Below are 202,515 nucleotides of genomic sequence, written 5' to 3' on the forward strand. Positions count from 1 at the left end.
CTACCTACCTACCTACCTACCTACCTACCTACCTACCTACCGAATAGCATAATACAATATTTCTTTTTATTAATTATGGCATATTCGTATAATGAAATTGTGAGTGTGTTTTGTTGGAAGAAGTTAAACAACGCCTAATAGCTTAAATACTTTTTTGTCATCTCTTAACTTTTCCTAGTGTCTGTCAATATGTTATGTCACTTGCACTTGTTTTCAATAAACGTTTTTAATGCTTATATTCTAAATCTTATTATTTTTACATGTTTCTATGACTATTCAAACTTTTATAAAGTATATCAGAATTTTTAAGATGAAGTTCCTAAATAGATTTAAGCTACATTTGGTTTACTTTTTTTTATAAATTTTATTTTTATTTTTACTAAATTTTATTTCATTCGTCCTTAGTAGTATGTTTTTAGTTAAGTAAGAATATTAAAAAAAAAATTATTTGTATTTTTTAATTAGTGTAGATATAAGCGACTTGGTGTAAATACTGTAATGATTATATTTTTCAAATAAAGATTAATATTTACATCTGAGATTTTACCAGTAAATAAATAAATTATTAGTTGAGTGATTCGTTACAGTTTGGACTGTTGCATGGTGGGCGATTTGAAGGACATTTCTCATTATGTCCTTGGTAGGCGTTATGCCCGGATTGAACAACCAAATTTACGTAACGGAACCCGACTTCAAGTCAAATTTCTTCACAATAACGTAATCATTACAATAGTTTTGACTGGTCCAGCAGTTGGTCAAACAGTGCTTATACCTCGCATCCCATTAATTTACCTTTTAATTTTAAAATAATTCAATTCCCCGTTAAGTTATAGATAAACAGAACACTAAACAGAAGTTTTTGGATAAAAACAACACAGGATATACTACAAACATATTTTGATGAGGATGGAAACATGAAGTTTCAGGACAGGTGTTCAGAAGATCCCATAGTGAAAATTTTGGAAACATTTGTTGACAAGTTTGTGATTGGAAAATTTGATGGTAAAAGTTCAAATGCACACCAGTGGATGGAAGTATTTGAAAAAGAATGTGCATGGTTTAGTATCGTAAAAGAAATCTTCAGATTATTTCTGGAAAAATCATGCACTGATTGGTATTCTTCCATGATGATGAAATTTAGCTTACAATCCGAGTGGTCAAAATGGAAACCATGTTTTTTGGAAACATATGCTAATAAAGGTTGGACTGCTAACAAGTATTCTTTATCTTACAAGTACCAATCAGGATCTTTACTAGAATATGCAGTAAAGAAAGAAAAACTTTTGCTAGAGGTAATAAAAACAATAGATGAAGGGACTCTTATTTATATCATTGCTGCCGGCTTACCAGATTTTATAACAAACAGAATCAACAAAGACCAAATCGTAGAAACAAAAAAAAATGTTTAGTGAACTTGGAAAATTAGAACATTTAGTTTCAAGAAGAAAATTTATCAAGAAGAAAGAAGATACTAAGCCAGAGAAAAAAAAAGTAGTAATTGTGCAAAATGAAATAAAGGCATACGCTATCATTCAGAAGATTCTTGCTAGCTTAAAACAAATTCAAATACTGAAAAAAGATAAAAAGCAAATAAAGCTCGTTAATAATTCAGAATTGGAATGTGAATTGCAGTGTGAAGATCTAAAAAACTAATAAGTAGTGCCGCCATTGATCAAAGTGAAATCAGTGTTGAATAAAATGTTGAAGTGTCTGGAATCTATGACTCTGGGTCTAATGTCTAAAGTGTTAAAAATAAAAAATAAGGAAACCAGTCATTGCAACAATACTATTTAAAAACGATTAATGGCTTTAAAAGGCAAATGGAGTAATAACACTTGATATAGCCATCTTTGATGTGGAAAAAAAAAATGCTTTCGTAATAGACAAGGAAAATTTCGATTATGATTTTTTAGTGGGTCTCGATTGTATAAAAGAATTTTTTTTTTATTATAGAGCTTAGTCATCAATTTGACTATATCGCTCTGTACTGTAAGCAGTTTACATTAATTTATTTTCTTAATTTTAGAATATTAATAACTAATTTATACAATTTTTTTGCTTCATATGATGTAGGAAATGCTAAAAAGCTTATACAGTGCGCAATAGTTAAAGTAATGCCCAAATCAACATTAATATCCTGTCTTAGGGACTCGCTCCGGCCGCATTCCAATAGAATATGGTAAATATCTTCGATTACACCGCATTCGGTGCAATTTGGGGAATTCACTTTCTTCATTAAGAAAGCAAAACAGTTTATTGGAAGGTGGCCGGAACGGAGTCTTAAAGCAACAATAAGATCACGGCGACTCAAATCACAATTATCAATCCACGGTATATTTAAGGGCTGAGGTTGCATCGTTCTGTACCATATACCTTTTTCTTTTGAACGTTCATCAAAGTACTATAAAAGAATTTTACCGAGTTCCAAACGAAAACTTAAAAATTACGCAGAAATTACCTATAAAAAGAAGAGAAAATGTTTCCTTAGACAGTCAGCGGGAACTTCGTTTTATACAATGGAGTAGATATTATGAGAAGTATCGAAATTGGTGAGATGCTGTAATTTTTTTTAGAGTTTAACCGCAATAAGGGTTGGGCAGTATTTGAATCACTTGTAATTAAAATACAACTACGTATTTGGTATTTCTATTTCTTCGTTAAAATGTAATTTGTGATTTGTATTTCAAATACCTGACGCAGAGGTATTTTGTAATTAGTATTTCAAATACTTGAGGCTTCAAAATACATTTAAATACATTCAATCTTCATTTAGCGATCGTGAGTGTCCAATCGATTTTGTGATTTATATTTTTTTTAGTTTACCATTTTGTAACTAGATGGCGCTAGTAGTACATAGAATCACGCTATCATTTGGTTTGGTCAAAGGTATATAGTCTCAGTATGGAAAATAAATAAACACCTATATGTTCCGGGAAGTGTGTTTCATTTTAGCATGCACATCACTCTCCCTGGCTTTGTTTAGACACATAAACAGTGAGTGTGAGTGCGAGGCGCGAGAGTGTAATGAATTATGATGGTAATGTAGTTAGAAAAAATTCGACACCCTTTCACATATATTACATACGAGCAGAACCTGCAACTGACGGGATGTATGTGATATGTATGTATGTATGTATGTATGTTAGTGTCGAATTTTTCTAATACTTTTAAGAATTCTCAAATATTAAACATAGCATTGTGAATGCATAAAAAAGACATAACTCATTCACAGTTTCTTATTATGTATTTTGTAATTTGTATTTCCATTAAAAATATATTAAATAAAGTATTTTGTATTTCAAACAGCTCACTTAAATATATTTTGTATTGCGCATTTTAATTACTTGCGATAAAGTATTTTGTAATTTGTATTTCAATTAAAGCAAATCATGTATTTTGCCCAGCCCTGACCGCAGTTAATGGACCATGGTATTATTCACCTTCCATCCACGACCACGACTGTATGTCGTGGATGGAAGGTGAATATTTTATATCTAGACACGCGGTAGCGTGTCAGCCAAGTTCTAGTAACAGAACTGGCGAGCAGCACCGTGTGTAATATTACACGAACCATTTGGAGCCACTTTTGAAGAAATGTTATTTTGTATAGTTATAAGTAAATTTCAGAAAGGACTATTTAACTTGGCACCCATTTAGATCTCTTTTGTCTTTAAAGACAACAACCAAGGTATATATCATAATATTTGACTTGGCTCTCATTTTTACATTTATGTTCTTGATGGGATATAATATAGAAGGCGTATGACTATATCTAGTAAAAGTATTTTCTAATTTCGTACAAATGAAATCGTTAATTTAATGGTGAACGGTACAATGGTACCGTTAATTAATAAACTTACAACATTTCATTTAACATATTTTTTACATCATTATGTAAAAAATATGTTAAATGAAATGTTGTAAGTTTATTAATTAAGGCTTTTTAAATTTCAGGTTTGTCTGAGAAAACCATCAGCACCATTACCACTGAAGAAGGTGAAATTGCTGCTTCCACGTCTCGAAATAACTCTACACCGAGAAAAAAACATATTTAATAAAAAGTAATACATATAGATGATTTTGATCTTTGTGGAGTTAGAAATAAAATACACGAAATGTACGCAGTCAGGACGGAGGTTCCTACCTTAACGAAACTGTTAGCAGAGTTAAAGATCGATATTGACCTAAAACGTAGTAGAAATTGAAAAAAAAAACTTACACAAGTAAACGATGGCTCTTATACTGAGATAACACTTCTAATTATTCCATTTGATGTCCATTTAGATCATTCTTATTCTAAATAAAAGCTTTGACCAATCCGTACTTGGTTTTATTTAATACCCAGAAACAATTATATAGTTCCAATTATATGTTTATGACTATACAAGATAGGAGGAGCATTGGTACAGATGATTGGTACAGATACGCCTCGACTCCATCCATCTCCGGGCCTGTCTCCTCTAGCTACTACCACCGGTTGCACCGAATTGTGTGTATATGACCACCACTGTATACGGGTTAAATATATAACTTATATTTTATATGATGGACAGCTTCATATCATTCTGCCACTACCACTGCTCATCTATCACGATTTCCTAATTTTTTACAAAGGATTTTTAGAAACTAGCTACAGCAACACATTGCACAAGTAAGCCAACTCAATAGCCAGAGGTAAAACAACTGTGATCGGACTATGGTCTTTTTTATTTGATATTAGTAATTAATGCGAGGTTCGGGTGTCAAATGATTGAACATTATCAGTTTTACAGTCATTTACTTTCAAACGATCGCTTAAGATTTAAACTTTTTACAATATCAGTGAGCACTCGCAACGGTCACACTCAGAAAAAGAGAGATCTCCAAATCGAACGCGACGCCTACGGCTTCCACAACTTGAGCAGCCCGTCCTCGCCGTACGTGGCCAGCAGGTTCTGGTGCGGGTGGTGGCTCATCCCGATGACGCTCTTCTCGTGCACCTGGACAGACGCGAGTGGTGAGAGGGGCGCGGGCGGGCGGGGCGCTCGGGGCGCGGGCGGGGCGCGGGGTACTCACGTTGATGGTGCGCTCCAGCTTGCCGCTGGCGGCGCAGAAGGCGTAGAGCACGAGGTCCTCCCCGGCGCAGTACACGAGGCGGCCGCGCGCGCCCAGCGCGGCGCACACGAGCGCTCCGCCCTCCTCCTCGCGCCGCCCCGACGAGAACGAGCGCACGATCTGCCCCTGCATGTTCATGATGACCACGGTGTTGGTGCGGTTGCACACCACGAAGTGGTCCGGGTTCTTGGGCGTCAGCAGCAGCGAGTTGACGGGCGGCTCGCCGGAGCCCAGCGGCTTCAGCGTCGCCGAGCACTCGCCCGTGCGCACCGACCACACCTGCGGCGACACTCGCGTCAGTACCGATCCCACTCGACGCCCGTTAGACGGCTACGAGCTGGTGACGACCTTGACGGTTCCGTCGGACGAGGCGCTGAGCACGCTGTGGCCGTCGGGTGTGAACACGGCCTCGTTCACGAAGGAGGTGTGTCCTCGGAATTCTTTCAGGATCTTGCCCGACTTCAGTCCGTGGATCCTGAAAGTCACCGGAAGGTGAAAATGGCGTTACCATCGCAATTATACGGAACGACTCCACTCATCACCTAGACACGACTAAACCCATAGAGTCAACGCGACACACCTGATAGATCGATCGAAAGAAGCGGAGAGGATCTGCGTGTTGTCACGAGTAAACTGCAAGCACGTGACGCCCTTGGAGTGGGCGTGATCCAGCTTGCGCTGCACCTGCCCCGTGGACACCTTCCACACCTGCGGACACGCAGCTCGTCAGTGAGAGGCGGGGCGGCGGGCGGTGAGGGGGAGGGGGTCAGGGGAGCGAGGCCGACCTTGATCTTGCCGTCGTTGGAGCCCGCCGCCAGCGTGTCGCTGTCCCGTGCGAAGGCGAGGCTGAGCACGGCCTCCTCCATGCTCATGTACTCGTCGTGCGCCTGGTAGCGCAGGTCCTTGCGGATCTTACCCGTCGTGAAGTTCCACACCTCGACCAGCCCATCCACGGAGCCCGTCACCAGGTACTGGCCGTCTGGAGAGAATCTGAAAACATACTCCAGCTCGTATTGCGTCACACCGTAGTGTTCGCGACTTCGGCCGATCAGGTTACACTCTTTGAAGTGAATACAACTCAAAGAGAGAATTAAAGCTTCTGAACCGTATATAATAGATCTCCTGCCTATTCATGGAGCACGACTCAAACGCGCTATAAATTGGTGAGAAGTCATGTATCCTGCTGATTTCAGATTATGTTATAGCATCAGGTCCGCCTTACCTTCATCTGATCTTCAAATTTTGAATACATCAGACCAGTACAGTTGCTCACATATATACAACCTTTAATGTTTACTCGCTTAGCACAATAATAAATAAATATAAATATAAATATTGGACAACATCACATACATTACTCTGATCCCAATGTAAGTAGCTAAAGCACTTGTGTTATGGAAAATCAGAAGTAACGACGGTACCACAAATACCCAGACCCAAGACAACATAGAAAATTAATGGAATTTTTCTACATCGACTCGGCCGGGAATCGAACCCGGGACCTCAGAGTAGCGTACCCATGAAAACCGGTGTACACACTACTCGACCACGGAGGTCGTCAACAGTATCTGAAATAATAAAAGTACCTTGCGCATTCGACGTGTGATTTTTGACCGAACTTTATAATTTTCGATAGCTGCGTAGGGCACTGGTCGTCCTCCTCGTCCCTTATGGCCGCCTTGCCCCGGAAGAGATCGATCGTGGTTCCTACGGCAAATAACGTGCGATGAGCGACCGACGGTCGAGTGGGCCGGAGATCGGACGGCTCGACCGAGACGGAAGCGAGTCGGACCGGGGGGCAGAAGACCCTGGTGCTGCTGCCACTTGAGCGCCTGCCCCAGCAGCGCCAGCAGGCGCGACGACGGCACGACGGACACCTCGCCCGCCAGCGCCGCCGCCAGCGCCGCGCGCCGCCACTCCTTGCCGCCGCCGCCCGCCGCGCCGCGCGCGCCGCCGTACGCCTCGCGCGGGTCGAAGTACGAGCGCGCCAGCATGTTCTCTGCGGGTACGTGTAGCTTTGCGTGTATGCTCTCTCCGTTGTAGTGTTATTTTAGTTATTGCATTTTTTACAGTTACATTAGCTACGCGAGTCGAATGTGTTAGTGGCTACGTTGTCTCTGTACCCACTGGTTTTGAATAAATTGCATCAGATGCAGTCTCTTCTTCTGTTTTAGTAACAAACAAATAAGAAAGATAATATTTGAATTGAACTCTTGATTACCACTTATTTTCTTCAATAATTGAATCTAACGGGATTTAGGCATGGTTTAGAACTTGTTGTAACACCTTATATGAACTCATAACTTTGGACACTACTGGCATGTAATAAAAATTTTAATAGTTTATATATACACATATATTTTACTAATTTCATTAAATATGGCTTAGATTATGAACTGCTGCACAGTAACATTTCTTTATAAATAAACCACTATAAGAAGCAACACATACCAAGATGCATATATCTGTCCGTCTCCTGTTGCTTCATAAGAAGGCAAGGGTGAGTCTGTCGCAGCAGTGTACGGGCAGCTCCAAGTTCACGCAATTCTATTAGTTCCAGTACCACCTGCTCATAGAGATCCATCAGTTTCTTGTCAGGTAGTTTAAGAGATGCCGTTGCTTTCAAAACTGTGTCCCAATGCCCATTGTTAATGTCTGCACAAAATCCATCAACACTATCGACAGTATTGAGAGAGACCCCTGTCTCTTCCTGCAACGTGTCATTTATAATTAGTATTATCAAATCAATTGTATGATATGTCATATCAAATCATTTAAGACATATATTTTTTTCTCTTATTTACAAATTTTAAATTATATTTGAAATAACTTTTGTTGGTGTATGTATATTATATTTATATGTAAAACAAATGTATATGAGCATAACTGCCTTTGTATATGCTGATTTATTAAAGCTATAAGATTAGTAGTTTATATTTAAGTGTATACGATTATGTGCATACGCAATCCGGCTAAATAAGTATTAAATATATTATCACCTGTAGTGTCTGCAATGTTTTCGTGAGGTTAGATTCTTTCAGATACTGTTGTATAAGACGGATCACACTGAAATAAAAATTAAAATATAATAATTTGTTACAACTATCTATTACAAGCCAAACTATCAAATAAAATTATTTTAAACTCACTCCGCTGACTCTATTTCTATAGACATTATTTTTTTAAATTTCAATTGTGAGGTTCACGCGATAATATATTCCAGTTAAGCATGTGTTAAACCTCCTTTATTATCATGTAATATACAAACACAAAGTATATTATTATTATTTATTTTCTACTATTCAGGGTTTCTACAAACTTGCATGGACTTAAAACACAAACAAACCAAACATTCTAGGTAATTTTGACAGTTTGAGTTTGACGATATACACCAGTGTTGTAACTTGTAATCAAGTTTGACAGAGTTGCCCTATTCGATTCTTTCGATTGCTATATTTATAAATAAAAACCATGATATTGTCGTATTGCTGCTCAATAAAAAATGCTCGTAAATAGTACATTGATAGTCATTATAAGCCCGATCAATAAGGAGCGTTTTGTGTCACGTGACGTAACGTAACGTTTAAAAAAATGCATTTTTATTTATGAATTTTTGAATAAATTTATTATTATTTTCAACTTTCGTTTATATATATACTCTATATACTGATTACAATAATTGACACTTTATTTTTCGTATTGTCAAATAGCCTATTGCCGTATCAGTCAGGCAACACTGATTGACTAATGATTAGAAAACAATTGTATTATTTGTAATAGTAACTATTTTATATGTTATCAACATTACATTAGAGCGGCGATGCCACTTACACTAATTAGATGGCAGCATTTCAACAATAGAGTCGTCTATCCCCAATTAACAGATTAATTATTAACTTTCAGTATATATGTATTATCTATGACTACGACAGCATATATAAAATAACAAATTCCTTTCATTATAATAATAAAAACAAAAATAATTAAACGGTTTACCCAGAAAATGACATTTTTAATGATGTACATACACGTTTTAAGAAAAAAACAATAGTGTATATAAATTATAATTCATAGCCTATAATTCGGTAACTCCAAATGGTTATCCTGGTTTTAAGATTTTACATACAAACTGATAATTAATATTCCTATGTATAATTCAAACTTTATATTTTCATTCGACATTTTACAAATTCTAACATTGTATTTTAACTCACAATCGATAATTTTGCTTAATTTAATTTATTTTTAACATTTGACATAAAACCGTATTATAATAATATTTAGGCCTTTTTCCGATTGTCTGTTTATTTTTATTAATTTTATGTTTTATTTTATCAATTAGCTTTTTACAATGTTGACTTATATTTCAATTTCCAAGTAATCTTAAGACACCTATAAAAAAGTAGGCAATTACCCATTTACTTATTATGACTTTTGGTTTACTGTGTATTTTTGTTGTACTACTTGTTGGCGTTGTCAAATAGAGTATTCTAATACTATATTTGAAAAAGTAATCCAAAATGTTGATTTTCCTAAAAAAAGCACAAAAATATATTCCTAATAAAAGCGCAAAATAAACACACTTTCTAGCCATAAAATTAAAATAAATTTTAAACGTTTTTAGTCCCGCAAAAACATTATCAGTCATTTTGGTAAAAAAAACAGTTGTATATGTACGACTGACACTCATTCAACGTTAACAGCTATCCATTATTTGGTGTTTTTTTTGGGAAAATAATGAATAATAATTGCTATCATTTGTATAGTATCTAGTTACACAAAAAATAGCATTAAGACTCCAGAAAAGCATAAATATTTGAAACGGGATATTTACCATAAATTATCTACGAATGTCTTGTTCACGAGACAGTCTCGTTAGACAAATATTTTTATTTACATGTTAAAATTGAAATGCCGTTATAACTTTATTTTGAGTGTTCATTACGTGTCTGATGGAAAAAGATGAATATTTATTACACACATATATTTTTTATTTTATTATATTTTGAGGAATAGTAGAAATGTCCTAAATTAATTAAGGAGATACTAATATTCCTATTTACCCCTCCCTTTAAGCTTATCACTTGTGTTAGGAGTGGGGACGACAATAGCCCAAGGGCTCAGAATCGATCCTGCGACTTTTTACATCGCTAGGCGGCCCGTAAATCATTGCGCTATTGACGCAATAAATGAATATCTCACGTCTTTATCGATTCCGTATCGGTATTTTATTGCTCCAACATACATATCTGTTCAGTCTCAGAATGAAGATGATATTTTACATGTTAAAATTCACAAGGGCGCCTGCCCAATAATAAAAATTGGGTCAAAAGTCTGAAGCGAATTCGATTCGTACATATCATAAATCAGTCCACACACGATATAGAGACACAGAACGAATAAGCTAACATTCGCGACATCGTCAAAGTTCGTCGCGGTCGCCGGCGGCGGCGCTAGCGGCGGCGCTAGCGTCGGCGGGCAGCGGCGGCGGCACGAGGCGCGCGGTCGCCACGTGCGGGTGCAGCAGCGCCGCGCGCGCCGACACGCGCTCGCTGGGCTCGTAGCGCAGCATGGCCTCGAACAGCGCGGCGCCGGGCGCGTCGGCGCGCGCGGCGGGCGGCAGCAGCGAGCGGGCGTCGCGCGCCGGCCAGCGCGGGAAGGCGGCGCGGTAGTCGGGCAGCAGGCGGGCGCCCGGCCACAGCGCGTCGCCCGGCGTGCCCAGCGCGCGGAACACGCGGAACAGCTGGTCGATCTCGCTGTCGCCCGGGAACAGCGTCGCGCCGCTGGCCTGCGATATTCGTGCGCTCAGAGGGGGCCCTCGACTCCATTTTTTGCCCGATACCGAACATATACAACCTATTTTTTTGGCACAAAAGACATAACATCATAGTTCCCAAGTTGGTAGTGCAATGGCGATGTTAGAAATGGGTAATAAATCTTACAGCGCCATTGTCTATGGGCGGTGGTGTTGATTTCAATATTCCTAGACTCGATTCCATACAGTACTCAATCTGAAAAAGATTTGCAATTGAGAACAACAGTAACCAGAAGTCTCTTCACATGCGGCAGTTACTAGTAGGAAATCTGTAGAAACCGACCTTCGGAGGAAAATTGCCGATGCACAGAGAGAACTAGCAGTCTTATAAGAAAATAAACTAAACACTAACAGCAAGAGGTCCAAAGCCATAAGGAGGCTCCTTATTTTTACTTAGGATACTACAGGTCGTGTACCGAATTTCGAAAAATTTAGTTTAAGTTTTTGATTGTACTATAGTACAATTTGTAGATAGTACATATATACTTTAATAAACCGATACTCTGACTGTTTATTTAAATGGTTTATTTAAACCGATAGTAATGAAAGACGTATTAATACTAGTCAGGCAGTGCTGGCAGATATTAAACACGTTGCATTTTACCATTTCTGCATATATACAAGCTAGACTCCAAACGTCAACAGCAGTTGAGTAAAACTTGGCGCCGAGGAGAATCTCCGGCGCGCGGTACCACAGCGTGACGACCTCGTGCGTGTAGGCGCGAACGGGAATTCCGAATGCACGAGCCAAGCCGAAGTCGGCTAACTTGATGTGTCCCTCTGTGTCTACTAGCAAATTTTGTGGCTTGAGATCTCGATGCAACACTCGGTGTGCATGACAATACGCTATACCCTCTAACAGCTGCCGTAAGTAACTCTGCAAAGAAAGTAACACCTACCTGGTAACAAACTATATTGAAAAAAGATTTTTATGTAATCATCATGCAAGGAACCAGAGTATTATATCCTAATATTTTTTCTAACAATAAACTATTTTAATATGGTAATAAAACTACATTTGTTACTTTAAGTGTGCCTACATTAGACATTTAAATTGGTACACAAAGTGGTAGTCTGCATTTGTGATTACATTCAAAACAACAAATTTACATAAGTTTGACTATTTGATAAATGTCTTTTTTATCACACACATTAGTATTTGATGTCTTGATGATTGTGCCTAACATCTACTCTTAAACAATCTCAAACTCTGAAAGCCATTCAAAAGATCTTAGACCCAGCGATGTATTCACTTGAAAGTTCAATAATAGCTGTTGATCTACACCCATTGTCTGGGATTCTAGTGAAAACTTGATGCTCAATAATTTATTGGCTAGCATAGATAAAGCATAATTTTAATATTGATGTATAAAATTTGAATACCTTGACAAGATCAAGTTTAAGAGGCCCCTTAGTTAAATCCATAAGCCGCTTTAGGTCCATATGAAGAAACTCAAACACCAGGAAAAGTTTCGTATCAGCAAGTAAAACATCGAGAAGGCGCACAACTGCTGGATGCTTTAACTCCCGCAGTACTGAGATTTCACGTAGAGCAGTCGATGGTACTCCTTCTGGCTCACTGAAAAATATTTCTTTTTATATAAATAGGAAGCAGACTGGCAAAAGAATCGTCTAACGGTAAGTGATCACCATCACCCATAGTCATTAGCATTATAATAAATATTAACATTCCCTTCATCAACAATGCTCCACTAACCTTAAGAACCATAAGTCCTTGTGCGTGTAATTATATAGAGCACTCAACCTTCAAGCCGAAACATAACAATACCAAGCATTGCTGTTTAGCGATAGTAGTATTGGTTAGAATACATGAGTGAGTGGTACCTATCCAGGGGGCTTGTAGCAGATACAAGAAAATTTTGACAAATTTTATTAGATTTATATTCTAGACAGGACCTATAATCAGGATAATGTTGAATTATGTTTGTGTCCTGAGTGCTTATATCTAATTATATCCGTCTGCTTCAAAGTACGAAAATGTGACAAAGTTTGACGTTAATTTGTATATATATATCGGAGCGGATATTTGGAAGCAATATAATAAGGGTGCTATGAAATTTATTTTTTAAATTATAATCAGAATTCGTTAGGAACATGTTTTTCTTTTTATTAAGTAGGTAATTTAGTATATACTATAATAATTATTTTGAGACAATGTTAGAACTGTCAATTTTCGCGCCAAAACTTACTTTTCAAGTTTAATTTTCTTCAATGCAATTTCTTTACCAGTTATTCTGTCTCTAGCTTTGTAAACAACACCGTATGTTCCTTCACCGATCTTTTCAACCCTTGAAAAGTTTTCCATTTGTATAATTCAAAATCATAACTCAATCTAATCATTTATCAATAATATTATGTATTTAACCATTTGCTTGCTTAATTATTTCTTGATTTTCTGACTCTTCTCTTGATCTAAGCAGTGATGCCAACTCCTAGTTCCTACAGAATGTTCCCTCTATAACTAACTTCAAATTCCCCAAAATGTCGATTAGATGAAAAATCCCTAAACTTTCATAAAAATTAAACACACTGTTAGAGGTAATTTCAAATATAAGTTTCAAAAAACATTTGTGTACTTTAAAATTGTTGTTTTAATTGTGTGGGTACATACAATAATTGGGATTTAATAATATTGATGATAATAACAATAATTATTTTTTCTTAACTTTTCTTACCCCAAATTTAGTATTTAGTCACTTTTGTAGATGCAACATTTGCTTTAATTATCCCTCATTGTTTTTGTACATTATTTTAGCGTTTTATATTCTTGTATTCATTCTCTCCTCAATAAATGCAAAAATTTTTAAGCGTCAATAGCGCAATGGTGTAAGAGCCGCACAGGGATGTAAAAAATCGCAGGATCGATCCTGACGCCTTGTACTATTGCCCTACCCACTCCTATCAGAAGTGATTAGCTTAAAAGGAGGGGTAATTAAGAATTTTAGTAATTCCTTGTTTAATTTGGGGCAATGCTATTATTATTTGCAAAAAAAATCTACCTCTGAAAAACACCCTCTCTACATCTTGATTCCCCCTAAATTTGGGGCTAATACCGCCATGCTGGTATCACTGGATCTAAGCTCAATAATATTCTACCAGTTATACCCTCGTGCCACAGAGAAAAGAAACTTTAGATCACGTCATCACTGAAATAGAAATAGGTTAAAAAATCAGTTCAACTGATTTAGCCCAACCTTAAATTATTTGTAATGAATCAATTCAATATTTACAAATTTGCAATTTATAGTTTAAGTACTTTAACAATATGTAAATTATTTATGTATTACTTATTCAAGAAACTCTACTATCTTGAATTTAAGTTGCGTAAGAGTTAAGACATAGTTGAGTGTATTTAAAAATATAAAATAATGTGGTCGTAGATTACCATGACGGTTGTAAAACTTTTATTTAAAGTCTTTATTAGACAAACACAATGTCTAAAATATAATAAAAGAATATACATAATTGTTTTATTTTAAAAATGTCAGAGAGTACAAATACATAAATTAAGAAGAGTTTTCGACAATATGAATGAAGATATAATATTATCAATTTAAATCTCTTGTCATTGTCATACTCAATGTCATGTCTGAAATTTGAATACATAATCAATGTGTCTAGATGTCATACCTATCTTTTGGTTTTGACAATATTAACTATTAAGTAACAGATGAAGATCAAAGTAGGGAAAGGTATAGTTAACACTGTTAACTGTTGATATCGGGATTGTTATGGCACTCGGTTTTAAATATCTTATTTCCACGTTCAAATTTCCTAATCATATATATTTTCGTAACATAATGACGACAAGTAGTAAATCTGAAAAAGCAATGGAAATTTTACAAAATAATCCCTATTATGAAAAGTATGCAGATAGAATAGCTGAAATGCAGAAAACTTCACCTGAAGAGTTTCTCAAAAGAGTTGAGGAACAAAGCAAAAATAAAAACAGTGAAAATAAGAAGAAATTTGCTTCAGTTGACACTAGGTTAGATTTTTATTCAGATCATATGTAATCTCATAAAGTAAATATATATCCACCTACTGAATGATCTAATATCTCTAACTTCTTTTAATTTTACATGCATTTTTTTAGACAATATTCTTCGGTCCTTAACCCAAAACATGCACTCAAGGAGGAACTGATCTTGGAGGACAAAAAATTAAATGATATATTTAAATTAGAACTTGTAGCAGATAAAAATGCTGAAGAAGTACAAATTATCTGGGAGGAATATCACAAGCTAAAAGAAGTTATATCTGCAACAATACCAAAAGAAATATATGAAAATATTCAGTTGAATATGAAGCAATATCCCACTTTTCTCTTTCCACTTCCAAGATCGCAAGGCTATGAGTTCATTATGAGCCAAGTTTCAGGTCACACTGTACATTTTACACCATTGCTTGCATTCCAGGTCTTATATATTATATTTTCTATGATAATTCTGTCATTTTCACATATATCCATATAAGTTAATTAATTTGCAAATTTTCTTTAGGTTCATAAAGAGAACGCACCCGAATGTTTAACAATGGTACATTACACAGAACTTGTTAAAAAGGGAATTGTTTTAATGCGTGGTGAATACGACAAGGTATGGTTTGTTTTGAAGTGTGCTTATGATAAACAAGGGAATATCGAAACTATACTCTCTTCTCAATGCTTTTTCAGAATGTATTAAATGGAAAAGAAGCACAATGTTTGGCTAATCAATTCCAGCTATACTACAATGGACGAAGTGAAAATAAAATGAAATTGTTAAAATTATTTACCAAGAGTCCTGACATTTTCAAGCACATGGACTTAATAACAGAATTAGAAACTCTTGAAGTGTAAAGTTCACAAATTGAACATAGAATTAATAAAATAATGAATAAAAGAGATAATTGTTTCTATGTTTTTATTTATAATTTTTCATTTACTGATTTAGTCTGTGTGGGTAATATATGTATTCTGGAGAATCTGAAACAACCATGGACTTTGGTGAACTAGACATTCCCAGAATTGAGTTAGATACAATACTACATAAGGGACTTGATACTAAGTCTGGGTTAGAAACCTCTTCATATGAATAGTCTATTGAGTCAGTAGGATTTTGAATAATGTTTTCTTGACTAGAGTCATAACATGAAAAACCACTAAATGAATATTCTTTAATATTCAAATGATAATTTTCCATGTAGAGATTTGTAAGAGACATTTTGCACTTATGTAAAAAGTCAGTTTCTAGCAAGGTAGGTGCCATTCTTTTAAGATAGTTCGGTATTTTATTCAAAAAATCGTTATAAAATTTACTATCTCCGAATGAATTATTTATTGGAGACTGATCAGTTGACACTTGTTCAGATTGATTTCTGTAATTTCGAAATGTTTTTGACATATCTAAATCTTCAGGCTGATTTGATGGACTAAATAAAACCACACTACTTTGTGTTTTACAACTTAATTCACAACCAATTTTTGATAAATTGCAATTTTTAATAATGCACGAAACATTGCCTTCCTTTTGATTGACTTGATTTGTAGTAAGTACTTTGGTAACTTGTCTGTTTAATGGTGACATTAATTTTGCAATATTATTGGTATCTTTCCTGTAATCGATACCAGATAATTTATTTTTTAATTCAGGTATATTTGTTCTAGACACAGTATCAGAAGTGACTGCTTTATTAAATAATGTTAAACGTTTAGTTGTGATGCAAATCGAAGTGGTATTTTTCTGTGTACAAAAACTGATTTTATTATTTGTCTTAACGTCATAACCTTTATGGAAATTATTAACAATTGCATTTTCGAGGGCCTTTTTTCTTATAGCATTAAGACGCTTTCTCGATTTTCGCTTTTTCTGTTTTTGATTGTTCGCTATTAATGATTCCATTCTATATGATTACTTGTGAACTGTGTAGTTAAGCGTTTAACATTAAAACATATCTAACAAATTTTAATGGATTTCGGATTTATCGTCATTGAAATTCAAAATATCGCGGTAGTTATACTAGTTATTATCATTTATCACCGTTTCAAAGTGAATAGCACAGAGTACAAACGAAACGTCAGACAAATCACAGATTACATAACCTTAAGCATTTGATGTAACAGCGTTTTTTTTATATTATAATCATGGTAGCCTTTTTTTTGAGTACTTATAATTATTTGCTTAAAACTAAAAACGGCTTGACACATTTTTGGTAAATACGTCAACGCCACATGACGATTCGATAAAAAGATTATATACTACAGAATGTCTTACATCGTTTACAGCTTTTTTGTCTTTAGACAATACAAGCCGCTATGTCCCTGCATTTTAAATCTGTAATATCTTCGAAAATATTCATTTAAATTACATGCTATACAGAGCCATATTGGTCTATATTAAATGCACAGTGTATTTAAGGTACTTAATAAGGTAAGGATTAATTCTGTATTGCTTTAAATAACTTCGAAAGTAAGCCATTATTTCTCGTAAAAAGTAAAGGATAAAAAATGGTTATTGTGGGTTATCCCTAGGAGATAGACATATATCATCGCGTACTTTTTTGTAGACCTTTTTAAGGTGTACAATACTGTAGTACATTATTTTGATCTATCTTGTATACTCTATTCCTACCACTACAGGAAAAAAAGCCAAAAAAACAACATTTGACAGCAAATTGATGCGATATCATTGGTTGGCTTGATTAATCTATTATATTCACTATGGATTTGCAAAAAAATGTTCCTATTTCCATTGGAATCGGCTATAGGATTCAGCCAGCGTTTGCGCAATATATATAAGCGCAAAAAAAATGTATTTATTTACGACATCACTTTAGAAACTTCTAAAATTATCAGTATTTTTGTACTATATTGTGCATGTGTTATACATTTAAATCTAAGCATACAAGGGACAGACAGCGGTAAGGGACTTTGTATTATACTATGTAATGATTTGTAAACTTATTTAAATGTATAACTTGTCTATTTGACCAAAAGTTTTATTTTTTTAAAGTATTTTTAAGTTAAAAAATGCATTTATGACAAAGAATTATAAATTATTATGTATTTTTATTTCTCTCACTAGATGCTGTTCAAACATTTGTTAATACTTTCAAAATCAAAATGCATGAAACTGCTATTTATTTAGTTATTTATTTTTATTTGGTTCTTCAACAATTTGTACACTGATTATAATAATATAATATAACAAAGTAAAATTATTTTCTAAGTGTCACAATTAATTAAAGAAGAACACAGCATGCACAAAAAGAAAACAATCAACATCTTAATCTAATTTGAAAACGTTTTTTAAATAAATGTTAATTAAAAGGAAATAAAATAAAAAAAAAAAACCTTGTAATAAAAATATAAGGATGTATCAACTTAGACATCATTGTTGCTGCCCAGTACGATATTTTTCATGGACGCAATGGACGTAACATTTAGATCGACACTGTTTTGATATTCATCATAAGCATTGTACATTTGTGAAAGTGGGCTATGTAGTTTAAGATTTGTGCGATGCTTTGCTTTATTAAACAAGTGTAAATTATTTGACCTAGGTAATATGGTGGGAACATTAAAAGTAAGCTTTTGTAATAGGTCAGAAACAGACTTCTACGTTTCGACAATGGAGAGAGTTTGAAAAATTAAATACGTTAATCGTAAGATTTTAGTACTTTGCTAAGCTTGCTACTAAAAGTTAAATGTCTAATGATTTTTTTCTGAATGGATATATGTCTATCGATATGATTCTTGTATTTAGGATACCAAACTACACTACAGTACTCTAAATTACTTCTCACCAATGCATTGTACATAACAATTTTTGTAGCTGCTTGCTTAGATTCTCTTATTAAAAATCCTAGTATTATTGATGCCTTGAGGACTAAGATTTCGATATGTTTATCGAATTTAAGTTTTTGATCAAATTTATACCTTAATCCCGAATAATTTCTACTTCTTTAAGTACTTCCCCGCTTATATTATATATTGTCAGTTTTTATATTTGTTTTTTGAGAATTTAATATGTTTACATTTAAAGCTATTTTGTTTTTTGTGCACCATTCTGCAAGTCTATCTAAAACATTTTGAAATAAAATAGAGTCCGAAGTATCCTTAATCCTAGCCGTAGCTTTTAAATCATCTGCGAATAGATATATTTGTGAGTTTTTAAAGCATTCACCGATATCGTTTATAAAAATTGTAAACAATTGTGGTCCTAGATGGGAACCCTGCGGGATACCAGACAAAACCTGAAAGGAATTGGAAGTTTACCACTACTCTAGCATTGCGATTGATCAGGTAAGAATCAAACCAACTAAGCAAAGGATTCGATATCCCGTAAGATTTTAATTTGTCTAATAGAATAATATGATTTACGGTATCAGAGGCCTTACTGAAGTCGTGTACACCGCATCTACCTGCATTCGTCTATCTACAGCATCAATTAGGTCTTCGACGTTATATGTACGTATGAAATTAAGTTAGTTGCAGTTGATCGCCCCTTGTAAAAACCGTGCTGGCCTTCAATTATTAACTGAGATACATGCCAAATAAGAAATGGACATATGAGATATATTTATTTATATTTCCATTTGCAATTAGATTTAAACTTAATTAAATAATAACAAAATAACTAGTAATAATAGATTTAATTGTAATTGGCGTACTGTTACCGTAATATATCTAAAACACAAAAAACATAATATTTTGTTATTACATTATCTTTTGTTTCATATCTATGTTCTGTAATCTATGTAAGCTTACCTATTTTGTACTACTATTTACGTTCTACTACTTCCTCTAAGGTAAATCTAGTAACGAGTAAGTGAAATGGCAATTCAAGATGTTTGTCGTAGATATAATTTACGTCAAACTGTTCACAAGAAAATGCGAAATAAATTAGTTGCTCACTTTAGATAATTATTAAATCATGTACACAAAGTTCGCATCTAAAGATATAATGTCGCTGTATAAATATTTAATCCACTACAAAAATAATGAACGAATTTAATACGAATAAATTGCTGCAATCAACAATCGTCAGCTCCACTCACTTGCTCGCATTCTATGAAATGAGTTGTGGTTAATTGACCGTAATTTATTGCGCAAAATCTCATTATTAAACAGCACGTCTAGTAGTATATATATATATATAAATCAATGATTTATTATTACAAAAACCCTTAAAAATTACCATGTTGATCAAAAAAAAAATTTCCAATTAAACATTTCAGCGTTTCTACACTTTCTATCTATTTCCAGTGGTGTAATAATGACCCAAATACCACATTATTGACTATATTTACCCCAAAAAATAAAAGCATTAGGTTTTTTTATTAATTCAACTAACGCAACGAACTCACCAATATAATTATTATTATTGATTGTATGTGTAAATACACATACTAGTAATTTATTTAATTTATGTTTATAACAAGTGTTATTTATTACATTTTTGTTTTAGTTTTTTGCGATGGTTTTCGCGTTTTTATAAGCATAAATTAAATAAATTACTGATATTTGAAGTACAATAGCAACAATTTGTATTTAGCATTAGAATACAAGACGTATGTACTTATTGTTGCTATTTGTAGGGTAAAATAATATTGTACAGTAAATTCGTCTGTTCAATGGTTACGTCTATGGTCAGCTTGTAAAGGTTTTACAAGTGAATCTGTAATTTCATAGCTTTGAGCGCTCTGCTCAGCTCTCAGCTGTCAAATCAAAAGTGTACTTGATGTAGATCACATTGTTAGGATATTTATTACAAAATGATAAGAAAATACGACTTTACAGCGTAGTTTTATGCAAATGTAAGTACTCGATATCGATTGTTTATTAACATAAGTGACAATAATATATTTAGTATTATAAATACAAGCAGAAATTTATTTTTTGTAGCTAATTAAAATTTATTTGAAATTATTTTAATAAATTTCTAAATATTTTTAAATCTAAGATTACAATTATTGTAAGACTAGTAAATTTGTATATTTAAACGAGCTCAGAATGAATAGTTTCAAAGTTTGTGTCGTTAAGTTGACATTAAGATTATCGAGAATATATATATTTTTTAATTATTTTGTAAACTATTCTTAAAATGCATACATTCATAGATTTCATACATAACATTCACTAAAAATATCACTTATAAAGGTGTTGCATTAAATTTAAAGACAGTGATATGATCAAACTTATTTAATATATATTTTGTACATCATTATTCTTCCTGCTAGTCCTAAAATATATAAATTAATTTCTTTAAAAACCAGTATAGTATAATAATAGGCAGGTATAATAAGCACAGTAGCCGGTAATCTACTGCCGCTTAAGTTTTCTTTATTTAATGTCAAATAGCTGAATATGACAATACAGGTATCATTTCAAGGTAATGTGAAGTCTAACTTACAATTCTAAAATATTTGGGCCTGTCACTTAATGTGTTAAAAGGGTTAGCAATTTGATTTAATTCCTCATACAACCAACACAACTGTTTAATCACGAGAAAAGTATACATTTTATGTAAAATCTATATATATATATTTTTGTTTTGCACTTAATGACAATTATTTATATAGAACTAGTTTCTACCTGTTTCTTCACCAAAGTGTGATGTATTTGTGTGTACCCTGATAATTGGTTGTGTATTTAATATGTGGAAGTGTAACAAATAAAGAAACACATCACAGACTCACTCTTTTACATTTATAATATGAGTGAGGCTAGTGAACAGTTAACGTGGTAGTTCCATCAGTAAACTTGCCGTGATATACCATATATGTACCAATATATGTGCAGGATTCATCTAAAAGAAAGCTTAAGCTACAGGGCTTGTTTTGATAACTCCTTAAATAATAAGTTGGATGCAATCACTTATTATATGAAATAGACACTTAACACATTGCCCAGGCAAGAGATCTCTGATCATGTTTACATACAGGTTTGTCTATGATATTAACAGAGTGTCTTTTAAGTGATTATTTGAATTTGGCCAGCTCATCGCGAAAAAGGCATGGCAGTGGTCGAGCGGCGAGCTACTCGGGCGCGGTGAGGAGCGGCGCGGGGCCATGGCGGAGCCCGAGCCCGCGCCCGCCGGCCTCGCCGACGCCGTGCTGCTGGCGCCCCTCACTGAGGACTCATTCTTACACAACTTGCACGTGCGCTACAAACGAGACATCATTTATGTCAGTGGAGTTGTTTGTAATATCTCACAAATGAAGCTCATCGACAGACACGTCTGCGTCGAAATGTAGAAAGTCGACCGCGAGTCGTCGTCTTGAGTCTTCGAGTGTAATTTAAATCCGTCATCGTCTTTCCCGCAGACGTACGTGGGCAACGCATTGGTCTCGGTGAACCCGTGCCGCGCACTGCCGCTGTACTCGGCGGAGCTCGTGCGCACGTACCTGGCCCGCCCGCCCTATCTGCTGCCGCCGCACCTGTCAGTATCGGGACACGCATTCGATATTACCCTCGCAAACCTTATCCAAATACATGCTCGTCTTTTCACCATTAACGTATCGTACACAGATACGCCATAACGGCCACCGCCTACCGCTGGGTTCGTGACAGAAATGAAAACCAGTGTATCGTGATAACAGGTACTCGCAGTCCTCGCCGCTTCGTGCGAAAGTTTCCGTGTGTCTGACAGCCCGTGTGTGCAGGGGAGAGCGGCGCCGGCAAGACGGAGGCGGCGCGCGTGTGCCTGCAGTGCGCGGTGGTGGCGGGCGGCGGCGGCGGCGGCGCGCTGGCGGCGGCCGGCACGCTGCTCGAGGCCTTCGGCAACGCCGCCACGGCGCGCAACCACAACGCCAGCAGATTCGTGTGTGCTCTGTGTTACCGCGCTCTCTCAGAGACTTGCAGGCCTCGTTAGAGTCTGGACACTCTGAGTAGGCGCAGTGGATACAATTGAAATTAAATATCAATAAGTATTACACCATATGTCAGTCGAACCGACCGACATCACCGATGTCTCACTTTTTCGAATAGAGTTTCTTATGATGTATCCATCGAAGAACTAATAAACGTATAGTTACGAAGGTGTATGTCTCTCGGAACACAAACTCATTCCAATAAATTAATTTCCAGGGCAAACTACTCGACATAGAATTCGACTTTAAAGGAGAACCCGTCGGCGGACACATCACTCACTGTAAGTGTCGCGTTCACTCTGAAATCGTTCATATAATATATCGACTACTTTGACTGCCAAAGCGACATAAACTGTACTGGAGATCGATTCAAAGTTTTATTTCGTTTCACGCGTACAGACCTACTGGAAAAGGTAAACGTCCATCCTTATCTATCGCCGACCACACGGTATCGCGATTGTTGCGAGAACGTAGGACGCGTCCATAACGCCCGCTATGCTCTGTCGCAGGAGCGCGTGTGTCGGGCGGCGGAGGGCGAGCGCAACTTCCACGTGCTGTACCAGCTGCTCGCCGGCGCCGACGCGCACCTGCTCAGTGAGTGCCCCCCTCCCGCCGGGAGCGCTCGCCGCGCGCGCTCGCTCACGGCCTGGCTTTCCGCAGAGAGACTGAAGCTGCAGCGCTCGTGGGAGCAGTACCGCGTGCTGCGCGGCGGCGCGGGCTGCGCGGAGGGCGGGGGCGCGGGGGCGGGCGCGTGCGCGGGCTGCGCGGAGTGCGCGGGTGCGGCGGCGGGCGCGGGCGCGGGCGGCGGCGCGTCCCCCCGCCGCGCGCCCCCGCAGCCGCCGCCCGGCCCGCGCGCGCCGCAGGCCGACCGGGACCACTTCGCGTTCACTAAGGTAGGCGCGTCTCTATACTTACTTACGGCTTACGTCATATTCACGGGTCGAAGCCGAGTGGCAGACGCTTATTAAAAACTTGAAGCTTCAAGAAATTTCGTCGTGTGTTCGGTAGAGAAACATTATGGAAGATTCAGAGCTTTTTAAGAAGTATCCCTATGTTTAGGTACGATGTCAGATGCAGGGAGAATTATAAATATAGAAATTGTAAACTGTTCGTTGTGTATCGCTCTGTCTTAGTATGACTTAGGAATGTTTTCGCACCATTTCCCAGCTTCATTACACAACCTCAAACATATCTGGTGAAACGCAGCCTCAAGCCCACCTCAAGTAGCACGTAAAACTCACTACGGAGACCGACCGTATATTATACCGTAAATATTTTCACTATAACCATGTTATTAATAGTTGCCGATGAATAGTCTTTATACATTACTGCTTTTGTCTTCTTAATTTGCTAATTTATCCAACGATAGCTCGATACGATGAACATGCAGCGCCACTTATCGACCAAAAGGTTAAACGTCTATTGCATATACGGCGAACCGTTTCCCATATGGCATCGTTCACGCGCACAGGCAGCTATGGGCGCGTTGGGGTTCAGCGCGGGACAGTGCGGTGCCGTGCTGCGTCTGCTCGCTTTCCTGCTCAAACTGGGAAATGTGCAGTTCGAGCCACAACACAACATCGATGGCTCCATCGGAACGCGTCTCCAGCATGAGTACGGTGAGTGCGTCTCCCGGCGGCGCCCCGACCGGGCCCGCACGAGCTCACTCGCTGTGTCTGTGCAGAGCTGCGCGAGGCGTGCGCGCTGGTGGGCGTGGAGGCGGACGCGCTGGTGTCGGCGCTGGGGGCCGCGCCGCCGCTCGCCACGCACGAGGACGGTGCGCCTCACGGTACTGAAACGCTTTGGCGTCGTATTGTTGCGATCGACTGGATTATATCATTCTGAAGTATTTCTTTAAACGGCACTTTTCACTACAGAAGCGGCCTGCTCGGTGGAGGAGGAGTGCAGCTCGGAGGCCGGGTCCGAGACGGAGGGTGCGGGAGCGGAGTGGGCCCGGGCGCTGCGCGATCGGCTGCTGTGTGCGCTCTACTCGCGTCTCTTCACCTGGCTCGTCAACGCCGTGAACGACGCCATCAAGGTGCAGCCCGAAGACCGCCCGCCGCTCCGCCTACGGCGCCACACTAACGCCCCTCGCTGCCCGCAGCCGGCCGTGGTGGGAGCGCGGCGCTCGCTGGGCATCCTCGACGTGTACGGCCTGGAGTCGCTGGCGCACAACGGGCTAGAGCGGCTGCTGATCAACTACGCGGCCGAGCGCGTGCAGGCGGCGGTCACGGCGGCCACGCTGCGGCGCGAGCAGGAGGAGTACGCGCGCGAGGGGCTCGCCTGGACGCCGCTGCCCTACGCCGACCACGAGCTGTACGCGGACCTGCTGGATGCGGTGCGTGCCGGCGGCCTCGACCCGGACGGACCCGGCCCCGACCGCCGCTTGACGCTCTGCTCTGCGCAGGGTCCGGAGAGCGTGCTGGGAACGCTGCGCGAGTGCTCGGCGCGAGGGGCCAGCGACTCCGTGTTCCTGCAGCGCTTGCAGCGGCGTCGACACCCGCGCCTTCTGGTCCTGCCGCCTGACCGCTTTCAGTGAGATGATTACTTCGTTATTGTAAATCGTCCCTGCGAACTAGGCGGCAGCTCGAGAGGCGTCGTCGTGTCCTTTCCCTACAGAAGAGCGTATGACACCTAAGAAAATCGAACATCGCATCTTCCTCGCAGGGTGGTGCACTTCGGCGGCGCGGTCGTGTACAGCGCGCGCGGCGTCGTGCAGAAGAACCGCGACGCGCTGTGCAGGCGCTGCGCCGCCGTGCTGGCCGCCGCGCGCGAGCCGCTGCTGGCCGCGCTGTTCGCGCCCGGCGCCACCGCCTACGCCGGCAGGTGCGGCCGCGCCCCTTCACGTGGTACCGATGCCCTCGCCGTCAATAATACCTCGCTATGCACCCAGTGCGGGGTCCCCGCGGAGGCCGTGCGCTCTGGCGTGTCGGCAGCGCGCGCTCGTCGGCGCGCTCGTGCGGCGCCTGCCCCCCGCGCCGCGCCTCGTGCGCTGCCTGCGCGCCGACGCCGCGCTCCGTCCGCACCGCTTCGACGGCGCGCTCCTGCGTCACCAGATCCGCACGCAGGGGTGCGTACCGAACGCGGCCGCCCCGCCGATTCACGGATCATTCGGCGCCTCGGTGACTTCACGTCTCGTTCCAGGATCATGGACATGGCGCTGTTGCGTCGGGCGGGCTGGTGCGAGTCGATGTGCGCGCGTAGCGTGGTGGCGCGGTACGGCGTGCTACGCGCGCGCGCCGGAGTCGCCGCGCCGGCGTCGCCCGTGGAGCGCGACGAGCCGGTGCGCGCGGCGCGAGCTTTGCTGCGCTCGCTGCCCATCCCCAGCGCGGAGTTCGCCTACGGTCGCACTAAAGTTTTCATCCGCAGTCCGAGAACGGTGAACGGTCGCATATTCTATCCGAATCGCCTTTTCGTATCGATTCACGATTCGACATATTCCGTCGGTCGACGATACTATATCTCGACTGAGCGCTCACTCACGGAGGCGGCGGCCGGCAGGTGTGGGAGCTGGAGGCGCTGCGCGCGGCGCGCGTGGAGGCGCTGGTGCGCGCGGCGCAGCGCGCGTGGCGCCGGCACCGCGCGCGCGCCCGCCACCGCGCCGCGCGCCGCATCGCGCTCGCCTGGCGCCGCCACCGCCAGCGCCGCGCCGCCCCGCGCGCCGCCCCCCGCGCCGCGCCGCGCGCCTCCGAGCCCGCGGTACGTCGCATCGTTGTTTATTTCATTTCATTTCATTAGAGCACGGCACGGACGAGCACGGAGTTTAATTATATAAAAATAACGATATAGATACATACAAATGGACGACAAGTTCCAGGAAATCCAAGAATCCGAAAATTCCATACAGGTTCAATAGTGGCGTCGTCGTAGAGGGGTCGGCGCGGGGACGTACTGATGTGACAATCCGGTTAAAACAAAGCTTTAATTAATGCATAAAGTATCAGGACACATTAGTGTAAGAGGAGGAATACGTCGTAACCTCTCTCGTCCTGACGTCGTGAATCCCGCGCGGAACGCACTCCTGTGCGTGTATATGCGGAGCAAAGTTACACAGACCCGCTCAGCGCGCCATATCTCCTATACGCATTTAAAGTGGAATCTCCAAGTCGAACCTCAGTAAGTCAAAACACAAATCCATTTCAGAGAAGCCGGGGCTACAATCAACACACTCCGAGCTTATATCGAAAGATGTGATGATATCGAGGATCATGCATTTGGTTCATTGCTTGAGCTTGAAAAATCTGCAAGTTGTTTGAATCAAAAGAAGATAAAAAAATATTTTAGTGTACAGTTTACTTTTTTTTTTTTGCATTTCTCTTGACATTCGAGTTATAGAGATTCTACTTTATTAGACGACAGAGGGGTTGTATCGTGATATTCATCAAAAATGTGCCGAAAGTTCCTTAAGTATTTTTGTTTTTAAAGAAATGATATTACAGACTAAAAATAGTAGTATAGTTTTTTCAAAAGTCTATATAAATATGTATATAGAAAGTAAAAGTATGTAAAAAGTATATATAAGTAATAGTAAAAGAATTTTTCCATATTAGTTACTTTCGTATTTCTTCCAACTCTTCTCGTTCTTCGATATCCATATTTTAATGTTTAATATTTTAATCGAGTCACTCAACTGTAAGAAATTTGCGTAGCAAAATATGAGCAGCGAGGCGGGAGCGAGCGCGGCGGCGTGCGCGGCGGAGGGGGGCGCGGGCGGCGCGGGCGGCGCGGCGGGCGCCACGCGGGTCATCTGGCGCGCGTGGTGCGCGCACGCGCGGCGCTGCTACCTGGCGGCGCTGTGGGCGCGGCTGCCGGCGCGGCACCGCTCGCCCGCCTGCGCCGCCTGGCCGCCGTGTCCGCAGCCGCGCCTGCTCGCCCGCACGGATGCGCTGCTGCGCCGCCTGCACCATCGCTGGCGCTGCCACCTCTACCGTCGCGCTTTCGACCAGACCGCGAGGAATCGTATGCGCGAGAAAGTCACCGCGAGTGTGCTCTTCAAGGATCGCAAACTCAACTACGCCCGGAGCGTCGGCCACCCTTTCGTCGGAGATTATGTGAGACTTCGGGCCTCCGCCGCCTGGCGTCGCGGGCTCGGCGCGGCCGCCGCCGACCGCTACGTCGTGTTCGCCGACGTGGTGGGCAAGGTGGCGCGCTCCAGCGGCCGCGTATCACGCTGCCTCGCCGTCGTGTCCACCGGAGCGCTGCTGCTGCTCGAGGCGCGCTCGCTGCGACTCAAGCGCCGCGTGCCCGCGCACTGCGTGTACCGCCTGTCGCTGTCGCCCTACGCCGACGACCTGCTCGTCGTGCACGTGCGTGCGGTGAGTCCCGCCCGACGCGACCCGCCTCGCGACACACTCGGACCCACTCGGACCCACTGACCCCGACCCGGTGCGCCCGCAGTGCGGCGGGCTCGAGAGCTCCACGGAGGAGCTGTCGCAGTGCTCGTCGCGCGAGCCGCTGGACGCGCCGGGCTGCCTGTTCGGCGGGGAGGGCGCGTGGCGGCGGCGCGGCGACCTGCTCGTGCGCACGTGCCACGTGCTCGAGCTGGCCACCAAGCTGTTCCTGGTGGTGCAGAACGCCGTGGGCGCGCCGCCGCACGTGAACATCGCCACCGAGTGAGTGCCCCGCGGGCGACCGACGGCGACCGACGGGCCGGCGAGCGGGCCGCGCTGACGGGAGCGTGTTGCAGGTTCGAGGCGAACTTCGGGCAGCAGATGGTGACGGTGTCGTTCCACGCGGTGGGCGGCGCGGCGGGCGACGGCGGCGCGCGCCTGCTGCGGCGCGGCAGCCGCATGGACGTGCTGCTGTGAGCGGCCGGCGGACTATTGCATTTATGTACAGGTGCCTGTGTTCGTCGACGACGTTATTTGTCGCCGACTCGAGGAGTTTAGCACGACGGGGTGCGCTCCGACCGCGCCGAGTGTTCACGCCGCTAGGATTGTCCGACGAGACGACGCCCATAGAGAGAAGCGTTCGTGGACCGATTCGTTACACGTAGTATTTAGTTAGACTGTAGGAGCCCGACCGGCTACCGTACGTGGAGGTGGCGACTGACGACTGATGAACTATTCCTATTCGTTTCATTCGTCCGTTCATGCGCGTCCCCCTCGCATGTCTATTGGCCGATATCTTACCACTTTTCACAGCGGAGCGAACGCTAGCTTTCTATAACAACATTCTGTTTCAATTTATTATTAAGCAATTATCGAGATAGAGTAATGAACCAATTATACTACGCCACCCCATTAGGCGAATTTCTCCAGTGGGCGGGGCTGGGCAAATCCGAATTTACAAGAAAATAGTGAAAAATGCTCAAAGATGTCTCAAAGCACGCAATATTGTCAAAAAATATGGTAGAGTAGGCAAAAAATACTTTTTCTTTTCGAATTGCAACTCGCTTGTTTATTGTGATTATAAATTAGTATTTGAAATATATATTTGTATCTTAAGCAGTCTGGTCAATGTTGGTTTGCTCAACTGCCCGTTTCCAGCTTCTTGAGTTCACACTTATCGATGTTCGACCAAATTAAAACGTGCGATGTTATAAAGCAAAACATGTGAGGGTGACGTTTACGGTTAGAGTAATTCCAGTTTGTTTGCATTGCCTTATTTACTGATGCATTTTTCTCTGAAAATAGTAGATAATCAGTAATAAAATATTCCAACTATAATATTAATAATTGTAACGTCCAAGCTAGACGAGCGATACCGAGCGTTACTTGTGAGGGAGCGTCCTCACACCGCTTGGTCCTCTTACGTCAAGAGGCTTGTCCCGTCAAGTCATAAGGAATTTTCGATGTTGCCTCTCACTAAAACTAATTTATAATTAGTGGGTACAACAAAATATTTCGATATTTTTTTCAAAACATGTAAATATACCGATGCATAATCTAGTCACCATATGAGAATTTAGGCAGCTCGGCTCTTCATCTTCCTTGACCAAGTCACAAGGGTCGTGATGGCTCTCCCACGACCCTCCAGGTGCATCGCATTTCTACGCGCAGTCTCTCTCTCGACCATCCGAGGAAACTAACTAACGATGAGGAGAAGCTCCGTAGTGTTCATAGAGTACTCACAGTCCGAACATCCGCGTCGTCTCTTCGTCAGTGGCTTAGCTCTTCCGTAGATCTCGATGGTGCCAAACGTATCGTAGCGCCGGACGCTCTAACGCACGGCCTAAGTTAAGATTCGCCAATTTTAAAACAATATACCAATGTGTTATAATAATTTTACAGAATATTTGTGTGTCGTTTGTTTTAACGGTTTAAATGTAAGCAGGTTGTTGAGTAGCGTGCGAACGAGCGCGAGTGCGTCCCCTCCCGCTAGTGTTTTGTTTCTTGTCTTTTAACTTGTAGCCCTGCTTTCGATTGTGTCCTAATGTATACTCTGGTTTGTTCAATGCAAAGAGTGGAGCTACAGTTTAGGCGTTTCGTATGAACGAGCTGTGTGTTGTCCTCTGACTCGTTGCAATGAGCGTATCGTTCAGCTCAAACCTGACACTGAATAACAATTGCGACGCGTGTTTTGGGATATTTCAATTTTGTAACTACACAATATTAAACTTATCGCTCAAAATGCATAATGACAGTATAAAGTTTGAATGTTGGGAATTTAATTAATTATTTGGACCCCGTTTATCGGTACGGAGCGCGCTCGTGGCTCTGTTAGAGTCTATTGCTGTTGCGTTCGCCAGCACCGGCCGTCGTGAGCCACGTGGGCCTCGCTCGACAGCGGGCTCGGTCCACGTGGGCCTCGCTCGGCACCGAGCTCGGTCCACGTGGACCACACCGCGGCGGACAGCGCGTCGGCCGGTGCGCGCGGTGGACAATCGACTTCTGTTAAGACGAACTATGTAATATGCATGTTACGTTTTCAACGATTACTTATTATGAAATGTTTTATCGTTTTTAATAAAATATAAGAAAGTTTTTACGATAATGGTTTTATTGCCTTACCTCCAGCAGTACGCGGCCAAGGATGTTAAATAAAACTTCAAAATGTTATCACACCAAATTTATTATAATCTATAATTATAAAGGAAACATTTTATTATAAATTTATAACAAATACGAGTCTCCTTCCCTCGTCTGAGATCATTCTATAATACTACTACGTGTTCTTGTTATTTTTTCACTTACATGCAGCTACACTTGGTTGCGACTCTACCTCAACGAAACGATGACTGACTCTCACTCGCCACGTGTAGTAAATAACGTACAACACGTAGTAAAATATCGTCTATATTTTGTAAAAAGAAGATTGTCTATAGAAATCCAAGAAGATTAAACAGAATAAGGCATAGGCGAAGGCGCGCGACTCCGTCTCCAGACAAACCGTTAAGCAGGTCGCCGGGCCGCCGGAGCCGCGCGTCTCGCCTTCCTAGAGCCATTAGAAACAAGTCAACACTTCATTCAGTCTTCTCGTTGCACTCAGCTCATACGAAACAGGCGCTCGCAGCGCGGTACCTACTTATGGCGAGATGGCGCCGTCTAATACAAATAATACTCTCAAATTTATACGATTTAAAAACTCTTTCTCTACTCTGCAAGGGCAACTTTCTATAAAATATTTAAAATCGTTAGAGATACGTCAATAAGTGCCGACTACGGTCGTGTCTTAGACTGCACACGTCCGAATGGATGTTATGTATTCTGAACTTGAGCACCTGTGGGAATAACCGAGATGCAGAGCGCCTCGCGTCACTCTTACGGTGCGATAGGAGAGGGAATGCCGCTGGCGGTCTTGTAGTCGTCTGCGATCGAATGATCGATTCATTCAAGTCAATATAATTTTGTAATATTGCCTCGTGTTCCTCGAGTCCTATGTGCCTGTGACGTCAACGCATTAAATGATACCCCTAATATTTGACAATTTAAAAACAAGAAGAAAGACCCAAACACAAAAATCAATCAAATACATAAATCATTAACTTATCCACAGGATATTTTTTTTTCATTTCATTAATTCACAACATCCTTTAACATTATCGGAGATATTGTTACATAAAAACTAGCGGGACAATAACTTACCGCCAAAATAGGTCAAACGTTGTCGTTCCGAAGTTTCGAACTATTAATTCACAAATTGTTAACCTAAAGTAAAGCCGGCTGAAGGCAAAGGGGGCTGCGCGGGTGCGGGGAGCGGCTTTGCCGTTTTTAAAGGTTATTGAACTAATTGTGTTTTACTTTGTTTTAATTTCCGTGTGAATTATTTTATTCGAAAATTTTATTCTTCTATTTGTTTTTTTTTTCGATAATTTTATCAGCCCTATATTATTAATCTTTGTTTCATTTAATGTCGTGGTGTCGGCGCCACTAATGTATATATGGCATTACGAGTACAATTGCACACGCGTACATTATGTATTTATTCGGTAAAAGCACGAATTGATGCTAATTCCCCAACATCCCTTTGAGTTGAATGTTAATAACTCAACAACGGAAGCATAGATTGATTAATCTCAACGAAAAACACAAATCTACGATATCAGCAGCGACCTTAAGCCTTTGCACTGGTCCACACGCCATGAACACGAGTTCCTTCCTACTTGCTCTGACGCTATGTAACTGTCTCGCACGGAGGAATGAAAACAAGTTCGGAATTTTGTTTTGACTTTTTATAATATATATATATATACTTTTTATAGTATATAATAAAATACTATATAAAAGCTATTTACCAAAAATGTATGATATGTAAATTTTAAATAAATTATAACAACAATTCTGATTGATTTCCTTATTTTGACGCAGTAAGTATAGTCAGCCAGTTACGCTGCGGCCAGATGATTGAAGATTCATCGAAGTCGCGAGTCGAGGCTCGCTCGGCAGCTGGCGGCGCTGCGGGCTGCGCTCTCAGAAAACGAATAGGCCGACCGACTTTTGTAAAAAAATAGATTTCAATATATTATAAAGTGACATACATAAATTATTTGGTAATGCGTTCTATTGTTAAAAATATTTTATTCATATACAATTTTATAATTCAGTTCTGATCTAACTTAGGCACTATGGATATAATATATCGAAGTCAGAGGACGTCGAACATTTAAATGTGAGATCCTCTAACGTTAAAATTTATATTTAGTTGGTTACAAAACGAACAAGTAACCGGTTGTCCGTTATATTATTTTAAGAAAAAAATAACAAAAGTTAAGCTCAAGTATAAAACGATTCGAGGTCGAAACTATGGAAGCGAGTTCCGAATCCCACGTCGGTGCAACATTACGCATGCAACATCTGCAGTGCGATATCATCAAAAAAATAAATCAGTAAGGAAACCACAAAAACGACTCGTCGTGGCGGCGATCACTCGATACAGCCACGTCACGCCAGCGCACTACGCTCGGCCGCCAGCGCACTACGCTCGGCCGGCAGCGCACTACGCTCGGCCGGCAGCGCACTACGCTCGGCCGGCAGCGCACTACGCTCGGCCGGCAGCGCACTACGCTCGGCCGGCAGCGCACTACGCTCGGCCGGCAGCGCACTACGCTCGGCCGGCAGCGCACTACGCTCGGCCGGCAGCGCACTACGTGAGAGCGCGGCGCGCCGTGGCGAGCGCCTGCGCGTTGTCGTTCTCGTCGTCGGCGGCCGCGCCGCCTGCGGACACGACAGTCGCCGCTGAGGGCTGCCCGCTCGCCTTCGGGAGGGCCGTTCGCCTGGCCGCTTTCGTTTCGTAAAAAGTATAATAAGGAGTAGCGGAGCAGTCGTCGCCCGCTCGTCAATATTTAAGCTCTACCACCGTTTCGGACGGCAGCCTCCAGCGAGAAGAAAAGGCAAGAAACTAGCAGTTGCTCTTTTCAAATGAACAGATTTACAGTTCTGCAATTTTTTCTAAAAAGTATTATTTTAATGAATAATAAGATTTGTTGATTAATTTAGCCTTGGAAAACTTTTTAATCAGTATCTTGTTATAAATATATGCATATACTATTACCCAAAAACGTTCTGTGCACGTAAACAAACGGAAAGAAGGGGTTACAATTTTCGCGTAATAATGTCCTAGAACGAATACTTACTTAGTTCGGATAGCTTTTGTCTGCAGAAGAAATACTATTTCCCCCACCACAACATTCCATACGGCATAAGATATAATCTCTTACTTGGCCTTGGTGGTCTTAAAGACGCATCATCACCATGTAGGCAAGGTGGCGTTCGTAAGCGTACCGCCCGCTAGTTCCAACGTCAAAGTAGTGAAATGTCAGGCTCACCGCTGTGCGTGGGCGGCGGGTTGCCGTTGTCGTCGCGCTCCGAGCGCTCGCCGCCGCTCTCCCAGCGCCACGACGCGCCTGCACAGAGCACACGGGTCATGCGGGGCACAGGGCGCACAGCGCGCACAGCACACGCGGACTACTGACTGTCGGACGGCTCGCTGCTGTCGGACGAGCGTGCGGCGCCCGACGCGGACGAGTCCAGCTCCAGCGACGAGCACGCCGAGCCCGAGCCCTGCTCCATCTCTTCCGCCTCCGCTTCCGCCTCCGCCTCCGCCTCTTCCTCCGCGTCCGTCTTGCTTCTCTGTGGCGGACCGAAATCGTACAAGCTTAATTATAAAGAACGTTTCTGTTCGATTAAATGATACTCGTATTATGATGACATATCTATGCAGTACGAGTACGGTGAGACGTGAGAATTACAGTTTCAAAGCATCGCGACCTGTTTGTATCGCGCGCCGAGGGATCCGCCGCACCGCGAGCCGGTGTCGTCGCTCGAGCTCGTCTCGTCTGGAACGGAAACGCTATCGTGAGATCAGCTCGCGCGAGGCGCCACGTGCCTCCCCCCTCCCCACCTGCGGCGCGCGAGTGCAGCGCGTGCAGCTTGTGCTGCAGCAGCGGGTAGAACCCGCGTGCGGTGCTGTTCTGCGGCTCGTACTGCAGGATCAGCTGGCAGTACTTCAGCGCCTCCGCGTACTGTCGCCGCATGATCGCCGAGAGAAACTGAAAACGCATCGATCGATATGATGCTTTGCCGACGATGTTAAAATCCCTTCGAATGCAACGTACGTGTGAGCTAATTATCCAAATACCTCGGCTAAGAACTCGCTGGGCGCGGACGATGCCTCGTTCCCGTCCGAGCAGTCCGGGCTCGTGGAGTATTTACTGGCGGCCATGACGCTGGCGTCGGCCCGCCTCGCGGTCCGGTCGCAGAGCGTCGTCCGCGCGGAGGAGGCCGAGCCCAGCGGGGGCCTCGCTCCCGGCACTCGCCGCCGGCTCTGGCTCGCGTCACCGGCCGCTCGCTCGTGGCGCAAGCGACGCGCGCGCAACACGCGCAGCGCGGCCCGCGAGGCCGTGTCCAGGGTGCGAGGGGGGGGCGCTGGCCAGGCGGCGCGGGGCCTCGGGGGCGCCGGCGGAGGTCGGGCGGGGGGCGGTCGGTACAGGCGCGGGTTGGGCACCAGCTTGCGATTGCGGCGTCGCGAACGTTCCTCGATCTGTCGACTCTTGGAATCTTTTTTTGTGCTCGGGTACCTGATCGAATATTTAAAATATTAAGCCGTCGAAATTATTTTTATAATGCATATTCACATGCTAACAGATGTTTAACTTACAGCCGAGGATTCGGTGTTAAAAAAAAAGGTGGTCGTAGCGAGTGTGCGGTGTGAAGGCGGCGCGGGGCGCCGAGGTCGATGACGTCTCCCACTTGTTTGTTCTTTTTACGACTGAAATGACAACATAATTTGTTTAATTAAAAATGTGCACATTTTTTTAACAGTCAAATTACGGAAACATCTTTGTAATCCATCCCAACCAACTAAAACACTTTGATGGCTAAAAATAAAAACAAGTACCGACGATAAGCACGTAGACAGACAGACACTCGAGCCGACGCGTGCCTAGTGGCGACTCTCGCGTCACGCCACACACAGCCTTGCAAGCATAATAAGTACAAGTAATTTCGAACCAAATATTGTTGTTGTAACGTATTACCTACATAGGTACGGGTATCAGGCGTTAGGGCTGATGTGTACTGTATGCATATTACGAAATTATACAAGGTCAATAACCTTTAAGGCTTTATGATAGAATATCTGTGGCTTCGAAAAGCAGCAGCAGTAAGCGCGAGGCGAGGAGGGTAACGCTCGCCGTGTGATCGATGCGCGCCCGGTGCAGTGCCCGGTGCAGTGCACGGAGCGCGGCCGTGTACACAAGTACTCAAGCCATTACACTTGGAAATAACGACATTCGCTCTGCTATTAGTCACATCACTTTGAATAGATAGTTTATTTGACCTGATACCGTGAATCGTCCAAGTATTCTGACGAGGTTATAGTCTTATCACACGTAATTAATCACTTAAAAATTACGTTACTTTTGCACTTCTTAAGAATCCTCTCATGGATCGTACTTGGACCGCGTGTAACACGCTCCAGGTATAATTGCTTATCATATTATTAAGCAAGGCACCAAACTCGATCTGGCGCCGCTTTCGGAACTCTATAAATTAGCACAAGCAGCTATTGAGATGAATCCAACGAGAGAGAGCTGCCTCGAGAGTGCTCTACTACATTCCAACCTAATTTTAAAAATGCAGCCCCCGTTGTGCATCTGAGAAATTCCACTACAAACACAAAAGTGTTTATGAAGACAAATTTGACTGACATTTTAATATGTGGGCACCCATTAGCTCTAGAGAGAAAAAAACAGTCCATATCAAGAAAAAAAAACTTAGATATCATTACTATCATTACTTGAATTAGCGCTAATATTAATTAAGATCTTACGTACGGCTTGTAATAACATCTAATAACACGTTGACTATAGGCCCTAAATTGAATCGCGATTATCATACTTGTTGATTCGTTGGTCTTAAATGAGTTGCTATAGATATAAACATGCGAAACGAATTACACTGATATTACAATTGTCACCCCATGTCGCGTTGGCGGCAACCATTAGGCTCTGTGGGTTAGAAGGACGGTGCACGGTGTTGCACACGCTACAGCTTTACGCGATAAAATACCTAGGGTACTATACAAGAATTATTAGCAGCCCGTCAATGTCCCACTGCTGGGATAAAGGCCTCCTCTCCCTTTGAGGAGAAGGTTTTTGGAGCATAATCCACCACGCTGCTCCAATGCGGGTTGGCGGAATACACATGTGGCAGAATTTCGTTGAAATTAGACACATGCAGGTTTCCTCACGATGTTTTCCTTCACCGCCGAGCACGAGATGAATTATAAACACAAATTAAGCACATGAAAATTCAGTGGTGCCTGTCTGGGTTTGAACCCGAAATAATCGGTTAAGATGCACGCGTTCTAACCACTGGGCCATCTCGGCTCAGTTATATACAAGAATACTATATAACTATACGAGAACATTTACGGAAAAGTACTCTCAAACGTAAAAACGATCCAATCGATTTTATTGCTTAATTTATTTTAAAAGACGACTAACTCACTCGTCTAAAAAAAACCTTTATAGTCGACTCTCGATTATATTACTTAATAATATAGATTAAATAGTATTAGACATGTCGTTACATTAAATGAGAATAAGCTCTTTTATCCATACTTCCATACTAATATTATAAATGCGAAAGTAACTCTGTCTGTCTGGCTGTCTCGCTTTCACGCCAAAACTACTGGACCGATTTAAATGAAATTTGGTACACAAGTAGTCTAGAGGCTGACAAAGGACATAGGCTACCTTTTATTTGGAAAAAAGTGCTGTAAAGGGTTGAAAAGGGGAATGAAAGGTTGAAAGTTGTTGAAAGTATTGTCATGTTTAGAACTAGAAGCATACAACTTATATTTTAGGCTGTATGCTTATAAACTAACATATCATGACACTCACTAAGGAGCTAATTTTGGAAATTCTATCCCTAAGGGGAAGTCCGTAATATTTTAAGTTAGAAACATGAAACTTTATTTTTGGGATACTGATTAAAAAGGAGTAGATACTTATTTAAGTGGTTCTGTATATTTTACCCCTACGGGGGTGAAATAAGGGTTGAAAGTTTTATGGGAGTCAGTCATTTCTTAAGTTAATAACATGTAACTTTATTTTTGGGATGCTGATTAAAAATTAGTAAATACGTATTTAAGTTTTTCTAGATATTCTGCCTCTAAGGGGCTTAATAGGGGGTTGATATTTCTTATATAGGTTAGTCTGGAAGACTGTCATTTTTGAAGTTAGAAGTATGAAACTTTATTTTTGGGCTACTGATTGAAAATGAGTAGATACGTATTTAAGCGTTTCTTGATATTTTAGGCCTAAAGGGAAAAATAGGTGTTGTCATTTCGTTAGCCTGGAAGTTCGTCATTTTGAAGTTAGAAGCTCGAAATTTTATTTTTGGGCTACCGATTAAAATTGAGTTGATTCGCGTTTAAGCGTTTCTGGATATTTTATCCTAAGGTCTGAAATACACACCAATGTGGTGTACAAAGAGGTCTTACATTAACGTAATATTTTAAGGTAATTTGTAAATATATTCATATGCGAGCAAAGCCGCGGGTAACATCTAGTTATAAAATAATTCTTCACTTCATTTTAATGCAAAAAATTGATTAGACAATCATTACATCATATAATCAACATAACAGATTTAGGTTGGAACCTAGGAGAAAACAGAAATCAATCTAATACTTGAGAAAATTTATGCCCTCAGAGGACTGTGTTGTTTTCTGAGACTATTTTCTACAGTAATATTTGTTAAAAATCAATTAATATTTTCTGCTTTTGGCATATCTTTTATTTTTTGCAATCTATGGACAATGGTGACACCAACCACACCCGATATGTCTATCGGGCTTATTGCTCCCTCTTATATAAAATATCTTGTAATGAGTAAGCGAAATGGCATATCCAGATGTCTGTCGTAGAAGTAATTTACGTCAAGTAGTTTGTGTACAAGCAAATACGAAATAAATTAGTTACTGATCATATATAATTATTAAATCGTGTAATCAAAGCGAGCATGTCAATAATAATGCCGCTTTATGTCCCACTACGCAAACAATGTCCGAATTTATGAAGAATTCAAATAAATCGCTGCTATCACCAACCGTTAATTCTTCTTGTTTCCTCACACTCGACTAAATGAGTTGAGGTCAATTGACCGTAACTTCGTGCGCAATGTCTTAGTAGTAGACAGCGCGTCTAGTAGATATATACATATAAGACAATGGGTTCAGCCTGACGAACAACGATCTCAACAACTACGTACTTGCTTCAGTCAGAAGTAAAAAAATGTGTACGAAATTATAATGGGATCATTTCGGAAAACAAAATTAAAAATAAATAAAATACATAAACAAAAAGTAACCGAATGCCCGAATTTACTTGCAAAATTAAAGGTAACCCAATAATCACTTTGACAGAAATCATCATTCACCGTGGTGTACTGACACATCTACGTCCCCTTTAGAGAGAACGGGCATGGTGCCTTGTGATTGCGCAAAGAAATCATAAATATGCGATAGTAACAAATTTGCTGGCACTTAATGAAGATTTCGGTCGTCTGTCTCTGAAATTAAACATCACATCTTTACGAAATAAATCTCTTATGAACAAATAATAATTTTGCAAATTCGTCTACATATAATGACGGAGCTATGTACGGCCATAGCAATTAATACATAAAAAATAAAATTTGTAAACATCATAATTGAAAACCTCTTTAAAAAATAATAAAAAGAGGTGAGTATTTCAGAGTAATTGCCATGTTGCGTCTTTTCGTCAATTATTTTATTGTATGATAAACATATTACAACACAATCACATAAAAGGTGCAATTACATAGAAATACAAATTAGAACGCAGAAGAGCATAGTTGCGTACTAGGTCCCTGCAGCTACGAGGAGTCACAAATCGTGTTGCCATTCAAGGTCATGGGAGAATCGTCGGTCGTGCTGCTGTTCCGGTGTGCTTTGGGATTACTATAACACCTCTTCGTGAACCAGTACTACATATATTAAGATTAGTACCAATTAACCAAACAAATATAATATTTATAATCCAAACTCACCTGTAGATATAAAATATGTATCCAAAGTATCTACTGTCGTATATCCTCAGTCTCGTGAATCATATAAACGTTGAACATACACGACCATGAATGTAACCAAAACAAAAGCACACGGATTGTATCGATTGGAAAAGCAACAGTTAGCGCCGCCAGTCGAGTTGACAGCGTTTGCTTCGGCTCGCAGTTCGGCCGCTTCGTACTTTAGCTGTTCAACTGTGCGAAGGCGTTGGTCTGGTGTTTGAAGTTGCTGTTTAGTTTTCACACATGGCGATTTACTCACCTCGTCTGCTTCTCAAGGAGCACGCTTATTCCACCGGCTCGTGACGCGTGGCGGCCTCGCCCCTGCGTTCGGCTAACTCGTGCTTGCAAGTCTCACGTCGCGCGACTACTACAAAAGATGTCTTGCGCGCATGCCTATCACTAATTCACTTTATTGGCTATAATTTCTACTGTACATCTACAAGCAATCATTTCAATTATCATTTTATCTACTAAATAGTCATATTATAGCTATAAATAAATACTTTTAATGAACTCAAAATGTCGAAACGTTTTAGTGCCAATGTTAGCAAAACATCATACTCACATATTTGGCCCAGTTTCTTTATTATTTATAACCATTTTGTATGATAGCAAGTTAAATTTAATTTAAAACACGGAATACACAATTAATTTAACATGTTTTTTGGACTTACAAATTATAATAATTATGAATTTAGAATTCCTAATATATTGTTCTTTGTTATTGTTTACTGTCAAATTTAAAATGACCGCCAAAGATCAAACACTTTTTGTCTATGGTACGATTTGGGGTACTTTTTTGTCTCAATATTTAATCCTTCTTTTTATATAACTTTATTATTACCTACGTTAAATAAAATAAAGTGTTGTAAAAGACAGAATTATTAATAGATTTTTTTGTTTGTGATAGCATTTTATTTACGTATGTTTTATACCTTTAAATAGCAATGAATAAACAGTACATATGACAAATTAAATTGCAATTATTTTAGTTATTTTGACATGAATTTCGGCTGTAATTATTGATTTTTAAACTTGTCTATGTCTAGTGTGATTATTCGTGCAAAGGAATTGTATGGTATGGTAAGTACTAACCGATGTTTATTTAAAGACTTATCACAAAAATTACTGTTCAAAGAACAATAAATTAGGGCTTTTAATACGTGAATTCGCGGGTTCTTTATTAAAATTTTTAGGCAAGCCAGAAAATAAGGAAACAGAATGGCAAGAAGATATTGTTTTAAGAAGCACAGTTTTAAATTAAGAAGCTAAGGACGTAACTGAAGCAAAAGATTCTTCGAAAGGAGCGTCAAGTAAAACCAGAGATGGTACTGAAGAACCTGTTAGCAGTTTATTGTCATCAGTAATATATAGCACTAAATTGCTACATATTTTTTTTTATATTTATTGCTACACCTACACGATCGTGGTGATGATCCCGGTCTGTGGCCTGCCAGTATGACTAGTGATATTACTAATATTTTGGTCAATCGTGGTCCCGTACAGGCGTCCAACTGCCACTTTCCTTTAAATGAGCACGGAAGAAAATTTACAGACAATTATTATTATAGAAGTCTTTCTAATGGTGAAAAAATTAACAGAGCATGGCTTGTTTACTCTATTTACAAAGATTCAGTGTATTGTTTTTGTTGTAAAATATTTGGTAAATCTATCAGTAGGTTGTTTGCTTTGAACGGTTTTTCTGATTGGCAACACTTGTCATTAACATTGAAAAGCATGAAACAAGTGTTTCCCACAGTGAAAATGTGAAATCATGGGTACAATTGAAGAAAATGTTAAAAAATAAAACAACTGTAAATGAAATACGACTGAGACTGTTAGAGTCAGAAAGAAAACAGTTGTGTGATATATATCAAGAATCTTAGGCGTAATCAAGTTTTTATCTCATCAGTGTTTGGCTTTCCGATGGTCCTCAAAAACGCTATATGAACATGATAATGGGAATTTCTTAAAAACAATCGAAATGGTAGCATTATTTGATTCAGTCATGCGGGAACTATTCACAAAATTCAATCCTCGAAATCAAATTCAAGTCATATGACTCACTATGTAGGAGATCAAATTCAGAATGAAATAATTGAGTTGCTTGGCACGACCATCAAAATTTAGAAAATCTAAACAATCAGAACAAAGTTAGAAAATCTAAATTTTTCTCCATTATATTGGATTGCACACCAGATGTAAGTCACACAGAGCAATTGCAGTTATTCTTAGGCATGTTTTTTAAATAATGAAACAAAAAATTTTGAGATATGTGAAAATTTCATTGGCTTATGTCCGATCACCAGCTCCACAGGTGAAGTCTATTAAATTTTGTATCGGATTTATTTTCAGAATTAAATCTTAACATTCAAAACTTACGTGGTCTTATGATAATGGTTCTTATATGCGTGGAAAACACAAAGGGTTACAAAAAATAATTTTGGAAATCAATAACCGTGGATTTTACGTCCCATGCTCGGCGCATAGTCTTAATTTGGTGAACGATGCAGTAAATGTTACGTATGAAACTGTGAATTTCTTTAATACAATTCAAGAAATTTACGTTTTCTTTTCATCATCTACAAAAAGATGGTCGGTAATTTGCAAACACTTGCCAGATTTAAAACTAAAAGCTTTAAGTGCCACCCGATGGTCCAGCAGAATCGATGCAGTTAAACCATTACGGTATAATCTCGAAAAAATATTTGTTGCTTTGTTGGAAATATCTGTTGATTCGTCAGAATGGGACTGTACTGGTGTTCGGTAATAATTTGGTTCGATATTTTAAATGAAATTAATGCTCTGAGCAAAATGATGCAGAGCCCCACAATTAATACTCAAATCTCCATAAGTTTGTTATATAAGTTCATTGAAAAGTTCACAGAATCTCGCACGGCTGAACACTCTGAAACGATGTTAGCAGAAGCTTCTAAAGTAACTCAAGAACTCAACGTAGAATCGTATTTGGCTTTTTTAGCGATATCTTTTTTAATTATTCCAATGATGACTTAATGAAACATGGCACAGATTTAAATCTCAAACTTAAAGATGATTCAAGTAGTGAATCTGACGATATTGATTTATTAAATGAAATTATTACATTAAAGTTGCATTTTACAGAAAACCAGTCTAATGATCCACAAATCCTATTAAAATATATTTTTACAATGACTTAATTTCAACATTTCTGAACACAGCAATAGCGCTAAGAATATTACTTATACTGCCGGTCTCAGTTGCATCAGGTGAAAGATCCTTTTCAAGATTAAAAAACTATGTAAGATCAAAAATGGTCCAGCAAAGACTAAGTTATTTATCTATAGTTTCAATTGAACATGAATTTTTAGACAGTTTGGATACAAGAAAGTTGATAGAAGATTTCGCAAATGTAAAGATAAGGAAAGTAAAATTTTTGTAGATAAATATTTCCGTATATAGTTTCACACATCAATAAACAAAATTAATAAGTACTTAAATATATGTATTTAATAAATGTTTTATCTTCGTTCATTTGTTTTTTTCCCTACCATAATAAGAAAACATCATGTTTTTTTTTTTTGACAAAACTCAAAATAGTCGTAGGGCGGCATAATCGGTATTGCACGCGGGCGACGAAACAGCTAGCGGCGGGCCTGGAAGTGTGAGTAAACTAACGTACACAGCGCGCGGGTCTTTGGCGACGTAAAGAACACTGAATATTTCTTGTAGTGCCAATTGCCAATTTCTATGGACTATATTCGAAAATGACTAGTTAGTCTGCTCGTCCACCTACCTATTAAAATATTATCCTGAAAGTTGATTCTCAGATTTCTTAGAGAAGAAGAACTGACTAAGATTTCCTAGATTATTATTGAACTATAAGTATAATAAGTAATAAAAAAAAACATTTTTTATTTATTTATTCTTGTGGTTCTGTTAAATGGTTTTACTATACTATATAATCTTGACGTACTGTCAAGTTGACAAGAAAATGAACAAAAAGTCACAAACAAAGTTAGACAAGTTCGTACTTCGTTAAGTCATTTGCAGAAATGGCTGATCTGTTGTCCGTTCCGTTTAAGAAATCATCTGATGTTGATATAGTTAAGCCGCTGAAAAACTTAATTCAGTCTACATATAACACTAGCGAAACCAATGACGACTATAGTGATGCAATCAATGAGCTTAGCCGACTTAGAACCAACGCTATTTGGAAAGTGTTCGAGAAATCGTCATTAGACGTTATTTACAGGTATTAGCGTAGTATGAGTCATTTTCATGGATTCATATTAAAACTAGAAACTCAGCTTAAAACTTCAATTTAACTAATAAAAGTTAATTATATATAATTTATTTGTTTCTTTAATCTGTTCATTGTTTGTATTGTTTCAGCTATTATGACCAACTCGTGTCTCTGGAAAGTAAAATTCCGCCACAGGAGGTGCAGATTCCTTTTAAGTGGAAAGATGCATTTGATAAAGGATCTTTGTTTGGAGGACGGATGAGCCTGAGTAGGTGTATTTATTTATATTTTTATAAATATTACAACAAATGTATTTATGATAATTAAATAAGATAAATGTAATTAATTGATAATGTTTCTTTCTGTAGCTATAAGTTCTTTAGCGTACGAGAGGATGTGTATTTTGTTCAATATGGCGGCTATGCAGAGTGCAATTGCGGCCCAACAGCCACTCGACACAGAAGAATCTCTAAAATTGGCAGCCAAGTTACTGCAGGTACATCCACTCGAGACATTATTGCATCATTAATCTCTAATGCAAATCACATAACACAGTTCTCATGACATTACATGTTTAACCATATCATTAATTATCAATGACAATAGTGGTGCAAAACTCAGCTGCAAGTCCACTCAATTAAAAACACTCAAACTCTTGCGTGTAGGAGTGGGAGTGTAACTAAAACATTATTAAAATTAGTTAACTATCAAAACATCTATAAAATGAGAAAAGACTTCTACATCTATCTAAAAAAATTCAAATATTGTAATATTAAATGAATGTAAAAAAATATATATAATACTGATGTGGAGCAACTCTGGTTAGAAAATAATAGTCCGCTACAAATCTTTAAAAAAAATTTAATGGAAAGTATGACTTGGCACTAAAACAAATACAGGAGCATATTAAAGTAGCTAATAATCTTGTCGAGCTATGCAACTCCAACATAGAGAAGTTAGAGTCACTTTCCAAGATACTTGTGTTTGCGAGTTGAACATATCTTGTTCAACTTGTTGACTTAAGTTCATGAGAGTACCCTATTTTTGGAGGCTCATTGATATCAGCTAGTAATAATAATGTACTTTGCAAATCTCAAAAAACATAGTAGCCCTCTTTTAAACGTACTGTTGAATCCTGTGTAGAATTTCAGCAATATATTATAGTTTGCATGTAAGGGGGGTTGGCCCTTAGTAAATTATATTTTGAAATTACTGGAGGATGGAGGATGTTGTTACAGCTATATGTAAAACAAATAAGTTTGTGATTGTGTGCATTTATTTAATGGTTGATTTGTTAAGAGAAATGATGTTAAATAAATAATTTAATTTAACACATAAATATTGATAACCAACCAGGATAACAGGCCAGACTTTTATATGTATTGACAATGTATTTTGTCACTGTGAAATATAAGATGTATCAGTTATAACCAGTCTAAGCTGCGCCCACTGTCAGATATTTTCTGTTTCAGGCAAATGAATAACTTATTCACGTAAATATTATATGTTTACTTATGACAATAAAAATTTCAAAGTCAATATTTAAAGATATTGTGGGGTCTAAAATACCTAACTTGAATTATAAACACAGGATCCATGTAAACATTACACCTCTTTTTTTGAATTAATATTAAATGAATTCAAAAATATTTAAATTAAAGCCCTACCACCAAGTAAAATATAATATACATTGCAAGGGAGAAATCACACAATGCTATTGGGGTATTCTGTGATTTATCCAATGCATTGTGTAGGACATGAAACACCTGTAAAAGCTACAACATTATGGTGTTATTGGTATAACTCTTCATCTCATCATTTCATACTTGAATAAAAAAAATTGGAATGAAGTCTTCTCAGGGATTAATTTTGGGTCCTTTTTTATTTTTTTAAATATAAGCTCGTTTCTATAAAAATCAAAATATACTTTATTCAAGTAGGCTTTTACAAGCACTTTTAAATCGTCATGTTACACTGTTGAATTAAATTTAAAGCAAGGTTCGGAAAGTTGATTCTACCGAGAAGAACCGGCAAGAAACTCAGTAGTAACTCCTTTCCACCATTTTAATTACAGAGTATGTCAGTAATTATTTTTTTATATATCCTGCCTAGAAGTCAATAAATACTTAGTATTTTAGTTATCTACGCTTTTTTACCTTTAATATAATCTTGTATTGAGTAATATGCCTTATTTATCAATGTTTTTTTGACATGAGCTTTCCTCCTAGTGTAGATAATGATTGTCACCGTTTCTTTCTATCTATATTATTTTGAATTTACATAATATTATTGTAAGTATATTGGGAAGCAACTACGACCCTACCAGCATATAATCAAAATATTATTTATTCAATAAGGAATATTTTGATTTTGTAGCACATATCTATGGTAAATGTGTTCACAGCAGTCAAAGACTTCATTTGTTTTATGGTTATGACAAGCAATCTAGTCAAAAATAATTCTTAGCTGAAATATAGTTTCGCTCTTGTCATTTCCTTCAATGCCAGAGATTCTTGATCAGCTATTTTAAGTAATTATGGTTTAAGATCATTTTAAATTGTAAAGTAGCTGTATAGTATATGTGTGACGATGATTAAATAATTATGTATAAACTTATAAAAAGTATATGATTAGGCACATTAGTTAAAACAGGTTTTTTTTGATTTAATTGTATTAGTATAATTAAATCTGGTTATTAGTTTGTATTTTTATTTTTAATTGCTTTGGAAGACGAGATGTTTGATTTGGAATTAATCGAACGTCACTAAGGAGTTAATTGAAATGGATGATTGTCAATATTTGAATGAAGACTTCTATAACATATAATAATACATAATATAATGACACGTTCCGACAGCAATCTGCGGGAATATTCACGTATCTGAAAGGCAACATCATGATGGCAGTGCATCAGGAGACAACTCCCGACCTCAACCCCGAGACCCTCAATGCGCTGTCGCAATTGATGCTGGCTCAGGCACAGGAAGTCATAGTCTACAAATGCATCAAAGGTTCGTTCATATTACGAATATAAACAACGCCCTCGCGGGATTATCGAGAAAGGTTCACAGAAACATTCCTCGCAACTAATATGTCCTCAGATGAGATGAAGGACAGCATGGTGGCCAAGGTGTGCGCGCAGTGCGAGGAGCTCTACACGGACACGCTGCGCTCGCTGCAGAAGGACTCCTTGCGAACGCTCTGGGACCGCGACTGGATCCCCAACGTCAGTACCCTCTATATGTACCAGTATACGTGAACACCGCCGACACGACACGACCGCACCATCTCAAATCGGAGTCTCGTCTCTCACAGATCCAAGCGAAGCAGGCGAACTTCCGCGGGCTGACTCAGTACTTCCAGGCGCAGGTGTGTCGCGCCAGCAAGGCCGTCGGGGAGGAGATCGCGCGCCTGACGCTGGCCGCGGAGCTGCTGCGCGGCGCGCGCGAGGGCAGCCCCGCGGCCGAGGCGGGCGTGCGCGCCGCGCGCCAGCTGGCGGCCGCCGTGCGCGACAACGACTTCATCTACCACGAGCGCGTGCCCGACGCGCGCGCGCTCGAGCCCGTGGCGCGCGCGCCCGTGGCCGCCGCGCTGCCGCCGCAGCCGCGCTGGGCCGCCGTCCCCCGCGGTGAGCAGCCGCCCGAGCGCCGCGTGCGCGCCCCCTCGCCGCCCCCGCCACCCGCCGCTCACCGCCCCGCTCTGTCCGCAGACCTGTTCGAGAAGCTGGTGCCGATGGCGGTGCACCAGGCGCTGCAGGCGAGCTCGGCGCGGCGCTCCGACCTCGTCGGCGCCGAGATCAACAAGCTGCGCGAGGCCACGCAGCTGCTCAACAGGTATCCGGTAGTCGTTACGGTGTATAAGCGGCGGGTTCTCGGATGGTCACGTTGCGATAAAATAAAGGCGATCACTTTGAATTCAGCATTCTGGCGTCGCTGAACTTGCCGGCGTGCATCGAGGTGGCCGCCAGCGCGGGTCTCCCGGAGTCCATCCGCGAGAAGGCGGCCGCCGTGCGCGCCGCCGGCGGGCCCTCCGCCCTGCGGCGCCTCATGGCCGACCTGCCCGACCTGCTGCAGCGCAACCGCGAGATCCTCACCGAGGCACGTGCCGCGCCCCCGCCCCCGCCCCGCCCACCTGGCGCGCCGCTGACCGAGCTGTGTGCCCGCAGGCGGAGCGCATGCTGCGCGAGGAGGCGGAGGCGGACGCGGCGCTGCGCGCGCAGTTCGGCGCGCGCTGGACCCGCACGGAGTCGGAGAAGCTGACCGAGGCCTTCCGCGCGAACGCCTCCAAGTACGCGCAGATCATCGACAACGCCGTGCGCGCCGACTCCATCGTGCAGCAGAAGTTCCGGCAGCACGAGGAGGTAAACGGGTGGGCGCGGGGCCGCAGTGAAATGTGTGGAAGTCAAACATGATACTCTATTGTTTGCCGATGATATCTCATTAGTAACTCAATGAAAATGCAAATTACTTATAATACTTAGTAGTGAAGTAAAGGAATGGTTTCCACGGTCGGGGCCGGCGCTGTTGCGGTCGCACCTCGCACCGTGTGCGGTACTGGGAAATAAGGCTGCGGGCACATTAGGGTTTCCAATATTAAAATATATCGATAGGCACGCCGATACCTTGGTGTTAGGCTAGTGTTTCACAGTTCTAAATAAAATGGTTATTTATAACACTATAAACACACGTGTTAACCGATACCTTTAGGTGTAGCACTAAAATCAAAAACGATCCAGTTCATTCTATTGATCTGTTACGCCTTTAGAGTAAAATTGTTAATTTTTTTTTTTTTATATAATTAATTATTTTCTCTACTCCAAACATATGATCAGTTTTAGATAGAAAACTACAATGGGCCTCATGGGGTCCCAACAAGTCGGTAAACTGGCGCGTCAGTTAGCTCTGCGGCACACGCGACCAAATAGATTAGAAATATACGCTCGTCCGCGGTTGCAGAACATCGAGCTGCTGAGCCGCAGCGACGGCGAGATCGACGCCGGCATGCCCGACGCGCCCGCCGCCGCCGCCGGCGCCGCGCCCGACGCCGACGCGCTGCGCACGCTGCGCTCGCTCATGCTCACCGTAGGTAGCCGCCCGGCCGGCTCCCCGTCGCTGCCGCCCGAGCCGTGACGACCACGTCGCCCGCAGGTGGAGGAGGTGAAGGCGGAGCGCGACGCGATCGAGTCCGAGCTGAAGAGCGCGACGGTGGACCTCCGCGAGAAGTTCCTGGCGGCGCTGGCGGAGGACGGCGCCGTGGACGAGCCCGCGCTGTCGGCCGGCGCGCTGGGCGCCGCGCTGGCGCCCCTGCAGCGCCGCGCGCAGGAGTCGCTGGCGCGCCAGGAGGCGCTGGCCGAGGCGCTGCAGCGCGCGCACGCCGCGCTCATGGCGTCGCGGGGGGGCGCCAGCGGCCGCGACGAGGCGCTCGGCAAGCTGTGCGCCGCCTACGACGCGTACCAGGACCTCACGGGCAACCTCAAGGAGGGCGTCAAGTTCTACAACGATCTCACGCAGGTGACCTCCCTTCGAGCACCCCATTCGATCGATATACCGACTTTACATAACGCTTCGACGTTTGCGTCCCTCCCAGTTGCTGCTAGCGTTCCAGAACAAGGTGTCTGACTTCTGCTTCGCGCGCAAGACGGAGAAGGACGAGCTGCTGAAGGACCTGACGCAGGAGGCGTCCCGCGCTCCGCCGCGCGTGGCTCCGGCGCCGCCGCAGCACCACGCCGTGGACGAGGTGCCCTCAGCTCTTATGCTCAGCTGTGATAACCTCGTAAAGGAACCTGCATAGGAGACATTTGCTAATCCGTGTGTCATTTATGGTTATGACTTATTGTTAGTAAGGATTAACATCCGCGGGCAATTGTTGCAAATATCTATCAGGATTTGCCTTAACCTTAACCCGACAACGCGTTTAAAACAGCCGAGGTTGAATCATTTGTTTTCTAAAGTTAACTAGACGCTTCGCACTAAGCAATTAACGCTGTTGTTAATTAAGCAAGCCTGCCTGATGTTAAGCGGTCACCACCTCCAATAGACATTGGCACTCTAAACTATTCCCTTACATTGCCAACGCCACACGTGCTGGAATGAGGGCCAAACCTTCTACTCAAAAGCAAAAGGGGCTATTATCATAGTATTTTTTTAATATTTAGTATATTAAGGCTTATAATAACGTATATATGCATATATATGTTATTATTATATCATATTTTTGCATGAAATAAAGAATTAAATGTAAGTGAAGTTATTATAATATTAAGGTTTGCGAACGGACAGATGGACCACCTGATTTTTACTTTTTTGGTATAACTTCATACATATTTCCACACTTCAAGCCCGCCGCGGTGGCGAAGAAGGACCCTCCCCCCCGGCCGCCCCCTCCCGCGGCGCCCGGCGCGCCCGCCGCCGCGCTGCCGGCCGCGCTGCCGTACCCGGCGCAACCACAAGGTACTTGAATTACTACAATTCTTAACGTATTCTATGTTTTGTTCAATTTCAAAGCAAAACGTAATCTAAATAAACGGACTCGTCCTCAGGCATGCCGTTGCCGTACGGCGCCCCCGCGGCTCCCTACCCGATGTACGCGCCAATGCCTGCGCTTTACAACCCGTACGCGACGCTGCCCTACCCCCACCATTCGCGCGCCCCACCTGCCGCGCCCTACCAGCCCTACCAGTACCCGCCGCCGCCCGCCGGATACCCGCAGCCGCCACCAGCCGGATACAATCCCTACCAGCAGCAGTAGATCCCCGCTGGGGGTGTTAGCATTTACATCACTCTTATTTACATAAATCATCTATGCTTATCTAAGGAATATTGCATATATCTCAAGTGTTACGGAAATTGGTGTTATCAGCTTCTGACATAATTATAGCAACTAATGTAAGCAATGTATGCGTGTACTCACACCGTCATTATGTAGACTTTCGTTGCACTTGTAGTTGCCAAATTCTTAGTATACTTATTCTACAGTAAGAGTAAATAAACAAACTGTGAGGAGAGACAAACTGTAAATGTATAAAGATCACATATGAGGTTGCAACAGAAGCAGGGTGCTTGTGTGCTACAGATAATATCTTATGTACCAACTGAGTCCTTATTATTTTGGTTGAAATTTTGGTACAGGTAATTTAAAAACATATATTAGGTACTAACAATATGTAATACAAATATAATTTAATTTATTTTGTTGGTCAAGTTTCGTGCCTGCTCATGAAGATAAAGGTGTGTTGATACTGTTGGAGTTTACTTGTTGTTAAAGCATTTGACAAAAAGCTTCAAAAATTATCGTGAAAATTTAAAATTGTTAAGTTTATACTAATATACTATGTGATAAATCATATATCTTATATTCTTAAATTGAACCCAAAATATAATATTTTGTAAACATTTAACAGAAGACTTGCTCGATACATCCAATGGCAACAGAAGACTGATAAAGATTTGATATACATAACGAGTAACAAAATAGATACAAAGCATTTGATGGAGAGTCATAAGTTTCCAGAGATTTTAATAAGTTTATAATAGAGGTGCATAATCTTGTGACTGAGGTTGTTTCTATTATATTTTAATGTAAAACAAATTAATAATCTCCAAAGTATGAATTAGTATGTTAATTTTAATAATAAAATATTAAGCTATGAACATATTTTTTAATTAATTTACATTGTTTTAAACTTCCTGCATAAAGCACTAGTTTGTAAAGATAGATATGTTTACTGGACAATAAAACACAAATGAAATTTAATATCACATACCACTATTTATTAAATTAATTTCTCTAATTTATTACATGGTGTTTTTGGGAAAAACGAGTTCAGTATTTGGGTGCAGGTGATTCCTCCTTTGAGTAGTCTCTAATGGGCGAATAGAACTGTAACCAATAAAAATTAATTATACAAACTAGTTGGTATCATTTAAAATAAAAAATAAAACCTTCCTTGAAGTTATTAACTTCAAGGGGAGAATATGACAAGGATTAACATTTGAGGCCAAATATAATAAGCATTAAAATATTTGCCTACATCACAGTACTGAGAGCATTGAGTCAAATATTAATCATCATTCTCAAATAGCAGATTAGAATATAGACAGTATCTATAAAATAAAAAAAAAAAAGAATAACACTGAATACAACTGAACCCACAGAATATGCAAAAAATTGAGAGTGAAATATAACTTTCGTAAGCAATTTGTAATGCTTAGTACTAATGTATTCAGTGAGCTAATACAACTGCAGCCACAAGGGTCATAACATATAATTTTACGAGTTAATGTAATAAATTATTGATATTCTCACAGCTGTGGGTGTTGTTGACTTCTTACTATTGGGGTGGCTCATTTGTTAGTCTGCCCACCTACTATTATACTTTCCTTAAATGAATAGCATTTGTTTTAAGAATCCATTTGTCCACCCAAAAAGGGAAAGTTAAATAAAGGCAGAGATGAATATCTATATAGTAATGAACTTGACTCAATATTTCACAAATCTACTGCAGTATGTTGTACATTTGACATTATATATATTGATGACTACTAACTGCTGAGGATTTTACCAGTTCTTTTCTATAGATTCTATATTTTGAACTGGTGGTAGCTTTAAATTTAATATAGTTCTGTAAAATGTTAATTCAAAAATGCTCATAGAAGCCTTCTTGAAGAAACAATGTTTTGATGACACATCATTATTTTTACATTACATTACATATATATATTACAATACTTTATTCTGAAACAAATCGATTTATGTGTTACCTTGTATTGCTTGTTTCGGTACTCTTGCCAGGGTTCGGGGTTAGTACGTTTGTTCCATGAAACGTCGGGTGAGCGAAGCGCCAGACGAGCCAAATAGAACACCGAAGCACCACACCCCAGTCCCACGCATACGTAAAGAGGAATTAACTGAAAATAATTTTAAGATTCTAATTTTCTTCATAATTCTTTGTAAAACTTACGTTAATATTTTATAAATTGGTAAAATTGTTTATTTAATAAAACTAATTATCAACAACATTAAGTGATAGCTCAAAATTTTATCTTTTACGTTTGAAAACATTACCAATGTCAATTTTAAGAAATTCCAAAATGATTCCCCTACGACATCTGAATATTTATATGTAATATATATAGTATTTTATAATTTGATACTAGTTTTTATTACATTTTTCTATCAATATATGGTATATTGATCATTTAAACAAAAAAAGTGAAACTACTTAAAGATAAAATTAAAGATTGCAGGTTAATTATGTAAGCAAAGGCGTAGTATTAAAAGTAAAATTTATCATGAATTTATTTTACTTACAGCTTTGTGTTTCTTTAAGCTTTGTAAACTTAGTCCCTGCATTATGATTTTTTTTTAATATTCTTTAATCCTCAACCTTGTTAATACTTGACTCGTCTAGTAGTATTTGCTAAATTTGAGAACGCAATTCCACAAAGTTTATCGATCAAAACCTATCGAAGGAAGTGTTGCTGCAAAAAAAATCCGATATTAACTAAAGTCTTATTTTAAAATAATATTCATATAAAGAAAGATGGTTATTATAATATCTAAATGTAAAACGCATGAGAAGAAGCGTTAAAGAACATTTTATATTTTATGGGTGAAAGAAGAATTGTGACTATGAATAACTTTTTTTCTTGTAGTATTTGATAATCTGTAAAGAGGTTGTTCCCTAGGCTAGCTAGTATAATCTGTTCTGTACTTTGTACTGACATGTTATATTAATATTAAAACGTATTTGACAAGCTGATCGCTGAGTGCTGAGTGTTGAGTTACTGATTGAATTTGTTAAATAAATAACCTATTTTAATGATTTGGTGCTATTTCGCTGGAAGATAGTGTGTAATTTGACGAAAATTAACATTAAAAAAATGAGTTTTCTGTTGTGAGTATTGACATAAATCGTATTTGAATCTATTTATAACTGATTACCTTCCGTTTCATTAGTATCTTGTTTATGTTGCAAAAATGGTCTCTGCTTTATCAGTTAATTATGAATATGTCTAGAGTGTAAATGTCATTAAAATGAATATGAAATAAGTTATGACATAAACTCCATCTAGGTTACAGGCGATAGGATACAGGCTTTGTTTGAATGTATGACTAAGTTTGACGTATCAGTATCAATGGTGTTCGTAGGTATAATTTGTTTAATAATACATCTGTGTATTACACGAATGAAGGTTTTAGTACGCGTTGTTTATTTTAAGTCTATTTTTCAGTGGGAGTCGATCTAATAAAACCTTTAAGCCAAAGAAAAATATACCTGAAGGAACTCATCAATATGACCTAATGCGACATGCAGCCGCTACTTTGGGTTCCGGCAATCTCCGCCTCGCCGTCATGCTGCCCGAAGGCGAAGACCTCAATGAATGGGTTGCAGTAAACAGTAAGTACTACTAAGGTAAACAATAAATAATAAATTGGACAAATATAATCACTTAAGAAGTTGTAAATTATATGGTGAGAGAGAGATTGAGTGAGATCAAGAGGATGCCTGGGACATATTTTTCTGTTATGAATTGTTTTGTAAATAAATTGTCTTTGTACTGGATATTAATGTTTAGAGATCATTAAGGATGTCATTGTTTTGCCGGAAAGTTTTCAATTCTCAAATCTAATTTCTATCTTAATTTAAGCATGAAAACTGAAAAAATTGCTTTTACCTAATATTTTATGCTTTTTTCCTTATTTATGCCACTTTATACTAAACTCAGTATACAAACTTCTAACTCTGAGTTGGGTATTTATATACTTGTTAATTAATACTGAATTCAATGGAATTTAATTGCGAATTTGTTACAAAAAACCTAAAATAATCTTAGAACCAATTGATATCTCAGCAACTAAATTTCAAGGAGTCTAAAGACAAACAGCTTATCCAAAGGTTTTAAATAAATGACAGCTCAGCTAGCCGTATTTTCATGTTGGTTTTGTAATGTGTGATGTACAATAAAACTTCTTGAAAATCTATAAATATTTTAATCAGAAGACTCTGTAAGTGTAAATGGTAACCGAATAAGAATAAGAACTCAATAGTTTACAAATGAATATTGAATGACAAGCTTATTTCTGTAATACAATATGTTAAACAATGGTTTAATATTAATATATTTTTATAACTTATGCAAAATGTTTTGATTTCTAGCGGTAGACTTCTTCAACCAGATCAACATGTTGTACGGCACAATCACTGAGTTCTGTACTGAAGAATCATGCGCAGTAATGTCGGCGGGGCCCAAATATGAGTACCATTGGGCTGACGGGCACACAGTCAAGAAGCCTATAAAGTGTTCTGCTCCCAAGTACATTGATTATCTCATGACATGGGCACAAGACCAACTGGACGATGAAACACTTTTTCCTTCGAAAATAGGTAATACAAACTCTCGTATGTTTTGCAAACCGTGTGTTGGAATTTGGAAAATAATTTATATACAAACTAAATATTTATTTCCAGGAGTGCCATTTCCTAAAAACTTCTTATCAATGGCGAAAACTATATTAAAGAGACTATTCCGCGTCTACGCCCACATCTACCACCAACACTTCCCCGAGGTGGTGCAGCTCGGGGAGGAGGCACATTTAAACACCTCCTTCAAACACTTCATATTCTTTGTTCAGGTTTCTTCTTTTACTCATTTATAATACTGTCGTTATTCCAAGACGTTATTAGTACGATCTAGACTTGTTACCTTCAGCGTGTTGCACTCTTTGTTGGGTCCCGTCACATCTAATACAAATATAAGAGTAATAGGATATGAATTATGGTATTTTTTTATATGTTAATATATACTTAAATAATTTTATTCGTATATTTTGCTGTCCGCAGGAGTTTAACTTAATCGAGCGGCGAGAATTGGCACCGCTGCAGGAGCTCATTGAGAAGCTGACGGCCAAGGAGGCGCGATGAGGCCGAACTCCTGACCCTCGCGCCCCCCTCCCAGCCCACGACGACACACTGTCTCTAGCGAATTCAATTATATAACTTATTTTAATGTATTATTTTTGCAAAACCGCAATACGGATTAAAAGGTGTACTTAAATGTGAACATATCTGTCGATGTAATCAGGATCAGTCTCGAGTGTGCAGCGACTAGCGACTCACTGTAGCGGCTATCGCTCCCTTATTACCTATACTGATGTTTGATATTTTTGTGAATGAAATTGTGATATGAAGTATTTGGAGAGTAGTCGACTCTACCTACGAGAGAACCACAATAAGAGCGACGGAAGTGTGACGTCACACGCGGCTTGTCAGCGAACCGAGCATTTAGTACGAAATTAAAGTAATATACAAGTGCAGGCGGGCGGGGCCGCTCGTCTGCGGCTAAGTAACACTATTATAGATGATTTATACCTTCTTATGCAATAAGTAAGACTAGAGACGACCTACGATAGTATACATTTATAAAAGTGATCGGCTGTTTATGTTTTCGTTCCATGTAAGCGATATCCCGACCGGTCGACGGCTATGTAATCCATGAATTTATAGCGCGTATGTCGGCGTTATATTTGAAATGAAATGTATAAAATCGTTATATTGTAATAAAACGTCATTTTGCCTGAGAATTACAGCTTCATATGAAGTGTTATAATTTCCATACAGGATTATTCATTAAACAAAACTCTTAGATCTGATTCTGTTAAATATTATGAGTAGCCATTGTTCTAATATTATTTAGTTCGATATTTTCCTCTTGTAAAATCTCTGTTGAAGTGCCGGCTGGCCTGTCTTTATAGCGTAATATTATATTTAGTCACGACATTCTCGGAGAAAATCTAAGATAAATAAAACTTAGTTATCGTCATCGTCTGGACGGGCAGTGCGTATTTTTGTATTTTTGCAAAAAAATAATACAATTGCACAAATTAAAACACATGCAATTGGAAATAGTTTGAATATTGTAAATTCATAGATTACAAAAGTTTTCCCCGTGTCTTGAGTTGAGTTATACTCGACCTTACGCAGCCGAGCCACTGGCCGGAGTGGTACTCATCACGTCATAACTTAGGATCCTTATTTATTGACGGTGGCGCGTGATCGACCACCGCGTGGTCACTGTAACGCTATACTTATGTATTAGTTGATTAAGTTGATAGATTTATTTTGCGCATTTTTTTACATTCGATTATTGTATCAGATACCGGCTCACCATTCGTACGGTATCTACGCGCGACTGATATAATTGATTTTATTTATAAAATTGTAATATGAAATGAATATACAAATTATAAAAAAACTATTTTGAGTAATTGATTTCATTAATATCACTCCTTGTTCACGTCTCGGAAACTCATTTATTGGAGTCGCTTCCAACGGCACGAGGTGTAACGATAAATTAAAACAATTTGAGGTATTCATGGATTCCTGAAAAAATAGCGTTCAAACAGTCGGTGTTCCGGTCGCTGTTATCCCAAGTAAAGTTGAGTGGATTGAAGTGGTTGAGTGAAATAGTGTAACAAATAAAATACATAGGTATTCATCAAAAACTGTAATGGTTTTTATTGTTGAAGGGGGCATACGAGCAGAAGATTTTTTACTTGGTGGTAGGGCTTTGTGCAATCCCGCCTGGGTAGATACCACCCACTCGTCAGATATTCTACCGCCAAACAGCGACAATACTTAATATTGTTGTGTTCCGGTTTGAAGGGTGAGTGAGCCAGTGTAACTACAGGCACAAGGGACATAACATCTCTCTCTGAAATAGTAAATTGGTTTAGTGTTAATAATTTAATGTTAAATAGTAAAAAGACAAAATGTATTAAATTCACTACTCCCAATGTAAGATGTGTCAAAACGAGTGAACTTTTAAACGGGGAAGCATTAGATGTTTTAGAATCAAAAGAGTTCGTAGGTATGACAATAGACTTTAAGCTTCAATGGGGCCCCCATATAAATAAATTGGCGAATAGACTCAGCTCTGCAGCCTATGCGGTAAAAAAAAAATAGACTTGACTGATGTGGATACGGCTCGCCTTGTTTACTTCAGTTATTTCCACAGTATAATGTCGTATGGCATCCTACTCTGGGGTAATACAGCTGACATTAATACTATTTTTGTACTGCAGAAGAGGGCTATTCGTGCAATTTATAACCTGGGCCCAAAAGATTCGTTAAGAGGTAAATTTAAAGAAATTAAAATAATGACTGTCGCTTCTCAATTTGTTTTTGATAATGTTATGTATATACGCAAAAACATAAATGATTTTCCCAGAAATTGTGACGTACATTCTATTAACACTAGGAAAAAGAATAAACTTGTTACTCCAAGTGCCCGATTACACAGGGTTAGTAACTCTTTTTTGGGGCAATGTATACGTTTTTACAACAGGATCCCAGAAAACGTTCAAAATTATTCAATTATAAAATTCAAAAGAATCCTTAAAGAGCGTTTGTGTGCTAAAGGATATTACAACACTAATTACTTTTTAGTTGACTGCACACCTTGGGAATAAAATGATCGCCTCCAGGCTGTTTCAAATAACTATAATATAATTATCATTGTACATGCAAAATGGTAAAAATAAAAATATCCCGCTGAGTTTCCTTTGCCGGTTCTTCTCAGGTCCGAGGTGCTAAATTCCGAACCGGTGGTAGATTTTTGACTATAAATAAGCAAGTGTAAATACTTCTATATTGAATAAAGATTTTTGACTTTGACTTTACGTTCTTCAAATTTTAGACTTTTGTTAATAAGTATTAATGAGCCACAACGTATAGCTTTTTTTCTACTGAACATACTAGCCATCTGGTGATCACTGAATTTAAACATAAACAGATAATTTACAAGCCAATGTTATACATAAAATATCAATGGCATTACTGTTTATGAATAACTCAATTTCTAAATATTTTCCTGTCATTCCTTGAATGTTTTGGAAGCTGCTGCATCTTCCGGTGGAAGATGCTAGGGGTAACATGTACTCGTTATTGGTGATGCTTTTACGAAGTTTATTAATATTCGAGCCGTAAGAGATACTGCCGTAAAATCGATAATGGTAATAAAAGTATTTAAAGAACACTTTAGTTATTTAATTGTTCTTTCTCGTCTTATAACGGATCGCGGTACTTGTTTTACCAGCGGAAAATTTAAAAATTTTACTAGTCAATTCAAAATAAAGCACATTCTGAATGCAGTGGCTACCCCTAGAGCGAATGGACAGGTCGAGAGATTTAATCGCACCATATCTGATGCTCTGAGTGCAAAATGTCATGGCGGAAATGATAATATATGGGATGAATATATTGGAGAAGTTCAGTTAGGTATTAAAACAACTGTTAATAAAACAACAGGGAAAAGTCCCTCAGAGCTATTATTTGGATGCAGACTGATGAATGCGGCTGAAAATCTATTAGCCGACGTAATTACTGATACAATTGAACGAATTTAGGGCGATGCATTAGATAGGTTAAGGTCAAAGGCTAGGAAGAGAATAGAAAAACAGCAGGAATATGCTAAAAAGCAATTTGATAAGCATATGACGTGTCAGAGGCAATATAATGTAGGTGATTTAGTTAGAATAAAAAGAACCGTAATAGACAAAGATCACGTAGGGAAATCACAAACACTCATCCTTAAATTTCAAGGCCCCTGTAGGAGCCTTAAGACATCCAAATGACAGATTTCTCATTGAAGATCCTCCATTAACAAAAAGAGGTATGAGAATGTTGTCGCGTCAGACAAAATTTATCCGTGGGTGAATTATAAAGGTTACTCCAGTGATAACAGTGACTGTGACCAGAGTGAGAGTTAAGAAATTAGAGAGTCAGAGATTTAGAGAAAGAATAATAAGTATAAAACAAAATATAATTTTAAAATGATAATAATATATCATAGATCTATAAATAAGTGTGTAATGCAATAAACAATTGATTATTTAAGATTATTATTTCCAGTTGATCAAATTTCTTCAATATTATTAACTTAATCATTTAAGATTTTAGTTAATGAATATAAGTAGTGTGTGTCATTACTAAGAATGTTGGTATTTTGATGTATATTTAAAATATATGAGCAGTCCGTGCAGATAATGAATGGCATTCAGAAATTGATGTCGCACATATGATTGCAAGATAGTTATAAAGACTTGAGCGTAAGTTGTCATTACTGGTCAGTGCAGAATGTATTATTATTATTAATAGTATAGTAGTATTATTAATGAAATTGAATTATGATAAAGTTTGTGATTATGATAATTATGTAATGAGAATATGATATAGTAAATGAATTCGAAATGTGATTATAGATTATGTTACAGTTTTTGAAAACTTTCAGGTTGTAATACTTAATATGCAATCAATAAATTTATATCATTTGTATGAATAACCTAAATATTATAGTATAAATTTACCAAAGATTGTCAATATTGTTGTTACGATTTGTAATTAACTTTTAACTGTCCTCTATGATGTCTTTGGGCCAATGTATGTTCTATATATTATAATTAATTGTATACCTTAATTAAGCTAGCATTATTTTGTTTTTTCTTCTTATGTAAAATTATACGAGTTGATGGGAGGACCCACTAAGATAGGATGGCCGAGCTGTAAGGTTAATTAGCCAAGATATTATATTATGATGTATTTATTTAATACTATGTAATATATACACTAATAAGTTTCAAATTCATAAGTTATAACTGGCCATAGTCACATAATTACATTAATTATGTAACTATGGCAACGGTGGAAAAACCAGAAGCACTTGACATTTTTGTCGAATATAATTGTTAACAATAAAATATTTAAATAAGAAAATAATCGACTTTAATTGGAGAAATAAACTTAGATCCTTTTAACAAGAAGTAAGGATAAGCTTAGAACGCCAAGTTTCCGACTCCGCAAAGGCAAGGCATTCTTGGGGCAAGGTATCCGCTTCTATAATAAAATTCCGCAGACATTTTTAACTTTGCCGTTTCATAGATTCAAGTCAATTGTAAAAAATACATTGGTAAAGAGGGCATATTATTCGATACAAGATTATATTGATGATATAAAAGTTAATGCTTATTGAATTTCAGGCAGGAGACAGGACATACATATATAATTGTATCTAAACTAACATGACTGTATTTTTATATGTTGAAAAAGAGTAACTACTGAGTTTCTTGCCGGTTCTTCTCGGTAGAATCTACATTCCGAACCGGTGTTAGCTTTACTTTAAATAGTTCGTTAAATGATGATTCAAAAATGCTTGTAAAAGCCTACTTGAATAAAGTATATTTTGATTGATTGACAATCAAATGAAATTCTTCTTCATTTGTCCCCGTTACATTTGGTGTTCATCAAGGGCCTCTCCTTGGCCCCCTTCTCTTTAATTTATTTATTAACATTATTTATTTCTATAGAATGATTCTTGATATTTTTATAAACTCGATAACAGTGGGTTTTATATATTTATAAAACCCATTTTTAACGAGTTAATTTTTTTAGTAAATAGTAAAATATTATTCATCATTATAATTTAAATAATAAAATATATAGGGTTACCGAGGTGAGAGATTTTCGATACGCATGTTTGCCTTATGGTGAGCTAGGCATACCGCATGGTTTTATCTAAAAGTTGGTAGTGTCATCTGCACCAATTGGACTCCCATTATTCTATACAATGCCTATGCCCGCTCAATTCTACAGTAAGCGTCTACTGTTTGGAATCCATTTTATCAAAAATATGTAATTAATCTTGATAATCTTTGGAAGAACTCATTGTTAATTTTGACTGACGTTGATATGGCCCGCCTAGTTTATTTTAGTTATTTCCACAGTATAATGTCTTATGGCATTCTACTCTGGGGTAATGCAGCCGATATTAATACCATTTTCGTATTGCAGAAGAGGGCTATTCGTGCAATCTACACCTGGGCCCAAAAGATTCAGAATCTGTCGCTTCTCCATTTGTTTTTGATAATGTTAGGTATGTACGCAAAAAAATATTTTTTCCAGAAAATGTGACGTACATACTATTAATACTAAGAGCAAGCATAAACTTGTTGCTCCAAGCACCCGATTACACAGAGTTAGTAACTCTTTTGTGGGGCAATGTATACGTTTTTACAATAGGAACACAGAAAACGTTCAAAAATGTTCAATTATAAATTTTAAAAGAATCGTTAAAGAGCGTTTATTGCTAAGAATATTACAACACTAATGACTTCTTAGATGAGGTTGCACACCTTGGGAACGAGATCTGAATGAGATCATAAAATATGAGTTACAATATTTGAGTATAGTATTTTAGACGTCGGCGCCTCGGGCTCCAGGTCCGAGATGAGTAAATGTGTGATAAAGAAAAGGCAATTTTTATCATTATCGTTTACTTATTACAACACTTTGTGGACATTTAAAACGCCGCCATCGATGACATTTTGTGCGGGAACAAAATCATTTTTCCCTCTTCTCCTCGTCATAAACCGCAACTCGCTAAAAGAAGTAATTTAAATCGGAAAAGTAAAGTAGGACGACCGGCTCGAGCCTCCGAGCGTCCGGCTCGGCTCCGGCGGCGCCGGCTACGACGACGACACGGGCGGCGGCGGCGGCGGCGGCGCCAGGAACGCGGCGGGCGGCGCGGCCCACGGCGGCCCGAACGCGCCGCGCCAGCCGCCCATCCCCATCATGCCTGCGGCAGCCACGCGAGGGTCAAGGGAAAACTTCCGAATCTTACTTATTGATCAACTTTTGCTACGAACGCTTTCGGTGTTTTGTCTAATATTCGCAGGCGACTATCGCTCATATAGAGAGTCACTCACCCGGCGGAGGTGGAGGCATGTGCGGGCCGCCGGGACCGTTGGACGGAGGACCCATCGGATTATCTCCCTGGAAACATTCGAGATATGAGTGCGTTTAACACGTCGCTCGTGCAGAGCGGCGCAGACGCCGGCCGAGGAGCGCGTACCTGGTGCGGCGGCGGCGGCGGCGGGAAGGGCGGCGCGCTGCCGGGCGGCGGGGGTTGCGCCGCGCTCACGCTGGCGCCGGCGCTCGAGCCTGCACACACATACACACACCGGTTACCGACCACGCGCGCTGCGGCCGCGGCGCCGGCGCGTCACTCACCCAGCCACGGCGCGTGCTGCGGCGCGTGCGGCATCGCGTGCGGGAAGGGCGCCGGCGGCAGCGACGGCGGGGCGCCTCCTGCACGAGCATGCGATATAGTCTCCGCCGTCGACTCGAGGCTCGTCGCCCTCGGGGCGCACTCACCCGGGGCCGGCATGATGGCGCGTGGCGCGTGCGCGGACGCGAAGGGCGAGTGCGCGGGGCGCCGCAGGGGGCCCGTGCCCAGTCCCGGCGGGGCCTCGCCCAGCTCCGCCATCAGCGACATGTACTCCTCGTCGATCTTAGCCTGCACACGAGAGTCGGTGGTTACATTTTATCACCCCCTCGAGTGCGAGACAGTGTCGCGTCGGGTACCTTGTCGTGCGCAGCGGGCGGTGCGTGTCCCGGGCGGCGCGCGCGACAGTCCCGAGCGATGTGTCCGGCGCCGCCGCACGACGAGCACACGATGCTGTTGGTCACGTTCGGCTTGTCGGGACACTGCACAGAGGAGCGGAGTTAGGGCGGCGCGAGGGCGCTGCGGAGGCGGCGGAGGGGCGGAGGGGGAAGGCGCGCGACTCACGAGCCAGGTCTTGTGGTCGGCGGCGGAGCAGTTGGCGCAGCGCGGCGCGTCGCTCTCGCGCAGCGTGCCGTTGAGCTGCGCCAGCTCGCGCAGCTGCATGCGCCGCAGGTCGTTCTGCCCCTCGGGCACCTCTACGCCCTGGCGGATCACCTCCTTGATCTGCGACGACAACTCGCGTTGTTTAGGCCGTCTTGATACCGAGTGAGTAGTGAGTAGTCAGTAGGTCGAGCGAGCGCTCACCTTCTCGACTGCCTTTTTGACGCAGTCCGCGTTGGTGGCGGTGATGTAGGCGTGCAGCGGCTCGTCCTCGCCGGGCAGCGGCTGTCCGTCCTTGCGGCCCACCTTGCCCTCTTTCACGGAGCCCTTGCCTCGTATTATTATCTTCGCACCCGTCTCCTTCTCCATCGCTGCGAAAACAAAAACAAACCTTGCTAGAGACCACTTCTGCAATTTCCATTTTAAAGATATCATTGTAACCTGTGTAACCTCGATGATGGTAAAATTTATTTAAAATTATTGCTGACTTTTATCGTTTTAATAAAGCAAAGCCATGAGATGTCACCACGTACGATACACAGTCAAGCTCATTGTGACGTGTACTCAGCACAAGATAGTCAAAAGTCCGTAATAAAGTCTCGCATATATGCAATGAACAGCTTCACTGGCAATATAACATATAATTTAAACCTGTCTATGAAATTTGTTCATCATAATACAGCACAGTGTGCCGCGAAACGTCATTGTAAGTTTACACTTTAATAGGTCTCCACAGACCCGATACGACAGCTTTGTAGAGGTGACATTAAATTTGAGATTACCTTTAAGCGTATTCCCCCGCGGGCCGATGAGCAGCCCCACGAAGTTGATGTCGGGGTGCTCCTCCTGCGGGATCATCACCTTGTCGTGCACGCGGATGATGGGCGGCCTGCAACAACACCGCACGTCAACACTTCGAGTCGACCCATCGCGGGGCAGCCCGAGGCCGAGTCGTACTTGTAGTCGGGCGGCGGCTTGAACTCGGGGTTGATCTGCTGCATGCGCTGCACGAGGCGGTGGCGCTCCTCCTCCAGCTTGCGGCGCGTGCGGTACTCGCGCGTGTTCAGGCGCTTGCCGTCCGTCGAGTAGATGGGCTCCGGCGACGGAGACCTGCAACACGCTACGCTGAGCCCAGGGCACCGCGCGCACTACGGCGCCCCGCGCGCACTACGGCGCCCCGCGCGCACTACGGCGCCCCGCGCGCACTACGGCGCCCCGCGCGCACGAACGGCGCACCACGCGCACGAGCGGCGCCCCGTCCGCACCCGACTTCGACACTGCGCTTCACTATTGCTTTTTTAAATTTAATTAACTTTAAATTTTATATTGAAAAGATGTTTTTTGAATACTTAAATCAAGTAAAGCAAAGCGTAAGCGCAGAGAATTAATCGACGCCAATCGATGTATGGGTGTGCAATGCTTTGTACCATTTATATGACTTTGTTACACGATGCAGAGTTGATTGTACGTCTCCAATTCAATATAATTGCGGCTGTAAGGCCAGGCTAATAGTTATAGCACTTTATCGTGCTCTAGTTATCGTTAAAATGCTCCACTATCGTATACTAGCACCTACGCTACGGTACGGCCTGAGAAAAAACATTGATTATTTAAATGGTTACACCTGAAATTGCAATATCATTAATCGCTGAAAATAATGAGGTCATAATTAAACCTGCGTCGCTGAAAAGATTTTCGTTAATAGGAAATTAAAGTAATTAATTGCAATTAGTGCGGCTGTGCGCAACCTGCAAAATAGAAATAGACGCATTAGTGAGCGGAGGTGGGCATAGCGACATTTCGGAAGCGCTACTTGCAAGTTTAGTTACGATACAGCTCTTCGATTTCTCGAGTGCCTGTCGGAAAAGTTATGGATTAATCACTTGTAATCAATTTCACGATAATCCGATCGATTCAAAGCAAATATATAAGTATACGACGGAGGGTCGCTTTACATTCGGAACCGTCAGAGTCGAACCGTAATACAAGGTCGCGGCACTAACTTGGAGCGTGACTATGCATACAATGAAGGAATCTTAAGCTAGGGATACCCAGAGTACCGTCAGCCGCAGTACCTCTCGTCCACGTTGGCGGGGATGCCCAGGTCGCCGGAGCGCAGCTTGCGGCTCACCTCCTCGATCTGCAGCTGCACTGCAAGGGAAGGGGTTAGCCACGCGCGGACACGCGCTCTCATTAGAACTTGCGCCCCTCCACCGTAGCGTAGCGTGGCGTAGCGCTCCGAGCTACGGCGACTCGTCACACATTCAATTAAACAAGCATTTTGTAATTCATTGGAACATGTTAATATACTACCGATATAAATTGACTAAAATAAAAAGATCGTCGTCGTTCATAATGTAATGATTCAAATGCTTAGTGATCGATGGCAACGTCAAATATATCTCAATCGGTGAACATTTATGTAGGACATGAGCTCTATCATTGAACACTTTCTGCTATCCCACAGCACGGGCATACGGACACATATACTGCATTTTTTCAACTCAAACATATTACATATTTTTTCAAATGAATCGATTAGTTATAAGTATTTAATAGAAATTCACACAGAACGATCGAGATCCATTCGATACATAAGACGGTCTAGTCTCAGGAAGAGAGAGGAGACGACGGGAGCAGAGTCGACACTCACGTAGGTACTGTTCCTCCTGCTCGCGCGTGAGGGTGGACGGCAGCACGGTGGGCAGGCCGGGGATGAAGGTCTTGTCGTGCTCCGAGCCCATCCAGCGCGTGCGCCGCCGCCGCGCGCGCCGCTCGGCCGCCGTCTCGCCGGGCGGGCCTGCGCAGTCGGGCGGTGAGACACTGGCGCCGCGCCTCGCGAGGGCGGGGGCGGGGGCGCGGGCGGCGCGGCCGGCGCGGCTACCTTGGCCGTCGTCCTTGTCGTCGTCCGGGTGGTGGTCGAAGGGCGGCTTGTCGCGGTAGCGCGACTCGGTGCGCGCCTGCATCATCTCCAGCTTCTGCTGCACCGAGGTGGGCGGCGGGATGGCGGTGGCGGCCGACAGCGCGGCGGCGGCGGCGGCGGCGGGCTGCACGGGCGCCGCCATGCGCCGCTGCGCCACAAACGTCTGTTACGGCGCCGCGGCACGCGGAACATCATTACTCGGGAGAACGCAACTGAACGAAATCAACGACCGAAGCAAACAAAAGATACTAGGTTGGGTGGCGTGAGTGGGAATTCATAACTGAACTCGAATGAGCTATGAACTCTTTTAGAATATCAGTGTCTAATATGAGTCATTTGAAATATGAGTCCACATTTTGTAATCCTTACCATGTAGCCCACATATTTCTAAAGTTAGAATTCAAAATGTATTAAAAAACAAAAATAATAATTATCAATTAACATCTCATTGAAGTTTACTTTTCTAACAAATACCTGTCTTTCTTCAGCGTTGCACTGTCAATGTCAAGAAATAAAATGACTAATAATGATCATCTAATTTGTTGAGGTTTGCTATTTTGCCTATTTTAATAAGAAGCTTATTATTATTAGCCAAAGCTAAAATCAGTTACAATTAAAGCATATGTAAGAAATTTGAGTATGAACACTCTTCATGACCACCAGAAGCACAGTACCTGAGCTACAGCTGCGGCTGCCAATATGGCTGCTTGTGTTGCAGGATTGATGCTAGTGGGGGCTGCCACTTGTCGAGCAGTAGCTTTGGTAGTAGTTCCCACCATCTGATCCAGAAGGGCAATGGTCCCATCCCTGAATATTATAAGAAGTTTCTATTCAAATAAGTTAATACTTCATTATTGACATTACAAGCAATTACTGATACATTATACTGGGTCTGAGGTCTAAAAATCTTTATTTTTTTGTAATAGTATTCACTTCTACAGGACTTTGGTTAAGATTGTCTTAGTAGTGACCACCAAAATCATTAGTTCATGACCACAAATACTTTGTATCTCCGCATTCTGGTTCAAGGATTGAGCCAGTTTGAATACAGGAACCTCATCGGTAAACAACTTGAATGGTTACTCCTTAAACGGAGCACTTCGGATACACATTATCAAATAGTAATATTTTTAAAAGTAATATACCTGTCCTTAGACTTTCTTCCACGACTTCGACTCCGACTGCGGGAGCGACTTCGCCTTTTTTCTTTATGGCGATCTCGGCTGCGGCTGCGGTCTCGCTCCTTATCCCTATAATATACATTTATTTACAATTATTAGAACACGAAACGGGATCTGCAAGATATTAAAACAGACCCAGTTCACAGGTTATTTTAATTCATTACTATGTAACTGAACCTTTTAGATCGGTGTCTTTCGCGATCACGGTCGCGATCCCGGTCTCTGTCCCTGTCTCTATCTCGGTTACGGTCACGATCTCGATCGCGATCCCGCTCACGATCACGATCACGGTCTCGCTCTCTATCTTTATCACGGTCACGATCCCGTCCCTTGTCCCTTTCCTTGTGTCGATCACGGTCGCGAGATCGTGATCGACTCCTATCCCTATGACGAGAACTCATTGTTTAGTCACTGGCAAAAACTTGTTTGATGTCTTCGCTTATACAGCATGAAATATTTAATTTTTAATCATCTAGTGACACACTTGTACAATGCAAAATTATTCTTATAAAAACGCATGCAATAAATTGTTTTTTAAACCATATTTCTAAGATCTGCACATTAAATTACAGCGCCTTTTATTTTTTTCTGAACCCAGCAATTAGCACCGTATTATGAATAGAAAAACAAGATGGAGAAATATTATTCTTTTATTGTCTATGTCTGTTGAGTTTGAGTTGGCGAATGGCGACAGATATCATTTTTGTTATTCTACTGGTAACACTTTTTGGGCTTGGCCTTAACATATTATTATATATGTATATGAATTAGTAGTAGAATTTATATAGTCATTTAATTTTTTAAGTTATAATAAACAAGTTCGGAATATTTTATCAACGCGTAATAATTACGTAATAATTACGCGTAATAATTAGCCAAATAAAAATGAATTAAGTTTATAAAAAATCTTAATTATATTGGGGTATTGTGACGATCATTTTTTTATTCAAAATCCTCTTTGGTGTATAATTATAATACTAACAACTTAATTTGCGATAATGTTTGTACATTTTATGGTATCATACATACACTATAAACAATAATACATTAAACCATAATAATATTATCTTTATAGTTATAATAATTATATTATATAGATTATGAATAAAATTTAAAATAATATGAATACTCATTACAACCAATCCTTAAAATAGCACATAGCAATGTATAAGCTTAAAACTATAAAAATAATAAAAAAAAAAAAAAAAATCAAATTATAAAAATAAAATATAATAATGAAAAGTCCTAATAATACCTCTCTATACTAGGTTATTTTATTGAAACACAAATGCATTTTAGTTATAATCATCAATATACAAACATTATCTGGATATATGTAAATATAGCGTATATACATGTGTTCGAGACTTCGAGTGACGTATATAGTTGCTGGCAAACACACCACTATCATGATATTCGCCTTGTTTCTCTTATTTTTAGATGCAAGCCAAAGGAAATATTGTTAGTATTAGTCTCTCCCTACTCAATAGGAGAGCTTTATCAGTGCTGCCATTATATCTGATTTGAGAAACATGTAGATAGCTGTGTTTTTTCTTAATTCATTGAATAAAAATATATTTTCGGAATGATATTAGGGAGAACATTAAATATTTACTATAATTTCCTTATAACCACTAAATAAGTAGTCGTCAGAATCACCTTTTTGACGTTTCATAAGTTTATACCTAACTTGTTGTGACCGCGGATTCGCTAGCGTTTTAGGGGTTAGTTCATAGTTGTTAGGCTATTATTTATTTATTTATTTACTAAGGACCCTCAGCAGTCACTACACTTACACATGGTATACATAAAAACATATTTATACTTAATATAAAGTGTGCGACTCTTTAAGACGGCCACAATATGCATTTTTAGGTACAATACACAGGTATATTTTTTTTCTAAAATATTTTTATAATACTAAATTACTAGAGATTAACTATTCATTTCAATAATAAAGCAATAAATATTATAATTAACAAGTTCAGTAATATAATTATGCATAAAAACGTAGCATAATATATCCTTCCTTGGAGTTCAAGCTTTGTTTCATTAAAATTATCAAATTCAGTGCAGTAGTTTGACTGAGCCAGAGCAAAAGGCAAGCCGACTTACTTATTTTATATATAATATAACTTTTATATCAGGTAGTACTTATTATAATTTGTATAATTTTTAGGTTTGACCTAAAAATTATAGACCTATCTCAGTACTTACTCTTAACAAGATTTGAAAAAAATATGTCAAATCAAACATTAGTAGGTATTTTGACACACTACACAATGGACGATTTGGTTTTGAAAGCGGTTATCCCACAACCGACGCCGGTGTCGAGTACGTCATGTTATGCAACATGATACACTGGTCAGAAACCCACGTCACTACGGCATTAGGGTGCCACACTCATTCTCTCGATTTTGTGACCTGAACAATCGAATTCAGGGTGACGGTTAATTTTAATGACTAGATATTTCACAGGGCTTCTGTAAGTTTTTCCCGTTTAGACCATTTATCTTCTTTTTAAATAAAAAGACTTAGAGGAATATTTGCCGATTTAAATAATAATAATTTCAGAAATAGGACAATAGTTTAATGTCAATAATTTACTGTTAAATAGCAAAAAAATAACTAACTGTATCTTATTTATTATTATTAGCCCAAATATTAAATTTGTAAAAACTTATATATTTCTGAATGCCTTAAACCCCATTTACACAAAAAATATGTGTAGCTTTCATATTAACGGATAGCGAGAAGACTGAGCCCTGTAACATTTGTGGTTAAGAATATTAAATTGTTGACTGCTACGGCTCTACTTGTTTTTTATATTTATGGTAATGCAGCCAAAATCAATACGGTCTGTATGTGGAACTTGGGCCTCACAGTATAGAAATCAAAGTATTCGACTGATGCTTCTCAATATATACTTGATAATTGAAAAAAAATATAAAACTTGCAGAAAATTTTACGCCCACGTTGATGATGTTAATGTCGTCCTGACCCATTACGGCACTCGAAAGGATATATATGTGTTCACAAGTGTGTGCACAAACACAGGTGCACTCTCAGTCCCTCATTCTTATAATCCGATGGGACGGTAAATCAGACACAACCGGAAAGAGCTCAGGCGCTGGACCAATAGCTTTACATGCTTTTCGAGGTACGGGAGTGTACTCACTTGGAACTTCTAGGCCTAAGGTTGTTGAAGAGAAATTCTATAGAAACTCCAAAAACTTTTTATCAGCCAACGTTGGGATTTGAACCTAGGACTTCGGAATCTGCGGCCACTAGACCAACGTTGATAATTCCTTTGTGTGTTAACAATAAGTAATGGCATACCTACATCTTTATTTAAGTTTTTTCGGTAACCATTACTTAGAAAAAAAGGTATAAATGTAAATTAAATGAAGTAATTTCACGTAAATTCACGTCTTAAATAAGCTTCACTCGTTTGCGTTTGTCGCAATCCACTGCTCAAGTAATGTTGATTTTGACACTGAATCTGGTATCCATTTTCGGCGACAATTATTCGTCGTATTTAGATAAGACTATTATTATTTTCCTATATAATTGCTGGTAAATTAAGGTATTTAATAAAAAGCTATAAGAAAATTTCGAAACAATTCTACAAAACAATATGCTAACTACTTATACTTATATATTAAGTAATAATTAATTATTTAGGATGCATACGACAAGGATCATTTTTATATATAAAAAAATCGCGGTTGCGAAAGTAATCACGAAGAAATGCTGCAAAGAGAACAGTAGATAGTTACTTTTTCCACCGAAATAAGAAACTCAATAATAAATACTAGTAAACACCACGCTTATTTTATTAAGAATGGATTGTGTAATGTGTATTCATGTTTTTTAACTTATGATTTAGATTAATCAATAGGTAATAATACAAATATCGATGGAATTTAATTGTAAAAACAAATATCCAGGGAGGATGTATTGATATTACGATGATGGAACTTGGTTACCTTTACTTCTCGTGTTAATGATTATATCATAAATTATAGTAGATATATGTATATCTGCATAAAAATAGTTAAATATACTATAATTCTCCGAACCAGTAACCCAACTTCGCTAAAGCATCCCATAGAGGTCTCGGTTTTTAGATTGCAATTACCCTAATCAGAGCTTAGTTTTTAGTTATTGCTGTTGTTTACGTCAGCTACGGTAAATATTACATTTTTATGAAACCAAATGATACCTTTTAATATTATTATTTGTATTTTTAACAATGTTTTGTTTACATCAATATTTTTTTTCTAACCGTTATAAATTAAATAAATAATAGAGTATCATACATCATTAAATGTATCCCTAGTGAAAATTTTTAGCACATATCTGCAATTTCCATGACTGTTTCATAGATGAATTCTTTGATTACGCATGAAGTAATTAGATCAAAAGATTTCTTTAATGCCGTAATATTCAAGCATATCCGAGCTTCGCGCGCCACACACTGCAGTATTCTCATGTATTATGTATATTACCTATATCATCATTACATCGTATTAAAACAAAGTCGCTTACCGCTGTATGTCCCTATGTATACTTAGATCTTCAAAATTACACAACTGATTTTGATGCGGTTTTTTTAATAGACAAATTGATTCAAGAGAAAGGTTTTTATGTATAATGCACAATATAGTAGAGAAACACTGATAATTTTAGAGGTTTCATAAGTGATATCGTAACTAAATACATTTTGGCGGGTCGCTAGTAATATCATAAATGCAAATCATAAAAGCACTCCTTGTGCTATTCTCGCGTCACCCATTAAGCGATACTTTTTCATGTAATTTCTTCAGATACGTAGGTAAAAAAAATTTTTAGGATGTCTTGTTTCCTATTTTAAATATTGGTAAATCGTTATGTCTTTCTAAATGAGGGGAAGAAGCGGATTGGCACCTATAAAAAAATTAAGCTATGTACAGTGAGATATAACAATATTTTTACAATATTAAGTATATTGTACAAATATTATTTTACCAAAATCCTTTAATATATCCTAATAACCGCATTTATTAAGAATAGAATTATCCTATCAAAATACCGCATCTAAAAGTAATAGTTTTAATTACATTACTTGAGTGTTTTAAACAAACTTTCTGACATTTTATGGGATAAATAAAGAGAAAATAAATTTCGTAACTCTCGACAAGGTGTGCCTCAAGTACTAAGTCTTTTTTGTTAGAAAAAAAATACGGTTTGTTATTATAGAGAATTAAAAGTTTAATACAACATTATTTTTAACAGTTATAATAATCCTTACTTAATAAAGCATTTATTCCTAATATACCAATCTGTATGAAATGTTAATATGTATTCTAAATTAACGAAACTTTGGAGAATAAACAAATATTTAGTTTCTGCAATATATTTCAAAGATCAAAATACATTTCTTACAACTTGTAACAACAGTTCAATCATACCAAATTACAATTTAGAACAACATTATACCATTGCTTAATACAATTTGTCACTTAAAAAAATACAAAATGCTGCAAATTATACTACGACAGCTTAGAGCTAAAACAATTGCAGTTACAGTCAAGTTTCTAAATTTAAAACACTGCAGCCTACTGCACTACACCTTACAACACCTTCGGTGTGGTAAAGCTTACAGTGAATTAACTTTAGTAGTGGCTGAAATAAATTGAACACAATGTCTAGCGAAATAAAGATGTCCCATCATTGAACCAAGAAAATAAATCTTAATTCTAATACAATCATATTTAAATCTCCTTATTTCTAAAATATTACTATTACTTAATAGCTACAAGTTTAGTCCGGATCCACAGTTCCATGAAGTCACTCCACTGTCCACATCACTACCTATATAGAAAACTATGTTTACTGATTGGCTGATGAATTTACAGGCTGATATTGTGTCCGGTTCAAATGCAGTGAGAATGTTGATGCAATAGCCTGCAGAAAACAAAAAGCTTTTAATTCCGGTTCAAAATAGTATCATATGTATTTAATATTATACTGCAGCTATCGTTCTTTTAACTGACAATTTCTTTTATTGAAAACGTTAGTAAGATCTGTAAATTAGAAAGTCATACCTTTAATTAAACTGGTGCGCCAGGTCCACCCTTTTTACCAATAAGAGATTTGTGAATGTGTGGGATAACACCTCCTCCTGCAATGGTGGCTTTTATCAGACTATCCAGTTCCTCATCTCCTCTGATGGCTAGTTGTAAATGTCTTGGGGTGATACGCTTCACTTTGAGATCTTTGGATGCATTACCCGCTAACTCTAACACCTAAAATATTACCAATAATCATATTATTGAGTTACTAAATCTACCTTACTGCGTAAAATTATCCTGAATTACTAATTAATATTTACCCGCCAAAATTTATTAAATGATAAATTTTTTAACGTTTTTATTATGAATATTGTAGTTTTGCAATATTCATTTATATTAAACGGAAAATAAACAAGATATTTGAACGTAATTGTTATTATTGTTTACACATTAACTAAGTACTTAATTTCCCGCCAAAATTTTAGTAGTGTTATTTTCAAAGCAAATGAAGATAAATGTAAAATTTATTTTTATAACAAAGTAAAAAAGAATCTAAGATTAATATAATAGGAAAAACAGCATTACTTTCAAGAAATTGTAAACATTTTCATTAATTACTCAAGCTAGCCGCCATATTGACGAGGCGTCACTTACCTCGGCTGTTAGATATTCGAGAATAGCAGCGGAATATACGGCCGCTGTGGCACCAACACGACCATGGCTTGTGGTCCTATTTTTGAGATGTCTGTGAATTCTTCCGACTGGAAACTGAAATATTAATACAATGATATTCAACGATTCATTGATTATTTTCTAGTACAAAGCTGGCCGCCGCCATACTAGAGGTCATGCGTATTATTCAATTTTATGAAATAATTTTACAATGACTTTTCATTAATGAAGCCTGCTTCTAAATTCATTAAATAAATTAAAAAAGCCAATGAGCTTACCTGCAATCCTGCTCTGGCCGACCGTGAGACTGCTTTAGCCTTAGCTTTGCCCGAATCTTTACCCGCTTTACCACCAGCCTAAAAATTGTAAAAAATCCGATTAATTTTAATCGTACAAGGCTGAAACTTTGCCAGGATACACAACACACTATTATCTCTCGAAATCCACATTGATATTATCACAGCACTCATTATTTTTCACGAAATCTTGCAAAACTCACCATTTTGAAACGTGTAACACACTATCACCACTAGTGAACAACCAACACAGGAAAGGCGCCAAGCCAAATCTACGAGACAAAGATGGCAGCGCCGCGCCACTTAGTGCAATATCAGGTTGGCCAACCACATAGCTAGCGGATGTGTCGCAAAAACAAACAACACTCTAATGGCAGCTGACCAATGAGCACTGTTCAAAATGGCGGCGAGCAAAGTGCTGCCAAGCCATGTTGCGGATAACATAAATACTTTCTTTTTCAAGAAGCAAAGATGGAAAAGTTTACAGCCTAATACATGCCGCTTCTTAGATATTATATAGAAAATTTTGAATAAATTACAAATAAATTGCTCGTTACATAAAGATATTCTATAATCTTGAAATTTAAAATAATTTATAAATTATTAAGTGTATTTATGTATATAACATTTTGTAACGTTAATACAAGTACATACCTTAACAATAATTGTTTTTAACTGTTAGTTTTACAATGATTATTTTTGAAATTTGGTATCATTAATGTGTATTAAAATGTATTTGATGGAGTAGGTATAGTTTATAATTACATAGTATATGATTTTCATCCTTAATCAAATTCTCTAGTTAAATAAATTTATATGTATATGACATTTATAAATTTTGTTAAAGTATGTTATATAAAAACTTAAATATGCCGTAAGTACTTTAAATTTTATTAGCTATCCGTCCTGCCATCGCACGTGTAGAATATGTTTCTACGTAACTCCAATAGAGTTACGTTTCCGTAGCTCACGCCATTAAAGCTCGAGTTGAGATGATTTTAACGACATTTATAACAATTATAGCCAATTTAGGCAAAACTTTAATGAATTGTTATCTTTATACAAACTTTGCTAATGAATCACTCTCTGTTATTGAAAACAGTATGAAAATAAAATTATAGCGTTCAGACAGACATACAGACGCGGCGGAGTACTTTGTTTTATAACATGTAGTTATAGTATGGCAATATAATACTGCATATTTAATTTTTATATTAATATATGATTTTTGAATACCTTTAAATTAGTCTTATAACAACAAGAAGCAATGGTAAGAGGCTCGTAAATAAATACGAAGTATTTTTTGAATATTTAGTCAATACGTGTATGTTTGTGTATAACGCATTTTGTTCACATAATGACCAATATTATTCGGAGTAAATACTGCAGACAAAGAAACTATATTTGTTTTATTAATAAGGCGTATTATTCAAAAAAAGAGTATTATTATTATCCGCAATAAATATTCTATAGCAACAGTTGCTATGCTTCAACTCTAATAGCCCTTCTGGTGTGAGCATCAGGAATAGGGCTCTTGAATTGAATAGTTTTTCGCATGAAGGACATGGTGTGGGTGAACACCAGCTGGTATCGATGATGGCTCGGGGTTTCCTTGTCTCAGGACTGCCTCAATGGCGGTAGCCAATGCGTTGCGGTCGAAGAGATTGTGACGCGGAAGGGACACATAAACTGTAAAGGATTTTTCTATTGAAAGAAAGGGACATAGGAATTCCCGATTTTTTATTAATTTCCGTGAATAAAACACTACATAGGTAATTGAGTTTCGAATACTTTATTGTATCGTCATATTTTGGTTAAAATCACAGTACGGCTTTTCTAATCACAATGTCTATTCATATTTAAACATTAGATGAAGTGCAATAGAAGTCACTGTGAAATAAAAACGCAACATTACATCACGCTTAATTGTTACAAACATCATATTGTATTGTAAAGTACATACAGCATACAGCTCAGTAACGTTAGTCGTTGACATTTTATTTAATAAAATATTTATCGAAGTACATTTTGTGAGGAAATAATAAGTACTTATTTACGAGTTAAAATCTAAATCTCCACTTGTACACGAGGTGTGATAGCACCGAGATTAAAATGTGAGCTAATTAAGGTATGTTGACGTCACGCAGACTTATGCAGTCTCGTCCGTCAGCTCGTCGCAGCGGTCCTCCAGCTCGTACTGTAAGCACAGGGAACGTGAGTAACTCAGAGCGTGTTAAGACAAAAATTAAACCATAACAAGCAACGGTGTCAACTCGTTACCTCGTCGAGCTCCAGGCACTTGCCCCACTCGGCGAGCGTGATGCGGTGGTCGTCGTCCTCGTCGCAGCGGTCGAGGAAGGGCGCGATGCAGTGTTCCAGCGACATCAGCGGCGCTCGGATCGGGAACAGCTCATGTCGTGATACGAACCTGTCGGAGTGGATAGTGCACGTGAACGCAGACGTAGGATAGAGCGACTTCTCTGTTTCACCCGATCGAACAATAGACGAGGCACCTGTCGTTGTCGTGCGCGTCGAGGTCGCACCACTTCCAGATGGCGGCGTTGGTCCAGCGCCGCGTGAGGTTGGCCTCCGCCTCGCGCTCCATGTGCAGGTAGTGCGGCGACAGCTCGCGACGCTCCGCCATGTCGCGCATGATGTTGAACAGCCAGTCGCGCATACGCCGCGGGAAGTCTGACATCTCGCTCTCCAAACATTCCTGCGCAAACGAATCGACCCGACATGTCAAATACCTCAACATCACACGTCATCTCCGTGGGCGGCCGCCGAGTGGTTACCGGCATCTCCCTGCAGGCGCCGTAGTACTCGATCTGCACGTGGTGGTATTGTGGGCCACGGCACAGCTCTGAGTTGTCGAGGCACAGGCAGCGTTGGCGGTACACGTCGCAGTCCGACGGCCAGGTCTCGTTGTGGTGAGTGCACACCTGCCGCGTCAGGAATACGGATTAATTACGTTCGATTTTATCTTAATTTTCAAAAATAATATTTTTAATGGTATTAAATTTAGAGCCAATATCAATGTTCTCCAGAAACACTTGGATCGGCGGATCGGCCGGCGTCTGGTGCTCACTTTTCGGCGGGAGTCGGTCTCGTAGGGGCAGTCCTTGATGCAATTGCAGACAGCGTCGCCGTGCTCGTCAATCTCACACACGCGTCCTGCACTGCAGTGCACCTTCAGACACGGATCTGAGACGAAACAGGTAGGAGATCATCATTAGGAACTAAACACGTAAAAGAAACAATGTGTCATGGTACTACCACAGTCGGCGTCGCCAGCGACACGATTATTGACTGCTAGATCAATCAAAATTACTTTGTACTATGGATGTTTTCTGGGATACTGTATTAAGTAAAGAATAAGGCGTAATAAGTTCGAGTTTGTGTCTTGGATATGACGATTATAACTGATTACAATTTCTCAAAAAATTGTTATTAGTATTTATTAGATTTTAAAAATAAAATAAAATTAAATTAAAATGTAGGTATATTAATTTATTGTATTTGATAGTTTTCTTGGATATTTCCAAACAGTGTACCTACACTAGGCATCCTTCGAAAAGGCAAGAAAAGTACTCACCTTCCATAAAAACTTCGTTACCTCCGTTGTTTTCGTCACCGACCTCATTCATGATTTCATTAACACGAGCTCTCTCAGATTCCTGTGAGAAATATGCTAAATTCAAAGGTTTCTTTCTACAACTGTGACCGGTTTTCGTGTCGATAGATAAGTAACGAAACGTAATTTAAGAATGTTTTTAATATTGTGACTGACGACTGATGAGATACCTGGAATCGAGTTTCGTCGAGACGCTCCGCCATGCCGAGCTCGAGGTGCTCGGCCTCGTCGCCGCGCGGCGCGCCGGCCGCGGGCGGGAACAGGCGCGCCGCCGCGAGCATCGCCGGCTCCGTGGTCGTCGTCGTACGCAGCCTACGGTGCTTCCGACGTTTCTAAACATATGACCTCGCTGTTGCAGTCTATTCAAATATATATTGTTATAAAAAGTCTTGCACATTACAAATATTTCTGTTAGCTATTCAATTGAAAAACATTGAAGTAGGTACTGTGGTTTTACCGTGATGTGGGTTTCGTAGCAGGGGTCACGTTGATTAGAACAACAGGCTTAATACTTATAATCGAGTGAGTAAATAGTAGTACGAAATCTCTGCAATTATTTTAATAATGCGTAGGATATTTATTTTTGTAACAATTAATCTAATTTAAATGAATGATTTACTTTTAGTAATTAGTAATAAGTGATTACCAATACAGCTTCCGTGGAGCATATCGTTACGGCCAGCAAGGCCAGCACCAACAGATAACTCCTCATCCTGGCTCCTATCTGTAATCACAATCTGGTGTTAAACTAGGACAAAACATTAGTTATAGTGGTGTAGAATCTTGTGTATCAATGTGTGAAGTATCAACTTATCTTCTAGGTATATACTTGGGTACATATAATAAAATAGGAGTGCCTGTTTGTAATATTAAAATAACCGTTTTTTACTCAATGCATATCTATGAATACATGGTACGTCTACCAAAATAATATTTTTAAAATTTTTGTTTGTCTGTCTGTTTGTTCCGGCTAATCTCTGGAACGGCTTGACTGATTTTTACTGAACTTTCACTGGCATATAGCTGATGTAATAAGGAGTAACTTAGGCTACTTTTATTTTAGAATTATGTATAAAATAATAATAGAGTCCCGCTGCAATGTCCAAATACTAAGTACCGTGTGCAGGCCTGCGCCGCCGACGACGTAAAGCTGCCTAATACAGAATTAATAAGTTAAAGTAAAATCTGCGAACTAAACAATAGCTTTTTTGTTAAATTCAAACGCGCACGAAGTCGCGGGCACAGCTAGTAAAAGATTAAAAATAGACACATTCTTAAAATTATTTTTACAGTTACAGTTACAACAACAGAGTCTTGAAATTTAATATTTTCATTTAATTGAATACCTACGAATATAAGACGGAAGATCAGTAGGTACTCGAGCTAAGCGATATCATATGGAGTACTGGAGTACTGGCGTCCATTAAGCATGAACAGTGAACACTACAGAGAACGGAAATGCTTTCACCCGACATTGATCGCGAGAAGCGAGTCGTCGTTAAATATTAGATAACGATACAAGAGAACATGTCAATACATAGAATTAATATTTAAATTATAAAAACCCGCAACTTGGACTTTGAGTTGAGTTATTAAAACTTTATTCAAGTTGCATCTTGTAGCATAAACATATATCACCTACGTCGTTTAACTGCATAATAAAGGAAAACGTTTAATATTAAACGATTGGTTTCGATAAAAGATAAAAAGAAAACAGACAACGCATTACAATGATATTAAGTTCGGATGTGGATCGGTATTCGATATCAACGAAATGCGCGACTTGCGCGGGCGTCGGACGAAAGTGCATCGCACCCTCGAGCTCCGGCCGCTGAGTTGCACATCGGCGTTGCTGACAATGAGTAAGCGACGTATCGATCAGATTACCCTGTCAATGAATTAGGAATGTGAAGCGTGCCTGCGCTTCGACTCCGCATCGAATTCAATTCACGTATTCAACATGTATTCAATATTACATTACTAAAACCTTTAATTATATAATCTTGTTAAAATACAATATAGTTCAGTTTATTGCATGTACTTACATAAAAATTGAGATAAATCTATAAAACGAATTCCGTTCAGCTTTAGAAATAGAGGTAGATATACAAGTAACACTGGTTATTTGAATACTAGCTGTGCCCGCGACTTCGTGCGTGTTTGAATTTAACAAAAAAGTTATTGTTGTAGCCTAAGTTACTCCTTATTACATCGGCTTCGGCATCTGCCAGTGCAAGTCCCGTCAAAATCGGTCCAGCCGTTCCAGAGATTGGCCGGAACAGAAAGACAGACAGACAAAATGTGAAAAAGATGTTATTATGGTATATGTACCATGTATACTTATGCATTTAGTAAAAAGCTTTTATTTTAATATTACAAACAGGCATACCAATCTTATTATGTGTATATAGATAAAGACTATATATATAGTATGTCTGAACTGTGAAGAAGGCACGTTCGGTAAGTGCACGTGCAAATAACTCAGATGCATGCCTTGCGGTGCGTGTGTAGTACTGGGAGGTACGCCTTACGACGATTACTGTAGAAATTAAAACGGACCAGAGCTAAATATTTCGTGTTCCGTTTGATGAGACGCTAATAGCTAATGACTTCATCCACATCTGTTTAAGATATTGCGATGACCATGGTGTATGACTTTATTACATTGTAATTGTTTTTAACATTTCAAGCGAAATTTGAAATAATGAACCTAACTAGTCCAGTTAGTTATTTGCCTTAAATGTCTTGTGGATGATGTAAAGTAAATACGTAGGCACAGATAGATTGCGTTTGTACGTATGTATGTACTTTTTTGTTTCCCATAGGGATACAGGATAAATGTAATTCCAACGAGCACTGAAATTGAGCGTTTGATCATATTAATGTTTGATACTTTTATTGACTAAATAGAAATATTATTAATATCAGTGCTTAACGCTATTGATTCGCGCCGGCGGCGACGAAATCGTGTCCGGGCCCTTGCAAACATATTTTTTTAAATTGAAAGTGATATCCTTAACTTTGATGCTAAGCTGACGTAAAATTTGGCAAGAAGTATAAAATGTAGGTAGTGTTGTGAATAACCTAAGCTTAAAAGTAGGTTACGCAGTGACCTTGGGTTAGGTACTATCTATTTATATATATTATATATTTATTAGGTGTCCGTCCGGACTTCGAATGAGTTAAAATCATGCCGAATTGCCCCGTTCGTTTCTCCCTTCTAAAACTTTAAATTTCTAAAAATCCTATCTAATATGTCGTGAAAGGATTATCTCATTTTCAAGTCGGTCGGACCTATAGTTTCCGAGTTAGGTATATACATATGTATATTACTTATATTTGGTACATATTATATTTTCATATGTATGTATGTTTATTTATATAGGTAAGTATGAATAAATTGTTATCCTTTTAATTTCTGTTTAATTAAGGTCTTTACTTTGTGTCTGTCATTTTTTTTGCACACTAAATAAATTACAAATATTGATTCCTGCATTTCTTAACTTTAGCCAATAAAAATTATTTTTAGCATAAAAATCGCCATATTCCTTTAGTAACAAATGAGTAAACATCGATAAATATATTTATGTTAAGTTAAACAACTGCATGGACGCTTAGTCTGTGAAGAATTAATAAAAATATATTAATTCAGTACTGATTTAAGACAATCTTTCAGGCAGCAAATTAAATATAATCATATAATTAAAAGTATAGAATTAGAATACCCAGTGTAGTTATGAGTAATTGACCTTTAGCATCACAGGCTCCCAACTGACGAGGTACTCGCGACCTATTTGCCTACTTCCAACTCCTGCCTATTGAAGGAGTTTGAAGAAAGAAACGATCTTCGTAATTGGCGTAACGACAGCGAGATCGTATCGCATCTATTTGTTTCTATTGACCTAAATATGCCACGCGTTACCTCGCAATGCAATTTCGGAAATTGTAGATTAATTTATTGAAGTAGCATTAGGTATAAAGGTTTAGATTTTGATGGCGAATTATTTATTTTCATAATTCAGTATCTATGTATATATACATAGTTTCAAACAAACATGATGTTTATAAAATTAATTATGAGTTCTAGTATAATATTGATTCAATTATTGTTAATATTCAACTTAATATTCATTATTTACAGGTTTTACTTTTTTTGTTTAGTAGTTTGATTGCCGGACAAATGAGCTGCGCCGCTGTAAGAAATATTGAACACTTCCTACGACGCCAAAGCGCCACCGAGACCAACCATGAGAACTAATATGTTCTGTCTCGTGTGCCTGTCGCTACACTGGCACATTCACTCTTGAAATCGAAATACAATAATACTAAACATTGCTGTTTAGTGGTTAAATATCTGATGCATGGGTGGTACCTACCCAGGCGAGGTTTCACAGAGCCTCATCAATAAGTTAATTCTCCCATTTCTTATTACAATAATACGTAAATCTTAACCAAACATAGTGGGTTCAAGCCCAGGCAAGCAACTTAGAGTTTTCATGTTCTAAATTAATTTTAATAATTTATTTCGTAATCGGCGGGGAAGACAAATATCATGAGGAAAACCCCATGTATCGGAAGAAAATCTACCACAAGTGTATCTACCAGCCCGTTTTTGAGACCAACCCTCATGAGAAGAGAAGGCCTTAGCACCGCAGAGGGGCATTCAGCGGCTATCACTTTACTTTATCACAAGCCAATATTTAAAAAAAGTGGAACTAATGTGGACTATGTTAACTCCAACTTCCAGGCGTCCGATTTTTTTTAAATATTTATAGCAGTAGATATATAATTATAAGCATATATAAAAAACAAATATTTTTAAACATTGGATATCGCAGGCGATAACCTACGACCGGTAACCTCGTTACCGAATCTACGATCTGTGTCGTCGAGATATTTAACTACTTTTTAGAAACAGTAAGATTTTTTATTGTTGTTGGCTGTAAAATATTCTATGATATCTAAGTTAAATCGACTGTGACCGTTTGGTATCGATTTAGAAATTTAAAATGTTAATTTTTTTTTGTATGTATAGTCAAAAGTCTAAAACCTAGTGCTTGAAAACCCGGTATTCACAAATATAAAATTAAAGGGAATTTAAAAGAATGGATTATCTGTATGTTATCTTAGCGTTACTTGTAAGTTCCAATTACAAATATTTTGGAATAAATGTAGGTCATAATGACAATGATCCCGCGAATAACATAAAACAATTTTTCGCGAGCGTGGACGGAAGCCAGGCTATCTGGTGTCCGCCGCGCGATAGCCGCGACCCCGCCGCTTCGCTCGGCAGATAAAAAATAAAAATATAACTCTGCTATTGTGACAAACCCAGTTTTAAGATTTTATGTTAATGTAAGCTTCGTAAAGTTTATCCATAGTTTAAAACTATCGATATATAAGTACTTATAAGGAATGCGTTTTTTGTTTTAAATGTTTCATTTAGGTTGAAACATTGTACATACATATATTTAGAACAAATCCTTAAAGTTTATTATTTTTGCTGTATGCCTACGTTCCATTTTTGGGAGTTTTAGGGACGTGGATTCAAACGGACCACAAAATATTTTAGAATAATTGAAGTTCCAGAAGTAGATATGTGATCTTAAAGTTCTATTCTCGTTTGAGCAACCATGTTTCCCAGTTTATTACTTGCACGATGACCTACATCTTTGTTACTGTTGCAGAATGGTGTACACAATAAAATGCCGATGCAATGATTTTATTGTTTGAGGAGTAGGTAACGATGAGTATGACTGCGTGAGAATGCATCGCGGACCGCGGTGCCGCGACGTTGGCCAGTGCAAATATAATATGCAGCCACAAAATATCCTCTCCTTCGTCATCTTGTCCATAATTGTGTGAAGGTACGGATGGAGAAATATTTTTAGGTTTTTTTTATATACTGACTCATTCCTATTCCATTATTTTAACATACTTACTTAACGCGTCTAAAATTAAAATACCTATTTGTAAAATTGATATTCATTTTGCAATAGTGATATTTTTTAAATTATCCTTATATTTATATTATAACTATAATTAGTTTTTTTCTACGATTTTAACAAAAAAAGAAAAATATATTTAGTTCTAATTGTCTACCCATTATAAAAGTCATCTTAGTCCCAAAACTCGTTTCCGATCACCGCGACAAGAGAAGGAGAAAAGGGATACTAAACCGTAACTCGCCTCGAATAAGAATAAATATATGTATATAAATATAATTAATAGGGTCGTTAAAAATATTTATTATATCTCAAAAAAATATTATATAGAAATTATTGTAATAAAAATCATTAAATCGACTATTCATCTTCATCAGATTAGGTCTTAGAACAATTAAGCTTCAGTAATTCAATATTATCAAAAAACTTATAATAATAGAGATAATATTAATTTGTTAAGGCAATGTATAAAAAATTGCAAAAACATATCGTCTGTTAAAAAAAGTAGATCCTTTACTCACCAAGTCTTCCTAACACAGTACTTCAAGCCGAGGCTGCGTCACCGTCGAGTGCGGGCCGTCGACTGCTCGACGCTCGTGCGCACGGCACTGGTCCTATTATACAGTGCGCACTACGGAGGTGCTCCGCGCGCTTACTGGCTCGCTCCTGTACAGCGCAGGATCGGGACCGTTTTACATATGCATCAACTGTACCTCTAAAGTGTGCATATTTCAACTGCGTATTAACTGACAATCTTTTTATCAATTCAACAATCAAACTGCAGTAGTAAGAAAATTATTAGTCGTAGATTGTAGAATAACAAATACCTACTCGAAAGTTTTTGCTACAGTTGTCTATAAAATCATCATAATACCTACGTGATTAAGCTGTATAAAAATCAATTTGGTAGGCTTATATAAATGGCTGTGAGTAGCTCTAATTCCAGCTCTCAATGTTTTAACTGGTGTATTGATCCCCACCAGCAAACTAACGAGTTAAGGGAAGGTCTGACTAAAAATTTCCAACACCGACTCAGGACTACTAATTCAGAGTTCCGACACAGCGATAAGAATGTTAACAATTTCTAGCGGTCTGACGGGACTTCGTAGGCAATTTTATTATTAAGATAATATTTTTTTTTACTATTTAACAAAATTCATTGTTTTTAGTTCTTGAATCGGTGTTTCTTGTATGTCATTGCATTGAAATGTTTTTGTAATGATATAATCATACTTAAGTACACAGATATGCACAGAGTACCTTTTGGTAGGTACTAACATAGGTAACATACGACTAGAAAATATTCGGTTAGGTCATAGTTTTTCGGCAACATAGCGTATTCGCTTATTTGCGTTCGTTGTTTAGATAACATTTGCTTAATTTGCGCAAATATGTGATCCGTCTGTTCTAGATTTTTAGTTACATTTATCTGAATCTGTTAAAAAAAATGTTTTCGTTGACCGTATTAAATACGGTCTGAGACCATGTGCTCAGTGTTTTTATAATACATATTTTATTATTGCTAATGCACTAAGGCACGAAATAATTGATCAAAGATAACTGACTTGAAAACTTAGCGTAATCATGAAATTAAATCTACACTTATGAATATGCAACAAGTTAATATACTAGAGACTGCCCGTCTTAAAACGAATTGGCCACAACGCTAAAGCTCTAAATCAATCAGTGTGGTGTCGATACATAGGTCCACAAACAAAACAAACAAATTACGATACTCGGTAATTTTAATGTTTGTTATTAGTACTATAGATACGAATAGGTTTATAAATAAAAAGCAACGCTTGTTACAAAAGTATGTCTTCTATTAGAGTACGCGTAGTCACGCACGTCTTCTTCAGCGCGGGTGATGCGCACACACGCGTATTACCCGCGCGTGAGCACAGCTTTCGGGGAAAACGTGCACAGTTTGATAATTTTACTGAGAAGAAAATACAACACAAAGTTTAGACCTCAGAAAATTATCAGGAAGAAATTTCAAATAACTAATATGGTAACAAGATATTTAAGCGTAAGATATTTCTAACTTATGGGTTTTAGGGGTCTAAACTTTGCTCACAAAGTCGAGACGATGTATATTCAGGATCTGGTCACGCGAGAACAAACATCGATCGAACAGTACTGATACATTCACGGCACAAAATAGTCGTAATATTTCTATGTAAAATACCATTAATTTTAAAGAACACGTTATATTATATATTTTAAAGAACACGTTATAGACTTTCTCGCAGAAATACTCTTCGCATTTAATTATGCGGTGGAAATGTTTCTATGTTCAACAATTTAAAGCACCAACGGTAGACTGGCAATGCTCTTAGTGCCGCTATAACAAACGATAAAAAAGTATTTCTGTAAAAGTTCTGACGATAATAATTATAAAATTACATTAAAAATAATTATGTACTTTAAATATGAATACGTCAGATGTAATTTGCAGAATGCGATCTCGAATATACAATGATGATGTTGGCAGTGAAGTTAAAGGCATGGCATTTATGCATTGAAGCTGACTAACTGCTAACATCTCCCACCACTCTCCCTAAGAGCCACTAAAAGGATATCGGAAAATAGTTTTATTATTTTAATACTGTAGGAATCATTTAATTGGCTTGGGTCTATTTTAATATAATAATAAAACTACCATAACGGCTGCGTATTGACTGTTGAATACAAAATGTGGTTACAATAATACTCACACAACGAATGCGCTGGTAGCGCAAACAAATTTTTTTTAAAAGACAAATAATTCAATTGGAATATTTTAATTTCAGTCTGAGTAGGTATTTATTAATCCCAACATTTTAAATAACATACACATGTAATTTAAGATACGAGCCAAAGAATATTGTTGGTTTTGTTATTATAAAAGCGTCAAATTGAATGCTTCCTAACTACATAAAATTCAATGTTTAAGACGCAAGACCACTTCTTGGCATACTCGGTGATCGGCAGCACGGCGGGTTCGCAGCCTCCAGCACGACTGATTCTATCAAGTGGAATTGGAACGTATGAGCGCATACAATTATATTCCAATCAAGTTGGTCGATAAATCAATTTAGAAGAGCATCGGGAGGCGCGCGAGGCTCTGGGGGGGGGCACACGAGCTGCAACAAACGCTTGTGACGCAAGCCGATTGAAAGCGAAGCGAGCTGATTGAAAGTCATACACAGAATAAATAGGCACAAGGGCTCAGATCAGAAAAACTATCATTGAAAAAAATCGCATATGACACTGGCCAAATAATCTGTGCCTTTTAAGCACAAATAAAAGCCAAAAAAATCATTACAAAAACGGATACTATTATAGTAGTCAATACTAGCCACGTCATTATAAGCGTTACTAGTTACAGGATACGCTCTGAACACAATGTTTCTTCGTTTGTTTTATTGAAACAATTATGCAGCTCGTGTAGCCCTAACTGCACACACAAGAGACCTCCGCCGACTTTTGACTTTGACTGCACATGATTTGGCATCAAAACGATTCCTTAAAGTGTGTTAAAGTGTGTTAGTTGTCGTTAATATATGTGTTTAACTGTTTATTCGACGTCGCACGTTGTACGACTCTAGTCAAATCTAAATTTTTGTGAGAGGTTCAATCATACAAATACAATAACTGTATTTAATTGAGCTTAAATAAGAATTATACTCTTAGGCATATTGTATACAAAAAAATAAACTGCGTTTTACCGTATCATTGCAATTTTTTTTCAAACTACATTATACATACAATACAACGATAATAATAATTAATGAGCGATATTAATTTACGTGATGCGGTAAACAGTAGCAGCGCCGATACTAACTCTTGGCACTCGCGGTGCTCTCTCCTGGTAACTTGAGCGCAATCACGAGTCAGCTGAGAAAGTTTTTATAATAAGGGTTAACTAATTAATTATTGATACAAATCAGTCATCGGCAGAGTTGTCGGGGATCGATACTTGCTGTTAATAAAACAAATTGTTATTGCATTATTATGTAATTTTGGTCATAGTCGATGTTGTTAATGTATTTTGTTACGTGGAAAAATTACAAGTGTACATAAATAATGGAAACATGAAACCATTTTACATATTCGACTCGGGAGCGACGACGTCCCCGAGTCCGCAGCACGTACAGCTGCTCGGTATTGCTTCCAACGTTGCGGGATAGACGGATCCGAGGGCCGTCGGGCGACCCGACGTGCCGCTTAAAATACGTCGCCAACCCGTGACACAACAGTAAATCCTAAAGTATGGCGAGCCGATAATAACCTAGTATACAATTAAAATATACAAAAAGTTGAAAAATCACAAAAATTCCATGATCAGAAAAAATAGAATCGCCGTCGACTTCGAGGCGACCTCCGCCGGCGGAGATGGCGCGCTGGCGGTTTCAAATTGACATCACAACGTTCAAGTGCTCGGTGGCAAGTCGCATTGACCGCTCGAGTCGGCGGACACCCTCCCAGGGCGATATTCGGTACCTCTAATCGTTAACGAGACATTGAAAAAGTCATTACCCTGTGAGCGTACTCCGCTGTCCCGAAACGTTTCGTACGAACGAGATTGAAGGCGAAGCCGTTTCGACGTCTCGTCTTCGGAACTACGTACTCTACGCCGGTTTGAGGCCATTTAACGAAACAATTTTTTCCTCGTCAAACATCGTTGAACACCCATTAATTCGTATCGACCTAAGTGGTCTTAATGTAAGAGAGCACCCGTATTTCTCGCTTGACGCGAGTACGCCGTCGGATACCTCAGTAACATACTTAGACGCGACCCAACGTGTTCCTGCTCTGTTTTGACTTGGAATGAAACCTAATGATATCAGTTCGAGTCGATATATCAGTATATACCGATCGCAGTGGCGTCGCCGCGGCTTCGCCTCCGTGCGAGAGCCGCGCGTACGTCGCGTACGCACGGGCTCGCTGCAGTAAAGCGAACGCTACCGCAGATGTAGCTCCTACTTTACGATCTGTATAAATAATTATCAACACGCGAGATACAAGTTTACAGAATATTCGTTATTATTAACAAAAATGTAACTGCTTAACCATAAACTTATTTTAATAATTACAAACATATAATAATTTGTCGTTGAGTGGAGACTGCGCTCGGCGTGTCTCGGCGCTGCGGGACGGCGGTCCGGGGGGGGGGGGGGGGGGGTGACTATTATTGCGTGTGTCCGAGCGATCGATCGGGAAATTTAATTGAACGCTACTAAAATATAATAATAATTGAAACAAAATATGTGAAGTAAAAGATCATTCTAGATTTATCACAACGAGTCCCGCCGGGCGCGGACGGGCCGGCTGTCGAGAGGGCCTCGATCACGAAATTAATTTACTATCTAACTACTTAACGAAAGGAAGCGATATGCGAAGCGTGGTAGTCGACTCGTGCTCGACTGGAATTTAGTAGACGCGAAGTTACATCTAAGACTTGTAGAGGTTTGTCACACGACGAGCCGCCGGCGCCATCTGCGGACGACGACCACTGTTAGGTGCTACTCGACCATCTCGACGACTCGTGCGGTCCTTAATGTTATTCGATTATTTTCAATCGAGTCGTTCTTTGCAGAGAAGAAAGATTAAATCCAAAATCATTCGGATGGATGATAGTCGAATTAGGGCTTTACTGCTACACGTTAAAAACACAAACGCACTTTTCATGCACCGCATATCTTACGTCATTTGGCGCTTAGGTCTATTAAGAATAGAAGAAAGTTCAGAGTCGATTTTATTGATGAAAACTGTCGTATTTTGCAATAGAGCTACGGGAGTAGTGTAGGGCGCGCATACGCACGAGACGGCGCCGCCCTAGCGGCGGTAGGGCTGGCGCGGCTGGAAGGCGGCGCGGTGCGACGACAGCGGGCGGCGGCGCGGCGCCTCGCGCGCGCGCGTCTTCTTCTCCTCCACGTTGAGCTTGACGCCGGCGCCCTCGCCCTCCGCCGGGAAGAACAGCGGCTGCGAACACGACGGCCGTCAGTGGCGGCGCGGGCGCGGGAGTGCGCGGGCGGGGTGAGCGCGGGGCGCGGGGACACTCACGGCGGCGTTGAGGCAGTCGGCGGCGGCCTGCGCGCTCTCGTAGGTGATGAACCCGTAGTTGGGGTGTCGCGGCGCGCCGGGCGCGGCCGGCTTGCTGTGCACGCGCAGCTCGGCCACGGGCCCGAAGCGCGCGAACAGCGCCCGCAGCTCCTCCTCCGTGGCCGAGTGCGGCAGGTTGCCCAGGAACAGCTGCTGGGCGTCGGAGTACCGCCGGCCGCTCTCTGGCGGGTTGCCTGTCGGGGAGAGACCGGTTAGTGTCGACCGGTCGCGCCAAATGCTAATATCCCTGACGGTCGAGCTTTGCCACCGATTGACTCCATTGACATGTTTATTCAAATATTATATGTCAGGAACTATTGAACGAAGTTCTGTAAGTGACGGACTGAGGACATCCAACCTTCTACCCCCGCCTTAAGCGTCGCAAGGACTAGGGTTATGGTTCTCTGTACTTCAGGCACCCTCTAGGTCGGAGGGCCCCACGGGTCAACAAATAAAAAAATGCAGTCGGAGTGAGCACCTGCGGGCTGCGGCGGCGCCACGCGCGGCGGGCGCGGGCGCGGCTCGTGCGGCGCGGCGGGCGCGGGCGGCGCGGGCGGCGCGGGCGGCGAGCCGCGCGACGCGCCCGACTTCAGCAGGTTGGCGTACGTCTTCGGCGTCGCTGCACACGCGAGCACCGGGTTAGGATATAGCTTGGGTCACGTTTTTTATGACTACTTTGTGACAAATATTGATATTTACAAGGTTGCGGCGGCGGCGAAGGCTCCCGCTCGGGTTCGGGCTGCGGCACAGGCTCGGGGGCCGCCTCCGACTCACGCTCCGGCGCCGGCGCAGTGACAGCCGCGGGCGTCGCCGACGGCGCGCCGCCCGATATGGCGTTCGCTGAACACGTGAACGTAGGTTGTAGGCACCCGAATATGTGAACGGTCTCTCAAATTCTACTCAGAATAATTCAATCAAAACATAGTTTATTCGAGTAGGCTTTTACGAGCGCATGAGCCGCTGCCGCTGTCACGTACGCTCGAGGAAGTCTGCGTGACAATAGAAATACCCTGCAGAGCGGCGACGAGATGGCGCGTGGGGTCGTCGTGCTGCGGCGGGTGGCCGTTGAGGTGCGGCGCGGCGGGCGCGGCGGGCGGCGCGGGCGCGGGGGGCGCGGGCTGCGCGGGCGGCGACAGCAGCGGCGCGTGCGGCGGCGCGGGCGGCGCGGGGAAGGGCGCGGGCGGGAACGCGGGCGCGGGGGGGAAGTAGCCGCCCGTCGCCACGCCCTCCTCCTCCTCGCCCTCCGACCGGCCGGAGCCCTCGCCCTCCTCGTCGGAGAACACTATGTCCTGTGATGGAGAGATTGATTTTAAATAAATACAGCGATGATATTGAGCTAGATGTCGCCGATACATCTAAGTTATAAATATTACTGGCAGACTATTGTTTTTGATCTTGTAGCATAAACGAATGTTTAATTTTTAAATCTAACTCAACCTTATTTCCGAATATATGTATGGTTTTATAATTGTAAATTGTTTAATTAGTACCAAGTGCATTCCAACTAGGCATTGTTATCCATTATAATTTACATTAATGATATCACAGATAACCGCATAATAATCACCATCTAATTATTAATCAAAACTTTTAACAAAAAAATCTATTGAGTTTCAGTTCACTGGCTCTACTCGGGGGTCGTGGAAATTTATTTTCCAAATTACTGGTATATAACATTGATTATAAATAAATAAATATTGGACAACATCACATACATTACTCTGATCCCAATGTAATAGCTAAAGCACTTGTGTTATGGAAAATCAGAAGTGACGACGGTACCACAAATACCCAGACCTAAGACAACATAGAAAACTAATGAACTTTTTCTACATCGACTTGGCCGGGAATCGAACCAATGAAAACCGGTGTACACACTGCTCGACCACGGAGGTCTTCAATTTATCTGTGCAAATTACCTTTAAGTTTAATAATTTTAGGGTGACTAAATTAATTTTAAATTTCAATTTAATTTATACATAAGAAAACCGACGCAAAACGATGTAGGAGGCGAGATGAAGGTAATGAAAGAAAAAGGTATTTAACTTTTATTATCTTACATAATTCGGATAAACAGAAAAACTTGTGAACATCACCTCATTTTAGGTATTTCCTGTTCCTACAACATATTATGAAATAGTTACTCCTAAATGTACTAAATTGTACTAATATTATACATAGTACTTTGACTTTGACATAGATGGCGCTGATCGTTTTCAGTTTGGACCTCATTAAAATGAACAGTGCCATATATTAGGAACATCAAGTAACTGATATATAAAAAATTGCTATATATTATATTGTGTAGCAATTATTTCCAACTAATGACTGGACTGATATAAAATCTGCCTTGTTTGGTGTTGGCTTTAGTAGGATTTTGGTGCAAGTTAACCTTAAGATTAATATGTCTCCAAATTCTCCATTCAAATACTGATCATTGTGCTGTACACATTGTAATTATTATAAACACCTCCAGGAAAGATTAAGCATACTTAAGAGTTTCGCTTTAGATAAGATTTATTGTTGTCTTGAAATAATTATTATGTATTGATATTAAATAAAGCGAAGCTAAATTTGGTTTAGGTATAAAAAAAAACTTAGAATAAGGCCACTTTGCTAGCCCCAGTGCGAGAGTTTCTTTTTTAGTTTTTTTTTGAGATGGCACATGAAAACATAATAAAGAATCCTTTGGGCTGAATTTGCACCATTCCTATTATTAAATAAGTCCTAAACTTCAAATCCTTAGTTGGTTAGCAGAGAACATTTGTTTATGTGTGCTGATATGTGTGCTGTTAGATGTTATGCTATTTGGGCGACTAATGATTTCTCAAATCGCGATAAATAATTCTGACTTACTAAATGTTTTTCTCAAATTGGTTATACCTGTAATAAGATTTACTATGTATTAATCTGGCAACCTGTATTGTTGTATTCTATATTGAGGGGTGAGTGGCTATTGTTCTTAGTTATCATAGGCGGCGGCGCATTGGTGGTGTAAGGACTATTAAATTAGTAAAGTCAAGTGATATCTCATTGTCCATTCAAAGTTCCATCACTCAACTCAACATACAACAAACTCGTAATCTGGTTCAGTCAATAGCATTAAGGTCTTGTTAGTGATTTAGTTTTGCCCCGAGAAATCTAAAGTGATAATAAACTCTTATTCAAAGATAAAATACATTGTTTCTTCCATTCAATATCAAAATCAGCCGACAACCTCAAATTCTCATTTGAGGTTTTATACAATGGTGATGGAGCTTAATGTATTGCACAAATATGACAAGGCCCGGGGATGGGAGGGCGTAAGAGCACACCTGGTAGCGGAAGATGTCGTTGTGCACGTAGTACTTCTTGGGCGACTGCGCGGCCAGCACGAAGGTCTGCGTGAAGCGCCGCATGGGCGCGCCGCCGTTGGACAGCTCGCCCGTCACCTGCACCACCACTCCGTTGCCCAGCGTGGCCTGCGCGTCCACCTGTGGGCAGGGCGCGTGTCCGTCAGCACACGGTTCGCTCGAGCGCACGGGGAAGGAAAGGCTGATCCGAACCGAACCTGGCTGATCTTGGCATGGCAGTCGCGGAAGTTGAGCTGCTGAATGCGGTTGTGGATCTGCTTCTGGCCGACGACGGGCAGCGTCTCGCGGTTGGGCGCGTCCAAGCCGCCGTGCACGAACGACGAGTAGTTGTTGTAGAATCTGTACGAGATCAATTATTGTAGTAGAAATATGTATTAGAGTGACGTCCAGAAAAATATTGGATTTTTGCTAATATTTTTCTTCTATAATTAAATATTATTGATACTAAGTTTATATTATTATTGACGAAGAAAAAACAAAGTAGAAATATGTATGTTCTAAATCACATCATGTAACTTCATGTGTATAATTTTGTAAAATTATTAAAATCACAAAAAAATCAAATGAAAAGAATTTTTATTTGGAGAACTCAGTATTACAATATTCATTAAATTCTGAAGCCCGTAACTTTTTAGAGTTCTGTAGTCTGTACAAATCAACTTAGACCCAACAAATTACCTTTGTTCTTTATTTCAATTACATAATTAAATAATAATAATTGTTGATACTGACATATATTTTAATAATAATAAAAAGATCTATACTACACTATAAGCACGAAAGTTCATTCTTTATTGTTTGAAATTCGATCGAAAAATATGAATCTACGACCTTTTTAACTGCTTCTGTTACTGCAACTTTAATTTCTTTCTTCAATGAAATCGAATCTATGTTGAATGTTTGTGAGGTGAACGTGTGTAAATTACTATCAGTTGTAGGTAGAATAGGTGAATTACTTTCAGAGCTCTTTGTGCTATTTTTTGAACTTATATAATATGAGATGAGAGAGCTTTTTAAGAACATGTTTGATATAAGATTTTAAATTAACATGGTTATTTTTATTACTAACAGTATTTAAAACGGGATATTTAACGTCAGTCTCGTGAACAAGACATTCGTAGATAATGTCGAAATATCGAGCTCCAACAAATAAAAATAAAAAACATGGTAAATATCCCGTTTTAAATACTGTCAGTCACATGTTTGATGTTTATTATTAAGCAATACTGTAGTCAACAAGATTGATTTTCGACTAGTAGGTCAAGCATGACTATGATTCCTACGTTGATATGCCGACTCATATGGCGCATTTCATATAAACTAGAACAGACGGAAGAGTTCTCTGTGTTTGTGTCCAGCAAACTGATATATTCACCTATGCAGATGTGCCGGCGCCTTATTGAGCAGTGTGTAGTACTGGCGGACAAACTCGCGGCCGACGCTCTGCGGGGACGGGGACGCCTCCATTACCATCGCTGTTGTTATCACTGCGCCGATACAGCCCTCCGCTATACGCTGCCCTAGAACATGCGTCTTGTCACTGTTTACGTTCAGAATCCGTAAGTAGTATTTAGTTGAGAAAATACTTATTTGGTAACAGGATTCAATTCTAGGTCAAGAATATTATCATTTATTTATTACAGAAACCCGTTAGGAAAAATGCTCAAAGTATTAAACCAACATATAATAAATATAATGTAATTTAAAACATAAATTATGTTGCGGCCTGGTAATAAAAATATGCAGACACACAAAAATATAAAAAAATGCAAATTAAAGAAACATTGACAAAAGGCAAAGGACAACATGCCTCTGAAGATACCAATTTAGCATTAGAAAATAAACCAATATATAATATATCTTATTGACGCTATTTCAACAATAAACTTCATACTTGATTGACAAAACTATCATATAAAATACACAAGTGAACAAGAATGCCATGCCGTTTTTTATTTCATAGGATTACACTTTCATAATATTTACTTTGAATTAACAACAACTAACTAAATGCATACTATTAATGTAACCAAGTCATGGCTGAAGGCACAATTTGCTTAGAATACTGTAGTAGCAATAGATTCTGAACACTGATACAGCACACCCACAAAATTATAAATTGACAAAGATAATTATATACAAAGAGACTTCGGGCAAAGCTTTTTATAATAATAATGCATCTTATAATTTTAAAGTAAAGCATTTAAATTTCTAGGAATGATTGAGACGTTTCTAAACTTACTTAGTCTTCACATTTCTATTTTGCCAAAACACAGCAACACCACATATGGCTATATAATCTCAAATTTATTTATAAAACAGCATTATAATGAGGTAACTTTTTTTTAAAACTGACATCAATTTCAAATTTCATTATGGTTGCTTCATTAGTGTAGTCACAGAAGCATATCAAAGTTAGTTGATAATAATAGTAAGGTATATGTTGAGGTATAAAAAGCACATGTACACCTCAGTACATATAACTAAAGTATGTGTTACAGTTCATCAGAAATGTTTCATATTGAAATTTACCTTTAATTGGAATCAAAGCGACAACAGGACAAAAGAGATTTACAGAAGAGCAGAGGAGTTAAGTTCGCCTGAAACCTAGGTCAGGTGCTCAACATTTGTGTCCATGCAGGACACTGGCTCTGTAAGAAATATTAACCATTCCTAACAGTCTCAATGCACTACCATGTTTGAGAACTAGAATGTTGAGGTCACTTCATTTGGAACACAGTTAATGAATTACATAAATAATTGAATTTAATCTAATTGCAACAAAATCTAAGTATTTAGCAATGCACAATAAAAACAAATACAACATAGTGAAAAAAGATTATTCTATGTTGTTTTTTTTTAAATTTCATTTTTAATTATGAAAATGTATATCAGATTATATTTTATCTGCTTTACTTAAAAGGTAAATTTTATTTTATTCATACAACTATAATATAAGCCAAACATTGAATACATTCAAATGTATAGCATAAAATGCATTGTTTATTTTGTAATACTTTCTGTGTAGTTCCTCAATAAACAGTAATTTGTTTGTTTTTTTTTTTTAATGTAACCATACAAATACAATGATTATATATGTTGAGTTATTTCCTTCGCTAATTTACTTTGTCTTGATTTATTTTTCGAAGACTAAATCGAACTGAAAAAACGATTTGAAAAATAGTTGTTTTCCTATATAAATTATTTTATTTAAAGCATCAACAAACACTATTATAGCAGTAAAAGTTTATGACATATAAGACGAATCAATTCAAAGTCTGCCCGATACAGTTGATTATCCAGGGGTTTGTCAAACCACGCATGGCGATTTCGCCTAGCATTTAACATGCCCGCCTTAACGTATCTTCCACTATACAACTTTAATAGAATATTTCAATAATGAATAGCCAAATCTCCTTTATCTATCGCTTATACGTACAAAAAAAATAGTTTAGTTGATATAATATAGAAACACTAGGGCTTTAACCTATCGAACGAAATCTTTCTGCCGACAATCAAAATATTACACTCCCAATACTTTTTCTTAAATAATGACGATTAAAAACGTACCTTAATAAATTATAGGCATCAAAGAGGTGTAATCTGCAACGAATCGTCACGAAAATCGCGTAATTTTCAGGATAAATAAGTACTGAAAACAGAAAAAGAGCCTACCTCACCGTTCGGTGTCAATTTGGCTATAGTGTTGCAACTTGCAAAAAGTTTATTTAATTTGTTAATATCTAAAGCATTACTAAAGGCTATAAACATAGACTGTATCATGCATGGTATATTAATTATTTATTAAAGTAGTCGTTAATTGATATTGTTATTTGTTTATAGTTATTACACTTTTATGTAGAATTTAGTATAACTATTGTCTAACTAAATGTTTATATCAACAGTTGAGATACATAATTTATAATTAATATACGTATTTCTATAATATTCTATAGTATTCTTTTATAATTCTTAGTATCTCAAACAACAAATATAAAGTATTCCTTCACATTATAAAACATAAAGAGTTAGTATTTCTGGACGAGACTATTCATAAGTATAGGCGGCATTTTTTTTCTCAATGTTGGTAAAAGTATTGATTAATTGCCAAATCTATCCTTCTCATTTATACTTGGTATTATTTGTTATTGCATCCTTGTTGATACCGGTACGTGCCATTGACCTCATAGCTACTCCTCGTTTCTTATTGGCTGCAATCGTAGAAGGGATGAAAATGTCCGCAAAAAAGCGCGTCTCTCTGCTATTAGCCAACATTACGGAATAGTTCGCGCCGACTCATCATACGCCCTCTTTCATTCTTCTGCATTTGGCATTCAGCGTTGAAGGTCGTATTTAGACCTTAGATTTAGTTTATTGTTACTTTAAGTCTAAATATAGTAATAATAATGGCAAATAACGATAATTTTGCACAAGACGTTACTGAAAATCAAGTGAATGGAAATGCGGAGAACGGTGGCGGTGATGGCCAAGAACATAACAGTGCTGATGCTCCAGGACGCGATGACGACAGGTAAAACCGTTTATTTTATATCACGATAATAGTAAAGTGTAATATAGTATAATCTAAGTAAAATATTAACTATTCAATCTTAAAATAGCTTTTTGCGTTGTAAATTTATTTTCACAGTAATTATATGCTTGCCGCAATGGCGGCGTCGGTCCGGCATATTATCAATATCGGCATTGTAATCTACTTTAATCCATGAGGTTTTTTCAAAATTCAATGTTTTTATTCCTGCAGTGGATTCTTCGCGTATTAAATTAAGTCATCAATGTCCTAGTTCTTATTTCAGCTAAATTCCAGGTTATAATATTTATTAAAATTCATTTTGTAGCCGCTCGTCGTAAAATGGCGTCACTCGCGCGTCACTCTTACTTCCCGCCGGCGCGGTCCCGTTATCGATTTTCGCATCAGTTTTTATTTTCACATTCGATTAGTGGATTGAATGTTACGGTCAAATATCGGGCGTGGACCGTGTAAGCTAATTATTTAGCAATTTGCAAGATTTTAAATCGGTGGTAGTGCGTACGGCGTTATGGCGCCGAGGAAGGCGTCGGGTGATCGGCCCTCGGCGCCGCGGTCAGTTTGGAGCGCTACTAACGCCCTGTCTCTCTGCAGGTGTGAGCCTGCGCCGCCGCCGCAGCTGCCGCCGGAGGACGTCATGGTATATATCCGCAAGGGCTCACACTAAAGTAAAACAACGACCAAACTGACTAGATAGTCTTGGCCACTTAACTTTGGGCCTCGTTCACACTTGCCAATTTCAAATCTTGCGATATCACTGTAACATTGTTGTTTTCATTTCTCGTTGTCTTGATAATGTTAAATTTTGCAGTTTAATTTTTGTAACTTACAGGTTTCTGAATTTGTTTTGCCGCAGTGCTTGGAGTTTGTTTGTAACAAAATGTAGCTGTAAAGTACTGTAAACAAGTACTGCATAGTGTTAATGTTCAATTGTAATTTTTAAGTCAGTTTCTAAATTGAGGCAATTTGTCCCTTTGTGCTTTCTCATTTTGATAATTTTGTTGTGTGCTTACAGAAAGCTATTTGTGGGAGGCCTGAGCTGGGAAACCACAGACAGTAAGTGTCCCAGGGATTTACTTCATTATAATTCGATACATTTCTATTATTGCACAATATTAAATGATGATCAATTTCAGTTCTGCTTCTGAAATAATTTGAAGAAATCTTTACCCACAATCCTGACAAAATATCTAAAATATGATTATCATGTGAAATATATGTTTTAGATATTACATTTGCTTCTGTCTCTTTCAGAGGAATTACGTGATCACTTCAGTGCATATGGAGAGATTGAAAGTATCAATGTCAAGACAGACCCAAACACGGGCAGGTCACGAGGCTTCGCTTTCATCGTATTCAAAGCGCCAGATTCTATTGATAAAGTAATGGCTGCTGGGGATCACACCATTAATAATAAGAAAGTAGATCCTAAGAAGGCAAAGGCGAGGCACGGCAAAATATTTGTCGGAGGTCTCAGCAGTGAAATTTCCGATGAGGAAATTAAAAGCTTCTTCAATAACTTTGGAACAGTAAGTATTGTTTTACATGATTTAAGATTAAAAATAAAATGAGTTTGTAAATGATGACAACTCCGGTTTTGGTGAGATTGAAATATATCTAGATTGTATGTGAAGATAAAACCGGGCCCCTGATTACATTTCACATTCATAAAATATTAAATAATAAGCTTCAAACATTCATCATGATATTTTTTTTTCAGGTTATAGATGTGGAGATGCCTTTTGACAAAACAAAGAACCAAAGAAAAGGTTTCTGTTTTATCACATTCGAGTCTGAGCAGGTGGTCAATGAACTTCTGAAGACTCCCAAACAAACAATAGGAGGCAAAGAGGTTCGTTGAGTTCTTCATTGAACATCAATATTAGGATGTGATGTTTTTGTAATGTCGACATTTAATTTAATTTTAATCTAATTTTAATCTTATTGTTTAGGTCGACGTTAAGAGGGCGACGCCAAAACCAGACGGACCCGGGGGAATGGGAGGGCGTGGCGGCCGCGGCGGAAGGGGAGCGCGTGGCGGGCGCGGGGGCCGCGGGGGCTACGGCGGCCAAGGGGCATGGGGCAACCAGGGCTACGGCGGCTACGGCTACGGCCAAGGAGGATATGGCGGCGGATACGACGGTTACGGCTATGGCGGATACGGCTACGACGGCTACGGGGGCTACGGCGGATACGATTACTCCGGATACCCCAATTACGGTAAACGCGGCAAGCAGCACTAGTGAGCCGGCTAGGCCGGCCTGCTCACCGACACATTACCTCGACTGATGTTACCTGATCCTAGAATGTAAACGTAGAGTAAGGCGGCGGGCGAGCGGCGTGTCGCGGTTCGCCCGCCGCGCTAGGTTAGCGTAGTGGGGCCGCCCTCCGTCCTTGAGATACCTCCTCGCTGATGTATAATTCGATCGATAAGGAGATATCGAGTCGCGTGAACCTTAGGTGTATGTCTTAGTGCGTAGAAAATATTTATTTTTCTATTATAACTGCGTATTTACATTGATATTCTATCGAGATAATGTGTAGTGAAGTCGTCGGGGCGACAGTTTGTTCTGATAACGATCGTAGTTAGGAAACTTGCTCCTGTGTAATCTTAAAGTAAAATCATTTCATAGTTATAACATTTGGAAAGATCATTTTAATTTGCATTATTTAGTTTATTTCCACTAATTTGCATCACTGTTGCGAGCCGCCCGCGTGTATGTTAGCGGCAGTAGCGAGTGCCCACGCAGCTATCGATCACTCTTTATCATTGTTTCACTAGGTACTATGTTTGTACATATATGTTACCGCCTTACGTTTTATAAGTGTTCATTTGTAATACCACTTTTGACATATGTAGCAATGTCGCCCGAGTTTTATTTGTTTTGGTATTTTTATTTACCTATTAACGCTCTCGCCACATGCTACATTTGGGTAATTGGGGTAATATATGGAGAGACATTGTGAAAGTGATAAAGATATGATGAAGCTTTTGAATAAAGCACTGTTACCAAAAAATCAATGTGTTTCCATATATACCCCGCCCGCTCCCGCTCCCCCCGCGCTCCCGCGCCCCCCACTAACACGCATGCTCGCAGCTCGCTGTCCACGCGACTCCACTCGACTGTCTCGACACTCGCGAGACTGCGCTCGACATCGACTTTAGAGTAACATTCAATCAGTCAAATTAATTTAACATTATTAATGTTGTAAGACTGCATTATTTGATCTTGTAATATACTGACGAACTTAGATTTAGTTGATTAAACGCTGGATAGTTATATTCATAAACTTAGTAATTTTACACACAACGAAGTTACCTAAGACAATAAGCTATATGCCAATCCGCGCATTGCATATATTTTATTGAATGGTTGATTAATGGTACTTGTAATTACTATATATATGTCAAGACTTAAGTAGTTGTATATTGTAAATCATCATTTCTATATTAAGATCAAGATAAGTATAGCCCACGAATATAATCGTACGAGGAATTATTGCTCGTAAATACTCGGAATACGAATACAAGCCCATATAGTACGCAAGTGGTGCGTGAAGATGCGCACTCTGCTGCAGACTAATGTCTTTATGTTGCGGGCAGACTACGGCGGGTACGGAGGGTACGAGGGCGGCTACGGCGCGCGCGCGGCTCCACGCGGGAAAGGTACTGCCGTCCTCACCCAACCCCTAACCCTTAGCCAGCGCCGCCGGGCACACTCTCGTACCGCCGACTCAGTAGACTTAGCTTGAGAGTGTGACCCTACCTGTCTATGTAGTGTTGTCACGAACGTTTTGGCCCCGCTGCAACTACCTGTCGTATTACTAATACCTTACCGTAGTTTGTTGGTTACGCGTTCCCAAAACGTTTCATTTGCATCTCAGTCGTTTGATGTTTTAATCGATTACGTAAATCTCAAATTAGTGTTGGGATACTATTGCATGTGTGAATGCGACTGGAAATTTATTTCAGCTTATATAATTATTTCTAATGAATTTATATAGATGTAAGAATAATATGACCAGGTCCTTTTAAAGTGATATTCGTTCATGTGAAGGTTATTTATTTGATATGATTGGTTAAACTACCTTTGACAATATGACTTAAAATTGAACCTACTGGTTAGTGTAGAAACTGAATTTTTATTGTGTGCAAGTAAATGGTAAAATTCTGACAAATATTTATTTGCACATAAAACGTGAATAACATTTGGATTTTTAAGTGTTATTATTTTAATTGTCATCTGTTGTAATCTAACAAATTTTGTTTATATGATTCTGAAAATGAATAGAAATGTAATAACATTTTTTTCTTTTTTTTTATGGAAGAAACAGAAGGCAGACAAGCGGAGGGCCGATCTGATGGTAAGTGGTCACCTCTGCCGTTAACATTGATTATGCTAGTGACCTTAAATTAATTCCTGACATTACCAATGTGCCGGCACCAGTGTGATCTAAGATGTTATCTCTTGTCTATTTATTATTGCACTGCCTTTTTCACTTTGGCTTCCGATGTAGATCCGATTCATTTCAATCGCCAAGTTTTAATTTAAATCTTTACATTTGTTTTGCTAAATATATTTAATGAGCGTGTTCAATAGTAATGCATTTTGATGTTATATTTTTTTTTGTTGAAGTTAGAAAGCTCCTGGGACTAAAATTTCACTGCATTTTCAAGCTCTAAAGCTAAGCTAAAAACTGTATATAGTGTAGTTGAGTTATAAGATTGTAGTCTTTATTATTTAGTTTCTTGACATGTATATTTTACGCACTATTTATCAAAAAAAGTTCTTATTAGCTTCAACCCAAAGGATACACTCACAGTACAAATCGTTTTTGGAAAGAAATTACCAAACTGATTAAATTTTAAATTTTATTGATTAAATTAAAATTACTCGCGAGTTTGAATAAAGCTGACATTTTATTCCATTTAAAACGTCTCTTTTAATTCGTCATTGTTACACATTAAGACGCAAGCCGCAAGTTACTAGTGTGTACAATATACTCATTGTGGTTTTCCCGTTACTCGTGAGTGTACCGCTACGTAATTCTTGGCATGACTAACGCGCCGCCGAACCTGTTTTTATTTAATCGTTAAGTTTGTTGACTCTCATTGGTGCTATGCTTTTCGAAGTTTCCTTATCGTGACATCTTGCAGCAGGCTACCAAGGCGGCAAGCAGCGCGGGGGCGGCGGCGGTCGCGCCAACCAGAGGCACCAGCCCTACTAGACACAAACCAGTACCTGCCGATAGTCATCTCAGTCCAATAGTAAGGTGAATATGTTGCGTTGATATTGTATGCGCTCATTTTTTTAAATTCGCCACTTGTCTTTTGCATGCGGGTTAACATATCGATCATTGGAAGATTGCCAGTGATGCTACATGATCAATTTATTTATCCCTTAACATTTATCGTTATCTTTCCTAATCATTTGGGGTCGGCGCGGCGTTTCCTCCAGTCATATTATTCACAAACATTCGACAGCTATCAAATTATAAACTAAAATGTCACAGCATAATATAAATTCTTAAGTTAAAGTATACTATTTCACTTTTAATTTAGCTCAGTCGCTTCACACATGCTATTCACATCGGTGCGGGTGCGCGGGTCGGCAAGGGCTAACTCGAACTTGTGTTGCAGATTAAGTGATCGGTCGTGCGCGTCCCCCGCGCCGCAGCCGCCGCCGCCGCCGCCGCCGCCGCCGCCGCCGCCGCCGCCGCGCCGGGGACGCGACATTCCATTCCACATAATTAATATTTAAGAAATCTTTTTAAGAAAATTTTTAAGGATAAAAAGTACGTCGCGTATGTGACGTGACCGCATCCGGAGCGGTCGTTGCATTAAATTAATATAATATAGTATGGATTAATAGATTAACTTGAGTATTATTGCTGATTAGATTCAATTTTGACATTATAGTATCGAAATCTTACCTTTTGAACTGATTCTTAGAGTAATAATTATACAGAGCTTAAAGTTAGAGAGTAACGGTCTCCGACGGCGCGCCGGGTCCGTGTGTGCAAGCGTGCGTGCGTGTGTGTGTGCGTGCGTGTGAGCAGCCGCCCTCCACTCAGCGATGATTGTTCTGGATCTCATTGCAGAAAATGTTGTAGATTTTTTGTAATTTTTAATTTTGGTAATCGAACAAGAAAATAGAATCATGTATTTTATACAAACTAGTTGTTTCTTCCGATGAATAGGGATGAAATTAGCGTAAGTGATCGGACATGAACAAACCTTCAGGAGATATACGAGTTGTGTATGTCTAAATAAAACAAATATGTAAATAAAATGTTGACTTTTTGTCTGTCTTAATTGATTTCAATACTACAGAAGTAGGCGTACTTATTTATTATTAAGTACTGAACCTTTTTCTACATTTCTCATTTTCTGTGTTTAGTCTATATTCCAATTAAAGAAGATAAAACCTTGTAATAATCTGAAATATAGGATAAATTGTTTTGTTCGGTGATTATTGTCTAGAAAAAAATCTAATATAAATTGTAATTGTTGTAGGTATTTGTATGACTTCTTTTGAAACTTCATAGATCATAGTTAATATGCCTAAGTTAACATAGAATTACAAATATCAATAAATGTGGATACAACTGTCTTGTGCAATCTTGTCTTCTAAATTGAAACCAACTGAAACTATATATGAAATTAAACCTTTTTTTGGAAAAAAAAAACATTAAAAAATTCACAATTTATATAAGAATACAGCTCGGGAATAATTTTGACGTCTAAATTATTTAGTATTCAACAGCAGTTCAGCATGGCTGTGCACTGGACGTGGCGTGGAGGACGTCTAGAGCGTTGCACAGGGCTCTGTAGTTAACCTGTCCCAAGAAAAAAATATATACTTTTTGAATTTTATTTACGCCGTAACACAAATATTAGCATTTTGTTTAATGCTAACAGCGACTGGATTGACATGGATAGTGACGTTTAAGTGACATTTATATAAATATTTGCTTGGTAATTTTTTTCATTGCCATATCTTATGGTTTTTGCAAATGACATCCGTATTGTAGTAGTCTCGAGGAGGTACTTACCTCGTCCCTACACCCGCGCCGGTAGCCGAAGCACTTGTAGACGACTTCCCGCTCCCGCGCCGACACGCGCTCCAGCAGCCCGCGCCGCGACAGCGCTCGCTCGAGCGCCGAGCGCGGCAGCGAGCCGCAACGCTGCGGGTCCGCATCCTTTGCATGCGATTTTCGTAATTAGTGCACATGTTAGAATAGCATTTCGGATACATCAACAGTAGCAACTACTGTAGTATATCATTCAGCAATTTGGTAGACCCACATTTATACTGAGAATTCTGGAATTTCAATAGGGTTTAAAGAGCAATCCGCCGCAGTAGTTGGTTGAAGGCATGGAAGTTATAAAGGCGAGTAAAATTATAATGTTTACTTTCTAAAATTGCTACATCAAAACGGCCACTGTTTAAAGATATTATAATTTTGCTTTAAAACATTGCGTAGGGTAAAAACTACACATTTTGTTTTTTGAGCATCCAAAAATTATTGTAAACCAATCGTGTATTTGTGATCATGCACCGTTAACGTCGTCATTGTCAGTTTTTTCCTGTCGACTTTAAAAAATCAGTAAAGTATCGTATATACTAGAAATAGAAACGGACCCAAAATTGATCCCTGTGGAACACACATTTTAAACGTAGATCCAGAAGAATTTATTCCACTAACGAAAACTTGCTGGACTCCTTGATTTAAGTATGAAGCAATGAGATTAAGGGCTATACATGTATTTCAGCTTATAGAGAAACATCTCGTGTTCTACACAATCAAATGCTTTAGATAAATCACAGAATACTCCAATAGCATTCTGTGATTCTTCCCGCTCCGCAGCATTTGCAGTTAGAAAACTTAGGACAAATAACTGATGTTGATACCAAGTCCCTCTGGGTAGGTAATATCCTGTGTTGCAGAATTGTCGATAGTTTGACTATCGTTAGTTGACCTCGATAACTATTCAGGATATCGATAGTACTATCGATAGTATCGTTTTGACCAATACTATCGATAGTATCAGGCTCTTCGCGAGAAATTCTATTGATAATGGCGATACTATCGATAGCAAGCAATACTATTTTTAGCAGCGATACTATTGATACTATCGATAGTATCGAAACTTTTGGATTATCGATAGTGAATGAATTTTGAGAAAAGGATAATGCCGAAGTCAAAGTTCTCGTTAATGTTTCTTGCATATCTTGAACGTCTTTGGACATCGATCGTATGTAATTATGTAAATTTTACACTTCTATATCTTGAGAAAGTAATACTATCGAAAAATAACTACTACTATAAAAACTATCGTTACTATCGATAGCCTGTCGATAGTATAGCTTACACCTTAACTATCGATAGACTATCGATATGCAGCACTAGTACAATCCACTCGTCATATATTCTGCCGCCAAACAGCAGTATTCAGTATTGTTGTGGTCCGGTTTGAAGGGTGAGTGAGCCAGTGTAACTCCCTAGTTACACTGGCGGTTGTCCCTACAACATCTTATTTCCCAAGGTTAGCGGCGTATTAGCGATGTAAGAAATGACTAATGTTTCTTACAGCGCCACTGTCTACTACTAGCTCGTTTCTTGGCAATATAGTTGCCATGGATCGGTTCACCGGGGTATAGCGCACCTTTTATGTAAAGCAATTTTATTTAAACAATAGTTCGCTCATTACTGTGAGGCGCTTGTTTCGCGTTGAGTATGATTTACACGACCTGAACCAGTGTCTGAGTGGAGTTTTAATAAAGAAATGGGTAAAGAAGTTCGAAGAGACGGGAACGACACTAAATGTGAAGCAACCGAGCGCTTCAAGGACTTCAAGGACTAAAGAAAATGTGCTACAAGTTTAGAGTTCGACAAAACCCCGAGTTATCGAAGTGCAAACGTTCAGCTGAATTAGAGATATCACGCATATCTTTACGCCGTATATTTTTTAAATCAGATTGAAAATTACACCCGTACAAGATTCTGTTGGTGAATGAATCAGATGAATAAATTTCACCTTTTTATAATTTCCATCGTTTTTGTCATCTCGTCCTTACTAATATCTTTTATTATTCAATAGTTTTCAATTAAACAAATTCACAACAGACATGTGGAATAGGCCTACTGGGGAAACCACGTTAAAAAAAATGCGCTAAGTACACTACCTCATAGGTGGAGTGGAAACGTGTGCATATTAAGACGCTTACAAATTAACGCGCTATATGTCAGAAACGGTTGCTCTAAGAAAAAAAATTATAATTACATTTTTATAGAGAATTTTATAAGCTTCTTTTTTGTCCCAAGTAATTTTGCAATAAAACTTACCGTTTTCCTGAAAATCATGAAAAAACATTTTTTTTCGATATTTTCGACCTTTACTTCAAATAAAAAAAAACTAGGTACCGGAATGATTCGGAACTTCTGAGTATTATTTTAAATTATGTTTTAAACAAGTGAAAATATTTTCAGCTTGTTGTAAATTTATGTAATTTTACTCCTCTTTTTTGGTCTAAATTGAAACGGTGGAACTAAATAATTACTGAGCTTCTTGCCGGTTTACATTTCATTCAACATGACGATTCAAAAGTGTTGTTACGAGCCTATTTGAATAAAGAATATTTTGATTTTGTATATGAAGAAGTTTTTTCAAAATCCTAAATATTTTGTATCAAATAGTTGAAGAATACTTGTGAGTCTCTAGGAGATGCATTAAAATAATGTAATATAAAACTGTAAACGGTAAATTTGCGATAAAAAGTGTCTGCCAATTAAGGTACACTCATAACAACTAGTTATGACTACAACGTATTAGTAAATAACACTAGGTTATCAGAGAAGCCATTTTATCCGATTCATTATTAACTCTTTTGCAGATAAAAATTGTGGTTAGTTACATAGCATTCCAAAAAGATTAAATCTGTCTCTTACAATATATCATTCTACTCAAAGTATTAGGATGAACACTTTGGAACAGTAGACACATGTATGTTCGTCAGTGTCGGGGTCGGTTTGTATAGACAGTTATATTTTTCCGTAAGCCGTGACCCCTAGGGAGAACTTATGATTCTCCACATCTGGGAGTCGCGCCCACGAGGCATGTTGGTAACTAGTTGTGTCAGATATTACAGGTCATTGGTAGGAACGTTTCTCTTAAAGGTGTAATGTAATAGTACTCACCTTGAAAACCTCAAGTATATTAGAAAGCTGATCGGGAAACTTGGCAAGCTTGGCGAGCGCGCCGGCGACGAGAGCGCGCTCCTCGTAGTCGAGATGGCAAAGCGTTGCTTCGGGCGGCGCGTGTGGCGTGGGCTGCAACAGCGGCGCGCGCTCCAGCCCGCTCTGCGCCAGCGCCTCGCCTACCGTCTCACAGAACCGCTCGTACTCTACAAAGCGGCATCGGCCTGGTGCGCTGAACCTGAGTGCGATAAATATAATAGCTTGTATGGCAGATACGATTAAAAGCGATGATTTTATCATGCCGACCATGTAAAAATATATTAGAAAAACTTTTTAATATTTATATTTTTTTGCAACTATGTAATTTATTTTCTCATAATGCATTGCACTGGATTTTGGATATGCGTAAAGAGCTTTCTTAGGTTTAGGGTGATTGTGATCATGAACCTTCTAAGATTCAATGAGCAATCGTCACAAGAGACGAATTAGAAGAGCGACGACGTATCATGCTAGTTCACTCACACGTCCATGAGCGTCTCCACCTCGGCCGGCGCGAGGGCGAGTCCGGCACTAGCGAGCCCGCGGTAGAAGTCCGCGCGCGGGATCACGCGCTCGCGTCTCAAGTCGAACTGCTGCAGGAACTCGCGCGGACGCACGCCTTCCCGTGACACCTGCGCAAGGCACGGCTATAACGTGATTTCTGAACCCGCACCTAGCGTAAGGACAGTTCCATCTGAAGCATTACTGCCCTTCCCCACACAACAGATTTCTATAGACTAATTCATTAATTGGCAGTCCAAAAATTTTGATTCTTGCTGTCTGACAATACCTATAATCGCCTTGAATATTTATTGAAAATAGTTTGCTTTCGATTTGTTCAGTCCTCACTGTTCACATTGATTACACTCTAGTTTATAACTATTAACGGAACAAAAAGCACTTGACAAATAGATGAAAAATATATGATACAAAACCTTTTTTTTTTAAATTTTCATTTAGTCATTGGTAGCGTCGGATAGAATTGGTAAAAAATCAACATTTGTACTCAAAAATTAGTCAGACAAACTTTACACAAACATATTATCTATGGAAGTATCTTGTTCTAAAAGACATAATATTTGAGAGTACAAAACATCTTAGTGTAAAACTTCTGTTCTCATCGATAATCGCACCTTTCCCTTTATCTTAGCGAGGATTTGCACGATGTCCGTGTGCCGCGGATCAGGCCCGCGCGCCATTTCCGTCCGAACCGGCATCGCGCGCGCCACCGTCGAGCTCTCCACTGGTTTCTCTTCCAACTGAACAAGAGTAAAGTAAACTCTTGTTAATTTTATTTAGGTATCTATGTTTAGTTTCAAAGATCAGATAACATTCAATTACAACAGTCGAAGAATCTACTTTAAGTCTAAGTAAAGTACCTCGTCAAGCAGTGAAAAGTAGTTGAATCCACAGTCGTCCAGGTAGCGCTGTTCTAACGCGCTGAGTTGTTCCGGCGCCGTGAGAACGGTTGCTCGCGCCAGCACGCGACGGAGTTGCGCGCGAGATACGTGGCCGTTGTTGTGCCTGCGGAGTGTCGAGTAGCCCGTCACTAACCGCTAGAGCTTATGAGACAAGACGATCACATCTCTAGTGAGATTTAAGTTCATTCAGAAGTTATAATTTCTATTTGTTTTTATTATTTCAACACGATGATAGAACCGAAAGTTTCTCGACGATGCGGCTTGTATGCATAAGTAATGGAGATTGAAGTTTGTAGTTTTGTGGGAACACTTTGGGTATTGAAATATTAAAGATTTTTTTAAATCAAATCAACATTTTAGGGCCACTCACACTCACCTCAGTACTACCAGAATATAGAATATTTCATTAAAATAAAATGGGAATAATAATAGCAGATAAATGTAATGTCAGAAAATGCCTCTTGGGACATAATAAAGCCTGCGTTTTTAGTACGTTTTTAGTACTGCGCTTATACAATGAAGCTGAGCATAATAAATAATATGCTTAATAATAAATATGCTGCAAATAATAAAAAATAAAACTTATCTAGTTACGGTATATGTTGCTTTTTCCACAGCTAGTACCATTATCAGACACTTGCATATTGACTTCTTAAAATGTTGAGCTCAAATTTTTCATATCAAATGTCACGAAAGCAGTAGGCGGTACTCACTCGTCGTGTTCTCCGAACATAGGTCTCAAGTCAATGGAGCGTTCTTTACATGCGGCCCGTAGCCGCAGCAGCCCCGCCTGTGCCAACTCCGGCGCGTCCACGTCCCGCACCGCCACCGCCGTACGCGTCTCCGCCGGCGTGTCCGATACCGATACGGTGGGGTGCTTCTCTAACTCTTTTATCGTGAACACTGTGGAGTACCGTGTATTAGCCACTAGTCGGCCTTTTGGCTATGTCGCTGATACGATTTTACGGGCAAATAAGAAGGAAGGAGAAGACTCTGTAAAATCTTTGCACTAAATTCAAATCGGTGATAAGGCTTCAGCAGTGTTTGATAAATCTTATTAATAGATTAAAAAATGCTGATATACTGCATTGATCAATGTTTTAGATATGAGATTTAAATTGTTAATAAGCAAAGCTAAAAATAACTGTGGAATCTTATCATAGAAACGAATACCGTGCCCCAGGAAGAATTTATTGAATTTTCGAAGTGGAAAACTAGGTGTTATAAGTTTACCTTTTCTCCTCGTTTTTTTTTTACAATGGCTTCTACTTGTATACTAATACACTTAATATTGTTTTAAAGATATTGTGAGGCAATTGTGAATATACCTATCGATTAAAACATCTCGAAGGGTCTCAAGCTCCAAAATGATAAATAGATCAGAAAGCTCTTTTTTAAAGAATTAAAACAGTTTCAATGTCTGTAGTGTTTCTCCAAAGCTAAATGCCATAAAACATAATGCATAACCAAATAATTCTATCAGTCTAACTCTTCTAATCGCATATGTTGCGTAGCTAAGTTTCCCTATCAAGGACAATACATTGGATTCCGCTAATGTTTTGAGTGGATAAAGAGCAGGAGATGGAAAATGATTAGTATTTGTCAGCCTTTAAAGATCCTTTCTTGAAGGTTTCTAAGTCGTATCAATTCAGAAAAGTCACCGGCGATAGCTGGTATCACAGAGTGATTGTCAAATGGTAGAAGCTGGTACTAGGGAACTCCCACCAAGAGGTGAGAGCAGTATTTCAAGTAAGGCTAAATTTGCGCCTTGTATTTCGATACTAGCTGTGGCAGCAATGGGAATGTTCTCAAATCGTGTAGATATGACAAATGGTGATTTTTAATCGGTTAACGCGCCAACTTGTGTCTTTTTGGGGTTAATTTGGACTAGGCTTAACCGGCCCCAGTCCAAGACTTTTCAAGACGTAGACTCGATTAAAGACACAAATTTGTTCCGGTTTTCGTGGTAAGTGTAAGTGTTTCCGAGAAATATTAACGTTATACATAACGTATGTACGAAATAGTTTCTATGGCGTCATCGTAGCAGTGAATATTGCTGATTTGCTACAAATCAATGATATGCAGAAGAAACAGAATAGGTAATGGTACATAGCCTCGTGAAACCTTGTCAGGACATGAACCGCCGTCAATGACCTCGATTTTCGGATCTTCCAAAAAGCTTGTGATAAAGTTGCATTATTTCACGAGAAGCCCAAAAGAAAGCTTCGAAAAAAGCGCTTTATAAATAAATAAATAAAAGTACATTTTATTCCATTATAGATACTAGTGAGTTCTTTTATTCAAGTCAATCAATGAGATCAAGACCTTTGCCGTTAAAACGTAATATTTTAGCTTGTATTAAAGGATTTGGTTCTATAGATAACTAGTTGCTTTGGTTAAATCACAGAGTACGCCAATAGCATTCTGTGATTTCTCCTATGCAACCTTACATAGGTTATACAATATGTCTCAGTAATGCTATTGTTGAGCGACCCCTAGTTAAAAAATTTTCATTAAAAAAAAAGTATTTATACCAAAGTGCCACTAAAAGTTGATTTAGCATATTTGTTTTCTAATCATTTTCAATTTATCACTATTAATCTTTGTATAAATAATTGAAATCTTTTCAAAAAACATATTTTTATCTACTTTAAAAATAATGACATTGAAAAAGCCGAGACTGAAGTATTATTTCTTAAATCCAGCGTGTGTGGTAGTAACGACTATACGCATCAGTTTCACCTTGGTCGCAGTCGTCCTCGAAAGTACGCCAGCAGACAAGGCCACCGTGCGTGTAGTAGCACGTGATGAGGCGCGCCTCGCGATCCGAAACGACAGCCGCCAGCCCCATGGCGTCCAGCGCGCGGCGGAACTGCTGCGGGGACACGCGGCCGCTGTGCAGCGGGTCGTAATCCTATCGGGCCGGACGATTTTATTTGAACAAAATCGACGTGCAACGTTTACGAAAGCAGTTTGTTACTAAATGTTAGTAATAGATGTATTTCTAAATTTTATTGCCTTTAATTACATAGATTTAGGTGTATTTGACGCCAAGTACGCCAGAAGCCTATGTAAGAGGACTTATGCTAGAGGACTCTATAAAATAGTTTCTAAATAATGTAATTATTAGTTAAACAAATCAATAACTTATAGTATCAACAATATTATAACTTAGCACAAAATTATGAAAGACGCTTACATTTATAACGATTGGAACGAAAAACTATGTGATTATGTAGTAACTTTAGTTATGCAGAGGTCTAAATTATTTAATAAGCTCTTATAAACGAAAAGTTCAAATTATAAAAAATGTTATGAAGAATTTACCCTAAAAAATTCAGAGACTCTGATCCGACGTTGCAATACAAACTGTTGGACCGTCATCATTACTTCGAGAAGTTGCCGAGAAGGTTTCGGTGGTTCAAGAGCTGGGTGGAATACTTCGGAACTACCCAGTGCAGATGGAGATAATCCAGCTTCGATTTCTGGTCGTGAGATCTTCGGTAAGGTAGTGTCGATAACGGCTTTTGGGTGGTTAAATGCCTACTGGGACAATATCATTCATGAAAACCATTCCGACGTTTTTATATTTTGTTACATTTTAATATTCTGACAACACATACATACCGGCCCGAGACCTCGAATTCCTTCTTTTTTTACAGCTTCCAGAGCCTTCAGGAACTCTACGTAGTCGATAGTATACGAGTCCCTGATGAAGCGTCTCACAAGTAGGTTGAAGTCCTCCGGCGAAACGATTATGCCGATGAAGTCCAAGATACGTGCAAAATGTGCAAAAGTTATTCGCCCATCGTTCTTAGCTACCTGGACACAGAGTTGCATAAATTATTTACCTAATCATTTTTCAGTTGTATTCTCCGGTATGTCACTATGTTACGTCGCCCTGACCGATTGCAACTTACCAGTTCGTAGTCCTGGAAGTACGGCCTAAGCGGAATCTCGCGCTGCGCGATGGTGGCTAGCAAGCAGCACAGGCGACGCATCTGCCATTGATCAAGTTTGTGGCACTCGGGCTCAGGGGGAGGCGGACATGCGTCCAGCAGACAGTCTGAAGACGTTTTCTCCCGTCCTAGATCTAGTGTAAGAGAAGCTTGTAAATAAATTAATAATAACTACGTTTGCCTGAAACAAGCAATAACTACTATCAAAATATATCTCTCAATATATATCTCAATGATAATCCAAGTAAAAACTGACATCAGAGCTTGTGTTTTTAATTACAAAGCACAAAGTTGTCCAGCCTCGAAATAATTCTTTAAAGTCTGCCGTCGATTCTGTCGCATGCTCAATCTAGTAACTAAGTCATGGAAAATACAAATAGGATTCGAATGCTAGAGCGATTCGGATGCTGCATACTGCTGAAGCTCTTTTAACAGTGTACATGTAAATATTTATGAACTTATGTGTCTACCTTCCCCGTGTATGACCTGGCAGAGTTGGTCATATAGGATGCGGCCGTCCTGAGCGCGGAAGTAATCGGCTAGTTGGGCAATCTCTGCGTCGGACAGACCTACTACCGACCGCAGCGGGCCCGCCAACACCGACACGAACTTGGACTCTGATTGTTAAATTAAATATGTTTGTTATTAAAACACCACAATTATGTAAAGTTTGCTTACCACTAATTTTTAAAAGTTTCACATGACGCAGGTCATAACAGGTCTCACTATTTCTTACCTTTCCACTGGTGAATGAATAAAAGTTTTGTTTACATGTTTTTTGTTTTACATATATATATTTAAACATCGTTGGAAATTCTTTTTCCGTGTATATTTTTATATTGATATCTCATACGCAAAATATATAGCGCGACTACAATCATTACCGACGACGGCTAACACAGTCGCCGCTGTAGTTTGCAATACATTTCTGGTGCTCGGAAGTCGAAGAAACAGCAACTGAATGCAAACGACGATAATTACCAGATATGAGGGTATTTCCTTCAGGGTCGAGAGGGCGGTACCACTGCCATAGGTCGAGGCCCACGCGGAACACGGCCGCGCGGATTTTGTTGCATGTCTTCCACACATCTGCCAGCCGTATTATCTGCGTTCGTACGTTGCCGTCAATGATATTTCCAGATAATTTACACTTGATACGTGATGGCTGAATTAACATTCCAGAATGTTGGTTGTCTAATAAAGGCAGACGAGCAAATCGGCCACCTAATAATGGTCAGTGATGGCCGCCGTCGATTTCGTTGACCGATAACAACACAAACTAATATTTCATACGAAGGTAATATCCGAGATTTTTGTAGACATAACATAACTGTATATATATTAGAATAAACAAAAACGACAAAAATTAAACAATCGGTTGGGTCCGGTATCTTCCCGAAACAGGTCGAGCGTTCCCCGACAAAAAGGGAGTAAAATCGGAATATTTCTACACTTATTATATGTATTAAGTGTCGTATAGTGAAATAAAAAATCTAAAAGCGCACAATTCATTACGCTCAATATCAATTGCACTCATTGCCAAATAAGAGCAATTGATATTGTTATACTCGTTGATTTCTATGAAAATATCTTAAATAAATAAAGCTGGATTCGTATAAACAATACGTATATATAGTTTCTCGCCGGTTCAAAGAAATAGAAGTAGGTATTAACAGGGTTTCAAAATTACAACAGAATCTGAAGTGATTGTAAGAGCCAAATTGAGTTTGCTATCAAATGTATGTATTTGAGTACAAAACATAGAAAACACAACTTTTCTCATATTACGAAAATTTCCCGGATAAAATCAATAATGTCACATTTTGAGATCCATCAAAAACCGCTCAGTAGTTTACTTAAAAGAAGAGGCAAAAATGTTTGCTTACAATGAATTATAAAATTTAACCAAGATATGTTTTGTGATCGATCAAACTAAAATAAAAACTATCAAATGATTTCAATTTCATAAAATTTCGAACGAGTATAATATGTCTTAATATATATAACTATATATATAATTTAAATATATTATTTTATACAACTAAAATCATTTTGATAATTATATATTTATTTTCATTTACCGTGTCGTGCATCTTGATGTTTATTTAAACGTTATTAAAGCAACGTTGCAATAATCTTCGCTGTATGAATGTTATGTTTTATAAATGCACTTTTTAAACAGAAATACATAGAAAAATTTTGAGAAATTAAAACGGTAATGTTAATATTTATAAAATACAGATAACAAATATCATGTCAGGACATCATTCGAAATGTGTCATTTAAAAAGATATGTTTGTATATTGCCATCATTTTTAAAGTTTTTAGTTATAAATATCATCAAGTAAAATTATCTTTAGATACTGATATTAAAGTCCAATAAACTATACTAGAAATTGCATATTTCGGCACGCAGCGGATGTTTATAAGCGACATGAACATTTTTGGTGTACATTTAAACGAAAAAATTAAAACAATACTAAAAACCTTTGGACCCTGATTCTATTTTTAACTGAGAGGTAACCGTTAGGTCTTCGTTAATCAATTTGTCAATGGAGACGCGAGATGGTACGATTCTATTACCACTCTAAACCCCTTATTTTATGTACCCAAAGCTACCATATCTGTGAAAGGTGTACATGAAATATAGAGTTCGAAAGCAGCGAGGAACTTAAAGCTTAAAAGCAGAAATGTAGCGTGTATCGCGTGGGTGTTTCGAGTTACGGTAGCAGGCGAGTGGGAGGTTCGAAGCATGCGCGGTGGCGTGGGATAGCGACCAATGACGTCAGGGGATCGATCGAGAGCACACCTCGGCCGCCAGCGATCTCCTCGCGACCTGTCACATCTGGCACGTGAGCTAGGATGTCGACACAGCGGGTTATGTAACGCGGCACAGGACTCCGTGGTTCATGTTTGAGGCAGGGGATACGCGCGCTCATGTGCGGATTAAGTTTTAGGACCAGAAATAGCCCTTCGCAGAAGACCTCCCTCCGATGGGGCGACAGCTGCACCAGGCCTAATACTTAAGCCTCGCTAGGACGTCCATATAAGTTATTACGGATCGCGAGTGACATAACGATAGTGTATTTAGATTATATATTTTATGATGGATTATTATTACACTTTTTAATTCGGACTCTACTCGTAAGACAAAGGTGCGTGAGAGCGAGGCACAAGTTTGAAGGGCTCTTCGTATCAAGTGAGTAGCATTTATTAGACATAAGTCATTTAGAAATGCGTAGACTCCAATCTACGACGTAGCTTTCTACGTGCGTAATCCTTTATAAATAAACGATGGCCAGCAAAGTACAAATGAATTAACGTGTATTTTGTAAAGTGTTTAAATCTGTTTAACTCAAAACGTGAATGTAAAATGTTCACAACACATTAAAGTTTGGTTTAGTGTATTTTCGAAAATATTTGGTACGTTTGTGAGATTCATTATTGTAACAAGTAATCAATAAAGCCATTTTCTTCGCTGTGCGTAATATAGTACAATTCGAATGCTTAATAACACTATTTGTTTTCTTATAACGATTATTTGCTTGTAATGTTATGAACTCTATGATGCCCTGCAGGACAACGAAAATGATTAACATAGCGGGCGTGATCTCCATCATCCTATTCTACGTGCTCATCCTAGCCGTGGGGATATGGGCGGGACGGAAGAAACCAGCGGGCAACGACTCCGAAGAGGAAGTCATGCTGGCCGGGAGATCCATCGGACTCTTCGTGGGCATTTTCACTATGACAGGTAAGATATTATTGATTACAGTAAAAAAAACCAAGCGGTTTTCTGGCAGAGTAGAATAGAGGCAACCCATTTAAAACTGTGGGTGCTATTGAGGCGGCTGATGATACACACAGACAGAGGACATAACATTATGTCTTAAGCGCTGCTATCTATAGTTTTAGCGTCTCTACAATGCGCATGGTGGCGGGAAACCAATGAACCAGCAAAAGCTTTCCCAAAAAGCCACGATTCGAACCCGCGCTGTAACTCATGGTGTATGCCCGATGTGACTTGTATTATCAATGTCAGATATACATATTATTAATGACCACAATTACGTCGATAAAAATTCGACTAGACCCTAAAGACAAAGCACATGCAAGGCGTCTGTACGCACGAGTACGAGGAGATATTACCACTAATCATTAAGGTATTTTCTTATAATCATGCCTCTTTTCATATACGGTGTAGGCTCGATGCTTATGATTCACACTTAATGGCCTTTGTGTAAACTCGTCGGTTAGGTCTACCACGCAACTCTTGACCCACCGCCAAGCAGCAATACTTGTTAGTATTACTAATCAAAACCCGAACACAACATTAGTATCGTTGTGTTCCGGTTTGAAGGGTGAGTGAGTAATCAATCAGTCAATCTACGCAGAGAGCTCATTTTATTATGTTTTATATTAACAAAAGAGTACTCATGAACAAAATTAATTAATAACTACTTAATACTAATTTTTATAGGATGCTATAAAAAGCTTGAACTGATCTGACCTTCTGTCATTATTTGAGACCCTTTGATATAAGTATAGTAAAGTTTTGGTTATTATTTAAAAATTTAATGAATGTTCAAGAATAGAATGATGCACTTTTAATGAGATTTCGTTGACGTTACGGTCTGAGCCTGTGCTGACTCTCGCTCATTAATCTTGTTGGTACAGCGACGTGGGTGGGCGGCGGCTACATCAACGGCACGGCGGAGGCGATCTACACCTCCGGTCTGGTCTGGTGCCAGGCGCCCTTCGGGTATGCGCTCTCGCTAGTGTTTGGTAAGCATTACATCAATGAATAATCGGTTATTACATAAACACTCGGGGTTGTTTATTTGAGTTTGATTCACACACCTATAATTTCTACTTTACATTGAAGCATATGTGTCCCTAATTTATTAATACCATTAGATAAAGTTTATTATTCCCTCTAGATCATAGTAATGATACGATAAACGTGGAGTTAATGTACCTAGTTTTACCAAAATAAAATAAGGTGATCGGTGGCGGTACAAAAATACACTTCCATGCTAGAGTCGCATCCGCGCGTGCCGATGTCGAGAGCCTCTCGACACAAATTTAGGCTTAACGAGGCCTCCTTAACATACACTCAAGAACTATTATAGCGCACGTTCTGCGTTGTATAATTACAAGCTGCTTGTACAAAAACTAGCTCACTTTGTGTGAACAGATACGACTTGTTTGTGCACTGGCTTCTCGCTATTGAACGCCAGCGCCTGTTTAATATAACGTTGGAAAACTACTTTAGATAACATAACGTTAACTTTAGTATGTAATAATCATTAACACGCCCATTTGTAAATTGCAGTTATCGACGCCATTTGAGAATCCATATTAATGTACGCACTGTAAGAAATATTCTCGGTACTTTTCTAATTGGACGATAATAATCAATTTTAAACAAATCGTAGTAACCATGAAATGATATTATTAATGAATGAATTTCTTATGCAACTCTATTAAAGTATAATTATGTATCATTTGCTTACAATTTTTATAAATATTATTGTTCGATATGACAAATTCGATACTCGTAAAAATAGTTGAATTGATGCGACGAGTGACGTTTGGATGTTTGCCAACAGGCGGTATATTTTTCGCCAACCCGATGCGCAAGCAGGGCTACGTGACCATGCTGGACCCGCTGCAGGATTCCTTCGGTAGCCGCATGGGAGGGTTGCTGTTCTTGCCCGCGCTGTGCGGGGAAGTGTTTTGGGCGGCTGGCATCCTGGCGGCATTGGGTGACTACACGTTCTGTTCATTTGGATAATTATTGAATCTTTGTTGGTCATTATTTCTATGAGTAATTAGTGTTGAGAAATTAAAGATGTAGGACTTTTTTCAATGTAACGCAAAATACATATATTTTTATTTTTAAACGGGCACAGAGAAAACAGGACCTTTTTGTCCTCTGTTTGTCAATGGTATTTTTTTTCTAAATATGCGTTTATAAATATGCATTTTCGTGTTATCTTTCTACTGTTATACAACAAAAAAACTATCGACGTGTTGTTTAAGAAAGAGCATTGTTCACATCGTCATTGACAACTTTTATTATAAGTGTTCGTTACCCAAAAGGCCTGTTTGTATGTATAGAAAAGGACCCAGAATACATTTCGTTGTGTGTACCATTGAGGCTTGGAAGTCGTGAGATTTTTTCGGTAATCGTTACAAGAAACACTTAAAACTATATATATTAAAAAAATAGAAATAATAGAAATAAATCCCGAATTTGTTATTATTGGCTTTTTTCCTAAGCTATCAATCAATTTTTTTTTATAATTTGAATATTAATTTAACTACAATACTAAGGAAACCTTCGGCTTATTCGTGTAGGATATCTTTTTAATTTTTTCTAAATATATTTTTACGTAATCGATACGCGCAAATAGCTATGCAACTCTTCTGCCGTCTAATAATTTCGTGTGTGAGGAGACATGTAGTTGTACTTAACGGGATTTTGTCACGTCACACTTTTCTCCGCAATCACAGGACACTGAGGGTGTGAAGTTACTGCGCGGCATATTTGTCGGTAACGCCCAATTGGGAAAGGTCAACGACATACATACATAAAACTTGTCAAAACATACCCATTTTAAAAAAATGTATGTACATCCTATTAATATTATAAATGTGAAAGTTTGTTTGGATGTAGGTATGGATGTTTGTTAGGCTTTCACTTACAGACTATTGAATGAATTTTAATAAAACTTTAAAATAATAAATTATACCTCAGAATATAATATCAAGACATTGCGTAGATTTCATACATGCATACATGAAATTTGGTACCGAGATGGTTCCAGTCCCGGAGCAAGACATGTGATAGTTTTTGTGACAGAAATGATCATTCCTTCAAACCCGGATACAGCAATACTATATATACTATATACAATACTACATACATGAAATTTGGTACCGAGATGGTTCCAGTCCCGGAGCAAGACATGTGATAGTTTTTGTGACAGAAATGATCATTCCTTCAAACCCGGATACAGCAATACTATATATACTATATACAATACTACATACATGAAATTTGGTACCGAGATGGTTCCAGTCCCGGAGCAAGACATGTGATAGTTTTTGTGACAGAAATGATCATTCCTTCAAACCCGGATACAGCAATACTATATATACTATATACAATACTACATACATGAAATTTGGTACCGAGATGGTTCCAGTCCCGGAGCAAGACATGTGATAGTTTTTGTGACAGAAATGATCATTCCTTCAAACCCGGATACAGCAATACTATATATACTATATACAATACTACATACATGAAATTTGGTACCGAGATGGTTCCAGTCCCGGAGCAAGACATGTGATAGTATTTGTGACAGAAATGATCATTCCTTCAAACCCGGATACAGCAATACTATATATACTATATACAATACTACATACATGAAATTTGGTACCGAGATGGTTCCAGTCCCGGAGCAAGACATGTGATAGTTTTTGTGACAGAAATGATCATTCCTTCAAACCCGGATACAGCAATACTATATATACTATATACAATACTACATACATGAAATTTGGTACCGAGATGGTTCCAGTCCCGGAGCAAGACATGTGATAGTTTTTGTGACAGAAATGATCATTCCTTCAAACCCGGATACAGCAATACTATATATACTATATACAATACTACATACATGAAATTTGGTACCGAGATGGTTCCAGTCCCGGAGCAAGACATGTGATAGTTTTTGTGACAGAAATGATCATTCCTCCAAACCCGGATACAGCAATACTAAGTATAGCGGTGTGTACCCCTGACTCCCAATGTCTGTAGTTACATAAGAAATCTTTGGAAGCGGACGAAGCAGCATTTAATATTCATTATCTAAGAGCAATGGTCCGGGCGAGGCTGTTTTTAAATCTTCATCAATATTGCATTTCTCTGTTTTCTGTCGTAGTAACATTCCAGAAATACCTTTTAAGACAATTTTGACTCAGCTTTTATTATTATATTTTATATATTTTTATTCTGTCCAAGATTTACTTTTTTGATTTTTTTTTACTATTCGAGTTGGGTTATTTTACAGTGATAATATAATACTGTCATGTAATACCTTATTCAAACTAAATATCAAGAACAAAATGTAACTCAATTGTAACTAGAGTGGACACATTCAACAAACTTATTCATTAATAAGTTTTTCGAAAATTCTCGTCGAAAACAAGTTCGTCGTTCCAACTGTCGTCAGTTCTCGGTTGTCGTGCTACTATTCGATAACTTGATAACGCCATTCACATTTATATCATTCATTGGAAAGATAATATGCGCTCTAAATTTTAAGTTGTTTTAGAATGGCATTGAAAATTAACGAAATTTGAAATATACCTATGTATTTTCCAATAATATTTACAGCACTGGCGGCAACTCTCTCTGAATTGTTTTCAGAGAGAGTTACCGATACGAATACGTCATTTAATAAGTGTATACATATATCGTGCGAATATGTAGCCCTTAGTAGAAGTGCAACTCGTCTAGTTTGGTATAACACACTCTTCACATGTTTTACCGGCAAACAGCAATACTTAGTATTGATGGACCATTGTAACTTCAGGCACGAGGCATCTTAGTTTCCAATGGTTGTTGGCGTGTTGATGTTGTAAGGAATAATTAAATGTTTTTACATAATGGGGGTTGGTGACCCCTTCCCAACAGGTGATCTATCTGCCAGGCCAACTACCTATTTAAAAGACCTTTTACCCTCCTATTGAGCTATTCAATGTAACATTAGAAGTATATATGTAGTACATTACAATAGTGACACGTCTCAATAACGGTTTGCACCTGGCAAGGTTTTTGGTCGGGGCATAGTTTTCGAGCTTTTGGCCTGACCTTTGTAATTTTCAAGGTGTTTGGTTAAAAACGCTTGATATTCAAAAATCCTTTAATGATCAATTAAGTGGAATTTATTAGTCCTTTTAATTTGCGTGACTTCATATCGCAATAGTATGTGTGCCTCATAATGTACCCGACTTTATTACATAGTCGGGAATTATAAGTCACGGGTATTTTGATTTAAAAAGGTTAGTATTATAATTACTCAAGTTAACTCGAAAACTGTAATTGAATTTCTACCCCACGCATATGTAAACCAGTATGGAGAATGACGAGGGTTGAAATTGTTACAATATCACGGGCTCAGGGCAGAAAATTTCGAACGGATCCACTACTACGAGATCCCGTGGCTATATTTGAAGTCGAAGTACTTCGTACTGTATTATAGTATAAATAAAATTTACTACTAGAGAAACGATTTAATGTAAAAATTACCACATACAGATTTTCAAATCGGGGGTTCATGACAAAATCGAATTTTTTGTTTGCTTATTTTTCTTGCATGCACATTTAGATGGTATGACAAGTGCTACAGAAGACCACTTGTTATTCATCCCGAATACGAAGTTCAGGAACTGAGATGTTATGCCCCTCGTAGTCACATCGGCTTACCCATCCTTCAAACCAGAACACAACAATACCAACCATAAGTATTACTGCTTCGCGGTAGAATATATGATGAGTGAATAGTACCTACCCGGTAGGTTTGCACAAAGCCCAAATTAACTGCAGTTAAATTTTGGAAAAAGTGAAATATGAAACCTTTTGTTATGATTTTTTATCAATTGCTTATAAGATAACTTTAACCAAAATCCTAACTCTGTATTTGTTTTCTTGAGAAATTAAATTTTACCTGAGCTGAACTGAATAAATCTATATCTTCTAAATGAAAACGGCAACAAAATAAATACGTCGGGTGAACTAGTAGAGGAATACAACTCAGACGGGTTATTGTGACGGCACAATAAATAAAAAAAGTTTTCATTTTCCTGTATTTTCGAGTTCATTCAGTACGGGTCATGTTAAAAAGGGTTCGCGTCGACCCCCAGCCGCAGTCACAAGTCAGCTGTTGCGGTTCCGAGGCTTTCGTGTTTCAGCGTCAGAACTATTTGGGAAATGTGAATTACGCATGCCTTGTTTACTAAAAATGTTAGATTTGCTTTTGCTTATTGATTTCCAACGAATGGCAAAATTATTTCGGAACTGAATAAAACCGACGACAGAAACACAGTGCGATTTTTTCCAATTATTGTCGTTTCCTTTTCACCTTGGTTTCACACCTTGGTGTAGACATAGATAGACTTGGTGTAGACATAGATAGATAGACTTATAGACATAAGGACCATAGTTTTATGTCCACGGCGCAGAAGCATAATTTTTTGCTAAATTAGAACGGTCTTTTTTCAGTTTTTGTAAGATTTGGATACGTCATCTCTAACAGATAAAGTTAATAATAATTAATTAAGTTGTACTCAAAACGTCTGAGTGTAAATATGAAGGACCTGCCAAGGTTACAAGTATAGTCAAAATTAAAAAATCTTTATTAATTATAGAAGCATGACACTTATTGACCGTGAAGAAATAAATAGCACCGATAAAAAAATATTGCAACGGAAAGTCCTTCCCCTTCCCTATTATAGACATCCTCTATTAATTATTATGTAGTTAAAGATTTCGAAGAAAGATCTGAACCTGAAGAAAATATATTCTTCTCAATTACATTATATGAAAGACTGAGTCTGGAAGTTGGAAGTGTACACTCCCCTGCCTCGGAAAGTACGTAAAGCCGTCAGTCCGGTTTCCGGCCGTGTCGGATTGCCGCCACATCGGATTATGAGAGTAAGGGAAAAGAGTGTACATCTGTGTTGGCGCACAAACTCGTGCGCACTTGGCTTCTTGGTCTTCCTTGCGATTGGTCAGAACGACATTATTATATATTATTCCACGAATATAACAAACAAACCTTAGATTTACGTATTTCATGCAACTTGCTAATAGCACACCTGTATTGTACTTTGAAGAAGATCTTGAATAGTACTTTTATTAATAATAAAATACTGTCCCACTTAACTACTTATATCCACTTTAATTCTGATAACACCTTCACCAATATTCATAATGTACATTCTTCAAGCTCTCAACCAATGATATCGCTTCAATTCGAATGGTAATTTTCGGAATGAAACTCAAAAGTTACCACAGAACGACGATTGAGAAGTGAAAGAATGTGATGTGTGACATTGGCTATAAAATTATAATAGTTATAAAATATGCGTATCGAAATGCCTTATGGCCGTTGTCAACATTATTCGGAGATACGAAGTGAATTCTTACAGGATCGCACATAATTTGATATTAACATAATGTGCCACGTGCACAATGACTGATCATTTTGATATACATAGATAAGATAGATTGATCACTTGATATACATAGATAAGATTGATTCATCGACTTATTTTCGTCTGAAATTATACATAATATTTTGGAAATTCGTTCCTTTATCGTTTTGTCGATTCTGCTGGATAGAGCAAATATTTTTTTATGGGAATATAATATTCGGATCACGTAAACGTTGTCGTTTTCTTTTACGTATTCGTAATACTTTTCATGATTTGATATATTACGAAGTAAATCCTATGTAAGCGATATATAAGATCCTCCTAGGTATCGTTAGACATATACATATACATATTTGTAAGTGATTCTGAAAAAGAGTAGTATACAATATTAGCGACTACACTAACCTTACTTTGGGAAACGATCGCCCTGTGGCTATTTCTAGCAATAGTAAAAATTGTAAATTGTTGAAAAGAAATAAATGTCATCAGATCTTCTCAGTAATTCCTTAGTCAAACAGGTAGTCCTTCCTTTGAGTGCAATTCTTTTATTTTTAATAAAAAAATTATTACTTTTTATGTATATTTATATTCTTTAGATGTTTATGTTTTATATTATTTGGGAAATACAGTTTTGTCCTGCAGAAGAGGGCTATTCGCACTATTTATAACTTGGACTCTAAAGCATCACTGAGAAGTAATTTTAAGGAAATAGAAATATTAACTGTCGCGTCTCAATACATTCTTGATAATGTACACATGTTCGTAAAAACCTTAAGAAATCATAAATTTAATGGAGCCTTCCTCATAAAGCCTCCCGTCTATACGTGAGCACTGTAAATCAGTGCTATCACTTCACATTATAAAACGAAGTCCCCCTCGTTTTATAATATGTAGTTATAGCACGCCTGATTATTATTGATGAAGTGAGATGATTTTTTCCGAAGCGGTTGTACAATTTGGCAATCAATAAGAAAGTATAATGCTTCTTTGTCGAATAGAGATTTTGAATTTGACATTTGGTTAAGTCTGAATCGTTCTATGCTGTCAACGATATTTACAATATTTGCGAATACTAATTATAAGTCGTTTAACATATTCGAGTGCCAATATCTCGTTGTTTTACATATTATGGCAACCTGACAAGCCCTTCGATTGTAGGTAGACACCCTGTTATCTAATCTGACAACCTATAGTTATTCCACTTTTAATCCGTCACCGGGTATGTATTTGTGTCTATTTCGGAAATGGTAAATCCATTTCAACCATCAGGATTGTCAAGTAGGGTCAGTGTCATAAAAAAAACACAAAATGTTTGTCTTACGGGCAATGAATTTTATATTATGTTAGGTTACTTTACGGGTCACCTAGTTGTGTAAAAATTTTCATGGTTGAACGGTCAGGCCGTTGGGACTACAGGCTTCCCCACTCCTAACACAATCTTAACGTTTAATTAGAGGGCTGAATAGAAATGTTAGTGTGAGCAAAAAATCTCAAACAGATATTGTTAGCAAACGAGTATATATTCAATTCTTTATATTATATTTAAATCAATGAACGTAAGTTTTTAGTGACCCAAAAATATGAGCCGACCTTGACACGGAGGTACTAGTAACAATACTAAACGTTGCACTGACGTTTATTGTAGCCTTAAGATTATTGTATTTAGGTACTTTATATTTACTTTTTAAAATCTCATTATATATTCTAAGCTATTGTGGTTACTCTATTTCATGATACATATATAAACGTATTTAAAACAAAATATTGTAAATTCGTACAGGCGCAACTCTGGCCGTGATTATCGATATGGATCACCGCACATCCGTGATCTTCAGCGCGTGCGTCGCTGTTTTCTACACATTGTTCGGCGGATTATACTCTGTGGCCTACACGGACGTCATTCAGCTGTTCTGCATCTTCATCGGTCTCTGGATGTGCATTCCCTTTGCGTGGGCCAATGAGCACGTCAAACCACTCAGTTCCATGGAAGTGGATTGGATTGGGAAGATCGACCCGGAGTACTATTGGTTTTACGTCGATTACGGCCTTCTGCTCGTGTTTGGAGGGATTCCGTGGCAGGTCAGTTTGAGATTTAATAACTTCTTCTATATTCATTTTGTTTCTATGTTCCTCAATAATATTTTGTTGATGTGGGTCCAGGTGTACTTCCAACGCGTGCTGAGTAGCAAGACAGCGGGTCGAGCGCAAGTGCTGTCGTACGTCGCCGCCATCGGCTGCATCTTCATGGCTATCCCACCAGTGCTCATCGGGGCTATCGCCAAGGGTACAGGTAAGCCAAAGGAATTGTCATGTTAAAACTTGCATGTATTCACCAATCCTTATTAGAACTACTTGGTAAACGAGTTTCAACCTAAATCTGAAAAAGAGAGAAAAAAGAGTTAGTTTGGCTTGACTTCCGTAGCCCAGCTGTGGGACATTTGCAGGCTAGCCTTTTTACTGACAGTGTTATAGATTACTTTTTGATAAAATATCTATACGGAGACATTGTTGACAGCATGGAACGAGACCGACTATCGCGGTGCTCTGACCCCGGAAGGCGAACTGACCTCCGAACAGACTTCCATGATTTTGCCGCTGGTGCTGCAGCATCTGACTCCAGACTTCGTCTCGTTTTTTGGACTCGGAGCTGTGTCCGCTGCTGTCATGTCATCGGCTGACTCCAGCGTGCTAAGTGCTTCTTCGATGTTTGCCAGGTCACTTTACATAGCTGGTTTATTTTTTTCAATCTTGTTACAGTTTTTTATATTTATCAAACACACAGTTCGTGTTTCTTGAAGATTTAAATTGCTTTCAAATCTTGAGGTAAAGATATTTTATGTTTTGTTAACTAGTTATTGACAAGTTGTTGCCAAAATAATGTTAAAATAATTTTATTTAAATGTAATATATATTTGACGTTCAATACTCGTAACAGGAACGTGTACAAACTCATCTTCCGTCAAAACGCGTCAGAAATGGAAATCATCTGGGTGATGCGCGTGGCCATATTGGTGGTGGGTGTACTGTCCACCATCATGGCACTCACTATACCCTCCATATACGGACTGTGGTAAGTGTTCTTGTGCTCGAATTTGTTATTAAATCATGTGGACTTTAATATTGCTTTTCTTAAAATATGTCTCATTTCTGCGAACACAATATTAAAGTAAAGCCATCACAGATCAGTTCATTTAAAGATAGTAAGGTGATGTGTTTCACTAATATGTACAGATACTTTGGGTTGTCATTTCAGTTAAATTCGCTAATTGAAATATTGTTAATATATGTACATATATGAACATATGAACATTTTGTTCAAAATAGGGTATGTTATCAAGTTGTATTGAAAAGTGCGCAACACTATACGTCAGTATTTGTCTACTTAGTGAGACGCGCTCGAAGCCGGGCGGGTCTCTGACGAGGAATAAGAATGCACGAACGACTTATTACTGAGTGACAAGTAATATTATTTATACGAGCGGCATGTGGCAACAGTGTTCGCGGCTCGGTTGTACCCTCGCAAAAACGTTTTATGGTCCATTGTGTGCGGGAGTCGATGTCAACAACGTTACGTAACTATTGGAATACGATGGATAGCAGAAATCAACGGTTTCTTATACAAATTACAAGTAAACCATATCGAAACGCTGGGAACATTAACCGTCGGAGATGCGATGACCTGAATACGTGAGCAAATCTAAAATATAATTACTAACTAAACTTCATGTTACAAATGTTCGCAACGACTTATATCGTGCTGATATCACCAGACATATCGGAGACCATAAAGGATTCCTCTCTCCATTGAGGACAAGATTTGGAGCTCAATCAACCACGATATTCTAGTGCACGTTGCTACTAATGTGGCCAAATTTACAAATAAAAACACATACGTTGCCATATTCTCATTCACCGCCGAGCACGTTAAGAACACAAATAAGAACATTTTTTTTAGGTCGCTCGATTTTAATTCGGGTTATTCGATTGAGATTCACGCGTTCTGTCCACTGAGCTGTATTAGTTTTTCGTATCCTAACAATAACAGTAAATAATATTTTCCATATGCAACAGTGCATAGTTTACTTAAATAGTAGACAATTTGTCTTTATTCGTGTTTGTTCGAAATGAAGGGATCGTGGCAGGCCTCTGTTGTAATCAATAATGACTGGCTCGATGTGCACGTACACTCGTACACTCATACACTTACACACGTACGGTGTTACTCAGTATATACTCGTACTTAAATCCTCTCCGAAGTTTTTTGTTAGCACTTATTATGTATTTAATATATAAAATACGCAGGGAAAAATTAAATTTGTTGCATCAATTGTACGCTACAACGGTTTTTATATAATTTACACTTTGAGAGCGTTCGGGTAATATTATATATTATTATGATTATTTGAAAGTATATTATGTATATAAAACGAGAGGATTGGGAATCTGAAGAATCAACTCGAAGCATTTAAATGGTTTCGTGATCGCGGGCCGGTCGGTGGTATCGATACGTCTCTAACACGCGGCCTTTAATTAAATAGGGATGAAGATAATTAATGCTTGCATTGGAATTACCTACAGATATAACTATAATAATAACTGCGAAATATAAATATATTTCGCATGCATTAATTGATAAAAAAATCGTTCTCAAAGCTTAACTTGAATAATTTAAAACGTAAATTTATATTGAAAATGATTTAAGAATTTAATATTTATATTCTAAAAGTAATTTGATAAAATAATAATTTATTTAACAATTTATATAAAAAATTGTACCGTATATATTGTTTTTTGTGTTTTATATTATTGAGAATGTCATAATGATTGGCTGTTTGCTACGAATGTTTTATGAAAAATCATTAATCACATGATCACATGCTGATATTTGTTTGTATGTTTACAAGTTTTGATTTAAGTTCGCCGTTTCTCTTAAGACATGTGTCAAATCTTGCTTATTTAATTTTGAAAACTGTTCCCAAACGACCGTTTGAGTTGAAATAGTTGAAGCACGTCAGGCGCTGGTAAAAAAAAACAGTTTGGTGGTATACTAAATTTTTAAATACTTGGATTAAATAAAACTTATTTGTAAAAAGCAGAAGTTTATGAAATGAAAATTAAACGAATGAAATAAAATTATATTGTTAGATAACCCATCAGTTCATAGTGTTGCCAGGCTTAGTGTAAGTGTAAAAACTTCAGGCGACCCGCTCTTCCTTCTCTTTGTACAAATTTATTGAAATTGAAATCTAAAATCTAGACGATAACTTCTTGCGACAAAAACACGTATATATTTGTCCATTCGTATCGCAGATCTCGTCAGTATTTCACAATATGTGCAATGTTATAAAAGAAGTAACCACCCATAGGTCGATGTGCTCCGATCTGGTGTACGTGATCCTGTTCCCCCAACTCCTGATGGTGGTGCACTTCAAGAAGTACTGTAACACGTACGGGTCATTGGCTGCCTATATAATGGCTTTGCTGGTGAGATTGTCGGGCGGGGAGAAGCTGCTGGGTCTGCCGGCTCTCATCCACTACCCGGGCTGGGATGACGAAAATGAGGTGCAGCTGTTTCCGTTCCGGACCCTGGCGATGACGATGTCACTCTTCACTCTGGCTTTTATATCATGGCTCTCAGTGTAAGTATTGTGATTGGGTAATGTGTTTGAGCTTCATCAAAGGATTTGTTGGGTTTTGACGAAATACTTTTTGAATATTTAACGAAGGATGTATACTAACTTCTCTCTCTCTTCTTTTTTCCATTTTAGTATATATGATAAAACTGGGTAGAATTTCTGTATGAGCAAGGTTATTTTTCTTTAACGTTGATAAATCAGCTGAAAGAAACGGGAATTACATTGTATCGGTGAGTTCAAGGTCACCGAGCCCTTTGATACCGCGAGTGGCTCTTGTGTTGGACGAGGAGACTGGGTCGATGTTAGTAAAATATATTATAATTCCGATGTGAGGTAGTTTGCTATCGTATTCACTCATAACAAGCTTTTCATGTATTGCATATTTAATTGGCACGAGGAGTAACGGTAGGCAAACCTTACAGATATCGTACGATTTCCATTAGCTCTGCAATACTATTCTTTATTAATATACAAGTATTTTTTTAATATATAATACGACACAATAATTTAACTACTGATATCCTCTATAATTATATTTCTATAGTTCTGATTATGACTTTCGGGATAGTAACTGTCATTTTTTAGGAAGCCGTAATTAATACTACGGTTTACTTGCATCGTAACCAATGGCGTCATGGCAAAGTTTTATACTACTTGCTTAAATTCAATTGGAATCGATGACTATTATTGCAGTTTGTATAAATATATATCAGTGAACGTCACCGATTTTAATAACAATAATTCGCGAACTTCTCCTATAGTTATTTAATGTATGTAATTGCATCTAACTGTTGACCGCGACATCAGGCCAAGCTGTCATATGGCCTTATCGAGATTCCAGGCTAGATACATGGATCATATAATTAAAATTTATACGAATTTGATCAGTAACAAATCAGACCGGGCAGCTATTGGATTAATGTAAATAAGCCCGCAACTGTTAGTGTCAAAAACAAACGAATTTAAATTACAAAGAGATACTCCTATTGATCGTCATCTCGACGCGTAGACGCGACGTCGACAGTTTCAAGATCAAGTTTTGAGTGCTTTCTCTTCTTCGTTTTAATTGTATTTGTGTCTTATTCCGTATGATTGATCAAATTATCATTCTAATTTTTTATTGAGCGGTGAAGGAAAACATTGTAAGGAAACGTGCATGTGTCTAATTTCAACGAAATTCTGCCACATGTGTATCCACCCTGCCGCATTGGAGCAGCGTGGAATATGCTCCAAACTCTCAAAAAGGAAATTTTCAGGCTGTTAATGTTGTTGTAAAATGTTAATGTATATATTATACAAGCCGCTGGAAGGTTTGGCTACAAAAAAGCAAATGTCAATACGTAAATGTGTTCTTTATTAAATAAAGGCCCTTGTTACATTATGATGATAAATATAAATATTAAAACGTAAACGTAATTTCGTACTCATACAAAAGGAAATAAATCAAACATAAATGTATTCGCATTTATGATGTTCGATATTTATTCAAAGATAATAAAGACGGATTATTGCTTTCATTTTTGACCTGTTCTTGTTAGGCAACAGCTTTTGTATTTTGATGTATTACGCCTCTCAATGAAAGAGAAAACAGATAATACCTTAATCCAATTCTACATCGAATCGAAGAACTTATTGAAGACTCTTATAAATACGTCTTCAAAGAGGTCTCCTAACTTATGTTAATGAAACAACGTTCGTCTATATTCAGGGGAGAGGAGGACGCAGAGATCAAAACGTGTACTCGTCCACAGGTTCTTATTCAACTCGGGCTACCTGAGTCCAGAATCGGACTACTTCAACTGCGTCGTCAACATTCCCGAAGACATTCGTCGCGTGGACGAGCCGTCGGAAGCGGGCGAGCAGATGTCGGTGCTGGGGGGAGTCCCCGGTCGGCTGTACGGCGCCGCCTCCACGCTCGTGGGGCCCGACGAGAAGTCGGGGAGGATTAACCCGGCGCTGGAGACCGATGACGACGACCTGGACGACCCCAACGACGGCCCCACGCCGCTCTTCGGCAACAGCAGCGCGCCCCCGCCGGTGCAACCCTTCGGGAAACAGACGGCTTTCTGAGACGATTTTTATTTTTATTAGTTCGAACGTTTCAGTTTCTGCAATCCCGTCACATCGAAACCCTTAACTTGCGCTTCGACGACGACTCGACATCGAAGCCGATCGGTACAGTATTACTGAGCTCAAACTATACATATCAAATATATGGACCGAACGATATCCTCCCGGTGCACACTTTTGTATCGACATACTCGTAGCACTGAGCCTCGTCTCAGTCTAGTGTAGCGGGTGACGAGTACGAGAAGCTACGCAATAGAATTAGTTCTGTATTATAAATTAAGAGAACTTATTTTGTAGTCGATGATTATCTATATACATTCATATATATTATAATGAAACTCATACATATCAAAAGGTTTATAACTACACGTATTGTTAGGAAAGATATATGACATTATTTACATTGAAGAGATTCCTTATTTAAGTCAATTAAAGTAGGACGACGAGCACAAATATGTAAACGTGCAAGCTTCTAGGACATGCGAGTGTTTGTGGGGAGTTTGCGAAGCAGTCGGAGTGCGCGGCCAAGTTCAAGCGCGAGGAAACTGTACAGCGACTGCGAGGAATACCGCTGGAGAGGTCGGCGTTGAAAAAAATGTAATAATAAATGTATGAAATTATCGAAGTCTGTTATGGTATCTATGGGGCGGAGCTTTTAGATCTTTTTGGTTCAAAATAATTGTAATATTTAAAATATTGCAAACTGATATAAATTAGTTTATAATAAACTAAAATTGTATTAAGTTCGATGTACAATTAAGTGGCTGTCGTCGGTTTTACATGCTCGAAGTGGTTTTATAGTTTATTGAAATTATTTGTGTTTTAATGACATGTTGTTGTTACGCGTTGTTTAGACCAGATATTAATAGGTTTAGAACGCTGGGCACTTCTAGTGAGTTATAATATTTGAGGTCGCTTCATAAAATCAGCTATTATTGAGCTTCGGTTCCAGATAAATAATAATAAAGCAAAAATTATAAATAATAAATGAAAAATATATTTTTGATCGAAAATATAAAAAAAACTTGTCAATGTACTAAATATTTAAATATTCTGTCTAGACGTGTTTTTAATCTTCTCTTCTCAGATGTATTGCTGATGTTATGAACGAACCTTTACACGAGTATGTAGGTTTAATGTATTGGTGTTCAAATATACGGCGTATTGATGTTTCCCGTGGAGCCGACGTCTGTGTGTTGTTACCCGGCTTTTGATCTACAGCTGTTAGTGATGTTACGAATATTTACATTTGAGTAATTATATTTTATATTATATATACGAGCAATACTGTCCTAAGAATTTAACTAATTGAAATTATATAAATGATATTTGCGACTGAGAACTGATCTCGATTAAAGTCTTGTTTGTTGCTGTTAAGAAAAAAATATTTGTTTTACTGAGTCCCTGGGACGTACGAGTGCAGATGAATTATACCTAAAGGTAGCATTCATAAGTTGGATATATTCTGTAATATATACGCAGATAATATATGTTATATATTTATTTTATTGCAAAGTATGACAAATAAGGATTTATATGGATTCGATTAAATCTGCCGGAGGAACATCGCCTCGTGACATCACTGAAAAGTTTTTATCGTGTTTAAACTTATCTATGTATTGAGGATCGGAGCTTTTAATAAAAATTTATATAACGCATTTCTTATTTAGATCGAGATATATAGATATACGTATACCTATCGATTTTTGTGATATAGTCACCTGCCTGTTAATACTTCGCGAAGACTCAATCAGAACATATCATTATTGTACTGTGTAGGTGTAAAGCATATCGCATATCGCATGTGTTAGTGATCTCGTAACTGATACATATCAATATATTTAAGGTAGCCTTTAGAATATCGTTGTTGTTCTTCAACGTCGCGTGCTAATGTCATTGCATACATAGATGCAAGAATTAAACGACAATCGCAGCCTATACCAATGAGTACATTCTTTTCAGTAAAAAAAAAACTTTTATTTAAATTTTAAATAACTAATTATAGACTAAAAGTTAAGATTTCATAAAATATATCAACTCGGTGTTTACTCTACTGTACGCCTAAATGTAACATCTTGAATGTTTAAGAAAAATACTTAACATACAGTGTTTTGGTTTATTGCATTTCAGAAATTAAAATCACAAGTCCATGTCTGTCTGCGATGACGTTAGGAAGGGGCGGGTCCACTGTTAGCTGGTAGTTATACCTACTATTGACTTAATCCTAGTTCTTGTTGAATATTGAATGTAAATCGTGTAATGTTGTGACTCCGCAGCTATCTCTGCGTAAATAAAACATATAGTATGTTGATTGTCTTCGTTTGTTTTCATGAAACCCTGACCCTCGCTATAATGTTGCAGATGTTGTATGTTTAATGATCTTATTTATTAATAGTTGTCATTGTTTGAGTTTACTTTATATCATACAATCAGCCTTGGAATTACAAGTATAGCATTGCTCGCTTGTTGCAAGTTGAAAGACATCGCCGGAGTGGAGATGTTCCTTTGAAAATTTCAGACGATTGTTACCATATTGTTTGTTGTTTATTATCGATTTGTACTGAACATTATTACCGGTGAGTGAATACTGAGTTTAAACTGTGTAGCAATTTGGTTAAGCGTGTAAGTTTGCCTAATATTCAAAGTCGATCGGGTTTGCGGCAACAACGAAGCTATCTTTTTGTTTATCAAAATGATGCTTTCTTTTTTTATCAGATGTTTGTGTACTCTTGTGCTAACATTTGGGCCAAAGTATAAAATAAAACTAGAAAATAATTATTTACACATTTTATTCTATATAAAATCTTTTAACTTAAATACTAAAGGTTTTGTACATTTGTTTGTTACACTTAACTTAAAGATACTTTCCAATCAGCGATGGACAAAATAATAAAATTTGTCATGAAGTGCACATTACAACCTCGCCTTAATGAGGACGAGACTACAACCTAACGGTGAGGACTGATTACGAATGGGTTTGGAGAACCATTATTTAAGTGTTACAACTCACGCGTTACTTTTTACATCCCGGTAACTGCTTAATACTGATCATGCTTCTGCGATGCCATCGAGGATCGTTGACTGACAGTTGACTAATATCATCGACCGCTATCAACAGCTGAATACAGTTGACAAATACTTAGTATACATAGCCACCGCTTGAATCGTAGCTTTGGCTGATAGTGGCTGGTACTCCTCCGGAATAGCCACCGGAACTGTGACCTCCTGAGGAGTAGCCACCGGAACCTCCGGACGAGTAGCCACCTGATCCACCGCCAGAAGAGTAACTGCCCGATCCACCACCTGATGAGTAGCCACCTGATCCACCACCAGAAGAGTAACCACCCGATCCGCCGCCTGATGAGTAGCCACCTGATCCACCTCCTGATGAGTATCCACCTGAACCATGACCACCTGAACCTCCAGACGAGTAACCACTGGAGCCTCCAGACGAGTAACCTCCCGATCCACCACCTGATGAGTAGCCACCTGATCCGCCACCTGATGAGTAGCCACCTGATCCGCTTCCAGAACTATATCCGCCAGAACTTCCAGAGTATCCACCAGATCCGCCAAAACCGCTACCAGAGCCATGACTGCTAGAGGAATAGCCACCAGAACTATGACCTCCAGAAGAGCCTCCTGAGCTGTAGCCACCTCCGCTAGGAGCTCCGTATGAGCTAGATGGTGCTCCGTAGCTGGATGATGGACCACTACTGCCAAATCCGCTGCTTCCAAAACTACTGCTGCCAAATCCGGAACTACCAAATCCAGAACTGCTACCAGAGCCATGGCCGCCTGAGGATGGAGCGCCATAAGATGACAAAGGAACAGGTGCTCCATATGAATCTGAAGGTGCTGGTGCACCATACGACGATGAAATACCACCTCCTGAACTACCGTGGGAGCCACCGGACGGCACACCATAAGAAGAGGAAATGCTGCCTCCTGAACCTCCATGGGAGCCACCAGATGGTACACCATAAGAGGAAGAAATACCACCTCCTGAACCTCCATGGGAGCCACCAGATGGTACACCATAAGAGGAAGAAATACCACCTCCTGAACCTCCGTGGGAACTTCCGTGAGAGCTTCCGTGGGAACCTCCAGATGGTACACCGTAGGAAGAAGAAATGCCACCGCCTGATCCTCCGTGAGAGCCTCCGTGGGAACCTCCAGATGGTACACCGTAGGAAGAAGAAATGCCACCGCCTGATCCTCCGTGAGAGCCTCCATGGGAACCTCCAGATGGTACACCGTAGGAAGAGGATATGCCACCGCCTGATCCTCCGTGGGAGCCACCAGATGGTACACCATAAGAGGATGATATACCACCTCCTGAGCCTCCATGTGAGCCTCCATGTGAACCTCCAGAAGGTACGCCGTACGAAGAGGATATGCCACCGCCTGATCCTCCGTGTGAGCCTCCAGATGGTACACCGTAGGAAGAGGATATGCCACCGCCTGATCCTCCGTGTGAGCCTCCATGCGAGCCCCCAGATGGTACCCCGTAGGAGGAAGAAATGCCACCTCCTGAACTGTAGGAACTACCTCCTGAGCTAAAGGAACCTGAGCCAAATGAGCTACCTGACGATGGAGCACCATAAGAGCTGGATGGAACACCGTATGAGCTGGATGGAGCACCGTATGAGCTGGATGGAACACCGTATGAGCTGGATGGCTTAGAGCCACCGAATGATCCAGAGCCACCGAAAGAGCTTGATCCCCCAAATGAGCCTGAACCTTTAGGCGCTCCGTAGGAACTGGAGGGACCTGTTGGAACACCGTAGCTAGTTGACGGTGGCCTAGGGACACCATAACTTGATGAAGGAGGTCCATGTGGTTTGGACGGGGCACCGTAGCTACTAGATGGTCTTGATGGCGGTCCGTATTTTGAGGATGGTCGAGGGGCACCGTAGTTCGAAGAAGGCCTGTAGCTGCCACCGCCACCGCCTCCGCCACCACCGCCTCCAAAGGAGGGTGGTCCATAAGAAGAGCTAAGCGGAGCTGCAAATAGAGGAATAGGTGCTTAATTTTTTTTAGTTATATGTTCTCAGTTTATATCATTACACTTGGATGAGATCGGGGTGTATAAGCTTCAATATACGATAAGACGAATAGCTAAGTCAGTTCGAATAGTACACGAGTCATGTTTGGTTTATAGTAATTAAGTAAGTATATTACACCTACCCTCTCGCTTGTGGTTCTTGCGCGGTGTGGCAGCCGCCAGCGTCACCGCCATCATGACTCCCAGCAGCTGTAAAAGTGACCATATGATTTAGTATTCTGAAGAAACACTTTCTAGGCATTGGTAAAAAAGACAACTGAAAGCATAATTATTATTGTTAAAAACGTAACAAGATATTATATCGGGGCAATGGTACCCGGACCGATGACCACGATACATCTTTCTTAGCCCAAGTTTGAAATCTATTAATCGAAAGGGTAATTCCAATCAGCCTTAAAAAGATTTGCTCGAAATCAAATATTTGTAGCAGCTTTTATTATTTATAATAGTGTCTAAGTTTGCTAACCTAACCAAAAAATTGTTTATTTTTTTCTTATAGGTTGATACACTTAATATATAAAAAATCCACAAAGCTTTAATCACTTTAAAATCAGAAACAAAAATCATTTATTTCATCATAACGTGTAATGTCGCAGAAGTACATTTAACTTGTCCATGTAATGTTTACTTGTTGCTGGAATACGGCCAACTCACTATTTACCGAAATACCGCAACATTCTTGGTTATGTAACCGCATTTCGGCAGCGACCTAATGGAGGTTCTTATCACTGATTTAAATATAGAAACTGCTTATTTACATCAGTTTCATAATGTTGAATCATAATTCGTAGTTTATAATTTATTCCTTAATAAAATACACGTTATAAGTCGGTTTGCTAAAATAAACAAAAGAGGTTGGAATGTTTTACGCAATTGAATAATAGACTAATTAAATGAAATGAGATTCTCTTAAATTCAAATGCAAATTCAAATTCTAAAATCTAAATCAATATCATGAAAGATTTTTTACTTGTATAATTTTCACATTTTATGAATGTCATTTGTTTTAACTGACGTATAAAAAGGTACGAATAAATTTGGATTCAAACCACGGCAAGTGGAGATAAATGGGAGAAGAGATTGGTGAAATGGGTGATTTACCTCAAAATCATCTATTTCTCCTCATTACATGTACTTTGTAGTCATCCAACGTGAGTTACGTGCGTAGACACCGCTTTCCCGCATCCTTTAGATGTTCGGATAGAACTCTGAATAGCTAGTTTTCATGCATTATTAATGAAAGTGAAGTTCGTATTATTAAGTACTCTAAATAAATATATCGAGATCCAGTTTTAGAGCAGCGAGCTATATAAACTTATTATCAACTCGCCAACTTGTGTTCGTGATGGTTTTTTAAATATGAGAGTTAGTGGTAAGTTTTGGGTTTTAGAGTATCAGTCTTACACGACAAACAAAACCATTCACGATTTATAGTGCACATTCTAATTTCGCAGCTCTTTTTGTTAAACCAAGTACTTAACACGTGACAAAAAAAGAGGTTGTAGTGAAACCATGGATGGTAGCTGGCGAAATATAAGCATTGTGTATTTGTAAATTGCTAGGCGTCTTTCTCTTTTTATAAGTTAAATTGTTTAATCTGAATTTAATGAATATTTATAATACGATCTCAGTTTATGCTTTGCGTTAAAACAAAAGGCAATCACGGCGAATGTTTTTTAGAGAAAAATAACGCAAACTTATCTCACACTGGAGACAGTATACCTTTCATTATAAAACGATTAAATTCGTATCAGTGACAAACTTTATATCCCTGTCTCGCCCACTATGTCTCTATATCATCGTTGATTACCTTCACATGGGTCAAATGTATTTACTAGGAAATTATACCATATACGAATGATGAGATGATATCAAAACTTACTTACTTCACTTGGTACGTTACTTCATTTGGTAGGCCCTAACAATATATTTTGAATACTGCAGGACAAAAATGTTGAGTTTGGAATGTCGTACGGAAATCAACAAATACATACTGTCTCCACGTTTTTTAATCATCTAAATGTACACGAGTAACATGCCTTATATTTGCTATTATATTCAAAAAGGTGTTTTGTTTGTCAAATAATAACAACACAAGGAAGACATTGTGTTTGGGACATTAAGCCACGACACAAAAGTAAAGATGTCGAAACAGACTGCAGTAACAGAACTTTGTTAAAACAAAGCGCCGTCATTATAGAATGCAAATTTAAATGGCCGGTCGCCTCTTGACTGTTCTCGGTGGTGATGCTCTTCGCTACATTACTGCCAGCATCTTAAGCACGCCATTAATATTGCACTGGAATACTAAACTATCTACTTTATGTCTTCTTGATTTGTAAGTTTTTCTTAAGATGATTCATGCTAGTTGACTTCTATACTAGGAAGTACTAGTTCCGTTACAAGTTGTATTCTTGTTCGATCAGAATTCATGAACTTAATTATGAAAACTACGGAAACTATTAAATGTGTGTCACAGAGTTGTAGAGAAGACGAAACTTTTCCAGATTGTTCGATACAGTCCTCGATAACTTACAGCGGACCGTCGAAGTGTCGCACCTTTTATTTGACAATGATGTATAGCTCACGTGATCGATTACTTATGTAACATGCCACAACTTATTACATTACGGTTCAAGTATTTGTGTTCATTGCTAGGCGACCGCAGCTATGTTTAATAATGTCAACTCCTAGAGCTTATAATAATTAGCATGATACTCAATATACTTCATTTTATGCGTTCATGATGTATTTATTTTGAGGCAATTACAACGAGCTCACATTTATTTTTACTATTACTATGTTAATTAAATAAATATTAATGTTTTTAATTCGTCATGTATACGAGTACCTAACAATTTAGATCCCAAATATTACTCAGATAATTGAAATAGGTATACGCGTAACTGTTTCCGATGGAAATCTTTAAGTACGCCAAGGGCGTTTTCTTAAATAGAGAAACTATGCAAATCAGATGAGAGATAATCACATCAAAGAGGTGTTTAGTCTCACGGGAACTTGGAAGGCAAACGCAAGACGCGGTATTGTTCCGAATTGTGCAAATCGAATTCGCAACACCGCTTTATTTATTTGCGAACATGTCATCTCTGGAAGCGGAACGAAGCGATACCATTGTTGCCTTTAAACGTGTAATCTACTGCTACTCCAATTATACTAATATTTTAACTGTTGGAGTTTGTTCTTTACTGTTTTGATCTCATTACGAACTGTGTAGTTTGCGATAATAAGAATCATTTAAGAGCAGCGACACCAGTCTTTGGTGAATGTTTAATTTAACAAAAGCGGGAAGTATTTATTCTGTCGTTGTATGTTGTGTTCCGGTTTAAGGGTAGTAAGCCAGAGTAATTGCAGGCACAACGGATGTAACATATTAAACCTCACGGTTGGCGGAGCTTAGACGGAGTTTGGAGTGGTTTATACTTCTTGAACTGTCAGTGAGCACAGGCGAAGGGGAAATTTTGTATAAAATGCCAAATATACATTTAAGAAAAGAAATGTGATAACTTATTTTATACCCATAATTAAGAAGTTTCAGATATCAGCGCAAGAATTTGTTTGTGAGAATTAATGTGAAAATATTTTCTACATGAAAAGTTCCTCTTTTTATCCGCTTCAATTAATTAGACGCCATAAAATATATTATCCCAAGTGAGATTATTAAATAGCGTATGTGAAAATAAATGTCGAACGTTAACGATCTATTTTAGTACTTTTAATTTCTCACGATCAATGAATTCGACGTACGAAGATGTATTAACGGAAGCGACGTCGAATGTGTCGCGGAACCCCGCACAATGCCCCCTGACACTTTCCAATATCAAAGATGAATGGAAAGGTGAACGGTTTCCCGTTTCCTCGCGTTGCGTCAGAACTATCTCAGTAATGTGTCTCAAAGGTTGGTGAAGTCATCAGAATTCTATTGTGCAGACTAGATTGAGTGAACGATTTTTTGTTATTTATTCTATACATCGATATATTTCTATACATATAGTAAAATCTTAAAAAAACATAATTACTTTAAGTTTTTGTGTTATAAGCGATTAATTGATTATGTGGGTGCTTAATTTTTATTTTGAATAGTTCATTTATTTATTAAAAAAAAATCTAAAATAGGAAATTCATAACGCATTAATAAGAATACGTATAATTATTGTAATGCATGTCTTCGAGATAACGTATAAATACAAATATTTCGTGTGACATAACGGACATAGCGTGCGTGCGCGCCGCCGGGTAGCGGAAGTAAAAGTGGCGCTAGCGAGACCACGCCGTTTGTTTGAATTTGAACATCATCCATTAACTAGTTTTTTCATTATTATCATTAAAAGTCAATGGCAAAACGGCAATGTAGCTGGTAACGTTTTTTAAATGTTGACTTACATAATGATTTAAGAGTGTGAACTATGACCGAATCTTTGTAGATTTGCTGTCACGAGTTATTTATTGTACATGAAGAATTATGTTGCTTGATGTTCGTCAAATGCTTAGAGAACTTTCGCGAGTGAGATTAAGTGGAGATAAAAAGTGTTGCGTAAAACGTAATATTTGAATACACGCCCATTTTAAATATAATTGCATTTAACCGTCTAGAGCCTAATGTTATGCGAGTTTATGAAATGATGAGAATTTAATTATACTTCAGATACACTTTGGATTATACTTCAGTGCTTAAGTCTTCTAAGGGATTGGAATTTAGACTAATTTCGAATAATTGAAGTTTTGTAAACGATTATGCTCGTAAAAATTTATTTTTATTGGTTTTAACTTTCATAACTGTTATTGCAATGATAAAGTTCTAGCCTTTATTATCTGTGTATCTGTATTTGTTACAATTAATAAGGAACTTAATACGAATCTATGCTTTTCGCTCGTTAGGCGTCAACGATGCTGTCGTCGGTCGCAAAACCTAAACATTCTCACTTGCTAATCATAATACTATTAGTGAAGCGATTTCACTGGCTTTAGAGAGCACGTAGAGATAGCAGTGAGTACAATGCCGGCATACAACAACAGTATAGACGGATTGTGATAGTAATCGTTGTTTTATTGAATAACTGCGCTATCACATTTTTTAAACTCTGAATTCTGGGAACACTCGCCTTTGTCATGAACGAACTATTACTTCAAACAAAAGAATGTTAACGCTTTAAATTCTCTTACTAATTTAATTTGAGTTCGAGATCTCAATCGGTTCACTGAACAAATAGCTATTGTACTCATATGTATATTCAAGTATTGCCACACTTGATTTCAAATTTCAACACTTTTTCCGCTTCAATTTTTATTTACAATTTTTATGTGTTATAATATTTTAAAATGTATGAGCTCCTACAATTACAGGAGACCTCATCGAGCATATGAAATATTGACTAAAGTAATTTTAGAGCGAATATAAGTTTTTAAATTAGGTAACACATAATGCCTGACGGCTTACATGACATTACTGCTTAAATAATTAGCAGGGGAGCTAAGTGTACACGAGATGAACGATCAAGGTACCATTCCGTACGAACGGAACGGCCATTGACAATCCGGTCACGAGTGTACTGGACGCGGCTGCGCGCTCTGAATCAGGAACAAGCGAAGACTTTAATTTATCTGATATTTGGCTACATTTCAAGTCTAGTTTCATTTTTGTTGGAATTCGGATTAAAATCTTGAATTAATTCCGTAAGCTTTATACCCAGTAATTTTTATAACAAAACTTATTCTCTGATTACAGTTTTTGGTATAATTATATAAAAATCTAATCCATTTCCAAATGCATACTAATCTGCCTGACTATTTACTATACCCATAAAAACTTGGATAAATTAAGTTGTATTATAGTTCCTCGGTCTGTGGCAACGGCGATCGCTGTTAGTTCTTGCTCATGTCAAAGCTTCGCGGAGTTCCGACGTGTGCGAGATGCGCGCGGCGGAGGTTGCGTCACAGCGCGGAAGTGTGTCGGCCTTGACCTTCTTCGCACTTTCTACTCGCTATTCTAATCGTTTTGGCACACTAGAATTTGTATAAATTTACGGGTGGAATAGTGGAACCGCCGTCGCAATATTGATGTTTATTTCGAATTTCTTATAAAAATCTCGGTAGATCGATATGAATATACTTTTATGGGTAATTGTAAAAGATATTAATTTTGTTAAATTCGTATATCCATCATGCAGTAAGTATGAAGGCAACAATTTCGCGTTCAGGTGATAATTAACTTCAAGTATCAGTCCAAACGTGAAAGCATTAATGGTCACCATTACAAACAATACAACAGCGCGTCAAAGGAGTTTCCAATCAAACGAATGGCTTTTAATTAACGAGAGTATAAAACTACATTTATGTTATGGACGACTTGACCGCTAAAACGGGAAACCAGCTTTAATAGATAGTGTGGAATAATTGATATATAATCAAATCTATTATTGTATCCTTTCAAATGTATTAAATGGTTATGTGTATTTAAACATTATAACATTATATCATATAACGTCCCGTGTGACCCTGCCAAGGTGAAATATATTTAAAATAGATTACATAATTGATTTGTTACAGACGAATAGGCAAATTCTTAAAATTACATTGTCTTTGCCGATACGAATCTCTTGAGAAAATATGCTCTTAGGGATAATCAAGGAACAATTCTAAGTTCAAAATCCACATGGACGTAACCGACACAAAAATCTCATAAAAATAAATGAATACCCAAAGTAAAAGTCGTAGAGGTGATTCCTAAGCACTCCTATCGTCACTTAAGCACCATATCGCACGGTGTGACGTAACGCTGCGGTCTCTGACGCAACGCTCACGGCGTGTGTTGCGGCCTTTGACGTTAAATACTATAGCGGAGAGCCAAATTGTGGTAATGATCTATGAGTTTATCTGAATAAAGCCATAGACGGGTCTCAGCTACAAATGTCGTCTAAGGCTCGCGGGTTACGACCCTGATTGGGTGTCGGTATGAACGAAATTAAAGGCTCTATTCTATACTCTATTTTTATATCATTATAATTAATTTTCAATGGTAATTGTATTTGTACTTGTTAACTTTCCCCAGGGTGTGCGAACGACATTGAAATAATTTCGAGTGTGTTCTGATGGGAGCCTCAGGGACAGATATATTTTAATGATATTTAGTGTATTTTAAAATTACTATTTGGTTTGGCGTGGGCCAGAAACTCTTTCTAGCCGTTCTTAATGCTATGTATAGTAATAAAAATAGTTCAAGCAAGGAATGGAACCAAATACAACTTAATTAATTATTAAAGTAAGAACTACCACTTCATTATAACGCGGTCTAAAGAGCTTAATTGATATTAACTGCGGTGATAATAATGTTATTAAACTTAAACATATATTATTAGTGGTCGTTTCAAATGATGTTTGTAAGTAGTATGTTGTCTGATATTTATATCGTAAGCTAAGTATTATATGTATACAATAGCTTATGAGGTCTTTAACTGTTCGACCGAATGATAAAATAAATGAAGCTTTACATATTTATTCGCTATATAATACAGATGTCAGTACAGACCTAGCGTTACGTAACGATAAAGTCGCGTTGTTTTCGTTTTTCCCGTGTAAAAGTATGCCTCCACACATTCACACACATTGCGCGCGGCCGCATTGTTCTCAGTGGAATTGGGATAAGCGAGAAACACGGCCAATGTCGAAATTATACTCTCGATCACTATAATTTTATTAAGAGCTTTATGAATTTAGGGTTTTTTTGAGTTAGGGTCAAATTTAAGTTGAAGTATTCAGTTATAAATTTTATATTTAATTTGAGATACGATAAATATATGGGACACGTGCTTATGTGCGAGTCGATAACTCTGTTCTCTAAGCGGCGAGCTTTGATAATGAGATAAACTTGAACAACAACATATAACAATATATGTTGTTGTTCAAGTTTATCTCGGTTACATTTAATGCGTAACGACGTGATTTTTTTATTTATATTTTTATAATGAAACTAGCTGATTTTGATATCGTCGAATTGTATTAACAATATAAAAGGAGAGTGAATTATACACCCGCATACAATTATCTAAGATAAGTCACGTGAAATTTTCAAATTTGGAAACCCATTTATAAAACCGTTTTAGAATAAATAACTGAAAATGTTTACTCGATAGAAAAAGTTTATTCTGATATTTTTATATTTTCAAAAAGTTCTCATTAATTAATATTCGATATCAATTTAAGTTTTGTGAACAACATTATCTTATTATAAATAAATCATTAGTAGGAGTTCTCTACGTTACATAGACGTCTTAGGCGATCCTCTAAAAATGTTTATAAGAGACCTTCTGGGTCACCTACCTGATGGTCCAAGACTTGAACATCATCGGGGAGGCGCTACCCAATGAGCACCGTTTTGTACCGCCTGTATACTGATTAAGAGTCCGAGTGTTTATACAGCGTTTACTCAATTGATTCGAAATTGAACTTTATCCTCAGCATTTCTACCCTCAATTGAAAATAGGTGGCGCATGATTGGTATCGGCTAATGGCGGCTAATGACGGTTGGTAAAACAATTAAACAGGCGTTTAATGCATGGTGGTCAGTGGATGGTTTTATATGTATACGTCCAAAATAAAGCAAAACAAATTAAAATAAACCATATTTAGATTTTCTAAGTCGAGGGCTCGAATGTTGTTGGGGCGTTAAATTTATACTTTTAATTTGATGTTTAACGCTAACGATGTTCAAGATTTATTCTCAAACCGTCACCTATGCAAGGGTTGCGTTTTAATCCAATACTGTACTGTTCACAGTTGTTGTGCAAACATGAAATTAACTGATCCATAAATGTTTTATCTTATATCACTGTACGGTTTTAATAAAGACTAGTATCGCAGGTCAAAAAACACTCATTTAATGGACGAATTTCGACCAATAATTGTTTTATTCACCTAATGCACAGAACCACTTTAATGAGATAAGCTTAACTCCCAATTTATCAGTTAATCCTCAAAAAATGTGCGCTATCCTCGGGCTAATTATAATATATTATTTAGTTGTGACGTACCATTACTCGAAGGGCTATCATCTTGGGGCGGCTCACTTCTGCAACAAAAGGGCGTGATGTGATATTATTCACGTTCGGATTCGACATTTTGTTTGCAAATTTATATAAGAATAATAATTAGGATTGCTCTGCGGTCGGAATTCTGATAAAACTCAGAAAATAATTTTTCCCCTTAATTATATCACGACTGCAAAATTACAACCGACTTCATAATTAACTTTGAATTAAAAAAATATTTCAATGGAACGAATCATCGTCGAATACGTATTATTTTTAATAAATAGATTTAATAATATGTGATAACCAAGACTCACCACGAGTTTAAAGAATCCGAAACACACAAATTCGTATTCTATTCACGGAACTTTTTACTGAATTTCTATGATTTCGTTTGAAAACGTAAAAGTACCGCGAATGCGCGGCCGGGCACTGTTGATAGTTCGCCTGCGCATCTTCGCTATATATGCGAGTCCCCTCTTCGCGCCGGGCTTGTTAATTGTATTAACTTTAATATTAAATCAAATCTATTATTATGTGTAATACACCAAAGTATTTATTGGTTAATTCATCAGTATATAGCCTCCGCGTATTGTATGGTAAATGTTTAATTTTTTATTTTCCCATTGTATTGACATTCTAATCCTGAACATATTATTTTATGATTTTTTAACATTATGTGTTTCTTACTCTTTAAATACGTTTAAAAAGTGCAAATTATCAAATCAATAAACATGCAATAAATGTACAACATTTCGAATAAAATCCTATTAGATTACTCAGAAATAATTATCGCATAAAGTTTATAAAAGGGGAATCCATTTTTTTCTGCAAAATATTTTAAATCAATGCAATGCTTCTGCTATTTTGTATTTAATTGTTATCTATAAAAATCTTAGAAATAATTTATAAGTATTCTTACTCATAATCATCAAATATGTTTTATTGTTTACTTTTATGTTTTAAGCAATTATTACTTCACATTACAAGATTTTGAAATTTCCTATTTCTATCAATTCCTTGCAATTTCAGTTTAATGTTTATTTTAATATGTATATAAAATCATTTTTTAATAATCAAATTATAAAAATACAGGCATCTTAAAAGCAACCCCCATAAGTATAAGAGTTTCTTTAGAATTATGAAAATCTTTGCAAGTAAAAGATCATTTCCTAAATTCGTGTTTCCGCTTACAAGTATCTATAATTTAATCTTAAAAAATGTCGATATAAAGGTACTCGGGAGGCCTGCTTCAGTAATGTATATTTCGGTAATCGAAATAACGCGCAGTTTTCGCAAAGTTTTAATTTAATTAAGTATATTAAAAAAAAAGAATATATCAGTAGTTTTTTTATAACGAATATATTAAATAAAATATATATCTCTATAAAATATTATTTATACGACTGGTAGTAAATTGCAAATAATTTTGATTGTGTGTATTTTATTTTGTTACATAGATAAGAATGTCAATATTACAATTACAAATATAATTGATATAAATATATATTATTAGTATCATTTTAGTTATTCCAAATTTATTTACATAATGTTATAATATGCCTACATAACCTTTGACAAAACTTTGCCAGTTAATAAATTAAAGTTTTATGTTAAAGTAACACATATTATATAAATGATAGATAGAGATAGATGGATTTAGTATTCGTCGACTTTCATAAGAATCGCTTTGATGAGCTTAATTACCCAGCAAATACAGATATACTATATGTTTTAAACGGGAATCAGGACTGCAATAATAAGAAGATTTTTCGAAACTTATGGAAAAATAAAAATAGATCGAAGTGAAAAATGTCTACAAAAGGGAAATGGTTATTGTAGGTGTAACACGTTCGTAAAGGAGTATCCTGCATTCGTAAATCACTTGGAACGTGGAATAATGGAGAAGGTCTGAAATTCTTCTGATGGGTACCTTATTTGATTTGTTCGACAAGGTCTGGACAATTGTATTACAAAGCGTGTAAAAGTTTGAGTTAATTACTATATTAGTATGGTTTACTACTATGGTAGAATATTTCTTGCAGCGCTAATGTCTATTGGCGGCGGTGGTTGTTCACCATCGGGTGTCTGCCTGCCTATTTAGTAAAAAGAAGTGTTCGAGTGCAGGGCCTACCGCGATGAATGCAGTGTTTTTATAAGCACGTGACTCCAGATTGTTATTAAAGTTAAAAGAAATTCAATACCTTTTTATGGGCCCAATCTAGAGATTTAACCCATAAACTACTCACAAATCAGACAAACATACATTGTATTAGAAAAAATAAACATTTTCGCAAAAAATGATGTTTTTCCTCATTGATTATATTATATTATTATTCACGACGAGGCGGCGGCGGCTCCCGCGATCTGTAATTACGACGTGTTATCGATATGTTGTTGTAATTTTCTTTCTGATTAAAATATATGCGGAATAATCTGATATTGAAACGGGTTCCAAATAATTATATCGCCTTGACAGTAGCACGAGGATGTTGGCTTCGCACACACCTGACAGGTGACCACGCGCTCGTTACCAAATATGTTTCTATATTGCGGCATCTTTTGTCGTCGAGATGGAAAATTGTGGGTTCACCCGGGCAAGTTGCCGAGTCATTATTCGTTTAATTAATTTGTTTCTATAATGTTTCTTGTACACAGCGATGAAGGAACACCTACATGTTTCGGATGAAATATTGTCACATGTGCGTCTGCCAACCTGCATCAAAGAGAAGTGTGGCGGAATGCAATTCAAACTCTAGATGAGCCAAATGGCCATCAGCCTGTTGAACAGCCTGTTGTCATTTGGGTATTTACCCAGTAGAGGGATTTCAACAGGCTATTACGCATCAGTTATTGATAATAATTACTTGTTTATATATAATATAATTTGCATCACCATTCTTTGATAGTACATATATATTTGATGTTATTTTTCTTCACCAGGTCTTTGTACATCTATAATATATAAAAATAATCCCCTATTCAAGAGTCTACTTATGGGTACCGTTGAAACGCCATACCCTATTTATGTTATTTAATGTTTAGCGAGACGATTGACTTTATACGTCCTGCCTTAAATATATTTAGTGTTGAGTTGCCTTATAACTTACTGGTATCCACGTACATTAGCATTAGCATTAGCAGCCTGTAAATTTTCCCACTGCTGGGCTAAAGGCTTCCTCTCCCTTTGAGGAGAAGGTTTGGAGCATATTCCACCACGCTGCTCCAATGCGGGTTGGCGGAATACACATGTGGCAGAATTTCGTTGAAATTAGACACATGCAGGCTTCCTCACGATGTTTTCCTTCATCGCCGAGCACGAGATGAATTATAAACACAAATTAAGCACATGAAAATTCAGTGATTTCGGGTTCAAACCCAGGGAGGCACCTGGGTTTGAACCCGAAATCATCGGTTAAGATGCACGTTCTAACCACTGGGCCATCTCGGCTCGGCATTATCTACGTACAACATTCCAAATTAATAACCAACTGATGGTCACCCCAAGCGCACTAGATGTTATCAGATATTATTCTTGAAAAGTCCTTGCGAAGTTGTTTCCGCGCTAATTTCGTGTTTTTCATCCAAAATAATGGTCTATCTTTTAATGATACGGAGCTTGTTAATTTTTCCAAAGTTCAAGATGATATAGAAAATAGAGAGATTTTTATCCTCGTTGCGAGGAGAGTTTCGGAATTCAATTCGGTTTGGATTTAAACTTGGATGAATACAAAATCTTATGAATTCAACAATTCAATAACTCTCATGGAATTTAATACGTGCACCAAATGCTAACAGGCATAATTTATTTCTCACTCGCGTAGACGGTATAGGTTGTAGTATCTTGTAAATTACTATATTAAATACTAGTTAGCGCTCGTGGCTTTGCTTTGCTCGCATTTTAGCAGTTGGTCGTCAGGTGTTAACATAAAAAGTACATATGTTCTTTCTTGGACTTGCTTCAAACCAAATATCATCAATGGTTTGGACGGACAGACAGACAGGCAGTGTGAGCTACTTTTTATATTAGTATAGACACAATTGTCACCCTGATTATAATCTATTTATGAATTATAAATAATTTAAAGAACTAGATAACTTTCAAGTACACCTAAATTCGAACATATTTAAAGTTTTTAGTTATTTTTTAATCGTTTGCAATTATAATCGGTTAAGATTGTGATAGTGAGAAAAACCGGCAACCACTCAGTTGTTACCGTTATTATTTTAAATGAACACACTCATTAGTATAAAATTGTATGTCATACTTATAAAAATTCTACACGAGATTTAGTAATAGTTATTATACGACTAGAAACATATAAAGTAGATATATACACATAGAATATATAATAATGAGGCTCGCCAATTATGGGGTTTCAAATTTTAGTTATTTTTATTTATATTTTATAATATAAATTCAAATGGATCTAAATGATAATAATTGTCGTACAACCTATATCCACTGTGCATGTAGGTACACTAGCTCACTCACGATTGAAACCGGAACACTATCTTAAGTATTACTGTTAGGCGGTAGAATATCTGATGAGTCGGTGGTACCTACCAAGAGGGGTTTCTAAAGCCCTACTAAAAACGAAAAGTAATGTATTTGTAGAGTATAAATCGAATAAATCTGAATAAAATAAAATATTACATGTTATTTCACCGCGTTCTATAAAATTACCTTTTGTGAGTTGGCAGCCCTAGGCTTCATAATGATTACTCGCTCGCTATAGTGCAGATGAATATCTGGTGAGATATTTCAGGCTTTTTCTCTCAAGAGATTGTGCTCTTATTTATTGACTAATGTTTTTATTGTCAGTTACATAATTAGATTTATGTTAAGTTTGATTAAGAAAAGGTTTGCGATACTTCTTATATAATCGTTAGCTTAAGATACCGAAAGATTGTTCATATTTCTTGATATAAAAAGTAATACACATTTTCCGTTGACTTTAACTCTAATTATTTGGTCCTAAATCCTGTTTCACCAATAATTTAAGATATACACGAACAATAATGGTCTCATGTCCTAACACTGCTCGTAGAGGCCACGCCGTAAGATTCACAGGTTTACTGATATTATGATTCGATTGATACGATAAATGAGAATCTTTAGATGTTTTTAATAAATAAAGCGGAAACGGTCATTAGAACGAATTTAGGTGTAATTTGGAAGACAATTAAAATGTATATATATGTATATATATACTTCAGATACTTAACACTGTCAACTGCATCGGTAAGTATTAATATTAAAGTCTAAATAGTTCCGACACACTTGAAAAATATCATAGATACTCCTTTGGCAACATCGACGCTCAGTATGGAAAGAATTTTGGAATTTTCTTTTCAAATATACTTTATATGCATTTTATCGGCACGAAGTCGGGACAGATATCTCAATATACGTCGAAGGTCAAATTGAATTATTGATACAAAACATGAATTAAATGTTGTATTTCGACTCGTGTCGACATATTCTGTTACTGCTTGACAACCGTATTATTGTTTCTAGCAACAACCTTGCACAATTACTTCGTAGATAATAATCTATCATTGTATTAGTTTACATTCTCAGATTACAAATAATTGTATTTTTATTCGTAAACAAGTATTTAAATTCACTTTAAAATTATAAAACCGTGATCCGCAGAGCAATTATTATTTAAGTTTTCAACATCGTTGATACTGTGTCGTGTTGTATGAGCCGAGACGCAGGGATAGTTCCAGACTCGACCGCGACTTATCACAGTTCTTGTTTAGATTATATAATAGTCATAATAATTACTATTTTATTTAATGATAAGTAAGTTTGCTAGTCGTGTATTGACGCCTGAAAGTTTGTATCACAGAGCGGAGTTGTATTTTGGAATGTAGGTCACATTCTTTTCCTCGACCTCTAAGTTCGAGTTATCCGACTTTAGGTTTTGTTTAAAGATCATATTTCTGCACAATCGGAACCGCAGGCAATGATCGATATTGTAATAAATATTAAAAAAAGGAAGCTTCTGCTTTGAGCTTTTATTCGTACGTATCGCAGCTGCCATCATGTGTGTGTACACAACGATACTGTGTCCGGGCAACGCTAAAGTGGTTTGTGAGCTATAATAATCTAGACAGACTTTACTTGGTGTGACGTAATTTTATTTTTAATTATTTCTCACTGCGCCAATGCCTATGTGCGGTTGTGACACTTACAATCAGGTGGTCTATGTGCCCGTCCGTCTGCCTAAAAGAAAACAGATTATAACTGTGAAATAAAACTATTATGAATGTGTTATAAGTTTATATATATAGACTTGGTGAGCTCAATTTGTCCACGGATCCCGCTCTTATAAGAGGCACGTCCTTGTGTTTATGTATAAATAAATACACACAAATACATACATAGGCAGTTTTCCTGTATTCCCTGAGGATATTTATCAGGATAACAAGTGTCCAATACGTAGATTCGAGTATAAATTATTCCAACCTCTTGTATTATTTATATTGTAATAATCGAAGATCATATTTATACATACTTCATCAGTCCCCTTGCTAATACTTACTTATTTATTTTATTCATTATTTCTTACATACATACTTTTATCGTACAAAATATATTTTGAAAGTGTTAATTTTATTTACCATGTGTATTGACCCACATCGACCATCAATTCCATGAGTTACATAAAAGAAAACGTTATCTGTACAGGTTGGTAAATGTTATCGGCGGATAATTCGTCGTCTCATAAATCACTCACTTAAAGTCTATTTCTCCGCTAGACAGTTTGTTACGTTGTGTGATAAATACCAAAAAAATCTCACGACGGTGGTAATGGATCTCTAAGAACTTTTATTTTGTAGTTGTATTTGTGTAGTAGCTTTACTTTCTACCGTCGCTTTGTTTGTACGTCTGGCGATCACCTAAGCTAATACAGTCGGGTTATTCTATCAAGGAATTCTAATCCATCTTACAAGTATTACCACCGATGTTGCTTCTATTTAAGACAAATTCACCCCTTTTGATATTTGTATAAGAGAATTGTGTTTCTATCTGTGCTATTTAAGGTCCAAAAACTGTAATGCCCATGACATATTTATGAGAAATAATATTAATTATTTCTCATAAGTATGCCTTGTGTATAAAACACGTCTCTATAATTATACTTCTACTTGATGAGGATAAAAATGAAAGTTACAAAAAATAAGAAACCAATGAGATTAAGTTGTAAAAAAATATCGAAGGAAATATAATCCAGTAATCTTAAACTGGCTTAAGTTCATCTGTATTTTTTTATACTTAAGTAAATCTTTTTTTTTGTGCAAAGAAGATAAAGATTGTTATTTACTTTGACTAGCCCAACATTTTTATACGATATTTAATTGTAATTTTCTTATATGACTTGCTCTCCGCCAGATGTCCCTTGGCGGCATTATACCAGAAACCTCAACGCAATTGCTAACAAGTGTACAAAAGTTCAGATCAATCGGATAAACGATGTGGGACGTATAGGATACGAAGTAATATACAATTAGTGAGTTCAGGGATGTTAGCGCGCCTCGGGAATAAGGCGATCGCCTCTTGATTATTTCTACAGCATTTTGAAATAATTGTAAAAAAAAATGACTAATAGTCCCGCTGAGTTTCTTTTGGTTCTACGTAGTCTGGCTAATTGCTTTCCGAACCGATGGTAGTTCATAAGTTTGGTTATCAATAGGTAAATGTTTCCATACTGAATTGAGAAATTGGCTTTTTAATTGAATTTAAAACAAGAATGATTTTAGTGTATAGATTACCAATTAATATTAATTCCATGTTTTGGTATAAATTGTAACAATGCCTTGATCAAGAAGTCCGAAGTTTTCTAAATCTTTTCCGTTGCAGGGCGTTCGAAGCAGACGATCTAGTAATGTTTTCGTGCTCAGATCTCAATTTATGAGTGACCGGAACTTGCCGCGGTAGTCCAGCTAGTTGCAAAGATGGTGGATTCGATTCTCACTCACGAATAATACTTTGACCAAGTCCTTCCTCTCATCGTCGTCGTTTGTAAAAGTACAAGGAGTTATATCTTACAAATATTCGAATGAGTTTGATTTTGAGTTTACAAAGTAAAGACGTCACTTATAATTTCGATATTTGTTACAATGTTACAAAGATCACTCTTTGCGCTTTACTATTATTAAGTATTTAAACAAATACACGATTTCAAGTATTTTGATGATATATTACGAAAATCGTAATCGTTCCTATGATGGCAGGCTCAGGTGTTGGGCAAGTGCGCACGCGCACGCAATGTAATGAGAAACGTGGAATGAACAGTTTGTATGGTAATTGCGATAATCGATATATAATGTATTGAAGCGACCGGGAGCGCGTTTGGTTCCCCGTGGGGGACGGTTTATTGACTAATTGCAGAACAGTTTTACGCTATACATAGATTTATAATTTTTTTCTAAAATGATGTAGTTCTAAATCTCGGTGTACGTAACTCTTTTTGCCATTCGAGTTCTGCAAAATATGAACAACAATTGTTTCTAATTAGGTCATCGAATTAAAATAAGTTTTTGAATAATCGTAGTAACATATGCGAGTATTTTTTTACGTCTTAAGGAGTCTGTCCACTATCCCGTCATGACACGGACCACTACGCTCACTTAGCGTATCAACAGCGTGACATATCCGTATAGTTCCACTTCTTTTTCGTAAAAAATATATTCTTTGTATTAAGAACAGTCTACAGTCAGTATCCATAGTCCCTGTTACTGTCATGTGTAGGCTCCTTAATGCGGAAATTATATTTTTATTCAGTCTGATGAAATTACAGAAATTTAAGTTAATGACACTAATCAGTATCACGCTACCGCAGCAGGAACATTGGCACAACTTGCGCTGTTTACAAAAGTTTCTGAACGACTTGTTACAATGCTGTGTTAATGCTGGTGGCTTTTGAAGAATTGTAAATAGTTGCAAGCACATACATTTCTAATATACCAGGGAATATTTCAGTGGAGTGAAAAATGAAAAATGGAATCCTATTTTAAAACACTATGATACCACAAATTGGATCTCAAAGCTCACTTCGCATTTGATAATACCTTCGTCGTCGTATCGTGACACCTAAAATTATATATGTCTAAGTTTACATCGTGTATCGGTTGTTGGGAGTAGGTAACCGACCTACAGTATCCATAATTGTCATAATCATTTTAATAGCAATAGTTTTGATGACTTCCATGATCTGTCATTAAAATCAACGATGAAATCTCATAAAATAGTCGTAAGAATACATATTTTTAAGATGAGTAATAAAATATTACAATATAATCGCGTAACGCAGGACACACATTCTCGCGTGCCGAAACAATGCGACGAGAGTGCGTAAAATCAATTATTGGAAGTGCATTCGTACAGTCTGTGATGTAACGACAAATGGCGGGAAACGAGAATGTGTGCCACTCCGTTAGAGGCGTGGTCGATCAATGTTTGCTTGTACTATTTACAACATTGTATGTAATTACTTATGTAGTCAAAAGCATAAACACATAACGTACATTATATTCATTGTTCAGAAAGGCATAGGGTCACTTTCATAAATTGCTAGAGTTTTAACTAATGAGCTGTGTAAAATTTTACTTTAATTAAGTGTAAGTTGGAGCCGGAATGGCCCAGTGGTTAAAACGTGTTCATCATAACCGATGATTGCGGGTTCAAATCCAGGCAAGCGCCACTGATTTCATATGTTTATTTCGTGTTTATAATTATAAGTCATCTCGTGCTCGGTGGTGAAGGTAAAAATCCTGAGGAAAACTGCATGAGTCTAATTTCAACGAAATTCTGCCACATGTCCAATCTCATCCAGCAACCTGCATTGGAGCTTCGAATAAGCTTCAGACCTCCTCCTCAAAGGTAGAGGAGGCCTTTACTTTTTTTAATTTCTTAAAACGTATTAATTAAAAACATTTTTGGTTTTATACATAATACGTGATCATATCATAACCCTTTTATTTATAAACGAGGTAGTAGGTCTAGCAAAAGGGGCCACCTGGTGCCACTACCGCTGACACTATTAGACATTGGCGTTGTAAGAAATATTTATCATTCTTGCAATTCCAATGCGCCACCAACCTGCGGAACTAAGATGTTATGTCCCTTGTGTCTGTGGTACATTGGTTCACACCAGCCACTACCAAGTGACTGAAAAAAATATATGTAATAATATTAATAAAAACGAAATGGATTGTTTTGTTAAGATTTTGGAATTTTTCTAAACTAATGACATAATATTAACTTACGCAAACATTATTCATTAGCTTTGTAATTCTGTACAATTGGACGACAGTCGACTCGTAACTCATGACCATTAAGTTAGATCATTAAAATCTATTCGAAATGTAAATTAAGTTAATTAATAAAAATAAGTTAAAAATGAAATTAAAGTGAAGACCCATTAATGCGATTGGATAGATGTAAGCATATCGCCTGACCTCAAGCTATACTGCTTCTTTTCCTCTGCACCCTACATTAAGGCGAGGGTATGGAGGCGAGGTATGCTTGAATAGGGACATCTCCTGATAAACAGAAGGTTTGCAGGTTATGCTAACGAATTGCTCCAAAAGGAGTTGGTCGACAGTATACTAAAATAATTTATATGTAAAATACATATTAAAGTTCCACCCGAACCAGATGTCCAAAAATTCACAACAACACACTTTCTTAGGCATTTTCTGTCTCGCACAACCACTCTGTGGAACCAGCTTTGGTCGGCGGTTTTTCCGAACCGATACGACTTGGGAACCTTAAAAAAGGGGGCTAAATCTTTCTTAAAGACCGGCAACGAATCTGCGAGCCCCCCGGTGTTGCAGATGTCAATAGGCGGTGATAGTCACTTTCGATCAGGTGAGCCTCCTGCCCGTGTGTCAAATATACCATAAAAAAACAAATACGATTTTTATTTACGTAAAGTATAATAAGAACTGGCGTGTTTCGAACATATTTTTATCCCCTTTTATTATATTCACCGGCTCACATACGCTACAAACAAAACAAAACCAGATAAAAAATAGTTCTTTAGTGTTAGAATAATGGTATGTCAGTCGGGCTCTTATGACGGCCTTCGATAAAATCATATCTCCAGGTAAAGGTAAAATATTAGAAACAGGTGAGGTTTTCAGCTACTTCAAAAAAGATGGAGGTTCTCAATTCAGTACTATTTTTTTATGTTTATTACCTCAGAACTTCGTTATTTATTATGCGAGTAATAAAATATTGTTTTGTTTTTTACCGTTTAGATCTGATGAAAAAGTATCGTTAAAACGAAGTAAACGGACTGATAAAATAAATCTCAGTGAATTATTTGAGTTTGATTTTTTTCGTTAAAATTTTATATTTTGTTTGATTTGTTTTGCCGTTTTCTCGGAATAGTATCAATACGATCAATGTTAAATTTTCGTATCACTTTAGTTTATAATTTCGGGTCAGACAAGTTAACTATTATGTTAATTTGTTGCATATTTTAGAGGTATAGTTTTTATACGTCAGACGCTGCCGTAGCGAACGTTGCCAAAACTATAACATGTACACAAAAACTTTATATTAGAGCTTGGCTCTCCAAAATTTCAGAAAATACGGCACTTTCAACTCAAACATTGACAGTAACTAGTTTTATTTAGATTAATTTAATTGAAATTATTAATCCTTATCAACATAAGTAACATACGTATACCCTCATACTTTCTGACTCGAACCAGACATTTTAGAAATAATACAAGATAAAAAAAAATACCGTTTGCGTTATACAATGAATAATCATAATAACTAGTGTGAGAAATCAGTTGAATGTTTGAAGTAAATATCTCGGAAAAAGTCGGGTCGGGTAGGTGTTGTTTCCCCTTTATCTAATTAAATATTTTAATACATTAAATCCATGTATAAAATCACAACAGACTCAGAACTATCTTTGGTGTTCCGTAATAAAGAAAACTGTAGACCTTTTTGATCTTGTCACATTTCGTGTGATATTTTTTCAAACACTTCATCAAGTCAGGTATCGTTTAAGACTTCTTTAAAGCGACTTGACCTCGTTACTTTGACATTTCGGCTTTGAAACGAAATACTTTACAACTATTTTGTATCTCACTTTATATAACCGTTGTCTTTGGTTTTATTTAGTTGATAACAACAATCGGACAACTATACCTTATAATTTTAGTATTAGTAAGCAATAAACAATCAACAACCATGTTAGTGCTGAAGGACTAGAAGTGATATCAACCTGTCTGAGAGTTTTAGGTACTTACCAGAGGACACCTCACCTGTTATCAAGATAATGTTATCTAATTCTATTTATAAGTCCATTTTCCATGTATCTATATATATTTACGAAATACTTATAAAAATATAATTTTTATTCACATCATTATATACGTACAATCAAAATCCTAAAATCAAAATCAAAATATACTTTATTCAAGTAGACTTTTACAAGCACTTTTGAATTTTGATTTAACAAACTATTTAAAGTAAAGCTACCACCAGTTCGGAATGTAGATTCTACCGAGAAGAACCAGCAAGAAACTCAGTAGTTACTCTTTTGCAACATATAAAAATTAAATGTCATGTTAGTTAAATACAATTATATATATGTATGTATGTCATGTCTCCTGCTTGGAAGTCAACAAGCATTAACTTTTATATCATCAATATAATCTTGTATCGAATAATATACCCTCTTTACCAATGTATTTTTTACAATTGACTTGAATATATGAAACGGCAAAGTTAAAAATGTCTGCGGAATTTTATTATAGAAGCGGATACCTTGCCCCAAGAATGATTTTATGACTTTGCGGAGTTGGAAACTTGGCGTTCTAAGCTTATCCTTACTTCTTCTGCACATACAATGATTATCACTGATTTTATCAAAGTGATCAATGTTACTGTGAATATACATAATATTATTGTAAATATATTGTGACGCAACAGTCAGTATTCCTACTTTGTTAAAAACATCCCAAAGTGAGTCTCCAGCTTCAAGATTATAAATAGCCCGGATAGCTTTCTTTTGTAAAATAAAAACAGATTCAATATCTGCAGCATTACCCCAAAGTAAAACATACTAGACGAGCGGTATCAATATCAGTTAGTTGTCAAACTTTTCTAACCGCGTATGCTACATAGAAGGCGTTAATGCATGGTCTGAGTGAATGCATATGTCGCATTAAATACTGACACGTGTCCAGCCAGCATTTGTGCAGCGTGGTGGAAGTTAGAAAATTTAGCTTAAGCCCAGCACTGTTACATTTTACATAAAAATACCCCTTTTACTAATAATGATCATAGTATAGGGAGTGCATATAATGCTTTGTCTTACGAATCTCAATCAAATTACCGATCACTGAAAAATACTACTTGTGTGTTATTAATTTATTGTACGACGAAACCTAACGTTTTGTTTTCGGCCACCTTTCCCAAAAAAAGCCACGTTTCGTCCAAAAGGTTTCTAATCAGCGCAGAAATTGAACGAATTGTTACGATTGCACAATGGAAGAATCCCCGGTACGATTCCTTTGTTGCGCTGACTGGCCACTGTAATCAGTATCATATCAAAACAAAACACACATATTCATACGCGTTTGATTATTATCTAATCAATGTAGCGTTGATTAAGAAGTACTTTAGAAGGCGAAGAACAATAATATTCTGTGGTGAACTTCACTTAATGTGGTCTAATGATAAGTTAAATGAGTGTCTCTTTATAGTTGGTAAAACCCATACACAAACACAACGCTGTTTAATTATTTCTAAGTAAATAAATATTATAATTTACATTATTTTGGGTTATTATTTTTGACAAGTTGCAAGGTCACCTTAACCATCTCGATAATATACCGCGTAGTAGATCTTTACAGTGTACACACCATAATTGTCTGTATAAAGAATTACACTTTTACGCACTACTTTTTATGTATGATGTAAGGGTTTTCTGATTAGGGACCATTTTGTTATCAAATTTTGTGCACTATAATATTTCGTGCGCAGTAGGCTATTTTTTTCCCGCCGTGGACGAAATTCGGCCAAGATTACATAATCACTTGTGTTCATTAAAATTGTATAATAACTACATGACTTTTAAACGGAACATCGGGATGATGATTGACGTAGTTTGTAGATAACATTCGTGCGCAACACCCATACTTGTAACTCTAATGATTGTGAGTTATTTTGTAATATTTTAATCTTAGATTTTGTAAAGCGAAAGTATTATTGTAATATCTAACCATAAAACGTATTAATGTAATGTTTATTCAAATTCAATTAAACGCCATTACCTCGTAAAAGTTATTCTTAAATTTACATTATGTTTTATGTAATGTTTCGTCTGCGGGTGAGTGCGGTCGGTTTTGTGAGTCTATTTCATATGAGGAAAAGATACAATGACCCAGCCGGTGGAATGTGTTTCTGATGTACAAAGGTCACGGGTTAAATTTAATTAAGCATTAGTTTCTGGTCTTCAGCGGCAGTTTTTCGAGAACCTTTTTGCCCTTGCATGGTTTAGGGACATTATTAGTACTTGTGTGTCCGAGAAGAAATATTGATGTGTTCTAGTGAGAATGCATTCCATATTCTTGAACTTTAAACTTTCTTAAGAGCTCTATCTAAGCTTTTTTGATAAGAATATAAGTAAATACGAATGAGATGATTCCATCAAGTAACCATTGAGTGATCTTTCTCTTTTACATAATCACAATCGTTGACTTAATCGGTAACTTCGCAGTAACAGGACTGCAGCGGAGGACTCGACTTCCGTAGAAAGTACTCCTACAGCCGATTATTGTCTCAAATCTTTTGTGAAGTAATATAATTCGTGTTCTCGTAATATCACTATTATGTCATATAGATGAGATAAAGTGATAGGTCACGATGGAAATTTGATGATTGCTGTGTTAAATTGTTGATTGATACTTACATAGCTTTACGTAGAGTTCATTATGTAAGGTCTAAATTACATATATAGCGAAGATTCAGCACAAAAAGGCTGCGATTAATTTCCGGTCTCATCTCGATATTTTGACGTACGCATCGTGTTGGTAAAAAATGAGGATAATGTCTCTAGGCGTAATTGAACGTGGACGTTCGGGTTTTTTCTCGTATTAAGTCGTACATAACGTTTCTTGCAATATTTTTAAGTGAAAGTTGGCTAGAAGATCAAATGACTTTCTAGGTTTACCATTAAATTACTACGAGTATGCACGCTGAATATACATAGAATCGTTGACATTTTAATGGTAGGTGTGTAGGTGGCATGTCGTGTGATTTTTAGGTAAACTCTCAAGGTATGCCGTTTGGCATTGACCCAGTTCCTCCCCACCAAGGTCGAGAGATTTCAAGCGAAGAATCGTTCGCATTAAAATAGATGTCACTCATTAAAGTGATGTGACTGTAATCCGTGAGGATTCCACACGTACAAGCAATATAATAAGGAAAAAGGGAGCATTTTTTAAAATCGCTTGTTAAATTTTGCAGAATACTCGAATGATGTCTTATAATCAAAATAAAAATCAAAATATACTTTATTCAAGTAGGCTCTTTTATAAAAGCACTTTTGAATTCCTATTTTGCAAAGTCCGAGGAGAAACGGCAAAAATCTCAGTCTAAATCAAATAATATGCTTACATGATACATATAGGTACATGATCACTAAGCTTATTGTTCTTTTCTAAGACCTGTCCTGTTCTGCTTGAGACTATATCGTTTTTCCCTTTGTATCTTACTCGAGATTTGATTTATTTATCTTTGCATGTCAATAATCATTATGGTTTTAACTTATTAATTTTAATAAAAAAGAAATCATTAATTCAATTATTCCTACAGAGTTAGTTAGAAACATTAGGGTTGAAGAATCTCAGCGGGTTCCTTCTTAGTATTTCAACAAATACTGCAAATACAACACATACTGCGCACGATGAATTATTATAAGTGGCGTAACTCATTTATTTAAGCATGCTGCTTAGTCCACAGTCAGGCGTTCGATCTGGAAAATTATAATTCACAATGGATAAAAATATTAGTTGCACAATTTCACGATAAGATTCCTGCACTGAGCATCTCGTGGGGGTACGCCTTAAGGCGTTATAACAATTACTTATCTGTTGAGTCTAGTGTACTGCCCCTGAATTTTTTAAGATGCTGGTATGATAACTAATCTGTGTGCCTAAACAAGGGTGCCGCGTACCACTCATTTTATTGGGGGGCTGTAAAGGGCATTGGATTATTGATGCCGATGATATTTTCCTCCGTGCCTAATCTATGCCTTTTAGAAAATTGCCTAAAATATGGGAAAAGTATGGAAACTGACACGCTTTAAAATACAATGAAAATAAAACGGAGCTGTTAGTGTACGATGCTGGGAGGGGTCGCTTCATATACCCGCATATGACCCATATTAATAAAGAAATTGACAAGTTTTAAATCAATTTGGTACAAATACCAGAGTAATTAAAAACTTGTCAATTTCCCACTTCTTTGCTTTCCATTGAAAAATGTGTTTACGTGTTAAGAGCTGTTATTCGTATTTTGTAACCACAGTCTCCATGCACAGTAGATACAGCTTCCACTGCAACCTGTGACTTTAATTAAACCAACTATTTATAGTCTGGATATATTTGTACGATTCTAGTGATCACACAAAAGGGGTCTAAGGGGAGTCATTCAAGATAAAGGCTTTCTAAAAACTGTTGTTTCGGGTGAGACAATTGTACTTACGGGAGCAATTTAGCACGTGTGACGTTAGTGGGATGTTATGTGTCCGGCTCCAACTTTAGGTTGTTTGGAGTTTGAGAATAAAATTTTCATTGATTAATAAAAAAATAATCAAAAAATTGAAAAAAGGTGATTATCAAAAATATAAAAAGCTAATAAAAGAGTAAAATATTATTTGACATTGATACAACGTCTCTTCAATCTAATTACGAATCTGATAACGAGGTCCTCATTAACCTTCGGTATATTGTGTAAAAATAAATGATTATTATTATTAATGGTTAAATTGCTATTCAAAACTTTTACTAAGAATTAGTCTTGAAAAATGTGCGAAAATTGTTATTTTTATTTACCCTATGGGGTGTTGTTATTACATAAATTTAAATTACATTAAAACCAGGGTGCCAAATAATAAAAAGCTCTGTATAGACGTTGGCATTATTTGTTTTCCATTCGACCGATAGGATATCTTTCAGACGGCGCAACCTGTCCATTGCCTTTTCAGCTTGTTAACTCGGCGACATTTGTCCTTTCCGTCCATCGATGGATTTCATGCAACTATACAGTCACTAAATATTATTTTTAAGAGATGATAAGGCCGTGACAAAGACCTTCAGTTATATTGTTACTCAACTCGCGATTTACTTAACACGAATTTGTTAGCTGGTGTGAGAATAATGTAGAAATTGATTTACCGCTTTATGATTACCGCTTAGGACACATATATATATCGATTTTTACATAACATTAACCTATATAATTAGTGTTTCACAACATTATCCTGTTTTTGCTAAAATAATATATCGATGGACCGCCATAAAGCAGATCTCTTGTATAACGGGTGTCGTGACGCGTCATAATCGCCGGCGCTGGTGACGGGTAAACGACCGTCACTCCGATGACATGTGATACCGGCTAACGCACACTGTTCGTTTATTATGAATTGATGGTTTAAAAGTGAATTATTTAAACGTCACTTTACTATGTTTTTGTCGTAGCAGCCTTATCTCGAAGAGAAGCTTTGGACGTGCACATCTGGTAGATGTGCACGTTACGTACTCCAACGTCATAGCCGACAGGGTACATTTGTTTTATTGCAGCCTGAGTGAACTCACAACTATAGCCACTTGGACTCGTATATAATGTAGAGACTTATTTTAAATATTGTTAATAAACGTGCTGTAATATCAAATTAGGACAACCATGTCCTGTAATGTTATGTATACAGTTTTGTATTATAGATAAATAAATAAATAAGTTTGCTAACGGTGCTCGCCTTCACCGCAGAGCACATCAGTGGCACTAACAGGGGTTTAAGCCAGCAACCTCGGTTAAGATTGCTGTGTTCCAGCAAATGAGTCCAACATTGTCTTCTTTCTAAGAGATCAGTTGTGTGTGTGTGAATTATTCGGTGTGATGCGAATAAAACGTCTTGTCATAATTATTACGCCGTTTGCGCTTTGCTAAGGTGTTCTGGTACCATTTACAGCTTTACTTTATCTTTTAATGAATTTAAAAGCTACCGTTCCAATCACGGAGAAATAAAAATCAACATTGTGCGGCTTGTGCAGTTTTGGTAATGTTCAAATGATTGTTATTAAACAAATATGAACGTGATAAGATCGGGTAATGTTGCCGACGCTTAACTAGCGCCCGGTCTCGACCATACTTTATCATCATCACGATATTTAATGGTCGAATAGATTACATGAGAACACAATTGCATTATACATTTAACATTCTTAATTTAATGAAGCTTATACAGATCCTTCGAATTATATACCAACGTTTTGCTAATAGTCATGAAATACGTGAATATCGTTTTAGAAGGGGCAAACTGCGATTTAAAATATGACAGTAAAACCCACTATGGCTGTTTAATTAAATTTACTACTTTTACTGGTTTTTTTTTACGATAGTAGGGCCCTGTGTCAGGTAACATCCGCTTATCATGTATGATACCCCTAAACAGTAATACTTCGCATGATTGTGTTCCAGTTTGGAGGGTGAGTGAGTTGTAATAACTACATACAGAGTAATGCAATGTCGGCATTTCCAAGGTTGGTGATTCATTGACGATGTAAGGGATTGTTAATATTTCTTACAGAGCAATGTTTGTGGGAGGTGGTGACCACTAACCATCGAGTGTTCTATCAATCATGATGACATCGAATAATGTTATGATAATAATATATCTGCAATTAAACAGGAAAAACACAGTGTTTTAAATCTTATTTTTGTTTTACATAACGATTACATAACTTAACCAAATAACACAATGTCCTCTCACCAAGATAAACAATTACAATTCGGTTGTTTATCTTGGTAGAGGTTGTGATGATCTTTCACATCTTTCAGAAATGAATTGATTGCATCGACAGAACTCTTTAGATTACTCAAACGAAAGTTGCTAATAGACAGCAAATACAATACATATGTCGCGATATTTAAACAAAAATCACATAACGAGTCGGTCGCTCACTCGAGTGCGTAACACTCAGCTGATAATTGCGCGTGAGTTCAAGAGCAACTTCACATTTAGGCATGTAAAAGTCTAGTACTTGCATTTCATAAAATGGAAAATATCGGTTCGTCAAATACATTTCAAAATCTGAATATAATGTATTCAAATAGACCAGTGAATCGTGACTACTACAGGAATATATTAATTGTAAAGCTACCCCGGTGGTATGATGCAGAATGTTGATTATTTTGTTGTTTTCAACATGCAATGTTTGTTTGTTCATGTCAACTCTTGCGAGCTCAATTAGATATCTTACGCAGTTGAAATTTTACTTGCAGGCTTAAATCTGCTGACAATGCATTTTTATGGTGAGCATGACTTCTAAACTCAGAATTATCTCCAGACAAAGGGAGTTCCTTAACAGCTTACTTGTACTAGTTCGTTATTTTACAATTAGTTATAACTATGATATTATTTGCCGATTAAATTACAAAGTTATGTTGAATAAAAACAATTCATATTATTATTTTGGTATTAAGAATTAAGCAGCTAAAACATTACTTCAATAAATAAAAAATCTGTCGAATCACTGTTAGCTGACTTCAAACAAGAAGCAGGTTGTATGTTCACGGATGACGAGATCGATTTGACTTTGTTTATTTTATTGAGGTAGGTCGTCAAAGAGTTCCATATATATTTTTCTTTGACGCACAGTATCTCGATTTTCTGAAATATCAAAATCGTTTCGTTTTTCGCTTGTAAATAAAAATTATAGTATGTAAAACACTGATGTATAATGTATACTTTAATAAATAAAATCATTAAGTAAAATATCCTATAGAGTTATATTTACATATTTTAGTTGAGTGTTATTTTTAAAGTCGGTTATTTTAAATATATTCAATAAATTTTCACCTTTGATTTTATTTTTTAGTCATAAGAAAATGAATAATGACCTAAACGACAGTGCCTTTCGTCTATACTACAATACTATATGTTGCTAAATATACATAATATGTCTAGCCAATAAAGTATTCCACATCGAAAAAGAATATAATTCGCTTTGTTTTGTTTTTTTTTTAAAGAAACATTTGAAAAGTAAAACCTCGAAGCTACGATTGACCAAAAATAGCGAGTACGCGTCACGCATGCTAACTACGGGTTAAGCTCGGGACATTTATTAGATAGTAAAGCGATGTGGAAACCGTGTCCAGCTTCATTACGTATTCATTGCAGCGCTTTGTTAACTATTATCCATCTGCGTCTTAAGTAAGGCCGATTACAAAAGTAAGACAATCTCAGAATACACGTGGGTTACCATCTCGGCCTCGAAACAATAACTTATTAAAGTTTCACTTAACGACGTTGCGGGGAAGTTGACTATGTACTTTTGGCAAAATGAGTTAATACTGAGTTTCTCGTCGGATCTTCTCAGGAGAATCTCAATTCCGATACTATTGTAGCTTTATATTTAATTGAATCCTGTACTATTACGATTAATTATAGTACAAAATGTATTTTAATTATAACCTACATATTTTACAGATATGAATCGTATTATATAAAGTACTTCGTGTATTTAACAAATATTAGTATTTTGTACAGGAGTTAGTGGAATAAATAAATTGATTTCTATGCAAAAGCATATCATATGGGTGAATGTGATCACTAATGTAGGGCTTATAAGGCCGGCTATTATAATATTTTTAAAATGAAATGTAATGTATATTTAAGTATTTGAAAAAATGTTTTTTTACATCGTTGAAAAATTTTAATTGTTGTGAAACAATGTAGGCTAGTTTGTGATCAGCTTAAGCGATGGAATTAGGAAACCTGCAATGGGTTGCATCTGTCATTTATGACGCGATCCTACGTGATGCTACGTGCTCTATGGATAATACGCAAGGACAAACATGTGAGCGCAGCACCTAATAATAGATTACGATGTAAAATCTGTATGCACAGTGACGTGACCCTCTCGAAGACACATACCGTTAGGTTTCCACGCTGGCCACATTATTTTATTATTTCATTTGTATCAGTGGTAGGGCATTATATGTTATATCGCCGAGCAGCAATACTTTGTATTGTAGTGTTCCAGTTTAAAGCCTATGCAACTACAGGCACAAGGGACGTAACAATTTAGTTCCTAAGGCCGTTGGCACATTGAAATATTTGATTGTTAAAATTTCTTACGCAATGTATATGATCGGCGGGGACCACTTGCAGTCAGGAAGCTCATTTGGCTATCCGCTAATCTAATCCATAAACAAGGAACTCCTATTGGTCGAAATAATTAAATCTTAAGCACAATAGTAAGTTAAATATAATATATATTTCATCATGACTAATCTTGTGTGAGTGTATGTGTGTGTGTGCCTCATATTAGCAGTAAGCCGATCTTATGCTACTTTTTTGGCTCCATTGATTACGAATGATTAATCATCTCATTATAATAAAATGGTTCCCACGCTGCTTGATCGCAGTTGGTTTAATTAGAAGGGAAAGTGGCGATAAGAACAACGACAGATGTAAAACAATGAAAAGACACAAATAACTATTTATAAACACAATACGGATTTTTGAAAAATTATATAAATTATAAGTGACTTACGATAACTAAATATTTAATAATAAAAATTAAATAATATGATTCTGAATATTGACGACCTCCGTGGTAGAGTAGCGTGTACACCGGTTTTCATCGGTACGCCACTCCGAGTTCGACACTTGTAGAATAAGTTCATTAGTTTTCTATGTTGTCTTGGGTCTGGGTATTTGTAGTACCGTCGTTACTTCTGATTTGCCATAACACAAGTGCTTTAGTTACTTACATTGGGATCAGAGTAATGTATGTGATGTTGTTCAATATTTATTTATTATTATTTAAATGAATAATGTAATTGTTATAGAATAGTTACATTCACCTAACATTTTCAGACATTTCACGATCGTGTTCTGCGCAGAGTTTGGTTTTTTATTACAGAATAACTAAAAGGTTACTCAACTTTGATTGATTATTTACAATGATCGTTTTTTGATCGTGAGGTAATAGCAGTCGTTTATAATATGTCACTCGTTATGCTTGCTTTGAGATCGACCGCCGTCCATTGTCCGGTAAATAATTGAAGATACTTTCGACGTAACGAGAGACAGTACCGCATTATTTGAACACAATACATGTTATGTAGAGTTAAACATGAGGTATTTATAATTGCTGTTTAATATTAATTATATGATGTATTTATACAATCGTAACTTTCTGGCAGCTGAAACTACCATCGGGATTTCTGCCGCACCGATTTTGCAAGTCTTGACCATCATCAGTGAAGCGCCCCAACGTGCAGTGTCCGGGGCTTTTTACCCGGTCATTGCTAACTGGTCACCAAGCGCTTTGTGCTTAATCAAAATGCACGTGTATAAATAATAAAATACACTGATTTCATCATCGTGACTAGTTTAAAAACCAAAATCAATGACAAAACATTTATTTATTTTTAATAAAGAATTTTACACAAATACCTGGTGGTAAGTGTTCACAGTCGTCCATATGCCTACTTTGGTCCTGTTAGGTACGTTGGTCATACCATCGAGCATATATTCTTTATTTATTATTCTTAATACAATACAATATAAAAGAAACGACCGCTCGACCCGACAACGTATGTAACAAAAAACATGTCTTCAAAATAACAAAGTAAATAATGTGTTAATTAATATACGTGTAATATTACTTTAAACGACGACTGCTGAAGTTTAAAAGAATTCTTACGTAACGCGGTAACGGCCCGCGGTTACGAGACTCGGAGTCTACATTAAATATGTATTATGCTTATTAATGTGCTAATTTCAAAGATAAAATCTATCTCGTGTTTATAATTATCAATTAATTCGACCATTTTGGTTTTATATCTGACGAGCTGCGTACGTCACAAGGATTGACGTAGAATATATTGTTAGATAGATTTATTTTTTAACTATTTTTCGTCCGCAGCTTCTACCGCGTGTGGACGTTTCAGGTTCTAGGTACCATATGTAAGTATTGTTCTATACCCCTATAGACGTGTATGTAAAATTTAATGATGGTCAGTAAAATGGTTCAGCCGTGAAAGCATAACAAACACTCTGACTTTCGTATTTATAACATTACTATCTGTTATCCGTCTGCTTCGCTGGGCGTAAATCGGAAGGAACCACGGAAATTAAAAATATAACAGCTTATATACATATATCTACGGACGATTCCGCTTCGATTTGATCTCATACCCGATACGTTCAGTAGTTCTCACGTGATTTACATACAAAGATAAAGGCCTCTTCCGGAATTGGTCAATATATATATTAAAAACAAATCATACCTCACACCTATAGTAATCGATATCAGATGTTATATCCCTAATCTACTGATTTCATTACTTTTGTCTAGTAATGTCACTGGCCGACTCACTATTATTACTAGCAAAACTGTCCAGCGAATGGACTGATATTCGTTGGTAGAATAACTGATGGCCAGGTGGCCGTCAGACGGATTAACATTCTATTACATTTGGGATTGCTTTTATACCCAGTTGTTTTTTATTTTTTAAAAACAGCGACTTGAATTTATTGTCTAAAAAAATTAAGAAAAAAAATCGAGATCATAAAAAAGTCATCACATATTTTTCATCCTTTGGAGTGGTATTTTTCTTGAAATTTCGATTATACCAATAAGAAAGGTTCACAAATAAAGTTCTAAGGTAACATACATAAAAATACAATCAAATCGAGTACCTCCTTATTTTTTGGAAGTCTGTTTAAATCAAAACTATTTACGAAATATGAATCGAATAGGAATCAAACCGGACAGCACTTGACTTGAAAGTAAAATTAGCGACTGTGCCCGTAGTAGCGTGGGCTGCAACCCAGACGAATTGCAATGATCTATACGATTCGATTCTATACTCACTTTTCAATTCAAGCTTATCGGTAGAAATCTACTTAAGTCAATATGATATTTTTAACAATCTTTTTATGTTATTATTTATATTTCCAATATATAATCATTCCAGGATAGTTCTCTGATGATAAGTTTTATTATCACCTACTGAACGCGTTTTGTTCTCAATACCAGTCGCAAAAGATCAGATATGTTTGTTTATTAAATTTTTGATTATTTTTCCAAAATAAAGTATGTTATTTTATATATTTATGGTATAAGTATATATTACATGAAGCAATCCATACGATGTCAATTTTATTTAATATAAATTATATTATAATGTACAGTTGATATCAGGATTTGAAACCGGGACTTCTAGGTCTGCAGTTGTGTATGCTACCTACTAAGCCAACAAGATATTCAAATATGAATTATTACATCATTAGAAAGAAAAATATCTGCGGTTTTAGAAAGGAACGGGTCAAATGGTTTCGATAATCTTTCGCCTCGTCGAGAGCATTTAAGACATTTAGGCTCAAGTCTTCGTACAGATATATTAATAAGGAAAATGTCACCGAACATCTTTAGGTTTAGTTGTATCTTTAGCCCGGGTCAAAGTATGTGTCACAGCCTAAACTATGAAAAATAGTGTGCAAAGGCTCCACACATACTTCATTTGGTGGTAGGGCTTTGCGCAAGCACGTCTGAGTAGGCACCAACCTACTCATCAGATATTCTACCGCCAAACAACAGTACTCAGCATTGTTGTGTTCCGGTGTGAAGGGTGAGTGAGCTAGTGTTATTACAGGCAAAATGGACATTACATCTTAGTTCCCGGGGTTGATGGCGCATTGGCGATGTGAGGAATAGTTGATAGTTCTTACGGCGCCATTGCGCCATCTACTCAACATCAGGTAGCCCATTTACGCGTCGGCCTACCTATATAATTAAAAAAAAAACAAACAAATTTCAATAAGAAACTCATTTCAGCCAATCTTCGCAGTATGTTAAAAATTAAATCGAAGTGAGTGAAGAAAAAAATATTTATACAAAGAAAAACTGCATTAACTCATTTTGAGTAATATGAACACAGAAATAAATATTACAAGTAGACACGAAAAATAAAATTAACCTTACTTAAATCGTAATACAATTTTTGATAAATGTATAAATAGTAAAAAAATTAAATGAATACACCAAACGACACGCGGACTCACATTTAAAAACGAACATAAAAACTGAACCCTGTTTTGCATTTACACATTAAAAAAAGCTTAAGACGAAGAAAATAAAAAAGGGAAATCGTTAATGAACATGGCTTTGCAAAAATTTTATGCGACATTACACCGCGATTGCATGCTAACTATGAGAACCGTGGCAGATTTTCATCCAGCAGGTTTCTCAGGAAAGTGTAATTAGGTAACCGGCACACGGGACATAACCTCTTAGATCCTAATATTGGTGGCGCATTAGCGCTGTAAGTAATGGTTAATATTTCTTTTAATATCTGTTTATTTGAGCATATGAACGTTTAACAATTTCATAAATATAAATAAAATTCCCCGTTAGCTCGAGATAAATTATAAACGCAAATAAATATCATAAAATCAGTGGTGCTTGCTCGGGTTTGAAGCCACAAACTTTGGTTAAGATTCAGCTACACGGTATTCATGTGTGACCGTAGAATGAGCAAGTACCCACGATAATACGCTTGCGCACAGGCCCAGCAGCAGAAGTTTACCTGCTGCTACGCGTGGCTCACGAAGGTTTGCTTTTAATGTCGTAATATATTTTTTTTCAAATGGCATATTATTTCGACCTTTGCGGTTAATTAACAATACTCTAGTGGTGGCCGACTGACCTATGACGGTGGACGCCTTTCCTTTTTTATTATCTAATAAAGAGACCATTCTTTATGGCGTCTAATATACTCTGTGATCGCGGTTTGTGTAATCGCGAATATCGTAAGTAGTAAGTAAATAATTAGATATTAATAAGAATATTATATATTCAGTTGATAATAATTGTAACATAAGACATTACAGGTCTAAATATAAATATATGTTATTAATAAGATAAATTATTATTATTATTTATAATGTAGGCATGTATGGAATAAATAAAGCTTAATTATAATAAGATTAAAGGAACAATTTTAAAACGACTTTTTTTTTTCAATCCTGACGAAATTTATGCATATATTATATGTATACTATACTAGAGATATTCCTATAATTTCTGTAAGACGATATTTGAATGAATAAAATACTGTCTATAAACGCTGATGCATTCGTTAAGATTCACATTAGTATTGTCTACGATATGAACATCTTCTATTGCCAAGTTACATTGGAACTATTTGTTGTCACATGGCTTTTCTGTCGGAGGCGGTAACATTTAGAATAAATAAATATGTAATTGAGGATGAGTGAGTGAGTGTAATTAAAGACATAACATCTTAATTTCTAGAGTTTCTTACAATAGCAATGTCTATGGTGGTGACTGTTTACCATCGGGTGGCAAATTCTATCGTCTGCCTCGTTATATTAAATAAAGCCTTGTTTTATTTATGAGCAAATTGACATTGGGCAGGTATTCAGCAAAATTCTCGACTTCATACCTACATATAAATATCGGATCTAATACCAGTAGAAAATATTTTTGTGGAAAATAATGTTAATTTGTTCGTGTTGAGTTGGAAACGTAAATAATAGTTGCAGGGAATTGAGTAAACACGCCGGGAACGCTTGCTGCGGATGTCAGCGCCCGAGGCGTTTGTTAAGCTTCGCTAACATCACCGCTGCGAACTGTGTTTTGTTTCTATTTTTAGTTTTTTAATACTGATACGCTGGTCTTTTAAGTTTGGAAATACTGAGGATCTGGAATAAAAATAAATTAAACAAAGGTTTAAACATCCGGGCTGATATTATAGGTGAGCAGTCAGTCAGAGCCGAATTAAGCATCAGGGGCTCGGCGTTCACATAATAAATTTAAAAAAATGACATATTTGACGAGACTTAAATTTAATATTTATTATATTACAATTGTTCAATTTATTTTAAAATAATTATTGGCTTCCAGATTTGTCGCTCCAGGGTGTCCAGACCTCTAAATAGGATACCCCATTGCCTCGACTTGTATGTGAAGCTGTTGATCTTACGCCTGAACTCTTTCCGGTTGAGAGAGATTACTGCCCTATGTTTAAAAATCAAGCCGGTGGCATTACATCTTACGACAATATAACAGTCATGATTAGAATGAAATATATTTTTGTACTACAATTGACCTGAGTATAATATGCATCTTTTGACATTTCAAACTGCCCTTGAGTTAAAAGTCTTTTTCGCATGAAATCGGGATTTGTTGCTCGTACGGACTGAACTAAAAGGCGAAGCAAAATGTTTACTTTACATTTTAATTCGTAATTAAAACCTTGTAACCTTTGTACGTGTGTAAGTCGAAAGTTATGAAAGCGAGTAGATGGGGAAGTAATAACTGCTCATTAGTGAACAAGGAAACTGTTAACGACGGCTGTTGTGAGCTTAAATAAAAACACGTTACATTCAAAAGGCAAACAAACGTTCATAGAAGTAGAGTTGCTTTGCGTGAATAATTTATGATTGCTACGTAATTGTCAATTGATTTGGGTATCTGCAAATTATTTGTGCGGCATTTCGTCAATGGGCTTCAATGGTCGGTAACTTGTTCGGCGCGCATACACACTACCCAGTGATGCATGGTTAGCAAATAACTAATTTATATTAATTCCGCATACGCTATAAAAGTATGATGATAATCTGATAATATAATAGCAATATCTTACACTTTATTTTACTTTAGTTTGTCTTGAATTCCTTGTCATTTAATTTCCTAATATTTTTAGGGAGGTTGCTGTTTATCTTCATAATCGTTCATGTTCATACATGAAAGCATGTACCATAAGTAACTTGTGTTTATAATTTATTTAATGTTCAGCGGGGGGTTCAAGTAAGCGTTATGGGAAAGGTACAGGTATTGGATGAAATTCTGCCAAATGTGGTACCTACCCGGATTAGTGGAATTCAAAGCAATCACGAGGAAAGGACGTCTTCGCTCTGCGGTGGGACGTACACAGGCTTTCACATGTTTTTTTGCTTTTTAATAAAACAGCCATATAACATAACGCTACTGAGAGTCAGTGTAATAACAGATACCAGAGACAGCACACTGATTTAAATAACCCATGGTGTAAATTCTTAAAATATTAAAATATCAAAAACATAGTAGTTCACCATTACTCAGTTTGCTACCTCGATTTAAATATATATCAATAAAAAATTGTATCTTTTGTTTTTTGAGAAGATGCAAGTGTCAAAACGGAAAGACTTTCAGGTATATTTTTGAAGCTTCACACTACGCCCGTAATTATGACGCAATAATCATTATCTTTTATAATCCACATCACGTGCAAAAAGGGTATAACGGGGTTACTACTAAACTTTTCCTAGTCTGTGAAATATATTTTGAGCGCATTGTTTTCGCCATACAAGTGTCAAGTCATCGAGAGTGTACCGGTTCCTTGCGGCGTCTTTCCAGGCGAGATTTAGATTAGATGCTATCGGCTTCTCCGAATCGAGCCTAGGCTTTTTATTCAATTCCGCGTAATATGCGGTAGCTGTCAAAAAGTTTACTATTCCAGGAAAATAACGAGTTCATTAACCTACTAGTTTGGATTTGACGTGAAGTTAGCTACGCTCTTTTTCCAGTAGTAATTGTTAAACTATCAAATGATGAATACTCGGGCCTAGTCACGGAGAAGGATTAAATGTACGTATGTCTCGTGAGCCGAGATGGCCCAGTGGTTAGAACGCGTGTATCTTAACCGATGATTTCGGGTTCAAACCCAGGCAGGCACCAATGAATTTTCATGTGCTTAATTTGTGTTTATAATTCATCTCGTGCTCGGCGGTGAAGGAAAACATCGTGAGGAAACCTGCATGTGTCTAATTTCAACGAAATTCTGCCACATGTGTATTCCGCCAACCCGCATTGGAGCAGCGTGGTGGAATATGCTCCAAACCTTCTCATCAAAGGGAGAGTAGGCCTTTAGCCCAGCAGTGGGAAAATTTACAGGCTGCTAATGCTAAAAAAATAAAAATGTCTCGTGAAGTCGATTCCATATCTTTTTAGTATCTACTGTAGCAGTTAGTTAAAATTCCAGTAGTAAAGAAATAAATTACAATCTTTGGAGATTGATTTAAATTATAAACTGAGGTAAAGATTATAACAAAGACTTGTTTAAATTATTGTAATAATATTTTGGGTAAAATGCTTTCACATAGGAACTGTAAGAAATATCAATCAGTCCCCATTATGGCAATGCACTGCAACCTTGGGACCTAAGATGTATAACCCTTGTGCTTGTATTTACACTGGCTCACTCACCCTTCAAACGGAACCTAATAATACGTAATGTTTGGCGGGAGAATATCCGATGATACCTTCCCAGTTGGGCTTTCAAAAACCCCACCAATGTTATAGGTATCTAAAAAATTATAATATAATGTTTTTCTTATGCGTTCCTCTCGTTAAAATTAATATTACGTTTAACTAATCTTGTAAAATATCAGAGGGAGATATTATGATGTATGAGGAGAGCCCACTAGAATAAAGTGATGTAACTTGATTTAATAATTAATATTTAATTAACGCCGAGCGCAGAGAGGCGGTCGTACTTAACAATGTTAAGTATTTGACAAAGTAATTTACACACAAATATTAAATTCGTTTTCGCGTCAAACATTCACACGTTATTAATATCATTATTATCGTTTTTTTATTATAAATGTTTAATAGAGTTCTCGAATAAAATTAACCCACTGCGCAAGAGATTATATCGTATCTCATTCTTCTTCAGTTGGTAAGTTTTATAGTGCACAGCGTGTGCGCAAACACAGTTCACTTTCTGTTCTCACACTCATAATATCGCGGTTTGATTTGACGACAAACCTGTACGACCGGTGTGATTTCATGCGTAGTTTGTTTTACGTGTTTTCACGGGAAATTAAGACAACTTTTAAGCAGCCTACAGACACGGTGACTTTATTCATGTAGGCTTTTACGGGAACTTTCAAATAGTCATTTTAAAATATTAATTTTAAGTTACCACCAGTAAGGAAAAAAGATTCCAGCGAGTAGAACCGGGACGAAATTCAGTAGATACATTTTTCATTAATCAAATAAAATGTACATGTAAAAATCACATACAAATATATTTATGTATCTTGTATGTACATCAACCAATACTAAGGCTTGTATTGGTTGACCCAGAATTTGTACCCGAACCTTGGGATCTATATATAGTTTTATACGTAAAGCAGTAAACCAGCGGAGCAGTTAAATTCCGTCGGTAATCACTGAGCGGAAACACTTCCGCACCGCACGCCACGTTCAGTATTTTTGTTACGTGCTTTTTAAGCTTATGATGTCATATTCAACGACCGTTGTTTGATAATGAATGCAAGAAAGTGGTCCAAGTGATCGTAAGTTCTAAATTTTATTAATAATAAAAATGAATTGTTAGCAATTAATAAAATAACAAATGTTGCAGAAATACACGGAACCATGAAATGATGTAACCAAAAAAGTTAATAACACGTTTCTAAATATCTATGATATACAATGTAGGAGCTACATGTTCGACAGTAAAAACATGAAATAAGTCTCAGTGTCGCTTATATAGAACGCCCGTGCTCCTAGGATAACTTTAGCTTTAATACTTTATTAATACATAATGTGATTTATATAAAACAGATAGAATCTATACATACATATAATATTGGTTTGTACAAATTAATCTTATTTCAATTGGGTGTAGTACTGCACTCCTCGCTAGGTTATAAAATAATCTGTAATAAGGAGTAACAGTCCCGTTCCCTTCTTTAAGTGTTTCTTATCTTTGTGTACAACATGTGAACACGTTATTAAGATTTACAATAAGATACTAATAAGATACTCTTTTCTATAACCACTTAAAGAAATCTATACATATCACCTTTCCAGTTGATTTTAACTTCTTCTTCTTGCAGTTTTATTTTATAATATATGTTGGTACTTTTTTTTATGTAATAGATAGGCGGGCGGACAAATGATGGCAAGTGACCACCACCACCCATAGACATTGGCGCTGTAAGAAATAAGAACTATTCCTTACATGCGCCATACACCAATGCGCCGCCAATCTTGGCTAAGATGTCATGCCCTTGTGCCAGCTACACTAGCTTACTCACCCTTTAAACTGAAAAACAAACAATACTAAGGGTTGCTGTTTGACGGCTTGCATACAGCCCTACCACCAAGTAAAATATAAACATAAATAGTATGGCCAATAAATTTTAAAACAAGGCTCTCTTTTCATTACTGGCCTTTCAAAGGCTTAACATATTTTGATAAGTAATATTTTAAAAACCTAGAGTTTTTGGTGTTTTCATTTTACCATTCAGGCGTGCTGTGTTTCGTGTGTTTTTCATGGTGATGGCAATCATGACTTTTAATATCGTGGAGCCAACAAAAATGCTTAGTGATTAACCTTTTGCGACGTCACGCTGGTATAGATACCATTATTTTACTTTATATCCAATTTTTATACAGTTTTAGGCTGAGCTTGGACTTAAATTTGAACTGTGTTTTTTATTTAATTTCATCCTCATTTTTTATACATTATTATTATTATTTAGTTAATAAGTTTGTGTTTGCAGTAAAAAATATTTTTCCATAATAATAGTATAATTTATTTTACAATCAGTCCTCTGCCTAAAGGTTGCCTGGAAGAGATCGCTGCTTTACGGATGGTTGCACCTCATGCAACTTTTGTTCAATCCGAATGTTAAATGTAGTTTTAAGTATCGGTGTACAATAAAGGGTAAATAAATGTTTTACATATAGTGAGCTCGTAGCTAAATTATATTACACTGTGATTAGAGTACGGGTCAAATGAGAAATTTGTTGAGGATGAGGATGATATGAAAGTGAATGTGCTGTTATGCAAATTATTTTGGAATGTACCCACGCCATCACACGGTTACGAAAACGTCGAAAATAATAGCTTAATAATTATAATAATAATTTGGAACTATCAGTTTTTGAATTATCCCGTGTGATAAAATAGACAGGCTTGGACAATATTTATATATTTATTTAATACTGACTATATATTTTTTACCTTTGATATAAAGAAATTCTTTTTTTAAAACACGCAACTCAATTTTTTTTTTTAAATTAATTTTATTCTTTCTGTTCTAATAATTTCAATAATTGGAGAAAGTTTTGAACTCAACCAGTGTGAAATATGTGTATAATGAGACGTTACTGTCTATAATTTAAGTATCTATTTATTATACAAGGTCAGTGGAAATATTCTCTAAGAACAAAGTACAAACTCCTCGTAGAACTCGACCGTGAAATGTCAGAAACTGATATGCGACATTGACTATAATAATTATAGCATTTCAAGGATACACGCGTCAACATAGCGTGTATACCGTGAGTCAATTTCATAGAGAATAGCCCCGCTGAGTTAGTAGTAATAGCGATTTACTAATTCTATTAGATTACTTGCCATAATAAATATCGCGGCCGAACCTGGTAAAGTTAATGCATAATAGGAAAGACCTCCTAAGAGGAATGGCCCGCTAAGAGGAGCACAGCAAGGGAGGGGCAATATTGCAAAGCCTCTCTGATCCGTAATTAAGTGGGTAAGAATCATACATAAAAACATTCCTCCTGGGAATCCATCTGAAGGTTTCTGCTGCGTGAGATAGGATAAGTTGGATCGATGAATAGATCAACCCAAAGTGGGTATTAGGTAGGTAGGTATTAGTCGAGTATTCTTAAAGAGTAAAAAATAATATAATGTGATTATTAAAATGTGCTGGTATATGCATTACATGATCTTAAAATATATTCATTTGCATTGATGCATACAAGCGTATGTCATGACACTAACATAACCCGAGATTGTCCTACTAGTGCAAAGTTGATGTGCTGCAGCGCCGACTAGCGGCGAGTTTCAACGAATTGGATACTATAATATAAATATTTAGATAAGATATATCTTTATATCTGGACCGCGCTTTGACTGAGTTTTACCTGCTGCGGCCATGAGCTGACTAAATAAAAAAGAGGTATGATCGCGGTTAGAACACGAGTAGAATATATTATATGGCAGAATTATACATCGCGAAAGCTTAATGGATGCGAGGGCAACACAAAACTCGACGAGTATCTTGATCGTGTAATGTAAGAAAATCTCAGAATATTGATATGATATGATATGGTGCATTTAGTATTTGTTGGTTACAGAATTGGGTCGCTGATTGGAACTTTTAATGTACCTTGTATATATTAGCTATCTGCCCTTAGTTAGCAGGGGTACAATTAATTTATATAAAACATAGATGAGCTACACCGTGGAACGATCCATACAGTTTTGTTCGCTGAAGGCTGTTATAATTTTTCAATATTTAAAGCACTCGCTCCGCTAGGTCCTTTTTGACTCCATGTATGGACGTAATATATCATTATAATGGTTATATGTTTATTTTTTTAGATATCGATTTTGTCTGTCCTGTAACTGCAAACTATTAATTTAACTTTTTTGAGAAAACTTGGAGGTTATACCATTGTAAAGATACACTAATATCCGCATACAACGACATGCTGGGTTTGCTCAAATTCTGCAGCGAATAAATTATGTTTGCGGGCATTGGTTTCATTTGATTTAAATTGGTCTCATCTCATTGAATTGATTTTAATTTAAGGTTTAAAGAAGTTTATTTACAAAAAGAACAAAGTTCGCTTACAAAGGAAATTTTAAAATTATAACTACAATTAAGATATTACAAATAATAACAGTAGTGATATTAAACAAGATCAGTGAAATCCTCTTATATATGGGTTCTTAATCGTTTTTTAAATATATTTAGAGATTTTGAATTTACAACACTTAGAGGCAAAGAGTTAAACAGCTGTGCTCCTTCAAATTAGATAGTTTTAATGCCGTTCTTGGTTCGAGTTTTAGGTGTTTCTAGTTTTTATCTGTTCCTTGTGTGGTAAGAATGGGTTTTGGTTTTAAAGGTAATTTGAGAATGAGTAAGTTTTGTTAATATTTTTCGAATAAGTATACATAATTTATATTTATACATTTGTTTAATAGATAAAATTTTAGTTGTTTTATATAAATCTTTAGTAGGTGTATAATAATCCATATGAAATAAGACCTTGATAAGTTTATTTTGAGAGATCTGCAAATTTTTTATATGTGTTTTAGCCGCGTTGCCCCATTTTTCTATAAGGTATTCTAATACTAGTTTTACTTAAGTATTGTAAATAATGTTTCGTATTCGTTTTCGTTTTAATTTAGTTTAAATTCATTATTTTTGATTTGATTTGGTTCTATTTATTTCAATTTACAACTTTGTATTATAATTATTTAACAATTTGAGTACTTAATATTGCCTGAAATAGAAGTTTTCCTTTTCAGCTGAGCGCGATATAAAACTCAGAAGTGCTTGCAAGGATTTAAATCGGCAACCTTCAATCAAGACGTTTTGTTTACTGAGCCATTTAATATTATATTATTCACCCGAATGAAATTCCGAATTAAAATCTAATAACTCAATTAGAACAACGAAAAGTTACGACTGGGTGGAGTCAATTTATTGCCCGTAAAGTTTTTGCAGGCAAATATTTCAGCTTTAGATACCTAGGTGCTATGTGTTACCTAATTATTTTATTTAAATTTCACCTAACAATGATCATTATATACAATTTACACTTTAACTAGTGTTTTAAGATGCGTCATGATCGTTTAAATCATCATCTACGTTCACACGTCCACCGTCGTTGATATTTGTATGGATTTTAATTTCAATCGCTTCACGTAGTAAACGAGAATAATAAAAAAATATCCGTCGAGAGGTCGTAGCATAAAATGAAAATAAAGACAAAAGTGTTACGGAAGTAGATAAAGAAAATTCTTCTCGAGTTAGGAAGTTGTAGCGGCACTTTCCTTCTTCGAATCTTAAATCTTACCTTAATGAACTATAACAGCGAGCGTATAGGGAATGTGCCCGTCCTTGCGGACGCTCTTGTCCGTTGCACAACTTCTGCGCATATAGGTAGCCTGGTTATTCACTTTGGCGAACATTAGATCGAACAAAGAGTATTCTAGTTTTTTTGATAAATTCATTAAGAATATTATCATAATATTAAATATAATCAAATATAATTTTATTTGAATAGTTAATTTTTAACATTGTTTATTTTTGCTATTCGCAATTTAAAGGCGCTTGAAGCAGCCAGCGTCATATTTTAAGTTACTTAATGTAATTTTATAAATTATTTCGTATAACTTTTTCTAACTTTCATAATAATATTGTAGTCGGATTGTAAATGGGCCACCAACTTAGGTGATGTTAAGAAGCTATGTTCCTTGTGCCTGTATTTACACTGGATCACTCACCATTGACACTGGAATACAACGATGCTTACCATTGCTGTTTGGCGGCATTTTATAGGATGATGGCCTTCCACAAAGCCACTATCCATCAAGTAAATATATACTAAGGTACAGGTAAATCTTTAAAAAATTTTTATTATTTAAAGATATTATTTTTATTATCTTTATTACATTTATAAATATATATGTTTGTGAAATCGATCTCAGCTAGAAGATATAATAATAAAAAATAATCAAAATTATTAAATCGATTAATTATTTTTTATGTTAAGTTTATCCGAAACGGTACGAATCGGGAAACTTCGAGAAAAACTTGCACTTTTATTAACGGCCGGCATCGCACTTGCAAACCCCACCGTGTGCCAGATCTGTGATCTGGAGGATGCAGATTATGCAGATGATGGAGAGTCACTGGCCATTGTTCGAGTCTACTGCCGGTATTCCACTTAAAAAATCTCATGCTTTTATGGAATAATGAAATAAGAATAGGTAAGAATTCAGTTGCTTATTATTATTATTAATTGAAAGAACTCACTATAGTTATTATTATTAATTGACAAATTAAAAAATTCGAATATCAAGTCAAAATATTTATATCATTATGAAGGTACATTAATAAATGCGAGATAATAAAATAGCGAGGAGTTTTAGTATTTGTTGATTTTCAGCCTTTAGTTGCAATATTTATTAACATACGCAAATCATTTAACTGATGGAATTGAGAAACTATTGAATTTCTTGCCGTTTCTTCAGAATTGCATTTAACATAATATTGTAATGTGCTTACGAGAGTCTACTCGAATAAAGTATATTTTATTTTCATTTCATATAAGTGGATTACAATGTAGTATAATATAGGAGTACTAATTTGTATTTTAATGATGTGTTTAGTAAATATGAGAAGCGTTTAATTAGGAAAGTGTTCACAGGCACACATGGCTCTGTCTTTAAATTTAATTCAAGTTAAGAATATAAAAACAACAGAATAATGCTAACTGTTCAGTCGAAGTCCAGTTTCAAATCAGACGTGGTTAATTCGATTACTCGTACTGGCACATTCTGGCGTGACCATCGCGTGGGGGGACGGGGCACGGGGGACGCGGGAGGTGGGCGTGGCTCGGTCGATACCAAGATGATATGAAAAACCTTCCGAACGAGTGCCAATTGGATTGTCCAGGCTATTTATAGTCTTCAGTGTGTGGTCTCCGAGCGTTGGTGGGCTGTTTGATATATTATTCAATGTCTATAAGACTTATTTTCTAAATTTTTTATTTCATTTTGTCTAATGTTTCATTCTCTTGTTGCAGGCCGAGCTGCGTTTGTTATGGAATATGTGGAACACAAACGAAGGTCGCGGTATTTTTTTATATATAATTGGTAAGTGGTCACCACCGCTCATAGACAATGGCGCTGTAAAAAGTATTAACTATTCCTTACATCGTAAATGCCACCCACCCCCAACTTTCGGACTAAGATGTACCGTACCATTGAGCTTCTTACTATTGGCGGTACAATATGTAATGAGTTGTACTGTACACCTACATGGGCTACTAGGGACTGGTAAAAAATATACTAATATCATAGTATGCATACATGTATGGCGTATAATATGGAGAATATACCTACTTGGGTGTACTAAATAGGTGTACCATTCAGGTTCCCAGTTGAGTTCCAAAACCCAAAACTGATTTTCAATGATATCCTTTGCGGCTATGACGGGCTGTGACATTATGTCTGTATAACGTGAATACATAAACATAAAATAATATTTAAAGAAAAAAAATAAAAAGAATAAGTTTCGGCGTCGCAAGGACTTGCGGACGTATTTATCAATTTGGGATTATTTTTTATATTATCATCATTTATTTCAACAATAAAGATTATAATAACGTATACACAATGCAGAATTGAGTTTAATCAGAAAATTGTGCTTTTTTATTAGTGCCTGCTAAAATCTTGTCACAAGATCAGTGTGCTCTATACTCTGGACACTCGGAACTGCCTTCAAAATATCGCCCTTTTATTCGAAATGATTCACCGATTGAGGAATTACCTCAGTTAATAATCTATCCAAAATGTTCTTTGCAATTATATTCATACATGTAATTGTTGCCTTATATACCTGTATTTATACTTTATACCTTATCTTCTAATTAAGAGAAGGCGTACGTTGTCCAACAGTAATATGGTTACAGTAAAGTGAAGTAAAAACTTTACTTTAAAGTAAGAACTTTACTTTACTGTTTGCACCCATCGTAGCGACGTTAATATTTTTATTATCCAGTTCATTAGAGCGATACCATCAATTTCAATGACATTCATTAGAGCGCTCCGTCGCTGCGATGGCGACTTACATTCAGCGGCACAAAGGAGCTATTTCGAAAGACGAATGATGTTTCATTAAAACATTAATTCAATATTTATTACAGCTACTTATATAAATTCGTTTAATACATATGTACTTAATGTTAATAATTCTTATGTAAATACATATACAATGTTCTTAGATATGTCTCGTCAACGTTTATTATAATTAAATGCCTACGACTTATTTGTTGTCTATCTTCATAATGAGTCCGTAAACATTTAGCAGGCGAGGCTGTAGGTTCTCGTGTACGTATTATATCTTCTATCTGTCATAGGAACATTTCTAGACTTAATAACTGTTTAGATTAGACTATAAATTTTCGCATTCCTCCAGGAAAAATCAACAGTTAATTCAGAATAATCATTAGAACAATTCTCTTGTTTTTTTTTAAATCTACGAAGTAGGGATTTGTCACTATCTGTTATATGAATGATTCAAATGAGAATTCAAAGCCGAGGAGACGGTAAATGTAAAGCCTGGAATCTCCAGCCATTTCATCAATAATCAAGAAGAAGACGTAAGCAAGTAGACATAATAGCTCAGACCTGCATACAGTAAGGGTCCTTTGATTGCAGAAATAATTGGAGAAAAATAAAGGTACGATACGATACGAATGCGACTTAAGCTGCTTCTTAAAATCTGGCACTTGTTCAATTTAAATAATTGCTCCGGATAATAATGCTGATTCTATGAAATATATTTGCTCGCTTTGCATAAATAATAATGAATATTTGTAGGTTCCCTATGTTTCTAAACCATCAGTCATCCAATTGTGATGAAACTTCGGATAGTTGTTCTACGTTCCGAAGTCCAATAAAAACAAGAATATTCTTTGTGTAGTTGTGTTTAAATATCAACGTCTTGTGTAGCTTTATTCCATCCGAAGTGGGTCGGGTAGGTAGGCTTGTATACAAATGGATGACGGCATAATGTCGGTTGTAGAGTTTAAAGAAAATAATAATACAATACGACTTTGACGTAGTCTGACGCATCACCATAAAAAACTGCCATACATATTTTACAGGAAGAGTTTTTTTTACCACGGAACTTGTGTTAACTCGATTGATGACATTGCAACTCTTAGACTTTATTAGCATTTAACCGTTGATAATAAGCTGCCATGATAATGGATACTAAAATATATCATACACTGTCCGGACGAAATAAATTTATAAGAAAATAAATGTGTGTAAATAATATTTTAGCATTTTTATTGCAAAAATAATAGAATAGGTTGATATCGAAAAGAACACGTGAGCGTCAAGTTTGACGACTTGACAGTCGTATCACACGTCGAATGGAACTCTCCCCCTGGCGTGGCGTGTGGGATTTCATTTACATAAATAGAAACAGGGGCCCGAAAACGATTTATTTTTTTGCATTGGATACGTAACGATATCGAAATATGTAATTATTATGTAAATAAATATTATTTACGACATGGCTCAGTCGTTGGAACACCTGAATTATAGAAATACTATTTTTAATCATCGATAAAACTTTTTTTTATATTAATTACCAAGGCGGGCGGGCGAATCCTCCGCCTGATACTAAGTTGACACCAGCCCCAATTACATCATTAAAGCCTCATCAAACTTGTTAATTAAAATGTCTCTAGTTAACTCCAAATCACACAAACATAATACACCACAATTAATAGTATTGCTGTATGGCAGTAGAACATGTGACCTGTAAGTATCGGCCCAAACTGGTTTCCAAAAGCTCTACCACCAAGTAAAAGTGATATTTGCATTTCTAGATTTGAAAAGTATATTTTACTTTTCTTAGTATATTCATTTTAGAGACATGAATTTTAGAACATTTATAGTTACCACCGTGAATACTAAACATAAAGATATATGTACAACCACGATAGACGCCCAGGCAAAAATATTGACTAAACGTACCGACCTCTTTAATATACATTCTGCGAGTAGCTACGAGAATGTTACGTCGATAGATATCTGTAACAAGTTACATCATTTATTAAATATAGTAAACCAATTATTACTGAGTAGTCTTTGTACGCGACGTCGTTCGCGTAATAAATTTTACTTTAATCGTACTTCTAAGAAACTAACTAATGTCAAAACTTAAACTATCTCGATATCAAATTTCTTAGCTATTTTTATGATTAAATTAATTCATCTCACACTTAGTAGTTAGATAACTGTGTTGACACCGACTCCAAGAATAAAAATTATTATACATTGTAATGTCCTGTTTACAAATATTTTTTTTAATTTTTGTTTAGGTGAACAATGAGTAAGTATTTTAGTAACACGACGTCACCTTCTCATCATTACTCTCAAAAAATATTTCCATATTATGTACGTAGTGTAACAGACAAAGTTTATGTATATTAGATATCAAAAGCGATAAAATTATTTATTTTATTAAATCTCTATTAGTTACGGACATATCTGCATCTGAAATAAAATATTTTGATTATATTTTTGGTTCACTATTTTGGCAATAATAGTTAACACATATAGGCATATAACCTGCCTTCTCCGGCTTTTTTGTAGGACTATTAAGAGAAATATTTACACTCATAGATGATAGAGCTTTTCCGACTTACTTAACGTTATGTTTTAGCCAACTTACTCAACATCTTTATAAATTATAACCCATGTGTTATTCTGACGTATAAGATATATTATGGTCAACTTTCATTAAAATCTATTCAGAATTTTTTGCATGAAAGGGTAACAAACTTTCATTCATCGTTACAAAGACTAGCAGTTATGTAATATTAGTAGGATTAAATGCTATTATAAAATTATAGAGTTTTTAAGTGAAACAATTTAAGTATTTTTTTTTTATTATTTGAATAAATTTATAACTTTTAAAAAATAATATAATTAGACTCGTAAATTAAAGCTTTCTCCTGTCGTTCACGGGGCCCGACAGGGTTCATAATCTCACTATTACAAGAATAGCCCCGAATAATTTTCAATATAATCATTGAAACAAATATTTATCAAATGAATTATTTTCATAACCACTAACTATGAAAACGGAAGTAGGTAATATGATTTATAATTTTTGGTGACTAATGTTAGTTAATTAATCGGAGAGCAGTTAGATTCTGTAAAATTTCACTTCGTATCTCACTCGTGAAATGTTGACCTATACGCATCACATTCTGACATTTCAAGTTCGTGTTCTGCGGTGAATAGGTCTATTTGTCTTGTATCAATTTTCGGACCTCGGGCTAATAAGCTAATCACCTTCAACCTCGTTTAAGTTTGCATTTAAGAAATTCAATAAAGATATTATATGCAGCGTCGGCTTTTAAAACATATATGCAAAAAATTTATCAATTTATCTCTTGCTGCTTAATTTCTTTTGCGTAACAAGACTAGCATTTTTATTTTATATTCAATTTGGATCCAGTGACTAATCTAAAATTGTACTACGCAGATAGCATCTACAAAAACCTAGAAATTGGGTCTTCTAGACGATTGATAATTTTAATCAAATTCAAACCCTATTTTAATATCCTTAGAAATCATTTTTACAGTTACAACATTCCTTGAAAATGGTTTTCTAATCTCACCTTAAAAAGTCACAAGTTGAAAAATGTATGCCAGTTATAAATTAAGCTTTATCGCTATTAACATAGGGTTATAATTTAAATAATCTCATAAATAGTGATGAATGAATGTGATTTCCGGGCGAAGGAGAAAGGATTAAGACGAGTATTGAATTTTTTACCTTTCTTGTTAATGGAGGCTTTCGAAGTTTCTGCTTTCAAGAAGAAGCTTTTAGCATTTTGTTACAAATATCAGAGAAGATTTCAATAAGTAGTGTTTTATTATTTTAATAATTAGAAAATACAATTCAAAATTGTATATCTTCAGACCTTTAGGAATATATAAATAAGAGTAATTAACTGACATTAATCTATATATATATAAAAGAAAATGTCGAGAAGGACAGACAACCAACGCCTGGTTTAAATTACGAAATAATGTTATTTTATCGTTATATATTTTTAGCAAACCAACCTAAATAAATATATTATATTATACGTTCGTAGTCATTATAACTCGACTACGGAACTTATATGATTTGGACAGGCTATGTTTACATCTGTTCTCGCATACCTTCTAAACTACTTATATTTAATTTAACAAATGACGTATCGCAAGAAGATAGTAATTGGCGCACTTTAAAGAATACTAGGTCCTGTAGAAGAAAAAAAACGTGTTCTCCTGATTATAAAATCAAGGTTCAAAGAAAATATATACAGAAGCATTACAGCGCGTGTTTATTGATTCCTAATTAAAATAAAATTACCAGCGTGAAACTTAGGGGGCTTTTTATACGTCATATTTACAGTATTTTCGTTATTTAAAACAGTCTGGCGCTCATTTAAATACCAATTTTGGTCGGTTATAGATTTCACGAACGACCGTCTTCTATTCGGCCGTATTACCAGAGTAGAATGTCATAGGACATTATGCTGTAAAAACTAAAATACACCAGGTGTGCTGTGTCAGCATAAGTCAACAGTATAAATTTTTGCAAAGCTGAGTCTGTTTTTTCTAGAACATCCCGCTTAAAAGTAGTTTCATTTTTTTTACATCTTACATTAGAATAAGTGAATCTTCTTACAATACCTATGTATATACACACTTTGTGTGTTTTCTGTTTAACAGTAGGTAAGTATTCACTCGATAATTTATGATTAACAATGACTAGCACAATCTCGTCACAGATGTTCTTTTAGTCTAAACGAAACGAATAGTGGATAATTTTTTATATATTTTATTTATATAACTCATGTTCTTGGATAGACGACGGGGAATATAACGAAATTAAGTAGGTTTTTTGATTGAAGCACGCAAGCATGATTACCAAATGTGTGATGGTAATTACGTTTAATACGTTTAAAAACTTATAGAAATTGGAACGACAAATGGTATCAAAAGCATATATGACTTAATAATAAGGTATTAGAGGCGAGGTCGCGCGCGGCCACGTTTGTCCTCTTAATATCACTTTATTACCTTTGTTTAAATTAAATTTAAGTTGCTGACTTTATGCACGGCGCCTCGTTAAGTACCACCGACTTATCACTTATTCTACCGCCAATCAGAAATTTTTGATAATGTCTGGTGGTGACCACTCACCATCCGGTAAACTAAATGGATAAAAATAAATAAATATATAAGTTGTTTACTTATTAGATCATAAATAATTGGACATTCGGCGGATAAGAATTTCAGACAAAAATATTTCTTTGTTTCGTACTTTTCAGAGCGCAATTTTTCGTTAGGTTTGATAGCGATTGGCAAATATAAAGACTAAGATAAATAACGAATTACGAACTCTAAACGTCTAACGAAATGTAAATATTTAAGTTATTATAAAACCATATTAAAAGCCAGTGTAATCACAGGCACAAGGGACATAACATCTTAGTATACCCAAAGTTGGTGGCGCATAGGTGATGTAAGGAATGGTTAATATTTCTTACAGCGCCTTTGTCTATGGGCAGTGGTGACCACTTACCATCAGGTGGTCCATATGCTAGTCCGCCAACCGATGCCATAAAAAAAAAACAAAGATAATATATTAAGTAAAGTGTATTTGCTCATTAAATAAGAAAAAAATAATATGGTAAGGCTTATTATATACTAGTGACCGAAAGTGCGGCTTTACCCTTTTTTAAATTTATAGAATTTTAAGCATAGCATACGAGCCACTTATACCTCATACTACCCCCTCGAGGGGTAAATTAAGAAAAAGTACTATGTTCCTCTCCAGGACTCAAACTTCCTCCACACCAAATGATATCAAAATCGTTTCAGCGGCTTAAGCGTGAAGAGGGAGCAGACAGAGTTACTTTGGTATTCGTATAGATTATGATCTTATTTTTAACATACTGCCGGCTAAACAACCCTTATAACGTGTGTTTAATACCTTTTGCCTGTAACAAATCTCACACTCCTCCATGCGCGCAATATGCTTAGAAATGTTGAATATTACCGGCACCGCAATAATTGGTGCCAGTAATAGTAATATATACGCTTAAAATAAATTAATACAATACAAGAAGCAAAATAAAAATGTTCATTTTATTGACGATAGGTTGGGGGTCTAAAATTAGCGAAGTTCGATCGTTGATGGAAAACCTTGTACAATAGAATATAACGTAACTGTGCGATTTCTTCAATAGTTAGATCCTCGAACGCCTAATAATATTTTGGCAAACAAATTTCATCCCTCCTTGTATTGTAACGTATTGAGAGACAAACGTAACACAATTGGAGTTCAAAGCTCGAAATTTGAATGCATTTAAATAACTTATTAGCATAATATAACACAGAGTTATATGTTGGCGACTATCGTATGAAGCTGTCCCTGGCGCCGCATCGCGCATGCGCGTCTGCATCGACCGCCGCCATATTTATATGCCCCATACCACTCGTTGGTAGGCCAAAGTTTGTGGGCGAATTTTACGAAACTTCAACATTTACTAACGCGACCTGAACCGTTTTGAGCCGACTGTAATGCCGGCTCGTATAAAACGGATAACAAAGTTTTTGGAAATCCCTTACACGAATTGAAATGTGGAACGAGAGCCGAGTTGGATAGGAGGTCGTTAACTTTTCTTAAGGAAACTTTCGATTCGTTAAACTATAATTTATGTATGTCATACCGGGAAGGCTTTAGTAACTTTTAAATTGTCGTCACTAATAACACATTTATTAAAAGTTAATCAGATAAAATAATTCCCAACAACTGTATATATATTTTTAAATATCCAGTATCATATAAAATTATACAATTAAATATCATGTTATCTGAAAATCTTCTGTAATATTTTAATTCTTATATTTCTCTTCTCATAGTTTAACTTGAAACAGTATTTAAAAGTAAAGATAACTAAAATTTTCTAGCTCGTTACAGCTATATAGTGATATGAGTTCTTCCTAACTTTATATCGTTATGCTGCAATGTACCACTTAAATTAAAAAATATGCGTTAAGGAAAGAGATTTTTTACGTTAGTTAGTTTAGTTTAGTTCTGGTACCACCCACACGCAAATTATTCTACCGCCAAACTGTAATAACATTGTTGTTCCGGTTTGAAAGGTGAGCTACTTAGTGTAAATAAGCTATTTTTAATTAAGTTTTGTACACTTATTAAAGAAAATGTAAATGTTTTTTTTTATATGTATTAATAAATGTGGTCATAATGTAAATAATTTTATTTAGGTATTAATAAATCTGCTCATGTGAGATCAAACATTTTATTTTGTTTTTAATTTTAATGAGTATTAATAGAACTATTGTTTCATCAAAATCATTATTTATTATTAGTTTTATTAGCGGGTCGAATTTCAAAACTAGAGTGCAGGTCAGGTGATATTTACAAGTTGAACTATTTTACTTTATTCTTTTCAATTTTAGATTTAAGCCTGTTACTAACAGCATCGCACGTCGATGCATGGTCACGCTACACGTGTAAGTTTCAATTTGAATGACATTCGTTCACCCTCCGAGAGCGCGGTTCTGTTTGTCGACTCCAATATTATGATACCTGCTATTTGAGTCAATATGAGCGTTAAGCTTGCAGCGTGTGCTAAAGTAATTTTTCGCTATTTACAAAAAAAATATATAGTAATATTTATGACAAAGAGTAAGTAACTACTGAGTTTTTTAAAATTTCTACTCGTAATAATCTATGCACATTCCGAACCGCGATATAAATTTAAATTAATCCTGAAATTTAACGATAACTTCTCATAAGTATACAATAGAATAAATGTTTTTTTATACTGTTTAATACTGTTGATGTCAGTATTATGTAACTATCAGGTACGACGGAGGAATATATATGTTTTTTTTTTCAATAGGAAGAACAAATTTCCCAAGTGAAAGTCATTGTTCATAATGTAGGTACATATTATATAACTTTTCAAAATGAGTCTGAATTGTACATAATATATAAAATAGGGGTTATTTATATCAATAAGTATTTAAAACGGCATTATCTACGAATGTCTTGTTCACGAGTCGGGTGAAAATAAAAATATAAAATATAGTAAATATCCCATTTTAAATACTTATAGTAATAAAAATAACTATGTTAATTTAAAATCTTATATTTATATCAACTCTGCATCCGATAATGTTATTGTTATTCAAGCAATTCGTACAATCAATTTATGGAACAAAGTGGTGTTATATTGTACCATCTTTGTTGCGAAGATAAAATTTACTTATTAAAAATTAATATGCGAAGAGAAAACTTTGTATCCTTTTCTAAGCATATTGCGCGCACGGCGGAGATCGAGATTTGTTATTGGTAAAGCTATTATAAACACATTATATTAAATAAAATAAAACACCAATCTTTACGTTCGCGATACCAATGACAACATACGTCATGTCAAACCTCAAATATATTACCGTATATTATTTTAAATTGAAAAAAAAAATGTCAGTGTGGGCCGCGTCTTTCAAGAAGACGACAAGCTCGCGAAGTCCAGCGAAGATCTGCTGATGTTTAGTAAAAATATAAAATAACGCCACAATTTGTAAAAATAAAATGTATAAAAAGGCACGGGCAACTGTGAGCCCGTGAATGTTGTATATTAAATAAATAAAAAAAAAACCTCATAATCAATATTATTTTTGACACTTCTTTGGGTTTTTTTATTGTGATAATGATAAGGTATCATTTAGTTGAGCCTTATTTTACATTTATTAGTGTATCTTATATTTTCATTAACAATTAATTAGTTTCGAGTAATGGGCAACTACGACTAAGTATAAACTGGTTAGTATTGCGGTTCGGATATAGTAAATCCATATTTATCTTAAAATAAGGATGTACTATATCCGAACCAATACCATTATTGCGCTGCCATTAATGTCGTATAAAATATTTTTATATAATATGAAATAGCGAGTTATGTTCACAGAGACGTAGAGAAAATTGTTACTCTGAGTGCTTTTCTAGAGTACGGCGGCAAAACTTTAACAGTTTATCAGTTCGCTGCGACTTTGTTCGGGCTATTTTTTCTCTGGATAAGGGTTTAGTTGTAACTTACAGGGTGTAAGCTAGAACTAAGCCCTTATCTAAGTCACAGGCTGCCATAAAATTATATTTCATTATAATAGATTAACTAGTCGTGATTAGGCAACAAGCAATGATAATAAATATATAATAAGTAAAAAACAAAATTAATTTTATTTCTAACATAATTTTCTTGTAAGCCGTATGAATAACCAGCAGACCAGCCAACTACGCAGGACATATTGCAGGACACAAGTGTGTGCACTCTCATAATCCGATAGAGTATAGAATATTGTGTTCAATAAAGTATTATGTAATTATATATACATATATACTATGCCGGTCTGGGCATATAAAACGATTTTTATAGATAATCACAACATACAATATAGATTTAATAAATAATTAACACTAATATTATTTAAATAATAAAATACAAGTATATTGGTCAGAGTCATTGAATATATTTTGAAAAAAGATTTTGAAAAGTCATCGGACCTCACTATTCTGTTATATAGGTCACATGGACGTGGGATCGTGGAATGGCGAACTAATAGCGTCCTACGTTGGGGCGGTGAGAAAGCATTTTGTATTTATTGCGAAATTAATTCGTTTCCAATTCGTTCAATTCTTAGAATATAAAGAAGTGTAGTTGCAAGATATCATACTACTTGCTTTACCTTACGAGATAAATTAGTATGAAAGTATTTTTCGGCAATAGGATGTTCAAAGCACCATGTACAAAAACTGTCGAAGTTAATATATAATTCTGTAGTCAAGTCAAAATCAAAAATCTAATATTAAATGTGGAAGCGGTTAAACTTGCTTATTAAATGTCTAAGATCTACAGCGGGGTCGGAAATAAACACCTCGGAGCTGAGAAGAAAAACTATGCGAGATTTTTGTTAATGTCATATTTAAAAATTAGTATACAATAATAAAAACATATTTTCGCTATTTGAAACAGCCTACGGGCGATCATCTCGTTTCTAAGGTGTGCAATCAAGCAAGGAGTTATTCGATTTTCTTAATGTAGTAACCGAGGTTGTGTCCATTATTTTTAGAATTTTTATGTCACCAAATGTTTTTTGAATATTTTTAATAAAGTTGTTAAAGAATATATTATATTGAAAGATATTGAAAAAAAATAGATATAAAGAGCGGGGCGCGATAAAGGTTGAATTTAAATAGTAAATTTGGAATTGTATTGATGAAATATTATGGAATAATATCGGTAGTAGTTTGCCAATAAAATATTTAGATCTGAACAACTTAAAATTAACTTTATATATTATACTGTTTTCGTGCGAGATCGATTACCCGTCAGGAACTTCTCATCTTAGGACCATTAATTTTTCCTCAAATGTTTCGGCGAGTCTGCTCCACCTGTTTTTTACCCGCTGATCGCAGCGATGTATAAGTACCGCAGAACTATGTAAAGACAAAGGAGACCAAGACATTTTCACGTTCATGACTACAAAAAACAAACATAAATTCGTCTCTCATTTACTCTCGTAGGAAATTAATTTGAACGAGAGCTTAGTGAGCTCAGTGGTTTAACAGATTAAGTAAGAAATGATTACAAAAAATGCTTACATTATTTATTGTATGTTTTGATCAATGCTGTAATAATAATATAAGATTTAAATGATTTTGGAATTGTTTTGACAACATTGATATTAAATAAGACGCTACTTTGATCTTTTCATTATTGTGACTCATGTGATTTGAAGAGGGGCTTATACATATAAGTGAATCCCCTCATATTTTTTTTTCCTGGACCAACAAAGTGTAATCATTTAAAGTATGATATAATTTTGTGAGACGAGATGGTCAGAACGCGTGCATCTTAATCGATGATTTCGGGTTCAAACCCAGGCAAGCACTACTGAATATTCATGTGCTTAATTTGTGTTTATAATTCATCTCGTGCTCGGCGGTGAAGGAAAACATCGTGAGGAAACCTGCATGTGTCTAATTTCAACGAAATTCTGCCACATGTGTATTACACCAACCCGCATTGGAGCAGCGTGGTGGAATATGCTCCAAATTTTCTCCTCAAAGGGACAGGAGGCCTTAGCCCAGCAGTGGAAAATTTGCAGGCTGATATTGTATGTATGTATGTATAATTTTGTGATAAAGTATGATTGTTATTGGTTGTTAAATTATTGATAATACATGTTTTTTTTAATTATCAAAATACAATAGTTATTATCAAGGTAATTATTATTAATTAATACAAAGTTAAATAAATATTTGTGCGTGATATTAAATTTTATAAAGTAATAAGGAAATAGAAATTCTTCTTATAATATTCTACGGTTATGTGTTAAGTCATTATAAATTAATCTAACACTTACATTTTGACCGTTGATTGCCGGTACAAACGTAAGCAAGCACCGTTGAATTCCCATGTGCTAATCTGTATTTATATACATACCTTTTCCCGTTCAAAGCATACCCTTTATGTTCCATAATGTAGAACGAACTATGCCAAAAATCGCTTTTTGGTAAGAGCATGTGACAATTATAATAAACGTAGTAATGTAATCTTTGACGTGAATCTGTTTAATTCCTTAAGAGCCTTAAAAAAACTAATTGTCATTAATATTCTTGAATGAATTGCAGAAAAAGCCGATATAACTCACTCTTACTTCTAAACAAAAGCCTAAACACCGGTATCTATATTTCTATCCTCAAAAATGATGAATAATCATATAAACTTATATCCCCACGTGAACTACTTAGGGTAACCTTTTTGAACCTTTTTGGGTAAAATCTCAAGTTTCTAGATCGACGGTTTAGATTGTGTGTCGTTCGTCAGAGATTTGTTTTGTTAAGAGTTCGATGCATTTTCTGAATCGTAATTTTAAGTAATTAATTAATTTTAATAGATGTAAACATTTAATCAAAAAACACAAAAATTAATTTTATTACGATTAATATATAAATAATTTATATTTAAGAGATCAGTAATATTTACTTCAGGCCGTTTTATCATTTACTTGAATTTATTTTTATATTACACCCTTCGTCGGAAACTTCAAGCGGTTGAAAGCTTATGGAAATGTGTTTATGAATATAATAAAACCCTCGGAAGTATTTATATGATAAAGTTAGTGGGCCGTATTCATCGTAGAAAACAGTAAGCGTGCAACTGGCAAACTTAGCGGATTTAAGCTATTTTTTTGAAAAAAAAAAACTGAATATGCAAATACATGGCCACAGAAAATCAATGTTCTGCCAACAGCTGTAGAACTCGTGTTCGCGTTAAGGTTTGCGTGTCGCGATGTAGAGGGTGGGCCAAGTTCATAGCGCAATGAAGGTATTGTTCAAATATGCTCAAATAATACAATGTGCAATGCGCGGCTTGCTTGTGTGTGGGTGATGTGGGTCATTATTGTGTATAAACATATTTGTTACAATCCTATTGGCAAAATTTAACGCATCGTCATAATGCCTTAACTCCGTGTGTATTTTGCATAAAGTTAAGTGAGTGTGTATCAAGTTGAGGTTTTGTGTGCGAATCCTGGGTCAAAAATTATAAAAGCTAATGTTTTGTTTACTTATTAGCATTTCGAAATGATGTAGTTGACAGTGTTACATTTCGACACATTGAAGAGCGTGTTGAGCCATGATAGTACTTGCTTTTGAACACTTCTTCTGTCACATTAGTCTATATGAGTCTTTTCCCTACCCACGTCCCATTCTATTTGCAGATATTTGTGTACTTGTGCCGATAACTAGCTAGCTGTACTTTGAGAATGGCAACCGTGGCTTATTTTATTCAGATGGACATCGTTTTATGTTACTTTCTAATCCAATACAGGGAACATTAAACACATTTTATTGCCCGACGTCATACCTACTATGAATGTCATAGACTTATCATGGTAGGCATTCACAGGGCACTGAAAAGTCTCTACATGAAACAAGTGCGTCGTCCACGTTCGCGTGGGTGATAAAGTCTTAGCATAATCCTATAAAATATAATAATATGTTACGTAGAGGTCCGATTGTGTTCCTGTGACATGATTTATACTTAAAGTTGCCACGGCCGTTTCATGTCGCGATAAAATACGTTTATATAAGAATAGTATTTTGCTAAAATACCAATTTATTACGAGTTAACAAGCTGACGAATAAACAATATTTACTTCTGTGTGTCACGCAAAGCATGAGTAATACCATTTACATTACTAGTCAATGTTTTGTCTCGCTCTATCTTTCCAGTAGGTATGATTTCATATACAAAACACTACGTAGGGTGAAATGATATCATTTGTGATTTTCTGAAAATTTGAAAAAAGTGTGAAAAAAATACAATTAAATATCATTTGAGTACATTCGTTTACTACAAAGATAACAGTTCATAATATAAATGACTTAATGACTTTCCGTATGTATTTCCTAGTTGTCTGCGGATAAAAATAATACAAAATTACTTCTCACACTTCGATCCATTGAAGTTGAAATTTTCAAAAATACTTTCTTATTGAGTGTCTACGTCGCGAAAGAATTGATTGTGCTAAATTTCAAGCCAATGGGGCGTATAGTTTCGGAAATCTCGATCCATAATAATATACCGTATGTATACATTGCTCTGTCTCAGCGATACACTTATGAATGTATATACATTTAATTAATGACCTATCAGGCAGGTAATATCTATTCACAAAGCAACTACAGGACTAATTATAAATATGGTTATCAAACACGCGCAATCGTGCCTGCGGTCCAAGGGATTGTTAATATTAATAGACATATAAGGTGTACAGCATGAATCATTCAGTTATGTGTGGGCGTTCAAATGTGGAAATATGAGGAACGATAAAAATAATCAACTCTAGATTGTTTAATTTTAGAAAAATAAATATTCCTCGTCAGAAATTGGCCCTAATGTTTACACAATTACCTGTACTATATAACTTATTTGTATTGTATTATATCATTTGGTGGTAGGGCTCTGTGCAAACCCGTATGAGTAGGCACCACCCACTCATAAGATATTCTGCCACCACGCAGCAATACTGGATATTGTTGTGTTGTGGTTTGAAGGGTGAGAGTGAGAATGTAACTACAGGCACAAAGGACATCCCATCTTAGTTCCCAAGGTTGGTGGCGCATTGGCGAAGTAGGGGATGGTTATTGGTCTATGGGCGGTGGTGACCGCTTAACACCAGGTGACCCATTTGCCGGTGCATACCTGTTACATAAAAAAACTGTGTCTCTTTAATTTTTATCAAATAATGGCATCAACGATGACAATTACAATACAAGATTTTATATATTATTATCTATGTAAATATATACATACTCATCCCAAATTATTGTGAGGAGTGGTGGCTAGAATTCGTGGATCTTATTCTAAGAATACGATGTAGTGCTCGAACCCAAACAAGTAACACTAAATTATTAGTTGCTTAAATTGTATTAATTACAGGAGAAGCATGTGTTGGATGAAAATGTGCCATTTCAGAGTGGGCTCTGTAATAGAAAATGAAGCCTATGTGTCTTGTAAGCGTGAAGGTTGAAAATTCGTAGCGTAGATCGTAGCACTTTGTAGCGTACCATTACGTTCATTAGTACCAACGTAGTATTGTTATAATATAGTTTCTTTAACGATGAAATATAATTATAGTTATATTATTAGTTTATTTACAAGAGCTGATGATCCTCATTCATATATGAGTATGAATAATTTCATTTTAATAGTAATGCACTGTGTAAGAATTCACTTCGTATCTCACGAGTAAAATGTTGTAATCCTTTAATAATTCAATCGTGTTCTAAGCTGAAAGCGACATTAAATTTTTTGTTAAATTGATAACATTATACTAATTAAATTGTTTCATTATTAAAAAATATGTTTTATCTACAAGAATAATTTAATTTACTTCGTTAATTGGATTTGGTTTTTTAATAACAATCTTATAAATTGTGTAAAACATTTCAGGTCAGTCCGTGGGGTGGAACTGGTAATTTAGTTGGAAGACTTGACTCGCACATTACATCAACAAAGTCTCATAATAATAATATGAGCAAACAGGAATAATAAATGTCGATATTGATATCTGTATCGGTATTGAGATTGGAAGAAACATTTTTTACAATTAATTTAATTTTAAAAAGGCAAATTAAATATGTTTTGATGTCAAAACTGCGAGAGTTAAATGTTATGTTAGAAATGCCAGGATGATATGTGAGTAAGTGGGGAATAAACGGCTGGAAAGACGACCTAACTAACAAATAGACCTAGATGATATGGTAGATGTTAAATGATGATGAAGTTTCTATTATAATTATTAATAAATATACGCATAACAGGAAACACACACCACCATAACCACTTAAACTGCGAAAGCAAACCTAAAAATAAAATCTGTGATCTTTTAATTTACATTTTTTTAATGAAAAATTTTAATGAATTATGAAAATTTTAGTTCCATAGAATTTAAACTGTCCTCTTAAAACTTGATCGTGGCTATCTCTTAGCTGTCGCAGTTTAAGTAAATTATTCAAAACTAAAGTTTTCTGTCCCACTTAGCAGGGTCTCCCGGCGCCCCAATCACTTTGTAAAATTCAAAAGTTCGTTCGATCAATTTGCTACCATTTGCAATTTAAATATACATTTCAATAAAGATGTTCGGTTTTTATAAAACGAAAATTATTAGATTAGAATAATATTATGTTAATCCAAAATCCTACTACCACCAAACAGAAATACTTAGCATCGTCGTATTCCGGTTTGAAGGTTGAGTACAGTGTAACTTGCACAAGAGACGTACCTACTCGTAACGTTTTAGTTCCCGAGATAGGTGGCGCGTTGGTTATGTATAAATTGGTTAAAATTTCATACGACGACAATATATATGGGCAGTGGACATACCATCAGATGGTACATTAGCCCGTTTTAAGCTAGCTAAAAAGTATTAAACATTTAATCGATATGAGTAATGGATTAAAATGTTTGTAAGGTTATCATCGATTTAGAACATAACGCATGTAACATAAAACATAAAGCAAACTCAGTTATATTATATTTTCGATACTTTTTATTTCAATAGTAAAAAGCACATTTTTAATATTAACGAATAAATAATTAAACCATAAAATAAAACGACTTCAATTTTTAAAGTCTCAACATTGTCTTTTATAATAAGATTCAAGTTTTTAATGATGATTTAAAAGTCGAATTCTCGAGTGGAAATGTGTGACGAAGTGGTGTTGGAATACACCCAAATGGAGCGGTCTCGAGGAGGCGAGCGGTCCAGTGTATAGAGGATTCAAAACTTCGTTATGTACCATAATTAAGACTCAGTGTGATTCAAAGAGTACTAATTAGTTGTATTGTTATTAAACTAAAACTATTTGTTATTTATTTTTTCGATAAATTCCTACCGAATTCTGTGTAAGTCCAAACAAAATATTCGTTAAATATGATCTATATACTTACGACATTTTGAATATATTATTACTTTTATTTTAAACTTAATCATGAAACGTTGGAGTAAACTACAAAAAACATAAAATGCAAACATAGGATCACTAAAATAAAATAACATATAAATAATATACACGTATACGCGTAGAAGCTAATTCAATTTCAAATCTGTTCCAAATATTATTGACGCCTAAGTAACAGAGTTACAAAATCCGAGCAATTTCGGACGAAAATTTTCGATACATGATGGCGTATCGACCATAGCCATCGCCCAAGCCTATTTTTAGCAATCGACCCATTTGCCTCCTATACCTACATGAAATTCAGGAGCACGCGATTGGGTGGCAGAATATGACGTCACAATGGGACATCATCCAATAAGAAACGGAGGCTCTGCGCATGACTACGAAGGCTCTTCGGCCGCTAGACCGACCGAAGTCAGTCTGGGCTCGCGAAACTCAGGTGTGCCAAGCTCGCGCTCAAACAACACAAGGTTAATATTTATCCTCTATTATCCGGCCATTTTGTTTTCTTATAACCGTTACGTTTGAATTTCGAGTTCTTAAATTTGTTAAATTTTTCTATGTGTGGTTTTGCCGTGGATTACATACATAATGAATTTGTGTGAATGTTATATAATCGTGAGATGTAGATGTTGCATAATGTATATGCGAGTGAGCGGGAGCGTGTTAAGGGGTGCGGGGGAAAGAGATGGGTAGAGTTAGTGATTTTGTAACGGAGGTCGTTATTAAAAATATGGTATAAAATATATTATGTAACGAACTGAACAATAGTACGTAGGAGAAACTTAAAATCGTTACAGATAACGGTGCGGCATTGCGGTGTTTTGCCGGCCGCCTTATATCGAAGACGTTTGAGTACCAGTACATAACTAGAGCGAGACTAGTACATAGGGCTTATGTAAAATTTACAAGAAGTTATGCTACGATTTCTTATATAAATATTTATAAGAAACTGAAATTACTAGAAGTCTTTAGGAAAATTTAATTTAATTTAATTTTGTGGTA

The 202,515-nt window shown here is 37.2% G+C and overlaps 16 protein-coding genes and 1 non-coding gene across 37 annotated transcripts; 7 read left to right on the plus strand and 10 right to left on the minus strand.

Annotated features, from left to right (window-relative positions):
* Positions 1-4,757: 4,757 nt before the first annotated feature.
* LOC125067187 (WD40 repeat-containing protein SMU1) lies at positions 4,758-8,481 on the minus strand. Its single transcript, XM_047675622.1, has 10 exons — positions 8,244-8,481; positions 8,094-8,160; positions 7,546-7,804; positions 6,887-7,093; positions 6,681-6,801; positions 5,880-6,084; positions 5,675-5,802; positions 5,443-5,569; positions 5,056-5,373; positions 4,758-4,979 (listed from the first exon to the last, which is right to left on the minus strand). Exons 1-10 carry the CDS (start codon positions 8,267-8,269, stop codon positions 4,881-4,883), a joined length of 1,557 nt encoding a protein of 518 aa, XP_047531578.1. The 5' UTR covers positions 8,270-8,481; the 3' UTR covers positions 4,758-4,880.
* Positions 8,482-9,832: 1,351 nt separating this feature from the next.
* Positions 9,833-13,354, minus strand: LOC125067220 (cyclin-dependent kinase 2-like). The gene is made up of 5 exons (XM_047675683.1): positions 13,120-13,354; positions 12,293-12,488; positions 11,514-11,786; positions 10,512-10,882; positions 9,833-10,463 (listed from the first exon to the last, which is right to left on the minus strand). Exons 1-4 carry the CDS (start codon positions 13,233-13,235, stop codon positions 10,517-10,519), a joined length of 951 nt encoding a protein of 316 aa, XP_047531639.1. The 5' UTR covers positions 13,236-13,354; the 3' UTR covers positions 9,833-10,463; positions 10,512-10,516.
* A 1,187-nt stretch (positions 13,355-14,541) lies between these two features.
* LOC125067244 (ATP synthase mitochondrial F1 complex assembly factor 1) lies at positions 14,542-15,825 on the plus strand. Its single transcript, XM_047675722.1, has 4 exons — positions 14,542-14,918; positions 15,027-15,348; positions 15,433-15,528; positions 15,606-15,825. The coding sequence occupies exons 1-4, from the start codon at positions 14,662-14,664 to the stop codon at positions 15,768-15,770; spliced, it is 840 nt and encodes a 279-aa protein (XP_047531678.1). The 5' UTR covers positions 14,542-14,661; the 3' UTR covers positions 15,771-15,825.
* Positions 15,826-20,626: 4,801 nt separating this feature from the next.
* Positions 20,627-28,724, plus strand: LOC125067361 (unconventional myosin-Ia-like). Its single transcript, XM_047675914.1, has 21 exons — positions 20,627-20,728; positions 21,911-22,099; positions 22,238-22,353; positions 22,443-22,513; positions 22,577-22,734; positions 23,001-23,064; positions 23,183-23,196; positions 23,293-23,377; positions 23,444-23,676; positions 24,255-24,402; positions 24,468-24,572; positions 24,661-24,821; positions 24,888-25,121; positions 25,191-25,318; positions 25,451-25,609; positions 25,677-25,853; positions 25,928-26,162; positions 26,285-26,482; positions 27,433-28,098; positions 28,181-28,395; positions 28,470-28,724. Exons 2-21 carry the CDS (start codon positions 21,983-21,985, stop codon positions 28,588-28,590), a joined length of 3,405 nt encoding a protein of 1,134 aa, XP_047531870.1. The 5' UTR covers positions 20,627-20,728; positions 21,911-21,982; the 3' UTR covers positions 28,591-28,724.
* Positions 28,725-33,185: 4,461 nt separating this feature from the next.
* Positions 33,186-40,212, minus strand: LOC125067488 (cilia- and flagella-associated protein 91). Its single transcript, XM_047676146.1, has 9 exons — positions 40,203-40,212; positions 40,022-40,112; positions 35,321-35,431; positions 34,802-35,240; positions 34,565-34,712; positions 34,432-34,499; positions 34,137-34,293; positions 33,990-34,067; positions 33,186-33,378 (listed from the first exon to the last, which is right to left on the minus strand). Exons 1-9 carry the CDS (start codon positions 40,210-40,212, stop codon positions 33,308-33,310), a joined length of 1,173 nt encoding a protein of 390 aa, XP_047532102.1. The 3' UTR covers positions 33,186-33,307.
* Positions 40,213-43,759: 3,547 nt separating this feature from the next.
* On the plus strand, positions 43,760-51,593 carry LOC125067398 (programmed cell death 6-interacting protein). Its single transcript, XM_047675976.1, has 14 exons — positions 43,760-43,996; positions 44,137-44,255; positions 44,356-44,483; positions 46,845-46,998; positions 47,089-47,213; positions 47,303-47,615; positions 47,697-47,820; positions 47,907-48,084; positions 48,153-48,347; positions 48,943-49,068; positions 49,135-49,497; positions 49,574-49,723; positions 50,325-50,436; positions 50,526-51,593. Exons 1-14 carry the CDS (start codon positions 43,797-43,799, stop codon positions 50,732-50,734), a joined length of 2,496 nt encoding a protein of 831 aa, XP_047531932.1. The 5' UTR covers positions 43,760-43,796; the 3' UTR covers positions 50,735-51,593.
* A 136-nt stretch (positions 51,594-51,729) lies between these two features.
* Positions 51,730-53,454, minus strand: LOC125067406 (cytochrome c oxidase subunit NDUFA4). The gene is made up of 3 exons (XM_047676003.1): positions 53,297-53,454; positions 52,747-52,893; positions 51,730-51,865 (listed from the first exon to the last, which is right to left on the minus strand). The coding sequence occupies exons 1-3, from the start codon at positions 53,336-53,338 to the stop codon at positions 51,809-51,811; spliced, it is 246 nt and encodes an 81-aa protein (XP_047531959.1). The 5' UTR covers positions 53,339-53,454; the 3' UTR covers positions 51,730-51,808.
* A 269-nt stretch (positions 53,455-53,723) lies between these two features.
* Positions 53,724-57,205, plus strand: LOC125067404 (MOB kinase activator-like 1). Its single transcript, XM_047676001.1, has 5 exons — positions 53,724-53,882; positions 54,220-54,386; positions 55,146-55,373; positions 55,458-55,621; positions 55,830-57,205. Exons 1-5 carry the CDS (start codon positions 53,869-53,871, stop codon positions 55,908-55,910), a joined length of 654 nt encoding a protein of 217 aa, XP_047531957.1. The 5' UTR covers positions 53,724-53,868; the 3' UTR covers positions 55,911-57,205.
* Positions 57,206-62,303: 5,098 nt separating this feature from the next.
* On the minus strand, positions 62,304-68,396 carry LOC125067399 (splicing factor 1). 6 transcript variants are annotated; one of them, XM_047675981.1, is made up of 15 exons: positions 67,927-68,395; positions 67,714-67,818; positions 67,243-67,375; positions 66,530-66,716; positions 66,299-66,445; positions 65,721-65,796; positions 64,603-64,755; positions 64,428-64,534; positions 63,850-64,016; positions 63,610-63,768; positions 63,405-63,527; positions 63,051-63,336; positions 62,893-62,981; positions 62,747-62,813; positions 62,304-62,616 (listed from the first exon to the last, which is right to left on the minus strand). In XM_047675981.1, the coding sequence occupies exons 1-15, from the start codon at positions 68,148-68,150 to the stop codon at positions 62,507-62,509; spliced, it is 2,133 nt and encodes a 710-aa protein (XP_047531937.1). In that variant the 5' UTR covers positions 68,151-68,395; the 3' UTR covers positions 62,304-62,506. The 6 variants fall into 6 exon arrangements, with proteins under 6 accessions (XP_047531937.1, XP_047531940.1, XP_047531936.1 ...); XM_047675984.1 differs by lacking the exon at positions 66,530-66,716 and adding an exon at positions 66,718-66,731 and having other exon boundaries at positions 66,299-66,405; XM_047675980.1 differs by having other exon boundaries at positions 66,530-66,731.
* A 4,735-nt stretch (positions 68,397-73,131) lies between these two features.
* LOC125067405 (histone H2A.V) lies at positions 73,132-75,130 on the minus strand. Its single transcript, XM_047676002.1, has 5 exons — positions 74,977-75,130; positions 74,756-74,833; positions 74,460-74,573; positions 73,839-74,039; positions 73,132-73,698 (listed from the first exon to the last, which is right to left on the minus strand). The coding sequence occupies exons 1-4, from the start codon at positions 74,977-74,979 to the stop codon at positions 73,845-73,847; spliced, it is 390 nt and encodes a 129-aa protein (XP_047531958.1). The 5' UTR covers positions 74,980-75,130; the 3' UTR covers positions 73,132-73,698; positions 73,839-73,844.
* Positions 75,131-76,549: 1,419 nt separating this feature from the next.
* LOC125067403 (SPARC) lies at positions 76,550-85,024 on the minus strand. The gene is made up of 9 exons (XM_047676000.1): positions 84,874-85,024; positions 79,054-79,131; positions 78,578-78,739; positions 78,369-78,450; positions 77,862-77,977; positions 77,569-77,715; positions 77,287-77,489; positions 77,054-77,201; positions 76,550-76,970 (listed from the first exon to the last, which is right to left on the minus strand). Exons 2-9 carry the CDS (start codon positions 79,117-79,119, stop codon positions 76,923-76,925), a joined length of 972 nt encoding a protein of 323 aa, XP_047531956.1. The 5' UTR covers positions 79,120-79,131; positions 84,874-85,024; the 3' UTR covers positions 76,550-76,922.
* Positions 85,025-89,350: 4,326 nt separating this feature from the next.
* On the minus strand, positions 89,351-97,488 carry LOC125067401 (ras GTPase-activating protein-binding protein 2). Of its 3 annotated transcripts, none has more exons than XM_047675988.1 (10): positions 97,363-97,488; positions 95,168-95,307; positions 93,990-94,131; positions 93,754-93,912; positions 91,449-91,728; positions 91,139-91,279; positions 90,918-91,058; positions 90,401-90,633; positions 90,159-90,319; positions 89,351-89,833 (listed from the first exon to the last, which is right to left on the minus strand). In XM_047675988.1, exons 2-9 carry the CDS (start codon positions 95,263-95,265, stop codon positions 90,173-90,175), a joined length of 1,341 nt encoding a protein of 446 aa, XP_047531944.1. In that variant the 5' UTR covers positions 95,266-95,307; positions 97,363-97,488; the 3' UTR covers positions 89,351-89,833; positions 90,159-90,172. The 3 variants fall into 3 exon arrangements, with proteins under 3 accessions (XP_047531944.1, XP_047531942.1, XP_047531945.1); XM_047675986.1 differs by having other exon boundaries at positions 95,168-95,312; XM_047675989.1 differs by having other exon boundaries at positions 90,155-90,319; positions 95,168-95,312.
* Positions 97,489-98,071: 583 nt separating this feature from the next.
* Positions 98,072-104,960, plus strand: LOC125067402 (RNA-binding protein squid). 9 transcript variants are annotated; one of them, XM_047675999.1, is made up of 10 exons: positions 98,194-98,323; positions 98,933-98,978; positions 99,354-99,394; positions 99,593-99,867; positions 100,059-100,190; positions 100,291-100,558; positions 101,943-102,005; positions 102,668-102,703; positions 103,497-103,612; positions 103,980-104,960. In XM_047675999.1, the coding sequence occupies exons 4-9, from the start codon at positions 99,724-99,726 to the stop codon at positions 103,565-103,567; spliced, it is 714 nt and encodes a 237-aa protein (XP_047531955.1). In that variant the 5' UTR covers positions 98,194-98,323; positions 98,933-98,978; positions 99,354-99,394; positions 99,593-99,723; the 3' UTR covers positions 103,568-103,612; positions 103,980-104,960. The 9 variants fall into 9 exon arrangements, with proteins under 9 accessions (XP_047531946.1, XP_047531947.1, XP_047531948.1 ...); XM_047675990.1 differs by lacking the exon at positions 98,933-98,978 and having other exon boundaries at positions 98,072-98,323; XM_047675991.1 differs by lacking the exon at positions 98,933-98,978 and having other exon boundaries at positions 98,072-98,323; positions 102,674-102,703.
* LOC125067555 lies at positions 99,453-99,523 on the plus strand. The gene has a single exon (XR_007119731.1). It is a non-coding gene; the product is annotated as a small nucleolar RNA snR61/Z1/Z11 (small nucleolar RNA).
* Positions 104,961-105,056: 96 nt separating the features above from the next.
* Positions 105,057-116,143, minus strand: LOC125067400. The gene is made up of 14 exons (XM_047675985.1): positions 116,042-116,143; positions 114,942-115,065; positions 114,431-114,577; positions 113,922-114,094; positions 113,629-113,823; positions 113,329-113,544; positions 112,744-112,915; positions 110,715-110,904; positions 109,960-110,104; positions 109,714-109,839; positions 109,064-109,212; positions 108,542-108,779; positions 105,395-105,541; positions 105,057-105,178 (listed from the first exon to the last, which is right to left on the minus strand). Exons 1-14 carry the CDS (start codon positions 116,051-116,053, stop codon positions 105,110-105,112), a joined length of 2,103 nt encoding a protein of 700 aa, XP_047531941.1. The 5' UTR covers positions 116,054-116,143; the 3' UTR covers positions 105,057-105,109.
* Positions 116,144-116,760: 617 nt separating this feature from the next.
* On the plus strand, positions 116,761-135,217 carry LOC125067428 (high-affinity choline transporter 1). Its single transcript, XM_047676033.1, has 10 exons — positions 116,761-117,159; positions 117,539-117,714; positions 118,638-118,745; positions 119,573-119,728; positions 126,976-127,274; positions 127,356-127,485; positions 127,711-127,909; positions 128,131-128,265; positions 130,562-130,834; positions 132,583-135,217. The coding sequence occupies exons 2-10, from the start codon at positions 117,549-117,551 to the stop codon at positions 132,899-132,901; spliced, it is 1,785 nt and encodes a 594-aa protein (XP_047531989.1). The 5' UTR covers positions 116,761-117,159; positions 117,539-117,548; the 3' UTR covers positions 132,902-135,217.
* Positions 135,218-135,673: 456 nt separating this feature from the next.
* LOC125067300 (loricrin) lies at positions 135,674-147,449 on the minus strand. Of its 6 annotated transcripts, none has more exons than XM_047675816.1 (5): positions 147,328-147,449; positions 147,014-147,051; positions 138,092-138,158; positions 137,372-137,908; positions 135,674-137,188 (listed from the first exon to the last, which is right to left on the minus strand). In XM_047675816.1, the coding sequence occupies exons 2-5, from the start codon at positions 147,032-147,034 to the stop codon at positions 136,041-136,043; spliced, it is 1,773 nt and encodes a 590-aa protein (XP_047531772.1). In that variant the 5' UTR covers positions 147,035-147,051; positions 147,328-147,449; the 3' UTR covers positions 135,674-136,040. The 6 variants fall into 6 exon arrangements, with proteins under 6 accessions (XP_047531772.1, XP_047531768.1, XP_047531771.1 ...); XM_047675812.1 differs by having other exon boundaries at positions 137,246-137,908; XM_047675815.1 differs by having other exon boundaries at positions 135,674-137,005; positions 137,075-137,908.
* Positions 147,450-202,515: the final 55,066 nt, after the last annotated feature.

The sequence above is a fragment of the Vanessa atalanta genome, chromosome 11 (assembly GCF_905147765.1).
Source record: "Vanessa atalanta chromosome 11, ilVanAtal1.2, whole genome shotgun sequence".
In the NCBI taxonomy this organism is placed as follows: domain Eukaryota; kingdom Metazoa; phylum Arthropoda; class Insecta; order Lepidoptera; family Nymphalidae; genus Vanessa; species Vanessa atalanta.

What these genes read in the sequence shown, in the direction of transcription:
- LOC125067404 (XM_047676001.1), top strand. An exon ending in TGAATGGGTTGCAGTAAACA is followed by an intron (nt 54,387 to 55,145) that starts GTAAGTACTACT and finishes TTTGATTTCTAG; the next exon opens with CGGTAGACTTCTTCAACCAG. An exon ending in ACTTTTTCCTTCGAAAATAG is followed by an intron (nt 55,374 to 55,457) that starts GTAATACAAACT and finishes ATTTATTTCCAG; the next exon opens with GAGTGCCATTTCCTAAAAAC.
- LOC125067244 (XM_047675722.1), top strand. Translation starts at nt 14,662, where the DNA reads ATGGCACTCGGTTTTAAATATCTTATTTCCACGTTCAAATTTCCTAAT. An exon ending in TTTGCTTCAGTTGACACTAG is followed by an intron (nt 14,919 to 15,026) that starts GTTAGATTTTTA and finishes GCATTTTTTTAG; the next exon opens with ACAATATTCTTCGGTCCTTA. An exon ending in CACCATTGCTTGCATTCCAG is followed by an intron (nt 15,349 to 15,432) that starts GTCTTATATATT and finishes AATTTTCTTTAG; the next exon opens with GTTCATAAAGAGAACGCACC.
- LOC125067300 (XM_047675811.1), bottom strand. Translation starts at nt 147,034, where the DNA reads ATGATAGCCCTTCGAGTAATG. An exon ending in TGATAGCCCTTCGAGTAATG is followed by an intron (nt 138,159 to 147,013) that starts GTACGTCACAAC and finishes TCACTTTTACAG; the next exon opens with CTGCTGGGAGTCATGATGGC. An exon ending in CAAGAACCACAAGCGAGAGG is followed by an intron (nt 137,909 to 138,091) that starts GTAGGTGTAATA and finishes CTCTATTTGCAG; the next exon opens with CTCCGCTTAGCTCTTCTTAT.
- LOC125067406 (XM_047676003.1), bottom strand. Translation starts at nt 53,338, where the DNA reads ATGCAGGGACTAAGTTTACAAAGCTTAAAGAAACACAAAGCT. An exon ending in GCTTAAAGAAACACAAAGCT is followed by an intron (nt 52,894 to 53,296) that starts GTAAGTAAAATA and finishes AATTATTTTCAG; the next exon opens with TTAATTCCTCTTTACGTATG. An exon ending in ACCGAAACAAGCAATACAAG is followed by an intron (nt 51,866 to 52,746) that starts GTAACACATAAA and finishes TATTGGTTACAG; the next exon opens with TTCTATTCGCCCATTAGAGA.
- LOC125067405 (XM_047676002.1), bottom strand. An exon ending in CGGCCAGAGCAGGATTGCAG is followed by an intron (nt 74,574 to 74,755) that starts GTAAGCTCATTG and finishes TTAATATTTCAG; the next exon opens with TTTCCAGTCGGAAGAATTCA. An exon ending in TCGAATATCTAACAGCCGAG is followed by an intron (nt 74,040 to 74,459) that starts GTAAGTGACGCC and finishes GTAATATTTTAG; the next exon opens with GTGTTAGAGTTAGCGGGTAA.
- LOC125067402 (XM_047675990.1), top strand. Translation starts at nt 98,199, where the DNA reads ATGGCAAATAACGATAATTTTGCACAAGACGTTACTGAAAATCAAGTG. An exon ending in CCAGGACGCGATGACGACAG is followed by an intron (nt 98,324 to 99,353) that starts GTAAAACCGTTT and finishes GTGTGCTTACAG; the next exon opens with AAAGCTATTTGTGGGAGGCC. An exon ending in AAACAATAGGAGGCAAAGAG is followed by an intron (nt 100,191 to 100,290) that starts GTTCGTTGAGTT and finishes CTTATTGTTTAG; the next exon opens with GTCGACGTTAAGAGGGCGAC.
- LOC125067398 (XM_047675976.1), top strand. Translation starts at nt 43,797, where the DNA reads ATGGCTGATCTGTTGTCCGTTCCGTTTAAGAAATCATCTGATGTTGAT. An exon ending in TGGAGGACGGATGAGCCTGA is followed by an intron (nt 44,256 to 44,355) that starts GTAGGTGTATTT and finishes TTCTTTCTGTAG; the next exon opens with CTATAAGTTCTTTAGCGTAC. An exon ending in AGTCTACAAATGCATCAAAG is followed by an intron (nt 46,999 to 47,088) that starts GTTCGTTCATAT and finishes ATATGTCCTCAG; the next exon opens with ATGAGATGAAGGACAGCATG.
- LOC125067428 (XM_047676033.1), top strand. Translation starts at nt 117,549, where the DNA reads ATGATTAACATAGCGGGCGTGATCTCCATCATCCTATTCTACGTGCTC. An exon ending in TGGCATCCTGGCGGCATTGG is followed by an intron (nt 119,729 to 126,975) that starts GTGACTACACGT and finishes AAATTCGTACAG; the next exon opens with GCGCAACTCTGGCCGTGATT. An exon ending in GCTTCTTCGATGTTTGCCAG is followed by an intron (nt 127,910 to 128,130) that starts GTCACTTTACAT and finishes TACTCGTAACAG; the next exon opens with GAACGTGTACAAACTCATCT.
- LOC125067401 (XM_047675988.1), bottom strand. Translation starts at nt 95,265, where the DNA reads ATGGTAATGGAGGCGTCCCCGTCCCCGCAGAGCGTCGGCCGCGAGTTT. An exon ending in TTCGCCGCCGCCGCAACCTT is followed by an intron (nt 91,059 to 91,138) that starts GTAAATATCAAT and finishes TCGCGTGTGCAG; the next exon opens with CGACGCCGAAGACGTACGCC. An exon ending in CCGACTGCCTCAACGCCGCC is followed by an intron (nt 90,320 to 90,400) that starts GTGAGTGTCCCC and finishes TCGTGTTCGCAG; the next exon opens with CCGCTGTTCTTCCCGGCGGA.
- LOC125067187 (XM_047675622.1), bottom strand. Translation starts at nt 8,269, where the DNA reads ATGTCTATAGAAATAGAGTCAGCGGA. An exon ending in CCAGGGTCTTCTGCCCCCCG is followed by an intron (nt 6,802 to 6,886) that starts GTCCGACTCGCT and finishes TATTTGCCGTAG; the next exon opens with GAACCACGATCGATCTCTTC. An exon ending in CGTCCGACGGAACCGTCAAG is followed by an intron (nt 5,374 to 5,442) that starts GTCGTCACCAGC and finishes GTGTCGCCGCAG; the next exon opens with GTGTGGTCGGTGCGCACGGG.
- LOC125067399 (XM_047675978.1), bottom strand. Translation starts at nt 68,150, where the DNA reads ATGAGTTCTCGTCATAGGGATAGGAGTCGATCACGATCTCGCGACCGT. An exon ending in GGAAGAAAGTCTAAGGACAG is followed by an intron (nt 67,376 to 67,713) that starts GTATATTACTTT and finishes TATAATATTCAG; the next exon opens with GGATGGGACCATTGCCCTTC. An exon ending in CATGCCTCCACCTCCGCCGG is followed by an intron (nt 62,617 to 62,746) that starts GTGAGTGACTCT and finishes TGGCTGCCGCAG; the next exon opens with GCATGATGGGGATGGGCGGC.
- LOC125067220 (XM_047675683.1), bottom strand. Translation starts at nt 13,235, where the DNA reads ATGGAAAACTTTTCAAGGGTTGAAAAGATCGGTGAAGGAACATACGGT. An exon ending in TTAAACTTGATCTTGTCAAG is followed by an intron (nt 11,787 to 12,292) that starts GTATTCAAATTT and finishes CTTTCTTTGCAG; the next exon opens with AGTTACTTACGGCAGCTGTT. An exon ending in CTTGTATATATGCAGAAATG is followed by an intron (nt 10,883 to 11,513) that starts GTAAAATGCAAC and finishes CGAATATCGCAG; the next exon opens with GCCAGCGGCGCGACGCTGTT.
- LOC125067488 (XM_047676146.1), bottom strand. An exon ending in TTAACACCGAATCCTCGGCT is followed by an intron (nt 35,241 to 35,320) that starts GTAAGTTAAACA and finishes ATATTCGATCAG; the next exon opens with GTACCCGAGCACAAAAAAAG. An exon ending in CCAGCGAGTTCTTAGCCGAG is followed by an intron (nt 34,713 to 34,801) that starts GTATTTGGATAA and finishes ATGCGTTTTCAG; the next exon opens with TTTCTCTCGGCGATCATGCG.
- LOC125067403 (XM_047676000.1), bottom strand. Translation starts at nt 79,119, where the DNA reads ATGAGGAGTTATCTGTTGGTGCTGGCCTTGCTGGCCGTAACGATATGC. An exon ending in GCTCCACGGAAGCTGTATTG is followed by an intron (nt 78,740 to 79,053) that starts GTAATCACTTAT and finishes TCATATGTTTAG; the next exon opens with AAACGTCGGAAGCACCGTAG. An exon ending in AGACCGACTCCCGCCGAAAA is followed by an intron (nt 77,716 to 77,861) that starts GTGAGCACCAGA and finishes CTGACGCGGCAG; the next exon opens with GTGTGCACTCACCACAACGA.
- LOC125067361 (XM_047675914.1), top strand. Translation starts at nt 21,983, where the DNA reads ATGGCGGAGCCCGAGCCCGCGCCCGCCGGCCTCGCCGACGCCGTGCTG. An exon ending in GCGTCTCCAGCATGAGTACG is followed by an intron (nt 24,403 to 24,467) that starts GTGAGTGCGTCT and finishes GTGTCTGTGCAG; the next exon opens with AGCTGCGCGAGGCGTGCGCG. An exon ending in GCCACCGCCTACGCCGGCAG is followed by an intron (nt 25,610 to 25,676) that starts GTGCGGCCGCGC and finishes CTATGCACCCAG; the next exon opens with TGCGGGGTCCCCGCGGAGGC.
- LOC125067400 (XM_047675985.1), bottom strand. An exon ending in AGGAAATACCCTCATATCTG is followed by an intron (nt 114,578 to 114,941) that starts GTAATTATCGTC and finishes TTTAACAATCAG; the next exon opens with AGTCCAAGTTCGTGTCGGTG. An exon ending in GTGGAGACGCTCATGGACGT is followed by an intron (nt 108,780 to 109,063) that starts GTGAGTGAACTA and finishes TATCGCACTCAG; the next exon opens with GTTCAGCGCACCAGGCCGAT.